This window comes from Xenopus tropicalis, chromosome 1 (genome assembly GCF_000004195.4).
Source record: "Xenopus tropicalis strain Nigerian chromosome 1, UCB_Xtro_10.0, whole genome shotgun sequence".
Taxonomy (NCBI): Eukaryota; Metazoa; Chordata; class Amphibia; order Anura; family Pipidae; genus Xenopus; species Xenopus tropicalis.
The window spans coordinates 109294682-109583039 of NC_030677.2; the positions used below are offsets into that span (position 1 = coordinate 109294682).

Genomic DNA, 288358 nt, shown 5'->3' on the forward strand with positions numbered 1-288358 from the left:
CCAGATTTAAGCAAACTTCTTCTTCATTTCACAATTTCGCTTACTGTGTTTAAATTAATGTAGTCTATACCTGACTGTTAGATACACAAACAGCCTTAGAAAGAGACATTTTAGAAATATTTAAAATGTCACCATGTCAATGGGTATATACCCATTTAGTAATTTTTCCCTCACTTCACTGGTGACATTTTAGTGGGAATGTGAGACTGGTGAGAGATGAAGGCAAAGGTAAAATGTAGCTAAACTATAAGTAAATATATCATTATGGTTGTGTATATATTTATATATAAATATTGATAGGGGTTTAGTGTTGCAACACTTAAATTCCATGACCTAAATTACTCTTTGTTTTATATATGTGCTCTTGACCTCGCTGGTCACACAACAGCTCTTATCCATTTCTCATGAAAAGAGAATATTTTGCATGAGTGTACAAATAACTGATTTCTTATAGGGTTCCTTCTTGCTAATTTTGCTACCAAGGCCTTTCGATTTCTGAAAGTGTAACCACTGGAGCATCCCCCTATTTTGCACTCTGAAAAATAAGGTCATAGATTAAGAAACTATTTTGATATCCAGTTCAGCTGTAATAGCAGATAGGAAAACGTGGGTGGCTTAGCTGCCCTGTGGAACAAGTAAGATTTTAGACAGGCATGAATATTTTAAAATTAATCAGATCTTCCTAGGAAACAGATTAAACTGAACATGCTTTCCCATGAAAATCTTTCTCAAATGGATACGTAATTCTAGTTTCAAAACATTTTTTTTTCAACATGGGCTGGCAAGTATAACACATTAACAATGCAACTGAAAACGAAAAATGCTTAGTTAATACATAATAAACATAGGGAAATAATTATAAGAAAACACAATTTCTAAACATGACCTTAAGATAAGAAATAGGGTAAAACAGGGTTAAAAGTGTATATTATCATACTGCCAAATGCAAATAAATTGCAATTAAATGCACAACTTAAAAAAAAAACGAAGGTTTAGATATATAAGGCTACTCCATAAATAATTTAACGAGTTCATAAGCCAATGTAATTACTATCAGTCAACATACATAGTATACACCAAAACTGTATCAGTAAAAAATGAACAGCTAGCAGTGAAATCCAACTGGCCATTGATCTGCATAGATCATGTTTATATTGTTACCTGTTTAAAACATAAATATGCTGCTTTGTCAAAATCTATGGCATTTACAAAGTAAAAAAAAGTTTTACATAAAAAACTTTTAAATAAAAGCTACACTTAAAAATTCCAAGTCTTTATTGAAAACTTTCTTTTTATTATATACAAATGCGTGTTTTAATAATGTTTCTCTAAGCACCAAAAAGAACAGTATTGTTTTAATTGTATAATACATTGCAGTTTAATTTTGTAAAATAAAACAATAACATAAATTGAATAGCTAACTATATGTGAAATTTCAGGGTTCTTTATCAATATCAAACATTTATCAGCTGACAATATCAGCATGGTCATTTATTAACAGCTTCTTCTTCTACTGTAAGAGGTTAGCAGAAAAGAAAATATATTAGAAATTTGCCTTCATGAAACATATCACATGGGCACATCACAGTTTGTAAACTAACCATTTCTTACTTTGTTTTACTAGAAAAACTTGTATTTTGCCCTGACATGGAAATCTGAATAGGAATCATCACAATTTTGAAAATTTGCTGGGATTTTAAACAAAAAATAATACAAATATTTGATCAAAATAAGAAAAGGAATATTAAAAGAATATTTAAAAAGCATTTAAAGCTGAACTTAGGGGCAGATTTATTAAAATGTAAGATTATAACTCACCACAGAAAAACTCGCCCATTTTCTATTCATTCCTATGGGATTTTTAAGGCTTATATCTATCAAATTATGAACTCTTAGTTTTACTTTTACTGATTGATAAATAAGCTTCTTAAAATGCAATATGATGAATAGAGTGTGTGTATTCTTCTGTGGTGAGCTCCCATATCACATTTTGATAAATCTTTCCCTTAAAGTAAAGTTATATTAATGTCAAATGACACAAAAACAGATTACATTAAAGAAAGGAAGGGCATAAAACAGAACCAGTGCCACATTTTAATTCAGTTCTATATTCAGGTTACAGTTTTGATAAGGGTCTGGCTCCTCACAACACTAAATATCTGGTCCTAATTACAAAAACATCCAGCTCTGGTGCAATAGTAAGCATTGCTTTAGATCTAAAGTACAGACTAACAGGGTTTAGAGAAAAAAATAGCAGAAAGGTAGGTGTGTAATACAGGTGCATTGTGGAGCAGTTTGCCCATCAGCCATTGATTGTCCCAAATTGAAACTAGGCTGAACAGTGATCATTATAAGTAATATGTCCTCAAAGTCCCAGAAATTCACAGGTGGTCACAGTTAAGCCATCTGTTGTAGAAATCCAAAAAGTAGGAAAATAAGCTTCAGCAGGTTTGCTGCAAAACATTTACTATGGGTAGTGGTATTTGTATTTTATACAAAGTTCATCAACAATTTTTTAATTTTAAGCAATCTATGTGTGTATCCATCTGGTAAGAAAGTTTGACCATTTGTCCTATGGGATGACCAGTCAGATAAACCTCTATAAACCTCTATATGACTCCACTTTGACTAGTTTAACAATAAAGTGATAAAAAGGTGCACATCATGCTACCTATGCAACACAAGGTGAAACAGGAAAATAAAGGGAAAGCAGACAAAGTCTAGCATCAGCTAAGTATGCTTTACCCAACAGTCTTAGTAAAAATGCTGTGCTCATAGTGGAAAAGAGAATGCAACCAAATTATTATCCAAGAACAAATTTAGCTAACAAGATAGCTTTATTGATAAGTAAATATATCCTGTTTTATTTGCAGAAAAATTTGCACAACCACTGCAAAATATGCAAAATGGAAAAAAAATTGTAAAACACATTGAAGTCTATTGCCGTTTTGTCACAATGTTTTTTGAGGTGAAAATTTTGTTGTCAAAATTATGTCAAAATTTTTCAAAACTGTCAAATTTTTCCATGGTTTTGCAAAAATATTAGCCTGTTGCTTTAGTGCCTTTACTATTAATAGCCAGAACCCAAGTTGATCTCCTTATACTATGCTTACATATAGTGATATATCTCCTTGATGCACCATTGGATCCCCATTTTTAAGGGCTAGCCCAGCCCAATTAATATTATAACTTTATTTAGGATGCATTATTTTTTTTATTTCACATATAAATTTTGATTATTGACATAATGGGAATGTTTGATATTCAGAATCCACTATTAACAGGTCCTTTTATTGTACCTTCTTTTGTATTCCATAAAACTGAAGTATTGAATGAACAGACTCAAGAATTGTTCTGTAGGTTTCAGAAAAAGGTCAACATTCCCGATCAAACTGAAGCTTCTGAACTTAACACTCTGGGGGAGGGCTTTAACTATTACTTTACCAACTGGTGATCCCAAGGGGTTGAATGCATCCCCTTGGGTCACCTTGCCTGTAGGCAATTTGTATATAAAGATATAACAATATAAAGAACAATAACAATATTTTAGAAAGGTTTAGTCCAGTAGGCGTTAAAATGAAAATAAACCTCTTACTGTCTTCCACAAGAAATATGGGAAGGCAAGATCTTCAGTTTTATAAAAAAGCAGGGTTAAGCCCTTTAGATCAAATAGATTTCAGGGGTAGGAAAACATTATAACAAAATGAAAAAATGAATGCTTCACAACCAGTTGATTTACAATTCTTCACATTTCCTTTAAGGCAACACATTCAACTAATATATGAAAAAGTAAATGGTATATTGGGGTCAGCTGAAATCCATCTTCTTTATCTACAACTCAAACAAAAAAAAGATCTTGGGGTCCCCGAAAGTTTTTGCTAGATTTAGATTTTATGCAAATCCGAACATTTTTTTTCAATCAAACCCAAGCCTTTGTTGATATATCTTTTCTGCTGTAAACAATGAGCACACAAAACAAGACAGACATACCAATCCCTTAAGACCTAATTACACTGTTGCTTAATCAGGTGGAGGTGCTCTTCCCCAAGAAAGCTAACCACATTTTGTTGTGTATTCCCTGTATGTATGTAAAAAAAAACCCCATTGCCGTGAAGTGGAATATTGTGGAAGGTCATCCTCCTGAGCTATGGGGAGACCTTATCTGTAAGGCCATCCCAATGTCTTGTTTTGTTAAATTATAGTTTTGTATAATCAAGGCAAGCAATTTCTGATGTTTACCCTGTATTACTGTACTATTTACAATAAAAGAAAAAAAAAACCAATGAGAACACATATTTCCTCATATAACTTATATGTTTAGGACAGCTGTTCCCACATTTTAATGTACAAATTACAATTGAAATTGGAATTTGCTAAGCTCCTTTGTGGTAGATTTACAATTTTGAAAAATGTTACTATTTCTTTGAAGATTCTACTTTGCTTATAAAATGTATAATCTACAAAGGTTGATTCACTAAAGTGCGATAAAACAAGCGCTATTTATAGCATGCGTTAAAAATTTTATTGCGTCTTATTTTTCGCGTTGTTTAAGTCGCGAAGACTATTTACGCACGGTATTTGACGCAATGCGTGCTAATTAATGCAGCACGCTACTTGTCGCGAGCGCTAATTAACACATGTGCGCTACTTATCGCGCGCACGCCATATTAGCCATACACACCATTACGTTCGTAAAACTACTTTTTTTGAAAATGACCATTTCCCTGCAAACTGGAGGCTACATCACTCTAGGGCCAACACAGACTTGAATAAATCACACTGCAAAGTCCTTATTGTGTTGCCAAAAGCTCATGAACTGTACTTTGCTATAATTACCGCCTGCCCCAAGTAGGTGTTCATTTTCACATAGACTAATGCGATATTTAACGTGTCTAAGTGTTTGTCAATCATGCGTTAGTATTAATTCTGCGCAATAATTAACGCAATGCGGTAAAATTAACGCTTTCGGTTGCACGCTATTTAATGCACGCAATATGCAACTTAACGCATACGATAATACTTTAGTGAATCCCACTTTTTTTTCCCGCATCAATTTTAACGCAAAAAAGCATGCCATAAGCGTTATCACACTTTAGTGAATCAACCCTACAGTGTCTTATTGTCTTGAATATAATATCACATCACAAACTATTTCTGGGCATATACCGCAATAATTTATGGGTACAACTAACTTGAGAGTTTGACTAACTTGAGAGTTTGACCTCTGAAGTGAGTACATTTTCAACTATTTCAATTATGTTAATAGTTTACAATGAAGAATGGCATTATAAGAAGGAATCAGCATGACTTTATAAAGGACAGATCATGTCAAGCAAAAGTTTTTGCTTTTTATGACATAGTAAGTAGAAACTTTTGATGCAGTGCAGCATAAACCTTTTGCTTTCTAAATTAAGGATTCACTTGTAGGATTATAAGAGGCATATTATGAAAGCAAACTCTTTTTTACAGAGAGCTGTGAAAAGTGGATAGCTGTTTTACTCTTTAATAAATATGACCCATGGTGCCTATGTGGTATATAGAATTAGTGACTGTGATTTTTAATATATGTTAATAAGCTGGAACTGAGAGGTTCTGTGAACTTTCTTTCACTTTATGTGGGCCACTAAGAGATTGGCCATTGTCCCTTAGGCTGTGTTTCACTGCACTCTGATATATGTTCAGAGGCAAGAACTGAATATGATTGTACAGGTACTTACCAGCTAACATTCATTATAGCGATAAAGCTGCTTTGTATATATTTCCAATTTACACACACCCCAGAGACCAAATTGACATGCAATATTGCATGATAAACCATACTTCCTTCTGTCCTTTTAATCCTTTTTTCTCCTTAATTGTATGTCAATGTATAAATCTGCTCAATGATCATTGATCAAAAATATGGTGTTCTGAATAATACAATGTCTTTCAACATAATTTTAACAACCTATATTTTTATACATTTTTATTTTCACAATGATAAAAATTCTATACAAGGTAAAACAATTTTCTATTTTATCCTCAAAAGAAGTAAATATAAACCACATTTTTGCTATTGATCCAAAAAATTAAAAAGCGGGCACATGGTGCCATATATTTTTGTACTTTGCAGCTTGCCCCATTAGGATCTGCACTCACAGGCTCAACACTACATTCTTGCAAAATGAAGCACAAAGCTTTGTGACCATTAGTGCCAGTAGCCCCTGCCAGTGCTGAATATTAGATGGTTTGCATGTGGATCTCCTTTGCTATTTATGCTGCAATGATATGATATATGATATATAATTATATATGATTTTAACTGTAATGTGAAAGGGAAAAAGTTTTGTATGATTATATTGGTGCGTGCATGATCATTTTTAAGCAGATTTAAGCTGCCAATTCAAGTCCTTTAGACTAATTCAGCAGCTTATCTGCCCATTCAAATCAGCAGCTTAAAGCTGCTCATGTATGGCCACCTTTAAGGTGGCCATACACGAGCAGATTTAAGCTGCCGATTCAAGTCCGTTAGACCAGTTTGGCAGCTTATCTGCCCATGTATGGAGCCCCCAGACAAGCCTCCCCAATCGATATCTGGCATGGGCAGGTTTGTTTTTCCTGTTGGTTAAGGACTGCACATCAACTTGTACCCGTCCTTATACAGCGGGTATAAGGGCGGGTAAAAGTCGATGTGTGGTCCCCAATCTGACAGGGAAAACAAACCTGCCTGATCAACACCTGAATGATCGAATTGAAATGGCGAGTATAAGGGTAGCTTATATCCGCCATTTTAATTTGATCGTTTGGCCCTGCAGCTGTCAAATCCTGAGCAAGTTTTTGCAGACTTTGAAATCTAGGGTTTGTATAAATCAGAGCTCATTTTGCAAGATTCTGATTCAGCTGAATCCTTGGTACTCATGTAGAATATTTGCCATCAATCCTTGTGGTCATATTAAACAGTGGCAGAAAATGCAGGAGAATTCTGCATTTGGACAAACCAGTGCAATGCCTTATTTTAAAATAGAAAGCTACTAATGAACAAACACAAACTGCCTGTAGCTTGCACTTAATTTAACATCTTGCTTAATCTTACTCTTGTCTAACATGTTTTTAACAGGCAAGACATGTTGTAAAAATAATCATTTCTTTTTTTAATAAATATGTATGACACACACTTTTGTTGCAGATATTTTTTACAAGAGACACATAAATACCTGTCAAGATACTCACAATGGTTCATTCTTATAAGCTAGAGTGCAGTAGTCCGATTTGGGAATCTATACATTGTATCTAATGATATATATACATTGTTAGGCGATATAGAGAATAAATAGCAGCATCCCTGGCCTTTTGTGACATTGGAGAATTGTTGTGATTATATCAGTGCAGCAAATCACACTTCAGAACCTGTCCTTGTAGAAAAGCTATAAAGGTTTACTTCTTGTGTCCAATTATGTGGTTTCTTTTGGGATATTGTCTCATTTGTGTTATTTTATTTGTATGTTTGACCCTGGCTTGTTTAAGGTTTTACATTTTCGCTGCGTATTCAATCCTATAACTAAGCTACCATGGATTAGTAGTTCATGCTGCAATACTATTCTCTAGTTAAGGATTATGTAGGGCTCCCCTGCTTATGCTATTTTTGTAATTCCAAATGCATCTAGTAAACTGACCTTCCTCTCTTCATGGTTGTTTTTTATACATAAATGCTGGTACATACCTACATACCACAACAGAGCTTAAACATACAATCAGCTAAATGCTTATAAAAGGTAAAAATGCAGACTACACAGTATTCAATGATGTTAGAAGCTACTCAGGGTCTATATTATGTAATTGTTACACATTTTTAAAATACATAAGTGAATTAAAGTGAAACTCACAGAAGTAGAGAAGAAGAAGAAATATCTGTCTATGTGTCTAAGCACCCTAATAATTTTGCACTTTGCTCCCTTGGGAATTTGTTTCTAGTGCACATAGGCTTTACTGGATCACTGTGTAAATCCTAGCTAAGTTACAAAGCGTTCAATGTGTTGTGTGCAAAAATGAAAACATTGCCAATTTTTTTTACCCACAATGTAATGGTTTCCCCAGCTATGCTATGGCATGCACCTGCAAAATAACATGTTGCACAACTTGCATTCTATTTACTAATTTGGGTGCAAATTACTGTCCACCAGTGTCCAGCAGAATGTGTGCAAGTTGCAGCACAAGTACTAAGGAGTGTAAAGAGATACTTGTTAATGTAAAATAGTGCCCTATTTTATGCTATACATTTAGAGCTTTTGGAGCTTCTACATATAGAATGCTACATTATATTATATACTATATCTTTTGATCCCTTTTAGTACCATTGAATATAGAATTTACAGTGGCTGCATAAAAATAGTGTTCTGTAGATAAATTCTACAGCATAGCTCAAATAGCTGTCCTGCAGCATGCAAAGAGTTAAATATGCATTTAATTGTACACCATTTGTTGCTTATGATGTTGCTTTGAAAACCCAACATACTGTTCTTCACCTTCAGCCTATTCTTCTGATTCTTCTATTTTTATTCTAACTCTTAATGCTACGTATCCTACAGTTTTGGGGGTTCAACACCCAGACTCTCCACACTTCTTCGCCCTATAGCGGAGCAGGTTGCTTGTGCTTTTTTAAGCAATCCCGCCCCCCCCCCAATCTTTTTGTGGCACCTCTCCTAAAACCCCAATTTTTCCATTGACTTTGACATGGAAGATTTTCAAACTGCTGTGGCTCTTATGGCTTTGAAGCTACACTCCCCAAACTTAAATAACATAATCATAGGGTTACCCCGAATGAAAATGCGAAATTTGTTGGATGATCCAAAGTTGGAGGAGCCAATAACAGACAATCAAACTTCGCCCATTGACTTTCAATGGGGAAATTTAGTTTGCTACCACTCTTACACTTTGAGGCTACACTCACCAAACTTGAATCACATAGTCATGAGGTCAACCTGAATGAAAATATGATGACATTCTCACAGTGTTAATGCCATGGTCCCAAAACTCTTCACAGTAAGTCACTAGGGGACTGCAGTTTTAGGTTTGAAAAAAGTGGGCAGAGCAACCAACAGCCAATCAGATCTCACTTATAGCCTTTCATTGGTTTATTATTATTTAAACTGCTGCCATTGCTTAAATATTAATACCAGGGTCCCCAAACTTTGCAGTGTTAGTCACAGGGTGACTGTGGTTCAAGGTTAAAAAAGTGGGTGGAGCCAACAACAGTCAATCAGAATATACCTATTGACTTTCAATGGGGAATTTGAACCTACTGCCATTCCCATCAGATTTATCTCATTGATTTTAATGGGGAAATTTAACGTCAGTGTCCCCAAACTTTTCAGTTGGTCACTAGGGGACTAAGGTTAAAGGCTAGAAAAAGTAGGCAGAGCCACCAACAGATCAGATTTCACCAATTGCATTTAATTGGTTTATATTTAAACTGCTGCCTTTCTCACAGCATTAATGGCAGGGCCCCACATTTTGTAGATTTAGTCACGGGTGAACTGCAGTTCAAGGTTAGTAAAAGTGGGCAGAGCCACCAACAGCCAATTAGATTTCATTCAGTGACTTCACATTTTTTTCAAACCAACATGAAGTTTATATAGTTGCATTAATAAAGTTTGTGCAGGCACTCAGGAAGGGCACAGACAGAATAAACTGTCATCTGATGTCACATATCCTGTTCAACAGTTTCTCTATGTTTAGCAAGTATGTTAAACTCTTTACCCTTCAGATGTTGTGAACTACAACCTAAGAAACACTGAGTATGATAATCTCTAGTATAAATAAATGACCAACAGACTAAAGCTGTGCTGAGGACCACTGGGCTTTAGTGTGGTTTATGGGTTAGTCAGGTATTGTCATCAGCTGAGAAAGCTAGCTAAAATCAAATCCTGGATCTGAAATGCCTTGTCAGCACTTCACAAGAGGCCAAGAATCAACTCTGTACTTCTCTGTTACAGTGGTCACATGCCCATATAAATCCAATAGTTTTAACAACAGACTTTTAATAAGCAAATTCTATGAACTGTGCCTTAAGGTAAAGTGTCAATAGGCTACAAAAATAGAAACAAAAAGACGAGGAAGTAGCTGACACTATGCAGCGCTCTGTTGTGGGTTTTGGAGATAGGCATATTTTGATAAATATATCACTTTTTTATGATAAAATCATAAAACATATTTTACCCTGTGTATATAATATTTGTTATGTGTCAGAGATTCACTCTGTTTTGCTCTGATTAATTAGCTTTTACATTTATCTCCCTGCCTTATTATATTTATTTATTACATATTAGTTAAAAAACAATTGCACATTTCCACAGGGATTATACATCATGCCTACTCCAGTGGAGCTTACAATCTAAGGTCAGTTACATCAGGAACTAAGAATAACACATAATAAAAGTAGGGATTCACCGAATCCAGGATTTGGTTTGGGATTTTGTCAAGATTCTGATTTTTATCGTCAGGATGAAAATCCATGGTCTTGGGCGAACTGAATCCAAATCCGTAAAATCATGTGACCTTGCACGTTGCAAGTGCAGTTCTTTTTACACTTTATATATCTTAGTTTGCATATGTTAATGAGGATTAGGATTCAGATTTGGTTCAGTATTCATCCGAATCTTTCACAAAGGATTCGGGGTTTGGCCGAATCCCAAAATAGTGGATTCAGTGCATAGCTAAAGAGAAGCTTTGTGGGTCACCCGTAAGCTTCCCCAAAAATGTGGTTGTAAATAATAAATGAACAATACTGGATAACAAGGTAATAGGACTTTTCCCGGTGAACCGTAACCTGAGTGGACCCTTTCCCCCTCGCTCTTCTACCTTTTCCAGCTTCTGTTTTTGTTTTATTTATTACTAGCTGTGAGAAAGATAGAAAATATTAAGTTGAGGAGTCTGCGATGGAGTCAGGGAAATGACTAAAGGTAGCCTACACAGTAAAAGGTGGCCATACACTTCTCCCAATATGCCCACCTAAGAAGTGTGAAATAAGATCTCACTACAGAAAAAATCACATAGGAATAAATACCAAATGGGTGAGTTTTTCTGTAGTGGGCTCTTTTTTCACACTTTGATAAATCTACCCCTTAGACCAGTGGTCCCCAACCTTTTTTGCGCCACGGACCGGTTTCAAGCAAGACAATTTTTCCAAGGCCCAGGGGTGGGAGTGCAAATAGTGCATAGTATATAATTTAATTATTACATGTATAATGTAAATGTAATTATTACATTTTATATTATGCAAATATGATACAGCTCATCATAATACAAATTCAGTGGGAGACCTGAGCTTGTTTCCCTGCAACTAGATGCACCCAGTGCCCTTGCTCTTCTTACTCCCTCCCAAGTGGTGACATCCCCTGCCAATTATTATGGAGCTTTAAGTACTTTCGTCCTTGTTGCGTCCTTTTCTGGGCTTCGCATAGCTGTTGTCATGGCTGTGTAATACATCACAGAGTTGGGATCACAGGTAATTGGAACCAGAGGTGGCCCGGTTCAGCACAGCCCACGGCCCGGCACTGGTCCCCGGCCCGGTGGTTGGGGACCCCTGCCTTAGTCTATTTCTGTCTGCAAGATAGTAAAAGTTGTTTTTAAGTTGAACTTCTCTTTTAATAAACATTTAGACTTCATCTACAAAACTTTGTATTCATCCCTGCAGCACAATTAACTGAAACACTTTTCTTTCTGCATCTCTGCTAGCATAATAGTTTGGATTCCATGCTGTTTGCTCAATTTGTTACTTTTTTAAGCAATAACAAACATGGATATAAGAATGTTTATTTTACTGACACACTTTAACTCTTTTGTTATATAAAATGTATTTTTGCAGAAACGCTGTAGAACTTGTGAAACATTGTACTTGTTTTAAGTTACTATGACCAAGCTACCACAAGTATATGTATTTAGTGTATGTATGCCTCAAGCAATCCACTCTATCTAGCTAGCCCATACTAAGTCTCTTGAATATAAAAACTTTCTAGATAAACTTTACAGCATGTCAACCGTGAAGTATAATTTCACCCAAAATATTTTGTTGTACCTTTTCTGCAGTAGTACATATAGTAATATAAAGAGCCTTTGAGCCTTTTCAGTTCACACCAATAACTGCCGGCCTTTGACATTCCTCAGTACACATGTACATTACACAACTAGCCCAAGAAGCTTAGTATGGAGACATAGACACCATACTGACTCAATGAGGCTGGCTGATTTACAATAGTAGGCAGAAGACCCCCATCCAATTGGGGGGTCAAAACGCATTGGGTATTTTTCATTGATGTAGCATTAATTTTGTGTTCCAAGTGTAATCAGGTCAACAGGCATTCTCTCCAAATCTCACTCTAACTGCCCTTCAGTTTGGGCCCCTTAATATCTAAAACAAGCTCCCCTAGAGGGAAAACCCTTACAATTTGGATTGCATTGTAGTGTCATTAAATATGATCTTGAAATGTGCCTATACCCTGCTTTGTTGTTTGCTTCTCATCAGGTTGTGTTATAGACTAGCCCTACATAAGCACAAGGGAATAAAACCAATCAAACCATAAACTGACTATTTGGTATATTTGTGGGATTTTGTTTATTAATATGTTAACAAAAATAATCAGAGAGGTTTACCCTGTATAATAATTATTGTAGTCAATAAATATCATTGGGGCTAATATATCAAGACTATATACATCAAGGAAACAATATAAAAATAAACACCTAATGGAATACATTTGCTCTGAACTGAAGTTCTAGGTGGAAGAGCAGAATTGCTGGACTTATTTGTGGAAAGTGCATAAGCTTTATTAATACAATAATGAAGATGACCATGTAATAGGCATATTGCCAACAATAGAATAAAGACCAAAGTGAGTGATCGCAGACAAAAGGAAACAAAAGGAAAGATGCTAGCAGTAGTTAAGCGAAATAAAAGTTATTTTGGAAATAAAAGAGAGAAGTTGGGTTCCTGTGCAGATGTGAGGAGCCTGGGGTTTGGGTTGCATCTGGGGACACCTTGTGATGTTTCACAGAACAGGACATGATCTCACATGGTGAGAAGAGTCCTTTAGTCCCTTAATCATTTCACGGTTGCTTCGGATGCTTTTTTTCTCTCCCTCTCCTAAAACGTTTAGTTTCAGCTCACTGATCAGCTGCAAAAAGCACGACAGGGAGCGGAAGGCTTGAATTATTCCAACCTGCAAGGAGCCCCCTCAGGCGAGAAGAAAAGAAAGGGAAAAACTACAACTAAAAAAAAAAAGTAGAAACTTTATCCCCCCAACTCTGCCCGCATCAACAAGTGAAAATTTAGGATGGAACTAGACAAAAACTACACGGTTCCCAGGACTGGCAGAGCAGGTAAGAAAGAACCGGTGCTGAATTGGTGCCTACTGTTAATAGACTGGCAAAGTGGCAAACACCTACTAATGGGGTCCTTCTTAGTGAGCGATACAAGGTTTTATAGCACCTGTCTGTGCCAGCTATGGACTATACATTTTTGTTTTAATGTGGGGTATTATTACACAAGGATAAATATATCATTACGATAAATATTTAAATATATATAGCCAGAGGGATGACTGGATTGGTAGATATAGACAATGATGACGGCAGACAGGTTCCTAAGAACCAAATAGTTGATCTATCAGTTACATCTTTGAATGTTTGTATCTTTGAAGATATTTACAATTAAATATAAGCAAATGTAATTGATATGTTATATGTTGTATGTATGTATGAAAAAAATGAATACATACACCCACTGATATGAATATTTATTAGCTGGTATCTTAGGATGCGCTTTTGTGTGTTTTTTAATGCTAAATACTTCATTGAACATTTTGTCTTTGTATAAAACGTATTGTGTGTATATATATATATATATATATATAATGAGATTTGTGTGTGTGTGAAACGGGGCTTGTACACTTTGCTTCTGCACTGCTGTACACGCCCTTGTGCGTAAAACTGTTTCGCTTTGCGCATAAGTTTTGGAGAAGTAATATCCATATCTCGCTTTTCTGACTTCAGATTAGCTTTACACTGTACAATTGGTGGGTGAGCAAAACTGCGCCCAGTAGGATATTTCGAAAGGTAGCTATGGTTGATGAGGTGCTAAGATTACGCACTCCGAAAATAAAAAGGTATTTTTTTCTAAAATAGTGTTATTGCTATTGTTATTCTCAACGTTGTTTTATATAAGCAGACCCTGCAATATACCACCGTCTGATGTCGAGAACTGGCTAATGCAGTGATCCCCAACCAATGTATTCATTTGATTGTAGACTGGATTGATAATACAAATAAATGTTCGTAAAAACGTGCTACTTTTAGGGACATTTAAATAGATACCTACAGTGTGGCCCAGTGTTCCTTATTTGGCCCCTGAGAACTGGGAGGGGGTGACACTGTGAAGTAATAGTAAGGCACCAGTCACCGAGCATAATTTCTTCCCTCATAATCTTGACTCTCTCAGGCTCATGGTTTAATGCGATTCTTGGGCGATCGATGACCTCCCCTTTTAGTCTAATCGCCTGAATAATCGCTTAATCGATAAACAATTTCATCCATGTTTCAAGGGCGAAGATTGCGGAGAAGAATAGAGAAAGTGGCCCCACTAGATTAGGAAAATGAGATCTGATCTTTCCTCTCCTGGCTTCTATTGATCACTTAGCGTGAGGGTGAGAGGGGAGCGTTACATATCTCTTCCCAGCTGCCTTCTCTCACACAGCGCAGCCTGCATTCCAATGGGCGCCCATGTTACTGGACTTTCCCCATTCAGGGCATAGGGGAGACAGAGAGACTCTGACCAGCTGGAGTAGGCATGGCAGGGTCTCCCACTATGGGCTGCACAACAATCCTTAGATCATCATTAAAGGGTCGGGGGAAACAAAAGACAAAATATGGTCTATATTTATTAATATGTTACTTAGGTCTGATCAACATCTGGCAATAAAATATGTCAAGGTTTTCATCTTATATGTGCGTTCGGAACCACAAATGATTTTTGGCTCCTGTTTTAACCCATTGTGGTACCTGTCATGCAAAATGAGATCTGCAGCCTCCAGTGGTATAAATGAATCTACTGTAATTGTAACAAATGTTAGAGACCCTGAAGCACCTTAAGAGACCCTGACACCTCTTAAAGCACTTTCAATTTGGGGGCTACTTGATCCTTATAGTTTTGTAAGGAATGGTGCTGGCTGCTCAGCTAAAAATTTTCACTACAACTTAATTACCACTGTTAAAATGGAAATTCTAAAAGACTGTCCCCAGTTTTACTGGTATTACCGTTTGTGATGGGCAGCGTTATAGCAGGAATAGTAATGTTGCAGGGACCAGGTGGGTTATTATAGATAAAAGACGTCCACAAGATACAGAATGTAATTCTAAGCAGATATCAATATACAATATCACTATTTACAAATGTTCAATGGGTTTAAAGTACATGTAAATGTATTGCTATTGAAGTAAAGTATCTCTCTATTTACATTCTCTGTAAGGCACTTCTGGTTCTGACTCATGACACCATGTAGTAGAAGCCGACAAACAGACCTGGAGCAGAACTGACTTCTACTATATTGTCTCAAAAGTCAGGCCAATAGGAAAGAAAGGAGTAAAACAAATGCTTTCAATAGCAATTAAATCTACAAACAGGTATTTTGGAAAGTTGCTTAAAATATTTTATTTCATTGTGTAAAGAACAGTATTTGGGTGGAGGGCCCATTTAAAAAAAACGAAAAAAAATGCATTAACATATTTATTTGAAAATCTGAAATGTCATTGGGTGGGTTTTTAAAAATGTGTTTTTTTTTTTACTAAGTCACTGCCTGCCTGCATCTGTGTACATAAATATACTGTTGGGGGGAGCAGGCCCACATCTCTCTACAAGCACAGAAAGGGCTGAAAGGGTCAGAGCCTACAGGCTGTGACCTGGAAGAACGGATTTGACCCAGTAGTTTTAGTGCCACTGGATACTTGGCAGACTGGGCAGACTGTGTGCCACAGAGGGGCTGCATTAATTTCTGCTTTGCCCACTTTATCACGCAGAAACGGAGCTTATTGGATGCGCCTATCAGCTGCACAAAAAGTGCAGCCCCCTCTGTCTTCTGGGAGAGCCAGTTTAATACATTGCGCTATGCAATAACAAACATGAGGGTGGACTCAAACCCTTGAGATGTAAATTCCTTTGTCTCCCCTGATTATATTTGACTTCTTGCAGCATCTCTACTCTTGATTTGTGCCCCCATCTTCCTCTTCTGTAGATCCTTCTCTGTCAGTCAAACATCCAATCTAGTTAGGTATCTTACTACTGCCTGGCCTAGTGTGACTGTTGGCTTGTTATTAAATTCGCCCCAGCGCCAGACAACAAGAATAAGCATTGGGTGACACGGTTACTATAGGCAGCAATGCAAGCAGGCCACAGCTGGTAATGGCTACTGCAGAACTTTGTAAATCGGATGTGGATGTACTAAAAGGCTTAGCAAAGTTTAACCTCCAGTGTTTAGAACACTTTGGAAAGTGGATTAAAGGAATTGACTGCGGAACTACGTTTCCAATAAAATGCATGTTTGGTCTCCTTCGATTCCCCTTAGGGGCAAGTTCTCACTTCATTTTATATAAATAAATCTAGCAGAGCTAACAGGCTTTACAAGCAAAATCAATTGGCATTAAGGCAGTTTTCACAGGGATTAATTAGTTGTAAAGATACAATCCCCTGAATAAACTCTATCTAGCCCCAAACATCTACTCCCAGAATTATACCAACCCAGCGCCACAATCTCATTATATGAACAGTGTAGGATGTGGTGTGAATCATTTCTAGTATTCAGAAGAACGCTGGGAGGAATATATATATATATATATATATATATATATATATATATATATATATATATATATATATATATATATATATATATATATATATACATGGCATGCTAAAACTATATGTAATTTGAAATATACTGTACATGAGCTATATTTAAATTATATAGTGAAACGTGGGCGTGGCATACACACAATATGTCTGTATATGGTAGTCATATGACCTAAGACTATATAGAATTATGGTTTGTATATGTTATATCCATATCCAAATTATGCCTATGCCACAGATAGACAATTCTGAAGGCGGCAACTTTCCTCAGCATAGGGAGCGAAATACTTATATGTACCAAAGAGCAGGATGGGCACTCAAAAATACTGTAGGTCACCAGAACAAGTGTATGAAAATAGAAAAGACCCTTTATTAATACATCCTTTCAGCCTTACGTTTCGTGCTCCTAGAGTATTTATTGATAGGCTAGGCTTAGCTAGACCTAACCTGATTAAGTGCTCTTGGGGCTCTAAATGCGTAAGGCTGTAAAGATGTTGTATTTTAATAGGATTTTTTAAATATTAATACACTTTTGCTGGTATACTAAGTGTTTTGAGTGCCCATCCAGTTTTTGGTACATCGTGTATATGATATAGCCTTGGCAATATATTGCAGGTACATACTGTGCATGGTTAAACAATAATGACATACTGTACACAACGTGATGAAATGTACACAATTGTCATGGGAATGTAATACAAGTGTTGTGGTCGGATATATATATATGTTACAAAAAAAAGCTTCATAAGGCGGACATACGTTGCACACGGGGCGTACCATGCTAAATATGGCATATAGGCGCAAGCATTGCTACACATGTTATGCACAGATGCGGCACACGCACCTGTCATTGGTTATGTCTTTTATATACCTTTGGGTGTATGTTGGTTAAACTCAGTACTTACCTCGCACCAATTAAACTCAATTTAAATGTACTTTCAGAGCGCTGACGCAAGAATATGCCTCTGATCTTTGTCACCCAATGTATTTACATTTATCAGGTAGTGCTTCCTCCCCCCCTCCAGAAAACAGGACAATGTTTTATTTTTATGTGCCTTTAAGATGTACAATTATCAAATGTAAAACAAAAAAGAAAAAAGAAGAAGGAAATGAGAAAGGAAAGTTGGTAACAAAGGGCAAACAAAGCCGAACGACAATATGGTCCTCTGTGAGTTTATCTCTGTTTGGTGCAGACTCGGACCTACGTCTCGCAATCCTGGCGCTACTCTAGCTTCAGATGCCAATTGCACAGTGTAATACACGTTTTTTTGTAGGGGGCGTTAAAGCCATAAGATTGAATTAAAAAAATGCACGTAAGAATACAACTACTAGAAGAGCTAGATTATCGCAAACAGGTGTGATACAAATCCGCTCATCATTCACCCGTTTTTTTCCCAAATAAATGTGGCGCTGCTTTTTGCATGGAGTTTGTTCCCTGAATCATAGGAAAGAAATAGAAAATAAACGAAAAAGGGCAAATGAAATAACTAGCAGTTACAGTTATTCCATGGGGTGATCCAAGGGGCATTCTGATGTACAGAGTATATTTTTGAGTATTTGGCTGCTTGGGGAATACCCAAAGTATTCTTGCTTTGTTAGTTCTACAGTAATTATTCTTTGCCCATTTCACATGAAACTATGTTACCTTATTCTTCAGGCATTTTACTGCTACTGAATCTGTACTGTGTACTGAAACTGTGTATAAGCATAGCAATGATTACTGAAACAAAGAGAACAATCCCTTAGTGGGTCAGCTAGACAAAATCCGTAACAGCCGCCCCTGCTTCTGAGGGATTTATGATCAGTTCTGCACAAGTATTATTTTGCCACTTAGTTTGTAAAGCATTTGCAAGATATATGTGTTTCCAAAGTGTAGCAGGTAAATTTGATTCAAATAAAACAGGACAGATTCAACTGATAATGTCGGTTATATCATACATGGTATTACCTCCTAATTCCAGGAAACATATAGGTCAGATCGCTATATTTTAGAAGTGAAACAAATATGTAATACCCCATCTGATCTTCATATATTTAAAGAGAAAGTTGAACATATACAGTGTTTATTATAAACATATATATATACTATATATAGAGGCAAAATAGTCACCTTCTACACAACCGTTTCATAGGATTTTTCAGATTTGCTATTTTCTATATATAAATAGGGAACAGAAGATTAGACTATTTTTTTTTTAATCTTGATTACAATATATCTTATAGTAGTAAATAGCTAAGGCCCTAATTGATAATGGGACTTAACATGTAACACGTGACTCTATGTAATACTAATGTTATAGTAATAGAATGCTATGTTTATGCGAAGGCCATGCTGTTATACAATAATATTTCCGTAGATTTTGTAAAGTGCAATGATAAATAAGATTAATACAAATTATACAGCGCTAAAGGTACAGTAGTTCAATATAATAAGCTGCTATTTATATTACGGAGGGCACTCAATGTACACAGTAATGGAACACCTTCCTAATGTATATAACACGATTACATCCTTGGCAGCCGCCCTAGCTGGTCCTGATTTAATTGCAGCAAAGGGCTGAGATTGATTTCTGAACACAAGATTAAGGAATGACCTCCCCTCAGTTGATTCTGTAATGGGATATAATGACACTGGGCTGTAGATGCTTGGAACAACACTGTGTATCAAGAGTGTTTTGGAGGAGTCGCTCTGCCTTTCTGTGACCCGTGAAATAATCCATAGAATTGTTTACTTTTAGCCCTGATCTCACTGTCACACACTCTATTGTACAACACACGTGGGATCCACACTTCTAAACCTTGTCATGATAGATTGGCACTCATTTGATTTCAGCCTGCCAACACACACTCTTACTAATGGGGTCAGGTCAGACCATAGTTACTGTATAATGTCATTTTCACTTTAACACCAGGCTGCTGGAATCCCAGTATTTCGCTTGCTTTGCTTCAAGCATTTATAATTATAAATATATATATATAGTGCATCAAATGTTCAGAGGTATTCCCTAAATACCCATTTCTGATAGCAGGTAGGGGAGCAGTTTTGGGGAGGGAGAGTAGAAATTATGCCTTTAGGCTTCCATATTGTCCAGATAAATAACCAAGTTAAACAGCAACCTAGTTGTACTCAAACGTCTTTTAAGATCCATCTTTTTTTTATTAAATTAAGATATTGATTTAATTTAATTTAATATAGGTGTTAGCTGGACTCTCTATGATCACTTCTTGTCTGATCCTTTATTGAACTTATAAAACAAGCTTCCCTACTAACACCTCAGCATTTACGAGAGCAAAACACTTACTTCTTAGGGCTGTGACACATGGGGAGATTAGTCGCCACATGACAAATTTTCCTTGTCGAGGGTGACTAATCTCCCCGAAATGCTATCCCACCAGCTAGAACGTAAATCGCCGGTGGGATGGCATACGCGGTGCTGCGATTTGCAACTTCAGCACCTTCATCAAATCGCGGCACCGCATATGCCATTCCACCGGCGATTTACATTCTAGCCGGTGGCTAATACTAATCTCCCCGTGTGTCACAGCCCTTAGGGTGAAGACACTAGTCTAGTAGCAGCTACTTGTCATGGCTACTAAAATAGACAATACTGATCATTTACTGATAATTGTCTCAGTGTTTGTTTTAGCATAGGCAATTCTCAGTATTGTGTATGGCAGGGGATTTTCTGGCGTTTAGTAGCCATGACAAGTAGCTGCTACTAGTAGCTCCCTGTGTCTTCACCGTTAGGATTCAGAAACTGGCCAATAAACCTTAGCATATTATCTAATATATTGAGATTACTTTGAAGTTTATGCTGGTCTATAACAAACCAAATTCAAGCATTCGGAAGGCCGATGAAGTGCTAGTCAACTGTCTAAAGGTAAATATGTCTATTACCCCTAGCCAAGTTAAAATGGAACAAGAAGGGGTGTGTGTACAGAGTAAGAAGGATTACTATTGGAAGTTCATTTTGCATTTATTGCACCATTGGCTCTTAAGTGATGGGGAAAGATTTTGCAGTTTTGCTTTAATTATTCCTCTCCAATGCAGCTAGATTGCAGCAAACAGAATGATCTAAACTTTTATAATATATTAGAATATGTTGGGAGTTAGTCCAACCACATTTAGGTGGAGAGACTGCTGTTTTTCCTAAAGTGTTTACTGCTATGCATGTCCATTGCAAAAACATGACACATCTTATGCTCTGGGGCCTTCCATTATTTCCCATTAATTAAATGATCAGTTAGCCATTCCTGCACCATAGCTTATTGAGTCACTATATTATTATACCATTAAACAATATCAACACAACATCAGATCTAAACCCTTTGTAAAACTCCCCGATATCCAGATAGCACATTTATAAATTCCGACTGCTCTTTAAATAGTAGTATTGCCTTGCTTGGCAGTGCATAGATTTTTGTGAATGATATAATGCAGCTCTGAAGTGCAAATTCAATGGAAGGCAGGCTGCTGTTTACACAAATATATAAACCTCTGCTACCAGAGCTATTTCTTGTTTTCAGGCTAGTGATTTAACTTTAAAAACTAACCTCAAAGTGGTGGTGTCTGACAAACGGTTTCTACAGATCATTAAACTTGAAAACTCTTGGGTTATCATTTTCAAGGGAGCTCGGATCAGGACATTCCCTGGCAGACAAATAGGGGTTTTGCTTCACAGCAGTTTTTACCAGCAAGTGATCCTTGGATATACATTGTATTCAGTCTTGTGTAACAGTGATGGAGAGAAAACATTTCTGAAATGACCATTGTAAACTCCTTCACTGCCATGGCACCCTCCAGTGCATAGCTGTCTCTCTTCTTCTTCTGTGGAGCTGCAATGCTGCCTTATCATGGCCAAAGTGTTGCTACAGTTAAAGGCCAATAGGCAAAATAAAGGTATTATACATATGCAATTATTCCTATTTAGTCATAGGATATCATTATAGCACAAAGTGCACTCAAGTTCCTATTTCCTCTTTTTTAATTTGACATAATAATGTTGGGAAAATGAAATATGCTGTTGTATATTTATTTAATTCCCACACTTTAATATGTTGTTGAGTCCCTTTTGCGTTAAGTCTTTTGGGGTTCATATGTAACAATTTGGCATGATGCTTGGGAGTGAATCATCTGATCCAGAGTTAAAGGAACAGGTACACCAAAAAAGTGTTTTCAAGTAATTAAAATATAATGTAGTGTTCCCCTGCCCTGGTAAAGTTCTGCATTTGCTTCAGAAACCCTACTATAGTTTATATAAACAAAGCTTCTGTGGAGTGACAGGGGCAGCCATTCAAACTAGAAAAAACGAGAAAAGGCAAAGGTTATATAGCAGACAGCAGATAAGCTCTATAGAAAACAATGGTGTTTTCCAGAGCATATATATGTTATGCAATCTGTGCCATTTAGCCCTATTTCAATTTGAATAACTACCCCCATGGCTACAGAGCAGCTTATTTATATAAGCTATAGTAGGGTTTCTGAAGCAAACACATTGTTTGCCAGTGCAGGGCAACAATATATTCAGTTATATTCTTATTACCTTTTTGTTATTACTGTTCTTTTAAAGACATCTGCTCTGAGGTTAATGGTAATAGGTTGCTTTCAGGTGCTGCTGTAAACAGGCGGAAAATAGCTCACGAACATGCCAATCTGCATGAAAATGCATACTACTGGATTTTGGATTTAGACTTTGGATTTGAATGGTGTCCCTTGCTTGTTTCTGAGTAAGGGTGAAGTCACACAGAGCTACATAGTAGCAGCTACTTTTTCACCGCTACTAAACTCAAGAAAATACCTTGCCATTGACAATACTGAGAATTCCCTCTGCTAAAACACACATAGAGGCAATTATCAGTAAATGATCAGCATTGTTTATTTCTGAAGTCGTGACAAGTAGCTGCTAATAGTAGCAACATTTTTAACTTGATCTACTAGCAATGGAGATTTTTAGAAGACTACCTGGTTTCTGCAGACAGAGTTTAATGCTAAACCTTCTGTCCTTCGTGATTAGGGCTGAAAGAATACATTTCTACTATGCGTGGTAGCTGAGCCAAGAATGGATTGGGCTCTGTTTAGTTAAATAGTACTTAATATCTGTTGATCAACCACAAAAGTTAGTCAACTTCAACTCCCAGCAATTAAAGGGACTGTAGTGCAGCAATATTAGGGAAGAATTATTACGGCAACAGTAAATAGTAATACAACTGTTCAGCAGCAAGCCAGGGTCTGGGTCCCTGAATCCAAGAGGATACTTCACTGAAAATCCTACCTGCTCTATGTACATCCTGAAATCCTTTGTTCCTGCAAATGGAGCTTGAAACCTTAAATAAGTTTACCTAAATTTCGCATGGGGCTAGCCATATTCTTCATTTCTCAGGGTGCTACATCCATGTGCCCTGTGCTATGCTAAACTTCAGTCACACTTTACTGCTGAGCTGCAAGTTGGAGTGATATCACTCCCTCCCTGCAGCCGATCAGCAGAACAATGGGAAGGTAGCAAGAAAGCAGCTTCCAGTAGATATCAGACTAGCACTCAATAGTAAGAAATCCAAGTCCGACTCCTCCAGTTACATGGTAGTAGGAGAAACAATAGGTTGCCTGAAAGCAGTTCTAATGTGTAGTGCTGGCTCCTTCTGAAAGCTCAGGCACAATGCACTGAGATGGCTGACACACCAATATTACAACTAAAAAAATACATTTGTTGGTTTAAGACAGGGGGCTCAAACTCAATTTACCTGGGGGCCGCAGGAGGCAAAGTCAGGATGAGGCTGGGCCGCATAAGGGATTTCACAAAAAATTGGCTTTCAAGGGATAATGCAAGGCACGGCGGGCGGGAGCTGCTGATTGCGGAAATGACGTTATGCCATCATAATCATATTATGGGAAGACGTTCTGTGTGCACAATTAGCTCCTTAGCAGCTAATTGTGCACACAGAACGTCTTCCCATAATAACTGTTATGATGGCATAACGTCATTTCCGCAATCAGCAGCTCCCGCCCGCCGTGCCTTGCATTATCCCTTGAATCGCAATAAAAATCGCGATCCATTCATTGCTTTTGAGAAGGCGTTGGTACGGGCCACAAAATACTGTACCGAGGGCCGCAAATGGCCCGCGGGCCGCGAGTTTGAGACCCCTGGTTTAAGAATAAAATTTTAAATGGTAGAGTGAATTATTTGCTTTGTAAACAGTGTAATTTAGAAATAAAAAGTACACCATAAAAATCATGTCAGTATCCCTTTAAGGTTAGTGGCACAAGTAAAGTCATACACCATTTTATGCTCCCCACATATAGACAGATGGACAGATATGTTTGTTTTGGGGTCAAGAAGCAGTTGTCATCTCTGGTGACAATTGGTTTCCATTTAAATAAATGACAGATGGCACAGGGGGGAATGGAGCAATACCGATATCAAATTTTGGAATTTGTAAAGCAGCATTCTTACTTCTAGCACCTGATATACTGGACATGGCATTTAGTTTTGTCCAGAGCACGACATTTTCAGAGCTACAGCAGCCACAAAAGACAGCAGCAACTGTCTGCTGTGTGCTTTTTAGCAGTCAAGGTGCTGACTTACTTCCACAGGGAATAACTGGCATATATAGTGTTTCATGAGCAGTTAGGGATTTATTTTCCTGCTACTGTCTCCAAAAATAAAGCATTTTGGACAAACTACCATAATATATAGAAAGTCCTGAAAGTCTGATTTATAGACTTATGTGATTAATCATGAAGCAGTTAGTTTTTTTTTCATGCGGGTTAATCATGAATAAACGTCTGCTCCATAAACCTAATAATTTTCCCCAGGTGAAACTAAAAGGTTCCATGTTATGTATCAGTGATTCATAGCAGGACTCATTTGATTGCACCCAGGATAGCATAAAAAATGAAAGTTATAGCAAAAAACAATCTATTATATCCACTATGTGTTCAAGAATCCTTACTTGTTATGACAGATTCTCTCTAAGTAAATATGCTACAAGAAAAAATATTAGGTATATTAGGCATAGGTTAAATAAAACTGTCACCTATTTCCCTTTTCAGTGTCTATAATGCATTTGCACCAATCAGGGCAGAGGATTTATTTTGTCTGACACTTTTTTTTGTTAAAAAAGAAACACTGCAAATATGTAATGAATGTATACTTGTTGCTTAGAATTAGACTTGCTTTTATTAGGCAATGTTTTATTTTTGGGTTTACAACTCCCTTTAGAGATAGTGACACCAGAAAAATTTGTCATAACATTGTCTTTGCATGCTATTTATAATTTTGCCATAAAATTATTTGCCCAATGCTTTTACATTCTCTATCTGATCGCCCATGTTCCTCTATAAAGGTGGCAGCCATATTTGTGCAGCAGGAGGCCGTTAGCATTAGAAGCAATAACTGACAGGCTGAGAAGGGACAGTCAGGTTGGCAAAACAGTCAGGTTTAGAAACTTCAAGTAACAATTACTTACTAAAGCAACTCTATCAGCAAAAACACGATCAACATGACCTATAGCAATGCTGTCCAACTGGCGGCCCGCGACCCCCCTCTGTGTGGCCCCCCACTTGTCTGGCTGCTTTGATGGCTTACCTTTGAGTAAGCATTAAATGGTATCAGTACTGAGATTAACTGGCCCCCTGCATGGTTCTCACCTCAGATTCAGGCTGTAATCTCCCTGTATTGTTTAAAAATGTAATCCCCTGTGTTTTTCACACCTTTTAATACCTGCATTGTTCACCCCCTGCAGTGTTCACACCTCAGGCTCAGACTGTAATCACTCCCATTGTTCACTTCTTCACACCTCAGACATAGGTACTGTAGGCAGAGTATGGCACATACAGCCAGCATAGGGCAGGTAGAGTATGGTACACACAGGCAGCATAGGTCAGGGAGGGTATGGCACACACAGGAAGGGTAGGGCAGGCAGAGTATGGCACACACAGTCAGGTTAGGGCAGGCAGAGTATGGCACACACAGGCAGGGTAGGGCAGGCAGAGTATGGCACACAGAGGCAGCATAGGGAAGGCAGAGTATGGCACAAACAGGCAGGGTAGGACAGGCAGAGTATGGCACACACAGACAGCATAGGACAGGCAGAGTGCTGCCTTTGTGTGCCATACTCTGCTTGCCCTATGCTGCTTGTGGGAGGTGAACCTGGCAGGGGTTTGTTGTGGGAGTTTGTTAGCAGTTGGAAATTAATGGTCCATTAAATGGTCCCTAAGGTGTGTAATTATGTACTGGGGGTTGCTCTGCTGTCCACAGGGGAGGAGGAGGCATATGGAATTTAAGGGTATATCTTAATATGACATAATATAATTCTTTCACATATGAATGATGGTTGATATCCCCACAGTAAGGACCAAGCATTTGGGATTTTGCTGTGCTACCACCATTGTGATAAAATAGGTGTGGTTTGAAGTGGGTGTGGTTTCAAAAAGGGGAGTGGCCAAACCTGGCTTCCATTAGCAGCCCTCCACCATGTATGCTAGAGAAATTCCGGCCCTCGGCACCGTAGAAGTTGGACAGCACTGACCTATAGGGAACTTTTTAGATGTAGATTCATATTTTAAAAAGTAGTTTTTTCATGTCAGTATCACTTTAAATAGTTAAATCATTATGGGAGCTGTAGCCCAGCAACAGGGATGGATTCTGAAAGCAACACTGAGAAAGGGTTCCAAGTCCTCCAGAGTCAGTGGCCCAGTTTATGGCAAGGGATCCACCAATAAGGTTCTTGTCTGCTCTGCTTACAATTGACTCTCTTTTTCTAGGTTTCATATTATTTTTACTCTTTTTACTCATATTATTTTTAACTCTTAAGTTTACTTATACTATAATATTATATTGGCAAGCACAAATTTCCCAATAATTTTAGATTTAGAAATTTCATAGTGAACAACATATATATTGTCCCCAGCATGAAAAACATAGAGCCAATTCTATGTAAATAGAGCTGGTAGGATTCTCATTAGAGGGTTCACGTTAGCTCATGATGATGTGGCCCTGGGGATGAGACCCGGGGAAAAGCTTCATTGAAAAATGCTGCTTTAAGAATACATTACTTTAAAGGGTGAATCTCACCAAACAGTTGATGACAGTAGGCTCTCCATCCAACAATTTATTTGACAACACTAAGGGACAGGTTTACAAAAACTCTAACATTTCTCATTATTTTAAAATTCAAATAAATGTGTTTCCACAAAGTCTGAACTGAAAAAGTCTGCACAGGAAAAGTCCAAAAATTCCAAATTTTTCTACTTGACGCATGAAAACCGTGACTTTTTACCATTGTCACACAAAAACCAGCATAAAATATCAGAAAACCTCTAAAGTTTCTAAGGAAAGAAGGATCCTCCAGGGAAGGGAAAGGGATATTTGCCATTGACTTCTAAATGATCTCGGCAAGTTTTAGCTGGTGAATTGTTGGATTCATTTGGATGTCATAGTAAACCTCAAAAAAGTTGCAACTTTTTTTTCCCGTGTCTTTTAGTGCTAAAAATCCAAATCTGAAAAAAAAAAATGATTAGAAGATGGCCACCTAAGAGGCAGATTTATTGAAATGTGAATTTAGCGCTTAATACATAAAAAGCATGGAATACATATTTTATACCATTTGATAAAAATGCTTAAAAAAATTCTCTAGGAGTGAGTAGAACGTTGGTAAGTTTGTATGTATTAAGTTCTAAACTCAATTTTTGCCCCTAAGTTTAAGGGCAATGTCACACGGGACATTTTGTCCTAATGTAAAATAGTTTTTTGTGCTGGCGTCAAAATGCCTGAAAATACCTTTGTATCGAAGCTATACAAACTTACAGTGTAGAAATGTGCACACAAGGAAGCCAAGCATTCTAATAAATAAAATAAATAAGTATAAATATACAGAGATTAAATGTCGCGTGGTAAAAGACACAGTAGAAAGGGGATCCTGTCCTGTACTGCTTGCAATCTATGTGATTGTGCAGAAATGATAAGGTAAGGCATTTTCGCAAATCTATTCTTCAATACAAAAGTATTTTAGATAATCTTATACCTGCATTAAATGAGATTTGCCCAACATTGGTTATAATCTCTTCAAGAGCATCTTGCCTACCAACCATATGTTATCCAACACAGAGATACAAAAGGTAAATTTGGATTTGTGCTACTGATTACATGTGGCTTGATGTCTATACACATAGTTTGCAGTGTCGGACTGGCCCACCAGGATACCAGGAAAACTCCCAGTGGGCCCTCCTGCTCCTGACCATTTGGCCTGTTTCATGGTCATTCTCTATTTCTGTTTGGAAACAAAGAGGAGAAATAGATGGAAGAATAGATGCTATCATGTAAATAAAAAAGACTAGGAGGAAAAATAGTTTGGAAAGGGGGCCTAGGGTCTAAGGATATCTGCTGGGCCCCTTAGGTCCCAGTCCGACACTGATAGTTTGTTGCCTTCACTGTGTGAGTGTACTATTTTACTTTTGAGTTTCAATCCATGTGCAATGAACATATTGGTTATAAATCTATCTATGCCTTGTGCTTGCCCACTGCTCCCCAGCCCAGTAGCTATCTCATACTTTCCTATTTTCATCCGCATAGCAAGCTTCTTCTTATACAGTAACAGTATAAAGGGTTTTGAAGTTTTTCTAAAAAACATATGATTTTGTGCAGCCCAGAGCATAGAAAAAGCCAGTTATATATATCTACATATTAGTCTCCGCCCTATCCCAATATATGGAGTTCATTGAGACTATGTGGAGAATTTATTTGTGGGGTCAGTTTAAATAGATTTTAAACACTGAACCATAAATTCTGTCTTGACTTCAAATAGAGGGCAAGTCTGTTTGATTAGAATTTCTAAATATGGCAAGCAGAAATGATTCCCAAAGCAACCTTAAAGGACTGTGTTACATTTTTAGAATGAGTTTCTAATTAAGTCTAGTTCTCCTGGACCCCATTTGAATACAGTCAAATGCCTCTTCTGTTTTCCTTATACATTGAATTAAATATTATTATCTGGTATGGTACCTTAGAAATCCTAGTCCCAGGTGCTTCAAATCCTAAATATGCCATATTAACACAATATGCTTTAATTCCATTGTGAAAAAATCATGGTATAAAATAAAACAACTATTTTGCCTTTGTGTCTGTTCCCAGCCCTATTCTACACTACAGCTCATTGTCTACCTTGATGCTTGTGGGCAGATTTGAAAGTTTCCAAAATGGTGCCTGTTTATAGCAGCAATGGAATTCTAAATATGTATTTTTGTGCAGCATCTAAGAACAGTTCGGTGCAATATTTCATGAGTTAGCTTTTTTTTTTTTTCTTCTTACACATGTAGCCTACGTGTCCTCCATATACAATAGTCAGAAAACAATTCATGTGCTCCAGGGCAAAGGCCCTTTATGCCTTGACCTTAAACGAATAGTTTGCTCTGGACTCCCCCTAATGTCAGATGTCCCGAATTACATATTTTGCAAAAACTGTTCTTGCCAAATATGTTTAGCAAGGGAGGGGAAATGCAGAGAAGAACTTCACCCCTCGACTGCATAAAGCAGTTAGCTGTAATTCGGTTATAAATATATATAAATCAGTTTAGAATAGAAAAATAAAAAATAAATTTCACTGTTTCGAAAACCTGTGCATTTGCTAGAAGCTGGGAAACAGTCCGTCTAAAAAAATGTGTAGTGAAGTGCTCACAGGATGACTATTAAAAGGATTGTTTAAAATTTCGGATTTGTCAAGTGTGTTTTTATTATAAGGGATGTCAACCACACAATAATTCTGTTATTGTACCTTAAAAACAACAATAATGCAGAAAGATTCACTGGCATAAAATATATAAATACAGACAGAGTTTGTGACACATGAATCTCATGCCTGCTGATGTAAGAATGATGTATTATTATTATTATTGTGCCTTGAGTTAACAGTGGGAAGTACCCCCGGGGGCACCAAGCAAAGGGGAAGTGTAAGTCCTGGTATGTTACTGTTTGAGTCACAAGTGCCTGGTGTGTGTTGTTCTATTAGATCTGTTTCCTGTAAAACACACTATTCAAGCGTTCTTGTAAACGGGATTTCCACGCCATTGTATAGAAGCTGTGGGAGGTGAAAGAAAATAGTGTTTATATTATTGCAAGGTGTATTAGACAAGGGGAATTTAGCCAACCGCAACTTTTCTCTTTTAGAGTTAAAACAACAGACGCAAACAAAATCGTACTGTTGCAAGAAAACGTGTTGCACAGACTTTTATTTCCTAGCGCCCTTTTCTTGTAATAAGAGTTATGCACTCCGGTTTGGACAATACTAAAATCACATTACAGTTTATTTGCGCTAAGTGCAATACAAATATTAAATCATCATTACTTTTCAAAATGAATGAATTTGTGGGTCAGGTTTTTTATTCTTTTACAGATTTTTATTTTATAAATAGAAATAGTACTGGAATAGGAAACCTATTACAGGTTCTGTGAATTAGACCAAACAATAAACGCAATTTAAAATAGATTAGGATTAAACTTTAAAATCCCGTAATAAGTGTTTACAATGTACAATTTTTATGGTGGCCACGAAAAAGACAGAGAACAGGCTGTACATCACGCTACACAAAGATAAAAAAGGTTTGGAAATGTTGAATATTTCGTTTGTTAAATCCACCAACATTTTAGGTTTTGGACCAGCCTCTTTACTACAGTAAAAATTAGAAATGCGTGCAATTCTAATATATATATCTATTTTTTAAATGTATTGTTTTTCAAGTACATCATCCCACTGAAATCGGAATTTGTTGTACAAAAAATACAATAAAGTTAGTCATCGTTTTGTATGGCTATAAAACTAATAATAAAGGAAACATAATAAAGGAAACAGTACGATGATTTAATAATGAAATCAGAAATTTGAAACTGTAATCTTAGAATGCATGTATCTAAAGGTGAGAGATAGGTGGAGTTACAAATGATTTTGCCCTTTTATAAATAATAAGAAAAGACCTGCAAGAAATATTACTAGGATTTTGTAAAGATTTTAAAGTCCAAGGCTTTTTTAAAATAGTAATCTCACGCAAAAATAATTTTCATTACCCCCTTTGTCATGCTTTTTATCGGCTTTTTACAAAAGAATTCCGTTTTTTCTGCAACTCCCTTTTTTAAATATTGGTATTAAATTCCGTATTATTATTGTTATTAGGTTATACAAACGAAAGTTCACCGTGTTTAAGAGAGGGATAAAACGCTACGTAGCTTCTGAATACAAATAGTTCTGTTAAAGATACGTACTTTTGAATGTTTACATTTCGGGGAAAAAGAAGTAATCTGGGTTTTCAAAAATACAGGAAAAGTGATGGAAAGTGCGCATTGATTTGGGAAACTACTGTATTGTTTATAAAAGAGAGGTGATGTCCTTAAATTGTTTCACTATTATTGCCAATATAGTTGTTTCATATATTTGTATTAGTTGACCTTTGTGACTGGTTAAGTATTCTACTTTCAGACAATGTAGCGTTTAGAATATTGGTATTTTTTTCTCTGTAAGCCATCAGGCTACTCACTTTTACACGATTTTAAGGAAACATTTTACTTCTAAACCTCATTTTGCACAGTAAGTTCTTCTATTCAAGTTAAAAAAAAAAGTAGAACACCAATGTAGCTGAGGAATAAATAGTGTTTATATAAGATATATTTTAATTTACAATACATATATTTATATATTATATAAACACTATACATATAAAACACGACTATAATATTATATCATCTTGATTGTTTCTATACTTTTGGATATAATAAAATATAGATATACAAAATGTAGTTGCATACATCTATAACCTTTAGTGTAAACCCAAGAACCATGTTTTTTCTTTTGCGGTATTAAAAATAAGATATACTCTTGAAGGGCCAGAAAACTATTAACTGTGTTTGTAATGTCCTGTTGTGAAGGTATCTGTATTTTATTCACTTACATTTTTTTTCGCTGACTAAAATGTTCTAGTTCTTGGTATCTTGGGAATTTATTGTACAGTGCGGAAAAGGATAAAATGCATTGAAGTGTTCCACGCTTGGTTTGGATTTTAGATTGATGCTACTTCCAGAAACACTTATTTGTAATTCACCATGGCAGCACAAACTACGTTTGGGATCATACAGCGGCGAATAAATGTAGAGCTTTCCATAAGAGATGTGATGGGTTAGTAGTAGAATGATATATATAGATATATATGTATATATATACGGATAAAAGCGTCGTCACCAATTAAAATCTAAAACGTGCTATAAAATGAAAGAATGCCCAACACAACGGAAACATACATTATTTGCCCAAGAGTCTATCACGCACTTCTGTCTTACTTTCATGTGTATGTATATCCGTCTGTGTGTATAATGAGTATAATTAATGTGTATATATGAGAGCACATGAAAACACACATCACATGTGAATGTCAGTAAACTGCCCCCGGACCTGACGCCCCTTACTATTTCCCTATCGGATAAAGCTGCTTACTCTGTTCCACTACATTTCGCCACAGTCCCATTTGTCAATGAACTTGACTCCGCTAAGCGCCCCCTCTCTCTAGTTTCCATTGGAAGAAGGATACGCAATCAGATCTCACAAGCTCCCCAACGCCTTCTTTATTCTGCCAATCGGAAGGCGAAGACGCCCGCATTCTTCTTTCCGCCAATAGGAAAGAGAAGAGGCCCGCCGCTCTTCTTTAGTGAATGGGCTGAGATGCTGTGATTGACAGGGCGGCTTCTTGGAGTCCCCGCCTCCTCCCGGCGTTGCTTAGCCAGGAGCGCTGTCCACATGAAGCGAGGTACTGAACGCAGCGGCAGACACTGTACCGCTGAGCAGCCGCAGCAGCCATAGCCGTGGGGCACAGCCAGGCAGAGGAGTAGCGCAGCCGCACTGGAAGCAGCACAATTGCACTGGCCAAGGGCAAGTTCATCTGCAGCTCCATCTAGATCCGAGGAAGCGGTCACTGATCAGGCGGACTCCTTACACGCACACAGCAGCCCTGCAACACAAAGTATCCCCTCCGGGCATCAAGGCTTTTATCTTGCTCTACAGGAAACTTTCCACTGCGCCTGAGACGTGGGAAGGAGCTTTTTGCTCCCATTTGCCCTTTGCTTTATCTGTCCCTATACGCTGGAATCCAGACAGGCTCCCTATTGGGGTTGGACTGTGTCCAGAGAGTAACAACACGGAATCGCTCATTCTCTTCTGTAATGCACCCGCTTCTCTCTCCCTGGCTTTGAACTTTTGGCTACATAATTATTCCTGGAATATACACACATATATATATTGTAAAAGAATATACAACCTGCGGGACAATCATCTTTACCTTGGAATATCCAGCTCTTCCCCAGTCTTCTCTGGGCAGAAGTTTCCCCACAGAAAACCCCACGTGTAAGCTCCTATGTTACAGTAAGACTGGTCAAACCTTTCTTATTATATTTTATGGATCAGCTGGAACTCAGTCCGTTTCTACGCAATGATCTAGCGTGCCCTGGGCATTTCTTGTATTCCTTATTAACCAAAACATTCTAATGGATTATATCGTCGAATTAAAATCAGAGCCTGAAAAATAAAAATATTTATCAGAGCTTGCTTAGTCATATAGTTCTAATATATATATATATATATATATATATATATATATATATATACGCGCACAGAGTTACTATCTGGCTAGTTACACAGTTTTCCTTTGAATGACTGCTGGAGTTGAGTTTATGCGATTGTCGCTAGTAAGATGAGCTGGCAGCCGCTGATCTCCAGTGCCCTTTCCTAAAGCCACTGTCCAACACTGCCAAGCAACTCCCCCACCCCGGGGCACAGGACTGGAACACGTGTTCTGCAGTCGCAGCATTTGGGCAAAGCAGGAGCAGCACCAGGAGTCGCAAATCCCTGGATCTTTGGGACTGGATGTGGGGACTGCTGAGTGCAAAGGATCAGTTACTCCGTCTCATGTAAAGCCGAGAAGCGCGGCAGTGCGATAGGGAGATTGTCTCAGTGCGACACGGGCTTCCATCTGGGAATCGCTCCGATGGAAATACACTGTAAGCACGACCCGTTTGCAGCAATGCATAGTAAGTAGGCAGCTTGTTCATTTACCTGACCTCACGGATCCCATTGATTCCTGTCTGTTACACACCTGCCTGGCTCTTCCACGTGGAGTGTCTGGGGGACTTTGTGTTCAGCCATTATACATTCTAAGCATGGCACAAACACTGGGCTGGGGAAATTAAATATAACATTAAACACTAGCAGCATCCAGTCTGCTTAGTTATTATGTTATCTTTCCATTTATCATATATATATATATATATATATATATATATATATGTGTGTGTGTGTGTGTGTGTGTGTGTGTGTGTGTGTGTGTGTGTATAATTATTAACAAAAGCCTTCGAGGTTTGATAAAATACTCATATTAATTTAGTGCATATAATTTTCTAGAAAACTGTATTTACAAAAATGTATAACAAAAAGTGCAATAATGAAGATCAGTTTTTTTTGTACAGGATGTTTCTATAACTTACCCTTGCAATAACGTATAACTTAGTTTTTGGTAATTATGCTGCGTGTTATACAAAAACGATTATGTCGAAGTTATTTACAGAATCACTCCATGCCAGTTTTGGCTTAAAAGTAGCTAAAATGTAAAAAAAACCCAACTCGTGTATTTCAGCAGCGCATTAGTATAATAAGAGCCAACACGTGGGATCACTGTATATGTTCTTTGCATACATATGTTCTATATGGTTTCACTGTAAAATTAGTTTAGTGACTTAAGCCGATCTGCACATTTTTGATAATCGGGCGATGGTTATATACCAGATCTCTGCTAGTACCAGGGCCGGATAAAATGTAATAGCAGACAAAGGAAAGAGCCGAGCTGCGAGGGGAGTCAGAGAGTAATTGCTACATGAGCTGCTCCTTTCGTACATCTGATCAGTTCTGTCAGCGAATGAACAAACGCCGATAAAATCGTTCAGAGAAAAGGAAAAGTGAAACTACTGATTTCCTGTTGTTTAATATGCACTACAAGATCGTTAATCTGGAGGTTTATTAGGAGGCCTCTTGGTTTTACATTATTTCCACCAATCAGTGTAGATTAAGGGAGCTCTGTTTAAATAGGGTGCATTTGCTAGTTATTGGTGGGGCAATTGCATTATGTTTTTTTGTGACTGCACATGAAGAAGTTATATCACATTCATATAATAAACCCACATATATATTGTTTAGTAACGCGAATGCTCTGCAAATTTTTTTACTGCTCGTCTAAGTATCTATCACCGATCTATCTATTTATCATCTATCTATCTATTTATCTATAATATATCATTTTTATTTATTTATGTTCTCTACTACCTTTTCTCAATACATATTGCAAGAAAAAATTAAATATATATATATTATACAGACACACAAAAACACACACAACACACACACATATATGTATGTGCCTTTGCATTCCTTAACAACAATCTTCGTTGCCCCCCCTCAGGGCCCCCCACAAGCTGTACATCAATACCGAGTGAATGGTGTGTCCCCAGGAAAACAAGTGCACTAGTTGTGTGAGCTTCCCTGGTGAGATAGCACAGGAGAGAGAGAGAGTCACTCATGCAACACATTTAGCTGATGTGCCTTTTACTTACATGGGCAAGTTGTCTCTCAGCTTGGCACAGAACAAAGGCGAGAGGCTGGGTCAGGCTGTGCACTTGAAGGGGATCGATTGCTCCGATTTTCCCAGCTTGTCACAAGATCCCATCCTGATCATGTAAATCCCCAGCAGCTATAGCGTGGCAAACGCGTTTAATCGCACTGTCATGTATACAATAAACCTACTTTGTTCGGTAACAGTCACTATTTAAGACAATGATCGCCACGATAAAAAATATCAGCTGAATTCACATTTATAACTGAAATATAATTACGTCTGTTAACAAAATGTTGGCATGTTATGTGGCCATTGCTGAAACGTTGCATGGATTATAGAGAGACGCGCCATGTGTTAATCACTTAACAGCTAAAATAGGATCAATAAAATCGTCACCGACCAAGTAAATATTAAATGAATTAATACATAAAAAAAATCTACAAATTAAAGCCGCCATCAACAAAGTGTTTGGTGAAAACACCAAGCAGAATAATCCTCGCTGAAGCCCAAAGGCAGCATGCCATTGTATGAAAGTTGTGCAGCTTGGGGAAACTGTGCACAAGTTACAATATATTCGCTCTATTATCTACAGTATCTCTGTTTTGGATAGTTCTTCTCACTGTAGTACTTTGTATCACCAAACACGATAAAATAAGGTTTTTTAATTCAGGCAAAATTGGGTTCTCTGAAAGCGTTAAACCTGCACAGCGACAGGGCAGCCACGACTTATATTTCCTCTGTAGCCATTGCGTGCACTATGTATTGAACACCAAAGTTTCCTCTTTCCCCCTCTCCCTATAACTAATATCAACACTTCAGAGGTAAAAACACGTTCAATAGGATATAATGTTCATTATACCTTCTGATGGAAATAAGCCAGTTACCCCGGTTTTTTAGGGCCACTGGGAGGGGCAATAAGTAATTACTTTTATTGTAATATTACCACATACTATAGCAGTTTTAGTTAAAAACCAATTTATTTAAGATCCAAAAAGAGTATATATATTAATGTAACTGTATGTACATATATGTATCCACTTTTCTTTTGCCATCAATGTATTGAACTGCTAAAAAGGAACCTACAGTGCTAAAGTCTTTATATATAGGTATTTCTAATCCTCAAAAAAATATCAGTTCATTCTTTCCCATTACAAATAACCTGAGCATTCCTGTGAGCATTCCATCTAGGCCACACAGTCAATTAAAAGATAAATAAAAATAACACAAAAAGACAAAAGCCCCCAAATATATATTGTAACCATGGAAAATGTGAAAGATGGCTGTGTAATAGAACCCACGTTGTGGCTTTGGCTGATTGCCACTGGAAGTGTTTATCTTACAGGATTCAAGTTAATTACCATTTTGATTATTAAATGCATCCTCAAGGGGTTAGATTTCTGCCCTCAAATGGAAGCCCTGCTGTCACTGAAGTGTGCCACATGAACTAGCCAGCTCATAAAGGGGAATGTGCCCAAGCACCCTTTGTGGAATCGTTAATGCCTTCCTATCTGTGCCCCTGTGCGCATAAATCCTGCTCTTGGAGCTGCAATATACAGCCCTTATGTAATTTAAATAAACACTTGCACTTGTTTCACGCTTTAAAACAACTTTAGTGAAACTGACCCATAAAACAAAACAAACAGGGTCCTAATGTAAAATTTTTGCCATTTCATCAACAATTACTCTGTCATATACTAAGACTCAGGGACCTGATCCATCCCATATCAAGCCCACTACTGGCAACTGGATGTGGCACAGGCTATATGGCACTCTAGCCTGTAATTATGCCAACCAAGTACCAAGGCAATTGTTCTTAAAGTGATGGGGAAAAGTCAAATAATAATATATATGTCATCATCATAATCATCAATAATAATGTTGATATTCCACTACATATAACTGGTAACTAAAACATTAAAACAATGCGGCAGACCCAGGTCACTAACTTATTTTTAAAATAATTGCTCAAGTGCATTGAAGTTCTCTGTGCAGGCACAGCCTGGTGGCTAGGGATAAGCAATCTTTTTTTTGTCCATTATTAATATTATTCTTGTTATTATTATTAACATGTATTTATAAAACTCCAGCATATTCCACAGTGTTGTACAATACAGTTTTGCAGCAAAATTCCCAGTTTCTGCAGACATTTTTTTCAGGAATCTGATCTAGATTTTCGTGGTCTGTTTCGCAAACCCCCCCTCCCAAAATGCAGTTGCACCAGAAAAAAAAATCTGCATATGTCATTATTATACACATCAACCAACAGGAATTGATTTGCTTAATTCCTGGACTGACCAACTGGCAGACAGTATATATATAAAGTACAATATTGATAGAAAAGTTGCCACCCTATTTGGAAGATTTGCAACATAGGAGCCTTTGCAATGAACAACAGTTGTAGGATAGTTGAAATGAGCTTCTCTAACAAAGACAATGTACATGCTATTGCCAGGCCCAGACTGGCAATCTGTGGATTCTGTCAAATGCCAAAGGAGCTGCTGTAAGATGCAATAGACAGTCACTATTTATTGGGCTGATGGGGGCTGTTTGAGCCCTTGTGTACTTGGAATGCCAGGGCCTATTTTGACTGGCTATTGCAGAGTCTTAACAGCAATGTGATTTTGCAGTCCCAATTACTTCAATGCATTTTGGTGAAATTTTGCAGAAAAACGCACATGCACAGATTAGTTTATCACTATCTGTGGCCCGCCTCCAGGAAAATGTAACCAAACAGAGGCAGCTGAGGTATTGACATTAGCAGACTTATTGGCTGAGCCGCAGCAAGACTGGTCCATCTGCTCACTTGAGATTTCTCTCCTGCTATATAAATCAGATTCCCTATGTTGTATCAGGCCTAGTTCTTTCCTCACTGAAGGGACTTATCATGGAGTATTGATTTCCCCTTGATCACTTGACTGCACAACAGCTGCATGCTTAATAGTATAATAGTGTAATGAGAGGTGAGTAGTTACACAACAGAATGCCTATTTAAAGCCCAAATACTGCAGATGAGCTTTATTTGCTAAAGTTTCCTTTTCCTGCCAGTGAGCCTATAAGTGAGAGGGATTTCTCACAGTGCAACACCTGGGCAAAGGGGACTGTCACTGTCAATATGGTGCTGTGGAGAGTGCCAAATGTATTTTTTGCTGGGGTTCATGGCCCGAATTTACGATCCTTGGTTAATATTCTCTTATTTTTAAACTGTTATTTTTATTATTTCTTAAATATAAAGACATCTCTATTGATCCATTCAGAGATCATAAGAATTTTTCTGGCATAGGCATTGCTAATAATGCCTAGGATTAACTTCATTACCACTGGGATTTAAAAGGTCATATACCTGCAATGTATTTTGGATGAAAACAATGCGTTGTAGGTACCCATATGTAAAACCCAGATTGCAGAGATATTGGGGGTTCAGTTCAAAACAATGTGCAGTTTTTATTGTAACGTGTTTCCAATGCCAGTAACTTGTTAACATTTTTATTATCTATATAACTGAAAACAAGAGGTACCTGCCATGCATTATGGGTGAAACAATGCATTGTTTAATTCATGTGGCAAAATCAGAGCTTAGATTTGTGAGACGCTATCTCTTAGGGTGATAACTCTCAAATCATTTACTTTTTTGGGATTTATCACTTAAAGGAACAGTAATACAAAAAACTATACAATATTTATGTATACTATAGTATAAACAAATCCACTATGTAGCCATGGAGGTAGCCATGAAAGTTGAAACAGGCCTAAATGGCACAGGTTACATAGCAGATAACAGATCTACTTTGTAACACCTTTGTATTTTACAGAGCTTGTTTGTTATCTGCTATGTAAACTGTGCCTTTTCTCCTTTTTTTCCATCCATCTTGAATGGCATCCCCCATGGCAGGAGCTTGTTTATATAACTATGGTAGTTTTCTGAACAAACACACTCACTTTTGCATTGTAGGGCAACAGTCCATTATATTTTTATTACATAATTAAGTCTCTGCCAAATAAACAATTTTTTTCTCTATGCCAGTTATGACCTGGCTGTACTTTCCATGTAATTTCCATCCCATGTGATACTAACATGACGAGACCCCACGTAATAGGCGAGAGTCAGTGAATTGTGTATTATTATCCCAGAAATAACAGTTCACAGTTTTAAGTGGAAATTGGGCCCAGATTTTGAAGTGACAAAAGCAACAGGTTAGACCTAGCGTCATACAGGAAAAAGCTGTTGCTACACAAACACAATCAAACACTCAGATATATAGTTGTATAGTATGTGTAACGGTAGGTAACTATTATTACTCTCCCTCTTTAATAAAAGCTCATTTCCAGCATCACAGCCAAAAAGCATTGCTTTATTCCACCATGCAATACATGTACCTGTCATTTTATATTTCAGTGATAATTATGCTTGTAGTATGCATCATTAACAATGGAAATGCGGGCTGCTAAAAATGTATTATTTTTCTTTTTAGATGTTTACATTTTTTGATTAAATATGTGCATATCCCCTTTAATTTATATATTAGAAAGTTACGCAGCAGAATTACATTTTCATTCTTCTTACAGAACTTACTTTTTTTATTATTTTAGTGAAGTTCCCCTTTAACACAAAAATTGTTAATTGAATGTAACATTTTTATTTCAGTAATAATCATTCCCAATTCTGTGTGCTATACAAGTGGTGATTGGTTTCGCTCTATAGAACTGGGCCCTATAAAAGGCGGTGCCAGGTCACAATATCCTAACTGCCTCTACAGCATGTAATACTCATAATCATTATTTGTAAGCTTAGTGAGACATAAGCATAAAGAAATAACTGACTATACTTTTTGTTTTGGGATATTTTTTAAATTTTGCTTTTCTTCTTATGACTACTTACACTCTTACAGTTTTACAAAAAAAAAGAAAAGAACTGCCCCTGATAACTTTAAAGAACTGAATTGTGGCCCCCACCTTAACCTAAATGAGCACCCCATAACCATGTATTTTTGTATATATATTAACTTGTAAATGTAACTGCTATAAAAGGTAGTATCTGTTACAGAAGTCAGCTTTCCTCCAGCCGAGACTCCTATTCCCACAACACCTTGCAGGATTAACAAACCATAGCAGAATCACAGAAGCATGTAAGGTATTATGAGAAATGAAGTCTTGACTGAGTGGGGCCTGACAATTGTTACTTTGTTTAAATGGTACATGTGCCCATGATGTACAGGACAGAATATAGCAGACAGATATATAGGACAGATATATACAGATTCAGTAACAATTGCATTTACAAATAACAATAAATAATTGTAACTCTTAAATTAAAGGAGAAGGAAAATAATAATCAAGGGGGTGTAAAATGTTAGGCACCCCCCCCCCCCCCCCCACTGATTAAAATTCCTGATACACTGAGCCTGTGATTCAGTTTGCTAAAAACCGCGCTGGCCTGGGTTATTTTACATTGCAAAGTTCTTCCTGTTCTCCTTCTTCTCAGCAGGTGCGCATGTGCAGCAGAGTGAAAAGCCAATAAGCAGACTTTTTTACCTTACAGCCCATGTGCTGGCCTGGGACAAGAGAAGAAGTGGAAAAAAATATTGTGAAACAGTGCTTGTTCAGAAGTGCCCCAGGCCAGTACATGCTCAGTAGAGTGAAAAGGTCAGATTATTTAATAAAGTTTGGCTTTTCACTTTACTATGCATGCGCACCAGTGCAAAGACAGAAGATGCAGAAGTTGGATCGCTCTGTGTTGCCTGTTGAAAATAACCCCCAGCCGGTGCACTTTTCAGCAAACAGAAGCACTGACCTGGGGTATCTAGTTAGTGATTATAATCACTGGGGGTGCCTAACAATAATGATTATACATTTCTTTCTTCTTTAGCATATATTGGAAAGTTGCTAAGAATTAGACCGAAGTCTATAAGCACAAAACTGACTGAAATCATTGTTAAAGCTGTAGAGGTTCCATTGTCAGGGTGTTTAGCCTAATAATCAAAATGGAAAATCAGAGCTTCTTTTAATGGTATTGAAACTATTTGACTAATTTATGGAATTTCCAAAGCAAGTAAAGCAAAATAAACATCTTTTAACCAGCCAACGTAAATTCAGTGTGATTGTGGGTTGCTGCAACACTGCAGTTGTAAATACAGTTTTATATAGGTATTGAGCAGCTGACAGCCAAGGCTGTATTTAGGTTGGCAAGATGAGATGTGCTGCAAAAATCTGTCTAGAAAAATATTCTTGATGAATAATAGTTAAAGAGAGGCTCAACTAAAGATAGAACCTCCAAGGGGAGCTAGAATTGAAAAAGTCTAACAACTCCTACCCTTGAAAATTTTTAGATGTAAAGATTCTTTTGCAGCATCAATAGTTTTTATTGATTTATATATTTTAAAAGTTTAAGGCTATTATTTGCTTTGTTTCAGATCACTCCAGTGAACAGTTTAACAGATGAAATCAGCCTTTGCATTAAAGGATATTTAATTTTGCTAAGAGTCTTGTGAGCGTACTCATCTGAGTGTATAAGTAGAATTCTAGTCAGGGCGGCTCTTGTCATGAGGAATATTGAAAACCTTGCCTTAGGTGTGTGACAGCTTAGGGTGGCAGCCCCTAGTAACTTTAATTGCTGAAATTTCATTTTTTTAAACCAGAATTTTGACTGTTCAGGTGCAGAGTGTGCAAATGATACAACCTTCTACATTCATCAGCACCATTATTTTCCATTAGTGAACTGCAAGATTTGGCTATTACCTGGACAGCCAGAGTGGTATTTCAAGAACTACAAATGGATAGCAATTGGAAGTTGAATGTCTTAATGACATGCATAGATCAGGGAAAATGAGACAGCAGGTTGTTCTTTGCGTTTTTCTGATGCCCACTGCCAGCATCGCTGGATGCAAGAATCTCCAGTATCTGTGCCTTTATGTTTGGCTGCCAGTGCGGTTAAGGACAGCCTTTGATGCCTGTCCTTCCACTGTCTTCTCAGTCACATCACCTCGCCAACCTGACTTTTATTTTTCTTCCCTCACAGTCATTCTATTCTAAGAAATGTACTGGGTCCTTTGTTATGAAAAATATTGTTATACATTAAATAAAGGGGCCAAATGTTTTGATTATTTAGGGCATCAGTGAACTAACTGGCTTTCAATTAAGTTTCCAGTAGTACTGTGGGATTATATGGTTTATTGGTTTTGCACGGTAACATTTTTAATAGAATAGTGTACCAATTACTTTTAAGTGTGCAGTAATGGTGGTACCTAAAAATGTTTATTGAAACACAAATGATGTCGCTTTAATTTAAATTTTGCCGTGTTCAGACCCTACTACTTAACTAAAAAATCCAAAGATGCTATGACATTCCACCAACACCTTCCAAACATAAAGCTTAACCTACACAAAGATACTGGCATCCCCTTAATTACAAATGTTTGTTATGAAAAATGTTTGTTATGCTTTATAGAGGTGATTGGTATTATTCCCCCCAAATGAACTATGTGCATTGTGTGTAAGGCATGGTTGGTGATAGAACCAAGAAATAGTCTATACAGGATATTTAGCCAGTTTTTGGGTATCTGGTATAAGAATTTGTACAGACCTAAGACAGTTGAATTAAACTAGCTATTTGTATAAATTGTCTCTTACTATAAAAGAGCTTATAATGATTATTTAATTCTAATGTGTTAAAGATTTTGAGCCTAATTAAAGTTTAGATCTTGAAAACAGGGTCAAAGATTGTACTATGGCCTCCAGTATAGTTTATGATCAATATTGTCACTGGTGCTAAAATTCACCACTTCAGCAACAAATTAGCCATTTGTCCTATAGAGTATTCTACAGGTTAGAAAATGAAAGCAAAGGTATGATTGGTTACTATGGGTAGATGCATTGGTTCAGTTTTGTATCTTTCTTAGTAAATCAGCACTGAAGTCTTGATGATCACATTTGTCATTAGGATAATATTAGCCACAGTTTTTCAGAGTAACTCAGGCAGTCCTGTAAGTGTGTTCAATATCACAAGAAATAAAATAAGTGCAAAAAAAAGATGCGCAATTCTACAACATACTAAAAGTTAACTTAAAGGTGTCGTAATAACAGCAGGTTTGCAACTCATTCATACAAATTACTGTGCACCTCAAGATCTTCTCCAGTAATTATTTTTAATTCTTTGTGCATTGTTGGGTGAAGTCACAGCATTTTCATTATAGCCCTCCACCTTCTCTGTCCCAGGAGCATGTGCAGAAATCCATGTCTGTTACAGACACATGCTTTATTCACATTACATTTCTAGAGCTTAATTGATAATGGAAGGGGCAAGAGACACTTGCACAGCCGTGTGAGTGAAAAACTCGGGGTTTGCTGGTCCTGAACAAATATGAAAGCCAAGGTGCTCTGTTAATAACACATGACTTGCAAAAAAACCCAAAACATGGCGTTTAGGAGACAGGGTGGTAGAGAATTTATAGGGAAAATACAACTTCTGGGTGCTACCTTGTCCTTTAAATTTAGTCAATGTTATAGTGCAAGGCAGGCATGAAAAAGGGCAAAATGAAAAAGTTTGCTTCTGGCCAGTAACCTATGGCAATCAATTATATGTTTGCTGTGCTTGTTCTTCCTGCAGCTGGCTGAAAAAAAGCTAACCACTGATTGGTTGCTATGGGTTACTGCCTAGGTGCAAATATGCCCAGTGTTTATAAATAAGCCCAACCGTGTGCAGGTTTTCAGATAAACTTATCGTGCGTTTTTGAATCGTTTAAGTATGTACAGTACAAGAATAAATATGTTAATAGAGCTATGTTTAATGATTTAGCAGCATAGCAAGATAATCTATAATAAAATAGTTTTGTTTAGATAAAATACATTGGTGTATCCCAGATCATTGCTTTGCAGTGAGCTTCTCCAAGCTGTGTCTGAAATCCACCACAGCATAATTTATATTTATAGTGCAGATGGTGATTATTGAAAAAATAATACTCAGGTTGTCAAGGTCCTACATGTCAAATGTTCTCATTTACTAGACCAATTTGGTGTAAAAATGGCTTTGTAAATTACATAGGCTTCCTTATTATAATGAATGGCTGATTAGTAATTGATATGTAATCATGAAATTATTTCCACTTGTAAACACCATTAAAAATCAGTATAATCTTTTTCATAAGCAACGCACACAGGAAAAAAAACGACATGTGAGCATGATATGTTTTGCATAGCCACAAAGAGAAGCAAGAAGGCTCTATTTCTGCATTTGTTGTTCACTTTTGCCAGCAGTAGAAGCATTTGGCTAATTTGGCACTCAGCAGAAACATTATTTTTTGTGACATTACTTTGCTCTTATAAACTAAAGCACATAGAAAAAAATCATGCAATTGTTATGGGCCTAGATGCTGAATATTTTTTATTATTGGAGCAATTTAGATCCAGAATAGGTTTGTTAATTTCATAGGTCTAAGCATAATCGATATAACATATGCAATTATGAGATTATTTACACTTGACTTAAAAATTAGGCTGTTTTTGTTGTAAGAGATGAAGGCAGAAGATAATGTATTAATATATTCTAAATTGTACTAGTGTAGTTAACCATAGAAACCAAACAGCAATTAGTTTTGATTAAATTATACAGTTTAGAAAATGAAAGCAGAGATCTGATTGGTTAAACTTACTAATGCACTGGAGCACCTATGTTAGCAATTCGGCAACATCATTTTTATACGTAATTAATAGTGTTACTGTACTTAATTATATAACACCATGATATTAGTCAGTATTTTATAGAGGAAATTGACTTACTCAAATTAGAACCTACTCCGCTCTTATGTCTGTTGCTCCCAAGCACATGGACTGCAGAATTGCTCATTTTTTAAAAGAAATAAATATTTTACTCTTTTTCATGTTGTGATGTTTCTCACATACCCTTACTTATTTTAAAAGTAAACCCCTAAGGCTTTTTTAAAGTGAAACAGTTCTCCATTTTTCTTGTAACAGTGGCTGTACTTTGTAGAAAGATGCACAAACTTCAGTGACACAGTGTGTCAGGCTCTTTCTAAGATGTCACTGACGCTAAATTCTTCTTCCATTCCTTAGAGACAATGCACAATGTTTACCTACTTTTATAAAAGCAAAAGTGTACTAGAGACTTCACTGTTATTTCATAAATATTTTTTTTTCTAATGCCAACAAATTCAAGGGGGAGCTTTCTCTAAACACATACTTAACATATTTTCACAAATAGATTGTATTCATTTTGTAATGTTTGGGATATATGGTTTATTGGTGTGCTTCCTAAACCCTATATTTTTCACAAATAAATTGTTTGATAATGCTATATAAATAATGGGTAGAAACAATAAACAATTAATGAGACTGATTGTGAGGCAGATTTATTAAACATCCAAGGTAGTTTAGTAGATTTGGACAACTGCAATTGTTCCTCTTGTTAAATATCTCTTTTATAGCAACACAGATGTGTATTAGAATGTTTTTATTTTTCTAAGGCAGTCAAGTGGAGCAGGTAAGCTCAGTACAAGGATTCTCTTTGGCTTGCCCTTGAAGAATTTTTCCCTTGTCAAAATAAAAATTACTAATTATGACTAGAATAAAAATATGCTTATCAAAAAATATACTCTGAAGTAAAGTAGTGGCTAGTATTAGCAGGTCCATAAATCTCCTTAGATAATAAGGTAAATGTTCTCCAACCCTTGAAAATATAGCGAGTAGAAGATACTAAATTCCATCCACTTTATCAACTTCATAATCCAAATTACCTTGGCTACTAGCACTGGTAATATCTGTGCTAATCACAAAGCTTTTTGTGATGATGTTTAATTACTACTTTATTTAAATGGGCCCTTCATTTTTTAAAATTCTTTCATTACATAAAAAGGCCTTTGGGTGGACATATCCTTTGAATACAACCAGATTGTGGTAGAATTATCTCTTGCTACTATGGTTTATGTGTCCACTGCTCCTTGGAGGTACAGTGTAAGTTATGGTAAGCATGACTATTAGGAGCTAAAAATATTTTTCTTATGCAGTTGGCTTGGTGCTGGCAAAAACCAATATAAAGGGGCTTGGTCTGTTTAAAGGAACAGTAACTGCACAAGTTATGCACTTAGGCAAAAATAGCATAGATACTAAATTTGGTTGAGGATCTCCTTAACTGATTTGGTTTTGGCAGATAATATAGTTAGCAGCTATACAGTGTCAGATAGTATCTACAAAAGATAATGAAGTACTGCTCTTGCATAAAAATGGCATTGACTTGAAGGACAACGTATATATAAATCACAGCTGGGTTTGTTTTCTTGATAGAAGTTATTTCTTACTTATTGTCCTCCAAATTTTTAGACTGCAACCCCCTTATGATGCCATGAGACCTAGAAGATGCCAGACTGCACAACCCTAAGGGTGAAGACACACAGAGCTGCTTAGTAGCATCTACTTGTCACGCCTAAAAAACACCAGAAAATACCGTCATAGAGAATACCGAGAATTGCCTCTGCTAAAACACACGTACAGACTGTTATCAGTAAATGATCAGCATTGTCTATTTCTGTAGCTGTGACAAGTAGCTGCTACTAGTAGCTCCGTGTGTCTTCACACTGTGTGGCAATAAAATATTCCACGTGCTGTTTTGTATGTTTTATATATGATGTATGTATAACTTTATTTATAGAATAAAAAATGTTACTAGGATACACAGTTCTGTCCAATTTTACAATATAAAAAAGTACAAACAGGAAAGACAAACATTAAAATAAATAAATAAGCATAAATATACAGAGATTAAGTGCCATGTGCTAAGAGACACAGTAGGAAGGAATTCCCTGCCCTGTAGAGCTTACATTATAATTCAAATGCGTGATTTTGCTATTCTAACGCATAGGGTGGTATAAAATGTTAACAGCTATTTTTCTTCAAAATGACATAGCATTCTGTAGGAAGTACAAACACCGTGGAGAAGCCAAAAAAGAGATATAACAAAGGCATGTTATATTAAAGAGCAAGTAAACATTCCAAACATTCCAATGTGGCCTATAGAACTAGCTTTAATAACGGTATGTTGTAAATAAGAACATGGACTATTCTTAGGGGCACATTTACTAATACACAAATCCGAATGGGAAAAATTTGGATTGGAAACGAACATTTTGCAACTTTTTTGTATCTTTTGCGTTTTTTTCGTCGCCGTTACGAGTTTTTCGTAAATTGACGCGACTTTTTCGTAGCTGTTACGACTTGTGGGAATTGTCGCGACTTTTTCGTAGCCGTTACGACTTGCACGGATTGTCGCGACTTTTTCGTAGCCGTTACGATTTGCTCGTATATTGTCGCAACTTTTTCGTATTGAGCGCTCGTAAACGGCGGGCAAACCTTTCAGACTTTGCATGATTTTGGAAGCCTCCCATAGGACTCAATGGCACTCAGCAGCTCCAACCTGGCCCAAGGAAAGTCTCCCATAGGACTCAATGGCACTCTGCAGCTCCAACCTGGCCCAAGGAAAGTCACGATACTGAAGCTTGAATGATTCCGAAACTTTCGTACTCGGTGCGACGGCTACGAAAAAGTCGCGACAATTCACGCAAGTCGTAACGCTACGAAAAAGTTGCGACAATTTACGAAAAAGTCTAAACGGCTACGAAAAAGTTGCGACAATTTACGAAAAAATCGCAAAATACCGATCATTACGAAAAAACGCATTCGGACGCTTTTCGGACGTTCGTGGATTAGTAAATGTGCCCCTTAGTGTATTGTGTTGTATTATTTAGCCATGAAACTGGTATAATGTTCAGTTCTACATTAAAACCAATAGATTTAATATCAGAAAGATACTACTACTTTATTATTATAAAGACAGTACTGTGAAGATGCCTTATGATGTTGCTTGTTTTCTCATATATTGTAGGACATGGAGGAGTGAATCAGCTAGGCGGGGTATTTGTAAATGGGAGGCCCCTTCCTGACGTAGTCCGACAGAGAATTGTGGAACTGGCCCATCAAGGAGTAAGGCCGTGTGACATCTCCCGGCAACTACGAGTTAGTCATGGATGTGTCAGCAAAATTCTTGGCAGGTAATGAAAATGAAATCAAATCTCATCCCATTATCAGCCTTCTAAAAATGAAAATTCTGTATTAAAATGTTTTGTCAACACGGACTGTTTGATTCATACAAAGTTGTTTTTATCCATGTTTTATATGACATTTCCGCAGTGATTGTAGCGGGGTTCTTGCATTCCCCTGATTTTTATTTAATGTTCTAATTATGGCAGCCAGCTTTATAATAAATTGGAGGTATTTGCCCCCAGTATAATATAATAACAATCTTATGACCCCAATAACATATACTAATAATCTTATGCCCCCAATATAATAATAATCTTATACCCCCAATATAATATAATAATAATTATATCAGTTAATGAGCTAACATGAATTAAGTACCTTGATAATATGACACAAACATATCATTTAGTAAAAAACTTGGATTCTTATAACATTCGGCTTGCCATAACTTTTTTATTAATAATATATTTGTATTAGCATTTTAATTAATGACATCCCTTCATGCAATGCTGTGCTGATGATGTTGAAAAAAGACACAGGCCTAATCGTTCTTTCAAATAATTCCTACCTAACCCCTGGGGGATTCAGAAGCAGTAAACATTGATTATTCATATATTACATTATTAAATAAAAGTATGTATGTGGTAGTTTAAAACAATTGTATTGTATGTGCAAGCACAACAGCTTCAGGGGCAGAATTGCACAAATTCATATTGATCGCTATAATAGACCTGTTCTTTCCAAGGGATTCCCTTCTGATCTAGTGGAATCATTTACCAGTGCTACAGGCAATAGTGCTGGTGCACTGTGGGGTGTTAAAGGAGAACTAAAGCCTAAATAAAAAAGTAGGCTAGAAATGTTGTACATCATGTTTTAGGCTTCTGTACATGCGCAAGGCCACTACAGCCCTTTAGCAGGGAGGATTTGTGCCCCCAAAGATGCCCCCAGTAGCTCCTCATCTTCTTTTCTGCTGATTCCCTGCACGTGCTCTGTGCTGCTGTCACTTACCTGAGCTTAGGGGCAGATTCCCAATATACTGTATATACAGAATATCTGTGTTACAGTATATGGCAGATTAGTAATTTATTTAGATTCACATTACATGGCAGCTCTGAAACCAGCGCAATTAGCAGCATAATTTAATAATCAGCCCTGTAGCATCAGCTTATATGAAAGGCCAACCTCATTTTCTGCTTGATAAATTGCAACAACCCCTAAGTTTAGCTTCTCAGCAGCTGCCAAGAGCACACTGAGCATGTGAGCGTTGCTAACACTTTCTAAGATGGGGAGCAACTGTGACACCTGTCAAGGCCTGGATCATTGCTGCTATTGAGATATTGAAACCTATGGTGCTTGTGCAATAAGTCCAGTATATAAAATATGGCATCTTAGGCCATATTTGCTTTAAGGGTTTAGTTATCCTGCCCCTTAGGGCCCAAATACAGAGCAGTTGTGCCTGTAGCATTGAGACACACCAACTGTATTCTGCACTGTACTTAACTGCACCACAAGTTTGTACTTTATAGATGACCTGTGCCTTTTTTAACCTCATATGTTTTGTAACTAAGTGATTGAGAGATTTGAGCTTTGCAGGAAGGACTGTGGTTAGCCACAGAGAAAATGCAAAAAAAAAGAATGTAGGGTGATACATTTTAATGCCTGAGTAAGTAAAAATTGCAAGACTTTTGAGGTTATAGTGTTACATCTCTTCTTCAGGCTTAAAGATGTTACATTATATGAATCTGTACTACAAGATAATTATACACACCAAGGCAGAATACAAGAGTGTGCATAATTGGTGATTAGCGAGATAAAGGTCCACTGAGTGGGATAACAAATAAATCTGGATCTTATCTACTTCCCAAGTTCACATCATATGCTGTAGCAGCTTTCATAAAAGTTCTTAGAATTTACATGAGATCTTGCAAGTGACCATCAAAAGAAACTTTCCAGGACCCTTTATTTTGACTGTAAACACGAAGGCATCAAACGCTATTCTTTAATAATGTACTTAAAGGGGCTGATTCATCAAAGTACGAGTTCGAATCCCGAAATGGGTAAAATTCGGATTAGATACGATAATTTCCGATGATCAGAAATGTCATGAAAATGCTTACGAAAAAATTGTATTAGTCACGATAGTATCGTATTGGTGATCCCAAAGTCACAAAATTTTCTTATCTGAACGATTGTAAACGGCGGGAAAACCTTTCTGACTTTGATCTTTCTGTGCATGATTTTGGAAGTCTCCCATAGGGCTCAATGGCACTCTGCAGCTCCAATCTGTCCCAAGGAAAGTCTCCCATAGGGCTCAATGGCACTCTGCAGCTCCAACCTGGCCCAAGGAAAGTCTCCCATAGGGCTCAATGGCACTCTGCAGCTCCAACCTGGCCCAAGGAAAGCCTCCCATAGGGCTCAATGGCACTCTGCAGCTCCAACCTGGCCCAAGGAAAGTCTCCCATAGGGCTCAATGGCACTCTGCAGCTCCAACCTGGCCCAAGGAAAGTCACAATACCGAAGCTTTAATGAAGCCGAAACTTTAGTACTCGGCACGACAATACGATTTTGTCGCACTTTTTGATGCAAAGTACGAAAACGTTGCAAAAAATACACACAGTACACACAGTTTTTGTATTCGTATTTTGATAAATGAGCCCCAAAGAGTATACATCTACATGAGGAGATAAAGTTAAAAGTAATCATCTTAATTAGTTGTGTCAATGTACAATGTCTGAAGTCACAAGGACATTTATTTATTTTGCTATTGACCATTGGCTTTGAAAAATTTTCAGCATTGGTTTAAAGTCATACCTGTCATTATAGTTCAAATAACCTCTAAACACTTACTGAAAGTACGTTTTATTGAACAAGTGAAGGTACACCCCCTAATTATATTGTAAGGTACAAGGGGTTTATGAGGGTTCTGATAAAGCTGTGTCCCTTTTGTGCCTAACATCTCTGTTCAGAAAACAGCGAGGGACGTAATAGTCTCTATTAATCCCTGTGGTTGATACTAAAACCAAGTTTAAGTGTTACTGACACCTAGGCAAATGCCTGTATAGTCTTAGAAGACTGTCTTCTGCTTTACAGTAACTGTCTGGTTGCCCTCTGGACAAAGATTAAAGTGGGTGATTACATTTTTTTTTGCATTTATATTTTTAATATACCAGTTAGAACACTGACTCACTGACTCGTCTAAGGCTTTCTCCATAGACATCTGTTCATCTATTTGATGGTGGGGAGATTTTTTGTTTGTGTGACATTAATCTGATGAAGTGAGGAATTCTGCTAATAATTATGGCCATTTTTAATCATTCATTATGCATTCAAAATAAGACCAAGGGTATCATTCTCTTCTTTTACAAAGGTAACCTAGTAGCAACCGAAGCATGAATAATAAATTGGTCTAAGACTCCTATCTGGTCCTGTTTACTATAAACCTCATGTTCTGCATAACCTCTGAGTTCAGAGTGCTCAAGAAGATAAGACACAATTCTGAGTATTTATATATAACCACATTCTGAAGTTGTGGATCTTGATTTATTTCACTCAAGCTGTCAACAATAAATTAGAATTTCATAGCTCATTATTTCTATAAGTATTAATTACAGTGCAACCCTGTCTTAGTTTACCAAACATAGTGGCACTGTAATAAGAGTTGTCAGAAGAAGAATGAATGCAATTATAAAATAAACTGATTTCATAATCAACATGCCATATTGTAGTTTATGTGTTGTCTCACTTCTTCAGGAAATATGCATGACTCTTACAAATGTGCCTGTGTGCTTTATTCACACACCTTTATGATAGAGCATTACATATAATTGCGTCTTTGTGTACAATTTGTATAAAAGTTTTGAAACTAGATGATAAAATGTCTCATGTATATCTGCAAGTGCAGTTGCAGTCTGTGCTTTTTCCCAGCAGTCAGTTGCATAGAAAACTTTCATTAAAGGTACTTGCGTCAAAATGTGCTCCTTTCACATTTGCATGGCTTTGTTTAGTCCTACCTGCCTTCCATTTGGAATTGAGTGTTTCTGTGCCTATTGATACAGGGCACTGAGGAACCCTGGACCTATTGCCTGGTCCAGAGGTGGCGGTAGCTCCAGGGTTCCCTCACCACCCTGGCTCAATTGCCACAATTCAGTTGTGGTGAAAGAACAGGGTGAAAACATCACTTGCACACTAAATACTGGAAATGATACCAGGCAGACGTCAAAAATATTTGGTGCAACGGAGTCTGATTTGTGATAAATCGTTTTGGGAATAGGAAGCAATTGTGTTATGAGCACTGCTCTTTGTGGCTGCAATGACGCTAGAATTCTGGGATAAATTCTGCATTATGGGAAAAAAAGGAGAGTGTGCTTGGAATTGCTCTCTGCTCATTGCACTTGCAGACGTATAGATGCCCTAAAATCTAAAAATTGCAAAGGATGTTGTACACAGGTCCCAGTATTTTATAAGATAAACTCTCTTGTGTATCTTAGCAAAAACATCCTAGATATGAAATAATTTTATATTCTGTTTTTGTGCTTTACCACTTCACTATTCAAGTCCACTAAATCATAATTAGTAATCAAAAGGGTGATGCAAATTTATGTGAGGGTTAATGCTCATCATTTTATAGGTGCAGGTAGCATCATTAAGGGCCATTGGGCAACATTTAAGTCTTTGTTCATTACTCAGTGATTGAATTTTGTAGGGGTTAGCAGCTTAAAACTATACTATGAACCGAAAAGCTAAAAACATACAGAAAACATTTTAGTTCATTTTAAGTTGTGCTTTTATGAAAGCTATACCCTGTGTCAGAGGAAACAAAATGCTTACCATGCCTACCTGTTATGTATAAATGGAACATGTGGTTTATATGTATATATCAAACAGGACTGTCTAACTGGAGTAGAACAAATGTTGTTCCCGATTTTATATTAGGACCCCAAGGCTTCTTAAAAGTACCATAAGGATGTCTCACAAAAAAACTTTGCAAAATTATTATTATTTGTAAAAGTTTTTTTTCCATCAATGCATACCAAATTAAACTCTTGTCATAAAATTGCTGTAGTTTCTGTTGAGTTCATATAACACTTTATAAATGCTGTTAGAACATGAAAGGATAATTAAAGGCTGTGTTTTCTACAGTAAGCTCATGCCAATAGAGAATCTAAACAAGTTGGTATTAAGATAAAAATATGACATTAGAACTATTTATTGCAGAACAAATACTCTGTGAAAAAGCATTTGCTATGACAGATCTAATTCTTTCTTGCAGTAATAAGACCAGCCTTCACAACTACTGGTACTTTGAGGTTAATGATCATAGAATCTCATTAGCTGATCATTATAGCTCTGGATCCATATTACACATAAAAATAATACTTTATTACAGTTCTTCTTTGCATTTTCCTAAATGTGTCTATGTTTCAGGCTTTAAAAGCAGCAGCCAATAAAAAGGATCTTAAAGGGAAATTGAAGAGTAAAAAACAAAATTACCATTATAAAATTAAAATGTATGCTGAGTATTCCAAGATATCTGTTTCCACTCTGTATGGTCGAACCGTTCATTAACTATTCTATTTATTTTTATTGGGTTTTTAGAAGCATATGTATCAATGGGTGGAAGCTAGAGTTCCCCATCTGATAAATATGCTGCTAAAAATTCAATAGAAATTAATAGAAAGAGACTGACTTTTTCAGTGTTGAGCACTAATCGCACATTTTGATAAATCTGTCCCTTTGATGATAGGAAGGGTGGTGCCCCTTCCTATTCTCTAAGGGACAGATTTATCAGAAAACCCAAAGGAAGTTGCAGAATCAGCTTATAGACCCAAATGTTTATTCAGACCAGTTATGCTCCTTGTTTAGTAACTAATCTCAGCGGTAGAATGAAATGGTACATTAGTAAAGGGTAACATGAAAACCCACCCCAATGAAACTGGTACCCATTTCACGACTAGACTCACAAGTTAAGAATCCCTGATTGACTTTATACTTTTGCACAATAAAGATATATGAAACCTGGGTAATATTTTTATGTAGCACAGAAGCTCCAATCATTTTGTGAGGTCAACTGGTCAAACAATAAGATTTCTCTTAGAAATATTGCTTTTGTATAGTAAAATAACCTTATAGTGGGAAAGCAGGAGAGCCACTTGACTTCTAGAATTGTTATGATTTCCATAGTAAAACTGTTTTCATTTGATTTATTTGTATTTATTTACATGTTTATTTATAGAGTGCTACAATGGACATGGAGCTTTATTTTTTACAAATAGAACAAATACAGCACAAATATTGTAATATAAAAATAAGTATTTATTTATATACAGCAATAAATATACACAATGGCAAAGATCAAGTGGCACATGATAGGAGGAAGGAAGCCCCTGCTCCATACTGGAGTGGATTAATGACAGGTACAAACAGGAGTAATAAGTTATGTTGTTTGCAATGGCTGTGCTAAGATATGACTGGACATAGTGCTAGTGCCTCAAGAGGTAGGATCTTTATGCTAAAGAAGGAGACTGGTCATTGCATGTTTAATAAAAATTTGTAATGCATTTTCTTATATAAAATTTCTATCGCCAAGGAGAATCATAACTGCTAATTTAGTCCTATGGGCTGTGATTATTTGTGAACCAAAAACAACTCTTTACAATGTTGATTACATATACTTTAATAAGTACAGGTTTTAATAAGTACCTGTGTCTATAGTTTCACAATATGGTGTTTACTACATGCGTTTAATGATTTGGGCTTATATCGTTGTGTATCTTGCCAATATAGAAAAGACCATATAGATCATTAAACAGTGGCACAGATTTGTGTAGGAATATCAGCAAATTTTGTATCAGTATGGTATCTTATGGCAACCAACCAGCATGTCTAATATCTTAAGAATAATGAACGCAAACATATGATTGGTTGTGTGGGTTACTGGGCTGGTTCAAATTGTGTCCAAATTACTATATACAGTACTAACGTGCTTTGTTTTGAATTAGTTAGTAGCATTGTAGGGCTTTACTGAACAACATACAAGGTATGCTGCCACATATATTGTAGAAACTTTTCTTTTGATGACAATGTCTTATCAAGACCAATTTTTCCTTTACCAAAACATTTTACCCTGTGTTTTTTCAAGAGAACTAGTATCATGGAAAGAATGAAAGATGACGTGAAAAATATTGGTGCCATTGTGCAAAATAAAAGACATTTCTATCAGGATTTCATTCTAAAGGACAATTTTGCCAAACGGCACCATCAATAATAAAACCTTTTCAAGCAGGAGCATTTTGCCAGTAACTGCAATTCACTGTCAGAGTGTTCGCTGTAAAATGGTTCTAAGTGTGATTTGTTTTCCTATAGCACTCTTGATTAATCACACACATTCTCTGGTGATATTAGATCCTAGCTTATCCCTTAATCATATATTGTTTTTATTCTTATGCTATGAAGAAATTATATTGAATGTCGTACTGCAATTTCTGATAATGCAAGGAAATTTATCAAGGTGACATTATGTGCAACACTCAGATTCCATTGAACCAGAATTTTAAATGCCTTTTAACTGACTATATATTTACACAGAAAAATAATAGGTGAAATTGAAGAAAGACATTGATCCATAAAGTTTAACCTTTTGCTTAAATAATTCCTACCTAACTTCTAAATGACTCATTTCACTATAATAGACTCTGGTTATTCCTGTGGGACTCCTTGCTATGCACATTTTCACTGCTTTCTTTCTTTTTTTTGACTTAGCAATAATAACCTTGTAAATATGCTGTCAATTTTATTTGAACAGGTACTATGAAACTGGAAGTATAAAGCCTGGTGTGATTGGAGGATCAAAGCCAAAGGTTGCAACACCCAAAGTTGTAGAAAAAATTGCTGAGTACAAGCGTCAAAATCCCACCATGTTTGCATGGGAGATTAGGGACAGATTATTAGCAGAACGGGTGTGTGACAATGATACAGTTCCCAGCGTCAGCTCCATAAACAGGTAAGAAACCAAAACCATCGAAACCATTTCTATTTCTATTTCATTATTGTACTAATAATCCATTCCTAGCTTCACCATGCCATTAAATGGAGTATACTTACTTTTGACTTTACTCTCTTTTTCTTGTGTTAACCAACAAGTGTATTGTTGTGTAGATAAAATAGTGATTTTAATAAGAAAATTATTAAAAGTTATAAAAATCACAGAATCTCTTATCTCTTCTTATTTGTCAAATCATTAGCAAATGTATAGATGAAAAAGTATTGATAAGATGTTTTAAATAGTACTGCAAGTCAGTGACAATGTAGGAATTTGGTAGGAAGTCCAGCACCAGTGTGGGATTGGCCTGCTGGAATACCAGAGGATATCCTGGTGGGCCCAGCCATGGACAGTTATCCTAAGCCCTTACTTATTTCCATTGTAGGTCTTGAGGTCAGGTTCTGTGGTGGCCCAGTCTGACTTGGTCCAGTGGCAGTAGATTATCTTTCCTAAATGCAAGAATAAGAAAATGAATATGTGGGGGAGGTCATTATTGACTACTAGTCTGTATACATTAGGAACAGTAGGCTATAAAGTCATGTCTGTGACCCACATATATTGAGACATTTGGAGGGTGCCAGAGAGCAAGAGCTCATAAAAAATAAATATAATGTTGCTGGGGCTACCCAAGATGTTACTCGGTGAGGGACATAAAATAAAAAAAAAAATATTACCCTATAACCTTGAGTATTACACCACCTACGTGTTATTGGGCAATTGGCGGATGACCATACCCTGGCCTTAACCTACCTTAAGTAAAGCTGTATTGATTTAGATGTTTAGATGCTCTTTCTTTGTTTAAATATTCAGATCTGAATAGTCAGCTAATTCTTTATTGAATCCTCTCTGTATAAATGTTATATTATATAATAATATCTTCTAAGTCAGTGTGTTTTCCACTGTTTCTTAATATATGCAAATTAATACAAAAAACTTAGCAAGATAATTAACATTCGCTGAAACTGTCAATTTTCATACAAATATACATAGAGGTGCTGCAAGATCAATTCTCTTAAATAAAGGTACCCCATAATTAATGACCTTTTAAAATAAGCATTTAACAGATTCTATTAATAAAAAAAACAGTGTAAATAAAAATTTGTTACAGTTGTTCACTGGGTTGGATAATACAGAGTTAAGCTTGACACCTATAGCATAGGATGGTTAGGACTGGGTAACTTATTAAGCTATAAATACATTAAACTTGAAGCAATAAATCCTTTGTCTTACATTGGAACCTCTACAACAAATCAGACTGTGGAAATTGCCAAAGAACACCATTTGCTGTATGCATTTCATAGGGCCAAAAATCTATCATTATTGTTATTAATCATTTGAAATGCTGGTCAATATGTAATACAAGACAATTCTGGAGAAGGTGTATAATACCAAGCAGTTCTCCAGTTTATATGTTATATATTTGCAGCCTGTCAACAAGCAGATTTGGGAAATGTTATTGCTAACGATGGTCTTCTTTAAAGTGTATTTCCTTAGGCTGTCCATCAGTTATATTTTAGTAGTTACTGAAGGACCACAAGTTGAGTAACCCCAGTGATGGGTAATACATATGCCTAGACATATACAATGTCTAGCATTTCCCACTCGTTTGCTAACATACCACCTGAGGTGTTTTTGTTTTGGCTCTATCATGGTGAGGTAAATTGTGTGCAATATAAAGCTTTGTAACATGTTTCCTACTTACATCATCTTCTCTGTGGGGGACCCACTATGCTAATGGCCCATTAAGTCATCCCTAGCACAGTTACTTTATTTACTGTATATGTTCTAGACAAGTCACTCTCAGGTTAGTTCTGGACTGAGATACCAGGAAAAATCCTTGTGGTCCCCTGCTCGTCTGTTGTGGCCACCACATAGTTTGCACCACACTCAGGGTTGCTACCTTTGCTGGTGGCTAAACTGAACAAAGGGGGTGGAGCTGATTGCATTGGGGGTGGTGCAGTAGTGCTGGGGGTGGGCATGATGATGTCAGGGGCAGGCAAAATGATTTTCGGTGGGGTTTTGACCCCAGGGTGAGGTTATTGCATCACTTAAAAAAAAGAACAGAGTCCATCAAGTTCAATTCTTCCAAGTGTTCCCGGCACACAAAAACCTATACTAATCTATTTATACTCACATACATAAACCATATATACCAACATCAATACTAACTGTAGATATTAGTATCACAATAGCCTTGGATATTATGCTTGTTCAAGAACTCATCCAGGTCCCTCTTAAAGGCATTAACAGAATCTGCCATTACCACATCACTAGGAAGGGCATTCCACAACCTCACTGCCCTCACCGTGAAAAACCACCTACGCTGCTTCAAATGGAAGCTCTGTTCCTCTAATCTAAAGGGGTGGCCTCTGGTGCGTTGATTGTTTTTATGGGAAAAAAGAACACCCCCCCATCTGCCTATAATCCCCTCTAATGTACTTGTGCTGAGTAATCATGTCCATTTTTTCCAGAGAAAACAACCCCAACTTTGACAGTCAAACATCATAGTTCCATCCCCTTTACCAGTTTAGTTGCACATCTCTGCACTTTCTCCAGCTCATTAATATCCTTCTTAAGGACTGGAGCCCAAAACTGCACTGCATACTCAAGGTGAGGCCTTACCAGGGACCTATAAAGAGGCAAAATCATGTTTTCATCCCTTTTTCAATTCCCTTTTTTATACAAGACAGCACTTTATTTGCTTTAGTACCTGCAGAATGACATTGTCTTGAATTAGACAACTTGTTATCTACAAAAACCCCCAGATCCTTTTCAGTTAAGGATCCCCCCAAAACACTACCATGTAGTGTATAACTTGCATTTATATTATTTCTAAGTCCAAAGTGCATAACATTGAACCTCATTTTACATTTTGCTGCCCAGTTTTCAAGTTTAATCAAATCGCTCTGCAAAGTGGCAGCATCCTGCATGGAGCTTTGCACAATTTAGTATGAAAAAACATAGAAACTTTATTTTCTACTCCCACCTCCAGGGCATTAATAAGCAAGTTAAAAAGCAAAGGACCAAGGACTGACCCCTGCGGTACTCCACTAACCACACTGGTCCAATTAGAAAATGTTCCATTTACCACCACTCTTTGTAATCTATCCTTCAGCCAGTTCTCTATCCAAGTACAAATGTTGTATTCCAGGCCAATATCCTAGAGTTGTATCATTAACTTTCTGTGCGGTACTGTATCAAATGCTTTAGATGGCTGAATTTCTGTAATGTTTTCTCAAACCAGAGAGAAAGTTTTGAAAGGACAGCCCTGCAAAACTGGGATGTCTGACTCAAAATCAGGCATGTGGCAACCCTAAATCTATCTATATTCTGCCTGATAACTAAGTCCAATGTATTTGAATGTATTATACTGAAACCAGTTATTCAGAAATAGAGCAATGCTAATTTGGAAAAACAATTCCTCATATTTGACTGATTTGCCTTTTCTTTCTGTACTAATAAGAAATTACTGAACTTGATGATAACTAAGCCATGAAAAATTACAGTGAGTATCTTATTATTTAAACGTTTTTCATTTATTGGCCAGATTATTGTTTGGGTTTCACAAGGCTGAAAACCATTTGTACAGTTGAAACCCAAATAGGCCTAAGAAAAACCAAACTGTTTGCGGCAAAACTGAACATGGGGCAACACTAGCTATAGCACACCGACTATCTGCTCCCACCCACTTCTTTTTGTTCATGCTGCAGACAGACACTGGGCAGCCAATCAACATTCAGAATTCAAGCAGTGCGCACCTCTCCCACTACTGCTGCTCAAGTCAGAGAGACGGCAAAGTAGCATGTCAGGTTCTCTGGTGGACCCCCAGTGTTCCTACACTGGATACATATAAACACAATTACATTTGATACTCAATTTGTGATTTCTATATATATGTGCCTTCAGAACATATTTCTGATTTGTAAGTGCTATTTCAGCAAAAAGATAGAACTCTAGTCTTTTATGACTTTGTTTTGTCAGGTCTTGTAAAATGGGCCCTTCATCTTGTTTTATTCTGGGATCTTGTGTGGAAATGGGCTCTAGTATGTTATAGCACTATGCACTGTGCTGTGTAGTTCACTTAGGGTTTATAACCAAATTATTAGTTACAATTTTGCCCTCAGACCTATCAGACCATATTTTAATTTGCTGATGTAGTTCTGCCTTTTTTGCACTAGATGGAGTTCTTGCGAAACACCATTTTTCCACTTTGGTACAGTGGAATAGTAATGATTTATTCAAAGCAAGAATATTAAACTGCAAAAAACAGCAGTAATGACTTTGGTTATAGAGCTTATGTGTAGGTTAGTTTAATGCACAAATGTTACATTGGATAATATAAAATTGGCAACTTTTCCCAACTTTGGATCTCTAATCGCTGGCTGTATTATAACCATTTTTAACAGTTCTTTAGTGCATTCATGCATGAAACTGGCACATTGCTTTCTTTTGCATTTAGTATTAAAATGAATTTAATAAAATAATATTTTATATATAATATTTTTACTGAAGCATTTGAAGGAGTTGATAATTTATTGCTGTACTTTCATTGTATTTACCTTGGCAGTTAGGCACTTGTTAAATATTTGCCTTAAAAATTTTCACTGTTTTCCTGAACTGTATGTTCATCTTGTTTATGCTTGGTATTATACATATGGCTTGACACATTTTAATGTTGTAACTAAATATTGTAGCAGCCTGACACACATAGCCAGAAACAAAACCATCCCTGCACTATTAGATTGGCTTTCTAGGGACCATATTATTTAGTAACATTACTGAGCAACAGGAAGATTAGGATAAGATTGCACTTGCTGCCATTTTAGTTTTATACTGCCAATGGATATCCACTTCATATTGTTAACGCCTGTTCATATAGTGGATCATAACCTCAAGATCTGCGCTCCACTTGTTTTCTCGGCCAAAGATGACCATGTGATTGGAGCAAAGAATTCAGTTTTCTTTTGGTGCCTGAAATATTGCTGCTGATCCAACTTGATAAACAGGATACTTTAATTTAATCTGTAATATTCATTGTTGAACTTGTGTTAAAGTTAAATATACTCACAACTGGTTTAGCCCTAAAGAATTTCTTTGAATAATAATATATATACGGAGTATATTTATGTCTAATTATTTAATTAATACAACAGTCTCATAAACACTATCTACTATTTCATATAAGCCATGACTTCATATGTTCATCATAATTCATATTCTTTAACAATATGTGACTTTGTTAAAGGCTTTGTAGACATGTGATTCTTTATTTTAACCTCTTTCCTGCCAACAACTAGGCTAGGCAACATGCTTTTTCTTTAAAATTAAAAGGGGTGGCTCAGCTTTAAGTTAACTTTTGATATGGTAATAGAATGTCCTATTCCTAGCAACTTTTAAGTTGGTCTTCATTATTTATTTTTTATAGTTTTGGAATTATTTACCTTTCTCTTCTATATGTTTCAATCTTTCAAATGAATGTAACTGACCCCTGTAGCTAAAAAACGATTTCTTTTTGAGCTTAAAATGTTATTATTGTTACTTTTTTATTCAGGCCCCCTCCTTTTCATATCTGAATCTATCATTCAAACAACACCAGGTAAAAAAGAACCTGGTGCCTACATAATTGCTGAAATTCCAAACTGGAGAAACTGCTGAGCAAAAAGCGAAATAACTACAAAAAGCGATATAACTACAAAAAATAACAAAGAAATAATAAAAAATGAAAACAAATTGCAAATTGTCTCAGAATATCATTGTCTACATCATACTTAAGATAATTTAAAGGTTGACAGTCCCTTTATATCTTATATCTTAAACTGTGTTTCTCCGACTGAAGTTACCCGTTGTAAAGGTATTTGCTATTGAAAGCAATGTCTTTGTCCTTTGCTATTCTCTCCATTGCTTACCTTGACTACATATACCATTAAAACAATGGGAAATCACCTCTCTTTAAGCCTTGCATGTTGTGCAATTCCACTTCTTCACAGACTGTTTCAGTGGTAAATACATTCAGGACCAGCAGGGCAGCAGTATATTTAAGTATGATAACAAATGTAATGTAATGTCAAGCAGACTGTTGGCTTCATGAATTAAATACTAATTGATTTCTGATCTATGTAACTTTGTTAAACCCTGTTGATTCTACGAAATTAACTTTTTGCTTCCTTTTACATGAACACAGAATCATCCGAACTAAGGTTCAACAGCCAACAAATCAGCAAGTTCCTCCATCCAATCATAGCATAGGTAAGAAATATTTCATATTAATATGATTACAGTATCAAATCTTTAGGAACTTTTAATTACTGGTATGGAAAGATAATTCTTTCAGAACTCACTTACTAATACATGTCCTTTGTCATTCTCCAGGGGCTGAACATGGTAAATTAATTTTACAAATAGTGTTAAAACGTTTTGTATTTTACTGATTATTATGATAAATAGATTTCACCCTGAGACAGAAAATTGAAATTTACACTAAAAATGCTAACGGGCCACTGAGAAATGCTTGATAATTAAAGTAATAAATCAAAAAATAGAAACGTATTCATAACATTTTATGCACCATTAGCCAGAAAGTAGTTTGAATGCGTTCTTCTCAGCCATAGATTCTATTCTTTTTTCATTTTTATGCATTTATAATCTTTAGTGGAGAGCTAGGAAAAGTTTTTAAACTCAATTTTGAAATGAAATCTGATTGGAAATTTAGTGAAGAGTTTATCTGAATTAAAATCCCTTTGCCTCTCCCTTGGATTACTCTGTTTCAGCTCATTAAGACCATAATAACTCAACAAGACTGTGTTAGTTCTCTTCTATTGCTACATAAATGTCTGCACTTAATTGATAAAAATCAGATTTTATTTTTTTGCCTATGGCCATATGTTTATCAACTCTTGTCAAGGCAAAGTCCTAACCATGTATTATGTGTTACACGGAGTTACTAAACTCTCCACTTCTGTTCAGTCTGTACAGTATCCTAAACTAAACCTTCTTTTGTAACTCAGAGGCAGTCAATGTACCCTGATGAAATAAACCCAATATTGGTGGGGTAGGAGAAGGCACAGAAAGGAAGTTAATCGTCCAAATTCACAATGTATATCAATGTATTTATTTATTTGTAGCACTCATAAGTTGGTCACATTAATAAGAACTGCAACTCAGAATATTATGGCATGTCCCTTTAATAATATGAAACTCTTTTCAGCATAAATACAATAATTTTTATTTACAATATGGATGGCATGCTATATATTTTTTTCTGTAAAAATGATCATTAATCAAAAATGTTTTCAGCTACATTTCCTGGTAAGTTATTAATTTTCGTACTTCTCTTGACATTAAATTCCTTTTTCATGCGTTTGTGAGCTGGGTAATAGGTTTTAAGAGAGCTACATTTATTCGCTCTTATGAATAAGACATGCATGGTGGCGTGCTTTATGTATGTTGTTGTAGGGGAAGTCTTTATTGATCAGATTTTATATCTGTAGTAAATGTAAGTATTAAAATGACCCAGGGTGGAATGTGTTCTTAGGTTTGTGTGAAGTAGTGGTGTTACTGGGCCCAAAAGACCCCCAAACCTTAGGGAAGATCAACTGTGTTGCATCAGGTCGTGTGCCCACCCAGCCCTTTATACTCTGAATCCCAGGGCTTTACTGTTAAGCCCATTGTCACAAATTGCACACCGCAGTATAAATAAGATGAAACCCTGCCCCCCCCCCATGCCAGTAAAAATAGTCCACATGCAAATCGTGCAATTTCTGTCAAAGGTCCTTAATTTTTTACAGTCATTACTGTAATACTTCATACAGAGAAGAATTGTATTTTTTGGAAACATATTCCTGCGTGTTAAGAAAATATGTCAGAATTCCAATAAACTGATTGCATTAGGGAGCTGGTATTAAAACAGTTTACTGACTGCAAGCTTAAACGAGCAGCTTGGTCCCCGTGTTCTCTTAGCTTTATACCTCTCTATAGATGCAAATTGATGATCACACATCAGTACAAAGCAGTCTTGTCTTGGTAATCCTTCTTAAAAGGGTTTCCCCAAAAGGATGGAGGATTTATACCTTCATCCTATTTAGCATTCTGTGTAGTGCCAAGGACTTATTTGTTCCTCCCATTGGAGCCTTACCCGGGTCAGCATGAGGAGTTTCATACAAAGGATTCACTGAAGCAGTACCTTAGTTAGTTATTCCTTCAACTCTAAGATCTTCACCAAAGGAGAAAAATAACATTTGTTGCTTCTTGCTAAATTCCACCTGCTTGACTTCCATTGACGGTTTGCTGATTGTAGATTACTTTAGTTCTTTGCATCAGTATTTAATGTATCAGTTTGGCTTTAGAATTGGGAAATGCTTATACTTAAGCAGAACTAGGAGGTGAGAGCAATATTTTATTATTGACTACGGAGGATATATTTTTTATACAATTAAATGGAAATGTCACTTAAGCTATGAAGCAATATGAAATTACTTTAGTAATGTCACTGTGAAATAGACACTATCCAAAGATCTCATATTAAAACATTTATGTTATTTATATTGTATTAACAACACCTAGGGGCACATTTACTAAGACACGAATCTGAACTGAATTGGAAAAATTCCGATTTGAAAACGAACATTTTGCGACTTTTTCGTATTTTTTGCGATTTTTTCGGCGTCTTTACGACTTTTTCGTTACCCATACGATTTGCGCGAAAAAACGCGAGTTTTTCTTAGCCATTCCGAAAGTTGCGCAAAATCTGCCGATTTTTTCGTAGCGTTAAAACTTGCGCGAAAAGTTGCGCCTTTTTCGTAGCGTTAAAACTTAAAAGGTGCAACGTTTCGCGCAAGTTTTAACGCTACGAAAAAAGCGCAACTTTTTGCGCAAGTTTTAACGCTATGAAAAATCGCCAGATTTTGCGCAACTTTCGGAATGGCTACGAAAAACTCGCGTTTTTTCGCACAAATCGTATTAGTAACGAAAAAGTCGTGACAAATACTGATCATTACGAAAAAAACGCAATCGGACGCATTCGGCCCGTTCGTGGCTTAGTAAATGTGCCCCCTAGTTTCAGCTTAATTGATTATTTTTCAGAAATGTATTTATTCAGAATTATATCGTACACGTACTGTAGTTTGACATTTTCATTATTTGCTTTGCTTTCTCGAGAGCTTAACAATTAAATTGCTCTAAAAATCTTTCTGCAGGGTATAAGAACATTTATGTAGCTGTCCCTGTTGTAGTTACCAGTGCGGGAAACTATTAGTAGATGTATTCTAAGAACCATATCCTCCCATGATATAAGGCAGCATTACCTGGCCATGCCCCCTCTAGCATCTAAGGAAATTATTTTGCAAAAAGATGGCTATGCTAGAGAAAGGAATTTCAGGCTGAGTGAATGGTACTTTTATAAATACAAGGTAGAAAAAAGCAAGACAGCATTCATACCTTTATACAGTTATGGGTTTTCCAGATAAGGGATCTTTCTGTAATTTGTTTCTCCATACCTTAATTCTGTTAAAAATTTAATCATTAAAGTGATACTGACACGAAAAAACTACTTTTCAAAATATTAATGTACATTAAAAGTTACTGTAACACCTATTTGGCTATAATATGGCCAACCCAGGCTAGTAGCGTGCTGTAGAGCATGTGTTACATGCGACCTTAATGCACAGGAGTGGGCCTCCGCTACGTGGGAGGTATATAATGGATCTGAGGGTGTAGTTGAACTACAACTATATATAGTAGTGTGGTGCAATGGATATTAATGGAGGCCAGAGGATTCTTATGGATGAACTGGATAATACTTTATTTGTCCAAGACAATGGAATTCAGGGTGTTTCAATTCTCACTCAATAGATGGTACACAGTATGCAGTTATACAATTGATGTAAAGATGGATAAATAGCAGAAGTATGATGCTCCCCTGGATATCCCTTCTCATCAAGAGGTTGGGCAGGTAGAACACCAACAGTGTGATAGGTAGGAAAGCTCACCGGCATAGTCCCATGCTCTTTTGGAGGTTAGGGCAAGGCATATTTGCTAACCTATTCCCCTAGCACTTCTGTGTCCCTAACCTAAGGCCAGTAATGCCTGTTAGGAAGACTACTCCTTTGCTATTATCCTTGATGGAGCAAATGGCTGCTCTTTCTATATAATTCTGTCTTAACTCACCACTTCTAGAGGGTGCTATGAAATATGCTGCTATACTGTCTTCTCCTCATTCACGGGGCCCTGTCCCCGACTTAATTTGGATGGATATGTGGCTACTGGGCCGGATCTGTACCCAGGCTCGATGGAGCTCTGCTTCAGGTAGCAGACCGGCAGCCAAAGAGAAAGTCACACCCTCCTGCCAGACACTATATCAGTCTGCAGGGGGCGTGTACTACCGGGCTAAACCTGTATGTAAGGGATAGCTTAAGAAACTGTAACCTGAGCATAGAGGGTCTACCCAATAACAGTACAGATAAGAATAGGTAGGGAAGTAAAGCCATAGGGAGCTTAACCCTATGGGTCCCTACATTACCTATAGGTCATGTTCATCATTTTTTTCTGATAGGGCTGCTTTTGTAAGTAATTGTTACTTAAAGTTCCTAAACCTGACTGTTTTGCCCACCTCACTGTCCCTTCTCAGCCTGCCAGTTATAGCTTCTAATGCTAATGGACTATTGCTGCACAAATATGGCAGCCCCCTCATAGAGGAGCAATAGGGATCAGTTAGGTAATGTTAAAGCATTGGACAAATACTTTTATGGCAAAATTCTAGAGCTCATGTAAAGACAGTATAATGATAAATGTAAACAGTTTAATTTTAGGTGTCAGTATCTCTTAAAATAAGCCCCCTAGGAATGCTTTTCCTCTATTAAAGATTTATTATATCTTGGGATTAAGTACAAAGTACAGGTATGTGATCCCTTATCCAGAAACCCGTTATCCAGAAAGTTCCGAATTATGGAAAGGCCATCTCCCATAGACTCCATTATAAGCAAATAATTCTAATTTTTAAAAAGCTGAAAATTGTATTTTTCTCTGTAATAATAAAACAGAACCTTGATTCCAACTAAGATATAATTAATCATTAATGGAGGCAAAACAAGCCTATTGGGTTTTAATATTTGAATGATTTTTTGAAGACTTTAGTTATGGAGATCCAAATTACAGAAAGATCCCTTATCTGGAAAACCCCAGGTCCTGAGCATTCTGGATAAAAGGTCCTTGTGATAGAGGACTCAGTGCAGCATTACTGTAAGTGCTTATGGCTGTATTTATGTCTATACCTTTATGATAAAGCTTACTTAGTTTTTACCTTTCCTTCTCCTTGATGGAGTCTATGGGAGATGGCCTTTCCAAAATGCAGAACATTCTGGATAATGGGTTTCTGGATAATAGATCCTATCCCTGTATTTCAGTTGAGCATATACAACAGGGGAAAAGGGAATTCTGGCATTTTAACGTATGACAACAACATTATTGTATCCCTTTTATTGGGTCTGCAGAATCATTCCAGGATTTTTGGTGTATTCTGAAAGTAATACAGAAAGGTTATTGAGATTTCTACAGAAGGTTTGTATGAAAAAGTGTTTGTGTGGTAAATAAAAGATACAAACATACAAAAGATAACAATCTGCATCAATAGTAAAGTACACTGTATGCCTAGTATTACATTGACGCTTCTTGGCCTTTATTACATTTCTCTGTCAGGGTAGAAGTTGTTGAAATATATATATATATATTTCTGTGTCTTTCTTGTTTAGTTTCCACTGGATCTGTGACTCAGGTCTCTTCGGTAAGCACTGATTCAGCCGGATCATCTTATTCTATCAGTGGAATTCTGGGAATTACATCATCAAATGCAGAGACTAACAAGCGCAAAAGAGATGAAGGTAAACTTTACAATTTTTCCATGTAATGTATTTATAAATACAATCATTATTTATGTCTAAACTTATTAGGGATCATCTACAGGCCCAGACTGGCAATCTGTGGATATGGGCAAATGCCAGAGGAGCTGCTGTAAGATGCCATAGACAGTGAATATTCAGTGGGATGGTGAGGGGCTGTTTGGGCCTCTGTGTACTTGACATACCAGGGCCTATTTTGTATCCCAGTCCAGTCCTGATTACCTAGAGAGTGATAGTATATGGTTTCTTTTTGGAAAGGTATTGTGCATTTATATTATATAACAAAAACTAAATTGGGTTCAATAGCACACAGTATAGCAGCCTTTCATAGAATGCTCTGTAATGTGACCAGTTCTAATTCCAAACCAGTTACATAGATGTAACTAACAGGACATAAATCACACAAATGTAGTCTTGTGAAAGTTCATTAATCAAATACTCAAAGAAAAGTTGCAACTAATTAGAGGAGAGCCAGGGTTACAATGTATCACTGTGGGTAGGTGCCCGGTTCCTGTATTTTTGGTCTCTGATCTCTGATGCTCCAACACACTGGGAAATCCTATCTCTCATTAATTCTAGGCTTATTTAGAACCTTGGTAAGTCAACGTGTGTTATAGAAAATCCCTAGGACCTAATGATATTGCGACCTAATGATATTGCAACCTCTAGAATTTATTATACGTAAAATACTGGTACTGTATCAATATGAATACAGAAGGTACTGGTGATGTATGAATATGGACATCTTGATTATATACATATATATAAATATATACAAAATATATTCATACATGACCTTTTGGGAAAATTATCATTCCATAGATTGGATATTTATGATTGAGTTATAGCTTTAAGTATTAAGTTGATCATTGTAAATTGTGAATCACTTGAGTTTTATTTCAAAACAGATCTTAAATTTACCATATGCATATCAGTCTTATGTCCTTTTTACTGTTTTTGGTGTTTGAAACTTTCTCATTCTGTTTTTAACTTTTTATTTAATGTTATGGTCAGTTTTTGTTTACTTTTGGTAACAGGGACTTGCTGACTTCATTGCTTTTGGTCCTTCACATTGCTTTTCTTGCCACATAGTACAAATCTATGGTTTGTGTTCATAATTGGGCTGTGTTAGTCAATACTTTAATCTCCACATTAAACTACATTTGTGTAAGTGTGAATGCCTTTCATCTTTACTTGAAAGTTAAGTATATAGTATGTGTTTCTAATTTTATATATATTATATAATATAGATAATTGAGCATGTAATGGTTTTTTTCATGTTACATAACATAAAAGGGCAACATATATACACTGCATTTCAAGGAGAAATATTTCCTTCAATTCTTCTTTTTGATCAGGGCCATATTAGTTCATATCAAAGTTACAGGTATTTAGAACTCACCTAGATCTCACCTAGCTTTAGGTTTTTGAATCACTGACATAGGGCTATTGGAATTTTATGGGCTGGACAATTTGAGAATTTCCATTGTTTGCCTTGTTAAAGTATTTGCACATATGTAATGGTTTACTGAATTTGGTCATACTGGCAGTATGCAATCACTGGGTCAGTGAATGTGCAGTGCATTGATAATAACTGATTTCTACCATGTATCACAAATTTGGCATGATGTGTAGACTTTTTTCTTCCATTTTTTGCTTTAATTCCAGAAAGCGTCACTTTTACCTCTTTTTTCAATGATTTATTTGTTCATTCATTTACTTTCAGTTATTAATTGCTAACCTAGGCATTGTGCAATGTATCAACTGAGGGGAGTAAAAATGTTTGTAATGGAAAATATAATTGCAGAGAAACACGAAAAAGTCAGGGTTTTACTTATTAGTGTTAAGCTTTTTATGTTTTCTGTCTATTTGTACATGGTAAGAATCTTAAGGAAGATAATCTTAAAGGTCTGTTTTGTATAATATTATGAGCTGAATCATTTAAAATACCTAAAAGACTGCACAAGGAATATACAGCATTGTTTAATGCTTTGATGCTGATAGGATTTCACTTTCATGTTCCAAAAAGTCCCAAAAAGTTTTAGACCATTACCCTTACATTTCATTATTAGCAAGACAAGGGTTGTTGATCAGACAATAGACTTTTGAGGGTAGTAAAATTTAATCACCCAGGTTGTTTTGTAGCAGTAATGACCCTGTAAATGGATTTCTTACTGAAATACCAGCTTAATTGCCTCTCTCTCAAAGCAGTGGCAAGCAAGGAACATCTTAGTTAAACAAATTTTGTTCTGTGAGCCTACTTTTTTTAATTTCTAAATTTAGTAACAAATGTATTATTGTAATAATAACATGCCATAAAATAATTTCAAACAGCTGATAAGGGCCATGAAACTGCAGGAAAAGGGGCAAAATGAAATACCATGCAGTGTAGTCAAATTTTCAGATGGCAGCTAGTAGAATAATTTGACTAATAGTCCCACAGTGGCATCATCATACAGAAATGTGGCCCAATATTGCTCCATATCAGCCAGTAACTCCATACATACCCACAGGGTGGTTGTCAGCATACCATTTTGCAATAAACTGTGAATAGTGAAAAGGCTAGGCTGTTGTTGCAAGTAATTATTTTTCTGTTTAGGGCTACTTTTGTGTTGTCACACTGCAGCCTGATTGCTAGGATCTGGGACCCTAGTAAAAAGCTAGCAGATGAAAAGGAAATAAATATCGCACTATGCATGGTCAATATCATTGGGGTATTTTCTATTGTTTATCATTTAGATCAGTGCGTATCAAGACTTTTTCAGTAAGAACCGACTTTCAGTTACAGCCTTTGGTCAGGGCCAACCCTTTGCATAAAGCCGGGTTACAGGTATAGGAAATATTTTTGTCAATCAGTCATATTTCCAAGACACCAGATATGTATCTCAGCCCAACACAGCCCATCATGCTTAACTGTCAGGTCTATCCAGGAGAACAAATAGACACGCTTTTTAAATCCCCAAATCTCTCCCTAACTGGCTCAGCTTTGCCCTCCAACACTGCTCAGATCCTCCCCAGGGGGTATTAGATAGTATGATTTAATGAGCAAGACCCTCTTTACCCATAGTACCTTAGTATTTGTATGTTTTTTTCATAGTATATAAGATTGCATTGTACATCCCTGCAGAATATGTTGGTGCTTTATAAATGCTTGTAAATAGAATTAAGCAGAACAAGGATACCACTACTATAATGCATGGGCTAATAATATTCATACAATAAAATCGCCAGTGAAATGCTTTGGTTGTATTTTGTAGCATTAGTCAACTTCAAATTTCAAAACCTTCAACATTCAAAAAAGAATGGCATTTTGGGAAATAACTACTAAAACTGGTCTGGTGGGGGAGATATGTTGCCATTTTTCAACATGACTAGTATCCATTAGTGATTCAGTTTAGGAATGAATGATATATGTATTTATTTACTTTTCATAATTAAAAATGATTTTGCCTTTTGCAATAGTTATATTTTGGCACCAAAAATGATTTTGTAACTAACACCAGCTATCACAAGACAAATTAGGTGAATTACGAAAATCTGTGTGCTGTGATAATTTTGGCACTAAACATATTTAGTGTTTTTGGACAATGACTTTTAGACAAGTGGCTTATTCACAAAAGATGAGAAAGCTCATTTACATCCACGAAAGTGAACAATTTTAAGTACAATCACCATGTTTCCCCCCCCCCCACAATGCAGAGTTTTCCCCCTAGAATTCTAGCATCATTTCAGATGAATCCTCATAACATTTACTATATGTTTGCTTTAAGATGCCTCAGACTGATTTAAAAAGGAGGTAAGAAACTTTCTTGACATTGTAAGTGCAGAATGTGATGGAGAACAACGGAGATGTTCAAGGGGTAAATATATCCTTACAGTACAGTCAGTATGTTTAGAGCCAGAAGCTGTATAGATAAGAAACACTGAAAGCAATTACTTGTGTGCTAATTTGGTGAATAAATGCTAAACAGATAGGGCTATAGATATGGTCTAAGTTTTGTTTTTATAAAAAATGTTTACTTTTACTTTTAAACAGTGCAAGTGGATAATGGTCATTGTCAATGTTGTAGGGGCCAGTGTCTAAAGGTTGCCATACATAGGCAGATTTAAGCTGCCAGTTCAGCCCCTTAAATCTTATTGGGCAGGTTTGATTCTCCTATCGGATTGAGGATCGCATTGGTGACGAGCAGATCTTATGATATAGGGCTAGCTTAAGTCACAAGTTCCCTTCCAGTGTAAGGAGGCTTTAAGAATTCTTTTTAGTAAATTGCTGTACTACCTTCTCTTTTAGACACAATTCCAAGGAATTAATTAAACTGAGATGAACAGTACATGGAAGATAACATTGTGTTGGGAATTTAGTATTTAAAATACAGGAATCTATTTATGAAGTGCTGAAGGAATAATGTTTACTACTTCAACATGCTTCATGGTTTTTCATTGATAAAAGTTGTTGAAGTCTGAAGACAGTCAAAGACTTTATTGAAGAACAAGTGGAAATTTAGCTAAGGTAGCCAAAAGATCTGATAATTTCGGGAATTTCAACAACTTTATTTAATTTATTGACAAGTTATACCATCTTTCTCTCATTTTGACAGGCCTTAGGTCTGTGCTGGTTAGCTAATTTTCAATATATTTTATTCACAGCCTGTGTCGAATTTATAACCAGGCAAATTCCCTCTAAATTGTACTGGTATAAAATATTTTTGGAGATGTTTAATCTGATTTCATTAACTGAATTAGGTTCACATTCATATTCCATAACATGCGGCATCATGTTATAATTTGGTAGACCAGTGTTGACACATACTTTGTCGCCATTTTAAGTGTAGTACCACCTTTATAATGGACTTCCACACTGTTCAAACATGTAAATGTATATATCCAGCAAAAGAAAATTCTTTAACGAGATCAGATAACTGAAACCAAGGAAGATTATCGTTAGAGAAAGAATCACAAGATAGCAGTAAGTAAGTGATTACAAAGGTTACCGGTTTTTAAACTTTCTCTATTATTATCAAATTTTTAGCTTGCTTTTTGCCTTCTGCACTCATAGAATAGAAGGTTTTTACAATTTCAGCTGAGTAACTTGTATAGAGTTGATTTATTACCTCTTTGTCCTCCTAACTCCTGACATCTTTTAAACAGATGTCACCAGCCTTTAACCCAGTGGGTTGCCTGCCTGGTAACAACAGGGGCAAGCCAAATCACACAATCTTTATTAGTTTATAGGGTTCAGGGTGTCATTTTTTTTCCTGCAATAATATGGACTCAGAGCAGATGTGACTTAGTAGGGGTTCAGTTGTTTTCACTTTGTGAGATAGGACAAATAATGGAAGACTGACACAAAGGGGAAACATAATTTCTAAGCAGTATAAATGGAGTAAAAGAAAGAACATTTATTTGGCATCAAGAACTGTAACATTCCTTGAGACTTTGAAAATTGGATTCTTAAAAAATATCCAGAATAGATTGCTTTGTATCTTCCAAAAAGGCTAATGATGTAGAAGATGGTAACTCTAGGAAACATCAGTAACTTGTATGAGTTGATTAAATCTATTTCACTTACACCGTACTACCAAGTTGATGAGATATTAAAATGGAAATCTAGATATTGAACTTCTTTGATGTCATAATTTCAAATATTGCTACTTTTGTGACCCAGTAACAGGCAAATGCACAAACAATGAAAAATGCCATCATAGTGGAGTTGGCCCATTTACACCCTGCATTAATTGGTAAATATATATTTACTTCCCCCACTTAAACGTAAAAACATGGGTCTGTTTTAGAGAATCTAAAAATCAAATAAGGGTTAAAACTATTTTAATATCTTTTAAAAAATTTACAGTTTTTATGCTAGTATTAGGCTGATCACCAACTTTCCCAGCTAGTAAGTTAGCAGAAACTAACTCTTTACAAAGAGCAGAAATAATAGTGAACTTATTTACTCTTATAAGTATTCTTTGCTGCTATTTTCTTTTAAAAACATAATATGTACTCTTTCAATAACGCTGTGCCTTCTTCGCCAAGTAACTTTTAATAAAACTTCATTAAGCAATACTTACATATTTAATCATAGAACAAAAATAAATTTGATAATTCTTAAAGAGGAAAATTAGGATTTTTATTATAAAATAAAATGACAGAAATTGAATGAGCAACATGTCGGCCGTATTTCATTTTGACATATAAAAATGTGCAATTTATATATGAAAATAGGGCCATTTTTTTCTAATTTTCTCTCAGTGAGATATAGGATAGTATTTTTTTTAACATAAAACCTTTTATGGTATTAATTCATATTGCTATTTTGTAAACACTTGAGCTGGAATAGTAGCCTTTTGAAAAAGCGATGGGAATAAACATTTATACCTGCAATATATCTGGCAGGTAACATAGTAGGGGTATTTGTACTTATTCAGTTGAAATACAAAGATTGTCAAAAGTGTGCCCCTTTTACCCCTGTATGTTTGTTAGGCTCAGGAGTGAGGATGAATGCACAGTTGTCTGTGCTTAGACGTAGTGCATAGACATGGTACAGTATAGGTAAACAAATGACTATAATCGAGCACAGAAACTAGTTCAATAAATCATAGGCTCTTAAATAGTTTTTCATAACTATGTCTGTTCAAAGGAAGGGGTCAAAGCATGGTACATTATAACAACGTCAACCAAAAGTTAACCCTTGCAGTTCTGTACTGTACAAGTTTGGGGCCCGTTATCCAGAATGCTTGGGACCTGGGGTTTTCCAGATAAGGGATCTTTCCATAATTTGGATCTCCATAACTTAAGTCTGTTTTGCCTCCAATAAGGATCAATTATATTTTACTTGGGATTAAGTACAAGGTATTGTTTTACAGAGAAAAAGGAAATCATTTTCAAAAATCAGAATTATTTGCTTATAATGGAGTCTATGGGAGATGGCCTTTCTGTAATTCAGGACTTTTTGGATTACGGGTTTCCGGATAAGTGATCCCATACCTGTATATCTTTTACTAGTTCCTAAGGCTTAGCGAAAACCATGTAAGAGAATAATAAAAGAAAGTAAATAAAGCATTTTTTGTCTGACTTTTGAAATTAGATTTTTGCAGTTGGTTAGATTTAATATTTTCTCTTATGTCAGTCTTAAATAGTATATTGTCTAGTGGAGCTGTAATGAAGAAAGACTCCTTGGAAAAAGCAACCAATATTTTATTTTTAGTTGCCCTGTAGGATATTTAAAATCTATGTTCAGGTATGGGATCTGTTATCCATTGTCCAAAAAAAAATCTCTGAATTACGGGAAGGCCATCTCCCATCTCCCATAGACTTAAAAATAGATTTTTTACCTTATACTTGATCCCAGCTAGGCTATAACTAATCCTTATTCGAGGCAAAATAGTCCTATTGGGTTTATTTAATATTTAAATGTTTTTTTCAAGTAGACTTTAGGTATGGAGATCCAAATTACCCCTTATCCACAAAGGCCCAGGTCCAAGGCATTCTGGTTAATAGGTCCCATACCTGTACTGCACTTGAATGGGTGCCACAGTCTTGCTTTGCAGAGCATCCAAATGGTTTACAGTCTGTTAGAGAAATACCTCTAACAAATGGCTAGATTTGTTCTGGTTGTGCAGCTATGTGTTAAAGGGTTAACAGTCTAACCTAATACAAAACTTTATAGAACATATTTAGAACAACATTTAATATGTAGTTTTAGCATAAAAACATTAAAATTAACAGCTTCCTGACCATAATGTATGCAAGATGGCGTTAATGTATGGATTCATTGCATAAAGATACAAAAGGCCAAATCCTTAAACAACATATTCCGATTAAACACAAACATGCTTTCTAGGTGTTAATGCACTGTATATTTCCTAGCACCCAGTGATAAGCAAAGCTGTCAGGTATACTGGGAACTTAGTCCAACAACAGCAGCTAGAGGGCTGCCTGTTTGAAATATTAAATTGACCTTGTTTGTTTTCCAACGCTGGTTTTGTCTATATTTCTTGCACTAGCCCAGGCCGTCTCTTTTCTAACTGGAACCCTGCTAAACTCCTGGGTTCCATGGATCTAAGTGGTTCAGCTTTATACAAAGCAAATCTTCCTGGTGCCAAGTGGGTTAAACATATAATACAGTGTAGAATGCTGAGGCATTGCAGGATGTGTGCTCACAACCTTTTCTTCATATTGTGGTCTTTATTCCAGTCTAGAATGTGAAGTGTAATGTTCATTTATCAAAAGGCAAACAAGTGCTTTGGAAATTGAAGAAGGATAGAAAACTGTGAAAAGGCTGATGTGAATGTTGGAGGGAAAGAAAGATAGAAAACAAACAAAGAACTCTTGATCTCCCGGGAAGATTCCCAGCTAGTTTCTATTCACACCATCCTCTGTTATCTCAGTTTTATACGAGTGCTAATGCACACAATTGTGAAACTGCCTTCCGTGGAATTGGCAAGAAAACTGCCATTAAATGATAAAGTGATCATGAAAAAGGATCAGCTCTGGAATGGATGTTTGTCAATAGCAGATCTGTGGGCAATTTTCTTTTTTTATTCTCTATCCCTCTAATATTTTGTTTATCTTCTTCCATACCTTTATTGAATTGTAGATCCCTTTGTTTTTAAATCAATATGGAAGTAATCTTATAAAATACTTCAGTTGACTAGAAAAGATTCCCATTCAAAAAATGTAACATTATGGAATGAAAATATGACACCTTGAATAAAAGAAAGAGCTAAGTAGTAATTGGTATTTCATAAATATAATTAACATTGGTTTCAGTTTCGTAAAAGTATCATGATACATGTATAGTCGCCAATTATAGCCCCACTCATGCAGGCTAATTAAGAGAGCTTGCTTTGTTGTTTTTAAATTGTTGTTTTCCTTTTCTTTCTTTATCTGTTGGCTGAGCTCTATAAATAAAAGTTGCAAGTGTAAATCAAGGAAGATGAATTTAAGAAAGGCTTTTGTAAGAGCTACCTTTATTCTAACCATATTTCTGCCATAGATTTTGGCAAAAATGATTTTATTTTTTTATATCTACCAAAAAATTTACCATCTCCAAATAGGTAAAAACAAAAAAAAAATTCCTAGCTTAAAGTAATTACACCTAAACGCTATATATTACTGCTAGTCCCTATACTTTATGGAGGATTAAAACAGACTAAATAACTAATTTTACAAGAAGCCTATGTACAGAATCATAGAGTTTAAGAAAGGTATGAAACTTTCTAAGCAAAGTTGTAGACAGTAAAGGGAAAGTGTTTGTTTGAATTGTATATCGCCTCTAGTTTAGGTAAATGCTAACTTCGATTCACATGTGCATTAATGGTTACCATATTGGCATACATGTGACCTAATAAACATATTCAGGAAATAAAGAGCTAGTAAATAACCTGTATAGTCTTAGCTTAGGAAATATATATCACTGACAAGGGGATATCTATTACTTTTGACAATGCATTCTCCCTGCTGGGTTCTTGGTAAGCTTGCACACTGTGGCTACCTCTGCTTTTATCAGATCCACCTACAGTAACTCCAGATGACGCCACCCCTAAGATAGACATTTATATCCCATATTCCTTTTTATAGACTCCAAATACCCCAGGCCCAGAGTAATCATTAAGCATTCCTTTTGCAAATCATTATCACCTTCCCAATAAGATACCTGTAAATATTGGTCATTTTAATGAATAATGAAGTGCTGTAAAAAGCATTTTCTATGCTTGATATTAATGTTTGCCTTTACTAATTCAGTTGTACCATGTAAAACATTGAAATAGGAGAAGTGGGTGGAGCTTGTATATTCTCAACAGGGAATGAATTGTTTCTACAACTCGCTTTGGCAAGACAATCTGTAAAATGTGAGAACTTAACTTGCTTTGACTATTTGCAGAAAATTCAATATTAGTTTACATGATTTCAAATATAGGTATGGGATCTGTTATTCAGAATGCTTGGGACCTGGGTTTTTCCGGATAAGGGATCTTTCCGTAATTTGGATCTCCATAACTTAAGTCTGCTAAAAATCATATAAATATTGAATAAATCCAATAGGATTGTTTTGCCTCCAATAAGGATGGGACAGTTCTGGAGAGCCGAAGGCCTTTGCATGGCTTTTACCTTATAACTAATCATTGTCGAAAAGTGTACATCCTTCCAAAAATATCCAATTTTATATTATACACAGGGTAGTTTGTTTACAAAACCAAAGCCTGCCTTCCATAACATAATATCACTTTAATCCCCTTTTTATTCATTTAATTAGATAATTCCATTCAAACGACTAATGTTTGCTGTAGAATTAAATATTATTTTAATGCCTGCATTTCTTTATCAGATTCATGTAAGGGCTAGCCCCAACTGCAAGCTCTTACATCATTTAGACCACATTAGAGCTCATCCTGATGATCAATTTCAACACAGGATAAAAATACAGAGAATTAGAGCTTGTTCTCTGGGGATGTCGTAAGTGTATCTAGCTAATAAACTAATCCTTAGCAAATGAAAAATGTAACCATAAGAACATTAAGCGGATAGCGTGTTAATGAACTAAAGATGGATGCACAACAATATGTGCTGTATTTAAAAACCAAATTACAGACATTACAGCTAATACACAGTTTGGCTGTATGTATTTGCCGCTGCCCTTGTAAATGTTGCCTGTGTATGAGGCCCCCTCAAGTACTCAGAGCAGAGGGCAAATGGCCTTCTTGAAGTAGATTTCCTTTTGAGATACAGGAGAGGAAATAAATTAAATTATGTGCGAACACAGAGAAGACGAAGGGGAAAAAAATGTTGCGGAAATGGAATAGACACAGAAAATGCGCTTCGGCAGGCATTTGCAATTTAATTGATATTTGGCTGCAGGAAGCCAATCAGTATAAGTAAATTGACGTTATAAGATAAAAATAATCGCTTAATGGGATACCTTCCCCCATGGCTGATGCAGCCCAAATAAATGTAGCCACACACACAGAAGCAGCGTGATGGCTGTTACAGGGTACAACTTGCTGCTGCCTAACTGGCAGGGTTCTTCTCATTCTGCAGTTTGTTTTTATGGCATCTGTCTTCGCTCCCCGAGAGAAGGCAATGAGCGGTTTCACATTGATTGCCACTGCAGCCAACGGCGGGCGAGAGAGAGACCGTAATTAATGACTCTATTTGTTGGAGCACTGCTGAGAACAATTGAGTTTGTTATGGCTACAACTGATGCCAGCTTTCTCAGGAGCTCAGGGGAGGTGTTTCAGTCTGGAGTCCAGCAGTCATAAGCCGGGCAGTGTACCAGATGATCCACGTGCAAGGGGGGAAAAAGGCAGGCAGATCATTTCCTTAACTCCTTCACTCCTTCTGAAGCAAGTCATTTCAGTACTAATTCCAAAACATTAAAATAATTAAAAGAAAAATGCTTGCAGAAGATTTTGGCTGATACATTGGACTGCCAGGGGCTTGCTGGACTTGCAGTAACAGAAACTTAGGGCCTGTTTATCACAACTGGCATTCAATGTGGATAGCATTAAAACCTATTTACTGCCCTTGCTCCTAGTTATGTTTGTAAGCTCCTTAGTACAAGGTCCCTTTTCCACAATTTTGTTACTTACCATTCAGCTATTTCCCTCTAATATGTATCTGTACATTTCAGTTAAGAACCATGTACTCTGTGCTGCACCATATGAATAAATATATAAATCTACGAGAAAGTTAAGATTCGACTTTATCTTACCAATGCTATACAACAGTGATAAAGCCAACCAGGTCATGATCAGAAAAATCACTCCTCATCACACATTATATATATGCCATTATATATGTGGGCCAAGGTGCAAAGTGCAAAAAGAAGAACTCTGCACCTATTTAATTCTCATATTGTGCCCACATGCTTAAATAACAAAATTGAAAATGCACATGCTTGCCAATGCTGGCTGCCTATATATATATATATATACTGAAGGAATCTGGAATCTAGACATGCAAGCTAAGGAGCACCAGTAGCCACAAAGTGCAGAAGCGCTATGTACTCACCACCTGCAAGGTGGGTGCAATCTTTGTTACTATGTGCAAAAAGGGGTGGGATTATGTGCCTCTTGTGTACATGGTCATACTAAATGGTCCCTTATAAAAATATGTGATATATATATATGGATAGGAAGTGATACCCAATTAGACTTAAAAAGGTTAATAAGTATATTTGGCGATAATATGTGTTGTTTCACAGTTTTGCCTTTTAACTGGAATGGGCAATAGCAAAGACTTTCGAACCTTGGAAAATCTAGTCCTCCAGTACTCATATTACTTCTTGCTACTCTCAGCTGCACATTATTCTTAGTAACAAATCCTTTGCATCTCTACCCTAATCTCACCCGCTTTATGGGCAGAGTATGCAGAATACAATCTAAACACTTGCAGTTTACCACAACCACTGATGCTATTTCCTGATACTAATGCTGTAGTAATAGTTCAAGGAGAACCAATTGTGTCCCTTCTTTCTATTTAGATGCAAAAGTTAGAAATTGCTTATGATTTACTTATGAATATATTGGAGCTCTACAAAGGCAAAGAAGAGCTACAACAATTTCACAATTTCACACTGGGTTTGTATCTGCTTGATGCTGCAGATGTTTGTGCACAAACTTTTGGTAGGTAAAATTTATACTCTGATAAAAGTATAAGACTACCCTACTCAATATGGAATTTTTATATTGGGCCCTGGATAAGTTTACTTTTCATAGACCTTCAGTGACTTTTAAAGGCTTATAAAGTTCAAAGAAAGACAGAGGGAATCATGGACAGAATACCAAGCTACAGTTTCTTCAGACTTCTCTCATGCAGCACTGATGGTTTTGAAGCTGGGTGTTGAATGAAGTGATGATGAGTATGTGAGTGAAGGATCGTGGAGGATATTTTGGGCAGGGCATAGCATTTTCTAATTTTCTCCACCTATATATTATATATGATTTGAAGCAGAAAAGCTGTGTTATGTGGTTCTTTACGTTGAGGGCAGTGAGGTTGTAGAATACCCTGCTGGGTGATATTGTGATGGCAGATTCTGATGCCTTTAAGAATTCCTTGGATGAGTTCTTGAACAGGCATAGTATCCAAGGCTATTGTGATGCTAATATCTACAGTTAGTATTGATGTTGGTATATATATTTAATGTATGAAAAAGTATAGATAGGTCGCTGTGGGTCTATGTGTGTGTGCTGGGGGTCACTTGGAAGGGCTGAACTTGATGGAGTTTGGCCCAGCTTAACTATGTAACTAGTTATATAAGAAACAAAATAAAAACCTATCAGTGAAAAAGTTCTTATTGGAATTAAGAAAAATCAAGTTATCAGGCAGTGTAATGAGATTCATAAACTTTTTATTCTAATATCATTAACAATGACAATCACCCAAACTGTTGAAAAATAATTTTGCATTTTGCTTGAGCAACATGTATGTCTCTTAAGTGATTTTATTTGTGAATGCTATACCAAATATCGCCTTTCCTATCTAATGCATCTTCATGGTAGATAGATGCCTAACTACATACGTCTCTGAGATGCAACTATTTGCAAATACAAACTAATACACTTCTAATATAGTGGATCCAGTGGAAGGTTGAAAAACCTATCTGAAAACTTTATGACTCTTAAATGGCAATTAGACCAGTCACTGGATTAACCTTAAACTACCAGAATTCTTAAGGCTATTACTAACAATATCTTTGTATTTTCTCAAGAGGAAAAAACATCTGTCTATTAAACCTTTATGAAATAAAATCAAATAATTCACAAATACCTTAATGATGTATATTACATACCTTAAATACCTTAATAATTATCTTACGTTATGTAATTTTATTATGCACATTAAAGAAACTGAACTTTGAAAAATACATATATATATATATATAGAGTTCAGTTCACATATTCAGGGCAAGAGAACTGTTGTGGCACACAGAAAATGATCTGTGTACATCTCAGAATAGGACAGCTGGTCTGCGTATACCTAACAGGTCAAGCCTTGAAATGAAGAAGCAATAAACCAGTGAAATGGTACTATCACCAAAACATGATTGATCAATTGAATTCTATCAGAGACAGTGGGCAGTGAGATTAACTCAGGCCTGATAGGTTCAATGAGTTAAAGCATGATGTTCATTTCAGCTTCATTTCACCAGTCTTTGCTTGTGAAATTGGTCAATCAATAGAGGTTGAAGATCAGATATATATATCGTTGACCATCTTATGGGGAATATAATCTAGCAGAGTCTGCTCCTGGCTCCTGCTGCTTTCAGTGGATAATAGAGAAAGAGCTGAGACTCTATCAGCGGCTTTGAAATGCTCTGATATCTCCTCAAAATGAAAGGTATTTTTGGATCTCTATCTTTTTTTTTTTTAATTCCAGATTCTTTTTTTTATTTTCTGCAAAACAATCATACTTTTCTGAGAGAAACAAAGTCATTTATTTTGAAAATATTTTGTGCTGTTGCAACTAATGTGAGAGTACAGTGACTGGGCTTGAAAAATAACACCTGCTTAACTCTTTCGTAGCTCTCATGGACAACAAATTGATAGCATTAATCCCCTTTAATTATCACTTTGAGTCAGATGCATGGTACATTGACAGACAAGAAAGCTGTGGCCTCTACATCACTTCCAGTTCAATCAGATAGGGTGGGTGACTGCCCAAAAAAACTGAACAATTGTATTTGTTCATCCCTGTGTATAGTCAGTCTGAATAATATTCCTACACATAACACAGAGGTTGGCTTGTTTATTGCAACTTTTAGAATACAAATACCTGCAGAAGTCCCTATTAACACAGAATACATTCAGCTGTATTTAAAAGGGGAGTAGGAGGGCTATAGACATACCCTTACCTTTTTCCCCACCTGTACCCGAACTTCCACGTCATTCAGATGTGTTTATTAGGGAGTGTTGATGCCAGGTGGTAAGGGCAGGGCTGGCCTGTACCCACTGACACTGTTTTATGCACCTTATTTTTTATTCAAAGGATACATTTTCATTTAAAAGATACATTTAAGATAATTTAAACCTTATCTAGAGTTTCTCAGTGGCATGATTTGTGTAATGTATCCTGCTGTGCGACTGTGAGTGACAGTTCCATTTCTTTTGTCAATATACAACTGGATCCATGAACTGATTTGTATTTATTTTCATGTAAATCAAAAAATACAAAATGGGTGGGAATTTTTTATATTCTTTGCAGTTGGATCTGATGCAGGGACACACATGACTTCTATAAAATGTACCAGCGGGTAAGAAAGTTGCTAAACTATATGGACAATGGGCACAAGGGCTGAGTTTTGATTTTTACCCTAGGACACATATGCCTTTGTCTAATTTTGAGTGCTTTTTAATAATATTAGCCCGTTTAAATTTCTTGACCTGCAAAATGCAATGCAGTATAGTCACATTTTTATAGATCCCCATATTTGTGACTGTCGAATAACTAATAATAATCACACAGTAAGAGGATTCATGGCATGTCAGCCTAAATGTACACATAAATTGCTTTATCATTACCACCATGATGGAACTTGGCTCTTACAATATCTCAGGACAAAGTTAAAGCAAATTACTCCTATTAAATTGGACCTGATTCCACAATATCCTCTTTGCTCTTAGCAGTAATTCATTTCTTTTTATAAGGAGTAAAACGACAGAGGTGGCATCCATCTTAATTAGTCAGAACATTCCAGTGAAGTAAGGCAATTATCTGAGCCTCAGTGTAATATACTTGGACACTACTGGTATTAGATTCTCTCAACATGTGATATGTCCTTAGGAAGATTTAATGTTCATATGTATGTTGCAGGAAGTTAACAGTGTGCTAAATACTGATTTAGGCCCATGACTTGCTCATTTCTAAAAAAAAGGCAATGCCTTTATATCTGTAAAAATCTCCACCTGCTAATGATAAAAACGAGGAACTGATGTGAGATTTAAGCAAAAAATGCAAAATAAACTCTGCAAGTCCTTACAATTTTTGTTTGTTTGTAAATAAAGTCCTGAAAACTTTTAGAAATTCCAGAGTAATAAAATATATAGCATTCATAATAAACACAAATCTGTATTGTCATATCATTTTACCATAAACCTAGGTATTTGGACATTTCTTAGTGTATTAATGCTGGGGAAGCAAATCACTGGTACTCAAGTGATTAATATTTGTTACTTAAAGACAATTGGTTTAGATGCTCTTCAAGCTGGCCCTATAGCGGATTTGGGAGATCCTGCACGCTACTATTATGCACTTAAATATACACATAAATACTGTTATCCAGTTCTTCAAAAAAGAATTTGCAGTTCCTGCAAGTTATAGATGCAGTATGAGTGTTTGATCTAACTATACCACATGAGAGATAGTATTCTGTAGTTTAATATTTGTAGCAATAATGAAAGTAAAGCTGCTCTGCAAGATGACAGGCTTACTGATATACATTACTTATGTGTGGGGGAAATTCGGTGGTTGCTGTTTTCTACTGAAAGATTTGGTAGAATATCATCACCATAAAATAACAGCGGTAGTAGCTCATATATGCTTTGACCTATGGCCTGTGGATTAGATCAGTGCACTTTGACCGCTATGGGCACTGGGATAATAAGGGAATCAGCTTTTATGTTGTCAGCTGAACACAAAGATATAAAGAATATACCTAGTTTTGCATATATTGTATGGAATTTGAAAAAGGAATCAATAACATTTTTGTCAACTAAAAAAAGGTATATATATGTAATAATTGTTTAATTACTGATTAGCATTTCTTCTAGACAAATTTTTTTTATTTGACAATGAAATACCTGCCTTGTGTTTTCTTTAGCAACTTTTTCTATGTAAAAGCCAACACATATGGATGAGTGACCCCAAAAATAAGCTGAACTTTTTGCATGTATATATAATCAATGGCAAATCTTATACACTAGAAACAGATGTTCGCTTCTTTCAGTAAAATCTTTCTCCATATTAGTGTAAAACCAACCCGCAGAGTATAATACTCAGAGGAAAGTACTAATTGCAAAATTGACTCTACTAATTGCAAATTATCTGTGGCACTTTAGATAGTCCTGTTTTTAGTTCTCTTGGCTCTACAAGAGGAATATTACTACAATAAGGCATGAATAATCCCTTCTATTGAAATGCATATGTTTAATGTAATAATGAGTAATTTAAATAAAAAATGATAAAAAAAATACATTTAGATTTCATGATCCTTTCCTTGTTTTGCTAGTAAATGGTATTACTAGTAATATTACAATCAACTGTTTCCTTTTTGAGCAAGAAATTGAGGGAAAACCTGTATCCTTAGCGACTTTTTTGTTTTTTTTTCTTTAGGAAAAATATGCATTTTTTGAAGCACTAGTTTTATCTGATACTTTCATATTATTATCATCCATTATTTATTTAGCACCAATACATTATTACAGAGATTATACATCATTTACCCCAGTGGAGTTATTATTTGCAGTATATTATTAGTATTACATGCCTGTATGTGTTTATAGAGTGTGGGAGTTTCTGGAGGAAATCTACTCACACGGTGAAACATACAAACCCCTTGCAGATAGTGGCCTGGCTGTAATTGTACATACAAGTACCACATTTTCTATATAATATGTGTATTATATGACTGCTAAGTTCTGATGACAAAGTCCTTCCCCTTTGTCATTATTGTACAGCACATCAAAATGTATTTAATTTTATATCCAGACCTCTCCTCCCAGGATTTTTTTCCATTTAATTTCCTTTTAATTTTAAACCCCAGTTTAAAGACAACCAAATAATTGATTCAGTAATAACTAAAATCCAGATCAGTAGCTCAAATTTCCCAGCTGACTGGTGGTATTGATTGACACTCCAACACAGACCATAGCCATGAAATGGGGAAACATGGATTTTATGTAAGTTCCTTGCACACTTGTTGACATGGAGTCAATATACTTTTTATAAGCCTTTGTTTAAATAGCATTAAACATAATATGCAGCACTTTGCAGAACTGGCTTTGTTACTCATCTCATATAAGTCCCTTTACAAGGGAGCTTACAGTCATACAATGCTATGATAACCAGGGGCCAACAATTTTGATAGTATGGTTCTTGGAAAGTGCAAAAAAAAAAATCACAAGGGCAACATTTAAATTCCATTCTTTACTCCCACATCTCAACAAAGTTCGCTTCACACACCCAAACCCATTAACTTTGCAGGGGAATGGTGGTCCTCTCAAATGTATGTATGTATTTATAACTTTATTTATAAAGCGCCACAAGGGTACGCAGTACTGTACAATCTTACAATTTACAAAATTACACACAGGAAATACCAAAGCTCAACCAAGATGACTGGGAAGAGACATCTGTTACCATGTATAACTGCTTTTGCTCCATCAAAGGTAGGCTAGTAGAATATAAAATCTATTGCCATCTTTATGTTATGCCACTATGGCTACCTCAGATGGCTTGTGCCCCTACAGATCACTGCCCCAGATGTGGAGCAGTTCTGCAAACTGTTCTGCCACATCTGTCGCCACATCTTTAGGCTCTGGACAGCAGTAATTAACTAACTCTCAACCTAGCTTTTACTGTAATTGCTTTTGCAACTTGCTTGCTGGGAGTTCCACAGAACCATTCAAAAACCATGCACTGGATGGGCCCCTCCCTCTCTACCATTATGACCTGGAGGAATTTTGGTAGGAACTTAGTAATAAAATGCATTTTATTACCCTGTTTAAACTCACACAAGAAACTAGGGGCATGGTCACTATATCTGACTTGATCGGTAACTGACGAGTCTCACATCTATACATTCTCTTTAATCCTCACAGAGGAATTTTGCCTCTGCTTGAACCTTGTTTTCTAATCACCTCAACTGGTAACCACCATACTACGCTTGATCTGCTGTCAGACCTAGAAACTGCAACATTGTATTTGTCATTTCACCTGCACCATGTATCAATAATACTGTCACTCGCAGTTACTAAGTCTTGTTAGGAAGTAAAGCTACAACCACAGCACAACAAGGTAGCAATCATAATGTCATTGTGCTTGGTTAATGTTTTTATTTTATTGCAGGTATTCAAGAATCTCCTGTACCAAATGGTCATTCACTTCCAGGAAGAGATTTCTTAAGAAAACAGATGAGAGGTGACCTCTTTACGCAACAGCAGTTGGATGTATTAGATCGAGTGTTTGAGAGACAACATTACACGGATATCTTTACTACTACTGAACCTATTAAGCCTGAGCAGGTATTGTACCTATTTTACTTTCCATTTCATTTTAATTTAAGTTTAAGAATGATTTTATAAGCTACAAGGGAGAAAATGATGTTAACATTGTTGTATGTTTTATACAGTTTAACTGATGATAGTTTCATTCATTCATTGGCCTATGTCTCTACCTATGCAGAAGAAATATTTTATATGCTGTATAAATATACACAAACACAGACACACACACACACACACTATATTACCAAACGTATCCAGACACATAATATGGTCAAAAGTAAAGTCCTCAGTTGGAACACCTAGGGGCACATTTACTAATCCACGAATCCGAATGGGAAAAATTCGGATTGGAAACGAACATTTTGCAATTTTTTCGTCGCCGTTACGACTTTTTCGTAAATTGTCGCGACTTTTTCGTAGCCATTACGATTTGCTCATATATTGTCGCAACTTTTTTGTATTGAGTGCTCGTAAACGGTGGGCAAACCTTTCAGACTTTGCATGATTTTGGAAGCCTCCCATAGGACTCAATGGCACTCTGCAGCTCCAACCTGGCCCAAGGAAAGTCACAATACTGAAGCTTGAATGAATCCGAAACTTTCGTACTCGGCGCGACGGCTACGGAAAAGTCGCGACAATTCGCGCAAGTCGTAACAGCTACGAAAAAGTCGGAATGGCTACGAAAAAGTCGTGACAATTTACGAAAAAATCGCGAAATACTGATCATTATGAAAAAAACACATTCGGACGCTTTTTGGACGTTCGTGGATTAGTAAATGTGCCCCCTAGTAATAAGTTCTAAGCTATCCATATCAGCAATGTCAGCACAAGAACTATTCACAAGGGAGTGTGGGTGAACACCTGCACAAAAGTTTTATGTTGCCTTGAGCAAATGCATTGACTGGAGTGGTGTAAAGGTCATTGCCATTGTACTCTGGAGCAGTGGAGACTGATGGGAGTTTGATCACATTTGGGATGCCAGTTGACCGCTACCTGCCTGCATGTGTAATGCCACCCTTTTCATGATTTGGCCATGGTTTCCTGGTTCCAATGAATGCAGTACTAAATAATACAGTGCATGACTTTATGGATGTCCCTTTGCTGTTTTAGCACAATAATGAGCCCATGTGATGTATGTACAGAACTGGTTTGCTTAGATGGCTGTAAAAGAACCTAACTACATTGCTGCACTATCCTAACCTCAACACTAATGAACGCCTGTGTGATGAACTGAAATGCATGCTACAATCTAGGCCTGACTGCCCAGCATCTGTGCCCAGGCTCGCTAATGTGGCTGAATGGAAGCAGATCTCCCAAATAATGCAGTGAAAATTCTTCTCAAAAAAATAAAAATTTTAAGAGAAGTAAAAGAAGGAAACCTTTCTATTAATACCCTTGGATTCAGAATGAGATTTTGAACAGGCAGATGTTTGGATACTTTAGGAATACAATGTTTGTTAACATATAGGTCACAGAAAGTATAATTAACACTCCTCAAACACAGACAAAATGACACTCATCACTCAGTGATGGGACAGCAGAAGTTGCACAGACTTCAAGTATCCACATATGAACATCAGAAGGGATGAGTGCAAGCTGAAGGCTTTTTAATATAATTAGATCACAGAATATTTACATATATTAAATTATGTGTTAAGCATGCACACGCATCCAAATACTTTTTTTTAGGAGAAACAAAGGTAAAATGTGACATTAGGTTAATGAAAGTAGCTTTGAAATAATATGATTTTGTTATAGTTGGGCTTCCATAGGTAAGTAAAATGAAATGCTGCAGCAGTTCTTGCAAGCTTTGGGCTGAGATTCTAACTATGTTTATAAAAGCCATTTAGACCACAGTGGTTTGAGATTCTATCTGAAATTTCTTGATGATTTTAAGCCCTTAACAAGATTACCTTGCAAAATTACTGAGATAGGGAAGCTTAGCAAGGCTTGCACGCTGCAGCACAGTTACAATGGTATTTCAAGGCAAGTTTGTATATTTAGTAACATAATACTGATAAGCACTAATGAGAAAATGGCTAAAATAAAAAAGAAATATTTTGGAGTGATATTATCCTTGTAAGCTTTTCCTATTTGCAATGCAGTGTTTTCTCAGTGCACGTTGAAAGATGCTGTATTTTCTGTTCTTTGTGCCAGTAGCCTGCTGTCAAGTCAGTAATACTTTCTGCAGCTATCAAACCGCATGAGTATGCCCTTGCTCGCCTTTGTCTGAATCTGTATTTGCATGAGGCAAAAGTAGGAAGCAGGTCAGGTTCTAAGATGCTCTTGTCACTATTACTGTAGGATTCATGCAAGTCTTCCCTCCCCCTTGTCTTGTTAATGAAGTAGCAATAGGTATTTATATGACATTATAAAAAACAAAGAAAAGTTTACAGTCTAAAATGAATGTAGTGAAAGTTTTAATCTGTTATGCCTAATTATCAGTTATTTCAATTTTCAGGGCATCACATAAATAATCTGTATGTCCGCTGGGTTTTTTTTATCATAATTAGACAATGTTATATTAAGAGTTAAGATTTTATTGGATTCTTAACATAATCCACTGTCAAATGAATTTGCTGCAAACTGGAAATTCTACTTCTCCCTTTGTAGAATATTTTTCCAGCCAGCAGCAGGTTGAACACTGAAAGCAATCATCTGATTGGTTGCCATGAGTTACTGCCCAGGTGCAAATTTGCCCAATTCTCATAAATGACCCCGAGTGACTTCTATCAGTTCCTGCTCCTAAGGAACATTTAGTTTAATTTCTCTATGACATTTACACAAAAACTAGACAATGTGGGGACCATTTACTACCTGATTATTTTTCCCCAATTTGGATATTTAGCACAAAAAGTCATGGGAAAAAAAAGTCACAACTTTTTTCGAGATCTACTATGTGTCCAAGCGGCTAAAAATCCAAATCCAACAATTTTCCAGCTAAAAGTTGCTGAGATCTTAAAAAAGTAATTGACAGATGTCCCATTCCTTTCCTGAAAGATCCTTTCTGCAACTTTTTCCCACACAGACTTTTTCAGTTTGGATTTTTTTAATGTCAGACATTCCTGGAAATTAATTTAGCTGAATTTTTAAAAATAAAAGTGAGAAATGTTGGAGATTTAGTAAATCTGGCCCAAATATTCATATTTAAATTGCATTACTTGTGCCCTAAAGATTAAAGTGAGCTCCCTATACTGCATCACATGTTAATTGATCTTCCCTGAGGTATCTATTGTAGTCAAACAGACTTTTGTTCAACTTTTCAACTGTTCTACAGAAGGTTATGCTTCTATTCTTATCTATTCTTTCTTCTTATTCTTTTTATAGATGGACCTATATATTGCCATGTTATTCTTTTGGAAACAATAGTTCACTTTCCTTTTCTTTTTCTAATTCATTTGTTAGTTGTTTATCTCTACCCTTGGGTTCTGGGGTACAGAGCTTTTATTTTCTTTTTTTTGCGCCTAGATTTTAGTTTGACATGTGTATAATCTGTAATACTGTATTCTAAGTGTTTATTGACAATACAATAAAAAAAACAAAATTAACATATTAAGCTCCATACTGGTTTTGCCTACCCAATAACTGAAACTCTAATAGAAATAGTAGTGTTAAGTGTAACACTTAATTAAAACTAGATTAAAACAGTAAAAAAGGGTTTACTTAATTTTTAGTCCTTCCTTTTAGATTTTCTCACAATTACCAGTCTCTCACAATGTTGATAAGATAATGTTATCTTTATTTGTTCAAAGCATTTCTGTGTTTAAGGGGTAAAATGAATTACAAGGCCACTACAATAAAGGCCTCCTTTTAACTAGAATTGTTAGCTAATTAGCTAATCTGTATACAATTTCACCTTAATTTTTTCTAGTTAACGCTGAACTTTTTTTGTAGCAAGTAATTAGGGATGCAGCTATCATATTTCACCTTCTTGTAGAATCTTCTATACGGCTTACAATATTTAAATGTTACTGGAAATCTACATGGAATATTCGACATAGAAAACTGTGAATCATATAAGGCCATTATCAACCTTCTTAAAGGGTACAGGTATCAGTGTTAACATAATCTTATAATTTGTGCTTACATTTATCCAACAGACCTGGAGTCTGTTGACATATCTGTACTTAAATATAGCCATAAATTCCAGAGAACCTAGAACTCACTAAAAACAGCTTACCAATAACAGCAAAGATACTCCAGATTTCTTTCCTGGCTATGAGTTTCATCATGTCTGTCACCCTCTGCACTCCCTGTTCAGTTGAACAAGTCAAATAATTGTGTTTCACTGCACAAGGATTGGTATCTGAAAACAAGTACAGCAATCCTTGTATGAAAAATGTTCTTTGTCCATTTAAATTAGAAAAAAAATCAGCATTTCTTTGCTTCCTTTATTAATAACTACTAATGGATCATTGTTTTGTTTTTATTGTGTCTACTTCTGTTCCATCATCAATTAATTGAGCATTTATTTAAAGAGAGAATATGAGCTCTGTATAAACAAACCCTGTCCTTCCATCACTTTTGCCTATTTCTCAGTTTTGCAGATAATGAAAGATCATTATATAGGGGGTTTAAAATTTTTATCTCTGTCTCCTATAACAATTGCTGATACAAACTATGTATATATGTGTGTGTTAGTCTATATATATATATATATATATATATAGACTAACACACACACACATATATATATATATAGTGTTTTAACACAATCAAATTAATTGGGCTCATGTTGAACATGGGTTATATTGCCCCTATAGTTCTATGTATGCTAGCTGCTATATGTAATATATGTATAGCAACTTTTAATACACAAGTTTTCAAAATGTAAGTCCTACTTACACATCTGCATCTATCACCCATCTCAAAAGTTAAAACATCTCTTTAGTTTAGAGCACTGTTTTCACAAATGATAACATTTGCACAAATGCTGACTGGATAATATCAGTTTTATAATTTATCTACCTTGAAAGGGTTGTTCTTAACTGTAGGATAATGAAAGCCAAATTAATCAAGTCCACATACTTTTGCACAACTTTTAGACTTTCCTTTTTTATCAGTACTACTGTGTTTAGCAGCTTTACATGCTGAAACAAGGAAACAAAAGAGATAAATCATAAGATACTCATTCAGTTGGTATTAAAACAGTGAGGATCTTTACTAAAATAGTGCAACATTTCTCCAGGACAGCAGCTCATAGCAACCAGTCAGAAAGTTGCTTTTATTGCTGTACCAATAGATCCTAATTGCTGGTTAGATGCCCTATGTAAGTAGTTATGTTTGATGAGGTATTATGCTCAGCAATACTTTTAGATGATTTGATTTTAAACTGGTACAAAATTGCATTTACAGATTCAGTAATGGTGAAATCATAATCTCTGAATATAATCGAAAGGGATTAGAATGCAGCTATTTCAATCTGTCATATAATATTTTGGCAATGCCAGCAGAGTTCCTATGTTCAAACAGGGTTGTTCAATCTTTCTTAATAACCAGATAAGATATAACCTTTTATGCTCTTTAAAATACTAGAAATGGTAGAGTGTGATCATTGCAAGTACAATAATATAGTAGGATCATTTGTCCAGTGCAGGGCTCATAATGGAAAAATATTGTCAAACACCTACAGAGAAAAGGACATGAAAGTAAAATGAGCTTTAATCAGTATAGTGCAGCAAGAATAGCAAACCCGCATCTAATTGGCATCTGTGGATTACTGGAGCAGGGCAAAACTTTTCTGAGGTTACTACACAACTCATTGAGACTTAGCATGTGGAATTATTAAAGGATCATACAGGGAATGAGTCAGTTTGCAAGAGGCAAGACTAGAATTTAGTCTAACTGGGAAAAAAAACCCATGTTCTCATTTGCTGTTATGTTTTAGGTTTTCATGGCTGTCTATAAGCTTTCTGGTCATAATTTTCTTACCATCTTATTTTAAGAACACATTGCCCCATTTGAAACCACAAATAACATAGAAAAAGTCTGTGATGGTTCTAATTCATACAGGTCACGGTATATCTGTAGTAAGAAGTCAAATCAACTGGCCTTGCTGTGTTTTTCTTAAAGAAGTTTTGCTAGTCATCCGAATGGCTTTCGTTCTGAATTGCGAAAGCCAGTTGAATGACTAGCAAACCTTCTTCAGGTAAAATACAGCAGGTCCAGTTGATTTGACTTATTACTGCAGATATAAGGCAGAAAAAGCTAAGATTTCTTTCACAAGCTAATAAAAATACTTTATAAAATGGATTCTGACATTAAAGTCTGGGTTGTTATTATATGAAATATGTTACGTTGACATTTGCCTATGATGTTCAGAGGTTTTGTCTCTGCTGTACAAATGGTTAATAGTCAATGATCCAGATCTAAGGTATATTTGACCTAGACACAGGTTCAAATCTATAGCCTTGTAGCCTTCAGTTCAGTTTTAATCCTCTGTTTCATATGGCAACATGTTCATTATATGCTCTTTGAATACACATGTTTTATTGATTGATATATCTGGGATATGTTTTACATCCTGTTTTATTTTGCAGTCCAAGTGATTTATGTTTTATATAGAAAAATGAAGCTTTGTGTATCAAATAGCACAAAATAATATATTAGGTTACAGCGCATATTATTGTGGTTTAGGTTTTAACATATGGAACATACCTTGAGAGTTGTACTTATTATAACACTGATGCAACCAATAATTTCTTGGCAAGCTATACTGCACTTATGATGACCATGGACCTGATTTTTATAGATTATTATGGATTAATAATGAAAAAATATGAGCAGGTAACACTAAAAACTTTTGCTAATAGATATACTCTTCTTGCAGAATTATTTTCTATAACACTTGCATGTTTGTAATATTCTTCATATTCAACAACACAAGATTCAGTGATTTTTATTTCAAGTGGAAGGGGTGGCAGAGTGGAAGATAAACAAAGTAAATGAACACCAAGAAGTCCCAGATTGCATCTGCATGTAATATTCTTTGTAAACAAAGGCAATTATTTAGTAGAAAACAGTGGTATTTAAATGTGAGGTTAACTTTACAATTGTTTTTACTATCAATAATATTTTTGCAGCTCTTTTTTTGTTAGAATATGGTGGCACCTCATCTTCTTTTGTGGTTGTGTTTTATGGCAAAATTCTTTGGCTCAGTATAAAAATTTGTAATACTACCATACACGGCATGAACAAAAACCAGTCCAGGTGGATCCTATTGTTTGGTTCCGGAGCCTATGGAGAACTTTAACATGCTTGTAAAGCTATACATACATGGCATGACCAAAAACCAGTCCAGGTTGATCCTATTGTTTGGTTCCAGATAGTGATGGGCGAAATGTTTTGCCAGGCATGGATTTGCGGTGAATTTTTGTGTTTCACCATTGGTGGATTGTTTCACAAAACAGATGGAAAAATTCGCCGAGCGGCCAAAAATTGCGACAAAAGAATAGCCATGGGCGACAAAAGAATAGCCGTGCGACAAAAGAATAGCCGCGGGCGAGAAAAGAATAGCCGTGCAACAAAAAAATAGTCATGGGTGACAATTTTTTTTGACGTGCAACATTTTCGCCGTTTCGCAAATTTTTCGCCGTTTCGCGAATCTTTTGATAGATTTGCGAATTTTTCAGTGAAGCAAAATGGGACAGATTCGCTCATCACTAGTTCCGGAGCCTACGGAGAACTTTTTAGGAGAGAGACACATTAACATACTGATGCACTCCTATATTCTCATTTTGATTATACACTGTCTAATAAGCTGCCAGCTCAGTCTAAAGGAACTAAGTCAACAAATTTTATTGGCCAGTTTTACACATTGTAGCTGAGTTTCAGATTTTATAGAATTTACTGCAATAAATGGTTTGACATACAACTGTTTTACCGTGAAACTAGAGCAGCCACTAGTCATGAAAAAATGACATTTACTTTATATCCAATGTAGCAATACATCGGCCCTTGTAGCAATATTCAATGTCTTTGTGCATCCCTGCCCAGTGAAAGTGCACATAAAATAGATTGGACACCTTATTAAGCAACATATGAGGATTTAACAATTTAATAAGCAATTGCATTCTAAATGAGGTGCCAGCATTTGCAACTAGCCTTAGAAACAATTTGTTTGCTTGTTAATTTGTTTGAATTCTGTAAGTACAGCACATCTCTTTACTGCTATCATGAAAGACTGGCAAATCCTTCCATATTTACTCTCAGTAGACTATTAAGCAACACAGGCTATTAATTTGGCTTTTGAGTCTTCACTAAAGCCCATAAAAGCGCACAGTTGTCAAATGGAGTTCATTTTAATTTCCTTTCAATCACAGTAAATTATTCAGGTGATAAATCAGCTGGGGCAGCCTCTTCGCTGTAATAGAAACCCTAATTCCTGGCTAATTATCCAGCCCTTTGCTGCCAACAGATCAATACCACTACAAAATAGAAAGGGCTGTGGGTCTGCAACTGGATTGACAAAGACAGAAAGGCAGCTGGGAAAATTGTGTCGTCAAAGTGACCTTCTTCTAAGTTCAAAGATCAAGAGAGGTTAAACAGCACAGATTTTTTTTAAGGAATGTTCCTGCAATGAGAGACAGATTTGTGCAGTGCAGCCCCAGCCCACTGTCATTCTCAGCTGTTAAGGGATGGTCCGTCATTTGTTCATCATGCATGTGTCTAAATGGTTTGTCTTTAGGGATCAGTCATTTTTCCTAACATTGACTGCGTCGTTCATTCATCATGTCAGCTCTGCCCTTGACCTTCGTCCTTCAGAACAGGTTATTAGATTTTATCCTATTCACAAGATCAGCCACAATATAGACACAACTGTTACATTTTGCAATGGAACCTCCGTCAAAAGTTTTTAACCTAAGAGAAAATAGAGTTGTGAATGAAATTCTGTGCAAACTATTATGAGATTAAGGGGAGGGTCCTACATCCGATTCCAGCCAGGGTACCACCTTTAAGGAGTTTGTATATTCGACTTGTGTGTTCGTGCGTTTCCTGTCAGATAAAACTGACCATAGTGTGAATGCAATAGGGACCTTGGATTGTAAGCTTCACTGTTTTGAATGATCTATAAAATGTGTAAAGAGCTGTGAAATAGGTCAGTGCCCTATAAATGAAAAACACACAATAATAATACAGCTAGTTCAGTTAACATCCAACCAGTTTTAAAGAATTATCGAATGCCATTTGAGGGATACTGCCAGTTGTGCTTGAATTCAGCTGGAAGTCTGAAATATTGTAAAAACCTGGTTGGTTGGATGCATTCATGTTATTAATAAAACAACAAAGCTACAAACTCCAGCAGCAAATGAAACTGGTTTTAGCAGGGAGGGCGGAAACAATGTTGTTGTTACAGTGCCGGTTTGTCTTTCCCTGACCTAGGATATGAACCTGAATCTGACATAAGCAGGGTGTTGAACCTTTGTAGGAATCCCCTATTACATTCCAACTGACTGCAGTTTGAAATTATTGAACTGTGTCTAATAGATATTGCTTAAATTTCAAATGAGTTGAATGATAGACACAGAAATACACTGTAATATATGTTGATTTCTTATACGGAGGGATTATTTGATTTGTCAAGCTTTGGTTAATACCCATAACATTTTAATAAAGTGTTTAATGACATAGTGATTGTACAAAGTGTTTATAGTAGTTTTTTTTTATTGTCAGATATTTCAAAGGAAACGAAAACAAAAAAATGGAAACGAATATAAAAAGTATCTACTTTACCACAGATATTTTGTCTGAGTATTAAAAATACAAGGCAAATTAATTTTTAACAAAATCAAATGTACCACTGGCAAAAAATTTCTAATTGCAGTGAATGGCCGTAAGTGGGCCCCATGGGTCACAGATTTGCTCCACTTATTGCACCAACACTTGCCCCTGTGGCGTTCTTAATGAATCTTCCAATCTTAAAATATAGCTGCAGGGTTTTAAGATCAGGTATAACTTCTGTAGCATACTTTCACTTGGATGGGAAATATTTGGAAGGTCAGGTGTGAACACTTCATGGCTGCAACTCTCACGGGGAGGAAAGCACTGGCACTTGCCTGGTACAATGTAAAGCCAACAGCCAATTAAATGCTCCAAACCCCACCTTATACTCACCCCTTCTTATTTGCAACCCTTTAAATAAACACACTTTTTGGGATAGAAAGACCACAACTTTATACAAATGAAGTAAGATATTAACACAAAATGAACCATTTGAAAATAAAATAACTTTACATAATACAGTTCACCCAGGAATGCTTGCTACAATAACACACTGGAAGAATTACCTGCAGTGCCAGACCCCTGCAGCATGTGTTAGCAGGCACTTTAACTTTACCCATCTCCTGGGATCTACCCTAGAGTTTAAATAAAACTGTCAGCACTGGCTTGAAGCCATCTTACCCTCAGGCCTTCTTGTGACAAGAAAAATGGGCTAAACTGAGAACAAAACTAAAACAAACAAATGCCAATATTGTGGAGAGTGGAAGGGATGCTGCTGGTCCTGATGCTGCTAAGGAAGAGGCCGGGACCTCCCCCTATAATGTCACTTCCTGGTCGTTCTGCTTTTCGTGCCTCCCCCCCTCCTCCTCCAACCCTGTCCATTCAGCTGCCTGCTTCCTTGTACCCAGCAAGGCTCGTCCCCTGCATGTAAGATACAGAGCGCCCTTTCAGCCTGAAACTATCTTTGAACAACAGAAAATGCTGAGTGAGGTGCTCACATGTTACATGTTAGTTTTTAAGGGGTGATTATATTTACTGGCTTCCGTACAATTGAGGTGATTATTATGCTATGTTTTGGATATTTTATATCATTAGAGGGTCAGCACATTCAAATATTTTGTTGGTACTCAATGTGAGGCCTTTCTCAATTATTCATGTACAGGTATATTACCAATACTAAGGTGCAAAGAGCTCAGCTTACTAAGCTTACCCCCATATGTAATAAAAGGAACTAAGTTTGCCCAGTTACTATGGGTTACTGCTCCTGGGCAAACTTAGTGCATTTTATTACATAACCTCATTTGTGTGTTACATATTTGCTGTTTCTATTGGTGGTTAAGGACAGTGGGGATTTTTATTGGTGAAGTTCTCTTTTAACCCTTTTGCTTATAGCATATGCTGATTAGAATAAAATGTGCCAAGAGTTTGCAGTGCAGGATCATCACGTTATTACATTATAAATCAGTAATTCTGCATTTGTACTAGACTGATCATTTTAAGACCAGCTATTTCATAGTGCTTTGCAAGTCTAATTTGCTATGGCTCAAAATGCTTTTGTTGGTTATTTATAAAAGATGTAATTATGCAACACTTACATAATTTGTTATTATATCCCATATGACCTAGAATCAGATAAAGGTATTTTGTGTACTTTCCATTCTGCAGAATGACAAAAGCCTATTGTACAACTGTACTAGAGTAGTTAGTATCATCTAATATTTCCACAAAATTAAAACTTTATCACAATATATGTAATACAGACGTTTTACCTGAGTTATTAATTAAGAATATGCAGGTTATTGTTGTGCAATTAAAAGTGGAAGTTACACACTAAGAAATCTACACCTAAAAATACATTGCAATAGTTATTCTGCATGCGCCAGCACACACAAAGCACGCTGAATCAGAACACGATCACAGTGGGGGTGATCTTGTTCTGAATATTACCTTGTGGTTTCAGCAGGTTCGTTGGCTACCACGTTTGGATCAGGTTGAGTTTTCGGGCGGCTCGGCAGCTCAGTGGCGCGATTTTCGACTTGCTCTTCATCATGAGCCCCACAGCCGAACCTCGGTAAGTCCACGTGCTTTTTACAAGCAAGTTTGGAGGGTGCTTGCTTTTTCAATTATCCTTCTTTTGGAGGATGTCTTGCTGCCGTTAGCTGTCATTTTTATGTTGAACCTCAAAATGACATGAAACCACTACTTCGATTTTGCTATTTTAATTATTACAAAACCCCCATCTGTCTTTCTTGTTTTCAAGGGGTTATTTCCCTGACTTATAAAAAAAAAAAAAGGATAATGGTGGATATAGCTGACATTCCGGTTGAACATGATTTGGAATATTTACGTATATGTATGCTATGGACACATTTTCCCATAATATAAGATAATTCCCCATGAGATAACTATACTGAATTGCTTTGAATTGTGGGAATAATGTTTATATTTTTGCTTTCCCATCACTGCACAATTTCTACCCCAGTTTTTGTTATCATTATAATAACTAATACATCTATGAATATAAATAAATATATATATATATATATGTAGACTCAGAGAGATTATTAAGCAGATATGACGATTTAAAGTGGGAGTATTCTGTATACCCTTTTCACCCATTTGTGCTGTTCAAATATTCCTTATGCATGCAAGCTGAAAGTTTGCTAATGAGTTGCTACTAATGTCCTTTACATATACTGTACAGAGCCAACTTGTGACATAACCCTTTACAACATGTATCATTCCCAGGAGTCCCTGCTGCAGTGAAGCTTACAATCTTTCACACACAGTCATACAAGAGAGAATTTCAGCCCATTAACTTATATATGTGTGTGTGTGTGTGTATTTAATTCCCAAACTATAAGTTAGTGTAAATATAGAAATATTGATTTTATGTCCTCTGCATAGAAAAGTATTAAAGTGTTTAAACTTATGTGTGGATTTTACACAACATTAGATGTCAGAAGAGGAGTGATGGCTTAGCAACATGCTTTTATTTAATAGCAGCTATCAGCAATCTGATAGTTTAGGATTTATTGTAATTCCAACATTAAGGAACAGCATGTTGGCTGTGCCATAACCTTCACTGGACCAGATAAGAATCCCTCCATATTTTATACCCAGACATTGTGAATGTTTTCTTAAGTTCTGTAGAGTTGATTTTTCTTGTTCCTTGCTCCAGCATTCAGATAGATGCATCACTGCAAAGAACATATACACTATGCATTATGCATTTATGTATATTTGTGTTGATGCAGGGAGAGTGTACACAACAATGTACATAATATTCATAATATTGTGGTTTTGTAACAGTGAACAATCTCCGCAAGAATAAAACAGAGAAACAAGTGTATGTCAGCTAATAAACAAAACCCTCTGTATTCCGTCACAGTAAAATAGTCCTTTTAACCAAATAAGTGTTGACTGGAAAATATAAAAGTACATGAAGAAAACATGAAGAAAAGACATTCTGCTGATAAGGGTTTGATGCTATTGTGTAAGAATATCATAGTTTCGTTTTAATTAAGTATCAGTAGTTTGTAACCAGAATTGGCTGAACATCTGTTTATAAAATGAGGCTCACTAGGGACCTTGGACCCAGCTTATTTTCCACTTTGCTTTTTCCGATGCCACATATATTTTACATAAGCAAATCCCACCTCCTAACGCATTCCCATGGACGTACAGCTGTTCAATCTTTTTCTGCTTTTATTTTTTTGTACTGCAGCCGGCAGCATTACGGAAGCCAATTTAAACAGCAAATGCAAATATTTTCCATCTCTCACTTGCGCTGCTTTGTGCTCACGGGGCAGTCTCTTTATTGTATATGTGTGTGCTTGGAAGAGATTTACTGCCTTGTGGCATGCCACATGTCTTAAAAATTACACTGCCCATTTTCTACTGAAATAATTTCAACGAAGAGTGGCTCCTATTACAGCCAGAGATGTAGGGACGTCATGATTTATCATTATTTATGGTCCCAGGGCCTTGTTTATGCACGACGGGTTAGGTGCGCCGGATAGCAATGCCATTATGCAAATGACATTGAATGTCCTTTCTGAGCCTAAATAATTTTTGTGTTGGACGATTAAACCTCATCTGTTATTGATATGGGCTGCAGTCGGGCTATTAAAGAGTCCCAACAGTACTTACTCCCAGTAATGGGAAAATTGAGAGGAAGAGACTAAACAATTGCCTCAAGTGTGCTTTGATTGTCTAGTAGGAGTCGAACATAATAAACCCCCTTGAATGGAAATTGTATTTGCTACTTAGGGATAAATAAAGAGGGGAGAAAATGCAATAAATTACATTTTGTGATTTGAATAGGCACACCAGAGCATTTACTTTGTTTTCAATTTATACATTTTATTTATTTTTAGGCAAATAGCAAGTTACCAGGAAAGGTTTCTATACAGGGCATAATCTATTGGACAAGGCAGGGGGAATGAGGGGAGGGTGAAGGGGCACATAGGTGAAGACTGGGAAGAACCAATATACTCTGTGAACAAGGCAGCTAACGTCACAGGTTTTCTCCATCTCTCGCTCCCTTTTTTTTTTTTTGACACAGCTGTGCAGTCACATTTTGATCAGTGTTGATAGCTTATGAATTCCAAAATTGACAAAATTTACAGAAAAATGAGGATAATCCATCTTCCTTAGCAGCCTGTCAGGAGCTGGCTATACTTCATAATCCTCAATTACAGATGCTATTTTGAGACATTTACATGCAGATATTAAACACAAATGAAAATGAGAAACAAAGAGAGAATGGAAAATCACACATTTATATGTGTAAATAGTGAAAGGAAATAAGAGAAGGGAAGGAATGTTCTATAGATATTTTGTTTTTCAGCCCCTCTCTTATGTTTAGGGCTGTGCTGCTTTGTTAATGATTTAATGTATGTATGTATGTATGTGCTTAGATGAGTTTACATTGAAGTTAATTTCTGGCCTAGAAGATGTTAAAAAGTAACTGTATATGAATGTGAGAATGAAAACCTTGATGCTGAGATATAAATTAGTTTCTGCTACTCTGATACAAATCATGGTGTGTGGCTGTATGCTAGTTTAAAAATATCTTTTGAATGTTAAGTCAGAACTAATGCATTTGCTCAAGCCTTGCTATAAGCTTCCAAACTCTTCATTTATGGGGAAGATTTGAAAATATTGACTAAGAATAGAATTTATACTTGGAAAAAAGTAACAATAATTAAAACGTAGGGATGAATGAATGTTTTTGCCTGATACAGACTCACTGTGAAATCCTCAAGTAATTTTTCATGAACCTGTGAATTTCGGCATGCATTTGTTTTGCTGGAAAAAATTGTGCGCTTTTTCTCCCTTCAGAAAAAAGATGAAAGATGAAAAATGTCCATTGACTTGAATGCGTTTGGCGTTAGAAAAAAAACAAGGAAAAACTCCCACTGATAAAAGAAAAAAATGCTTATTGGCTCCAATACATTTTGAAAGCCATTTTGCAAATGTTTCAGTGTTTTTGCAAGTTTCCCTCATCATTATCAACAATACTAATTAGAGTTGATTAGCTGATAGCAAAAGGGAATATATGCTTACCTTTGCCTGCCTTTGCATGGTTTTATATTAACTGGGGTGTGTACATTACTTTAATTAGCTCTTAATATGTGGCACATGCTATGATTCTTTAGTAAATGAAAGAGGCACTCATGTTTCAGTGATGGGAACTGTGTTAGTATCAGCATCAGTTTTCCAATTTCCAAGTCAAGAGCTTAACTTACCTACCTGCTGTTACAGATGAGCACATAAATCACAACTTGCATATATATACATATACACATACACATACATAGAATCAGTATCATGTTAAGTATTCAGACAAGCTCTGGCAACCTGAGGCATATGGATTGCCACTTGGGTGTCTTTTTCTTACATTATTAAAAATGGTTAATTGAATTAAATTAATTTGAGATTGACAGCCAGTATTTTAGTTGTCAGGTTAACTGTATAATATATTATGATTCCCTTTGGGAACTAAAGATTATTTTACTTTGCATGTTAATTGGAAATTTTTGCCTTCTCTTGAAGTTTAAGATGATACTATTTTTTATTACTTGCCGTTGCTGAATTTCAGTCTTAATATGGCTAACGTTTTGAGATCAATTAACAAAAAGGTGCACATGATACATCAATTAATTTAAAAAATAGATGTTTGGATTAGTAGAGTCATCACAGTTTTGGCCTCAAGCTAATAAATGGGTTATAACTATGAAACAAACAGGGGTCACTGTACGCGGAGCAGTCAGCATTTTGTTGGTTCAGGTTGCTCTTGTGTTGGATCATAAAACTATTTGCCAAATTGTTTTCTTAACTGATGTCACTTGGGGAAGCTTATTTATCTAGATTCAAATCTGTGAATTTTAGAGTTATTAATCAAGTGAATTAAACTTGAAATTTTATCATACTTGAATGTTTATTTGTTAAAAAAAAACATGGGTCTACAAACTCTCAAAAAACTTGATTTGAAAAAGTCACTTACATTTTGCCTAGGACAACTACCTTTATAAATCTAATCTTATAATCTAAATAATTATAAATATTAAATATGAAACATTCAAATTTTGGAAACCCTAATTTAAATTCTGGATATTATTATTATTATTTTTTATATATATTTTTATGTATGGAGTGCAAGTAAGTTGGCATACACCCATGCAGACCCAGGGAGAACAAACCCCTTGCAGACAGTGCTGTGACTGGACCTAAACCTAAAGACCCAGGCGCTGCATAGCAGAAGTGCTACCCATTGCTACCCAGCCGTATCAGTATTACATTATTTTGATAAAATCCAGCCTGTGAATAATATGTGTTATATAATCAGTTTTATGGAAAAATTTGGACCACCACTTATGTGGTAATAATGAAGACCAACTACTAAGTTGCTATGAATAGGACATTCCATAACATACTAAAAGTTAACTTAAGGGTGAATATGTTTCAGGTTTAACAGGAATGTGTCACCAGTCCTGTATAGACCTAGACATCAACAGCTTTCTTAGTGCAGGTTCCCCCATGCCTCCCCTAAACCCACTGCTTACTAACTCTGTTGATCTCCGACATAGAAGGCACAGATTTCAAGATGACACACAAAAAAACCCCGTAAATACCCTCAACATGGCACTTTTTGGAAAAAAAGGCAAATTTAATTTTAGCCCCTTAAACAAACTCCAACACAGGGCAGCTTTGTCAATATTATTGTGCTTGGGGGCAGGCAATGTTCTCATAGGCTGGAGGACAAAAGTACAGTAAGCAGTGTCCCAGTTATTAGAACATCCATAATCACATTGTCATTCAGGAAGCTGCTCTGTATAGGAGATCTGCAAAGTCAGTAAGCAAGGGTGCTAGGAGGAGGTAGGGGGTGGTAGGAAAGTTTGTCGATATCTTGGTCTAGGGGAATAGTGAAGCATTCCTGTTAAAATCAGAACGTGTTAATCTCTTTAATTTCTAATATCATGTTAACATCAGTAGTGATGAGCGAAATTTTAAGCCAGGCATGGATTTGTGGTGAATTTTTGCGTTTCGCCATTGGTAGTTTGTTTCGAGAAAAATTGCACATAAAAAAAAATGCCGTGCCTCAACACAATTGTAATTTTTTGATGTGTGCGCCATTTTTTTTACACGCATCATTTTCTGTGTTTCGCAAATCTTTTCAAAGTTGTGCGAATTTTCCTGCAAAGTGAAAGGAACAGATTCGCTCATCACTAAACATAAGCAACAATGTCTTCATGGTTGTTAATACTTATTTATCCCAAATCTAAACCCTGTGTTTGGTTTACACCGTAATGGTGTGACAGAAAAAAAAGAATGAATATACGTTTTCCCTTTTATTTCCATCACTAGAACCTTGATGCTAACCTAATAGAATCCTAAATACTTGCTAACTATAGCTTTATTGCCCTGTAGCAGAGCATTAGAGACTGCTTTATCAAATGTATTTTTATTAAAAATGATTTATTAATATTTTTCATTTCTAGACAGAATACTCAGCCATGGCATCGCTAACAGGGGGTTTGGATGAAATGAAATCTAGTCTAACAAGTCCATCTTCTGCAGACATAGGTGGATCTGTTCCCGGACCTCAGTCATATCCTCTCGTAACAGGTAATGTTGTACTTCTGCAGTTTATATTAATATAAAGGCAACTTAATACCATGGGAATGGTTATAATAACTCATGTAACAAGGTTCATGGGACACTTCTAATGGCTAGCTTCTGTATACCAGTAAAGACAAAACTCCATGTACAACTTTCCACTTGCATTTTGGATTCCATTGCTGTAGGCCTTCTTCTCCTTTGTTTCCAAGGGGAAATGCTTGTAATGTGTATCCAGAGTACCCAGGGGCTTAGAGGTGGAGGCCCATTCCAGAAATCAAGTGGTGGCAGATCTAGGGCGCTGTCTTACACACTACAAGACTCATGGGTCACGGGTAATAGCACAACAATCCATACAATATTCTAAATTATTCTTTATGTATGCCCTGCTCTTGTTACCCTTCAACTGCAATATTTTCCCTATTGTGTGGTTTTTCCATAAAAATGCTTTATCATCTCATCAGACAGCTAATTAAAAACAATGGTATGTAACTGTAGTAATGTCCACTGAATGGTATTTGTTGGCTTTCAAGTTATAACTGAAAAAAAAATCTAGAACTTTGTGAATAGTAAAACCTTTCATTGGACACTGGACTCTGACTACAAGGGCCACCATACATGTCAGTAGTAGACCCTTTTCTCTAACTGCAGGGCACAAGTTTGTGCCTTTGTGCCACAGTTACTGGTAAACGTGGGATTTATTAAAAATAAATCTTTTGTTTGCAAATAACTTGATTATAGTTATAAATTATAAAACTATATAGCAATCTACTGCAGATTAAATGAAATTAGATTACATATAACTCCTCAGTTAAAAAATAACTACCTGCTTTGAGGCCACTGGTACGCAACATCCAATGGTTGAATAGCAACATGGTGCTGATGAGCCAATGGTTGGGGATCACCGCTCTATTCTAAGCACTCTCTGGATTTCTCTTCAAAATATAACATAGTCTTGTTAAGCATCACCCTTCCTGGATAAGTATTCCGCAATATAAAATGCATATCCCTTTTTTGCTACCATATTACTGACCAACTAAGTTTGGCTAAAAAGTAACAATAAAACAATGTCATCTTGAGATGTCTTTACTACAATAGATATCTGGATTTTATTTGAAGATTAGTTATGGTTCTAGTACATTTAAACTTGTCCTTGTTTGTTTTGTGTATTAGAATTAGTTTCATGGAAACAAACAACCCCCCCCCCCCCAAAAAAAGTGTGTTTTTTTTTCCTATTTAAAATGTCTTTGTCACAAAAGGATTGGGCTATAGTGGAAAACTTGAGTGCTATTTATATTTTTCTGCAACATTAAATATTAAATTGAAAAAAAAAAAATTGTGCTTGCTGCCACGGTTCATAAACGCTTCCTCTATTTGCAAGGCAATGACTTGAGCCTATTTCATTACTGCTACAGTCAGCACATTTATAAGATCCTTGATTGTTATTAATTACCTGCAGATGCATTTTCACAGTGTTAGGTTGCTGACTTCAGCTCGGTTCTTATCACATTAAGACGGCAAAGTGGCACTGCAACTGATACCATAACAGGGCATTTATAAAATAGGCACAGCTCACATACACGGACAGTATAAAAGAATACAGTCCTGTTAAAACAAAAGGGTTGCAGCAGTGAATGAGAATAGGTATTCTTCAATTACCCATACCCTATATTGGACCTGACATAGAACACCACAGTCCAGAGAACTACACTTATGGGGAGGGGGGTGGCTGAGGTTAAACATAAAACAGATTATAATGCAGTGGGTGGGGGTGTCGAGTCATAAAAGTATTCTTTTTAGTTGATCACATGGCATTTTTCTCTGTGGGAAAATGTATTGTTGAATTTATTGACCTCCACCAGAACCTGCCATCGCTTCCTGCCAGGTTTGTGACAACGGTAGTCTTACGGAGACATGCATATGTTAATTAAGACAAAGACTCACCTTAATTATATTCATGTACATAATATGCTAGAATAATTATGCAAATTCAGTTACAATTATGCTAATGAGGTATGCCACTGAGGTGTTATCATCTTCCTCCCAAACAAGCACATCTTTTCTTTACACTATATTTAAGATACACATACTCCTTTAAACCCTTTAAAGGGATTGGTAATGCATTTATAAATACATAATTATTGACACTGGAAGTTATTAGGGGTTTTGTGGAATAAACTGCCCAGTGACTGTGTTGTAATTTACTTCATGGACAACATAGTACTTCTTAAGATTGTCATTTGCATTGAAATATAGATCTATGAAATAAGTGATTAAATAATGTTTACCTCAGAAAGCAAAAATAGATATGCTAGTGGGGATAACCTTCTCGTAGCTGTGAAACCTATCCTCCAACCAGTATAACGAGCAATGTGGTAGTTAAGCCACATTTGCCGCAAATATTGCTGCAGTTTCTCCTGCATATTTTTAATCTGTATGCAAGTAGCCACTGTAGAATAACAATTTAACATTAACAAAAATGCATTGGTGAGAAATGATTCAGAGGCATGAGAATTATCACCCATAGAGCAGAATGGTGTTCAAAGCAGTAGAGCACAATCTACTAAACTGCTGCAGGTATTAGGTTTTATAAATGCGTAAGTTTGTTAATAACTTTTCTGACTGTCCAGAAAAATTACTCATGGAACTTTTGATAAATGGAGAAAATATCGAACTGCTGGGAATCCTCCAGGGGGGAGATTTATTAAGACACAAGCGCTCGGAGCATTCATTTGAACGCTCCGAACGTATTTTCGCCGATTTTTTCGCTCTTGCGTGACTTTTCCGGAAAGGTTCCAAGAAAGGTTCTGCCTCTGTTAACAATTGTTCTGTACGAAAATTTTGTGACTTTCGGATCGCCAATACGATATTATCGTGACTAATAAGATTTTTTCGTAAGCATTTTCGTGATATTTGCGATCTTCAGAAATTATTGTATCCAATCCGAATTTTTCCCATTCGGGATTCAAACTCGTGTTTTAATGAATCGGCCCCTTAGTGTTGTCTGTCTGGACTGGCTCAATTGCATGATTCCAGTTGGAAAACCCTACTCTGTACTTTTGGTACTCTCAATCCACTACTCTTCTTCTCTTCTCCCCGTATTAAAGGTTTGGAATGCTAGGTGTCATCTCACTTCTTACTTACTTAATACTAACTCTCTGTTGAAAATCTCTAGTCTAGACTCTCCCCTGCCCATTCAACTAAAACAACCCTTACTAAGGCATCAGAAAGTTAAACAATAATCTGCAAACCACCAAGATTAATGACTCCTTTATGTCTGCAGACTCAGAGGCCAACTTGCATCAAAATTCTCTCTTCACCTTTCTGTATAGTTGCGCTTGGTGCTGCTTGGTCCTTCCTGCCTTCTGTTCTGAATAAGCAGGGAAACCCTGGAGCTACCACCTCCTTTTGATCATGTGGTGGCTCCAGGGTTCAATAGGGACAGAGCACTTGCGCCTAAAGTGATGCAGGGAGCAGACCTCAATCAACACTGAACACAAATAATTATGCTATGAGGAATTCCATGCAATTACATTTAATTTGCATTGTAATGCATGTGCAGTTGTGTTAATTTTGCAGAACTGGACACAATTACACCAAAAGCTGCTCAATTGCACATGTGAAACGCCTGTTTGCTGCTAAAATGACACTTTTATTCTGGGAAAAAACAATGCATTGTGGGAATAAACATGGAAAATGCACTCAACATTTTACTTTGCTCAGTGAGTCTACAGACTTTGCTCAGTGAGTCTACAGACATAAATAAATTTAATTCACTTGTTTTATTGGGACATTTCAATAGGCATTCTAAATGATCAAATCCTGATGTAATCTGGACAACAGCATCTTCAATAAAACTAACATTTGAATATACAAATCAATTCAAAATAAAAAGTGTATTGGCCTTAAAATGTTGCAGCGTGCAGCGTGTAGATACATAGGGAAAAAATTTAGATGCATGCCAGCTGGCTGCACTAACACAACAAAATGTGAAATCATTTAGTGGGTACAGTTTTTCAATGACACTGAATGAGTGAATATATTCTAATGAGCACAGCTGTAGTGACTGGAGCACAAAATATATCCTGAATGTTCCTGAGTGTTGAAAGATAAGCTATTTTCAGTTTTGGGCAGTGAAAAATAACTTTAGGTCCCAGAGGGGAAAATGCAGTTAAAAAAGTATTATAATATAAAGTTGAACAAGGCACAAGACAACCTTTAGGCTTGAGTGATGAATTTAACATGTGATACTCTTTCTTATCTTTATTTTGTGCATGTGGATGGTCTTTCATTTTGTAAGTTACTTTTTTCCCTTCCTTCTTCCTTTACTCTGAATGATACAGTATGAACGCATTTGTAATTTGATAATAGTTTTCTGAACATTAAGTGGCCAAAAGTTTAAAACAGCAAATCATTTTAGGGGGAATAAGATATTTTTCTCGAAAAAGACCTAATCACAGGGTCTGCTTCCTCTATAGCTACACCCTGATCTTCTCATTGCTCCACATTAGCCACTCCCCTATGCATTTCCCTTCACTGACTCCCAACCTCTTTTCGAATTCAGTTCAAACTCTCATTCAAAGCCCTTAACAATATATCCCTCTCTATATCTCAGCTTGAATCTCAAAATTCACTCTTTTATGCAATCTATGCTCTGCTTTTGACTTTCTCCTCTCATCACTTCATCCCATTTCTGACTGCAAGACTTCTCTCAGGCTTCTGCTTGTCTCTGGAACTTTCTGCCAGACTCTCCCCTTCCTTCCAAATTTTCAAACACTCCATATAGATCTGCCTGTTTAGGGAAGCTTACTTAATGCATCTTTATTTATCAGACATCAACTTATCATTCATTACCAATTGTTTCCATCTTATTTATCTTTCAAATGTTCCCTAACCCCTTAAGATTGTTAAGGCTCTTGTTAATAGGACTCTGATACTATTTTTTACTCTGTAAGGTTTTTTTGTTAAGGTATTGTAAGATCCCTGTTTGTTATAAATTAATGTGTAACTAGCTGAAACTATAAAAATATATATTGATGATAATGATGGCATCTGAATCCCAAATTGTAATCTTCATGTGAATTAACGGGGTAGACAACAGAACCCAACACACTTCAACCCAAAAAAGCTCCAAACTGCCTTCAAATGAAAATATACAAATTAGGAACTTGATTCTGAACAAATCAGTTGTGTAGAGGATTCAGCTTCCAGCTAAATAAATAAATAACGATTCATCCTAGGCAACATACAAAAATCATAAAGTTTTTAACCTGACATTTCCAGTTTTCAGATATTTGCTGTCTCCTTCCGTTCTGCCCTGTAAAAAGAGCTCTCTCGATCTGGAATGCAGCCAATAAATAGAAACTATGTTCTCATAAAAGGATATCTATAAATGATAGAAAATATTTTCTTATGTTACCTGCAGCATTTCTGATGTATCAAAACTGCTCTTATATTCTAGTCGCCTAGGCATAAGAAAAGTTAAACATAACAGATAATGATCTTTTGTCTTTAACCCTGATATGCCCTCTGGAAATGAGCCAACATACAGTACTGCAGCTCTGTGATAGCCATTTATCATAAACAGCGGCCCCTCATATGACCTGTGGCTTTTATGACCCATTTTCAATGATCATTAGACAATGCTAAATACTGCACCTCTCACTTTTATAATAGCCAGAAGCTGATTGTGGTTTATAGTGTAATATCTGTATCTTCTGCTAAATAAACATTTCCTATCATCTACTCATGCTTCTATTACTTAACCTGAAATGCATTTTGCGCAAATAAATAAATAAAAAGTGGAAACACTATGGAATGAGAGTTATTATGACACCAAAGGCTTATTATATTGTACTCACTGCTGAATAAAAATGCAAATTCACTTATCAATGGTGACTTCAGCTGCAGTTATTATTATTATCTCTTTGTACATTTTGTCATGCCAAGTCATTTTTTACTTGCATGTATGAATGCAGTAGTTTATATATTTAACAATTTGCTTGTGAGTTATATAACCCATATTTTCAAGCTGAAAATTATTAGAAAAAAATAACGGCACATCATTTTGGGCTAAACTGGGTCTTCTACGCCACCTCAAATCAGTATCTTGGTATGCTTCTCTTATTACAAGGCCCCTAAGTATTTAAAGTCAGAAATAATGTTTTTTTACACTTTGATGTGATTGAATCATGTGATAAAGCAAAAATCATAGTTCTGTCATGGGATTGGACCCAGAGTAACCAAGAAGCAGTAACCAAGAAGATTATTCCATACTTTTCCTTTACCCAAGACACCTACAATTAAAAATATAAACAGAGATAACACTTTCCTTGTGAAGTAATGTAATATTGATATAAATTGATTACAATTAGGGATGTAGCGAACCTCAAAAAAAAAGTTTGCGAACCTGTTCGCGAACTTCCGCCGAAAATTGCGAATATTCGCGAACTTCCGCCGAAAATTGCGAATATTCGCGAACTTTGCGAACCCCATAGACTTCAATGGGAAGGCGAACATTAAAAAATAGAAAAGCCATTTCTGCCCAGAAAACTGATTTTAAAGTTGTTTAAAGGGTGCCACGACCTGGACAGTGGCATGCAGGAGGGGGATCAAGGGCAAAAACCTCTGAAAAATTGACACACGCCGTTTTTCAAAATGATAATTTTGGTAATTTTGCGACTTTTTCGTATTTTCCGGCGCTTTCGTAAAGTTATCGTAAGTTTTGCGACTTTTTCGGAGCTTTCGTAACGTTATCGTAAGTTTTGCGACTTTTTCGGAGCTTTCGTAACGTTATCGTAAGTTTTGCGACTTTTTCGGATCATTCGCACCGTTATCGTAAGTTTTGCGACTTTTTCGGATCATTCGTACCGTTATCGTAAGTTTTGCGACTTTTTCGGATCATTCGTAACGTTATCGTAAGTTTTGCGACTTTTTCGGATCATTCGTAACGTTATCGTAAGTTTTGCGATTTTTTCGGTGCCGGCGAACCCAAATTGCGAACATCACGAAAAGTTCGCGAATTTGCGGACTTGCGAACACCCGATGTTCGCGCGAATTAGTTCGCCGGCGAACAGTTCGCTACATCTCTAATTACAATGCAGTTACAGACAATACAGATTCAATTCAATTTAAGATGCAATTCCATTCTGAAAAACTTATCTCACAGTTTATGACTTGAAAACATATCTCTTTATTCAGTTCCATTTGTTTCTCATAGACTTCAAAAGAGTTTTCACACAATAAACTGTGCGATATGTTTTTCTCATTGAACTGCTTCTGGCTGTATAGATATGCATATAAATGAATGTGGTGTTAAGAAAGGTTGCTACCTGTCTACTAGTCTATGGAGGTTCTCTGCACTCACCCATTATCAATATATATAGGACATTAAAACATTATATGCATTAAACTACCAAGAAATGCCCTTCCCTTTAAGCAAACAGGGCTTGTTTGTCCATATATTGCCATATACTGTACTTTAAGCTGGCCAACTATGTCAAAGTCACCCCCTCTGGCCAGTCCTTCATTCACTTATCTGATTCATTAAGAATGTCCTATATATATTGATAATGCGTGTAGTGTAGAGGATCTCTTGTTGTTGTATATATGTATTTAGTGGTCACAACCTCATTGCACCCCCGCCTAATGGTTTAAAATTTTGTGGTTGAGCACAACTTTCCCCTTTTTGCTATAGTCTATGGAGGTATTGAATTAAGTGGTGTTAAGTTTTTACTTGCCTAGCAACCAATGGCCAGGCAGCATTCATGGGTTAGCGTTTTCAAAACAAAAATCTAATTGGTTGCTATAGATTTACTTTAACCCATAAATGTCCCTTTGCATGCAGTATCTGAGTATATGTTGTCTCATATACTGAACCCAAATAATATTCTGCCTACAAATTTCCCTAGCAGTGTTTCCACACAGAACACAGACAAGAATAAATTTGGGGATAAAGGTGAATACAAAAGCTTGGGTAAAGAATGGTAAACTGAAAGCTGAGGCAGAAGAATAATATATTACTAATGATCAGAAGAAAGGGTAATGATTGAAAGTTTGGGCTTCAGTTTAAGTATAAGCACTTTGGTAGAAGGATGAATAGAAGGCTTGATCAGAAGGCTTGGTCAGAAGGATGAGTGCAAGGCTTAGGTAGAAGGATGAGTAGAAGGCTTGGTCAGAAGGATGAGGGCAAGGCTTGTGTAGAAGGATGAGCAGAAGACTTGGTCAAAGGATGAGTGCAAGGCTTGTGTAGAAGGATGAGTAGAAGGTTTGGTCGGAAGGATAAGTGCAAGGTTTATGTAGAAGGATGAGAAGAAGGCTTGGTCAGGAAGATGAGCAGAAGGCTTGGTCAGAAGGATGAGTGCAAGACTTAGGTAGAAGGATGAGCAGAAAGCTTGGTCAGAAAAATTAGTGCAAGGCTTAGGTAGAAGGATGAGCAGAAGGCTTGGGCAGAACGATGAGTGTAAGGCTTGTGTAGAAGGATGAGCAGAAGGCTTGGTTAGAAGGATGAGTGCAAGGCTTAGGTAGAAGGATGAGCAGAAAGCTTGGTCAGAAAAATGAGTGCAAGGCTTAGGTAGAAGGATGAGCAGAAGGCTTGGGCAGAAGGATGAGTGTAAGGCTTGTGTAGAAGGATGAGCAGAAGGCTTGGTTAGAAGGATGAGTGCAAGGCTTAGGTAGAAGAATTAGTGGAAGGCTTGGGCAGAAGGATGAGTACAAGGCTTAGGTAGAAGAATGAGCAGAATGCATGGTCAGAAAGATGGGTGCAAGGCTTAGGTAGAAGGATGAGCGGAAGGCTGGGGCATACGGATGAGTACAAGGCTTGGTCAGAAGGATGAGCCAGAAGGCTTGGTAAGAAGTATGCGTGCAAGGCTTGTGTAAAAGGATGAGCAGAATGCTTGGGCAGAAGGATAAGAGAAAGGTTTGGGCAAAATAATGATTAGAGGAATAAGCAGAAGGATGATGGAAGGCTTGAACAGAATCAGTTTTGATGACTGGAAGACTTGGGCAAACTGAAAAGTTTTGGCATGATTACCAATTAAAAAACAATTGTAAATCATGTAAAAATATCATTGCCTTATTCAAATAAAAATATGATTTATGTGAATTTTCCTTCAACCAAATTATTTACTGCTTTAAATGGGTCAAATACAAAAAGAAATGCATTTGCTTATCCTGACACTAATACTCGCTTACCTCTGCCTTTCATCTTTTACCCTTGAATTTTTTTTTAATTTGCTTTTTTATTGTCTGAAAAATTAATTACTCTCCAGCTTAAATGTTTTTAATTGCGATTTGTTTTTTGCTGCCCTGTTGTTCATTTGTTCCTGCAATGATATAAATTGAAATTAAATTGCACAAGTTAAGCTAAATAGGACTTTGTAATAGGCTGCATATGGTGACATTTGGACATGTAAAACAAAACTGTGCAGTGATTCAGACTGCAAATTATTCCACAGACTAATTCTAACTTTATGGTGATTATATCGAAATATGGACAAAATACTTCATTTGCAACTTCATTTCCTTAAAGTTTAAATAAAATTTAACTTCAAAACACATTCCATGAAAATAAAAAAAAATATTCGCTCATTTAGAGGCTCTAAACAAAAGGAATTCAACTTCTAATCTTATGGTCACTTTGACCCTCAGTCATCCAGCCAATAACATACAGGCACTCACACATTCACTCTTATTCACAGGCTCAGATTTACATAAGCATTCTTACACTTGCTCCACTTTACACACACACTCATTCCCATCCTCAATTAAAAAAACCCCACTAATATTCATTCTCTAGCATAAAGCTTGATAACACCCTTGACAACATTTTTGCCCGTGGTGCTCCATTTTCGCCTGCTCCAGTTTTTACACTGATCCTGACATTATAACCAGTTCCACAGGTTGTGATATAACTTTAATGGGGCTGTTGTAAGCTCACCCATCTTCTGCCCAAGGGAACAACTCCATGCAAAGTTGGAACAAAACAGCTGGTCCGCCACCCTACAGACACATAATAGTGGGACACATTTGTAGGGTTTTAGTTTTATTTTATTTCTATACTTCTAGGAGGCAAAATTGCTTGGGTGGCCAGAACATTGCAAAGCAAATTTCTGAACACAAGTGCAGTTTGCAAAGTACAATTTTGAATGGTTTGCCATGGTTATTTACTCACAATGGAGCATTCTCCCTATATTTCTTGAAAAATGGTGGCTTTAAGGGGAGAGATGCATTTGATGCAACAACATCAAAATGTGCATAATGACTCATTCTCATCAATGCAAATCGACCACTGCCATTTTTTGCAAATCAGCCACTAAAATTTTTCAGGATTACACCATTTCCAGCTCTTGGTGTCAAAATGACACCTGCATTGATTCTTTCAGTGCTCATATGGTGTGCCTGTTGATGCTGGCCCCTATGGGAACCTTGGAGCTACAATACCTTTGCAGCAGATTCAAACAATGATTGGTTAATTTTTTTGCAACCAAAACTGCAATTGCAGCTGTACATGAGAACTTACATCTATGTTCATACATATTTTCACTTAATTATATAAATAAAGGTACTCTTACCTTTTATATGGCATATTTTTACCTTCAGATATATCACAGTTTTGACGCGTAATAAATGGCAAAAAATCATGTTTTTTTAGACAAAAAAACTACAATTCATGTAGTTTTAGCACAAAAAAACACGAATCATGGAAAAAATATGAATGTTAGTAAATGTCCCCCTATGTGAAAACAAATGCTATTTTCAGGCCAACACTTTTATGTTGATTACCATTTCTGTTGAACAAATCTGCCTGTAGTTATTGATAAAATGTAACTTGCACCCACTGACCAATATGGGTGCCAAGGCCCCAAAAACCAATGTTTCAGCATGCAGGAAACTGTGTTGCAGCACTGTGTCTATACAGACATACAGATGATTCCAACTGAAAGTTGGCCCAGCTTAATCAATATAAATGGTCTTATTGAAAGTGTTAAGGGAAATATTTTTAAGGATAACCATGAAAGAAAATAGGGTATTATTAATCAAAACATAAATACAGATATTCAGACATGAGGTTGCGCTTTTTTCGGCTTGTGGGTGAAATTACCTTCTTTTAATCAGGAAAAACTGCTGTCTACTTCAATTTTCTGGCAACCATTCTCTCTTAGAGACTTTAGTTCTGCTCCATCCAGGCAACAGGACCCTGCATGGCAGACACAGGCTTTTCGTTGATTAAGGTGAGGCATTTAGTTAACCAATTTCACAGAGTGGAAAAGCTAAGAAGATAGAAAACAAATGCAAATCAGTTGTAAGAACAGGGAAAAAAATGGGGAATAATACTCAATACTGGATTATTCAAGTAACAACAATATTTACATATGAATAAAAAATAGAATACTAAACTGAGCACTGGAAACACCATGAAGTATTGAATATCCACAATATCATCCCTCAAGTCACCACTTGCCATTCCAGTGTATTTTACCTGATTAATGCTAAAATATATTTTGTTTTTGTATGTGTACAGGTTTGGAATCTGTTATCTGCAAACCTGTTATCCAGAAAGCTCTAAATTACAAGGAGACCATAGACTCCATTTTAAGCACATAATTCAAATATTTCAAAATTATTCCCTTTTCTCTGTAATAATAAAACAGTTCATTGTACTTGATCCCAACTATAATATAATTAATGATTAAAACAATCCTATTGTGTTTAATTCATGTTTAAATGATTTTTCAGGATACTTAAGGTAAGGAGATCCAAATTATGGAAAGACCCCTTACCTGGAGAGTCCTAGGTCCCGGGCATTCTGAATAACATGTGCCATACCTGTACTATTTGTAGCCATAATGAGTTAATGGTTTTTACAAAGAAAGTTGCTAATGGTGATTTCATAGTGTTCTACTGTCTTAATTGAATGAACTTTGGGTGGCTATAGAGTTGACATCCTTGTTTTATATATTGCTTTACTGTTAATACATATTCATATTGTTTTTAATATACTTTTTGAGTTTGCTTAATAGACATCGTTTTTTTACACATCAAGGACTGTCTACAGGTTATTTTTTAGCTGAAGGACTCCTACTCCCAGAGACCATTAGTAGAAGCATAGTTGCTACCCCTGCCTTACAAAACACCTATATAGTTCTGTTGTGATTGGTATAATGTAGATGCTTAGTTAGGGAAAAACCATTTTACATTTTAATGAGCATTGTAAATGCAAAGAGAAGGGGCGATAACCAGAATGTCAGAATGTCGTAAATCTTGCTTTCCCTTTCTGAAGCAATTGCTGTTACAGCTCTGGATAATCACTCAGCTTTTATTTCCTTTCCATTTGTAGTTGTTTTTTGTCTCAACAGTAGCAAACATAACCCTTTCACTAAAACAATATTACTGCACCCACTGCTCCTCCAATGATCTGTATTATTTCATTATATAAATAGGAATAAAAAACGTCTGTAACTGCACATGGTAGACAGGAAGGTCGCAATCATTTTGTTTGTTACAGGCAAGTTCATATATATATACATAATACATTACAGATAGCCAGTTGCGGCAAAGAATAGCCATATGTGTAGCTCTTTACCTCCCATCATCCCACGTTGAAGTTCTCAATAGCTTTAAAGCCCCAAGAATGACATTCACAACTCACATAGACAGCCCAAAGAGAATTTAAGCTGTGGAGCTCATCGAGGAAGAAACAATATAGATTAATTTAGTAGGACATAAAAGGACATCAGAAATGTGAAATCATTCTTCAAGATAACACTCAAACATGGGCAGATGCTCCAAGAGTAAAACTTGCTTCCTAAAGGATTTCTCTGTATGACCTTTGTAATTATTCCTGCTCAATCTCTGCTCAAGCTTGTGTTTTTTCCCCAGTCTTGCTTTCTGTCGTTCCCTCCCTTGCTTTTTTTTCTTTGCTAAAAATCTAACACTCTCTCCAGTGTATTAAGTATGTGAGTGAAATTGATGGCTAGAAAGTCTCAGCTCTTTATTATGATGAATGGCTTTCACTGCTAAAGCTTTTATTGTCTGTGATTTGAGAAGAAGGGGAAACTGATTTATCATGGCCGACTGTCATATAGTTTAATACAGTTATAAATCCTGACGTCACTGACTATTGGTCAAAAGCGAGGAAACGCAGGTGGCCACTTGCCCTTTAACACCTATTTGTATAATTTGTATGGAGGGAAAACTATCAATGCTGGTTGTTGTTACTGTATATCATGATTTCAGAAATGACACAGCTATAAATATGGACTTGTTTTGCACACATTAACTGGAGTCTAAATAGGTATATATCCTGGCAAAATATGATTAAATGTGGCTTTTTAACATAATTCTATGTTAAATTTAAAGAAAAAAGAAACCTGATCTATTTATAATAAAAACAGGATTGCACCAGGAAAATAACCCTTTTCTGGAGGAAAAAAAACTTTAGAGCTTTTGAATTTTTGACACTTTTTTTTTTTGTGAGTTTTCATACGACATGTCGAAAACATCAGCATTTTCACGACTTTTCTCACACGTGCTTTTTAATTTCAGATTTGAAAATAAAAAAAATTAGAAATGTTAGAGTTTTAGTAAATCTGCCCCTAGGTCTTAATGGGCAGTATAAACTTACATTGTCCTGCAGAATTATACTAACAATGGAGTGTTTATAGTATCACTTTGTACAGGTTATAAGTATCTAGTAGAATTAAGTCTAAAACAACTGGAGTTTTCTTGAAAATGTTTCACCACTCACCCGAGTGGCTTCTTCAGTTCAGTTTACAAGCCATTTCAGATTGACCATATCTCCTGTAATGCTAGCTTTTACCTTTTTAATTACAAGCAAAACAAAGCAAAAAGTAAATATTTTTTTATGAAACTTTAATTAGACAAATGAAAAAGAAAATAAATAAGGTAGTAGTCATTTAATTATGTTATTTTATTTATTTCATTTATAAATTAGATCTACTGTAAATATTTCTGCATAATAATTGGAAGAAATCTTACATTAGTGCATAATAGACACTTTACATCCATACAGGTCTCCACAATGCAGATTACATTTTTTATTTATTGAGGGTTGGTACCAACTGGTACCAACTCTTTTTTCTCATATCCATTCATATTGGCTATTATTTGCCAAGAATGAGGGCATAAATAAACTAATATATAAGAAAGACCATATATAGGTACTGTTACAGACAGGTGTGTGTGTATTTGAGTTGATTCACAAAATCACATTTCTGTTGGTAGATGCTAGGTGTTGTAGCTTAACATAGATGCCACAATTAGTGATGTAAATCACTACTATCATTACTATATTTGCCTCCCTTCAGCTCAGATATTTGGGGATTTTGTGAATTTAAAGTGTTTTTTTTTTGGTGCAGAATTTAGATAGGCTCCATTCCTTTAGTTCTTAAAAAGGTTGGTAATATAACATTATCATTCAATTAATTCATTCATTCCAAGAGTATCCAGGGCAGTATTAAATGTGGTGAGGAAGGCTCAGTTCTGTCCAAGTGGAACTCAGCAGGCTTCTAGGGATTTATACATCCCCATCCTACTATGGCTCAATAATCTTCATTGTATGGCATGCATATTTAACTATAATCCAAGGCTCAAATATGTAGTATATAGTATAATCAAATATAATTTTGAGTGGACACACTTCTTCTGAATGGTAAATCTAACCAAGAACATATGCTGAGAGTTGATTCCTTACACCAACTGAAGGGCCATGAGTATGAACCACTTGGCCTGTATAGTATATAGTTTACATTTATTTTGTTCTTTGCCTGTGCATGCTTACATGCTGTGCGTTTCAGTGGTGTGTCAGCACTTTACAGAGAATGGACCAATAAACTACGGTATCATTCCATTATATGCTAGGCTAGCCTTGAACTGAAGAACAAAGTGACATTTTTTTCATTTCAGTTTTGCCCCACCAGCTTTGCATGCTCTACAGATTTTTTCATAAGAAAGCAATTCCTATTCATTATCATTTTTCAAGTCTGCATGTAGTTGGAAACTAAGTGCCATTTGCACATTAATGCCACATGAATTAGAAAATAAATTCTTATTGTAACTGAACCAGGCATTCAATCTTAATGATCCAGTAGATAACATGACTTATACTATTGTATTGCAATATACTAAAAGTCTGTAGTAGGGTCCACAGGGCACATTGCCTGCTTGGCCTAGCTTCCATCTAAAATATTGCATTATTTGCTAGACTTCCTGCATACTCATGTATATGAATAGAAACTTTTTATTCAAAGGCAAATAGGAAATTCAAAGACAATTTGCCAACAATGCAGACTGTCAACATTTAAAATTCACTATGAATATACAGGAAAATATGAATTTATTTATTAATGTCCTATGTTTTTAACAACATTCAGAGTCAGTCTATCTGAACCCATTCTTTTCTATGCAGACTTTGGGAAGTGTACTTTTCTCTGGCATAAGAAAATTTTCTGGTTCTTGTTCCTGGCAGCTACTCTGGATTAACACAATATACAATTTACATAGACTAGAGTGAAAACATGAAACTTAGCCACTGGCTAAAAACAAATAAGTTAAAAAACAGCCCATATGTGTGTATTAAAGGAGAACTAAAGTCTAAAATTGAATATCATTAGAAATACTGTATTTTGTATACTGAACATAAATATAAACATTCTGAACTTACTGCACATGCCCAGAGGTTGAGAAGCCTAATTAAAGTAATGATTTATGCTTTCAAAGTTGTCCAGAGGGGGCCGCCATCTTGTTACTTTGTTAGACCATCTTTTTAAGATTTAGGGCTTGCTCATGCTCAGTTTACCCTGCTGTTGGGGGGCTAAGCTTAGGGAACATAGTAAATTATCAAAACAGCACATCAGGTAATATCTGCCATAGAAGCTGATTAATAATTAGAATCATAATATGCAGACTGCACTGGTTCCTGTGTTGCCATGCAATGTAATGTGGGTTTTAGAGTTTTTTGCATTGTTTAATAAAACTTTTCCCAGCTCTCCAGAGCCAGTGGCTGCATAAATATACAAAATAATCCCCCAATGAGAATCCCAGCTGATCTATTCCCCAGCTGTAATGTTAGGGGACTGACATTTCCTAGTCCCCTGTTTATTTAGTAATTTGGTGTCTGTAATCTGTACTAATGCAAACATTTTAATAACGTGGGTTTTTATTAACAAGGTTATAATCATACAATTGCCAAGCTACCATACTACGTCACGGTAAACCCCACATGGTCGTAATCATATACCTCTGGTGATATATTTCATGGGCTGGCACCTACCTGATTGGTTGCATTACTTGGGAAAATTGTCTCCTGATCAACGCATTGGTCGCATAGGCTGATCCTCTGTAGTTTTATACACTGGACATAAGACCGCCAATGAATTAATTATAATTAAATATGGGAATATATATCGGAAACCTGAATCTTGAATCTTACGTTCATTTTCTTTTACTTTACTAATGAAAAACATAATTACCTCTGTTACTTAATTCTAGGCCCAAAAGTATTAAGATTAGTAAATGAACTGCAGTGCAAGGTAAAGGCAACAACAACAGAGGTGACTATATTGGCTTTGCCTGCGCAAAGTACACTGATCAAGCCACATGAGATCTCATTTCAGGCATAATGTGCATCGAAGGACAAAATTAGATTGAGAAGTAAATGGAGCCTAAAATCTCCAAAGCTTTATCCGTCATGGAACTGCTGCTCTGCAAAGTTTAAATTCTAGTTCTTCTGCAACTAAATACTACAGGTCTAGTTTTCTCCCATAGGGATGTTTAATTTAGAGGCTAAAGGAATATTTAAGCGTACATCTATATTCTAATGTAACTAGTATACTACAAAGCCATACATATATACTTTTTCCAGCTGATTGAAAAAAATCCAGTTTTTGTCTGCTGACGTTTGCCAACAAGGCAGAACTCTATAAAAAACAGTACAAAAAACATCTTTTATATTTTATAGTCCATACTGAAAAATAATACCATATTACCTGCATGAAATGTATTTTACCCACGTTTCCTGTGTTATAAGGATCACATCACAAGTTGGCAAATATTGTGACTGCACTTTTAATTTCTGTGCTCCTAGTTGGTCACTGAGGTTTTGCAATTTTTACACCAACTATTTTCAAGATTCATAATAAAACAAACACAGCAAATCTGTTTTTTTTATCTCATCAGATGAAATCTATAGAGATTCAGAAAAAATAAAGGGAAGAGAATATTCTGAAAAATTAGGAGACTTAACCCTTCATCACATTATAACTAAAATGTCATGCTATAATGACATAAATGCAGTGGTTGTTACTAACCCCAGTGTTGTGGACTTGCTTTCACACCACCATTCACCTTACTCCCTTGGTGAATTCAATATTTTAGTGCCAGCATATTTATGCAGTACTCTATAGAGATTATACAATGAGCCCCTGAACTAGTGGAGGTTACACTTTAAAGTCACTATTGCTTTTACACATTATATGGTCAGTTTTATTATTAGTCACTTAAGCTGCCTGTATGTGTTTAGAGTGTGAGAGGAATTCAGAGCACCTAGAGAAAACTCACAGCAGCATGAAGAGAACTTACAAACTTCTTGCAGGCAGTGCCTTGGCTGTTATTAGGATCTCCAAGGCAGCAGTCATACCAATGAAACACCCATCTTGTGTATGCAACCAGGGCTATAACTGTTATTGTTGTGGCCTTACTGATTTAGTGCATTCATCTAAAATATAGTCTATACATTTAATGCACTGCCACATTGCAGATGCTCGTTTATTGCCATAGAAATGGTCTCACCATGGGCACATTGCAGGTGTTAGTCAATGTGCAGCAGCTGATTGTAATCCAGCAACATGGGCTTTTCAATCTTATCTGATGTGCATGGCTTATTTTACTGCAAATTGAAAAAAAATCTTAAGACCTACGCATGTAGTAAATGATGCATACACACATACACACAGTAAATGCATATACACAGCAACAATACATTACACTATATTAATTTTTTGTTGGCTGTGTACATTTGTCAGCATTTGTAATACCTTACAAATGAGGTGAAAAAATACTAACTTTTGCATATGGCTTCACACTAGGGAGAATTTTGCTCTGCAGTTGAAATAATCAGATTATATGGTTTGCATAACAAATTACAGAGCTGGTGGCTTCCAGCTACCCTCAGTGGTCATCCAGAATTTCCCAATTTTTACTGCAAATTCTCCATCCACTTGACACATTCTCCTGGCTGCCAATTTCATGGAGCCACTTAAACGTGATAGATAATTGTGTTCTGCCTATCAGTGTTTAATTTAAAGTCCTGTTGTGCCTGACCTCAATGCCCTCTGTAAATTCCATGGCTTATTATTGATTTCATGCCCACACCTGTGGCATTACCTGCATCACAGGGAAGAGCTCAGCCAAAAAGTAGTCACCAGGTTAACACAATAATTCCAGGTGATCTAATTGTCTCCTTTATCACATATCTGAAAAACAGGGAAACTATAAAATGCATCTGAGTTTGGATAATATAGGGCTTATTTACATGTCCCTGCTATTGAATGTGCAATGATGCATGAATTCTGGGAAAACCCAGTGCATATTGAGAAAAAAAATCATTGCAAAAGTGCACTTTGCTCACTGCGTCAGGGTGAGTGAATGTGCCTAATATACAAAGGTATATAATATATATTATATGTTTAATCACAATAACTGTGCTCACTCCGTTATCATTAAATCCAATTTATTCCACAATTAACATCTTGTTTTGTTACATCGACATTTCAGTTCTGGTCTGGAACCTTATTCTAGATGTCAAACCCTAGAATAAGGTTCCAGACCAGAACCAAAACGTTGACGTAACAAAACAAGATGTTAATTGTGGAATAAATTGGATTTAATGATGCACAGTTATTGTGATTAAACATGTAATACAAGCGTGTGCAGCACCCGGAAGAGATTTCAGTCTTCGGATTGCTGGAGAGAGTGCAGACGGAGATAACATATATATATATACAGTATATAATATATATAATATAAAATATATGCAGCCTATATATTTCAACCAATGCAAACTTGGAGCCTGTTAGGGCAACATAATATTTAAAATGAAGTATCAGGTGCTGCAAATTATAACATCCAAGCAGGAAGCACTGTAATAACTAATTTTAACTAAAAGTTTGCCTAAGATAAGAGAGAGGCATTCATCTGTCTTTAATGTTGTCCTGCTCCTGTTGATCCAAATATTTTGCTGTGTACAGATAAAAATAATGCCTTGACCTGCCAAGCATATCAAGATATCTTGATATTCACTCTGCGCTACCATGACAAATTCATTGGCAGCGTTCTTGGCACTTGGGGAGATGTAGAATAACATGCCTGGCATTTGTGAGTTCTCGCCTGGTGATTTGTTGTGCTTCATTCTTTAGGTCGGGATTTGGCGAGCACCACCCTCCCTGGGTACCCTCCACATGTCCCCCCTGCTGGACAGGGCAGCTACTCTGCTCCAACGCTGACAGGAATGGTGCCTGGTGAGTTTTCAATAATACATCTTTAAGGCAAAGTGCACTGTCAAGTTTATCTTTTTTTATATGGATGATAAATAAAGAAAAAACAAAGCATTGTTGAGGATAAGGACTTTCTTTTTTTTCTTCTCTGCACTGTGAATGCATTTGTTATGCCTTATATGTAAGCACTGAGAATTAAGTTGAACCTGTGCCTTGGAGAATTTTAAAATGTAAACAAAGTACTCATACAAACTTTTATATGTCGAACTATCAAATAATATTTAAAATATTATTGAAAACTTTATATATATCTATTAAATGCTAGCTATGGAAATTGCATTAGGGAGTTCCCTTGGGCTAGTACAAAACCTTATTAAATATCCCCCATGTGAATTAAAGGGCACAAAGCTTGCCCAGGTGCAGTAACCCATAGCATCCATGCAGTAACCCATAGCAACCAATAAGATGTTTGCTTTTAAACAGGTGAGCAGTAAATGCTACCTGCTAATTGGTTGCTATAGGTGATGAGAATTGTAGCAAACTTTGCTCCTGATATTATGTGATATTATGAAACCCAGATGTGCAGTATTTCTTTCCTACTTCTTTGTTGAGCTTTAGTTTCTAGCTTACTGTGACCACAAAACTAATAATCTCTACACATGTCTAATTTTTTTTCCAGTTTTCATAAACAAGTTGACACATGAGTCACATATTGATACTAAACTGTTAGACTGAGTTGGGGGGGGGGGGGGTCATTGCTTGCCTCAGCTGGGCATTCTCTATATATATTTTAGTAGAATGTAAGCATTTAATTATAATCAGCAGATGAATTGTTCTAATAAGGTCTGCAGAGAATGCTATTCCCTTTAAGGTAATGAGCCATTAAAAAGCCCTGGTGCTTGACGTTTAAGGGGGTGCAATGTTATTATACTGTCCAGGACAATGTTTTTTAATGGGATATTGTATATTTATAGGGGATTACCATGTAATTATAACTTCCTTGGGACACAATGGACTGCAAGTAGAAATACAGTATATTATATTAGTTTAGTATATTATATTAGTTGGTGGAACTGTCAGACTGTATGAAAGCAGTTATACTTTTAGAGACAGTGGGGCTAACTTAACTATTATGTGTTGCTTTAGTTACACTTAGTAACCAACCATCAGTACATTTTGATCAATCTCCTCCAAACTGGGTAACTCTAATGGGTACATCTATGGTAGCATCTATGTTATTTTAGTAAATTTATATATATCTACCAAGTCAGGAACTGATACATGGCTATTTCCATTACTTTGATATCCAATTTTATAAATAAAGGTCACAGTTAAGTTTCAGTATGATATAGACCAGAAGGCAACTGGAGGGCCTGCACTTCTTGAACTACAGATGCAGAACTCCAAAGTAGCCTTCCAAAACATTTCTCATGAAAACAACTATTTTTGTTTTTCTGTTTTCCTACTAGTAAAATAATGGATACTAGTGGGTTAAAATGCAGCTTCCCTTCATCATACTGGTTGTGCTTAAATCATTTCAATATACACGTTTCAAAGGTGAAAACAATGATCTGCTGGAATGTGCTTTCTGGTCTAAATAAAATGTTGATTCCTTGTAATTAAATTGGATTTTGGGCATGTTCCAGCTGATCAGCAGAAAATGCTGTGACAAGGCCCTCACTTCTTCTGGTGTTGTGCTCTAAGGACAGAACAATTGGATTTGGCCCTTTTTCTTGCCACCCTGCTGTCAGCCATGCTGTCTTTTTTGGTTTGAATAGACACTGACTGGAAGGGGTCACTGGTGTATTATAAAAGCGTGTTAAAGAAACATGCTTTACTGGGATGTTCATAGCCATTTGTACAACCTGGTAATTTGATTTTAATGAAAACACAAGCAGCAGCCTGAACAAATAGATTTCTTTTGTATACGTTTCTGTGTTGCTGTTCAGGAATACATTAATAATATAGTCATAAATTTCAGGACATGTAGGGGTATGTGTTGTCTTAAAATAGGCCAATAATTCGATGTTCTTAAATAGTTAATTAAATGACCAATAACATAAAAATCTACAATAAAATTCAGTAGAAGCAGTTGTACTGCATTTTAATAAAAATCACAAAGGCATCACAATCACAGTAAGGCTCATTTTCAACCTCAAGTCTAGTGTGTAAAGTGCAATTTTGGATGCAAGTCACCATGGTGACCATATGAAAAATGCAGCATTTGTTCCTATAATTCCAGCATAATTGCAGCAGTGAAGGTGAGCTGCTTCTGATGTACTTGCCTCAAATGTATCAAAACATAAACTTGCAACTGGATCAGGGCTGGATTTAAAGAATTTGCACCCCAAGGCCCCCCTGCTGCTTGCACTACCTCTCACTCAGCTTCCGCTGGGTACTGGATGGGCGAGAGATTTGAATGGCTGTAAAAATATTTTGCCCAGTCCCCAGTGAAGATGTGGCCAGTGGGGGTATGCCGCCCCTTATCTTTGCTGCCCTAGGCCCATACCTTTCTGGCCTGCTCACAAATCTGGGCCTGGACTGGAAGCAAATCAGACACAGATTATTACCTGTGTTAACTCTGATTTCTTACAGTCATACTGCTCATACAGGAAGATTACTTGACCCCAGTGTGCCTGCTATTGTGTAAATTTAAATAAAGATTAATCTCTATAATGCACAGCATAACATGTTGGTGCTATATAAAAACAATATATCAGTGACAAATATACCTGTAAAGTGGCTACCCGTGGCTAGCAGCCACTTACAGTTACCACAAGCAGGTGCATGGCCTTTGTTGAAAGAAGTAGGCATCTTCACACGATTGCATTGAACTCAAACACACTTTATTAACAGCCACTTCTTGCAGGGGGGCAGACTTAAGACCGGGCTCTGGTTGCAGACGAAGGGTAACAATAATATAATGCACAATACTTCTGCATATTCTCTCTCACACACAAAGCCTCCAGGACCCTTGTCTCATCTAGATACAACAGAGAGCCTTACAGCGAGCCTGTTCCAGGGGCTCCCTGCTCACTAGGGACCGTTACCCTGTGGTGACCATATGCACAGTGCCCAAGCTTTACCGATAAGCCCTCCTATGACCTACACCTAAACGCACAGTTCCCACTTTGCCTCATGGGCTCTACCCCACTCCTTGTTAGGACAACAGGCTGTACTTGCTATCTAGCCCTCTCTACCTTTCACTCTTGGAGTGAACTTGCCACTGTTATCACTAGCTAGTCTAGGCCCCAACCTCTCCAGAAGGTCGGGCCACAAGGTCTTGTTGCTGTCTCTGATGTTCACAGGCCAAGAGAGAAAGTGCCCCAGCAAGGCTCTGTCTTATATAAGTTCAGAGATGGATCTAGTGCCACTTGCTGGCTAACTTGCATATAGCTTTAAGGTGACCATACAAGCACAGATAAAATAGTACCATACAGTTATATTTGTGTGTACGGTGGCCCATCAGTCCTGACTGATATTCATGTACTGTGAATATTAGTCAGTTCCATGATTGGGCAGGGTTGAAAATTACATCTGCCAAAACTCTAAAAACATTGCAGAAATACACCCACACTGAGCAGTAGGTGTGAATGTAGAAGATCAACCTGTGCACAGCAGCCATTAAGAAAAAAAAGAAAAGTAGGTATAAGTAAAACATTCTCTATTTAGAAGAACAGGGGAAGAAACAATAACATTAGATTGATTAACTCTTTTGAATTTTCTATGCATTTGTGATAACGAACATTACCATAATTTGCTCATTAACAGGGCTAGATCAGTCAAGCATTGGTCTAAACATGAAGAGCATTTTACTTGCTCTAGATCTGCCAACCAGCTAAGCACATTTGAAATTAGCATGCAAATGGCTTTAATTCAGCCGCCTAGCTGTCAGACCCAAACTCTGAATCATGTTCTCCATGAGATTCTGACAAGATGACCAGAAAAACATCCTTTAGTATTTTTTTCTAGATAAGCCACAGGGGACACATTATGAATGACATCTTGTTGAATTGTATATGATGACGGTGATGACAGTTCAGACAAGTGACAGAAATACAGCTCGATTGAACTGATTTTCTTGTTTATTTCAGCATTGATTAATTGTGGCTACCTAGGTTATAGTGTATTATAATGCTAACATCTTTATAAATGAGTCCAAAAGTACTGTAACATTGTGCTGCATTGCCCATTTATTTATGGCTCTCCAAGTTACTTAACCCCTTTTGCAGAAGCAGTTCTGAAACACATCTAATTTGCCCAAATGTAAGTTTGCATAACATAAACATAACCCTATAGAGGCCAAACAGATTTTTTTTTTTAATATTCCCTGAAAAACAAAATCAGAACACTTCTGTATCTTATCTAAATATTTTTTTTTTTTACAAATCTTGTGTTTTGAAAATGCAAGATATTAGCATTTTAAAGTAATATTTTACCAATGTTGTTAAAAAAATGAAGCTTTACTTTTCCGTGCTCCAAAGAATTAATGATGATGATGTCCTTAGGGTGTTCTAAGACAAAGGACACATAGAGAGATTCACCTGTGATGATTAAGCTGCAGGGAAAGTCATTCAGTTTCTGACCAATTGCTCTCTATGGAAAAAGGCAAGCAAGTTTCAGCAGAATAATTCATGAACATAACAAGCTTTGAGATTCTTGTGCTACTTAAAAGAGCCAAGAGCCAGCTCAATTACCAATACAGGTATAGGACCCGTTATCCAGAATGCTCGGGACCAAGGGTATTCTGGATAAGGGGTCTTTCTGTCATTTGGATCTCCATACCGTAAGTCTGCAAAAAAATCAATTAAACATTAATTAACCCAATCAGTTTTAAAATTCTGAATTATTTGATTATAATGGAGTCTATGGAAGACAGGCTTTCCGTAATTTGGAGCTTTCTGGATAACGGGGTCCGATACCTGTAGTATGCAAGGTGCAAAGTGCAGGAAACAGGTACAATAAATTTTGCCCACAATTTACCCTTTCACTCCAGGGTTTGTGCCTTCCTGCCTGTATAGGGTGTAAAGAGTTGTACCTGTAAGAGGAGTGCAGGGTGTCCACATGTAGGGAACTGTATTTGCAGTTGAAAGGTGAATTTGAAGACCTGTATTTAAGGCTATGTGCAGGGCTTACACTGCTTGGACCTACAATCTGCACCTTGCTCCAGATTTTCTGGACAAGACAAAGAGTTGAGTTTGCATTAAACATGGCCTAGGCAAAAGTGAATGGTGCATGGCATCTAAAGCAGCGGTTCTCAACCTGTGGGTCGGGACCCCTTTGGGGGTTGAACGACCCTTTCACAGGGGTCGCCTAAGACCATCAGAACACTTGGGGGTTACCACAACATGAGGAACTGTATTAAAGCGTTGCGGCATTAGGAAGGTTGAGAACCAATGATCTAAAGCAGTGCTGTCCAACTGGCGGCCCCCCTCTGTGTGGCCCCCCACCTGTCTGGCTGCTTTGATGGCTTACTCTTGTGTAAGCTTTAAATAGTATCAGTACTGTGATTAACTGCCCCCCCTGCATGGTTCTCACCTCAGATTCAGGCTGTAATCAGGCTGTATTGTTTAAATATGTAATCCCCTGTACTGTTCACACCTTTTAATCTATGCATTGTTCAACCCCTGCAGTGTTCACACCTCAGGCTCAGACTGTAATCACCCCCCCATTGTTCCCCTGTTCACACCTCAGGAGCAGTAGAAACCCACAAATAATCCCTGCATACTACAAAAATAACATATACTGAGGTGGTACTGCAATTAAAAAGTTTTTTAATATATAGTTATTGTGCAGACTGTAGTAGCAGTGCCAGCATTGTGTCACTGTAGGCTGCCTGTGTGTGCCATACACACAGGCAGCATAGGGCAAGCAGAGTATGGTACACACAGGCAGGGTAGGGAAGGCAGAGTATGGCACACACAGGCAGAGTAGGGCAGGCAGAGTATGGCACACAAAGGCCAAGTTTGGCACAAACCAGCCAAGAATGGCACACACAATGAAAGTATGGCACACACAGGCAGGGTAGGAAATGCAGAGTATGGCACACACAGGCAGGGTAGGGCAGGCAGAGTATGGCACACACAGGCCAAGTATGGCACAAACCAGCCAAGAATGGCACACACAGTGAAAGTATGGCACGCAGGCAGGGTAGGGCAGGCAGAGTATGGCACACACAGGCAGGGTAGGGAAGGCAGAATATGGCACACACAGGCAGGGTAGGGCAGGCAGAGTATGGCACACACAGGCCAAGTATGGCACAAACCAGCCAAGAATGGCACACACAGTGACAGTATGGCACGCAGGCAGGGTAGGGCAGGCAGAGTATGGCACACACAGGCAGGGTAGGGAAGGCAGAGTATGGCACACACAAAGGCAGGGTAGGGCAGGCAGAGTATGGCACACAGGCAGGGTAGGGCAGGCAGAGTATGGCAGGTTTTTGCTGTACTACAACCATTAATATGGGTATGATCATGTGATAACATGGGTGTGGTTTCAAGTGGGTGTGGTTTAAAAAAGGGGAGTGGTCAAAACTGGCTTCCATTATCGGCCCTCCACCACGTAGGTCGGAAAAATCCGGCCCTCGGTACAACAGAAGTTGGACAGCACTGATCTAAAGGATTTAGCACTCAAAGCACTTAAGCCTAGTCATTTGTCAATGAGCCCTCCACTGTAAATGATAGGCACAAATAATAGTTGCCAGGTAGGGGCTATAACCTGTGTTTAAATTACTAGCTAGTTTCTATGAAGCCTGGGTTTCTGTTTGCTTTACTGATGCTATCACACCCGATGATTTCCTGCTCCATACATCCTTGCTATCTATCTATCTATCTATCTATCTATCTATCTATCTATCTATCTATCTATCTATCTATCTATCTATCATCTATCTATTTATGTCTGCCTATCTCTATCTCCTCTCTATCTGTGGGTGTGCCTATTGTGCACATATATATATATATATACAAGGTTAGAATGACAGCACTCGCAGGCAGTTTTTCATGAAGAATCACAAAAGGTTTACATAAGAAGATTTGAGGCTTTATTCAGTCCGACGTTTCAGTTCCTGTCTGGAACTTTCATCAGGGACTGTCCCTGATGAAAGTTCCAGACAGGAACTGAAACGTCGGACTGAATAAAGCCTCAAATCTTCTTATGTAAACCTTTTGTGATTCTTCATGAAAAACTGCCTGCGAGTGCTGTCATTTTAACCTTGTGTATCCACGTTTATCTGCACGGGCACCCAGGTATCATCTGTATTTTATGGTGTGCAGCTTTCCAGCAACTTGTTTCTATATATATATATATATATATATATATATATATATATATACTGTATATACGCATGTGTGGAATATATATACATAGTAACATAGTAACATAGTAAGTTGGGTTGAAAAAAGACATACGTCCATCACGTTCAACCATAATGCCTATATATAACCTACCTAACTGCTAGTTGATCCAGAGGAAGGCAAAAAACCCCATCTGAAGCCTCTCTAATTTGCCGCAGAGGGGAAAAAATTACTTCCTGACTCCAAGATGGCATATACAGGATTATATATAAATAATTTTTTAACAATAGGGCTATATAATGAAAATTACTCTTGCCAATTATTACTCGACACTACAACAATGTATTCAATAAAAAACATCTTTACATATAAAACGGTTTCCTCTGTAGTGATAATTGTATGTGTAAATCTTCTTATTTCTCTCATGTTCCATAAAGGCCTCTGAGGTGTTTCATAAATAAGTTGAAAATAGTATTAAAATTTTATGTCAGGCAGTGCAGGTCATGCACAGCCCAGTGACTTCACAGCAAGGTGCGTCTGCCTAAAACCCTGCCTCATCTATCATCAGACACATTTTGTGCTTTGTAAGCTTCTGCCCGTGGACTTACATTGTGTACTAAAAACAAGATGTTTAATAAAAGTTACAACTTAACTTACTGGGTGACAAGAATGAATCACAGTAAAATGTTATTTGTATTTGTAAATATGCCCACACCCCAACTACAGTACATTAACAATAAACCATATTTAGAAAATTACAGTTCTAGAAAAGGAATGAGTAAAAAGAGGTACCAGAACCCTAGCACCTTGTGCCAACATAAAGTGTCCCTTTACTGCTATACAGTATATTCCTGTTTGGGTAAACTCTTTAATAGATATAAACCTGGATAATTCTGTTGGTTAAGTATTTATGTTGGGGTATGGTTCTCCTTTAAACGGGAATGGGAGTGACAAGAAGGTGCTACACGTATGAAATCTATTATCTAAAATGCTGGGGTTTTTTATAATATGCAAAACTATGCTTTAAGGCAATTAAAAAAAAGACATAAATCCAATAGGATAGTCTGGCACAGTATATTGAAGGAAACCGAATCAGCAAATATATAGATATATAGTACATGTTGGATTTGTTGTATACACTTTCAGATATTGATCAGAGCTTGTCAGGCAAATGTTGTCTGTCAAAGAGTTCCACACATACTGACTACACATTCATAAATTCTTTGCAGTGGTTGGATTTATGAATAAATGCAACCCCCTTCACAGGATCTGTAGAACAACACACAAACAGGAGCTTGCGCCCAGCAACCAACCAGAACAAAACATGACTTCTACCTTGAAGGAACAGAAACACCAAAAAAATTAAAGTGTTTTAAAGTAATGAAAATATAATGCAGTTTTGCCCTGCACTCGTAAAACTGGTGTGTGTGCTCCAGAAAGACTACTACAGTTTATATAAATATGTGTAGCCATGGGGGCAGCCATTTCACTTGAACAAGGCAAAAAAGCACAAGCTACATAGCAGATGAGCTCTGAAGAATATATTGGTGTTATCTGTTATCCAGAATTTAACCTGTGCCATTTAGCCCTCAATTTCCTCCATTGCTACACAGCAGCATTGTTTATATAAACTATAGTAGTCTTTCTGAAGCAAACACACAGCTTTAACCAGTGCAGGGCAGCAGTAAATTATATTTCAATTTATTTTTTATGGTGTAATTGTTCATTCTCCTTTGAAACTTTAAGCTTGTTGCATAATAGGTATCACCCATATGTATGAAGAATAAACAAAAATACATTTATCATAAAAATACTTTTAAATAGGTAAATGGCTTCTCCAGATATTCATTTTCCATCTGCTTATTTTAGTTTCATCAATTTTGTCTCAATTAAATTAGTCACCAGGTCTGAGATGCTAAAAACCACTAAACCACTAAAAACCAGTATAACCTTAAAGCAGGAGAAAAAAAAATATAAATAATCTTGATTTGCATGATTAAATCTTATAATGAATATGGAAATCTTGCTTGGAAAGAAAAACTATCTCAAGCATTTGTGTAAGAAATTCTGCCATCAATAATAGTAAATGCAAGAAAAATAGTAACATAGTTAATTAAGGTTCCATAATAGGCAACGTTTCATCCAATTCAATGGTTCTTAATGATCCACTTGTCCAACTAGAGAATATTCCATTTGCCACCACTCTTTGCTATCTGCAGTATATGTTATACAGTTCTATCTCCAAGTACAGATATTTGGGCAGATTCAGTTTAATGAGAAAAGCTTGTCTCCTAATTCAGTTCCTGTTTTTTTCATGGAGACAGATGCAATTCAGTGAGAAAAATGTATTTCACTATTTATCACATGAAAACGCTATTGAAGTCTATGGGAACAAAACTGGAACTGAATTAAGACAAAACAAAAAAATAAAAAATTGGATGTCTTTTCAAATTTTTCTACTTACTATGCACCTGCAATTAAGCTGGAATTCTGACTATAAAACATTGACCCTCACGCGTCAGGGGAGGAACACCAGCGGGCGGGGAAGCACCAACAGGGATTGGGTCTGGACAGCCCAGTCCAACCTTGGATATTTGTATCCAAAAATTGCATTTTGGACATTGCACTTGGGTATTATATAAGCCTTTTAGTGTTTTCAGGCTGAGGGCACATTGTATCACTAATAAAACATAGTAGGGCTCATTTGCAAAAAGTAGGTGCAGCGTTAGGCATAAAAATATTGCTGATATACATTTAAACAAAGTATCTAAACCTAATTGCACTTATCAACATGAGCAGTCAGCAGCAATTTAATCATTTGTCTGTTCTGGCACATGGCTCAGAGCGCTAAGGCACAATAGGGCTGATTTATCAAAAATTCTATTTTTGAGCTTTCTCAAATTAGAAAAGCCCTTATAACATTAAAACTTAAATTTCAAAAACTCTATCCTGTAAAAACAAATAACTTGAATACACTGAAATCACATTCTACTCATCATTTTCCAAATTTTGAATAAACCTCAAAAATCCTGATTTTTATATGCAAGTTTTCAGGTGTTTTTTCAACATATAAATCCGAAAAATTCAAATTTTGGAAACCTGAATTCAAATTCAGTATTTTTGCTGCAAATTTGTGATTAAAAGTAAAATTAGCATTTACAAATGTCTGGATCTGGAGTATAAATACCATACAAGTGGTAATAGCTTATTGCAAGTAATTTTGCCTATAATATTTTATAGGAAAATTCACTTCTTTTTGTGGCAGGCTTTGTTAAAAAGTGATTTATGCTAAGGAAAGGTACAGTACAGGTATGGGACACGTTATCCAGAATGCTCGGGACCTGAGGTTTTCCGGATAAGGGATCTTTCCATAATTTGGCTCTCCATACCTTAAGTCTGCTAAAAAAATTATTTAAACGGTAATTAAACCAACAAGGATTGTTTTGGCTTCAATAAGGATTAATTATATCTTAGTTGGGATCAAGTACAAGGTACTGTTTTATTATTACAGAGAAAAAGGAAACCATTTTTAAAACTGTGAATTATTTGATTAAAATGGAGTCTATGGGAGATTCCTTTCCATAATTCAGAAACTTTCTGGATAATGAGTTTCTGGATAAGGGGTCCGATACCTGTACATACATTTAGCATGAACCAAATAAGTGTTATAGAACACCTTTTAGAACATGGCTTAACTCTTTTACTGCCAAGCACGTATGGCATACGTGCTGGCAGTAAAAGGGCTTAAACGCCAACGACGTGTCTCATACGTCGTTGGCGTTTAAGCGCTGCCCTCTGCAGCGGCGGCATGTGCCGCCGCTGCAGAGGGCTTCTAACAATGACAGCCCCCCTGGGCAATGTGCCAGGGGGGCTGTCATCAGGGTCCTGCGAGCCGATCGCTCGCAGGACCCTCCAGGAAGCAGCAGATGCGATCGCATCGCATCTGCTGCTTCCTGCTTCCTCCCTCTCCCCCAGCGCCGGCCCAAATGAGGAAGGAGGCGATCGGTCTTCAGGAACAGGTAAGGACTTTTTTTTTTATTGCATTTACACACTTTTACACACTTATACACACATTTACATACATTTATACACACTTACATACATTTACACACACTTACAGCACACATTTTAGCATTTTTTTATTTTATTTTATTTTTTTTTTTTTTTTCATTTTTCACACTTTTATACACTTATTTACACTCATATACACACTTACACACTATCACACAACTTTTACACATGTACACACATGTATACACAAACACTTTGGTTTTTTTTTGTTTTGCTTTTTTTTTTTTTTTTTTTTTCATTTTACCACTTTGTTTTTATTTTCTTTTACCTAAAAACTGTTTATTTTGACAGCGTAACTATTGGATCAGATATTCTGGCCACTAATTACACTGTCATGTAACTTATTTTGTTGTTTCACTGATTTGCACAATTTTTGTGGTTTTATCACATTTTATCCCTATATAAGTGTTCCTGATCTGTTTTTAGCGTAGCTTTGCCAGGTGTAACTTTGGTGTACAAAAATAACTTTACCTATTTTGAATTCATCAGAATGTGTACTTTCCAAAAATATATGGTTTTCTGGGGGTCACTGTATAGTTAGGGGGGGGGTTACTGCACATAATACACTGACAGGGGGCTCTGTGTGCAAAAGCTGAGCTGGCAGGCGAGAAATCCTTATGCGCTATTTTCATTTTGGGTTCAGTACATACCGCAGACTTTGGTATATCTATGCATATTGGGCATCAATCTGTTCAGTAGGCCTCTGGTGTTCCTATTTGGGGTGACTTGCCTTTGTACGCAAGAAATTGTGTGAGATAAATGCGACAAATTGCAACATTTTTAGGCAATTTTCTGAAATGTCATAAAAACCAATAATTTTAGGAAAGCTCTGCAGATTGGTACTTTGGTGTAGAAAGGACTCTTTACCCTTGTTGGATTTGTCAGAATGTGTACTTTCCAAAAATATATGGTTTTGTGGGGGATCTGTATAGTTAGGGGAAGTTTTGGCACATAATACACTGACAGGGGGCTCTGTGTGCAAAAGCTGAGCTGGCAGGCGAGAAATCCTTATGCGCTATTTTCATTTAGGGTTCAGTACATACCGCAGACTTTGGTATATCTATGCATATTGGGCATCAAACTGTTCAGTAGGCCTCTGGTGTTCCTATTTGGGGTGACTTGCCTTTGTACGCAAGAAATTGTGTGAGATAAATGCGGCAAATTGCAACATTTTTAGGCGATTTTCTGAAATGTCATAAAAACCGATAACTTTAGGAAAGCTTTGCGGCTTGGTACTTTGGTGTAGAAAGGACTCTTTACCTTTGTTGGATTTGTCAGAATGTGTACTTTCCAAAAATATATGGTTTTGTGGGGGTCTCTGTATAGTTAGGGGAAGTTTTGGCACATAATACACTGACAGGGGGCTCTGTGTGCAAAAGCTGAGCTGGCAGGCGAGAAATCCTTATGCGCTATTTTCATTTAGGGTTCAGTACATACTGCAGACTTTGGTATATCTATGCATATTGGGCATCAAACTGTTCAGTAGACCTCTGGTTTTCCTATTTGGGGTGACTTGCCTTTGTACGCAAGAAATTGTGTGAGATAAATGCGACAAATTGCAACATTTTTAGGCGATTTTCTGAAATGTCATAAAAACCAATAACTTTAGGAAAGCTCTGCAGATTGGTACTTTGGTGTAGAAAGGACTCTTTACCCTTGTTGGATTTGTCAGAATGTGTACTTTCCAAAAATATATGGTTTTGTGGGGGCTCTGTATAGTTAGGGGAAGTTTTGGCACATAATACACTGACAGGGGGCTCTGTGTGCAAAAGCTGAGCTGGCAGGCGAGAAATCCTTATGCGCTATTTTCATTTAGGGTTCAGTACATACCGCAGACTTTGGTATATCTATGCATATTGGGCATCAAACTGTTCAGTAGGCCTCTGGTGTTCCTATTTGGGGTGACTTGCCTTTGTACGCAAGAAATTGTGTGAGATAAATGCGACAAATTGTAACATTTTTAGGCGATTTTCTGAAATGTCATAAAAACCAATAACTTTAGGAAAGCTCTGCAGATTGGTACTTTGGTGTAGAAAGGACTCTTTACCCTTGTTGGATTTGTCAGAATGTGTACTTTCCAAAAATATATGGTTTTGTGGGGGTCACTGTATGGTTAGGGGAAGTTTTGGCACATAATACACTGACAGGGGGCTCTGTGTGCAAAAGCTGAGCTGGCAGGCGAGAAATCCTTATGCGCTATTTTCATTTTGGGTTCAGTACATACCACAGACTTTGGTATATCTATGCATATTGGGCATCAAACTGTTCAGTAGACCTCTGGTGTTCCTTTTTGGGGTGATTTGTCTTTATCTGATCTTTATCAAGAAATTGTGAGAGATAAATGCGGCAAATTGCAACATTTTTATGCGATTTTCGAAAATGTCATATAAATCTGCAAACTTAGGAAAGCTTTACAGCTTGGTACTTTGTAGCAATAAGAAATATTTACCCATTATAGATTCGGGGGGATGTGTATTTTCCAAAAATATATGGCTTTCTGGGGTGAATGTACTTTTTTTGTAGCATTATCCCACATAAAGGATGTAAATGTGTTGATTTTGCAGGAGCTGAAATGATAGATCATATGGGGGTATGTTCCCATTGGGGCCCCTACATGCCACATACTTAGGTAAACCTATACATATTGGGCATCAAACTGTTCAGTGGACCCCTGGAGTTCAAATTTAGGGTGTTTTATCTTGGTACCTAACACTATGTGGGAGATAAGATGCTGCAAAGTGGAAGCTTTGAGGGGATTTTTGGAAATGTCATCAAAATTGCTAACTTTAGAAAAGCTGTGCGGCTTGGTACTTTGGAGTAGAAAGACATGGGTACCCATTTTAGATTCGGGGGAATGTGTACTTTCCAAAAATATATGACTTTCTGGGGTGAGCGTACTTTTTTGTAGCTTTATCCCACATATAATGATGTAAATGTGTTGATTTTGCATGAGCTGAAATGACAGAAATGACAGTATATATGGGGGTATGTTCACATTGGGGCCCCTACATGCCACATACTTAGGTAAACCTATACATATTGGGCATCAAACTGTTCAGTGGACCCCTGGCGTTCAAATTCAGGGTGTTTTATCTTGGTACCTAATGCTATGTGGGAGATAAGATGCTTCAAAATGGAAGCTTTGAGGGGATTTTTGGAAATGTCATCAAAATTGCTAACTTTAGAAAAGCTGTGCGGCTTGGTACTTTGGAGTAGAAAGACATGGGTACCCATTTTAGATTCGGGGGAATGTGTACTTTCCAAAAATATATGGCTTTCTGGGGTGAGCGTACTTTTTTGTAGCTTTATCTCACATATAATGATGTAAATGTGTTGATTTTGCAGGAGCTGAAATGACAGAAATGACAGTATATATGGGGGTATGTTCACATTCGGGCCCCTACATGCCACATACTTGGGTAAACCTATACATATTGGGCATCAAACTGTTCAGTGGACCCCTGGTGTTCAAATTCAGGGTGTTTTATCTTGGTACCTAATGCTATGTGGGAGATAAGATGCTTCAAAATGGAAGCTTTGAGGGGATTTTTGGAAATGTTATCAAAATTGCTAACTTTAGAAAAGCTGTGCGGCTTGGTACTTTGGAGTAGAAAGACATGGGTACCCATTTTAGATTCGGGGGAATGTGTACTTTCCAAAAATATATGGCTTTCTGGGGTGAGCGTACTTTTTTGTAGCTTTATCTCACATATGATGTAAATGTGTTGATTTTGCAGGAGCTGAAATGACAGAAATGACAGTATATATGGGGGTATGTTCACATTCGGGCCCCTACATGCCACATACTTGGGTAAACCTATACATATTGGGCATCAAACTGTTCAGTGGACCCCTGGTGTTCAAATTCAGGGTGTTTTATCTTGGTACCTAATGCTATGTGGGAGATAAGATGCTTCAAATTGGAAGCTTTGAGGGGATTTTTGGAAATGTCATCAAAATTGCTAACTTTAGAAAAGCTGTGCGGCTTGGTACTTTGGAGTAGAAAGACATGGGTACCCATTTTAGATTCGGGGGAATGTGTACTTTCCAAAAATATATGACTTTCTGGGGTGAGCGTACTTTTTACTAGCTTCATCCCACATATAATGATGTAAATGTGTTGATTTTGCAGAAGCTGAAATGACAGAAATGACAGTTCATATGGGGTATGTTCACATTGGGGCCCCTACATGCCACATACTTAGGTAAACCTATACATATTGGGCATCAAACTGTTCAGTGGACCCCAGGCATTCATATTTAGGGTGTTTTATTTGGTTACTTTATGACCTGTAGGAGATAAGATACTATAGACTAGAAGCTTTGAAGCGATTTTTAAAAAAAATCACAAATTTTGATAAAAACCAATAACTTTAGGAAAGCATTGCGACTTGATAGTTTGGAGTAGACAGACAGTTGTGCCTATTCTGTATTCCCCAGAATCTGTTCTTTCCAAAAATGTACAATTTTCTGGGATAAACCTTCTGTTAGTGGAATTTTGGCCTTGAAATCCAAAGTATGCAGTTTTTTTGGAGCAGTGCTTTGGGAATTTGGTAGTGTACTGCTGGGAGTTTTTGACCTATACAAGTGAGAAATCTCCATAAAACTATATATATTTGGTATTGGCACGTTCAGGAGACATGGGACTTTCCAAATCAGTTGTATATTCGTGCATAAAATAATTTTTGTTTCTAGTATGTGTGATTATATTATGGAAAATTTGATTTTTTTTGCATTTTTAGACATTTAGAAGCCTATATCTTGTTACAGAATTGGAATTACACAAAAATTCTACCATATTTTGAAAGCTTAGGTTGTTCTGAAAAAAACTATATATTGTTTTCCTTGGTAAACTAAAAGTCCCCCCGAGGAAAGGCCCCTAAAGTGAAACAGTGCAAAATGTTCAAAAACTGTCTGGCAATACAAGTTCCGCTTTGACCAAAATGGCTGGCAGTAAAAGGGTTAAGCTTACCCTTAAAACAAAAACATAAAAAAACATATTTCCTTATTTTTGTTTTTATAAATGTGTAATAGATTATTGTTGTTTTCTTTTTGCCCTTATTGATTTCTGTTCCCAACCCAGAGAATAATGAGAGTTAACTCTAAACAATCAAGTCCCCGTTTCCCCAACAGCAGTCTGTGCCTCAGTTTTATAGAGAAAGAGAGGTTCACTATACAGAGGAGGTTTTATTGGAAAGGATAATTTGATAACTACCGTATCCCCCTCTCACATTTTCTCTATCAAGTATAAACAGAAAGTGTATTCAGTTACACTGCTATAAATATACAAATATAGGGTGATGGCATTTGCAATCATTTATTGGGATTGTGTTGGAACAAAATGAGTTTACAGCACACTGATATGAAATTCCAACAAACCTTGAAGGCCTCCTATTACATGCAAATTTAAAGCTACCAGATTGCCATATTATGATCAGGAGTTCAGTTTTACTCCATATGCATGTTTTTTTGACTTTTAAAATATTTGACAAATGACAGAATTTCATGAAACATGTCCACTTAGGAAAAGCTTAAAAAAAAAAAACAACCTTGTAAAATATTCTCTTTTACTAACATAGCCTAATGAGAGTCTACAGCTTTTATAGAGCAGTTTAATGAAATGTAATTTTTCTTTCACGTGCAGTTGTTACAGTTGCTTTTCAAGTAGATTTTAATGTTTGTTATACAGTATGTTTTATTGGCTTATAATCTTTTTAGCATAATTCATGTTGTACAGCAGAACTCTGCAAATATGTCATAGAGACAGATTTGTTGTGCATTAAACAGCTATTCCTTTCTGTGCTTTTTAATGTAATACACAAGCTGGTACTGTAAATTTAGGTTGCTAAGTGCAGTATTTAGCCTGATTCTCCACGCAGTCAAGCATAGCTTAACTCCCCGAATTATGATTGTTATTGGAAATTGCTGAAAAACTTTATGATCCGTGTGATTACCCCTACAAAGGAAAGTGTTCAAATGCAAGCACAAAGTCAGAGAAAGCTGGGAATTTGCTAAAGATGCTCTATGTAAATACAGTTGAATAAAGGTAATTATTACTAAGGAACAGGTTTTTTCAGAAAGGTTTGTGAACATACTGAATTACTATTATTGTTAGACATTAAGGTGGGATATGATGTAAAGGTTTTTAATTAGGTAGAGCTGAATGGGAAATTCCATTTTTAAAGAGCCAGTTGCAAACTTACTGAACAATAAAACTAGAATATCATAAATCTAAGATGCCTTATTACTGCTCTTCAAATCAGTAACATTGTAAGGGTCATTTACAACCATATGTGCATTGTGTAAAGTGAAATTTAGGACACAATTTGCTTTTTTTTTACCAAAAATGCAGCATTTTCCCCATAATTACATAGTAACTGTGGGTCCAAATGGGGGATTGACGCAACCCTGTCCGATGCAACAAAATTAGCACATTTGTGCTTTAACACATGTAGGCCATAATTGCTTGTTGATTGTTGTCGTAGGGATTGTGCCTTTTCAGGCACTTTGCGGCAAAACAAAGTTTGCAAGTGATTTTTAATGCACAAGTACAATGCGCCTAATGATGCTGGATGCTGCTGGAACTTACAAGTTGGTGGTAGTTCCAGGGTGTCAGTAGGCATACTTCTGTGGGATTTGCAACATGAGACAGGACAGAAGCAACTATGCCAAATACAACTATATAGAAATACATGGAGCAGCTTTGGACCCAATGTTTTAACAAATGGTGTTTATTCGCACGACTGTGTCTATTTGTGAACAACTGCAACTGTCTATATAACTTTGCCCTTATATATATGGCAGAGTGGTAACCTTTAAAACATGCAATTTTGTTTTACTTAAGTACCTAAACCTCTGACTGGCAAGTTAAATTATGATAACTTGAATCAAATATTCAGTCTTTCCTTTCTCCATGGGTCACTAGTAAATACTAGTAAAATAGTAATTATGTACACGGGAACTGGTGGTCTGTGTTATCCTTTACAAGGGATGCTAGTCACAGTCCATTAACCAATTTGTTGATGTTGGTAGTACCAACATGTAATTGTTCTCTAATTCATTTGTTTCGGATTCTACTGGAGTTTACACAAATACTATCTTCTAGGTAAACAGTATCTGTTGTGAGCTTTGTTTTAAAACTGTGTGACCATAAGGGAAGAATGTCTTCTTTACTCTCATTCTTGTTTTCAAGCCTTTTATCTTTTGTGAATTGTTACTGACAGCATGCTGATATTTTACTTCTAGTCAGGAAGGGATGCTACCATAATTTTGATCACCATGCCCTAAATCTACTAGAAAACATTTAAAAATGAATAAACTCAATACCATTGTTTTGCCAACATATGGATTCATGCAGCTGAGTTACAATCAAGTAGGGATGCACCAAATCCACTTTTTTCGGATTCGGCCGAACACAGAATCCTTCATAAAGGATTTGACTGAATTCTGAACCAAATTCGAACCCCAATTTGTTATGGAAGGGATAAATGTTGCGCACTGGGAAATCCTGGATTCGGTAAATCCTTAACAATCAAGTACAAGCTACTGTTTTGAGAAGATTAATCAGTTTAAAATTAGATGGAATTGCCTGAAATGAACTCAATACAAAATGACCTTCATGTAATTCTGAGTTTTTTGGATAATGGGTTTCTGGATAAGGGATCTCATGCCTGGAAAAGGACCCCTTTTGTTGCACATTAAAACATCATATTTAGAAACAAACAAGCAAGACAACTGGTTGAATTATTGTTGAATTTGTGTTGAGTACCATATTTAATCAGTATTTAATGTATTTTTAGCTTAAGAAACATTCCACCCCAGAGTTAGTTGAGAAAATCTTATCTCCTAGTTCAATTCCAGATTTTCCCATAGAGCCAGATGCAATTCAGTAAGAACTGCTGTTTATCACATAAAAACTCCTTTGAAGTTTATGAATAAAAAACTCAAACTGAGACATTTTTTTCTCTCCTTAGATTAAATCTAATCCATAACATTTCATGTGCTCAAACCATAATCAAAACCTTTTTTTATTTATTTGAATCTAGATCGCTATGTTATCCAGGTCAGGGATCATCCATCTCACCATATAAGTTCCTACCTACCTAGCTCCATCCATGTACTTACCTATATGTATTATTATTATTTATATAACACCATCATTTCAAGCAGCCCTTTACAGAGTGAAGGTATATAAATACAGGACCAAACAGTTTAGATATACAGAGATAACATTTCACCAAGGTTGATTCACAGTTACAACTGGATATTGTTATAAGAGAGTAAGGTGAGGGCCCTGCTCGCAAGAGCTTACATTCTAAGAGGCAGGGGAAGTGAGACATACAGTAAGGGTAACCAGTGTGGCTCAAAAGTTCCTGCTGGTTAGTAAAGTGATTACCGTACTTAAAATAAAATTTTGACCTAACTATATAAATTGCAAGGAATATAAAAAGTAGTTTAAGCCAGAGAAGCGCTGTTAAGGCAAGCTATCTAATAGTACACACTAGAACCCCTCTTAGATTTGTGTGAATAGCCATTAAAATCATCAGATTTCAGCTACATTTAAATGCCTGTATAGAGTATTCCAACTACATCTACTTGTGTAGACATTTTTAATTACACTCATATCTATTTAAAGATTTAATATATGTATATGCTACATGTTGCATTTCTACATTGCTATTTGAATTACCACTAAGAACTGAATTATATGATTAGTTATTCAACATAAAAAGGACACGTTAAAACAAAGAAATTGAAATGCTTGTAACTGTATGTGCTCTAGATATCTGTGTTCCTTTCTCCATATGTTCTCTCTTCTTCTAAGCACTTGCCCTTTTGATCCCATTTCATTGTAACATATTCATAATTATCTGTGATTAATTGAACCTTAGTCACTTTATTCTCCTTCTCAAAACTGATATTGTTTAATTGTTCTTAAACGTACATGCGATAGTCACATGCACCAAGGAAAAACCTTATGTTTTGTTGTAGCAAATTGCTTACATTGGATTGCACTAATGCTTTCATTCATGATCTTTTGTCCAGCACTGAAAAAATTTGTTGGTGCCATATAGGTGATTTAAAATACTTTTTAAAAAATCATTGATTGTATTGATGCTTTTGGCTAGTCTTTGCTGCTTCAGGCTGACAGTTTGATCACTGAGGCATAAAAAGTAGAGAATTGGAAGGCTGGGGTTGTCAGGCACTAGAGTTTCCCTAGAGAGTCCTAGAGATATGTGTTTGTAAAAGCAGTCAGTAAGGAGAAACTTGGTCTAGCAGAATAAGAAGATAAAACAATGAAACAGCGGCCTGCTTCTTAAAGGATCTTTTAAGCAGAGCCAATCTAAAAAAAAAATTAACTTGATATCTGTCGCCTCAGAATCTTAAAAATGTAATAGGTTTGGGCTGATAGGTGGAAATATAAGTGGACAGATGGATGGTGCGATGGAGAGACAGTTGAACCTACAGGGACAGAAAAGTGGATTTTATTTAATTTAAATTAAGATTTGAATTGTCCTTATTGTTTCTTGCTTGCAGACAATACACCTATAATGCATATTAATATACTTACATTTTGACATATAACATATCATTTATATGACAATAAAACAAAACACTGTATTTATTAAATATGCTATTCATATTTTGTGTTTAGGAAGTGATTTCTCTGGAAGCCCATATAGCCATCCACAGTATTCGTCCTACAATGACTCCTGGAGATTCCCTAATCCTGGCTTGTTAGGTGAGTATATTGCTTCCTTCGGATAGCCATTGCAAACTTTGCTCTGCTCCCAAGACACACAGCAGATTTATAGTTATATATTGTGCTTTTGCTCAGATTGCATTGATTCTGCTAAACACTCATTACAGTGCCTGTGATTGCTATAGAAAGCTTTTTCACAAAACACTTTCTGATGAAGAATGACACAATGGCTTATGAGCCTAACTGCCTTTTTTGGATTGCATTTTATTTTTCATTTTGGGTGAATATGTCTATTTTGGTCGGTCATTAAGTTTTCAAGTTAGTTATGGTATAAAATAATAATAAAGCATTCTAGAATAAATTTTGAAAAGATAGATTTACCTTTGTCCAATGAGCTAAGGATCTTCTACCCCAAATGTGTTTTCTTACTGCCATCATAAATTCATGGCAGTCATTGTCCAGTATACATGCTATCAATCTGAGGATAAATGTGTAACTGGACAGTATAACAGCTTATTATTCTTTTAGCAATCTTAATTTTTTTGTATATTGCATTGATAATATACTGAACAGATCCAAAACATCCTATCCTAAACGTGGTGTTAATAGCACTTTCTTAAATTCATTGAACACATTGCTTTAGTTCCTTAGTATTGGGAAACCTTAAATTATTAACGCTAGGGTTAGGCAAGCCAAGACAAGCAAGCAGAGATTGCATGGCTATGTATCCTTAAAAGGGTAGTTGACCTTGCTTTACTTCTAACTGGCAGTTTCTTGTGTGGCTACTTTAATTCCTGTTTTATTTCTGTTCTGCACGGTGCTGGGTTCCCTTTAGCAAATAAGCTATATGTACAATTTCTTACATTTTTTTATAATTACATTTAACATAAATCTACTACATTTCTCCTCTAAATATCCACTAGAAGCCATCAATCAATAGATATTTCATATGCACCCACTGCATAATTTTTAGGCAAATTACTTACTTGGGTTTTTATTGCAAGGGGTAGAGGGAGTAGAGTTTACATGAAATCATTTGGATTTTTGTCTGCTTAATTTGCACAGATTAGGTAAGTGTGCGTTTTAACTAATTGTCACCACTCATTTACCGTATATACTCGAGTATAAGCCGATCCGAATATAAGCCGAGGTACCTAATTTTACCTAAGAAAACTGGAAAAACTTATTGACTCGAGTATAAGCCTAGGGTGGGAAATGCAGCAGCTACTGCTAAGTTTTAATAATCAAAATAAATACCAATAAAATTACATTAATTGAGGCATCAGTGGGGTATATGTTTTTCAATATTTATTTCAAAGAAAAACAGTAAACTAGCTCTGTGAGCGGAGAAGAGGGTCAACAAAAACAATATGAGTACTACCCCACGCTCATTGCACATTGGCAAACTGGAATCAGACCCAGTCCCGGAGGAGATGTAAGGGTAAATAAGTATTGCTAGTGGGAGCCTAGGCCAGGGCACTGGAGGGTCTGGTTGTGGGTGGCCTAACTTGCACACAAAGGACAGAGGGTGCTAATCTGGAGGGACCCGTGGCACCCGACTCGAGTATAAGCCGAGTGTGACTTTTTTCAGCACATTTTGGGTGCTGAAAAACTAGGCTTATACTCGAGTATATTACTATTGCCTAAAAGATTTTAAGCTTTAGTGGTAAAAATGTCTCGTGACCTACTTAAGGAAATAGCTATTGTTTTGTTTGTATTTAAATATATAATATATGTAAATCAAATACACACTGGGGCAAAAACAAGAGCCACGAATATGCTGTAAATAATATCCTTATAAACAATTCTTACTAATGTCTTTGGTTATAATTGGTGCTTAATGATGAAACTTGTGTATTATAATAATATGAAGATAGTAGAAGTCACATCAGAGTTCCATCACCCTTGGGCATCATGTTTCTATATGGTCATGGTACTACTCGGTGACTCGGTGACCAGCCCCTTGGATGTTGCTCCCAGTGCCCATAGCAGGTGGTTATTTTTGAATTCCTAGCTTGGTGGCAAGTTTTGGTTGAATAAAAACAAGATGCACTGCCAAACAGAGCCTCCTGTAGGCTGATAGTGTGCATAGAGATTACCAAATAGACAATCACAGCCATTTTTGGCATCCCCAGGAGCTTTTATGATGCTTGTATTGCTCCCTGACTCTTTTTACATTTTACTGTGGCTGATAAGTAAGAAAGGTTGGGGATCTCTGATCACACAAAGTGGCACATATACTAGGAATATAGTATACATTCAGACCACAGACTAAACAGCAAACACATATTTTACTTTATTCTGCCCCCTTTTTTCAAAGTATTTATTAATCTATCAATCTTGTGAGAAGCAAGGTGTTTCCAATTCCTTTGCAATAGGTCATCTCAAAATAATATGTATATATTTAAGGATGGGATATATAGTATGTAAGCTTTGTGCATTTGTACTTATTAACAGTTAAGTAATTAATTACACTTTCTGTGTTTGAATAGAATCTCTAGTTAACTAGAATTAAAAAATTAGATATTCAGTTTGAATATAGGGCAAAGAACAAATAAATGTGTATTAGAATCTAATTAGTTTTTATTCAATGCTAGAATTGTTTTTACAATTTCCATAAATAGACTATAAATGAAAAAAAAATATCTTTCCACGATGGAAAGAAATCGTTCAAATGCAAGTGATGGAAGCAGGCTTTGAATAGCTGAAGTGTGAAAGAAGCTTTGATTTAATGTGACGTTCTTTTAGGAAACTGGTCCTCTCCATGTAAATTGGGAGTGATTTGGGCGGTAGTGCTGACATGAACTGTAGGACATTTTTAAGGCTGTTTAACACACACGCACAGAAACTAGATAATGGCAAATGCTGTCTAATGAAGAAAAATGATTCAATTTCATGCTGGTTTGTTCTAATAACTTCTTTACCATTCCCCCTCATTACTTTCCAACTTGATGTTCATCATAGAGGATTTTATTTGATACACGGTCTGTGTTTTTTTATACTGAACGTGACTGTGTGTGTTGTGCTATTTAACTGCAACTGGCAGAAATCCTAGGATAGTAAGGGCAAAGCATTAGATATAAGTATTGTTATAGACTGTTTTGCAGCACTGTGGAAGGAGGGAACAAAACCCAGGGAGAGTTTCCTTTCAGGTTACTTTTTAGAGGTCATTAATGATTTGCATCACACCGACTATTTAAAATCTGTCATTTTCTTGGGTTATGAATTATTTAAATTGTTATAGATAAGAGCATCTGAACACATTCTGACTAACTTACACCTTTATCAGCTTTGATAAATATATTTATTCATTAAAAACTTTCCTGGCTGTTATTAATTAGCCCCTATGTATTTGGCCTGTTGGAAGAAACTAGAGCACCTTCTTAAAGAAAGTGTTCTGTTTGGAATCAAAACCAAGATTCCAGTGCTACAAGTCAGAAGTAGGGATGAGCGAATCTGTCCTGTTTCATTTTGCCGAAAAATTTGCGAATCTTTCAAAAGATTCGCGAAACGGCGGAAAATTTGCAAAACAGCAAAAATGTCGCACGTCAAAAAAAAATTGTCGCCCGCGGCTATTCTTTCGTCGAACGGCTATTCTTTTGTCGCCCGCGGCTATTCTTTCATCGCGTGGCTATTCTTTCGTCACGCGGCTATTATTTTGTCGCCCGCGGCTATTATTTCGTCGCCCATGACTATTATTTTGACGCGAGCGACATTTTTTGGACGTGCGGCGAATTTTTCTGCAGCAAATTTTTTCATCTGTTTCGCGAAACAATCCGCAAATGGTGAAACGCGGAAATTCGCTGTGAATCCATGCCTGGCGAAACATTTCGCCCATCACTAGTCAGAAGTACTAACTATTGCAAGACAATGCCATTGGGTAAAACAAAAGTTTGATTCTTGATTGAATATTGCACTTTACTTTAACTATACTTTTACTATAAAATTATCAGGAGCTTAAGTGGGGGATATAAATTAAAGGTTAGGCACAATAGATTTGATACCCATTTTGTAACTCTTTTTTTTTCTGAACAACCCACAGAAATATGTTATTCTTGGCTTTTCTTTTGCATCTAATATATTATCTTTAAGCCTTATATAGAATTAGGAAGTTGTGCCAAACTTTACCCCCTTCTCCCCTTCCCAAAATAAAAATTATTCAAGTGCCTCTTGGACATTTCTGGATTCAATTTTCTCTAAGTAGCGTTAACCTCTTTCCATATAATTGTCTTTTGACATGTTAAACAATTTGCAATGGAAAACATGTTCTTTAGTTCCAGTGGTCAGTATAGTTATATGCTGAATATTTAACCTTTCAACTGGAGATTTTTAATGGAATTTTGAAATGGACCTTGACTTTGATCTTATACGGACCTCATGAACTACTTTAACATGATTATTAAGTGTTAAGAGTGGTTAACATCCAAGAAAGCAAATGCAATATTATTTTAGCATCCTAGTATGTGCTACACCACTTGTAGTTACTGCTCTAAGTGCCGTAAATTTCTCCCATGAAACTGAAGCACAGATATGGTATAGAAAAAAAAATAATTTTAAATTAAATGGGACAACGTCTTTTTTAAATATGAAGCATGTTTTAGATTTTTTTTCAGATGATTAAAAAAGGGGTCTGTTTTTTTATTGGAGATGCCATTGTAGATAACAGACACCAGTTAACAGATCAGAAGCTATAGTTCTGCTCCTCACCAGCATAGGCGGAGGATGACTTTTTTGTTTGGGGAGGCTAAAGATGGCCCATACACAGACTGACCTACAGCTAATGTGACACTTAGTGGATTCACTGCTGGTGTAAAAAATTAACCTCCCAACTACCTCTTGCCGTTCCCACTGACTCCCAGGGATACTATGCAAAAGTGCGGGTGGGGGGGATTTTTTTAACCCTAAAATGCTTAGGATGTAAAAGCATTCATACGTGCACTTCTGTTAGGGGTTCTCTATACATTTGTGTTCAGTTAGGTTAAAGGGGTAGTTCACCTTTAAATTAACTTTTAATATGATGTAGACACTGATATTCTGAGACAATTTGCAATTGGTCCTCTTTTATTTTTAATGGTTTTTCGGTTATTTAGCTTTTTGTTCAGCAGCTCTCCATTTGGTATTTCAGTAGCTATCTGGTTGCTAGGGTCTTATATACCAGGTAGTGGTTTAAACAAGAGATGGGAATATGAATAGTTAAGGGGCTGCATGGAAAAATAAAACTGTAGCTTCACAGAGCAATACTTTTTGGTCAGTGACCCTCATTTGAAAGCTGGAAAGAGGCAGAAGCAAAAGGCAAATTATTCAAAAACTATATAAAATTAACTAGGAAGACCAATTGCAAAGTTGCTAGGAATAGGCCATTCTATAACATACTACAAGTTAACTTAAAAGTGAACCTCCCCATTAGATGTGTGTAAGTTAGCTTTATAGAAAGTGAGGCAGCAGGTACTGACATCCCAGGCACGTTATATACAGCGAGACACAGTCTTTATATACAAAACCAGCACATTATATGCCATGAGGAGCAGTGGGTACAGATGGCAGATATTCAGGCCCTGGCACTATAACACTGGCACTGATACACAGCATTGGCCCCACTGTAACTTACTATAATTGGAAAAAACAATGACAAAAGTAAAAAAAAAATAGAATGTGCAAAAAACCATAACAAATATATAAAAGCACAATGAGCTTTGTCAGGGGGAAAAATTAACTTACCCTCCATCTGTTAGGGTAGGGGATATTATAAATGTCAGATGACAAAAAACAATTTAATTCCAGCTAGTGGGTCAGCCTTTAGAACATATACAGTATAGTACCTGTGGGATGAAAACTGCAGCAAAGTTCAAAGCTGGTTCATTTTTTAAGTCTTCATTTCTGCAGTTTGCAAAATTTCCCGATCCCCGTCTGCATCTGTGTCTTGATTGGTCAATTTTACTGTCTGTCAAGAAAGCTGTGCTCTGATTGGAGAATATACAAGAAGAAAGATCCAATCAGAGCACAGCTGATTAGAGCAGAACCCGGAGCTTGCAGGGACAGGAGAAGATTTGCAGCACAGCGCAGAAACAGAACCAGGTTTTTTTATTTTATTTTTTTATTTTTAGGGTGCCAGAGCAGGTTTGGGGAGGCTTAGCCTCCCCTAGCCTTATTGAAAATCCGCCTATGCTCACCAGTTTTAATGAAAGACAATTTAACACAGAGTTACAATAGAACAGTGCCCGAATATATTTTGCCCATAAATATTTGTTAGTTCAAAAATTATTTTATTTAAAATAAAATATCAGTTGTTGTCTACAAATAAATCTTTATCCCTGTATAAATAGTATTCCATAGAACAATGATTCCTGCTATTTTTAACATGCTGGAACCAGAAAATTGCTACAACAACGTTCTTGTGGGCTTGACCTTGTTTCTTTTTTCTTCACACTGCATGTACATGTCTAAATGGCACTGTAGAAAATATTCCTGGTTCCTTTTAAAATTTACAATGGTTTTAAACCTTTTTTTGCTTTTTTCTCACAGTAATTAACATTTATTAAACATACACTACTTTTTTTTTTAAACTGCCTATTCATTTAATCCTTTCCAAGAATAATTTGTCATCATCAGTCTTTATGTATAATTCAGTATTTAGCATGGTCAGCTCATTACATTACACTCATTTTGTGCCTACTGTATATGGGTGATAAGTAGTGAATATTTTGGTATTGGTGAATTGTTTTGAGGAAAAATTAGTCAAAAAAAGTAATGGTCGCATAAAAAAAGACGTGATCGACAAAAAAAAAAGACGTGGGTGACAATATAGACAATAGATAACTCCCTTAAAAGCTTGTAATATCAATGATTTTAGACTTATGGTGCAAAAATAATTTGGGTATTTGTTTACAATAATTAGTGATTTATAACATGCAACATGCTTAATCATATTTTCAATATATAAAAGTATAAAAAGCATAACCACATAAAAAATTGTTTCTTTTTTTTAGGCTCTCCATATTATTACAGTGCAGCGAGGGGAGGAGCCCCGCCTGCCACAGCAGCTGCCTATGATCGTCACTGACAGAATGCAATGACCCAAGCACTTACCATAACTTGTTGAAATTGTACTAAAGACTTCATTTTCTGCAATGTGTCAAAACGAAAAAAAGAGGCTTATTCTTACAGATCCACAGGATATTTCTCTTCAGCTATCACGTCTACTTTCAGAGCTCGACCAAGATCCATTTTCCCAAGGGCATTTTGTACCCTGACTTTCCAAAATGCTCATTAACTATATACCTTTTGTGTGTAGCATCTTAATTAACAGGAAGAATCTTGATCTTTGCTACACATGGACATACTAAAATGAATTACCTAATGCACTTAGTGCATTGCTGAAATTCAGTTACTTGGTCAAGAAAGCCAAATATACATGTCTAATGTACATAACATGCTTCTTTGTGTAACTTATAAGAGTGGCTTTGCATAAACAGCAACATGGTACAAATTTGTAACTCGAAATGCTTAAGGCATTTTATCTTTTTTATATAATGCTGCAGTGATTCAAGGGATTCAGTAAGCTTTAACCAACATAAAAACCAGGTTAACATCTATGGCAAAATTTGGGGCTGATCATTACTGATAAAAAAAAAGAATTCACTTGAACCATTTCCAAGCTATCTAGTTTTAAAATAAGAAGTATTCCATATAGATTAGTTGTTCCACCTCTTAATATATATTTTATTCTTTATTAAAATGTTGATGCATAATGTCTATAATTATGTTTTTCCCTCAAATCATTGAGTAAAAATCATGTTTACAACATCAAATATAAATATATGTGAAAAAATATTTTGTAAAAAAGAGGTTTTGCTAGTTTCTTGCGAAGGAGGCTTGTGAATCTATAAGAATATCATTATTTTATGCTTTAGAACATCTCTAAATCAAGTTAACTTATAGCATGCAAGCAAAGTGGTGAATGATGTATAGTTTGGTTGGTCATTAAATACTACCAATTTGTTTGTCCTTAATCTTCATACGTATACCTGCCCACAATGTGTTGTTATGGTTGTTAAAAATTCTTTATAAAGCATTTCTCAGCAATGTAGTTTCACATTTTTTTTCCCATAATACATATGAATTTGGAGCAGAATAGTGTCAGTTAACTTTACACTTCCCATGTTTCAGAACTATATTTTTTATGATGCACTGATATCCTGCTGCTACCACCTGTAAGCTTCTATCTGGATTGAAAGTAAGCGAAACCATTGATTTAAAAATGCAAAGTCCACATTCCTGGATAAGAATTTCCCTGTTGCCTTTCAAAATCAGTTTATTTAGGAATGTGATAATTTTTGAACATATTTGCTGATAGGCAATTTTTATTGAATTAAAAAAGAATTGAGAAGTCCAGGGCTAGAATTGGCAACTAAGATGGCAGCTTACTGTGGTGGGAGTGGGGAATGTTTAACTATTAACAATTCCAAAAATGTATTTCTGATGAACAGGGAAAAGTAAGGGTTAGGAGTAGCATTTTAGTCATTTAACTTTTGTGAGGAAGCAGAAATCTTAGCAGGAATCCTTCTCAAGTCCTTTCTGCATGATAAAGTGATGGTATTTTTAATTACAATAATAAAATCTTAGGAAATACAGAACTGCAGAATGCATCCAAAACATATATGAGTTCATCTCCTAGTGCTGGTTTTATCCAATCTTATGGTATGTAGGATAAAAGTCAAACATTTTTTACTTCCAGTGTGATCCATTATGGATTTTCAGTCCAATTTTGCCATCTATGTGGGGACAAATGGAATTACATTTGAAGATTTTTTTTTCTAAATCTTGTCTAAGAAACAAGAATGCCCAAAATAAGACCTCTATCTGGTTTCTCCTTGACATTCATAATTCAAGTTAATAAATGAATAGTGCGAGACAATAAGACAAGCTGCATTATGTGACAGGTCAGAAAACCTACATGCACATATTTCCAATGGGATTTTGAAAACATTTATTTTGGCTTCCTGTACAATACAACTATTAAGTATCCTTCACAGAAATATCAGAAAATACCCAGCTGTTGCACTATTCTTTGGAGAATATGAGATAATTAAACCTTGACAATACAGCCTGATCAATTAAGATTTTGTTTCTGTGCATGTAGTGAGAGTTTACATCCTAGGAAGTTGATCTTCTAAAGATGGGGACAGTTGTTCTTACAGTAATTTCATTTTTATCCCAATATATGATTTGGCCTTGGAAAGTAAAATCTATTTTCACAAATGGTTGAAAAATAAGGCATTTCTCATGAATGAGTTATCAGTAAAATAAGGAATAGATAACTACAGCCTTAGGTGTTTACAGAGTGTCACCGAATGAGCCACAAACCAATCAAATGAGTCATATTAGTTACATTCAGAAAAATCTTTTGTGATCACTTACATAGGAAAGCATGCCCATACTTCAATACAATTAATATTGACTATCAAATCAACTAAAACAACAAAAAAAACATTGATTGTAGCCCTCTATGGAATTCTTATCTTACCAGTTAGTATACTGGAGGGTCTACAATAAGGAATCTCTGAATCTGTCAGTTGGATCTTTTTTGAACAGATAAAATGACTTAGAAATCTTTTGTTAAAATCTTAGATATTTACAAAATCTGCCTCTGAGTAACATTTTCTTAAATTATCATGTTTTCTAGCTTGGTCTTCAAATATAAGCCTAAAAGTTTCCATGGCAAAAATAGGAAACAACTGCATTATTCTTGTTCACACCACATCACCACCTAGCAGTGATAATATATGATAATACCAGTAATAATATTCTCTAGTAGTGATGAGCAAATTTTTTGGCAGGCATGGATTCGCAGCGAAATTCTGAATTTCGGCAATGTTTTTGCGAAATGGGCACAAAATTTTGCAGCAAAAAATTATTTTCTAAGATAGAAGCTGAACCATTCTGCAAAAATTAGTCACTTCCTTATCTAGCATAAAGCTCCACCCCCTTTAGGATACTGAACCTTCATGCACAGTAGACAATTTATTTCCTGACGTCCTATTCAAAGCAGAAGAAAGGCTCAGTATAATAAAGGGGAAGGAGCTAGAAAAGGAATTGGTTGATTTCTGCAGAATGGTTAAGCATTTTTTGATCACAGTGTCAGTGTGCTAAAGGCAACCTTTCAGGAGAAAAGGTCACATTAGCCACTTGTATTGATAATAGAGAACACTGTGTAGATCTTAAGATGGGATTTGAGAGAAAAATAGAATAAAGCACATTTAATTTTAATGCCCAGGAGTGAAATCTTTATATTTAAAAATGATGATGACTAGCTAGTTTGGGAGAAGTTGTTATTGTGTAGGGTTGCCTTTAGTCCACCAAACTCAGCTAAACTTATTATCATCTGAATTAATTTACAGTAGTGCAGGTTGATCAATCAACAGCAGGTTGGGTAGGAAGAATCTAACTAAAGGAACCTCCCTTTTACTGCTCCACGGTTACTGATAGGTGGCAATCCATAAACATAAACTATTGGAGAATTCAAGAATGATATTATATCCACTTACCCAATAAAAACTAACAAGCAGTGGTACTGTACTAACGCGAGCTTAGTATTGCTTCAAAATGGACTTTGTTAGTTGCCCGTTTCAAGCGTTTGTACCATTCTAATTGATTTACTTAGGCTTTGATTTAAATATTATGTAATCTATTATAAAATATCATTGTTAAGCATTAAAACAATAATAGTTGAAGATTCTTTTAAAATATTAGTACAATCATATAATAAACAGTTTGAAAACTGGCACTGTAAACAGAAATGTTGAAACTATGTTCTGCTAAGAATGTCCATGAAAAGAAAGGTCTGTTTTAACGATTATCTAGCTCTGATCAACAGTGTTGCCCTTGATAAATAGATGGTTTAATGTAAATAAGGTGGGATACTAAGGGGGTGATTTATCACAGTTCAAAGTCAAATTTTTTCTGTGATTTCAATTTTTTGGTGCAACAACACCCAAATTTGAATTATTGTTTCCAAAATTTGAATGTTCGGTATTTATTAAGTGCAAAAAAACCCTCTAAAATGCACAAATTTAAAAACTGATAAATAAGCCTCCTCATCACCTGGTACAAATGTATCCTTTGTCCGTTTTACAGTGACTCTATAGAGTGCAATGAAATGTTCTCTAGTCAGAATTAATCACAAGCCCTTTTTAAGCAGGCTTATGTTGCCCACTTAAAATTCAGGACATAGCAGTTATTTTCACTACAATTGTTATTGAAGTTTCATGACCTGTTTGATAGTTAAGGATTTTTGTTGCGGCTGACAGCAGAGAGCTGGGTTTAATGAAAGAATATAGTAAGAAAAATTACTGAATTATTCCAAATGAGTGATTTTTATAAATGAAAAAAAATGTTAAAAATAGCAAGTATTACAATTAACAGTGTGATTATCCAATCATTAAAATATACACATACCATTATATTTAGGATATTTGTTACCAAGAATTTTCAACATGCGTAAATTATGTTTCAACATTGATGCTTCTTTATAGGACCACAATACACTAAAAATGTTCTGTGTTGTACTTAGTACAAAAGAATACATATACAGGCATAGTTTTTAGTATTACACTGTGTAGTCTCTGAGGATATTTGGGGCTGGTCTTGTCTTGTTGTCTATGAAAATCCATGCCCAAATGTTTTGGACATATCACATCACCAATTGTGCACCCATGGTTGTTAAACTCTACCTCTTGCTGAGCTATCTTAATTTTGATACTACAGATGAGCTAATGCAGGTTTCAAAAAATGTTGTGGGCATAATAATGGCATAACAGGCAGACATGAAATTACTAGCAGTGAGTTACACCTTTGTAGGAGCTAGGGGAAGCCCAAAACAGACTAGTTGTAAATTGGTCCCTTGGTATTTCCATTAGATGAATACAAAAAAATTGAAACAATGTTATAATAGCTTGTATGTTTTTGCCAACATTAAATGTTTATGGTATACAGACTTTTACTGAAACATTTCCGTTTCAGAGTGGTGACTGATACATTCAGAGGGCTAAAGTGCAATAGTAGACTAAGCACTGCAAGAAGAAAATACCAAGGTAGCGGTACTATAATCAATGCAACACCTTAGTGTTGAAAATATTGGAATGTATCTTATTCACCCACTGATGGTTGTTTATAAAATAAAGTTAAAGCTAAAATGAGTAGTTTATAATCATATTTGAAACCCATACACAAGATTAAAATGGAAATGGTATCAATACACTCACATAAATATTATTGGGTTCATGCTTTTATAGTTGCACCAGTACTAGTAAACAAACAGTTCAAGATGTCCCCCCTTAACCCCCAATTTTCCAAGATATTCTATGTAGCTTTTGCCAGTAAACTGATATAGATATAATAAATATTTCTGCATTGCAGAGAATTATTCTAGATCCACAGAATTTTCATATTATTTGAAACACTTTCCAAATTGGGCTACATCATTGTAAAATTGATTTTATGGAAATGAACAGTATACTATGATCCAATAAACCATGAAAAATAAATTACCCCCAACGCTTGTAAGTTATGGCTGAAAGGTTCCCAGCCAAAAGGTTAAAGACTGTGAAATGATTTTGCTATTTTAGGCTATAGTGTTCTTTTAAGGTATCACTAAGAAGCTAACAATGCTATGTATGTGTGTGCCGTTTCACTATGTTAGTGTTTAGTTTGTAGCTATTTCTTCATTCTGTATTTTTGTTAGTTCTGTCAGACATTATTGATTACAGAAAACACTGGCCTTAAGGGAAATTTTTTGAAATTAGGGCATTTGGAATTATAGGAAATCAACCACAAAAGCTCAAGATAGAAGAGAAAAAAGTTGTTAATGCTATTTAAACAAATAAATCAACTGGACACTTTTGCCATATATAAAAATACACAGAGGTGTAATAATCTGTAGTACTATCAGCTGTGTGAATGCAGTCATGAATATTGTCAGCAAGTTTTTCTTCTTAAAATTTTTAATTCAGCCTCATATTGCAATTTAATGAAGCCTGGTTTTCACATACTAGTGGCCTTGTATTAAAAAAACAAATCAGCATTTTGTTTGTTCAAGTTTCTTTCCAAAAAGCAGAATCCTATTTATCTTAAGCAGACTGCTTTTATAAAGAGTTATCTAATATAAAGTACATACATGAACCATGTCTGTGTAATCTTTGATGGCTGTGTATGATAAACATGCTTATAATAAAAACCAAGAACATGTGAGAAAAGCCTTTGAAAACTAAGATGAATTAGTTCCGACTCAAATTCAAGAAGCTTCTAAAGTTGTGTATGTTTTGTACCTTTTTTGTAGGATACTATTCAACAACTATTGGTGTTTCATTTCTTAGTGCTGTGTGTTGCTTTTGTGTGTAATATTTGAATGTAATTACAGCAGTGCCAGTTTGCCAAAGATGTTTTACATTTATAATTTTTTCCTTTAATTGGGATGGCCAGTACTTCGGTTCATTTTTTTTCAATTCAAATTTATTTTTTGTAATGTGTAAATTTATTCTAAGTTAAATGGTTGACTGCAAATCTTTTTTAGATTAGTTGAAGAAACATGCAATAAGGGTGGTGTAGATTCAATATCTGTGTGTCTTTCCATTGGAGTGACTGTTACCTGTGAATATTTGAACTTCTGTAATCTTTATGTGAGATAATTATTTGTAAATATTTACATAATTTTATTGGTTCTGAAAATAAAAGTAATTTTTTAAGTTCAAATTTTATTTTGGTGTGATTGGGGAGACATACATAAAATGTGTCCTAATTTTTCCCATTGCAACTGGTCATATACATATATTTGACAATACAAATTACAGGACTGGGTTAGTAACCTTACGTTGTCTATAGATAAAGCTCTTATACACTATAATAAATAAATAAATATGTTAAAATTCACAAAATCAATATTTTTAATAGTAATAATAATAATGTCCATTTTCTTTGCTTGCTTTCTTACTCCTCTTATTACCACCCTGTCTGTGTTCTTTACATTCATAAGTAAAGGAAACCAGGAAATATGAACATAGCACATTGGGCCAGATTCAATTCAGCGAGAAAAAGTATCATGGTTTACCATGTGAAAATTTAAAAATATGATAGAATTTGAAGAGAATTTTTTTTCTCCTAATTCAGTTCCATTTTTTTCAGTTCCCCATGAACTTCAATAAACTTTTTACCATGAGATAAGTTTTTCTCAATTGAATTGCATCTCAAATTGATTCTTCTCCATGAGTTTTCACATTAACCCTTTTCTCACTGAATTAAATCTGGCCCATTGTTTGACTGAAAAAAAGAAAAAGCATAAATAAGACAGAGACAAAGGGCCATTTACCAAAAGCAGATATATAACTTCTCATATCGCTTTGTTCACTACAATTAATGTGATTGAATTCAAAAATAATCTTTTCTGTAATTATAGTTATCATAGAAAATGGTGCCAATAAATTAGCCACATTAGTGCCACCTAGAACATAATATTTATTCTGCAGAAAGCTTTACCATACCTGAGTAAAGAGCCCTAAAAGCTTTCTCTCTTTTCTTTCTCTGTTTGCAGCTGCAATTTTAGCTTGGTCTTCATAGCTTTCTGCTGCAGCTTAGTAGTTATAGCTCAAATTACACATTCCTTCTTGTGGGAGGGGGAAGCAGGAGAGAGGAGAGAACTGTGCAGACTCTGTCCCTGGGAATGAATAATTTTTCTGAGAGAGGAAGCCAGATACCAAAATAACATGTTTAAAAAAAAGGAGACAATATAAATCCTGTGTTTCTTTTGATAGAGGACTCAGTGCAGCTTTTGGCTGTATTTGCATAGACCTTTCTGATAAAGCTAACTTAGTTTTTACCTTTCCTTCTCCTTTTAAAAAAGGGTAGTAAATGATTTGTTTAAACTGCTTTTTGTTATTAACTTTGTTTTAGAGTGTGTTTATAAAACAACAGTTTGTATTTTCACTAAATAGACTCAGAAAACAATATTTCAAAATATATTGCCAAATTAAATTGCACATTATAAAACTAGTCTACAGAGCAAGCATATAGAAAAACGTGAGCATTTTTTTCTCAGTCGCTAGCTTATATAAGAAATACTCAAACTGAAAAGTTGTGGTTTTTTTTGTTGAAAAAAAAGTCACGTGCTGGTGAGAATAACATTTCTATTCATTTTCAATAAGGCTGAAAAATATCCCATGCTTTGTCACTTGTTCATCCATTGGCCACATCTGTTTGGCCAATGGATGAACAGTTTGATTTAAAATAGGATTTTTTGTTAAATGGTAAAACAAACAGATAAATACATAAAAAAAGTTGTTGTCTTCAGCTTTTACATGACAATATTTTCTGGTGAACTTCCAAAAAAAAATTTTTTTTTTAATCAATCTGCCCTATGGTCTTAAGAAAAGAGATATGAAGCAATGTACTTTGGGACAGTGTCCCCAGGAAATGGAAAAGCAAGAGAAATCAGCTATGTGGCACAGGCAGGATGAGGGTACAGCAACACACATTAGTGTCGAGACCCATGTCAAAAGGCTGTTAAAGGGGTAGTTCACCTTTGAATTAACTTTTAATATGGTATTAGCAGACATTTATAATCTGAAATAATTTGCAAAATTGCAATTGGCCTTCACTTCACTCTTTATTTTTTTTATGGTTTTTCAGTTATTTAGCTTTTTGTTCAGGTGGTATTTTACCAGATATCTGGTTGCTAGGGTATTATTTACCCTAGAAACCAGGCAGTGGTTTAAACGAGAGATGGAAATATGAATAGTAGAGGACCTGCATAGAAAGGTAAGTAATAAAAAGTAACAAAAACAATAAAATTGTAGCCTTACAGAACAATAGTCTTTGGCTGCCTGGGTCAATGAAGGTGAAAAGAGTCAGAAGAGAAATGACTTTAATAGGACTTTTAGGGGAACATTTACCGTATATACTCGAGTATAAGCCGATCCGAATATAAGCCGAGGTACCTAATTTTACCTAAGAAAACTGGTAAAACTTATTGACTCAAGTATAAGCCTAGGGTGTTTGTTTTTTTTAACTGTCAGGCAAGTTTGGGAAGGCTAAGGAAGCTGCCTTACTAAGTATCAAGTACTTGCCATCCTGCTGTGTGCACTTTGCTTATACCTATATAACCTGGCTATAACAGTTAACTTATACCTTGTACTTCAGCCTGCTGTAAAGTCCATAGGAGCTCTTCACATATGAGCTTCCTTAAAAGAACAGTAACACCAAAATATGAAAGTGTTTTAAAGTAATTGAAATATAATGTACTGTGGCCCTGCACTGGTAAAACTGGGGTGTAGCCGTTGCTACCCGCATGGCTACACACCAGGGTTTATATAAACTCTAGTAATGTTTCTGAAGCAAACACAAAACTTTTACCAGTGCAGTGCACTTTTATTTTTCCCCAAATTGCATAATCTGTTGAGCAAATTACACGTGTCAGTGTTTTCTTATGATGTTTTAACATATAAGAACTATATATAAGTATATGCCTGGACCATTGTTACTAAAGTACAATAACTTTTTTTATAGAAAGGTACCTCAGAGTAAATTGCTGTAGAACTTTGCAAGCAGACTTCCCCCCAGCAACACCCACTTTCCTCCAGTGAGCTCCAAAGTCATGTATGCCCTCTATTAATGGTGTTTGTGTGCATTTTATTTGGTAAAAGTAAAAATAGGGAAGCATTCAAAAGGGCACACATACTGGTATTTAGACCGACATCAGTGTGAGTAATTAGCAAGGAGCATACCTCTCAACTAAGGATGGTCCCTCAGACAGAGGGAGGACAGTAAGGACCCAGGGCGGGGGTGTTCTGGGATGCTGCAGTTTATGAGCGCGCCCGAATGACAGGCTGCTTCCGGCCCCGGGACGGCTGCGGTGCTGCCGTATATACATACAAACAGTGTATACTCATAAGCGCGCCCGTGCTGCAGTTTGAGAGCGCTGGAATGACAGTCCCATTCCGGCCCTGGGACGGCTGCGGTGCTGCCGTATACACACGCGAACAGTGTATACTCAGTAGCGCGCCTGCGTGCGTCGGCCGTCCACAGAGCATGCTGCCGTATTGACTCACCTATAGGTGCCCAGTTCCCCGTGCTCCTCATATTCTATTGAGCGAAGCCATGCACCCGCCGGCCGGGTAAGTCCGTCCACGGGGGAAGGGGGGGATGGTGCTACCGTATATACGGTACCAAAAATTGCAGTTGCAGTAAAAAAATTAAGCATAACCATGATTCATGTCCATCGCAACAATTGCATTTAAAATGGCAATTTTCCATATATTTGAAGGGACAGTATACACCTAAAAATACCTTTGATAATAATTAGCACTAAACATAGGACTTGTGTTGAAATTACATTCTGCCTATTCTTTTAATTGAAAAAAACCATACAGTATTATATTTTTCTTGCCATTCTAAAGCATTAATTCAAAAGGTGACTTTTTTGCTGGACATTCTCCTCGCTTTCTTTAATAACAGGGCAGTTTGTTTAACATTCTCAGTTAAACAAACAAACAAACCCATCCTTTCAGCAGCTCATTATCGGGGGCTTTTCAGTGGACACATAATTTGTTTTATGAGCCCCTCCATTGCTCTGTGGAACAGGAGCTGCTAAAGGGAAACCAGCTTCATATTCTTGTTTAATGCCAGAAAACCATAAATATTTCATAATTTAAAAAAAAAAAAAAAACAGACAAAAAGGTTGTTCAGCCCTATGCCTATTAATGGAGCTATTGTTGAAAAGGGGTGTTTATCATGATCACTAGTGATGGGCAAAAGTTTGTCAGGCATGGATTTGTGGCAGAATTTTTTTGCGAAATGGGCGGACTCTCGATTGAGCATGTGATGTCGAAGCTGCTGCCCAGCTAGCCCCAAGTGAGCATGCTCAAGCAGGGTTGGCAGTGAGACAACAAAGGATTTTCTAATGAATGAAAGAAAGCGCCCAGGTATGCTGTTACACTTCTCTGCTCTTTGAGAAGAGTGAGGTGGGTTGATGCAGCGCAGTTAAGGGGGATTTCTCATTTAAATTCTTACAGACTGTGCTTCTGCTAAAAGCAAGAATGAATAAACTTAGAGCTTTATTTCTTTTGCTCTTCTGGGGTTGTATTTATCTGTTCATTGACTTAAAGAATTTGTTAGAATCATTTAAAAGCAAAAATATAGTTGGGGGTCTATTTATCACGCTATAGCTATGTTTTCTGAACTTCTATAAAAATGTATGAAAATTCTAAAGAATCGCCTCAAAGGCTCATAGCATTAAGTACCAAGAAAAAACACCCTAAATATGAAAGCCAAGGGTCCAATAAACAGTTTGATGCCCATTATGCATAGAATTACCAAAGTATCTGGCATTTAGATACCCCAAAAGGAAGTTAGTGCATAGAAATTTCATAGCATATAAAGTAAATCAGGAGGTGTATTTTATGGTAGTAGAAATATATGTGGGAATAGTTGGAAATAAGTAAGTTAAAACCTAATATTTTCAGAAAATACACATTCCGCTGAATGTGAAATGGGTAAATATGTCTTTGTATGGCAATGCACCAAACAGCAAAACTAAGCTAAATGTAGCAATTTTTTTGTCATTTATGAAAATTGTCTTAAAGCTTGCAATTTACCCTATTCTATACCTCACATTTTGTAATGTACCAACATAAAACATTCTAAATATGAATGCCGCAGGCTTACTGAACAGTTTGATGCAGGGTATGAATAGATTTAGCAAACTATGTGGCATATAGAGGCACCCAAATCAAAATAGTGCATAGAAATTTTCACACCTATCAGAACCAAAGGTGAAGAGTTGTTGGAAGAATTTGCGGGAGAAGGACCTCTCCTACACCTCCCACTGAGGTGACAGTCGCTGAGGGTGAAACAGGACTGGACCTAGTGGAGGAGTGGCAGGAGTGCCGAACCGAGGCATCAGAGCAAAATCGAAAGGCAGAAGAGTAGTCGGGCAGGCGATAGGTCAGTTCAGGCAGTGAGGTTCAAAGCCAAAGTCAGGCCGGGTCAAAATCAGAGTTTCAGTAATAGGAACAAAGGCTTGGTGGTTTTCAATAGAAAAGATCACTTTGCAGTGATTCTAGGCCTCTGGTGTATTTTCAAACGCAATGCGCGCGCGCGTACGTGCCGACGCTGCGACAGGTGTGCGCGAGCTCTGAAGAGAGAGACACCGTGCGAGTCTGCTACACCCCACAGTGCTACTTTGGGACCTGGCGCCCGGCCCTGGAGAGAAGCCCCAGGTACCCTACAACACCTGACACTGGGTGCTGATTTTGCAGCAGCCATATGTGCCATAAGACCCTTGTGTATGGAGACCCTAGAAAACCATAGAAAGTACACATTCTGATGAAACAAAAATAGGTAACTACTACTGCACCTTGTGTCACAACCCTTTCTCCTTGTAGATTGTAAGCTCTTTTGGGCAGGGCTCTCTTCACCTCTTGTATCGGTTATTAATTGCTTTATATGTTACTCTGTATGTCCAATGTATGAAACCCACTTATTGTACAGCGCTGCGGAATATGTTGGCGCTTTATAAATAAATGTTAATAATAATAATAATACTGCAAACTAGCAGCCTACAAAGCTATGCTAAACATAGCGATTTTAATGACATTTCTGACAATTGTCACAAGCTTGCATTTTACCAAATTCTATACCCTACATTTCATAATGTATTAACATTAAACATTCTAAATATGAATTCCAGGGGCCTACTGAACAGTTTGATGCCAAATATGCATAGATTTACCAAACTATGGTATAAAGTGACACCCAAATAAAAACAGAGCATACAAATTTTTATGTCTGACACACTGGCTGCTGCACCCGGTATGTGTATTATGTGCCACAAGACTCCCTTACAGTACAGAGACCTTAGCAAACCATATATTTTCTGAAAGTACACATTGTGATGAAACCAAAATGGGTAAATATATCTTTTTACTGCAAACTACTAAACTACAAAGCTATGCTAAACTTAGTTGTTTTTATGAAATTGCTTAAAAATTGTCACAAAGCTTGTATTTTAGCCCATTCTTAATATGAATACCAGGGGTCTACTAAACAGTTTGGTGCCCAATATGCTATATTTACCAAACTATGTGGCGTATAGAGGCACCCATCAATAAATAGCAGAGAAAAAATTACCATTGACAAAAACTATTAACAAAGAACAATGTGGAATACACTAAAATCCAATAAAACCAGTAAAATCAATAAATATAAATAAATATAAATAAAGTTAATAAATATTTTGGCTTGGCCAAATTAGTTTTAAGGACAAAATCAAGCGAACAACACTTTTGCAGAACTAAAAATGCAATAAAATAGGTAAAATGCAATAATATGACTAACAATGCACCAAAAATGTAATTTGAGTTCTAAAATAACATACAAAAGGTATTGTGAATAAACTATCCACAATGGCAAAAAACACCCTGATGCAATAAAAAAATCCACAAAATTGTGTCAAAATGCGTGTTCTGTGTGTGTGTGCAAGTATATTAAACAACTCATCCAAGCCCCTCTTAAAAGCATTATGGAATCTGCCATCAGCCTGCAGGGCAAACCTCACTGCCCTCAGCATAAAGAACCACCTACGCTGTTTCAAATGAAAGTTCTGTTCTCCTAATCTAAAGGGGTGGCTTTTGGTGAGTTGATCTTTTCTACTGGAAAAAAGATCCCTGCATCTGTCTATAATTAGTGATGAGCGAATCTGATGCGCGCGCAACAATTTTTTTTCACACGTGATCATTTTTTATGCCCAGAATTTTTTTTCTCTCACTCCAAATACATTAAAGTCAATGGGCGTTTTCTCCTTACTCTTACCTCATGTCTATCTTTACACCTGAGCCTTTTATTCTCCTGATACATTAAAGTAAATTAATGTTTTTTCTTGGCCTTGGTGAATTTTTTTGGCCACAGTTTTGCGAAAAAATTTGCTGATGGCAAAATGCGTAATTTTGTCGTGAATTCATGCCTGGTGGAAAAATGTATTGTAATGCATAGCTTAAATCCTTCATACCTTATATCAGTTAAGTTGCATGTCTTATCAGCCTGTTATTTTTAATCTAGATAAATGTCTCCATCCTTATATATCACTAGTCCCACCTAGATATAACTTTCTTAGCTTGTTTACAGTTTTACTACATGATGGTTGAAGTGATATTGGTAGTACATTGTATTAGCAGTACAACCTGTTGCTGGCTTCCATATTTTTATGTATTGGTTAAATAAAAATACCGTACACTGTAGAATTTGTAATAGAGTTTTCAAACTGCAACTGATCAGCTTCAAAATAGCAAGCAGAATAACTCTTAATTTTGTTGCTTTCAGTTTGATTTTCTGCTTGACTAGCTTTCTTTAAGGCTTGTGTATGGATGCCAACTCATCAACTTTTATTGTTAATCACAAACATAATTTTATAAGTCAAAATCATACAGTACTTTATTGTGCTGAGTACGATAACTAGCCTAATGAAAATTCCACATTTAGTCCTGTTCCCTTGTGTCATCTTTCAGTTTAAAGCTCCTCTGCAAATGACTCATGAAATTGTTTTGAAATTCTTTTGCATATAAACTTGAATCAGAAAATGCATTTGCTGTCCTGAATTCTTCTGTAATAATAACGATTATAAAGTACCTCCATATCGATTTTATCATAGTAGATTGTATTTCTTTTTTAAAAATCAGTTTGATATGAATATTTTTTCATTTGGCGTTAATAGAAGCATAGAGAAAAAAATGTCAGAAATAGGGGCTACGGTGTACTGGCCCTTTGTAGGTTCCTAGGCAAAAAAATAACAAAATCAATAAATAGTTTACTGATTTTTAAACCCAAAAGGGCAGAACTATAGTTCTTAGAAAAGACTGACTGAATAATGAAAATACCTAGCAATAGCTAAGAATAGAATAGATTGCCTCCCCCATATCATCAGGCAATAATGAGCCTTAGGTAAGAGTATATTTAAATAAATTATTGACACATTCAGACAGATGACTGGGTTTTAAACTTTCAACTTTCTTGCTCTAAAAGGTTCAAATGCCATATTTACACTAAAAATGTTCCCCTTTTATTTTTTGGTCTTTGTGGGTGCAATATACAGACCCCCCAAGGCAACACTACTTGGCCTCGTGCCCTGGCTCCCACATTTATGCTGAGACCCCCAAATTCCATACCCCCACACCTATTCACTTTGTTTGCCCCCCTACCCCTGCCTGAGCTACTTCCCCATCCTCACTTGACCCATTTCACTGCTACCTTAGCTTCCCACTTTTCCTACCCTGTCTACCCCTAGTTCTGACCCTGGCAACATATTAATTGGTTATGTTTGCTGGAAACATAATCCAAGCATTTGTGAATTCCTGCAAGCAATTTAATTTAACTCATATATTCGAGTTTTCGCACATTTTATAGGACTTTTTGCACACAGCCCCATAACTTTCAACCCACACAACCCACTTAACATGTTTTATTCCCCATCTTTTGATTCAGGATATCCATGTTGTGGTGTAACCTAAAGTTTTACAGATAGACAACCTCTAATGTTTCAATAAATGCTATATGATTCATGCCATATTATCACTCTGATGGCAGAGTGTTGCAGTGTTGGACTGGGATGCCAAGGGCCCACCAGAAAGCTTTAAACCATGGGTGCACTCTTCAAACTATTTTTCATCCACTTTTCACTCAACCTCTGTATTTTCCTAGTTTTTTTCTTTACGTACTATAATCTATTCTTCTTTATCTTTAGTCAATTGGTTCCCATAGAGAAATAGGAAATGACCATGAATTAGGCCAAATAGAAGAAGGAGGGCCCACTGACACCTGGGCCCACCGGGAGTTTTCCTGGTATCCCTGTGGGCCTACCTTTTATTGGCTACCTCAGTAGATTATAGGCTTCAGGCATGGTAAAACTCACGAAACATGTCTGGACTATTTTATTTTGACCAGAAGGGAGAAGAGTAACATAACTACCAAAAATAATATTTCTTAATGAAATGCTTCAATAGCCTCAGTAAATCTGCTTTAATTAAACATTGATGTGGATACAATTAAAAATTTTTCTTTTTAATTTGGGGAAGAGTCAGGATAACATATATCATTTTTTGGTAGAAGCTTTAAGAATAAAAGCTTTGTAGTTAATGATACAACCCCTTGTATAGAATTTCACATATTGGTAGATGAATAGAATGGTGATTGCCAATCTCCCACTTGAACATTGCCATTATAACGATACCTGTGAAATTGTGATGAGTCTTAATATAAAATTTACTCTCCTATTAAATGTATTTCTGTGTTTGAACTCTGGTCTATTCTGCTCAGTTATGCATGAAAAGAAAGTGTTGGAGGTGTTTGATGTTATGTGAAAAATGTCAAATTGCTTTCTCATATGCATTAATCTATTAGTAAAGATAAAATGATCTTTATGCTTTTTTTAGCTTAAGTGTCTCTTTTGTGATAGGAGCTGCTCAGATTACTATTTCCAAGGCCTTTGTATGCAATCTCATTACTTTCAACGAGTCACGTAAAATAGTTGACTTATTCTGACCTATTTTTAATATACCATGCAAAAAGTGAGACGTTAAGTGCATGGTATTTCTTTTCCATTTAAAATTAGCTCTTTCTAGCACTGTTTTTAAAGAAATGAAGAAAACTTCAGCATTTAACAATAAAAAAAAATGACAAAATCTTTAAACCTAAAGAGACAATAATATGGGGGCACTAACAGTAAGGAGAACCTGATTCACACACACAAGCACAGCAACCTTAAATGTCTGGGTGCATGTTCCCTTTAAGCAATAAAGTGAAACTGACATTTGATTATCTTGAAATATAATAATTTTACAATTTCAAGTAGTGATGAGCCAGGCATGGATTCGCAGCGAACTTAGTTGTGTGAAAAATTAGTTGTGTGGAAAAAATTTTTTGTCGCGCATCAAATTGGGCGCGGTTGCATCAAAAAAGGGCGCGGTCACATCAAAGTGGGCACGGTCGCGTCAAAAAACTCGGCCGACGAAAACAAAAAAGTGGGCGGCCAAAAAAAGCAGGCGATAAAAGAGATGCAGGCAACAACAAAAATTCGCGACAAATGCCTTTCGCAAATTTTTCGCCGTTTTCATAATTTTATTGCCGTTGCACGAATTTTATGGCGAAGCAAAATGGGACAGATTCGCTCATCACTAATTTCAAGTATTTACAGATGTTGTTTGTGCAAATTAGGCATGAACAGTAGTTCACAGAACCCCCCCCCCCCCCCCCAAAAAACTACATTCCTTATTTTACTAGCACAAGATAAAACAAGGGTGAATTTTGACTGGTTGCCCTTGTTCAAATGTGCACCGAAATGAAAAAATATAGGCCGTGGTTTATAGAATAGTGTGTAGACTTAGCCCATTGTTCTTTGCCTTTTCCCCATTTGTAAGAATATATGCAAAACAATATAATTCACTAAACCATGTTTTTTTTGTTTCTTTTTAAATTCTACTTGGGCAATACTAAATTACAGTTTCAGTCTTGCTTAAATATCCATTGTTATAGGCTTGTCACCTTCAACTTTCCTCATGACTTCTAACAGACCTCTTGTAATATAATAGCACCATTGAAGGAAGTTACATGGACTGGCTGCCCTGAGAATGTGGTCTGAAATCTTTGGGGAACTATGTGTTTCTCAAAGCCTTTATAGAAAACTGTCATACATTATGCCAGTATAGGTTATTCCTTGTAGCTAACATAATTTAAAAGAAAAAAAACAGCATTTAGCATCCCTCAAAATAGTATTCACGCAAAAATGTCAAATCATTGACTAGTAAGATTGCCATTATTAAGTACACATTTATTGCCAATTTTATCACAGATCCTCTATCACATGATAAGAACTGAGTGGAGTTTATTTATTGTGTTATTTATCTCCATCTAATGAGTGAACTACGAAAACACAACATTAAGGAAATCATTTAAAGGACATATAATTTGGATCCAACATTGCAGTTTGGAATCTTTGATAGTGGCATCCACATATGTGTCTATTTTTATAAACTCTGCCATGTTTGCAAGTATATATATGTTTTGAAAACCACACTGTAGAGTAGAATATAACTATTGTATCTCATGAGTTATCATGTAAAAACTTATGGACAAGATTCAATCAGAGGAGAAAAAACTTTAAACCCTAATTCAATTCCAGTTTTTTCCTCATAGACTTTAACTCTCACATGATAAAAAGTTTTTTCTGAATTCAATTGCATCTCAAACTGTTTTCACATGAATAACCTTTTTCTCATTGAATTGATTGTGGCCCATTGCATCTAATTATCAGCTGTCATCCATCCCACATCTAGACTGGTGAGAAATAGGATTGGCGAGAAATCACATTGCCCTAAAAAAAAAAATTCATAATGGAAATTTAAGATACAGTTGAGGGTTTACAAGCAAGGAAAATGCAGAGGAACTTTGGATTTCCTGTAGATAATGACCTTGGCTGTAGCAAGCACTGCCAGGCAGCAGCTGCACAGCTGCAAGGTTCTGAGCTGTAATACAAGGGGCATAGATTTGAGGGAATCATTTAGGACCCCATTTAGATTATGCTGTGCAGTTTTGGCCTCCAGTGTTCAAAAGCGATATTATTGAATTAGGGTTAAACAACTCAAAATATTAAGGGCCATATCAAACAAGGTGATTTCTCCCCTGGCAAATATGCATGAGCAGAGAAAATTGTCTTGTATTACATGGTCTGATTAGGGCACCAGCACAGTGCAGTTCACAATGTTCAATCTTTGGATGCAAATTGGCATGTTATTTACCCTCAATGTAGTTTTTCTCCCAGAATTCCAGTGTAATTGCAATGGAAAGGGGAGTCCTGACCTCTGCAATTGTGTCCAATGCATCAAAACAAATGCAACTGAATGTGTTCACAAGTTGGTTGCAATTGGGGCTAACATTTACATAGTGCATCACTTCCGATTCCGATTGCCACAAGTCTGCTGCACCTATTGATGCAACCCTCTGTGGGAAACCTGGAATTACTTACATGGAAAGGGTTGTGGTAGCTTCAGGGTTCCCTAGCATCAACAGGTGCACTTTTGTGCGACTCAGCAGAAGAGGAACAACAGCTGCAACGGCTCTTTGCAAAACTATATAAAAGGAATTTGTTTGGACACAAACATTTTAAAGGACTGGTGACAGCATTGGAATGGGGTGTGCGGAGCCCCCATACCCCACATGCCCCCCTCCTCGACCCACTGCTCACCCCCCCCCCAAGCACATGTACCTTATAATTAAAGGAACAATAACACCAAAAAATTAAAGAGCTTTAAAGTAATAAAAATATAATGCACTGTTGCCCTGCACTGGTAAAACTGGTGTGTTTGCTACAGTAACACTACTATCATTTATATAATAAGCTGCTGTGTAGCCCCGGGGGCAGCCATTCAAGCTGGAAAAAAGGAGAAAAGGCACAGGTTACATAGCAGAAAACAGATAAGTTCTGTAGAATACAATAGTGTTTTATCTACTATCTGCTATGTGCCTGTGCCTTTTCTCCTTTGAATGGCTGCCTCCATGGCTACACAGCAGCTTATTTATATAAATTATAGTAGACTTTCTGAAGTAAACACACAACTTTTACCAGTGCAGGGCAGCAGCACATTATATTTTAGTTACTTTTATACACTTTCATTTTTTGGTGTTACTGTTCCTTTAACTTCACAATGATTGGGGGAAGGAGGTCAGTGGGTGAGCACCAATGCCTTGGATCAGGTCTGCGTTGATGGGAGCACCAATACCTCAGATCGGGTTTGGGTTGACGGAAGCACCAATATCTCAGATCGGGTCTGGGTTGACGTGGCCCATGAGGGTGCTCACCCAGTCTGACCCTCATTGGTGTCACAACTAACAACATTTGCAGCCATTTGCATACACATCTGCATATAGATATGTATGATTTATGTCTTCTATATTTCTTTTGGTATGTGTCCTAAGCAAAATACTTCTACTTTGGGCTTCTAGTAGGACTGGGATTTTGGCTTGCTTCTTGCCCTGTAGGCCCATGCAATGCCTCCCAGTGCCTTAGAGAAATGACCTTGCATAAAATGTTTATGCTACTTTTTTTTCTCTACCATGTGAGTTAGCCTTATTTCATGTACTGTATGTCTTACAGATCTGCTAAAGGCTGAACCCAGCTCATAGGTCTACTCATAATCTGACCTTCCCTTCAAATTGTTACTATAATATATTTTTTGAAATACTTCTAATTCTAATTCTCCTTATATTATTGTAACCCATGCTTTTATACATATTCATACGTTCTAGTTCCCTAATATTTCTATGCCAGTGTTTTTATTTATCATCTTTTGCAAATGGATAGAGAAAATGATTTATCATAAATAAGCAAAAATAATACTAATAATCCAGGATCAGACAAAATAGTGTTTATATTTATTTAAACGGGCTGCTAAACTGGACGAGTGGTGGTTTAAACCACTAAATTGTCATGACCCAATGCACTGAACTTCTCTTGTAATATGGCAAAAGTGTAAGGTTATATAATGTCTGACAACAAAACATTACTGTTAAAATGATATGAATGTGAGGTTAATCAAAGCGCTCAAGTTGCAAACAATTTAAAATGGTGGGAGGAAAAAACATCTTTTAACAAGCAATGCTTGTCACTTTTCTTTCCTCCTGGATTCTCTTGCTTAGTCCCATTTGTCTAGCAGTAATCTACATTTCAAATGATTACATGGGAAGCTGAAGTGGTAGTGACAAGGATAAACGAAGCTTGTTAAACTAATAGCTGCACTAATGCCCAAATATGTGAACTTCCAGAGTCAGGCAGCATGCAAGCCTCGTGGAGCTGTCAACCATGCTCCCCTTGGGCTTGTCCGCCAGCGGCTGCCACATGATGAATGGCCCTGTCGACTAAATTCATCCGGGGCCCAATTAAACAGGCTGAAATGAACCAGAGCTATCAACCAGAGAAAACGAAAGAAGGAGGAAAAAAATAAATAAAAAAATAAAACAGAGAAAAATTATTACACAAAGTCAAAGAAGCTCCAAGGCAGTGAAGTCATTCTGTCAGAAAATGGCCATTTAATGCTTTGCCGAGCTCACGACAGATATGTCATCTGAGGAAGCTTTAGAAATGTCCCAGGGTGGTTCATTTATTAATTATCAGCTCCATGTAGGGGATTGGAGCTTGTGTTCGGCTCACTTTTTTCCCTCAAAGTACTCCCTCTCTCTCTTTCTCTCCTTCACCAGCACTGTCAGCTTGCAGCCCACTCATATCATAGACTGCACGGGAAGCCTGTGAGAAAATTTCAAGTTTTGTCAAGGGAAATAGCTTGCAAAGAGATTGTCTACTTTTTCTCTTGGATGATCTGAAAGATTTTTGTTAGAAAATGAAACATGCCGAAATCTGTTATCGTGTGTTGATTTTCTGCGGGAGAACTCCACTATATCAAATGCCTTTTCTTTGCTTTATTCTCTCTCATAGAAGACTGGAAATATTTTATTTCCTTCTCAGGTTTTATGTTAGGGAATTGCAATAGTAGAATGTAAAATAATTTAGCCACTCTTACAGTGTTTACTATTTTGCATTACACATTTCTCACTCATGAGAATATATATTAAATACTGTGATAAAGAGCTTGTCCTACGCATGGCTACAAATTATTTGCATAATTTTGCAAAATGCCATATTATAGACTGCAAATAGGTATGTATATAGATTTTTAATTTCTATCCCCAAAGGCCAGCTTTGCATCACTGATTATCGCTGAATGACATGTCTGGAAAGGGCAAAGTGTAAGGCCCATGCCTAATTCCCCCCTCTTAAATGTTGCTATGGGTGAGTTTATATGTCTCCAAACTAGAGGTCTTTATTCTTAGCACCCAATGGAGTCAAGCATCAAGGAGCAGCCACATTGATTAACTGTTCAATTAAAACACAGATCACTGAACCTAATCCAGCCAGTAAAACCCTTTATTCTCTGTCCTATAAATGCAATAGTGCATAGTTATCAATACTGCAGCTAATATAAAGTGGTTGTTGCCCCCTCAGAATATATATATATATATGTATGTATTGGACCCCTTATCCGGAAACCCGTTATCCAGAAAGCTCCGAATTATGGAAAGTCCCATAGACTCATTTTAATCAAATAATTCAGAATTTTAAAATTGATTTCCTTTTTCTCTGTAGTAATAAAAAAGTACCTTGTAATTGATTCCAACTAATATATAAATAATCCTTATTGGATTCAAAACAATCCTGTTGGGATTAATTAATGTTTTATTGATTATTTAGTATTTAAGGTATGGAGATCCAAATTACAGAAAGACCCCTTATCCAGAATACCCTTGGTCCCGAGCATTCTGGATAATGGGTCCTATACCTGTATATATCAACAACATTATGCAAAATTCTCTATTTAAGGGAAGGTACATTGTGTTACAATAGCATTATAATTCAAAAGAGATGAACCAAGACACCAGATTTACATTCAGACTATATATATAATATATATATATAAATATAATATATATATTTGTGGGTATTTTGCATTATACCATGCCTTTAAAAGGCTGTAAATATATAGTGTGTAACAAGTTTTCAGTGTCTCAGTTACACAAGCTTCTAGACTTAGGGGCCTATATATTAAAATATGACAGGTACAAAATACAAACATTTTTTATTTGTTCGCACTGTGCGACTTTTTCTTATATTTGCGTGACTTTTTGTACTTTGCGACAAAATTTGTGCGACAAAATCGCATTGTTGCGCCGAGTATGAAAGTTTCGGATTCATTCAAGCTTCGGTATTGTGACTTTTTCGTAAGCATTTTCGTGATATTTGCGATCATCAGAAATTATCTTATCTTATTCCGAATTTTACCTAATTCGGGATTTGAACTCATACTTTGATGTATCAGCCCCATAGAGTGCTAATCCTCGCCAATGAGAACTAAACTCATAGATGTATTAAGCCTTTTAGATGGTTTTCTAAAATTAAAAATAGTGTGGGGGCATATAAAAACGTCTCAGGTTTGCTCTCCAAGGTGCTGAACAGTGGGAAGTGTGGAACCTACAAAGCCTAGGACCCATAACAGTGACAACTGCACCCCATTTAATGAATGCATACATTTCATACTATTGGCATTGTGAAGGAAAATTGCTTCCATCTGCAGGAAAGCAAGATTTCTCAGGGGCCACAAAGTGCCCCATCAGCCATTGCCGTTAAAATGAATGGGAGGAAGTATAGTAAGTTTTGCCCATTTGCTCACTGTCTAAAATGCAGGATGGTTTCTCTACCAGCATGTGTTTTTTTCCCCCAAAGCAGAACAGTAGTAGCAGCATAGATATACAGTTGCAAGAAAAAGTATGTGAACCCTTTGGAATTATATGGATTTCTGCACAAATTGGTCATAAAATGTTATCTGATCTTCATCTAAGTCACAACAATAGACAATCACAGTCTGCTTAAACTAATACCACACAAATAATTAAATGTTTCCATGTTTTTATTGAACACACCATATAAGTTTTCCATGGAAGAGTTGCTTCACCCAAATGTAACTGGACTTCAACTTTCAGGTTTCCCCATGGTGAGCAGTCGCATGGTAGGTATTATCCAGAATGCTCGGGACCTGGGGGTTTCCGTTATTTGGATCTCCATATTTTAAGTCTACAAAGAAATCATTTAACCATTAACTAATCCTGATAGGATTGTTTTGCCTCTAAAAAGGATTTCTTATATCTTAGTTGGGATCAAGTTTCTGGATATAGGATCACAACAAAACACAAATACAAGAGTATTGTAGAAATGATACCTATATTGGCTAACAATAAAAATACATTGCAAGCTTTCGGAGCTCTAAGGCCCCTTCATCAGGCAAAATGCCTGATATAGGACCCTATTCCTATACTTTATATCATATTGAATTACAGGAACTACAGTATATAAACACTGTTTTCTCCTACAGTTGTCCCCTCGCCTTTTCTAAGGGACCCTTAATTGAATTACACTCTGGTGGCGTTAATACATTTTCTACACATAATGAAAGAATTTGATTAAAAGCAGAATACTGGTTTTCTGCAGAGTAAGAAAGACTTAAATGAAAACTTTCACTTTAATTGGTATCAGAACAAATACTTAATGAGACGTTTAAAAGGAAATAAAATTATGTTATCAGTTGTAGACCTTAAATTGTTAAGGGAAAATAATGTCTGATGTTTTAAATTATTTTCTCTATCTAGAATAACTTGCCGAGTCCTTTAGGAATGAATGAATAGAAGTGAGATTTCATCAAAGTAGCCTAGAGTAGATGGCATTAAATTAGCTGACAAATCTGTAAATCTGACCCTGTCATTTATAAGACAATTAGTTTGAACTCTGTCAAGGGAGATGTGTGATTGTGTGTGTATGTGTGTGCAGCTGAAGAATTTAAATAAAAATGAAATATGAAGAGTATGGAATTGCTATTAAGGGTAAATTCACAAGGGAGTTTTTAACATTACTGCGGACTGTTGCACATTACAAATGGCAGTCTTATTTACCTTATTAAAATGCCAGCAGATAAACCTCTGATTCATTTTATAAATATTGTACTTTTTATGTAACCATGTAATTTCAAGGATTAGTACAGGTATGGGATCTATTATCTGGAAACCCCTGGTCCTGAAAGTTCCATTTTTCTTTTCAAAATGATTTCCTTTTTCTTTGTAATGATAAAACAGTACCTTGTACTTGATTCCAACTAAGATATAATTAATCCTTATTGGAGACAAAACACTCCTATTGGGCTTAATTAATGTTTAAATGATTTTTAGTAGACTTAAGGTATGGAGATCCAAATTTTGGAAAGACCATTTATCCAGAAGGCCACAGGTCCACAACATTCTGGGTATAAGGTCCCATACTTGTACTGGGCCTTAGAAAACCATACTTGAAAATAACACAGTATGTCATTTTAGAAAAAAATATTTATTTATGTCTTAAAAAGTTATAACCATATATTGTCTTTGGCGTTAATTGTTTTTACTTCCTTTTAGCAGTTCTGTCTTGTTTAAGCAGAAATTCTAGATACACAATTAGGATAAGAGCAATAGTCTTGCAAGACACAGAGCAGAATGAATTGCATAGCTACAAAGGCTCATTTATGTTTACTGCACTGTTGCCTGTAAATAATCACAGCCATGAGTGTATAGTAGATTACTATATTTTGCTGAGACAGAGCAAGTTTTATATAACTATATGAAAAATGTACTTATTTCAATTTTGTTTCAATTAACAAAATTCTCTTAAAACTTGGTGGCCTGGTGGAGTTGACACTTCCTATGTACCTGTGCCCGATCTGCCTACCTCTGATGTCACTGGAAGTGTTGAGAGTCGGGCTGGTGGGAATATAAATGAAATACGGCAGCAGGGGTTGAGCCAGGAAGCACATCAGAGTGGGCTAGGGAGTGGATATTAATGACACAGGGGGGGCAGTGACCTTGGCACGTCATCCTTCTGCAACCCACCCAAAAATTAGAAAGTCAACCTGAACCTTCCTGACCTGTGGATTTTGGGCAGGTAATATAACAATGTATTAACAGTATACCTTTTAGTGGAATGAACCAAATAAATGCATTGATGCTTGTGTTTAGCAGTGCTGTTTTCAGGAGGGTAGAGGCACATAAATTACCTTCTGGCATAGTACAGGTAAAGCCCCACCCAACTCCTCATGAATACAGTGCTACCAAATGCCAGAACTGCAGTATTAAATTGGCGCCTGCAGGTTTCAGTCCTCTGAAACTGAGAAATTGTAGTATTAGGATATAAATGACATGGCTCTTCTACCTTCTTGTAAGGGTGTGCTATTGTGCAGGGTTAATTCTGGGGCTGCTGCTGTCTGAGGCAACAGCCCTGATGCCGCCCCCATCTCCCACTTTGTGCTTCCAACTTAAGCGTCGGAACTGGTCCAAAGGGGGTCACATCGTTGTTGCAACTAGCAGAGCCGAATTGACATTTTAAAAAATAAAAATTTGGCTCTTAAATTCACCTACAGAAAAACTGATAAACTTCTGGAGTTTAACACTTTTGGAGTTTATAGTTGCGTTTTCCATCCCAAAATCTTTATTTGATTTACTCTGCTCTGCAATCCCTGTTTCACATATGCACTGTGGGCCCCTCCCTGCTGACCCTCCATATCATTATGCAAAAAACACAACTGCAAAAAGAGGGTGTTTTTTCAGGGTGTCCTACCCCCTTATGATTGGTTACCTTTGCCTCAAAAACCATATGCCCACTAATGCACATTATAAAAAAGAAAATAATAAGAGATAACATGCTTTATACTCAACTGAACTATTGTACTTACTTTTATTGCAACAATTTTTTTTAACTAAAATCTTTACATATATCTGACACATCACGTTTAAGTTGGGAATCAATATACAGAAGTGTGCAAGGCAATTTCAGTATTTGATGCCCTGTAGCAATGCTTAGTAAGTGTGGCCCAAAGTACCTTCTGGGAAATTAAAAAAAAACCCATTCAACCTTACATTAATGCTATGCAAAAAGCAGTGACTGTCTTTAGAAATATTGAGAAACACTGACATTTCTATAGATTTTGATTGCCTTTAAAATTCATGCTTTATTAAGTTTTGCATTGCATAATCTGGTCATGGAAAATGGTATAAAAGGTTATATCATTTGTTTGATGAAGTATAGAAACTTTGAGAACACTAAATACATTTCTTGGTCGTAAGTGTATAACAAGAAGCTGAGATATGCGTTTGCATCATAATGTGATTTCAACCTTAAAATTAACATCTGTTTTTTTCCCAATGTTATGGTTTCATTAAAAACTTTCGTACTTCTCTGGCCATACTGTTCAATGTGAATGTACACGGGGTATATTTTAATTCATTAATTTACTTGTTCTATTGTATTCTGTAGATGGCAAAAATGAAATTGCAGTTATCTTCTGCTGCAGTTTAATTTAAAACCATCCTTGATGCTTAAATAAAACAGCATTTTCATTTAGTATCTTCGAGCTATTTTAAGGAAAAATGAATTATGTGAAAATGAGTGACAGGTAAAGGACAGAGTGATAGTTTAGGACATTAACAAATGTTGAGGCTATTACTCAAATGACACTGTGACAGATTATTAGAAACCTTTAATTTTTTTTAAATATTAAACTTTGAAATAAAAGAAAGAAAATTGCTCATAAACATACACTTTATGGGGAAATGTTTTTTAAAATAACACCCCATCTAAAATTCCATGTCCTAAATTGGAGCAAACGGGGGCGCATTTACTTACCTAGGCACAGTGTGCAAAGTGCAATTTTGAGAGCAATTGCCATATTTTCTTCCCATTATGCATTGCTTTTCCCAGAATTGTGGACACAAACGGGCAATTGCTGAAATTGCACTGCCCCTACTGCAGTTGCATTCGGAATAGGCGCAGGCTGTGCATGTGCTTCATTGCAAATCGGGTGCAGTTCCACCTAATATTTAAGTCTGCTTGGCATATTTTCTGTTATTTTGCTGTTCAGTCTGAGGATGATGACTGCATTCAATTCTTGAAGTTGGCAACCTTAGAGCTACAGCCTGGTCAGGAGGTAGTAGTAGCTCTCAGCGCAAATACAGTACAGGTATGGTATCCCTTATCTGGAAACCCATTACCCAGAAAGTTCCGAATTATGGAATGGCCATCTACCATAGACTCCATTATAAGCAAATAATTCTAATTTTTTTAAATTATTTCCTTTTTCGATGTAATAATAAAACAGTACCTTGTACTTGATCCCAACTAAGAAATAATTAATCCTTATTGGAGGCAAAACAAGCCTATTGGGTTTATTCAATATTTAAATGATTTTTAGCAGACTTAAGTTATGGAGATCCAAATTATGGAAATATCCCTTATCTGGAATACCCTTGGTCCCAAGGATTCTGGATAACAGGTCCCATATCTGTATAGGGAAGTGTAAAGACTGGCAATGAGTGAATTTTTTCGCCAGGCAATTTCACATTTTGCCAATTATATAAACATTAAATAAACCCAATAGAATTGTCTTGCTTCTAGTAAACATTTTATATCTTAGTTGGGATCAAGAACAAGTTACTGTTTTATTATTACAGAGGAAAATTAAATCATTTTTAAAAATGTGATTTATTTGATTATAATGGAGTCTATGGGAGATGGTCTTCTCGTAATTTGAACCTTCTGGATAATGGGCCCCAAAACTAGGTAGGCTCACTGCTAAACTTTAGGCATCTGTGGCAAGATTAAGAACAGCTAAAAAGGTTATGTTTCCTGGAAACACAGCACTGAGCCAGGAGCCTCTGTTGCCTACCCCTTGTTCCAGCCCTGCACAAAAACAGAATATTATAAACAGTGAATCAGTTTTTAACACAGAACCAACATATTTGTTTCAAAATTCTTTTGCCAATGTTTCCCCTCTGGTAGTGTAATTTATACTGTAACTGCAGGGTGATACCCTGTTCTAATCAGCCTCCCCCATTCCTGCAAGACTGATGAAAAAACAGAGATATTTTCAGTTTATCGTTGCCTCTTTTGCACCCTGGAATGAATCTTTCAGTACTTGAAATGTAGTATCCACCCCAACCTCCTATAAACTCTGACTCTAGGAAGATGTCTTTGACTTCTGCTAGCCAATAACATTTAGAACACAGCTAGGGGGCATGCTGATTGGCACACAATTAGGGTCATGGCATATTAATTATTTAGGCAGTATTGTTACTAAGATGCCTTTCATGCAAGACAGTTGGGTATTGAACACTGGGGTTAGTGGAACAAGCATTGTATGACCTTGCACTCATGTACAGTATATGCTTCTTTATGCAGAACACTATATGGTAAAGTACCATAAAGTAAAGCTACATTTTCTCTTCATATTGACTATCATTTAAATTCGACACCTATTAGCACACATTGACTTAAATACCATCTCTAAACATCTAAACATTTTTACAACTGTACCATAAATTACCTATGAAAATACAACCCCCCCCCCCCCCAATAACAATGATAAAATGCAAAAGTGTATAGCTGGGCAACGCCAAATCAGTAAAAACTCAAACTAAACTGAAAAGAAAGAAAATCCATACCACTACGTGAACTTGAAATGCTAAAAATCATTAGCCAATCAAGTTCCGTGACAATGGCAAAAGTGTTTTAGAAGCAAATTAAATTATTGATATTTGTTTAAATTTGCCAATACCTTTGACAACGATAAACTGTGCAGGATGTAAAAGTTAACAGGACAAACAATTTGTATGCAAAGAGGTGTCTATATAATTCTGCATGTGTTCTGTTCAAAATCACCAACAGCTCCATCTCCTGTGCTACAATAGCTGTTTGAAATTATTTTAGATTCTGAATTATTTTTAGATTTTGAAACTATTTAAGTCCATTTAGGTAGCTAACACTTGCTAATGGTGATCCTTTACAAAGATAAAATATGAACAGAGCAAGTTTTTTTTAGGCTGAGGTGGGCTAAAACTAGAATTTGTAATTTTTTTCAATTTCCACAATTTAAAAAATTCGATGTGAATATGTTCTGCCACTTTGAGAACAATCCTTCATAATGCCGAAGTAAATAAAGTATTGATAAATTTATTCTGAATGTATTTCCCCTTTAGAAGTAGTGATTGGTAGCAGGGCCGGGGTAGGCAAAGAGTCCCATGCCTAGGGCGCAAGGATGGGGAGAGGGGGGGGCTAGGACCCTAGGTACATATCTCTTCTGCTTCTGCCGGCCCTGCACATGAGAGCATGCCCATGAGGGCATGTATTTAAGGAGGCATACATTTTGTTAATTTTTTGTTTAGTTAGTTTACTTTTTGAGGCAGGTGGAACTGCAGAACACATAAAAAATTTTACTGCATGCTGGTGTACCTGTCCCATTTCCTAGGCTAGAAATCCAGTCCAGTCCACTGAGAAAACTATTACCTTTGTTCTCAAGCAATTCATTAAGAGGGCTTTGTTTACTATTAATGGCAACAAAAAAGCCTAAAAAATGTAAGTAAATTATGCAAACAGTGCAACCCTGAAAATTCTAATTAGCAGATCTTGATTCCCATGCAGCTAGGTTAAATGAAAACTATAAGGCTCATTTAGCTGTTGTAGTCATGCAAAAATGGACCCAGTTGTTGCCTAATTGACATTAAAGGGATTTGTGTCCAAAGCCATTTCTTGCACTATCCTATAGTAGTGCTCGGTGCAATAATAAAGGCAAGTGAATTTTGCACTGTAATCTCACTGTTGGCTAATAGCTAATTTTTTTCGGACACCCCCAAAATCTTATTGACTTGAAAATTGTACAGTATTTTACAATTATTTTCCATTTTATAGGGGCCAAAATATTACTGCACTGGAACCATCCACAGTCTTGTTATACCACTGCTTTGACTGAGCAGCCGAAAAGGCATTGTGGGATAAAAAATAGGACTCTCCTTATTTTACAAAATAATAAATATGATACATACAGGTAGATAAATAGATACATGTTTTGCACACTCTTATCCTTGAAACCTATACACACACACACACACACACACTCTTGATTAATCTTTTTTGTCTTTGCAAAATTCAGAAGAATAATTTCAGCTGTAAATATTTGTAACTGTAAATGTCAATTAATGTTATTAACGTAAAGCTGAGTAAAATATTTAGCAAGGGTGATACATTTCAGCAAGAGTATATATACAAACCTCTCCACCAAGACTATTTCCAAGAGTGCCTAATTACCAGTGATAATGATCTTATTGAAGGAAGCCAGTGAGTCAATTCTGCAGTTACACTAACTATCTCTTTGATTGAAGCTACAATGCAGTTTATGGACAGCATCATTGACCCAATCAATTAATGAATGTATTTTTCTGTGCTCTAAATATGTAAGCACTTAGGCTGATGCCACACGTGGCGTTTTTACGCTGCGTATTTTCTCAGCCTAAAAACGCCGCACAAGCCACACAGCCCCCGACTATGGCGTTTTTCAGCCTAGTACTGGTGACGTAGCAAATCCCGTTTCCATGGTGCTAATAGTGCAAAATAGTAAAAAACGCTGCGTATTTCAACTAGGGCTGGCAGCTGCCTTTGTGTATACATAGGAATAGCTTGCTTTGCAAATACTCGCGTATTTCATCCAACGCTTGAAAAATCCGTGCTAAGGCGTTTTCTAGCATATTTCTGCTTTGTGTGGTTTGCTTCGAGTCTTTTCAAGTTATTTCTATGGATGATGATATCGGGCGTTTTTCAGCCGCTGAGAGAATTAGAAAATACGCAGCGTAAAAACGCCACGTGTGGCATCAGCCTTATGCAATGTTTGTAATTTTATTGTTCTTAAACTATGTACAGTATGTATGTTAAATTACCATACTTTGAACTGGATTTATATTCTTCTAAATATTCTATATCTCTGAATTATTGCCTCATGCTAAATTGATATAAATATATTTAATATCTATATCTACCTATATATCCATAGGAATGTGGGCGCACGTGCAATACGCAGACATAAAGTTTTTTAATAATGGCAAAGACCAATCTTACTCTCCTGCTGAGATTCATTTGTCCCTGCTTGTATCCTCCAGAGGAGCATAGGGTTTACCTGTAACCAATTAGAGAAGACACATGCTTGAAATTAAAGGAAGGGGTGTGTGGGGTCAGGATACCTCCCAAGCCAACATAGGACTCGAACAAAATCCCCAGCTCCCATAGAGCAGAGTTTTTAAATTTCAAGTTTTTTCAAAAATAACACATTTAAGATTTTAACATTTTTCAATGTGAAGGAAAAACTCAAAATGTATAGTTTTTTTTATATATACCACCACACTGAGACCTGATACACTGGATGCATTTACTTACAGCATAATAATAATCCTGACATATATTAAAACTGAGTTGATGTAGATGTGCAGTACAGAAGCGCACATGCGCAGTAATACTCTATGGAAGGTTCTGATCTGCAACACCATTGGAACCAATCATTTTGTGAATGCAAGTTGGCTAAGTTAATATATGAACTTAAGGTAGTGATAGAGGCAGTGTGGTTTTATTTATATAATCAAATTCAAATATAATAATTATAGTGATACAGGTATGGGATCTGCTATCCAGAATGCTTGGAACCTGGGGTTTCTAAAAAAGGGGTGTTTTCTCTGTCATTTGGATCACCATACCATAATGGGTTTATTTATCAGTTTTTGAGTTTGTAAATTTGTTTTTGTTTCTCTAAATCGAACAAACTTGCATATGAGTTTAAAAATATGGCTTGACTTTTCCTAGTACAACTCCCATTGACTTCTATAGAAACTCGCAAGCTTTTAGATGGCAAATTTTTACATTCAAATTTTCAGGTTTTGCACAGACATTCGAGTTTTTGAAACATAATTTGAATTCAAGTTTTTTTAGCGCAAAAAACTCAAATTGTGATAACTGTTATTAGCACTTGTTTATTTAAATTAAAGACTGTTGTCCAACAGGTACTACCTTTGCTAGTATATATACACACATGTTGGCTTATCGCTTAACAGTTGTAAAATAGAGAGTCAATCAGTTTGCTTCCCCAGCTACAGAAATATGGCTCTTTGGTGGCTGATCCATCCCCTTTTTTATTTTTTCAAGTATGGGAAATATGTTTTAAATGTGAATACAAGTGCACAGCAATGCTGGCAGCAAACGTCTTTTCATATAATTGTGTATTTTGGCTGTATTGACAAAATAATAAAAACTGAAGTTGGGCAAAGAGATGTTTTGTGATTTGAAAATCCGGACCTTAGTGAAGACACAGATTTTGGTATAACAAACTTTAATCCATGTGCTTTTTTTGCAAAATTGTAAAGTGCCTTGTATTATTTTATGTATACTGTCAAGATGATGAGTTACTTCAATGCTGCTTTGTTGTTGGCCCTGTGTTTTACGTCGGTTTTAGACCATTGATTTCTAGATGTTGAGACCAATTTTATTGTTTTTCGAAGAGCAGTACTTCAGCCTCAAAAGATGTAATCGATTACACTCAATGGAATAAACTGAGCCAGACAGGATTCATTGTTTTACCACTGTGACCAGTTAGAATGAAGAACAATGCACAAGATGTCTAATTTCAAGTCAAACACATAGGCCATTAAGAAACATTTATTTATGCCCTATTACTTTGTAATAGCATGGGAAAGTAACATACATCAGACTTTCTAACACCAAAGCTTGAAGTACATGAAATGTTTTGTCACTTATAGAATTAACTTCCGTGTAATTTACCTGAAATTTTTACTGTGCGGGAAAGATAAATCTACTTGCATCACTGATTTTGTTCTGAGAACACAGCTTGCAATAGCAAAACTGATGGATCTTTATCAAGCTAAGTAAAATCAAGCTTAGGGGGCTTATTAACTTTCAACACTGAGTTTTAGTGGGATTCACGGCACATAAAAGCAATCACGTTTGGTAAAGTCAAAAGTTATGATCACCTCAAATGAGCTGTGTTTATTAAATAAATACTAAAGGTTGCAGTTCAGCTCTGTTGTGGGACTGTTCTTCCACTTAATTGGGGTTAGTTACAAACACTGGGCAAACTTGCACCTGGGCAGTAAACCATGGCAACCAAGCAGAGTTTGCTGCAATTGTTCTGCCTGCAGCTGGTTGAAACAAATCTAATCACTGATTGTTTGCTATGGGTTACTGCCCAGGTGCAGAGTGTTTAGAAATGAGCTCAAATATATTTTGCTTTTACGTGATTTAGCTTCAATAGACAGGAGCAGTGAATAAGGCCAGTGGCATATCTTCACCTGGTTGCCCCTCCCCCACAAACATATTAGGAAGGGCCTGGTGAGCACTTGACCCCCCGCTTCGCCATCCTCTGCCAGCTGCAAACAAGCATGTGGACACCCAATTTTGTAGTTGAAATCAGCTGGAGAGGGGGGAACTACCATACAGCCGACCCCTCAGTCTGGGCCTCCTTGCACCCTGGGTCCCAGTTACACTACTGAATAAGGTCAATAGTTAATTAGTCAAATGTTAATCAGCCCCTTATTGTTTTTGATTGCATTATTATTGGCATAGCCTAATTTGGCTAGTTATCAAGTTAATTGATGAAGCTGAAGCTTAATTAAGAAAGTAAGTACATTTAAAAGGATTTTGAAAAATGTTTATTTGACTCAGGACAAAGTTTTTGCAAAGGAGGACTGTCAGGTTTTGCCACAGGAGGCACAATAGTGGGCTGGACCAAGGCAAGCAAAACAATATCTGAATTCTGCAGAATGTTAGTAGATACATTATACCAAAACTATTATTTACTAAATTTGAAATAATTTATGGAGAAATTCATGGCACACTGGGTAACAAAAATGATTCATGCCATATATGATATTGTGATTTCCATACCATACTTGATAGTCTGATGAATAACCTCCACATATTCATGCCACAATGGCACGCAGCTGCTGTAAAGGCTTATAAATAGTAGGGGAAGTGAGGTCGAAATTTTCTCATCAAATTAAGGGTGTAATATATCACTTATATATAACTTAATTTTAATACCCTTTGTTTAATTAGTTGTATAAAATGATACATCCAAATCTAGATTGTACATCATTACATACTTTATTTCCAGAACTGTGCAACTGACACTTGTAAAAATGGAAAGTGGATTTAAGCAGCAGCAAAGGAAAGTGTTTTTTCTGTAAGGTTATTAGAATTAAAGAATGCCATTCCAATATACAGTAGGTTGTAAAGGATTTGTATTTAGATGCTATAAATGTAAAAATATATTAAATTTAGTTTTAGTTTAAAGACAATCAAGGTTACTGGTCCAGATTTACGATTATCAATTTAGTAATAAACCCGAATTTTGGGATAATCAAGGAATTTTCCTCAGGTTTTCCTCAGGATCAATTCAAATAGGGTCTTTGTATGGTTGGACTAGGGGGATCTATGCAATTTTAACCCTAAGCTAATATGTTAAAGCTGTGTTTTATTGGCTACTTACAAGTTTAACTTGAAAGGGACAGCCTGCTCTGCTAAATCCTTAGCAAAAAGGGTGGTGCTTATAGAAAAATGATAAAATGTTAAAATTCATAAGCCAAGAAACGTGGCACAAACTTTTACAGTTAACTGTAGTGATTATAAACATGTGTAGTAAAACATCATAATTGTAAAATCATGTGGAGATTTTTTTGGATAGGAAACTCCGTAACTAAGCAGTATCAGTCAATGACTACTAAGGCAAAAGCTACTAAGGCAAATAAACATAGGAAACCACACGCTACCTCTTTAGACTTGAGGGACTGATCTTTTTTGTATCGGTATGTCTATATATATTTTTATATATGTGAATGTATTGATAAGGCTGTATAGTTATCTGTGTGTGTATATACAGTGGCTTGCAAAAGTATTAGGCCGCCTTGAACTTTTCCACATTTTGTCACATTACAGCCAGGTTGTCTAAGAGAATATTGGGAGCAACAACACCATGAAGTCCAAAGAACACACCAGACAGGTCAGGGATAAAGTTATTGAGAAATTTAAAGCAGGCTTAGGCTACAAAAAGATTTCCAAAGCCTTGAACATCCCACAGAGCGCTGTTCAAGCGATCATTCAGAAATGGAAGGAGTATGCCACAACTGTAAACCTACCAAGACAAGGCCGTCCACCTAAACTCACAGGCCGAACAAGGAGAGTGCTGATCAGAAATGCAGCCAAGAGGCCCATGGTGACTCTGGACGAGCTGCAGAGATCTACAGCTCAGGTGGGGGAATCTGTCCATAGGACAACTATTAGTCGTGCACTGCACAAAGTTGGCCTTTATGGAAGAGTGGCAAGAAGAAAGCCATTGTTAACAGAAAACCGTAAGAAGTCCCGTTTGCAGTTTGCCACAAGCCATGTGGGGGACACAGCAAACATGTGGAAGAAGGTGCTCTGGCCAGATGAGACCAAAATGTAACTTTTTGGCCAAAATGCAAAACGCTATGTGTGGCGGAAAACTAACACTGCACATCACTCTTAACACACCATCCCCACTGTCAAATATGGTGGTGGCAGCATCATGCTCTGGGGGTGCTTCTCTTCAGCAGGGACAGGGAAGCTGGTCAGAGTTGATGGGAAGATGGATGGAGCCAAATACAGGACAATCTTGGAAGAAAACCTCTTGGAGTCTGCAAAAGACTTGAGACTGGGGCGGAGGTTCACCTTCCAGCAGGACAACGACCCTAAACATAAAGCCAGGGCAACAATGGAATGGTTTAAAACAAAACATATCCATGTGTTAGAATGACCCAGTCAAAGTCCAGATCTAAATCCAATGGAGAATCTGTGGCAAGATCTGAAAACTGCTGTTCACAAACGCTGTCCATCTAATCTGACTGAGCTGGAGCTGTTTTGCAAAGAAGAATGGGCAAGGATTTCAGTCTGTAGATGGGCAAAGCTGGTAGAGACATACCCTAAAAGCCTGGCAGCTGTAATTGCAGCAAAAGGTGGTTCTACAAAGTATTGACTCAGGGGGCTGAATAATTACGCACACCCCACTTTGCAGTTATTTATTTGTAAAAAACGTTTGGAATCATGTATTATTTTCGTTCCACTTCTCACGTGTACACCACTTTGTATTGGTCTTTCACGTGGAATTCCAATAAAATTGATTCATGTTTGTGGCTGTAATGTGACAAAATGTGGAAAAGTTCAAGGGGGCCGAATACTTTTGCAAGCCACTGTATATATACGTGTGTATATATACAGTGGGGTCATTTGGAGGGGTTGAACTTGATGGACTATTTCCAACTTGAATTAATTATGTAACTAGTTATGGACAACACCTCAAGTTGACATATCTAGATTATGCTGTCATATCACTAAAATGCTGTAGCGGAATTCTTATAGATTCTCTGGATCTAAATTCATTAACAGGCTTTAGTTAGATGTAGTAAAATGTTAAGTGACAGCTGCCAGCTTATACTGTGTATTGGAGAAAAATAATCTTCCATAGCATTTGTATGTGGGAAGGTAGACTGAACAGGCGTTGGGTCTTGATATCTTTATATACTTATCTTTTTAATTCCATAACAATGTCTAACTGAGCATGTAAAATGTCTGTAAAAAAGTGAAAGTAATTATTCAAATACATTACAAATCAATGAAAAGGTCTTCTTTATTTCCATGGAGCATGTCTATTAGAACAAACTGTAAAGCACATTAAGTGCATCAGAGTTTCTGCATGTGTCAGTGAGATACAGAAAACACTTTAACCACAGATTTCTCTTCATTCAAATATGTTAATGAAACTATTATTTTTATAGATAGTCCTTAGCTTGGTGTGATAAAGATATTGCTAAGGTCTTAATCTTTCATAGATATGCTGAAATATTTTCCTCACCAGAGAAGCTGATGTTATACTTGAATATTTAATAGCTAGTTCTGTCTGGGTGATCGGCATTTCCCATGCCTCCCTAGGAATACCTGACAAGTGTAGTCCTGCAATTTTAATAGACTTAGAATAGTTTTCTTCGAGAGAAGCCATAAAAACTCCCAAAGGAGGGATCATCAAGCGGAATGGTCCCCAGTGCAGGATTTATTAGCAGGCAGGATGGGGAGGTTGATTAGCCTCCATGGCTGAGCAGACATGCTGTCAGATGAGCCTCTTAATCCAATCAGTTACCTGTCGGTGGGGGGAACTGCCTTAGATCCCTCGTGGAAGAGAGGAGAATCTCTTCAGCAGACAACGTCACAGAGCACTTCTTCCATACCAACTCCATCACGAACACTTTGATAAAATAACAACAGTTTTATACCACATATAACTGATTGTTAAAGGTAATTGTCCAGAGCAAAAGAATATAACTTAATAAACCTATCATCATAAAACTATGAACAATTTTACAGGTAACTTCTTGCATTTCTAAAAGTATGGAAACTAAGAAAAAATCTAAAATACAAGTGTAATGCAAATAATCATTGAAAAAAATAAATATCAAAAACATCATATATTCATATATATGTGTAGGATCTATTATGCAGAATGCTTTGGACCTTTGCTTTTCCAGATAAGGGATATATCTGTATCCTTCCCCCTACTGCATATACTCCCAGCATGCTCTGATGGGAATTACATTAGCTTAACAAACTAGGGGATCACTAGTTTGTATTGGGGGGGGTGACAGTAGTGGTATTGAGGTGATATACTGTATAGTAGCCTAGCTAGAGCACCACAGAATAAGAAGATATTGTATAGTATTATTTGAACATGTTGCTGTGGGCCTTCATGACTCCCCACTGACTTCTATTCCAAGTACTACCAACAAGTCCGCAAGATTTGCTGGAATAGTTTTTATTCTCCTCTATTTTCCTTAGCCACCCATGCTGCAGCACTATGCAGTGCCCACATTGCCAGAAAGAGCATATTGTGTATCAAACAAGCTTTATATTGTCAACACTGCCACAAAATAAGCAAGAAATGTCCCACAGTGGTCAACAATAGCACATTAGATTGCGCAATGGCTACCAATAACACATCCCCTATCCCATTATTATTATTTGTCAGTTAACTAGATTTAAAAGCAACCCATATATCTTCACATAATAAGAAAATAAATACTTAATCAAGGGTGTTTACTTCATTTAATATGTAATTATGCTAGTACCTATGATAGGAATAATGATAAAGGATCAGCAAATTATTTATCCTGGTATAGGACTCATTAACCAGAAACCCATTATTCAAAAAGCTCTGAATTACATAAAGCCAACTCCCATAGACTCCATTATAATTAAATAATTCACATTTTTAAAAATTCTTTCCTTTTTCTCTGTAATAATAAAACAGTACCTTGTACTTGATCCCAGCTAAGATATAATTAATCCTTATTGGAAATTAACAATTCTATTGGGTTTAATTAATATTGAAAAGATTTTGTAGCAGACTTAAGGTATGGAGGTCTAAAATATGGAAAGACTCCTTATTCGGGAAACCCGAGCATTCTGGATAGGCCACATACCTATAATATAGTTGTAATATTTATGACAAAATTAGAAGCTATATAGAAGCTTTTTATCAATTAAGCATATATTTTAATGGCCAATAGTGGGTATAATGTTTATGATGATTTTTAAGCAACTAGTGAGATGATTAAAATTATGGTATATTATGGTATATTATATAATATAGTATAGTATAGTATGAGATCCAGGAACCTGTTATCCAGATAGCTCCAAATTACAGGATGGCCATCTCTCATGGAGTTCATTTTAAGCAAATATTTAACAGCAAAAAATTAAAAATGATTTCCTTTTCCTCTGTAATAATAACACATAAACATAAAACCTTGTATTTGATAGTATGCATGCATCCATATTGGTTGAAAACCATCTTAATTAATGTTTAAATGATGTTCAGCAGGCTTAGGGTACAATGATTTAAATAATGGAAAGACTCATTTTCCAAAAAAACCCAGGTCCTCAACATTCTGGATAACAGAACTCATACCTGTATGATTATTATGTTTAGTGGACAGTATATAATGTGATGCAAATGTGATGGCCATCAGAAGAATTCTGCGGTTATAGGATTCAGATGTATTCTGTGTTTAGTGCACTGAATCAATAAAACTTACTTCTTTTATAATCAGTTTGGACTAAGGGGCAGATTTACCAGTGGTCGTTTGTCCTCGTTGTTTTTGATTTTGTGCCACATTTTAATTCGTTTTTGCTTTTTATATTTGGATCTTTTAAAAAAACACTCTAAAACAACTAAAACATCCCTTTGTTAAATAAATATTTCTTATCTGGAAGCCTCTTCTAAAGGCCTGGCAAGGTAGTATGTAGCCCCAGCCTGAATTCACAAAATAAACCTTCAGGTTGACTGGAATTGCTTTAGGTAATGTGGAATTTGGTGAAATTATCCTTTGGTAAAAAGATTCTGGTCTAGTGTTTACATAACAAACCACCCATTTGCTAAAGTTAATCTAAAACAGATCCAGTTGAAGCTTTACTAAAAATGTTTTCATAGTAAGAATCCCATGAGAATCTTGGCGTACTTATAGTTCCCCAATTAGTTGGGACCTGGCCTCCGTTTTAATTTAGAAAACCTGTGTCAATTCTTATATTATCTATACACTGGGAGGGCTTGTTTGGCACAAGAGTCACCTTGGGTTGGAGCTAGATATCAAAGTTCAGCTGCCCTGTTGCTGAACTGGGATTCTCTAAAATTCAGGAACCCTAGTGGCCAAATCAGGTCAAGTAAATCTGTTATTTTAACTGCAATTTATTAAAATTCTTTTGCAACTTTCATTTTGTGGAGACATTTAGGGGGACATTTATTAATATACGAACATGTACGAACGCTCCAAGTGTTTTTTCTGCTACAATTTCGTACCTTGCGCGACAATTTCGTACCTTGCGACAAAATTTGTGCGACAAAATCATATTGTCACGCCAAGTATGAATGTTTCGGTATCGTGACTTTACTTGGGCCAGGTTGGAGCTGCAGAGTGCCATTGAGTCCTATGGGAGGCTTCCAAAATCATGCACAGAAGGATCAAAGTCGGAAAGGTTTTCCCGCTGTTTACAATCGTTCGATACGAAAATTTCATGACTTTCGGAGCGGCAATACGATATTATCGTGACTATTCCAATTTTTTTGGAAGCTTTTTCGTGATATTTGCGATCATCAGAAATTATAGTATCCAATCTGAATTTTACCCATTTCGGGATTCAAACTCGTCATTTGATGAATGTGCCCCTTAGTGTTGTTAGTTGATTCCTCTCAGAGATTATACTGTTCCTTTTCATGAGACAAGGATATCCCCCATCCCCTCTCCTTCTCTTTACCCACCTCCTTAACCCTTCTTCTACTTACTGGACAAACCAATAATATGCAAGACTAAAGAAATGTAATGCAAGACTGCTTGGTTATTGAAATTAAAAACATGCTCATATTTGTAATATGTCCCTTTTCCTGTTCATGAAAACTCTGATATAAATTATTAAAAGAAAATAATGTTGCTCATTTAAATTTTTTCCAAACTCTCCAATCGGAGCCCTAGCCTTATTGAAAAACCACCTATAGGCTCTATTAAAATGCCAAACAATCATCCAATGAGAATCCAACCTAATCTGTGTATATCTGGCTCTGTGTTTTTTATTCCTGCATTTTGATTTGTAAGGATTAAACTCAGTTCTCCTAGCACAGAACAAGTACGTCCTGCCCCCATGTTTAATGCCATTGAAATATAATTAAGGAAGCAATACACAGTGATTTCTGCAATAGAACAGCATGGTGACTAATTAAATGAGGGTAAGCAGTATTCTCATTGGTGAATTCTCCTCCAGCTGTAATTGTGTTTTTTATCAACTTTTTTTTTTTAGAGAACTAGGGGTTGCAGTGGGACAGTTTTACAGAGGGTTTAGTTACACTAAATGCAGGTTAGATGCTTAAATGTTGCCTTTTATTGTTATTACACAAAAGGCCTTTAGGTCATTCAGCAATTCTATTTAAACCAACCTAATATAAAGCACTTTTAACACACAAATCTGTATTACTTTTATATTTTTGCACTGTGCATTTTTAAGAACAAAACAATGCATATGTATCTCCTTCAACATTTAAGATCTTTTAGCATCAGTACAGCTAGTCACTGCTATAAATCTTACCAGAGTTCATTTTATATATACAAGATCAAAGTCTAATGTGATGCAAAAGTCATTAGGATCAAATATGTCATAACATTTACGAGAACGTGTATCGACTCTTGAAAAAGAGAACATCTGTCTAGTGGGAATTACTATAAATTACTTAATTTAGCTTTACACTTTTTTTATCTACAGTTGTCTTATGCATTCTACTAAAGTAATGTATACAACAAAATAATTCCAAAAGAAATACCTCCAGAGGAAGTACAAATGAAAACAAAACGTTGCATGCTGGCCAAATTCATTTAGACAATTTTTGATTTAATGTAAACACCCCCATAAAAAATATACAGAAGTACCTATTCTGAACCCTAGCTGTTATATTAAATAAATAAGTAAATTGCTAGCATTAAAGGGGTTGTTCAGTATTAGATTAACTTTTAGTATGATAAAGAAATTGATACTCTGAGACAATTTGCAACTGTTTGTGGGTTTTGAATTATTTAGCTTTTTGTTCCGCAGTTTGCAGTAGTTATCTAGTTGCTACAGTACAATTTTCCCTAAAAACCAGGCTGTGGTTTGAATGAGCAATAGAGAGGGCCTTAATAGAAAGATAAGCAATAAAAAGTCAGAATAACAATAAAATTGTAGGTTCAAAGAGCAATAGTTTTCTTTAAAGGAAAACTGTACCCTCAGAATGAATGCAATATATTTTTTATAGAAACCTACATTGTTTGGGGGTTTGGTTTTCCTTTAACTGCAGGAGTCAGTGATCCCATTGTAAAAGAAGAATAAGAGAAATAGTCCAAAATCTATTAAAAAAAATGGGCCAATGGAAAAGTTGCTAAGAACTGGACATTCTACCGTAAAACATACTAGAAGTGAACTAACTGAATAATGAACTGTTTAATTATAAGGTAGAAAGACCTTGCCCTCCATTTGTTACTAAAACTCTTTCTAAAACTAGAGTCTGCAGTGGCTGCACTATCCAGGAGCTCTGATTTGTATATAACTTGAGAAATGGTCATTTTCATTTGCCTACTGCCTACCGTCTTCCTTCTACTTCCTCATAGTATCATGTGCCAGGTGCAAGCACACCCCTGCCCCACCAGTGTTAAAACCAATTTCAAAAAAAGTTAAATAATTAAAAAAAAAACAAATGAAGAACAATTTTAGATTCTCTCAGAATATCATTGGCTACTAAAAGTTAACTACTCCTTTAATCCTATAAAAACACTGTGTGATGAGCACTGTAGGAAGTTAGTAAAAGTTCTGTGTGCAGTTTTGGGCTTATCTCATGCAATATACTATTAGAAAATAAATTTTTCATGAATTATTTTTCTTATAGTGCCATCACTTACTGCACTGCCTTACAGAGTAATAAAAAAAGTCTTTACTAAAACAAATTAAATTAAACTAAAATTATTTTGCCTAGTCCTGTGCTTAAGGGCAAATGCCCATACCTGGTGCACTCTTACCTTCCAATTTGTGCCTGTATGTTACCCAACCACTTAGATTGTAAGCTCTACGGGACAGGGACCTTCTTCCTACTGTGTCTCATACCACATGGCACTTATTCCATGTGCAATTATATATATGTATTGTATTTATTTATTATAACACTTGTCCTCCCTGTGTGTAATTTTGTATTTTGTAAGATTGTACAGCGCTGCGTACCCTTGTGTAAGTTATACATACATACATTTCTATCAGGGAAAGGGTGGGGGTGGTGGAGGGTTTATCCTTTACTGTCTTTATAAGGAAATGTAAACCCTTTACAAAACTGCCTCACTGGATCCTCTACATAAGATGATTATATCATAATATGTTATGATATTATAATCATATTTAAAATCCCCAATAGTACCCATGCTTACCAGTACTACCAGTAATCTTACTATTAATTTATATACCTTGCACGCATAACAGTAGCAACCCTCTGGATGCATCCTTACATGTCATTCAGTGTAAGCTAAGGAGTACTACTGCTTGTACCTATTCCCTGCCTTTTCTATTCTATGGGGCTGATTTACTTACCCACGAACGGGTCGAATGGAGTCCGATTGCGTTTTTTTCGTAATGATCGGTATTTTGCGATTTTTTCGTATGTTTTGCGATTTTTTCGGATTCTTTACGAATTTTTCGTTACCAATACGATTTTTGCGTAAAAACGCGAGTTTTTCGTATCCATTACGAAAGTTGCGTAAAAAGTTGCGCATTTTTCGTAGCGTTAAAACTTACGCGAAAAGTTGCGCATTTTTCGTAGCGTTAAGTTTTAACGCTACGAAAAATGCGCAACTGGTCGCGTAAGTTTTAACGCTACGAAAAATGCGCAACTGGTCGCGTAAGTTTTAACGCTACGAAAAATGCGCAACTTTTTACGCAACTTTCGTAATGGATACGAAAAACTCGCGTTTTTACGCAAAAATCGTATTGGTAACGAAAAATTCGTAAAGAATCCGAAAAAATCGCAAAACATACGAAAAAGTCGCAAAATGTTCGTTTTCAAGTCGGAACTTTTCCAATTCGGGTCGGATTCGTGGGTTAGTAAATCAGCCCCTAAGTGTTGTGCCCATAGTGTTTCACCTTGCATTGAATTCAAAGTGCAGGCTGCCCTGGTTACAAGAACAAGGATCCAGATTTACACAGATTAAGTGGAATTCTTATTGGAGGATTACTTTGCATTTAAATGGTATCATTGCCCCTGGAGAGAGAGAAAAGCTTTATCAAGTTATATTTCTTAATGGATACAGCTCCCACCATGCTTTAATATATTAAAATATGCTGGGATTCGTAGTCCAGCAACTGTAAAAAATGTGGTTGAGCAGGAGAATCTGTATCTCCTTTTAACATAGGAAATAGGAAAGGCTCAGTGCTGGTAACATTATGTCGAAACTGCTTGTCAGCAATGTAGGAGTTAAAAATAAGAAGGGGAAAAATTCCTTCTGACTTTGTAACATAGAGGTAATATCAGTAACCTTAAACTTTCACACTTGCTTAAAAGACATCCAGCCCTTTCTTGAAACACTCTATTGTACCTGCAAGTGCAACCAATTCAGGGAGTTACATCCACAGCGTCACAGCTCTCAGACTGAAGTACTAACGTTATCATTTTAAATGCAATAATGTGACAATAACTATATTCTATTCTTTCACACCATAGTCTTCAGTTATTAACTGATTATACATCCCTATCCCTGAGCCTGTAAGATGTCCTCAAAAATAATGCAGTCTGGAATTTATTGGAGTCTCATTTATTGTGGAATAAAGGCAAAGAAAATAACTTATTTAGAATAGGCACACTTATGTCTATATTGGCAGTGTCAGTAATAGAAATACTTTTGTTTGAAAAAAAAAAGTCATGTAAACAGCATCTTTAAAGTATGAACAGCAATAGACCTGCAGTAGGACTCCATCATTATTCCTTTCCAGAACTATTTTCTGTATTTACAGTAATGTAACAGAACCCTTAATGGCTAATATTATAAGAGCAAATAGAAAGCTCAGTAAGCACTCAAGACCATATTTCTGCCACTTGGTTATTAATGAAAATAGTTGCAGAAAACAGAGTCTGATAAAGCTGCCTTTACTCTAATGGCAACAGCAATCATAATTTACAATGGCCAATTTATAGGCTGAAATTTCTGTGACATGGCCATGGCTTTTGTGATTTAGAGCCATATTCAGTTCTGTGAGAAAAGGGTTTATCATGTGAAAACTGATGGATGAGATTCAATTTTATCTTGTGAAAACTCTGTTGACGTCAGGGACTGGAACTAGGGGTAAGCAGAAGAGGCATGTTCCTAGGGCAGAATGCTGGGGGGGGGGGGGGGGTGCAAGGCACATGCCTCTTCTACTCCCCTATTCTGTGCACTTGTCCCCCCATAGACTGCTTCTTTATGCCAATAGCACGGTTGTCATGCTTATTTTTGCTCACTCTACGCGCTCCCCCCCTCACTCCTAGTGCGCATGCACACTGACAGGGTAGGGTAACGTGACAAGAGAGGGGTGGTGCTGTGGGCAAGCTGGCCAGCCGGGCTGCCTAGTTTGCCCAGCCGCCCAGGCCCGGCACTGGTTGACATCTATGGGAAAAACTGGAACTGAATTAGGAAAAAATGTCTATGAAGATTTTCATTCATCCAGGTCATGGTATATCTAGTATAAATAAATCTAAAGCAACTGGACTTGTTTGGTAATCATTGAAGATGTTTAACTACTCATCCGAGCAGCTTCTTCAGTTCAACTGACTGGTATGGGAAGTCCTAGCATATATACTCTTCCACTAATCCAATCACAATGGCACTATGTAACTCTTCAGAAAGGTGACATCTGAAACTCACAGAGGTGTGAATGCTGTGGAATTACTTTAAAAGGATTAAAGAGTTACAAAGTGCCATTGTGATTGGATTAGTGGAAGAGTATATATGCTGAGGACTTCCCATACCAGTCAGTTGAACTGAAGAAGCTGCTCGGATGAGTAGTGAAACGTCTTCAATGATTACCAAACAAGTCCAGTTGCTTTAGATTTATTTATACTAGATATAATTAGGAGAAAAGTTTTTCCTCCTTGAATTTAATCTCATCTATCAGTTTTTATGTAATAAACCATAAGATAACTTTTTCTCATTGAATTGACTCTGGTCCTTAATTTGAAAAAAAAAATCCCAATTTATTTAAATATGTTGTTTTGGCATAATTTTGTTAATATTTAATATCTGAAAATTACAACATTTAGCAGGGTATGCATAAAGCAGAATCATACATTTAAAAAATGTAAAACATTAACATTTATTACTACAGGTATGAGACCTGTTATTCAGAATGCTCGGGACTTCAGGTCTTCCAGATAAGGTATCTCTCAGTAATCTCCATCCCTTAAAACAGCTAAAAACCATGTAAACATTAAATAAAACCAGTAGGATTATCTGCAACCAATAAAGATGAATTATATTTTAACTAGGATCAAGTACAAAGCACAGGTAAGGGACCCCTTATATTGAATGGGGACCTGGGGATTTCTGGATAAGGGGTTTTTATGTAATTTCGATCTCCATACCTTACGCCTACTAAAAAATTGTTTAAACATTAAAAAACACAATAGGATTGTTTTGCCTCCAATAAGGATTAATTATATCTTAGTTGGGATCAAGTACAAAGTACTGTTTTATTATATGGTATATATATATATGGGAGATGGCCTTTTTGTAATCTCTGGATAATGGGTTTTTGGATAATAGATCCTATACCTGTACTTTTTTATTATGACAGAGAAAAACATTTTTTTTAATTATTTTGTCAAAATTGAGTCTATGGGAGCCGGCCTTCCCATAATTCAGAGCTTTCTGGATGATGGATATCAGAGAAGAGAAAATGCTTACTGTTTAATATTTGATAACTATCAGAGAAAAATAAACACGGGAAAACCCCTTTGGTATACGTAATAAAGCAGCTAGAGCTGTCTGTTTGTTAGTGCCAATGTAATAGGTGGCAAATCCAATGATTCTACAATCTTGCTTGGACTATATAGTAATACCATAATGGGGTTGACAACCTGCCTTTAACATATCTTCAGTGATAAAATAAAACAATTAAAGGAGTTGACAGCAGAGATCTATCAAACTTCAGTCATCAATAACTTAAGCAATGACTATGGAGCAGGTGGACTGCAGAAATGATGACTGACATATATTGTGACAGCCTCAGACAGATGTGCAAGGATATGGAAAATGCTCAGCCAGCTATGACTTTGAGAAGCTAGTATACAATAACACATGTCCATGGGTGTATAATGACAATGGTACATCTACAGCTACAATACAAGGAGAAGCACTCCTATAGGTGATTACTTATATTAGGACCTGCCACTGACCAGTGTATAGGAACACGTCCCAAGCAATGTTAGTTTTACATTATTGCAGTTAGAACTATTTTTTGTCTTTTTTTTGTCTTTTTTATTATATCTTAGTGTCCACTTTCTTTCCTAATAAGAAGAAAAATAGAAGGAAATGGGGAAAATAGAAAATGTTATTTTTATATGTTAAAGCTGTTAGATATTTTTTTTTAATTCAGGGTTTTCATAAAAGATATAATGAGCAGTGTAGTGATATGTTTACAAAACATTTAATTGGCCATAACCATGAATAGAGTAGAGAGTGAATGTTTTTATGAACCAGGAGATTTCTAGTACCCGTAGTATTCATAATCCAGAAACCCAGTATCCATGAAGTTACAGAATTACAGAAAGGCCATAGACTTCATTGTAATCAATTAATTCTGATTTTTAAAAATGATTTCCTTTTCTCCATAATAATAAACCAGTGCCTTGTACTTGGCCCCAACTAAGATATAATTTATCCTTATTGGGGGCAAAACAATCCTATTGGTTTTTTTTTAATGTTTAATTTTTTAGTAGACTTAAGGTATGGAGAAAACCACAGGGCTTGAGTATTCTGGATAATGGGTCCCATACCTGTGTATTGTAACCAGAAAAGTAAGGGGAATACAACATTGTAATTCTCACTCAAATTATAGGAGGAGGCATGGAAATAATTTTTGATTTTGGGGGAATGCTATGTGTACAACTTGAGGCATGTTAATATATTTTCTTACAAGTAGGCTTTCACTGTATGATAAAGTGGTAGGGCTTTTTGGCTCATCTTAGCATTTCTCGTCGTAACCTTTCTGGTTCTTCCATAACAGCAAACTGAAATGTCACAATGGCTTAATTTTTTTAAAACAAAATTTGATTTGCAATATAATTTACTATTTATTGGCAATATTATTGCCTAAGTATGTTCAGCAATGTTAGTTTTCAAGATATTATGACATACATTCAAGAAAGATTATTGGCTGAGTACAGGTAAAAAATGTGATCATAATATTCTGGAAATCTAAATGGATGGATTGATACTTTGCCACAATTATAGCATAGCAACCAGTCAACAGGTACAGTAGCATTTACTACCTTATAGTAGTAACTATGGCTTACTGGACTTGGTGCAAACTTTTCTTGATGCAACTTTCATAAGCAATATTGCCCATTTAATAGTTTAAAAGGTATAGGGTTCTAGTCCTTATATTACCTGTTGAAACAGAGAGTTAACGGTCAGATGGACCATTCTGGAAAATCAGTAATTGGGTTGGCAACTCTAAATGACTCTGCAGGGACTAATCCCTGGGAAGAAGACTCTTTCCAATTATTCTTATGGTGATTGCACAAGCAGTAATAAAAAAATATATAATAGCTTTACTTTAGTATCCAAGATACTAGTGGTATGTTTTATACTGTATATCATTTAAATAAATGCCAGGAATTCTCAGTCTTACTCCTAGGAGACCCCCGGCAATTCAGATTTTCAGGATATTGTCACAGGAGAACAAGTGAATATCATTATCACAGGTAGTTCTGTCGTAATTATTTATCTGATTAATTCAAGTGACCTTCTGTCAGGATAACCTGAAACTGTGCACTGTTGGTGGCACTTGAAGAATGAGGGTTGGAACCATGGGATATTGTAATAGTGAAGGATAAACTGACAAGGGGGCCACTATACTGTATGTGCCTCTATCTGACGTGCACAATTATGATTATACATATTGTACTATTATACAATAAAAATCTTTACGATTTACTCCATTTTACATAACATGGAGCACTGGCAGATTTAAACAGATGGTAAGGAATTATTTTAAGTGCCAGTCAACATATTAAGAGGCTGTGGTCCCTCATAGGGAAGAACATATATAAAAGTAATTAAAAAAAACCATTTATATAAAGATTTAACAGTGGAAAAATTATATAGCAACCCAATGTACATCTGCACATTATACTGCTTGAAGATGTACAGTAAAAGAGACTTTAACAGTTAGTGAGCTGTCTTTCTACCAAAACCTTTAAAAAATGTTCCTTATTGCTGAATTGATAGCATAGGCGGGTGCTTCTTTGCAGAGAATATTTATTCACATTTCTGGCACTGCATTTATCAAATTTCACTGTTGAGTTGTATTTAATGGTATGTCCACTGACCTTCTGACTCAAGGAACCAGAGGCATCTCCCCTGAATCTCTAGGACTCCCCTCTATGATCAATCAATTTTCTTTAGCAATCGTGTGGTTGTCAGAGTTAGAAAGATAAATGAATGTTGCATTTTATACAACCTAATTTGAAAATTATGGGTAGATTGTATGAGTTATTGTTTCAAGGAGAATTACAGTGAAACCTTAATTTCACATCCCCTGATTTCAAGTTGTCCTTATTTTACACCATTTTTTGTGGTCTTACCAATATATAATGCATTTCCCTGATTTTACATTTTCTCAAATTTTATACCATTTTTGGTCACCTCAAAAAGGTAAAACTGGGGTTCCACTGTAATTTATGTATCTTGCAGGCCGCATTGGAATGGACATACTTTACCAATCTCTCTCAGGGTTGGTGAAGGCCATCATCTGACTGATATAGATATAAATTAAAAAAAATAAATAATCACCACAACAAGAGGATGCACCCATTACATAGAAATGTGTCTGAAATCAAGCAGCAAAATGGAATACAATATCCTTTAACAGGTGTTTTTTTCTTTTGCATACATCAACATTACTTTCTCCCATTTCTTTTCCTTTTCCCTTCAAACACTGCCTGCTAATTACCCTTCCAGCTTTCCCTTACCCTGATATCTTTGTCATTTTCATCCTGCAGTGGGGAAATTAAATTACCCTTCTGCTCTTGTTATATCCAATTATAGAAGCTGAGTAATATTGTGCATTGATAGTTGTAAAATAATAGCCTCTATTTCATACAACATGTACATTTCAAATCCAAAGATTGTTATTTCAATAGAATGCCTTGTTGAGTTTTCCACTTACTGCATTAGCTGTTAACCCGCAGAGACCTGAGTTCAAGTACTGGGCAAGAACCAAGGTTCATTCGCTCATTCAAAATTCAAATAGTTACCCATTATTGCTAAATAGCAGATATTGTTAATGGCTTAAGCTGAAAAGGATTCTCATGTACTGCTAATAGTCTACATAACTAGAAAAAGTATGTGGTAAAAATTTACTTTAAATAACATGAACACACACATAAATATATTTATTGTAATATTCCATTCTGCATTAAATAAACTACTGCTCTGTATATATACTCTAATATATTAATTACATATATATATATATATATATACACACACAGCTCATGCTGACCTGTTAGAATTGCTAATTTTGATGACTTGATAACTGTTTGATTATTGAAGCAATACCACACAATTCTTCATCTCGGCTAGAAGACTTTTAAAATAATATAACATCTTCCACCTGGGTTTATCAGCTTCTCAGATTGGATCATCACTTGGTTTTCTGGAACCTGAAGGTTTTGGGGTTCCACCATTGTGTTGAACTGATGCTGAACTGGCTAATTTTTGCCTGTACCATCATAAAAAGTTGAGTAAATAAATTTACTTCTACTATTATTTATGTATGTAAAAGTTATTACTCATTAGCAGTGTGTTAGATGGTTTAATCACTGATCCTGCATTTTTCACAATTAAAGAATTACCCTTTTAATAAAAGAGACTAGATTCATTCTGGCCATAGTTTAACCAACTATTGATGGCACAGGCAAAAAAAAAATAATAATAATAACCTGAATTCCACTTATTTAGAAATGAGAAATAAGTTACTGATTTGAGTTTGACAAAACAAATCAAATAAAAATTTTCAATTTTGAATAAGTGCAATATTTGGACTTGCTTAGTATAGATAAGAGAGAAACAAATCGTCCCTCTAGCTGTCCAAAGTGGCTTCCTAAAATATATACATACAAGACTCGATGGGAATCATCTCTACAAACACTGCTATTTAGTTCAAAGATGGAAAAAAATGAATGCTTTTAGAAAACTGTTATATGAATTACTGGATTTTTTTTGGAGGATCCTCTTGCATTTTGCTACTGCTATAGCCAATTGGTAATAGCAAATAAAGAGCTGATTTATTAATTCCTAAAATTAGTTCAACAACCAGACAGAACAAAGAAAAAATAGACAGAAAAATACAGTTTAGTGATGAGTGAATCTGTCCCGTTTCGTTTCGCCCAAAAATTCTCGAATCTTTGAAAAAATTTGCAAAACGGCAAAAAATGTCACACACGTAATTTTTTTGAAACGTGATTTGTGGAAGTTTTTCCTGGGGGAATTTTGTTGCTTGCTTCGCTAAAAAATCCACCAAAGGCAATACGCAGAAATTCGACGCGAATCCATGCCTGCCGAATTATTTTGCCCATGACAAGTACAGTTTATTAAAGGTGATCTAAATCCAAAATATGAATTGATCTAAACTTACTCAGGGTGCTCCTCTGAGCATTTTTTCAGTTACATTAATTTTCTATTTTTACCAGATTTTGACATATTTGCATTTTTAGACTGTTAATACCAGGTTCTTGGCTTTGCTGAGAGTCGGAAACTCGAGGGTTAACTAAATACATAAAGTGCATAGACAGAGTCACTGACACTATGGGGCCCATTTATCAATGTATGATTGATTACGATTACAAAAAAATCGTATTTTTTCTAACTTTTAGAACTGTGTGTATTTTCTGCAATTTTTTTCGTTAATTTCTGCAACTTTTTCGTGCTTCACGACAATGTATTTTTCATGCTTTGCGACAATTTGTGTGACAAAATCATATTTTTTGGGGGTTGTGACAATTTGTGCGACAAAATCTTACTTTTTGGGGGGTTGCGACAATTCGTGTGACAATTTTGCGAAAGTCCCGAAATTCTGAAATGAAAAGAATCGTATTTCATGATTCGGATTTGTACTTTAATGAATGGGGTCCTTAAAAAGAGCTGTTGAGCCAAGCCTGCCTAATATTTCAGAAACAACTTAAAATAAAAATTATTGCAAATTAGACAAGAGTTAAAAGAACCACTCTGATTAAGTTTAAATCAATAATTTTTTTGGGGTTTAGACCCTCTTTAGTAGTGCAGTATTGTTCTTCTCACAGGCCTTTTGTATCTGGTGCATACCTATCAATAGGGGTTACATTATTCCCTACATAATAGTGCTGAATGATGTAAGCCGTTATAACTAGAGCTTAATGTCACATGTCACAATACTCACTTAAACTTTCCTATTATAAATAATGTTCCCTTAATATGTTAGTGCTCACCTCGAAGTTCCATGACCTATATGTAAGTACTCACCCTGCAGCTTTGTGCCTTTATATTGTCATATACAGCCATGGTGACTTCTAAAATCCTTATTTTCTACAATAAGGAGTATATTAATCACAATTCCTTTTACTTCTGCATACTAATCACTATTTATGATCACACCTACTGTATAGAGAGAAAATAGGTGTGTGATTACCATAGAGACTCGAGCAGGTAGACTTAATCAGTTCTGTGATTAAAGTGGTTCTATGAATTAAGCTGAAGACTGGGAGTGGCAAACATCTGTAAATTTACAATTGCTCTTTGTGCACTGGAACCCCCTGTGGGGTATATTTATCTAAGAAAGCAGCTAGATGTCACCTGTACATTTTTCTTTATTTGTTTTCTCATGTTTTACTATATAATCTAGTTAGATTATATAGTAAAACATGAGAAAACAAATAAAGATGTAATGATAAAATAAATAAATGATAAATAAATAATAAATAAATAAATAATAAAAATAAATAAAAATAAATAAATGATAAAATAAAGATGTAATTTTTTTCCATTGGCATGTGTTGTAGAAAGTAGTTACTTTCTACAACACATGCCAATGGAAAAAAATTACATATGTAGCCGCAGACATACTGGGATTCATGAAATAATTCTTAAATAACAAATTCACTGCAAGTACTTTTCAAATATGTCTTTAAAAATCAAATAGCATATTCAATAAGCCCTGAGATAAAGAAAAAGTTATTTTTCGATATGATGGCAAGCCCTAGATTGCAGATATCAACTATCAGTCAAACTGGGTTTGTCTAGAATCTATAATTCCCCCCACACTTTTTCCCCCCACACTTATATGTTTTTTTTGGAGGGTGGGTGGAGTTGATTCTATAAAAACCAAGTGGGGCTAAAAACATTGTCCTTCAGTTTGTTGTAATATGTTGCTTTGCACTTATTAATTAACGTTTGTTATTCACAATGTTTTGTATCACATTGTTGTTATTCTATTTTCATATGAATACAAATTATTAAAAAAGAATAGTGGTGAGTGGTAAAAAATAATAAAATATGACAGTAGTTAAAAACTTGCAGATTTGTTCTCTTCCATTGGTCCAGTAGTGTCTATAGAGTGTAAGAAATATAAGCAACAAAAGGGCAGAATCTGTAGTCTCTTACATAGATTCTCCACTGCCAGTATTCAATCTCAGATCAATAGCAGTTACTCCAGAATCATTGTGTGATTACCTGTATCAGAGGGTAATGAATTCTGGCAAGCGTGTTAAAGGGAATCTATCAAAATGAGTAGGAGAGCGCTATTTTCAGACAGGAGCAGCCATATGCTGCGTGGTGTATACAACTCTGCAGCCACTATGGGCTTAATATATTGTCAAGTTTAAGTTTTGGAAAAGCACTGCAAGTCACCTTATACCTGACCTTCTTTATTCTTTTGATGGTGATTCACACAGTAATTACTAATGTTATCATGATTAACAATCATCCATGATTAGTCAACTATGCTCATGAAAATATGGGCTCTTAGAGACAAACGCTATTGAAGACTACAAAGTATAGCAAAAGGTTAGCAGCGAACAAGTTTTATTCTCGATGACTAACGAAAAACTGCCAAGAGCAGAAAATAACAAAGCCTGTCCAATACTATGCTATGTGGAATATGAAAATATCTTTGAATTCCCATAATGCATGATGGGAATCTTCAATAAAGCAACTAACAAAAAATAAATAAAGCAAGAGAAAAAGTTATAAAATTCTTAAAAAAAAAAAAAGCATTTTAGATGATTTCTGAATGATTTGGTTAAACTTTCTATCCTATTTATGGTTTCATATAATCAGCACAATAGGCAATAAACAAAGGTCTTCTTTCTTATCTTAGTATGTCTAATGACTGGTGTATTGCCAGTAGGTATTTTTTTTGCTAGAAATACTTTTGCCTACTAAGGGATGACTGGGAAAAGTAAGGTGGACCTGACATACTTCTTTTTCCTACAAGGAGCACCAGTTTAGGGAAAAAAACATAGTGACTGAATTCACTGGAAGGTGCCTAACAATCTTGCACCCCCAGTGAATTCAGTTTCCCTTGTCCTTTAAAGCAAGACTTCTTGATAATTTTCCCCAGCTCTCTAGGGTTATAGTCTCAGTTAAGGCAAAAGGATTCTCCATTGAAGATTCCACATGGTGTGTGTATAATGAGTTCCCCGTTCTTTGTTTATGTGGTTGCTATCATTAATATTATTAAAATATATATTTTTAATGCTGTGCACCTAAATAGCATTATCTTCTGGTGTTTGATTTAGGTGAAATAACAGCAAGAAAAATTTTATACATGTTAGTATGTTACATAAGTTTAAAATGACGTAGCACTGGAAGCGGTGTGTTTCTGTGTAGAATCACTTGTCTCATTTAAAGGGGTGGTTCACCTTTAAGTTAACGTTTAGTATGTTATAGAATGGCCAGTTACAAGCAACTTTTCAATTAGTCCGAATTATTTATAGTTTTTTTTATTTAATTCATCATTAGCTTCTACTTCTATTTCTAGCTTTCAAGTGGGGGTCACTGACCCCAGCAGTCAAAAACTAATTGCTCTGCGAGGCTACAATTCTGTTGTTTTTGTTATTTTGTTATACCTTGATTTTCAACTTAGGTCCTTTCCTGTGCATAAATCAGTCTCTCATTCAAACCACTCCCTTGGTTGCTAAGGTAATTTGGTTCCTAGCAACCAGATAGCTGCTAAAAGTCCTAACTGGAGAGCTGCTAAAGAACAAGTGAAATAACTAAAACACTACAAACTAAAAAGGGAGGTTTGAGAACAAACTTCATGTTGGTTGAAAAATGTGAAGTCACTGAATGAAATCTGATTGGCTATTGTTGGCTCCACCCAGTGCAAAGTTTGGAGACCCTGGTTTTAATAGTGTCTGAATGGTAGCAATTTAAATTTCCCCACTGAAAGTCAATGAATGACATCTGATTGGCTGTTGGTGGCTCCGCCCACTTTTTGTAACTTGGAACTACAGTTACCCAGTGACTAACTCTGCAAAGTTTAGGACCCGAGGATTAATAGATAAAGAATGGCAGCAGTTTAAATTTAAACCAGTAATAGTCAATAGATGAATTGTGAGTCAAAGTCACCCAGTGACAATCTGCAAAGTTTGGGCACCCTGGCATACATAGTGTGAGAATGACAGCATTTTAAATTTAAACATGAAATTCAATGGAAATCCAATGAAATTCAATTGATGAAATCTGATTGGCTGTTAGTGGCCCAACCCATATTTCCTATTTTTGAACTGCAGTCCCCTCGTGACCAACTCTGCAAAGTTTGGCGTAAAAATTGTGGGACTGACAGCATTGTGATTGGCTGTTGATGGCTCTGCCCACTTTTTCTAACTTTGAATGCAAATACCCAGTAAGAAACTTTGCAAAGTTTAACAACCCTGGAATTAATACTTCTATAATCATCAGTCATCATATAATCAACTAATAAATACATAAGCATCTGTTTAAATATACCGTATTTTCCGGTGTATAAGACGACTGGGCATATAAGACGACCCCCAACTTTTCCAGTTAAAATATAGAGTTTAGAATCTACTATCTCCCTGTGGCTCTCAGAACCGAACCCTCCGCTCCTCCCCGGCTCCCGCGATCCAGGCACTCAGCCCCATGCCTCTGGCATCCATCGCTGAGCTATTGCGTCCAGCGTAAGCATGCCGCTAATGGGTACAGCTACCTGCCAAAAAGGGCTAAAAACCCCCCTGCTTACAGCGGCCCCTATGGCATTTGCCAGAATCCACAGATTGCCAGGGCATGGGATTTAGCAACAAGTGTTTAGCAGCAGGTTGTGTTTTTTTTTTATAAAATATTTTTTAACACAGGCACACAAAAATGTACCCCTAAATCTGTTACCCTAGCTACTGACCCACAGAGCCTATACAGAAAATACAGCCCTGCATTAGGCATTACACTATTAGTACTGGAGATGTATTATTTCCCTTAGTAAAGACAGCCTTTCTTTTCCTACGTCTGTCCACTGTACATGCCAGCAAAAACACATGAAAAAAAGAATTTAGCTACTAATAACTACGGAGAGGAAAACACTAAATGCTGTATGTATATCACATCCTTGCTCATTGACATATTGGACCTTGTGTTAACTAAGCGATTACCATGGCGACAGACAAACATTCATAACCCCGTCTTACAGAAGCGGACCCTGGGAGTAGTAGGATCTCCGCTCTCAATTTTACCTAAAGAACAAGGGCCTGCGGATTCTCAGGGGGCTACAATTCCAGGTGCGGGCCTAATGTCGCTCATGAGCCTGCACCTGGAAAAGCCTCCCCTGCACTGCGTATCCCCGCCCCCTGCCACGTCTCCAGTAGCGCCTCCCTGTGTATCGCGTCTCCCGTTGCTGTGGCAACGAAAATGTGTCCGTGCAGGCCGCACCAGGAAGACCAGGAAGCAAGTAAGTACCCGGCGTATAAGACGACCCCCGACTTAGGAACAGATTTTTCGGGGTTAAAAAGTCGTCTTATACGCCGGAAAATACGGTAAACCCTTTAACCTTATTCCCCCAGTGCCAAACTGTGACAGGTTTGGAGACACTGGCATTAAACTTGTGAGAATGGCAGCAGTTAAAATTTCCCTACTGAAATCAGAAATGTCATTGGCTGTTGGTGGCTCCACCCACTTTTTCTAATCTTGAATATGTAGTTACCCAGTGACTGGCATAAATAGTGTGAGAAAGGCAGCAGTATAAATATAAACCAATGAAATTCAATTGGTGAAATCTGATTGGTTGTTGGTGGCTTTACCAACTTTTTCTAACCTTTAACCTTAGTCCCCCAGTGGCCAACTGTGAAAAGTTTGGGGACACAGGCATTAAACTTGTGTGAATGGCAGCACTTTAAATTCCCTATTATAATCAATTAAATAAATCTGATTGGCTGTCTGTGGCCCCACCCACTTTTTTTTTCAAACCTTGAATTATTGTCACCCAGCGACAAACTACGTTTGGGGACCCTGGCATAAATAGTATAACTGTATACTGTGAAAATGGTAGCAGGGTGAATTTCCTCTACTAATTGGCTGTTTGTAGCTCCACCTACTTTTGGGCATCCACCAAATATCATATTTTCATTCAGGGAGCAGTGTGAGCAGTTTGAGTCAAAGTCAATGGGAAAATTGGGGTGTTCGGAGTTGCGCCACAAACAGACGGGGGGGCAGGATCACTTAGAAAAGCACAAGGAACCTGCTCCACTATAGGGTGGACAGTTTGGGTGTTGTACCAACATAATAAAAAAAATGAAAACCAAATGTAAATTGTCTCAGAATATTAGTCTCTACATTATACTAAAAGCTAGCTGAAAGGTGTACAACCCTTTAAATCTAGGGTGAAAATGTTAGAGTGTTCCAGATGTTCTTGTTTCCTCTTTCTTTCACCCCAGTCCAGTGATTGGTACCTCATTTCCCATAAAAAAAAGTAGAGAGAACTCAGTTTATTTCTGCTGTGGCCATAAGGTTAGTAGAGGTTAGTACCATAGTGGGCTTGGAACCAACCATGGTAAACTTGTCCATGAATATAAGTCAGAGGAGTTTCTCCAAGTTATGTGATGCTACAACATGTATAATGTAACCCGGCACTTTTATTGTGCTATGGTAATGCATGTCCCCTATGGCAAAGTTATTAATTAGTAATGTATAGAAATGTATAGAATGCCAGTTACACCACTAAAGCATCTCCTGTTCTCCTGATAGGAAAAAAATAGTTTGAATTGCAGCACTGTGGCGCCATCTTATCTTGCTTAATCAGCTTCATCGTTAGACTTCCAAAATTTGCCGGGAGCATATTCTGGTCCGGTGCTGCCCATCTGTGCACACACAATGGCACAAAGAACCCCCTGCCTCTGTGGCTAGATTTGATAGGAGAGTATCTGGCAGCAGGGGATGGAGCTTTTTTTAAAAATTTTTATTTACCATATAGGCATCTGAGGGTGCTCTAAAGCTGCCGCCTAGGTACAGGCCCTCAAGTGTCTATATAGTAAATATGCCCCTGGCTATCACCAGGGTGAAACTGAGGGATGCAGGGCCCACCAGGGCTACTGCCTCCAAGGGCCCCCACCACAGCCTTCTCACACACCCCCTCCGCCCAATCCCCGGCGACTCTGGGGAGTGTCAGTTGGGTATTGGGTCTGGCCTGGCAGGGCACACCAGGGCCAGGGCCCACCAAGTTTTTTCCCCGGTGTGCTCAGTCTGACCCTGGCTTGCACTTGTGAAAATCTAAATCTGACAGGGGGACTGCTGAGAAAGAAAGGCAAAGATGGTGGATGGCGGCGCTGCAATTCAAACAGCAGTTTTTATTAAACAGGAGAAGTCTAGAAGCCTTATACTTTCACTTGAAACATTTGAATTTACATACAAAAGGACTATTATTATCATGAGCTCTTTTATGTTATATTTGAGTGTTTGAAAAGGTTATAATAATAATAACGGAATATTCAATATTACATTAAACGGTACTAGGTATTTAATCTAAAAAAAGATTATTTTTTCTCCAAATGTTATGCCTAAATTGCCCAAAAAAAAGGAAATAGCAGTAAAATTCAGCCAGCAAAAATGAACAATTACAGGAAACAAAAGGATAAATAACGACTAAAGATCTTTCATTACAGACGGCTAATTATCATGAATACTGGACTTAACTGTTCAGGCATAGAATTAAAAACCTTAATTATATTGTCACCTTTGTCTCTCAGCTCCCATTGCCCACAAATGAATCCATTTACTGTAACTGCTGTTGATGAGAAGAAATTGATGGCAGTCCCAGTGAGGTGAAAAAAGAGAGAGGAGAGCCCCAGTCAAGGAAAAATAATCCTTGGAGAGGCGACATTGTCATTGCTGCACAGCTGGATGACATCTACATTCCAGAGTCTTGTACATTCAAAACAATTTTAATGAGACAAATACAGTTTTGATGGATTTCACTGTGGCGCTTTCAATTTTTTTTTTTTTTTACACTGCTTCCTTTTCTTCAGAGTTTATTCCTAGCCAAGGAATATAACAGTAACTTGCAGTCCTAGGATGCAAGTAACCATATCAAGGTATGGCACAGTGTATACATATATAGTATGTACTGTATATAAAGTTATGTAAGTAAACTTTCCATCATTTAAATTGTGTATATAATGAGCATATTTACCTTTAATGAAATAGTTGTATTTTATTTTGTAAAAGAATTAACTTTACCCTGCAAATTAATTTTAAAGAAAATATGTCTTTAAAATATCAGATATACCATATTTTTCGCCCTATAAGACGCTCCGGAATATAAGACGCACCCAATTTTAAAGGAGGAAAATCTAGAAAAAAAAGATTCTGAAGCAAATACTGTAGTAAAATATTTTATATCAACTGTATAAAGTTAATTGTCTCTGGGCTCGTACATAATGAGGCTTCCCCCAGGGCCCCCCCCAAGCATTCTTCAGCTTCCCCCAGGGCCCCCCCAAGTATCCTTCAGCTTCCCCCAGGGCCCCCCCAAGTATCCTTCAGCTTCCCCCAGGGCCCCCCCAAGTATCCTTCAGCTTCCCCCAGGGCCCCCCCAAGTATCCTTCAGCTTCCCCCAGGGCCCCCCCAAGTATCCTTCAGCTTCCCCCAGGGCCCCCCCAAGCATCCTTCAGCTTCCCCCAGGGCCCCCCCAAGTATCCTTCAGCTTCCCCCAGAGCCCCCCCAAGTATCCTTCAGCTTCCCCCAGGCCCCCCCAAGTATCCTTCAGCTTCCCCCAGGGCCCCCCCAAGTATCCTTCAGCTTCCCCCAGGGCCCCCCCAAGTATCCTTCAGCATCGCCCAGGGCCTCCAAGCATCCTCCAGCTCCCCCACGGCACCCACAGCATTCTTCAGCTTCCCCCCGGGCCCCCAAGCACCTTCCATTTCCCCCCAGCGGCCTCCGGCTCCCGTGATGTCTTCCTCTCTGTGCCGCGGCTCCCAGCTGCTTCTGTGCTTTTATAAGGTTGCGCCCTGTGCGTGTGACGTCAGTACGCACGGGCGCAACCTTATAAAAGCGAGTATGCGGCAGAGAGCCGCGGCACATAGAGGAAGACGCATTCGCCGTATAAGACGCACAAACTTTTCCCCCCCCAGTTTTGGGGAAGAAAAAGTGCGTCTTATACGGCGAAAAATACGGTAACTTTTGGTGCAAAAGAGAAGAAGTCTTAAACATAGTCTCAGTGTCTAAGCTTATTAATAAATGCAGATAAAAACAGAGGGGTGCAAACCCATAAGGGCTCATTTACAAGTGCAAATTGCCATTTTTTGTTCCTTCAATGCAGCATTAGTTACATAATTGCTGCAGGGTGGCAATGTACTTGGCACATCTGATGCTTTTTAATGCACAGTGAAGTGTACACTGTGCATTAAATGCAACTGTGCTAAAAATCTTTAGTGTTTGAGTGTCATAATTTTAAATGCTCCACATCAAAATGATGTCTGTGCCAATACTATGCACAAGTTTACTGCATCAACTGACACAGGCCACTATGTGAACCCTGGAGCTACCGCCACCATTGCTAATAAGAGCCTGTCTTGCAACAACAGACATACTTGAAAATACAAATGGTTGCTCAGAGCGAATCTGCCCCGTTTCGCCTCGGCATAAAATTTGCGAAACGGCAAGAAAATACTCAAACGGCAAAATATTCGCGAAACGCATCTGTCACGTGAAATGCGAAAAAATTTGCTCATCACTATTGCTCAGCTTAATGGATGAAAGCACCTTTAATGAATGGTGCCAATACATGCAGTGACCTCTGCAAAAGTTGTGCAACTGAAACTGAAGTAGCGGTTCATAAGTTAGCCCTGTAGTTTAGGGGTATATTTATCATGCTTTGTAAAGAGTGGAGTAAAACATCACCGGTGATGTTGCTCATAGAAGCCAATCAGATGCTTTGTTTTTCTAACCGTTGAAATCTAATTGCTGATTGGTTTCCCTGTGCAACATCACCGGTAAAGCTTCACTCCACTTTTTACACAGCATGATAAATATACCCCTAAGGGGCATATTTATTATGCTGTGTAAAACTAATTCGCCGAAAAAACGGAGTAAAAAGCTGTGTAAAATAAATGGAAAAGATCGCCATCTGAATGCCGGATATTACGCCGTTATTTTCCATAAGTTCCGGTGGAAGAAAAAACGCGTAAAACAATAACGCTGATTTTACGCCATTTTTACATGGCGAAGCCTGGCGATGTGTGGTGAATTTTCTCGACGTTTTTTACACAGCATAATAAATATGCCCCTTAGTGTATTGTACTGCAGGGTCTCAACTGTCTGTTTGGCTTTCAGTTTTGCTAAACCTGAACAATAATCTGGCCAATAAATGAGAAACATTTAAATATTAACATAAACATTATCATGGCTGCCCCTGACATCATTATACCCACCCCCACCATTACTGCCCCACCCCTGATGCCATCAGCATAGTACATTAAGGGGGAGATTAATTAACGATTGAGTTTGATTTTTATTTTTTTTTGATGAGATGAACTTTCTAGATTTAAATATCTATATAGGAAAAGGCAAAATAGAGACTAAACTGTATAGCAAACCAACTGATTGTAATGGTTATGTACCATATACAAGTGGACTTTACCAGAGATGGTAAGACAATATACCATTTGGTCAGTTTGGAAGGTTGAAGAGGAACTGTAGAAGCAGAGAACATTTTGAGCAAGAAAATGAAATTCTGAAAAAAGGAATGAATAAAAAAAGGATATGATAAAAGGTTGTTATGGAAGCTAAGGATGCTAGTTAAAATGGATAGAACAGAGATGTTGGAAAGTAATAAGAACTAGAGAGGTACATTTCCTGAAGAAAATGTGAGTGGTGCTTGCCGTGGCAAAACTCGTGCCCCAATATTACAATGTTTCCTTCAGTTTGGTTAATTGCCCCCTGCTGGGGCAATTTACCTCCCACCCCCTAGAAAAGCCATTGCACCCCATTCCCGAACAAGCCGCACGGTTTGACACCTCATTCATGGGTCTACGACAAACGTGGTTAATTGCCCCCTGCTGGGGCAATTATCCGCCCACCCCTCAGAAAAGTCATTGCATCCCATTCCCGAATAGGCCGCACGGTTTGACACCTCATTCATGGGTCTACGACAAACGTGGTTAATTGCCCACTGCTGGGGCAATTATCCGCCCACCCCTCAGAAAAGGCATAGCACCCCATTCCCGAATAGGCCGCACGGTTTGACACCTCATTCATGGGTCTACGACAAACTAATTATTTGCCAAAATCCCCATTATAAGTCAATGGGGCAAACTTGAGGACCTCTCTTGCCCCGGGGGTAAAACTTATACCCTTGTGCGGGGTATCTTCTCACACAGGTTGCAAACCTCTTCAAATGTGGTAAATTTCACGTTTCTAAAAAATTCCCTCTCTGCGCTACAATCTGTCAAAGTTGGCCTCAATGTTAAGTCAATGGGATTTTTGGCCCGGTTAATTGCCCCCTGCGGGGGGCAATTAACCACCCACTCCTCAGAAAAGTCATTGCATCCCATTCACGAATAGGCCGCACGGTTTGACACCTCATTCATGGGTCTACGACGAACTAGTTATTTACCAAAATCCCCATTATAAGTCAATGGGGCAAATTTGGGGACCTCTCTTGCCCCGGGGGTAAAACTTATACCCTTGTGCGGGGTATCTTCTCACACAGGTTGCAAACCTCTTCAAATGTGGTAAATTTCACGTTTCTAAAAAATTCCCTCTCTGCGCTACAATCTGTCAAAGTTGGCCTCAATGTTAAGTCAATGGGATTTTTGGCCCGGTTAATTGCCCCCTGCGGGGGGCAATTAACCACCCACTCCTCAGAAAAGTCATTGCATCCCATTCCCGAATAGGCCGCACGGTTTGACACCTCATTCATGGGTCTACGACGAACTAGTTATTTACCAAAATCCCCATTATAAGTCAATGGGGCAAATTTGGGGACCTCTCTTGCCCCGGGGGTAAAACTTATACCCTTGTGCGGGGTATCTTCTCACACAGGTTGCAAACCTCTTCAAATGTGGTAAATTTCACGTTTCTAAAAAATTCCCTCTCTGCGCTACAATCTGTCAAAGTTGGCCTCAATGTTAAGTCAATGGGATTTTTGGCCCGGTTAATTGCCCCCTGCGGGGGGCAATTAACCACCCACTCCTCAGAAAAGTCATTGCATCCCATTCACGAATAGGCCGCACGGTTTGACACCTCATTCATGGGTCTACGACGAACTAGTTATTTACCAAAATCCCCATTATAAGTCAATGGGGCAAATTTGGGGACCTCTCTTGCCCCGGGGGTAAAACTTATACCCTTGTGCGGGGTATCTTCTGACACAGGGGCAGGGGCAATTAACCGCCAACCCCTTAGAAAAGACATAGCACCCCATTCCCGAATAGGCCGCACGATTTGACACCTCATTCATGGGTCTACGACAAACGGTGCGGGACAAGTTCCGTGCCGAACTTTTGTACGGAAGAATAATAATAATAAGCCTGTGAGATAATAGTAGTGATGCTTTGCTTCGCAAGCACCACTAATAAAAGGCAAAAAGTTCTCAATAGATTACCATTTATATCTACATATAGCTATAAAGCCAAAGAGGTTTCAAGAATAATAGAAAAACATTAGCATATTCTGCAGAAGGATAGGGATCTTAGCGATGCACCTTTTCCTGACATGATGCAGGAGTGAGTTTTTTCTTTTAGGGTAAAAATTGAGAGTAAATATTTATTTTTTTGGTTTTTATATTTATTGTCCATTTAATCTCTTTCCCTTTTCCTTATATGCCTGAATGATTTACTGCATTTGCTTTTATGTCTTTTTTATCTTTCACCTACTCAAATAGTCAACGTTGTGAATAATATTTGAAAAAAATAAAAAGTAAACATCTTGTGCAATGTAGCCTTTGGGGACGGTGGGGTGGCCAATAGTTGGGGAAACCAGGGAGTGCAGTCCACCTGGCTATGTAAGTAGGGGGTCAGTACTGATTACTTAATACCTAGCTAATTAGAAATATATATTTACAGTGATGTGAAAAACTATTTGCCCCCTTCCTGATTTCTTATTCTTTTGCATGTTTGTCACACAAAATGTTTCTGATCATCAAACACATTTAACTATTAGTCAAAGATAACACAAGTAAACACAAAATGCAGTTTTTAAATGAGGGTTTTTATTATTTAGGGAGAAAAAAAATCCAAACCTACATGGCCCTGTGTGAAAAAGTAATTGCCCCCTGAACCTAATAACTGGTTGGGCCACCCTTAGCAGCAATAACTGCAATCAAGCGTTTGCGATAACTTGCAACGAGTCCTTTACAGCGCTCTGGAGGAATTTTGGCCCACTCATCTTTGCAGAATTGTTGTAATTCAGCTTTATTCGAGGGTTTTCTAGCATGAACCGCCTTCTCAATAGGATTCAGGTCAGGACTTTGACTAGGCCACTCCAAAGTCTTCATTTTGTTTTTCTTCAGCCATTCAGAGGTGGATTTGCTGGTGTGTTTTGGGTCATTGTCCTGCTGCAGCGCCCAAGATCGCTTCAGCTTGAGTTGACGAACAGATGGCCGGACATTCTCCTTCAGGATTTTTTGGTAGACAGTAGAATTCATGGTCCAGGTCCTGAAGCAGCAAAACAACCCCAGACCATCACACTACCACCACCATATTTTACTGTTGGTATGATGTTCTTTTTCTGAAATGCTGTGTTACTTTTACGCCAGATGTAACGGGACACGCACCTTCCAAAAAGTTCAACTTTTGTCTCATCGATCCACAAGGTATTTTCCCAAAAGTCTTGGCAATCATTGAGATGTTTTTTAGCAAAATTGAGACGAGCCATAATGTTCTTTTTGCTTAAAAGTGGTTTGCGCCTTGGAAATCTGCCATGCAGGCCGTTTTTGCCCAGTCTCTTTCTTATGGTGGAGTCGTGAACACTGACCTTAATTGAGGCAAGTGAGGCCTGCAGTTCTTTAGATGTTGTCCTGGGGTCTTTTGTGGCCTCTCGGATGAGTTGTCTCTGCGCTCTTGGGGTCATTTTGGTCAGCCGGCCACTCCGGGGAAGGTTCACCACTGTTCCATGTTTTTGCCATTTGTGGATAATGGCTCTCACTGTGGTTTGCTGGAGTCCCAAAGCTTTATAACCTTTACCAGACTGATAGATCTCAATTACTTTTGTTCTCGTTTGTTCCTGAATTTCTTTGGATCTGCATGATGTCTAGCTTTTGAGGTGCTTTTGGTCTACTTCTCTGTGTCAGGTAGCCCCTATTTAAGTGATTTCTTGATTGAAACAGGTGTGGCAGTAATCAGGCCTGGGGGTGACTACAGAAATTGATATTGAAATTGAAAATTGAAATTGATAAACCACAGTTAAGTTATTTTTTAACAAGGGGGGCAATCACTTTTTCACGCAGGGCCATGTAGATTTGGAGTTTTTTTTCTCCCTTAATAACGTGAACCTTCATTTAAAAACTGCATTTTGTGTTCAATTATGTTATCTTTGACTAATAGTTAACGGTTTTTGATGAGCAGAAACATTTAAGTGTGACAAACATGCAAAAGAATAAGAAATCAGGAAGGGAGCAAATAGTTTTTCACACCACTGTATGTATCTAAACACACAAACCTAAAAATAAATCCAAATGCAAGTAGTCAATGGGAGATTTTGTATTCTAATTGATTTTTCCTTTTACTATCAGCCAGCAGCACTATGATGGCAAGAAAACAGTGATTGGCAAGGAACAGTATTAAAGGAGAAGGAAAGCAATTTTGACATTTTACTGACAATAGATGAAATCCACTATTTATTCTGCAGAAAGCATTACCATACCTGAGTAAAGAGCCCTGGAAGCTTTCTCTGTTTGTTTAAGATTGCAGCTGCCATTTTAGCTTGGTCTTCATAGCTTCCTGCTTTCAGTCTAGCCATTATAGCTCAGATTACACATTCCTAAGGGAGGGGAGAGTGAGTTTTATTAATTCTTATGGGAGGAGGGAAACAGAGAGGGGAGAGAGGAGAGACCTGCGCAGACTCTGGCTCAAGGAAAGAAGGATTTTTCTGAGAGAGGAAGTCTGATACCGAAGAACATGTTTACAAAAAAGGAGACAAGATATGCTGTGTTTTTATGATTGAGCACTCACAGACAAACAAGGACAGACTTGGTCCTGCCAAGGTAGTGCAGTACAATAAAAGGTGTATACATGAGACATGCACAAATCTCACCAATACAATGTAGTGTTTACAAATGCAACAATAACATTACTTTTTAATAACAGGGCCCCTTTATATTTGAATATCAAGTCTATGTTTACAGCTCATTTGGGACTAAACCTCGTTATAGATGTTGTTTTAATTAACGGATTAGTTGGGATTATAACCAGACCCTCTAATTCTCTGATGCTTCATGTCATGTCCTAAATAAATGATTTTAAGCACTGTTCTTCACTGTATATTATTCGGGAGCTTATTAATCAAGGTCCCAGCTCTCAGAAGTGGAATAAGTTTGAAACGTTCAGCTCTTTTGAGCCGTCACAGGAGTTTGTTATTTTCAGAGTATCATTTAGTTCCTCTGAGAAGCACAACAAATAACTTTAAATTAAAACCAGTCACTTCCTTTTGGCAATGTCATTGACTTTCACATCATATTGTCACATGCTATGTCAAAAAGCAATATATTGTACCTTTACAGTGCACAAGGCAGCGTGGTCTACCTAGTGAAGAACTGTATAATATAGATTATTTATATCATTAATATTACAGCATAATTGGATAACTGGGTGTATAAATGGGTGTCACACCTCCTATGAAGTGCTGGTGACCCAAACTCTTCTTGCTATCAATAAAAAAACCAAAGCAGGGAACTGCAATAATACATATACCACCTAGATATAGATAGAAAATCCCTGGGTTATACTTTTTATGCAATGGCATAACTACCTGGGAGCATAAGAAGAATTCCCAGCACTGGGCAGGAAGTTATTTTTACTGTGGGGCTTTTCTTCTACCTCTGTGTGGTGTATGTATATTCATACAATTCACTGGTAAAGTCAACTGACTGGTACTTGTTAAAAAAAGAAGAAAACTGGTTGGCACAGAATATATTTAAAAAATAATTTTGAGTTTCAATGCTTTTAGAAGAAAATATCGCAGAGATGTCAGTGGTGGATTTATTAATGAGTTAATTGTAGGAAATTTGGGGTTAATGATTTTCTAAATGAATGCTACCAAGATTCTTTTAAGAATAATACAAATCCAGAAAAAATAATGAAATATATCTGCACCTAATGAATCATAATACGTATTTAACTGATTTCATAAAAAACACTGGCTATAGCTTAAGCAATAGCTACTGGAATGTCCCAGCTAAACATACGTTTCGCCTCTTGTTTAAACCATGAAAAATCGATGTCTTTTTCTATTTATTGAGCTATACAGGGAAACTAAAGTTACTCCGTGTTTGTCCTAGTGAGTTATATAATTAGATTACCAGTATACAACTCCCACCCTCCACCATTTGTTGTGACTGTTAACAGGAGACCATTATGTAGGGGAATTATTTGCACACTGGTAAGTCCGATGTGATGAATTGGATGCAAGTTGTGTAATATACACCACTCTGTGTAATTCTTTTTATGCTTCCAGGTAGTTATGCCAGTTGTTTAGGCAAAAGTCAACTGCACCTATAGTATTTATGCATTTGCATTGGGAATGCTACAATTTCCACCATGTTCAGGGTGGCAGAAGCTCCAGGCACACTTGTTTAGAATTGATTGCACCCATTTTAGCACAACCACACTTGTGGCTGCAACTTTAAGTGAGTCCTTATATGTCCAACCTTTCCATATTAAATGATGGGATTTTCTCTCTTTTATCTAGTGGCTTCTGCTGGAACAGCTGATGTCAGAACTTTGAGTTTGAGCTCCTTTTTCCCTTGCATGCTTAGCGGCCCACACTTAGGTTTTTCTAAATCAATTAATTACTTTTTATTAATGTTGTAATTTTCTTCAAATAAAAAAACTTGAATACCTTAAATGTTCAAGTTTACAAACTCAAATAAAATTCAAAAACTGGAATATCTTGAATTGAAAATATGGCTTGACTTTGCCTAGGACAACTCCCATTGACTTCTATAGAAACTCGCAAGCTTTTGGATAGCAAAGTTTTACATTCAAGTTTTCAGTTTTTTTGCACTTAATACAGTAAATACCAGACATTCAAGTTTTTTGACCATAAATTCGAATTCATATTTTTTTTCAAACTTTAATGGTGATAAATCTCCCCTTTAAAGTAAGGTTATTGGGAATTTTTACATATGGTTATTTTTTTTTCTCTGTCATAGAGTGGACACTTTACAATAGTATCTTGCATGAAAAATGGCACCATGTCTATTGTTGTACTGCGGTGCAGTCTCTAATAGAATTGTTTGCATTTTTTTAGTGGTCACCCCAAATTACCACAAGAGGCATTGCACTCTAATCACTGCTATCATGCTTGTGTTATTTTCAGTGCATAATATTTCAAAATGGCACAGACATTCTGCAGCTTCTAGTAGCACAAGTGTTATAGCTTGTACCTTAAACTTCAGTCAAATGATGTAACTAAAAACCTACAAAAAATCACTTAGCAATAAAATTCTAATAGTGTCAGATACCTCCGTGGCCTTCTTTAAAATCTCGCTGGTCTGCAAATTAAACAGATAAAAATGGCACTCAATGAATTAACTTAAAGAATGATAATTTTATAGTTTTCTTCATAAATGGTTTGAGTGTAAAAGGTGGAGAACATTTCTATAATGCTATGAATAAGGTCTCCTGCAGGTACAACACCATAACAACCTGCCAGATTCAGGATGAGTTGCTTATTTAAAATATGATAGTTTTAGCTTTCTCTTAGAAGAAGGCAGAGGATTTCATAATGACAAGTAAAATGGATTAAAGAGGTAGTTTGTCTTTAGGATAAATTCTAGTATGTTATAGAATGTTCTATTCTTAGCATTTTGAAAATATAAGGATATTAGAGGCCCGCAGCCGTTGACATTGTGCTTCCATATGGCCATGGAACACCTCTATTCACTATACTGTATATATATATATATATATATATATACAGTGGAGGAAATAATTATTTGACCCCTCACTGATTTTGTAAGTTTGTCCAATGACAAAGAAATGAAAAGTCTCAGAACAGTATCATTTCAATGGTAGGTTTATTTTAACAGTGGCAGATAGCACATCAAAAGGAAAATCGAAAAAATAACTTTAAATAAAAGATAGCAACTGATTTGCATTTCATTGAGTGAAATAAGTTTTTGAACCCTCTAACAAAAAAAGACTTAATACTTAGTGGAAAAACCCTTGTTTGCAAGCACAGAGGTCAAACGTTTCTTGTAATTGATGACCAAGTTTGCGCACATTTTAGGAGGAATGTTGGTCCCACTCCTCTTTGCAGATCATCTCTAAATCCCTAAGGTTTCGAGGCTGTCTCTGTGCAACTCTGAGCTTGAGCTCCCTCCATAGGTTTTCTATTGGATTAAGGTCCGGAGACTGACTAGGCCACTCCATGACCTTAATGTGCTTCTTCTTGAGCCACTCCTTTGTTGCCTTTGCTGTATGTTTTGGGTCATTGTCGTGCTGGAACACCCATCCACGACCCATTTTCAGTTTCCTGGCAGAGGGAAGGAGGTTGTCGTTCAGGATTTCACGATACATGGCTCCGTCCATTTTCCCGTTAATGCGAATAAGTTGTCCTGTGCCCTTAGCAGAAAAACACCCCCAAAGCAAAATGTTTCCACCCCCATGCTTGACGGTGGGGACGGTGTTTTGGGGGTCATAGGCAGCATTTTTCTTCCTCCAAACACAGCGAGTTGAGTTAATGCCAAAGAGCTCTATTTTGGTCTCATCAGACCACAGCACCTTCTCCCAGTCACTCACAGAATCATTCAGATGTTCATTGGCAAACTTCAGACGGGCCTGCACATGTGCCTTCTTGAGCAGGGGGACCTTGCGAGCCCTGCAGGATTTTAATCCATTGTGATCATAATTTTGTTTTTGTTTTGTGGGTTTTTTTGTGTTGTTTTTGAAATTTTTGGTGTGTTTCTAATATAATGATATAATATGTGCTATATACAGGGCGACCTGAAATCCCATGGCTATGTATGTCTTATAAATTTGATATGCTATTTGCTTGGTATGGGGTGTTTGGGTAGCCCTGCACACTGTGTATTTAATAAATCAAGGGTATATAAAGGAAGTGACACAAGTAAACCACACCTCCTCTGATGAAGCGCCACATGGTGCGAAACGCGTTAGGAGATTAGGATGCACCTGGTCATTGTTTGGTATAGTATGCTTTTCATATAATTTATGTTATTGTTAATTTGAGCCAATAAATGTTGTTGTTTTTATTCCACTGAAAATCTTTGCTATTTATCGGTGTAATGTGTTTCCAATGGTTTTCTTGGTGACTGTGGTCCCTGCTAATTTGAGGTCATTAACTAACTCCTCCCGTGTAGTTCTAGGATGCTTTTTCACCTTTCTCAGAATCATTGACACCCCACGAGGTGAGATCTTGCGTGGAGCCCCAGAGCGAGGTCGATTGATGGTCATTTTGTGCTCCTTCCATTTTCGAACAATCGCACCAACAGTTGTCACCTTCTCTCCCAGCTTCTTGCTAATGGTTTTGTAGCCCATTCCAGCCTTGTGCAGGTCTACAATTTTGTCTCTGACATCCTTGGACAGCTCTTTGGTCTTTCCCATGTTGGAGAGTTTGGAGTCTGCTTGATTGATTGATTCTGTGGACAGGTGTCTTTTATACAGGTGACTAGTTAAGACAGGTGTCCTTAATGAGGTTGACTAATTGAGTAGAAGTGTCTAACCACTCTGTGGGAGCCAGAACTCTTAATGGTTGGTAGGGGTTCAAAAACTTATTTCACTCAATGAAATGCAAATCAGTTGCTATCTTTTATTTAAAGTTATTTTTTCAATTTTCCTTTTGATGTGCTATCTGCCACTGTTAAAATAAACCTACCATTGAAATGATACTGTTCTGAGACTTTTCATTTCTTTGTCATTGGACAAACTTACAAAATCAGTGAGGGGTCAAATAATTATTTCCTCCACTGTATATATATACTCACACACAAAACACTATTTTTAAGCACTTAAAAAAAATAACTCATGTTCAAATAATACTATTTCCATGTGTTAACGACAGCTGAAGTATTTTTCCCGCCATTTCCCAAAGGAAAATTAGGTGTAATAAAAAGTTGCAAATTTCTATAAAGAAAGCAAATACAAAACCAACAAATATGTTCAGCCTGTGCATGAATTTTTCGGTTCATCTGTCTGGCTTAGCAGCCTGCTTGGTAGAATTTTGCTAATTCTACATGATGAAAAGCCGTTAGTCCCTAGGGAACTACCTACAGCCTTCAACAGTGGTCAGGTCTGGCAGTTTTATCATGCACACTAAGAGAAGACATAATCAATTCCCTGGTTGGCACTTTACACTGAATACCTACTTTTTCAGCTCGATAGCGGGACTAAATTAGTTATTTAGCAACCAGATCCTAATTTAAAGTGAGTCAGTGACTTGACAGGAATCATTGTTCAAGGCCTTTCTTCTTTTTTGCCTCCCTATAAAAGGCCCACAAATCCCTGGAAAGTGATAAATAGACAATTAGAAAATAGATATATTTTGCTAGGTCTACAAAGCTCCTCTGTGCTGTCAAGTTCACAATAAAGGGGCTTCAGTAAATTGGTGGGCAATGAAAGGCAGCTGTACTGTCATTACTCCTGCAGACAGACAGCCATATGTGGCTATTTATAAGGCATGCAGGAAAATAGAATGGGTTAGTAAGACTAGTGGAAAGTAAACATACTAGATAAAGTTGGCTTTTCATTTAACTAGAATACAGGTATCCAACTGGTGTAATGAAAAAAGTATTCTTTACACAATGCTATGTTTAAATGTGGTACATTAGCTACCAAGGCTAATTCCTGCTGATCAAGTGTAAAGAAATAATACATGTAATGTACATAATAATGGCTCCATTAAATGCGCCAGACATCAGAAGCAGTCCCGTGTGAAATAAGATTTAAAGGGTAACTAGATTTTTGCTATATGCCTCATAATTAATGGCTATCTATTATCATGGAAAAAACAATCTAAGCAGTTTTACCTCCATAAAACATATTAGGGCTGATGCACCAAAGTGCGATAAATTTTATCGCACAATTTTTTGCGCTAAAATAGACGCGATAAGTTGCCATATCGCATGCGTTCAATTTCTCGCGACCGCATGCGTTAGTTTTAACTGAAAAAGAATACGATCGCATGATTCACAAACACTTAGGCGCACTAAATATCGCATTGGTCTATGCGAAAATTAACACCTACTTTATAGAAAAGTACAGTAAATGAGTTTTTGGCAATAAAATATGGACTTAGCAGTGTTATTTATTCAAGTATGTGTTTTTTTTATGAAGTTTTACTAAAGTCTTGGCATGTATGTAATATAATGTAAATATTTAGTCGCCATAATATGCAGTACTGTAGCGGTAAATATTTAGTCGCCATAATATGCAGTACTGTAGCGGTAAATATTTAGTCGCCATAATATGCAGTACTGTAGCGGTAAATATTTAGTCGCCATAATATGCAGTACTGTAGCAGTAAATATTTAGTCGCCATAATATACAGTACTGTAGCGGTAAATATTTAGTCGCCATAATATGCAGTACTGTAGCGGTAAATATTTAGTCGCCATAATATACAGTATTATAGCGGTAAATATTTAGTCGCCATAATATGCAGTACTGTAGCAGTAAATATTTAGTCACCATAATATGCAGTACTGTAGCGGTAAATATTTAGTTGCACAAAATACATTACTAGGTATATTTTTGCCGATTTTTGTCGCGATTTTGTGTCATTGAGCCTGCAGTCACACTACAGAGAGCATCATGCCTGGGGTATCTGATCTGCTACCAGGGGAGAGGCACTATATTGCGACATTTTTCCTGCGCTCAGGATATGACAGCCTGCCGCTGGGGCCCTTAGGGGTCCACGAGAGGAAGAGGGCAATCCTGCACAACCTCCAACACGGGTTGTGCGACAGGTTTGCCCTTGATGTGGACCTCCGCCTGCTCCAGCGCATATGGTCGGCCCTGAAGCGCAGGAATTCAGATCTGGTCACTGAAATTGCGCAAGGTAATTATTGTACTTTATTATGCTTTATTATACATTCAGTAAAAGATTTAGCAAGTAATTTGAACTAAAAGTACAAATGTAAGAAATGTCAGGGATGATGAAAGTAACATAGTAACATAGTAAGTTGGGTTGAAAAAAGACATACGTCCATCACGTTCAACCATAATGCCAGTGAGGAACGGAAACGTTGGTCACAATAAACCTCTGAATATTATTTCACATCTTCGTGACTCCTTGTGAAAATCCTGTGTGTGCTGTCACCCCATGCCTGTCTAGATTTTGTTTTGCCACAGGCACCCAGGTATTATTGTTCCTTATGGTGTGCAGCTTCCCAGCACTTCGTATTGTATATATATATATATATATATATATATATATACACATCTATTTTCAAATACATATGCATAAATGAGTTTAAAGCAGGGGGGAAGCAGCAGGGAGCGGCCCATAGTATGAGTCATTTGGGGAAGGGCCACAAATGTTTAGGGGGCCCTGGCTAACAATGTCCGTGTGTCTTTTGTATTGATGTGAGGGTTCACAGGGGGAGAGGCCATTGGGGGCGTGGGAGGAGGGGGGCCCAAAAAATGTTGTTGTGAGGGGCCCCGTTATTCGCAAATTCTAAAACATACTATCAGCACTACTGTTTTGAACACTATTACATTGGCTTACCTCAGGAAGCCTTATCTGTAGCCACCACATAAATAGTTACCACTGCCCCAAATATGTAGTTCATAGTGATTACTCATGTAATACTGACACTAAAAAAATACTCTCCAAATTATTAAAGTACATACACTTTAAAAAGTTACCTATAAGACATGTTAATCATTTTTCCCTGATAGAGCTGCATGCAAAAACACGTTATGATAGTTATAAAAATTTCTGGTGTTAGGTGATATCATTGAGGTACATGGGGGACCAATCAGGTAGCACAAACTCATTTTAAACTTTTATAGTAATTTTTGTACCTAACTGCTAGTTGGTCGTTTGTGTAGCACATATAAGTGGCATGAACAAAAACGTTGGTACTGCATTCTGGTGTTCATGAGGGAACTTGTATGGGCCCACAAGATTTCTGATTGAGATTGAGCTTGTGGGCCATTACTTACCAATACAGCAAAATCATTGCACATTTGTACAGATAATATTAAATTGCAGCAAAATGCCTCCAAGTTCAACTTCAGTTTTCATCTTTCTTGGGAGGCAAACTATCCCCTTTTCACACTATCTTTTAAAAGAATATCTACTAAGAATGTCTCACTGAATGACAATACATTTTTTTGATCAATGAACCCTTTAGGAACAGAACTTTTATTTGAAGCAGCGTAGGTGGTGAGGGCAGTGAGGTTATGGAATGTCCTTGTGGGTGATGTTGTGATGCCAGATTTTGTGAATGCCTTTAAGAAGGGTTGGATGAGTTCTTGAACATGTATAATATCCAAGGTTATTGTAAGCTTTAAGGAGAACTGAAGCTTAACCAGAGAAGTAGGGCAGCAATTCTGCACATTGTGTTTTGGGCTTCTGTACCAGCCCTGGGCAATCACAGCATTTTAGCAGTGGAGATATGTGGAGATGCCCCCAGTAGCTCCCCATCTTCTTTTCTCCTGATTCACTGCACATGCTCTGTGTGACTGATTCCCGATATACTGTATATACAGAATATAAATGCCACATATAAGGCTAATTAGTAAATAATTTTGATTATTAGTGCATAGCAGCTCTGAAACCAGTGCAATTAGTATAAGAATGTAATAATCAGTCCTGTGGCATCAGCTTCTATGACAGGCAAACTTAATTTTCTGCTGGATAATTTGCAACAACCCCTAAGCTTAGCTTCTTAGCAGCCGCTCAGAGCTCACTGAGCATGTGAATTTTGCAGACAAAATCTAAGATGGGGAGTTCCTGGGACAATTGTAAAGGCCTGGACTATTACCGAGATTCTTAAAGTTTTGGCTGGTTCAAAAATTTAGTATATAAAATATTGCAATTCTAGCTATTTTCAGTTTTAGAGTTCAGATTTCCTTCAGATCTATAGTTAGTAAGTGTAGGTTTTGAAATATATAGTTTATATATGTAAGTGTATAGATAGGTCTGTATATAGGCATATGTATATATGTGTACTGGGGTTTATTTGAAGGGTTGAACTACTGAAAGGGGGAATCACATGATTCTGGCAACCCTGTTGGGGTTATTTATCAAGGTTCATATTTTTTTCAGCGGTTGGAGTCTTTTTTCAGTGTTGTCACCTGATAACCAAAGGCATTCCTGTTAAGAAGAGTGCCTACCACTACCACAGATTCAAATATTCTCCTAGGTGGAGCTACTTACATTGCTTACAGATCAAGGTAACATTTTTACCTCAAACCAAATGCTATAGTTAGGGATCTAGCAGTAAAACCATGGAGAATTCTAATCTACCATCTTTATGACAGAGCCTCTGATAGGTTTAATGAATATTAAATATTTTTTGGGGTTTGAAAGAATGAACTTTCCTTTTCTCTTCTTGCTCTTGCATCGAGAGAAACCCTCAGGCTTTTTGAAAGCCCATTTAAATTATTTCATTTCATTATTATATTTCTCATGGGAGATGGCCAGTCTCTTTAAAAGAGTAAAATCAAAAATACTCCCAAGCCCTAAAGCTCTTTAAAAAACCTGTACTCAAATAGAATGCATACATACATACATGCACACCCACACCCACATATATATATAGATGTATATATAGACACACACAGATGTATATATAGATATATATATATATAAGAATCTCACTTCTCGCCATCACACTTGTAGTTCAGTCCATGCCTGATTTTTATATTAGCAAGTGGTTTGCCTTTATTTCATCACCAGAATTTAATCACAGAGTTGTAGAAAAGCAAATTTTTAGAATTATGGGAAGGGGGGTTAAATGTACTGTAGACAGAATGAATAAAACAACGAGGATATTTCAATGAGCTTATCCCAAATACTACATTAAAATTAAGTGCTTAAGGGATCTCTGAAAGATTTGTCCAGCTATTACAGAATCATTTAAATTTAAATGAAAATGGTAACTATCATGCCAGTCTTTTAAAAAATGCGGTGTCCCATTAGGTTGTTATGCAAAAAACTGCTAGAACACAAATAACTAAATGTAAAAGACCAGTTATACCGCCTAAAAATAAAATTTAATATCTAGAAAGAAAGAACTTTTGAATTCTTCTTGCATTTCTTACAGCTCAGTAATAAAAATATATATATTGCATTTTTTTCCAATAAGGATTGCAGGCTGTCTCATTTATATATTAATACAAAGGTAATATAACAAGTAATATAGTAACACGTAATATAACATATACAATTACAAAGTACAGTAGCCAATATGGAAGCCTCAATACACATTACTACAAATTAGTGCACATTGTTGCTGAAGGATTAATGATTTTTAACAATTTTAAATTAATGTTTAATACATCAATCAGTATTGTGGGACTTGGCATGTGAGCTTACTTATTTTAGCTAAAGAGTGGTACAAACGCTTTATTTTTTTGTAATATTTATTGATAGAAATTGTGTTTGTATATGTGAAGTAGCACAAAATCCTGTGATTTTACGCTACTGCGAGAAGAGAAGTGAACTGCATGCTGTTAATTTTTCTGGTTATTTGATGTACTGTTTGTTACCCCACTCAAACTTGAAGGGAATATTAGCCCAAAAATACAATTTTGCCTAATGTTAGATAATGCATTAAAATGATTCAGATGGGAATTGTTTATACTTTATTCTTTAAGATAAAGCATGCTTTCTCTCCAGGATTATAACATCTTAACATAACTATATAAAGGAATGTTTTCAGTATAAATGTGGGTACAGTTAGAGTCTAAAGTGATCCCCAACCAGTGACTCAGAAGCAACATGTTGCTCACCACCCCCTTTGATGTTGCTCTCAGTCATCTCAAATTAGGTGCCCATTTTTAAATTTCTGGTTTGGATGCATGTTTTGGAAGCACAGAGACCCAGTTTTACTACAAGCAGATTCCCCAACAGGCTAGCAGTCCACATGGAGCTACCAAATAGCCAATCAAAGAACTTTTTCCATGCCCATGTGGCTCACCAATATTTTTTAGATCTGTGTGTGGCTCACAAGTAAATAAGGCTGAGGATCCCTGCACTAGAATATACTATGTCAATATCTTCAATAAATTCTGTGGAAAATTTACAATATACCCAAAGGCCTGTGTCATTTTACTGTAGCTGGTTCTATAGCTTCGATAAACAATTCAGTACAATCATAAAAAAATGAACAGAAGAATAAAGAACAGCACTATATTTCAATTAAAACAATCCAAGGACCAAACTATCAATGTTTCATTTAAGACAAATGATGTGTTATGCTAGAACTATGCAAAGAAAAAGCCTGGCTCAGTGTATGAGCTATTCTATTACTCACAAAGAATTCCTAAAATTTTGACAGCATATAAAATATAGAATGTTAGTTGCTGACTGATAAAATGACTATAAATCTACTTCTGGGCACAGAAGTTATTACAGAACTCTTGAGTTTTACTTTTGCTCTTTATTATACTTTCAGAAATCCATCATTGATCTATAGCTTGGCAATCCATCCCTTTTCGTTACCAGTTTATAATTCTTTTACTGTGTCACTGATGAAGATATGTCATTTCTGAACTTTATTTCTTTTTCATTTAAGCAATGTCCAGAGCAAACGCAAAACTTGAATCAAATTTAAAAGAAAATTTACCCATACCATGTTTCTTTTATCAGTGATTCAAATACAGTGTATAATAGAACCTTCATTTCTAAAGAAGTATATGTTAGAAACTTCCTGCCTCCTTTCCATCAATTTGTGCTTCAGTTTAAAGAACCAATTCAGACAGAGCTTGGGAGGATTATGCTATTTATCATAATTTGGTTCTAATTCCTCTTTACCCCAACTCTAAGGGGCTGATTTACTAAGACACGAATTCGAATCCGAATTGGAAAAATTCCGATTGGAAAACGAACATTTTGCGACTTTTTCGTATTTTTTGCGATTTTTTCGGCGACTTTACGACTTTTCGGAAATTATCGCAACTTTTTCGTTACCAATACGATTTGCGCGAAAAAACGCGAGTTTTTCGTAGCCATTCCGAAAGTTGCGCAAAATCTGGCGATTTTTTCGTAGCGTTAAAACATGCGCGAAACATTGCGCCTTATAAGTTAACGCTACGAAAAAGGCGCGACTTTTCGTGCAAGTTATAACGCTACGAAAAAGGCGCGACTTTTCGCGCATGTTTTAACGCTACGAAAAAATCGCGATTTTGCGCAACTTTCGGAATGGCTACGAAAAACTCGCGTTTTTTCGCGCAAATCGTATTGGTAACGAAAAAGTCCCGACAATTTTCCGAAAAAATCGCAAAATACCGATCATTACGAATAAAACGCAATCAGATGCATTCGGCCTGTTCGTGGGTTAGTAAATGTGCCCCTAAGTTTAAGGAATCTGCTGGAACTACTGGACTTCAACAGAGAAAGGACTTCCCTCAAGGAACTGAATGCATTGGGTCAATGGCAGATCATGTACAGGACCTGATATTTCACTGGTGGACTGAAAAAGCTGTGCTGAGCTGCTGGAGGGAAGTCACTGCTACCCTCCTGCTCTGTCAGCATAGGTTTAAAAATCTATAGGAGAACACTGGGCAGTGGTACTTATTGCAGATGCCAAATTACTCAAAAACCACTAAAATTAATGAAAAATTCGAAGGGTTTAGAACAGTGCTGTCCAACTGGCGGCCCGCGACCCCCCTCTGTGTGGCCCCCCACCTGTCTGGCTGCTTTGATGCCTTACCTTTGAGTAAGCATTAAATGGTATCAGTACTGAGATTAACTGGCCCCCTGCATGGTTCTCACCTCAGATTCAGGCTGTAATCCCTCTGTATTGTTTAAAAATGTAATCCCCTGTGTTTTTCACACCTTTTAATACCTGCATTGTTCACCCCCTGCAGTGTTCACAACTCAGGCTCAGCCTGTAATCACTCCCATTGTTCACTTCTTCACACCTCAGACATAGGTACTGTAGGCAGAGTATGGCACATACAGCCAGCATAGGTCAGGGAGGGTATGGCACACACAGTCAGGGTAGGGCAGGCAGAGTATGGCACATACAGGCAGGGTAGGGCAGGCAGAGTATGGCACACAGAGGCAGCATAGGGAAGGCAGAGTATGGCACACACAGGCAGGGTAGGGAAGGCAGAGTATGACACACAGAGGCAGCATAGGGAAGGCAGAGTATGGCACACAGAGGCAGGGTAGGACAGGCAGAGTATAGCACACACAGACAGCATAGGACAGGCAGAGTGCTGCCTGTGTGTGCCATACTCTGCTTGCCCTATGCTGCTTGTGGGAGGTGAACCTGGCAGGGGTTTGTTGTGGGAGTTTGTTAGCAGTTGGAAATAGCCATTAAATGGTCCCTAAGGTGTGTAATTATGTACTGGGGGTTGCTCTCCTATCCACAGGGGAGGAGGAGGCATATGGAATTTAAGGGTATATCTTAATATGACATGATTCTTTCACATATGAATGATGGTTGATATCCCCACAGTAAGGACCAAGCATTTGGGATTTTGCTGTGCTACCACCATTGTGATAAAATAGGTGTGGTTTGAAGTGGGTGTGGTTTCAAAAAGGGGAGTGGTCAAAACAGGCATTAGCGGCCCTCCACCATGTATGCTAGAGAAATTCCGGCCCTCGGCACTGTAGAAGTTGGACAGCACTGGTTTAGAAGATCACTCTGAACAAGTTTACAGACATTTTTGAATATTGTAGAAAATAACAGATTTTAAAAGCATATTTTCGTCTGTTGGTGGTTTTTATAGTTAATATAATAAGGCAATCACTTGATTAATGAGCAATCTCTGAATTGTCACTCATTTTTAGACCATAAAATGTATAATACGCAGAATTATCAATATTTGAATACGACTTTTTACCACTATGTTTTTTGCAGCAAAAAATCACAAATTCAAGTTTGCAAAACTCAAATTTCTAAGATTGAGCAAAAAAAACCCTTGAATTAAAAAAATGTGTAATTTTAAGGCTGGCTAGTTTACATGGAAGTTGCTAGGAGTTGTCAAAATTCAAGCTATTTTACAATTTGAGTTTTCCAGATTCATTTGAAGGGTGAAGGGTAGAATATGATTTTACTAGAGTTTGGTGTGTTTTCGACTTTTCTTTTTTTCTCAGATTTATTTTTTTATCAATTTGCCTTTTTTGGCTAACAGTAGATTATAAAATGCTTCAAATCTACTTACTCTGGGCATCAGGCATGGTATACTCTGAAGCAGGGACCTAAGTAGTAGCATGAGTTTTATAATCTATCAAATTAGCCAATAAAAGGTATTGCTTACTTTACATTTTCTAGTTGTGATCTATGGCTAAAACAGTACAACACTCTGCTACAATATTTTTTAACCAGTGTGTTGGCTTTTGGTACTTAACTGCTCTAAGAATACAGTTTAAATGGACAAGCTTCTGCATTATACTGATAACTGGTAACTTGCATGTCACACAGCACTTAGGGGGAGATTTATCAAGTTTTCTTTACATGTCAAAATGGCATACCTTCCAAAGTGAAATTACGTTGTATTTCTTTTAATTAATGAAAAGACGAGTTGTGTATGAATATTAGGGATGCACCGAACCCAGTTTTTCGGGTTCGACCAAACCCCTGAATCCATGTTAAGGGATTCGGGCGAATACCGAACAGAATCCTAATTAGCATATGGTAATTAGGATTTGGAAGGGTTAAATGTTCAAATTTTACACTTCCGTGTGGAGACATTAAAGCTGGCTACTCACGTGGCATTTTTCGATCTTTCGTACGACCATTGGTCGCACGTAAGAACCTTCCAACCCTCCACTGACGTTCAGGGCTGAATCGTCAGATATGGAGGTAGAAACAATAGGATTTCTACCTCCTTCTGCTGATTCAGCCCTGAAGGCAGGTTTTGCTCAGGCGCCTTCTATGGCGCCCAATCAAAATCTTCTAACCTGCCCGATCAGTGAGTCGAAATGAAGCAGCCTCCTGCGATATCGGTCGCCTCGCCGAGTTGCCATACACGCACCAAATGTCGTACAAAACGAGGTTTCGTACGATATTATCAGTGCGTGTATGGCCAGCTTAACCCTTCCAAATCCTAATTAGCATATGCTAATTCGGATTCGGTTCAGCCAGGACCATGGAATTAGTTGAAATTAGTTGTTGTGAATTGGATGGGAAAGACTGGGTCCACAGTTTTATACTGAGTTAATTTAATAAATAAATCCCTTCCTTCAATTAAGCTTGCTTATGAAACTCAGGGCTGTCTGGATAAAATTGAGAAGATATGGTCCCTTGGGTGAATATTTACTTCTCTGACAGAAATGATAACTCCTAAACTACTGTACCTCAAATTGTTATTTTATACATGACTCTGAACTTAAGTGTCCATGGTGTTTGCTGTTTTGGTATATCTCCCTACAGTATTTGTATTATTTGCCAAGACAGTGGAATGTACACCATACGCAGTCCATGTTCCTTCTTGTTTGTTTTATCTCTTGCTTTCCTTGTAATATGTAACTTGAAACTGCATAAATTAAAAAACTATTCTGCAGCTCTGAGGAGGTGAAAACCAAAGGACAAAAGTCAAAAAGTCAGGAAGCCAACAGAAATGTTTTGAGGCACAGTGAAAAATCAGAGTATCAGTGGTTTGAAATGAGTTTTCCCTGAGAAAAAAAAACAGAATGAAAATATACAGCGTGGAAAGACCAACTGTTTTCTTACCTTTGGGTAAGGTGTGCCCTAAAGTCATAAATATTTATGTGTGGATAGATCATTTTACAAGCTCTCGTGAGGCCCATATAAAAGTGAAAAAATGTGGTACAGCAGGGGTCCCCAACCTTTTATATGCGTGAGCCACATTCAAATGGAAAAAGTGTTGGGGAGCAACACAAGAATGAAAAAAGTTCCAGGGGTGCCAATAAGAGCTACGATTGGCTATTTGGTTGCTCCTATGTAGGCTGGCAGCCTATAAGAATGCTCGGTTTGACAGTGCTCTGAGTTTTTATGCAACCAAAACTTGCCACCAAGTCAGGAATTAAAATATAAGCACCTGCTTTGAGGCCACTTGGAGCAACTTCCAAGGGGTTGGGGAGCAACATGTTGCTTCTGAGCCACTGGTTGGGCAACACTGTGCTACAGAGATCAGCTCCTGTTTCTTTCTGCATACTTTTTAAGAGAAATTTCCAAGTAAATGTGATCCAGTGGTGCTCTACGTGAAGCATACCAAAAGGGACACTGAAGCTTACAGGGTGATAGGACTATTTATGGACATGATTTTAATTTACACTGACCAAACATGTGTTCCTCTTTTTGGGCACTATAGGTCCATATTTATGGACAGGTAGTTATGTATAAAACCATAAAAGGTTAATATGGGGGTAGAACAGCTTTTTAGATCTTTTGTTGCAAACTGACTTTCACACTTCATTTGTACTGCCATCAAATTGTTCAACATTCTATGCTTTTTAACTTTAGGAATATTTTTGTGGGTGAACCATTAGTTTACCTAGAAAAAAAAATATATTGTTTTGTCTAAATTTCTCATTTTTGTAATTCTAGTTTTGTAACAATGAAAACAATTTACAGGTATGTTTTTTGCAATACAGATAAATATATCAGAAACATATTTTATTATATATGAGATAATACAGTTAATTTGAAAAGGCTCATGTTTCTTCAGTTTGCAAAAAAGGCACTAACAGTAAGTTGACCCCAGAAAAACATCTATATTTTTTTTTGAAAAAGATACATTCTAAACATGCATTAAATTGGTAAATATGTCTTTCATTCTAATCCAAACTACCAAATTGCAAAGTTTTGCTAAAGTTAGCCATTTATTATTGAAATTTTTGAAACTTAACTCAATCTTATCTCCCACATATCTTTAGGTACAAAGATAAATCTTCATAAATAGGAATGCAGGGTTTTTCTGAATAGTTGGAAGCCCAGAATGCATAAGAGATTCCAAAGTAAACAGCAACAAATCATCATGGATGACCCTTTAGCTATTGCATTATATAGATTGTTAAATTCCCAGAGTAAGTTCACCCTAGAAAACATATTATTGAGAACTAACCATCCTCACAAAGTCAAAATGGTTAAATATGTCTTTCTTCTCCAAACTACAAAGGTTTGCTAAATTTAGCAGATCTTCTGAAAGTTCAGAAAAAAGTCTTAAAACTTACATTTTACTGCATCTTACTGTATCTCCCATATCCTCATGACATCGAACTTTATCATTTAACAATCTTATAAACAGAATGCGTTTGCATTACATCAGGTATGTAGAATAAGTTGGTTACTTATTAACCATAGATTGTAAATCTTTAGTGGAGGGCCCCTCCTTTTAAAATTATTTTAAGGTTTTGCTTTCTCTTTAGTGCATGGTGACAAATAAATATTGCCTTTTATCAATCCAATTGTATGATAGTTGTTTGCCTGATCCAGGGTTAGTACCTCTTATAGTTAGTATTGTGTGTTTATTCAGTATTTTTTGCAAGGGACATCCTGGATCAACCTATATTTGATAATCTAGAACAGTTCTCATTTTTGCCAGTGGCTTCTGCATGTGTCACAAGAGCTCCTAACATTAAGTTTACCTCAGAAAACAGCAGTATTCTCACATATGTGTAACATTGTTTTGTCCTACAGGGACCTGGCCAAATGTGGAGTATTAAAAGGGGTCTTCAAATAAAAGTCTAAGACCACTGCTTTAAAGACAGCATAAGTTAGTTTGGGAGGGGACAAACATACAATTTTTCAGTTGTCTGGTCTGGTGACCCAGAAAAAAAGGAACTGCAGAGTGGGGGAAAAATCTTGAGTCAACAGCCAGCCCTCATAAAGCTGGCTATAGTATTTCTCCAATGCATGGAATAGCCCATTATTTTTAGTAAAATTCAAATACTACATTTTACAGTAGAACCTTCTACCAACAGTCAACCATGGTAGCAGCATGTGATGTTTTCCTGCAGCATCTTGCTACTGGTGAAAGAGTCATATTTTCCTCTATAAAAGAAATTCCTGAAAAAGTTATTAACTCGTTAGCTTAAAGGAGAAGGAAAGTCAGTTTGGCATTTTACTGCTAATAAGAGTAGTCACATTAGTGCCACCTAGAATGCTATATTTATTCTGCAGTAAGCTTTACCATACCTGAATAAACAGCCCTAGAAGCCCCTCCCATTTATTTAAGATAGCAGCTGCCATTTTAGCTTGACCACTGTAGCTTCCTGCTGCAGCTCTAACCATTAGTAGCATAAACCACACATTCTTATAGGAGGGGGGAGCAGGAGAAGGGAGAGAGTTGCGCAGAGTCCAGCCCCAGGAATGAAGGCTTTTTCGGAGAGGAAGTCAGATACCAAAGTACATGTTTACAAAGGAGACAAGAAATCCTATGTTTCTTGATAGAGGACTCAGTGCAGCGTTTCTGTGAGTGCTTATGGCTATATTTACATAGCCCTTTCTGATAAATCTTACTTAGTTTTTACCTTTCCTTCCCCTTTAATGCACAACTAGGAGAAGTAGCTAGACTACCATCTTAAACATTTTTTTCCCTTTTTAACTAAGGAGATTGGGGAGATGAGATGCCATAAAGTGCAATCTTTGACAAGTTTCTATTTAAGATTACCATATGGCACTTACTACTAAAACAGCATATTTATGAAAATGGCTTATTTAGATGAAGCAGGGTTTTACACGAGCTATTTTATGTGGCATATATTTTTATAGTGACCTGCATTGTCCAGCATCACAATTTTCCTTTAATAAGGATGCCATATGTTGTTGTAAGTTGCAAAATTCAATAAATAAAAAAATGCAGTTAAACACAGCTTCGCAGTTATTAATTACTGATTCATGAAAAGGTGCACTTTACAGAAATATATGCACAAGGTACATGGGTGTCTACAGTCCAATAGTTGTGTAATCCTATGCACACACTGGGCATTTAAACTGTTAAGACCTGTCATTCATATTTATGACAGTTCATATTGGTACCTAATGGTGTGGGAAAATAAGGTGCTGTAAAGTTCAAGTTTTGTGGCAACCTTCAAAAACAAAAAAATCATAAAAATGAGTAACTTGATAAAAGCTTTGCAGTTTGGTAGAAACAATTGTGTCCATTTTGGATTCATCAGAATGTTCCAAAAATATTGTTCCTAGTGTAAACCTACTCTAATAGAAATTTTTGGTCTTGCAACCTATAGTATGCAGATTTCTAGAGCGGTACTTTGAATTTAGTAGTGAAATCACATTTTTGTTAAAAGGAGACATATCGTATAAAAATTAAGAATGTACCAGTGAATTATACTCCTCTAAATATAAAAGGATTGTGCCTAAAAAATGTTGGGTTTCAGACTGATTTATTGAGAAATTCCACTAGTCCCACTTCCTGCTGGCTGAATTCTCTGGATGTGCAGGGGAGCCGGCGGCACTCAGCACACTGCACTGTAGCATAGGAACCAATCAGCAGCTAGGCTGACTTGATAGGGAACTGAAGCCTGTCTTTCCTTGTGTTAGTGCAAGGCTGCGATTGGCTAGTGCCCCTCCTGCTGGGCTTCTGGCAGCAACTGTTAGGACATGCCCAACCTTCATTTGAAACAGGGAGTAGAGAGCTCCAATAAAGGGGCCATTTTTACAGATAGGATTAATTTTTAGAACAAAGTGAAACCAGCACCATATATTATTCATAATTGCCTACAAAATTAGGGTTTTTCCCATTTATCCAATATGTCTCCTTAAAAAGAGCCCTACATCTTGTTATAGAAGTTACATTACACAAAAGCTTTATAAACCTACTTGTCCTGAAAAATGAAATTAAGTTTTATATAGGAGAACTGCAAAGTCTTGAAATGGAAATGCCCCTAAAGAGCACAAAAAATGTTCATAAAACAGCTGGCACTGTGCAAATAAAATACAAAATTCTGCCGTCTGGTTAAAAATAATAAAATTGAAATTTGTTGTTGCTTGCCGGTTTTCTGCTGCAACAACTTTTGTCACTGGGAAACATTCATTTCCCATCAGTTTTCTTTTATTGTTTTCTGCACATAGTGGTACACATAATGTGAATACAAAGAAACTACTACACAGAGGTACATTAGAGTCTCCTTTGCTATTTTGGGCTGCCTATAGCATTGCCACTGCCTGCCCTTAATCACCAAGCTGGTATGTAAGCCAGACCCCTCCAAGTTGTATGATTACACCCCCGAGGTAGGTTTTGAGAGAGCACATAATTTAGTTAAGGTAGGACAATATGAATTCTGGAGTTAAACAAACACTAAACTTTTTAGCGCAAGGTACAGCCTGCAAACAGTGACAACTTTATATGAGCAAGGGAAAGTGCTGAAACATGATAAAGAGTGTAACAAGTCTTTCATTAAGGCTTGTAAAATAATCCCCATTTACTAGCCAGATTATAAATGTATTGCATCTACAAAGATTCTAGCAGTTTTTACTGCAGAACAAGCAACATACCCAAATGTGATCACTTCCCACTGGCCCAAAACCAAGGACTGAATTAACATTTTGTTACAATGCATACATCGTCATCCTAGAAGATTGGCATTTTGTTGCATTTAAAGACTACATTTATTGGATTCAATCCTATTTTATTCAACATATTGAGCGTACAGTTTAACTCTAGTAACCACAGCTGTGCCTTAATTAACAACCTCAATAAATCCTACTTAAGAACCTCAGACAGCAAAAGAATTATGCAAATATATCATCACCCATCCAACAATCAGCACAGTTCTACATGCAGACATCCTGTCCACTTGCAAACACATTGAAACAGAAGAACGCAAATACAAATTGTGAATAGTTTTAATTTATTTGAGAAATAGGTTCTTTCTAGACAAACTACAGACATTAAAAGTCAGACATTAACAAACATTAAAAAATATAGGATTATTTTACATTAATTCACAGACTGTGGAGTTCTTAAACACAGTAGAACAATTGGATACTGTGGGGACTATATATGTCCTTTACACCATGTGAATCAGAGAGGAAACTGTACATATTTACACCTTGCAGCTGGAGAGAATGTCTTCTACTAGTCTCTTGTAAACCCAAGCGTCACCTTTAAGCCTTTGTCTCCGGATACCGACCATTTCAGATTTGCTTAGCTGACATACTTCTAGCTCAAATTGCATAGTCACTTTGCCAAAATCTGACTGAGTCTTACACTTCAAAGTATACCTGAGGGAAAAGAAAGGCCTTTAATAACCAACAGTACAAAACTCCAGGAACTGCCTGGCGCACATAACATAAAATATAATTAATAAGCACAAACAAACCGCACTGACAGGACTTGTATGAAGCAAAAAATGGTGTTTAATTCAATGTTTCGTTTCTTAGACTCAAGCCGTCTTCAGGACACACAATTACAATGTGATCAAGTGATGAAACATATAGCTGAAAAGGGTGCAAAACGGTTTGGCATCATGTTGTAATTGTGTGTCCTGAAGACTGATTAATAATATATACACATACATATATATAAATTGACAGAAGCAGCAAGTAAATCCACTGCTGCCACTTAGGTTGCTATAAAGACTGAGCATATTTATCCGTACACGTGAACACAGCAGTGAAGTCCTCCTCTGTTGAACTGTACTCAATGTTTGATAAATGAGCCCCTATATTTGAAATCTATTCCAGACTTATGAAACAGTGCCCTCAAGTGGAGAATTACTACATCTGATTGGCTTGTAAACCTCAACTAGCCTATTTGGGGGAAAAATTTCCCCCAAGTGGGGGGGGAGGTTGAGTACTGAATAAAAAGGGAAAGTAATTTTCTGCTCTGACTCTATGCCAAAGGAACAGAGGCGGGGCAGTCAATATATGATTGACAGCTGGGATTTTTAAATGCCTTTATAATGGGTTTGGATATGTTAATATGCAAGTGAATTTGTAATTCATGTTTAATTTAAACAGGACTTTTACTATACAGCTTTTTATGTCTGGGTGACAGGTCCCCTTTAATTTTGTATCCAGAACCTCACTGGTACAGCTATAAGCCTGGGTGTGTTATAGACCAGCACATCAGAATCTTTATCCCCATGTCAAGAAGTTAAAACTGTTAGAAAGATGGATCTCTAATGTGCTGAGGTCTAAAGCCCTCTCTACCCATTTGAGAATTAAAGGTAGGAAAGAGGGAAAAAAAAATGCAAGTACAGGTATGGGTCCAGTTATCCAGAATGATCAGGACCAGGGGTTTTCCGTCATTTGGAACACTATACCTGGTCTACTAAAAAAATGTAAACAAAAACAATAGGATAGTTCTTCCAATAAGGATTAATTATATTTTAAGATTAAGTAAGTACAGGAAAAAGGAAATCCGTTTTGAAAATTTAAATCTGATTTAAATGGAGTCTGTGGTGACCCTCCCGTAATTCAGACCTTTTTTTTTGGATAATCGGTTTCTAGATAATGGATCCCATACCTGAAGTACATTAGTGATAATCTGTCCTCCATACCATTCCTAAAAGAGAGGGAAAAACCAAACTATCTAGAAGCATTTTAGCATTTTAAATCTCAAAGATAAAGTACAACTGAGGGGAAAATGACTGCATCCACATTTCTTACCCTTTCTGCACATAGTCAACATTCTTGGATGGAAGCACCTTTACAATCTGATTCAGCAACTGCTCAGGATTCATAATATTTGTAGTGGTCACATTGTAATGGGCCTGAAGAGTAAACATGGAATATCAGATCATTTACACACAAAAATACTGGTGCCTTTCATTTAAATGTAAAAATGTTAGCGTTCTTATGCATGACCTGACTGTTTAATGTATGCATTAATAGTTCAGTGATGTAGATGCTATATATGGCTAATTTGAACAAGCAGAAAGCTGGATTTACACACTGACAGTATAGAATAGTTTTACCCTTTGACATTTATAGGTGGACACGGGGGGTGGGGGGGTAATTTAGTTACACAGAAAAATTATTCCATCCATGTGATATAATGGATTAGAAAAGTTTCCCACATAGCACCTATATAGGTGCTATAAGATAGGGGACACAGGAAGTTGGATGCTCTTGTACCAAGATGGAATCTAAAAGTGACAAATTAAGAGGGATATAAAACAGGGACGTTAACTTGGCTAAAACTCTCACAAAGAGTTATCTGCTTGGATCATTTGGTTGGACTAACTTGTCTGTAGGTACAGTAAGCACAGTGACAGGTATTCGGTCATGATTTTTATGGTGTAGTTTTATTACATTACATTACACTGTTAACATTGGAAATAAGTAATTTTACCATTTAAAATTGTATTCTTGAACCAATAAAATGTATATTTAATTAGTTGTAATATAGGTGTGTAGGCAGGCCCGGATGAGCTGGACTTGGATTCCATCACAGGAAAACAGCACTCAAAAAATCCAATTAAATATTTTATATATTTCCCTGAATATTTCTACTGCATAGGTGTGAGCATGTGAATGCACCAATCAGTGCATTCTGTGCATGGGTCACTATCATGGTGCCCATGCCACAAGAAATACAGATTTGTGGCAAGATCTTTAATATCACGGCACTGCATTGACTACAGATATACGGAGCAGCTCTTTGACCCCATGAAATACATTTAAGGCTTTACTTGCCTAACTGAACAGAATATGCTTGCATGATTGCAAAAGTCCCCCCTCAGTTTAGACTTTTACAGAGAAAGTGGGTTTTTATAATGCATAACACACACTTAGACCAATGTAAGTTGTAAATTACATGTAGCAGAAGTATACCCTTAATTTTCTTGGTCCTTCTCGTGCGTATCCTTTCCTTTTGCTAGGTGTGAGCATTGTGATCATTTTATCCAGGCCTCTTTCAAGGCTTCCAAAAACCTTTGCTCCTTTTTTCTTCTGAGCACTATCAACATGCGCTTGGTTTAAATCCAATTCCACAGAGCGACATCTAGTTTAAAAAAAAAAAAAAATGCACAGAAAGCACAGGAGAAAAAAAAAATTTATAAACTGGAGTATTAAATGCCCAAGAGGTTTGTTATGAAACAGCACCATCTAGTGGAAATAACACTTATTCACAACTTTTATCCAGTGTTTGGAGAAAAAAAAAACCCCCAAACCAGTTATGTATAAAGAAATGCACATTAACTATGTTCAACTTCAAAAGACCCTATAACTTCATGTACTTGCTCAGACCCAGTTGTCAAATATGTCAGATTTTAGTGGTAGTATTTCTCCACCTTCTAATAGTTTTTAAATGGCAAAAAATAAACCCAGAAACCAACAAGAGAAAAACTATAAAATTTCACTTGACTGATTGGTACAGATAACTATCAACAATAAGCAGGTACTTGCTAGCAGCAAAAAGCTACTGTAAAGATAATTGAAAACCGTGTAGTTATATGTGCCGTAAATAACATAACTCACCTTCTTTCTGGGCTAATGACATTTGCAAGCTCTTCTCCTGTAGTAATAGGCTTTTTAGTTGGCGTTTCTTTTGACTGATTTTTCTCTGGAGATAAACATGAAAATAAATAATTAAAGTTGATCCAAGAAAATATTGAACCTCATGATGAAGTTTGCAATCAACTCTAAAGTCTGATCCGGACATCCTTGTGACCTATGCATTCAAGTGTGTTCAGTAGAAAAGCTTTCACAAGAATTGCAGATACTCAAATGATGCAATTAAAGGAGAATGCAAGTCAAAATTTAAAAAGCATATTGCCCAATAGTCCTCCTATTATTTAGTAAAAACGCCATACTTTTGGCTCACCTAATCAAATATTTACTCAGTCACACTTACTTCACATTTTCTATCTGTTTTCTTGAACAGGCAGCCATCTTTAAAAAGGTATTCTGCCTTCCTTGCTTCATACTGCACATGTGTTTCATGTCTCCCCACCCCCCTCTGGCAGATCTGCTTCTGATTGGCTGGTGGGCATGTGTAGCGCAGAACAGCAGACAGGATTAAGTTACACACATGTGCATTGCTACTGAAGGCTGCCGCTGGCAGCCTATAGGAAGGGGAGAGAGATTTCAGTGATGTCACTGGAGTCTTTACACTGCTGTAGGCTGCCAGCACCATATCTCAAAGAAGCAAGCAGGGATCTGGGAATTTAGATATGCAGTAAGTACTTAAAAAGAATGCCTTTAGACTTACTTTTAATTTATATTAACCTTTCCTTGTCCTTTAAGTTAAGCCCAGATTTACCATTAACGCTAACCAGGATGGCACATTAAAAGTAACACTAAAATTTTGTAAGAAAAAAATCTCTTCTACCCTGCTCCAATAATTGCCCTATCCTGCACACCATTTATTATTTTGAATGCTTTATTAGAAATTACCTGGCTTCCGGTCATTTGAAATAGGGCGATACAGCGATGCAGAATCCACTATGCGACGATCGATCCTAGCCCTACTCCGTCCTATACAGAAGGAAGGCTAGGAGAAGAAGTCGATTGTCGCATAGAGGATTCTGCCTCTTCTGCATTGCCGTATCGCCCTTTTTTAAATGACCAGAATCCAAGTTTTAGCAGGTATTTTCTAATAAAGCATTCAAACTAATAAATGGTGTGCAGGATAGGGCAATTATTTGGGCAGGGTAGAATAGATTTTTTACTTAAAGGAAAATTAACACTAAAATTTTGTAAGTAAAAAATCTATTCTACCCTGCCCAAATAATTGCCCTATCCTGCACACCATTTATTAGTTTGAATGCTTTATTAGAAAATACCTGCTAAAACTTGGATTCTGGTCATTTAAAAAAGGGCGATACGGCAATGCAGAAGAGGCAGAATCCTCTATGCGACAATCGACTTCTTCTCCTAGCCTTCCTTCTGTATAGGACGGAGTAGGGCTAGGATCGATCGTCGCATAGTGGATTCTGCATCGCTGTATCGCCCTATTTCAAATGACCGGAAGCCAGGTAATTTCTAATAAAGCATTCAAAATAATAAATGGTGTGCAGGATAGGGCAATTATTGGAGCAGGGTAGAAGAGATTTTTTTCTTACAAAATTTTAGTGTTAATTTTCCTTTAAGAAATCATACAGCTGCTTTGTAGTAATAAGGTTTGCTCTATCTGTAAAAGTGTTAGGGTGTCTAAGTTGTTATGTGGCACTTAGGACCTGCAAAAGAATGAGGAGATGTGAATATAAACAAAAACTAAAGTTTGCAATTAAATTTGCTTCCTTGGAGTTGCTGTCATACAGCAGTTATATAGATGCCCAGATATCATGCAATGGCATAAGCCTGCTAATGCACACACTGGCAGATTTTAACTTGAAAATGTTCACCTGCAGTTTTAGGCCAACATCCACCCCTTGTGCACAGTTAAAGGTGCCATAGTCACGGTCTGTAGGCAGATTCAGAAGTTCATCTGCCAGCAACCAAAATGCCAGGTGCATCATTAGCTGAAGGGTTACTCACCAAAAGTTTGTGCCATAAATGTTATAAAACAAAATAGCACAGGTTTCCATTTTCCTGATCATCATCATGCACAAAATACAATGTTAAATAAACGCCCAAGCTGGCCACAATCCCATCTTAACAGCCAAGGAACTGCTTACCTTTTGTATGAGAGTTTTTATTGGGGGTGGTGAGTATACCCTTCTTTTCATTCTGCTTCCTTCTGGGAGTAGGCGTCCAAGGTGCAGGGTGTAGAAAGACATTTTCATCCTTGCCCAATGCTGCATCACAGTTCTCTTTATCTTCACTTTTGTGTCTAGCATAACGTTGAACCACTGGAGTGGATGGTGCAGAATCCACACTATGGAATTCTGAACGGCCTTTAACATACTGTGTCATGGGGGGGGGGGGGGGGTGGAGAATTATAAAAAAAATACAATTATATATGTATTTATTATAAACTACAGTAACAAAGGAAAAGTTGTGTTCCACATCTGATTCATTAAGAATTCATCTGTTTCATTATACATTTTACACAGGGACAGAGTTTCATCTGTCTCTGGGTTGCCCCTTTTTGTTTGCCACCATTGAGATCACCTGACTGTAGCTGGGAAGGATATAGGAGCTACAACTTGGGTTTGGCCACGGCTGCTTTATAAAACTATAACAAAGAGCAAGTTGTGGTTACCACTAAATCTTAAACCATTAGGATGGGTACAATAAGGCCGTGACCACAAAATTCATATTGGTGAGTACAGAACCTCTTTTGCCTTTTTATTTTATATATATTATAGCAGCGAGAGGTCAACAAAAACATGTGGCTTTCATTACTGAGAAACCTATTTGTCATGTTTTCCAGGTCCCAATATGGGAAACAGCATTAAAACAGAACGGTCATATCTGCATAAGTACATGTCTTATCACACTAGATTATATGAGAAAATATACCTCTTTTGGGGTGTGCGGTTCAAAGCAGGAGTATGCAAAGTCTTCAGAAAAGAGTTCATCGTCTGAGAACTCCATGGATCCAAAGACATATGCAATTTCGCCACAATTAGGTTCCTCAAAATCTAGTGTGCTCTTTGGCTGCCAAAAACAAAAAAATACATTTAATATTAAATGTGCTCAAATCAGATTCAACCTTCAAAACACAATCTCCTACTAACTAATTTTGAGAATGTAAAAAGGCCAAATAGACCAAAGTTAGCACTGTCCATAATACCCTGCTTAACATGGAACATCCATATCCCAAAACGAAACAGACATACCCGGAGTTCTTTGAAGCTGGTAACAGGTTGATCTCCAACCGCTAGTGGGCGTTTTAGACGAACAGGCTTCCCATGACTCTTCTTTGAATGAAGCAGTAGGTAACTGGCTGTGATATGATCATAATTCCACTATATAAAATGAAGCAAGTGTATACAATGAAACAAATTTACAGATACTTTTCATTTAAACACACATTCTTGCAAATTGTCTCAGAATAGCAATGTCCACATCATACTAAAAGGGCCAGTATATCCTTATATTCAACATCAATTTAATAAATAGTACTTTTGCTAAAAACACTTTTTGCCTAATGTTTTAAATCACAAATGTATGTTTTTTGTTATTTTTCGAGTTTAACATGCAAACTGAAAATACTCCATGCTTTTTTCATGTGAGAAAGATTATTGAATTCTCAGTGCACAGAAAAACCCCCTGCATTATGGACTCCTGTTTATCTGTAAGCCAAGATAGTCACAACATAGGAAGGAAGGTAGGGAGTTGCATACGGGTAATGTAACCTACCTTGTAAGAACCAAAACAGTTTCCCTGTTAAGCTTAAGAAACAAAAAACACCAATGGATTTTGCATGTTTAAAACAGACAAGAAGCGTGTTCAGCAAAATCATAATCATTGTACCCATGTTGAACAAGGGGCTATACTGTCCTTTAAATGTAAACCACTGTTATGATTAATAGGATTACAACATTCTGTAGGCCCAAGGGAAATACTATTAAAGCCTCCACTACAGATGAATTTAGTCATAAGCACATACATAAATAAAATTAATAATCCTAAACAGAAAGGGGAGCCACAAAAAAAAAAAAAAATTTGCAAATAGTCAGTGAAACTTTTATGCAGTTAATCAATAGGTAAATGCAAAGTAGCATTGCGTGTGGGGTGCTGCCTCCTCAATACAGCTGGTCAAGCCAATAATTTCTGTGATCAAAAAAAGGAGAGGGGCATGCCTGATTAATCAAACCAAAATGCGTTGGGCTATCAAACCGGACTATATTTGAGATGCTGATTGTACTGCAGAAATTTGTAAGTTCAATATATTTTAATTAATAAATTGGTATCATTGATTTTATACTGTGGAAGCGCCCCTCTCTTTTTTGATCAACACATGTATTGAGCCTAAATGTCTTACACACAAAACAAGACTTTACTTTACTTACTAGACTAAATATTACAGAGTATTTTATAATAATGGAATCTTTTTAAATTCTAACAAAATGAAAACATACAAAGATAGGTTAAAAAAAAAGAGGATCTGAATTGCAGTTAATCTCAAAGTTAGCAGAAAGACTAAAAATTATTGGTTGGTAGGCCCATTTTGATCAATACGTATAATGTAGTTTACTAACCACCAAAACAGCTATCTGAAGGCACCATCTAGTGGACACAAGGGGTATTGATATTTGATTTGTCCGTAGTGGTATGTTGAAAAATTGACAATATTTTGGCAACTATAATGTTTCTAAATTATATCATTATTTCAGATATAATCTGATATCAATATTTTAACATTACATTTATCTTCTTGTTACAATAGCACATTTCTATTTGTTTACACATGAAAATAAAGGCAATTGAGTAGATTCAGTAGACATTAAATACATTTGTGGTCCCCTACAAGCTCTTTTTAGTATGCAACTTAGAAATGCTATTTCGGTTGTCAGCGTTACTGACCTGAACATTTTCAGGTAATGACCCAGCCATTTTTTAGATATCACAATTTCTTGCACAAACTTCAATGCACCTTATCTTATGTGGCTGGGATATATATACTGGAGATGGCACTATGGATATGAACTTATGAAAATACACAGGGAAGATGATGCTTTGAGTATTGCCTTTTAACTGGGAAGCTACATTACCCACATTGATGTATTAAAGTGATACGGACATAAAAACGACTTTAAAATATCAATCTACATAAAGTTACCTATAGGTCATGTTGATCATTACCTTCTGTTTATTTTTAAATATACCTTTAGTAAATTGCTTGTAATAATCATACCACCTCTTGAATACTTTATTCAAAGGGTGTGCAGAGTTTTTGTCATTGTATGTTACTAACCTGAACAAACTTTAAAAAAAAAAGTTGCTTTGTCAGACTTGAATTTATTACTTTGGAATACGAATAGGGAAATGTCTGCCTCTCAAACCACTGCCTGGTTGATAGGAAAACTGCTGTTGAAATTTTAAACTGAAGAGTTGCTTAACAAAAAAGTAATATTTAAAAAACTGAAGATCAATTGCAAGTTAACTTATGATGCATATGATATTCTATCACGTAGCATACCATCTTAACATCAATAGTACAGTGGCCAGGTGTAACTTTACCTCAGAAATTAATCTTGAAGTGCTAGTTCTACTACACTTGTAGAAAACGGAGAGTTCTGTAACACAATCTTCATCAACATAGCCAAGCTAAATTGGAGATAGAGGAAAATAAGTTAACATGGCTAACTTTCATTTGTAAAGAGGATTAGGATTAGGAGTACATTTACAAAACATTAACACTTGAGATGCACATTTTGAAAAGACCTACTGCTTTATTACTGCTGTGCAGGAATAAAATGGGAGCACTTACAGGATATTTACTTTGCCATTCCACAGGACAGGAATAACCCTGCATAAGCCATGGGTGGCTCAATAGATGCTTGACTGATATCCTTTTCTTGGGATCCACCTAGTGAAAATATTGCAATAGAATATTTAACAAAACATTACTTAGCGAATTCCTAAACTACTCCCATGTAACTAAGGGAGTCCCAAGACAGACTTTGATTTCTTACTATTGAGTGCTATTCTCATATCTACTGGGAGCTGCTATCTTGCTACTTTTCCATTGTTCTGCTGATCAGCTGCTGAGGAAGAAAGGAAGGGGGTGGCATCGCTACAACTTAGGGCTCTGGTACACGGGGAGATTAGTCGCCCGCGGCAAAACTCCCTGCTCGCGGGCGACTAATCTCCCCGAGTTGCCTTCCCCCTGCCATCCCTCCGGCGAACATGTAAGTCGCCGGCGGGATGGCAGACGCGGCAGCGCGATTTCGCGCAAATCGCCGAAAAAGACTCGCGAGGCTTTTTCGGCGATTTCCCGAAATCGCCCCGCCGCGTCTGCCATCCCGCCGGCGACTTACATGTTCGCCGGTGGGATGGCAGGGGGAAGGCAACTCGGGGAGATTAGTCGCCCGCGAGCAGGGAGTTTTGCCGCGGGCGACTAATCTCCCCGTGTACCAGAGCCCTTAGGTTGAAGTCAAACAGAGCTCCTAGTAGCAGCTACTTTTTCACAGCTACTAAACGCCAGAAAATACCCTGCTATAGACAATACTGAGAACTGCCTCTGCTAAAACACATGTAGAGACTATTATCAGTAAATGATGAGCATTGTCTGTTTTAGTAGCCACAACAAGTAACTGCTACTAGTAGCTCTGTGTGTCTTCACCCTTTGAGCAGCAGTAAGGGCTGTGGCACACAGGGAGATAAGTCGCCGTGCGACAAATCTTCCGAAATGCCATCCCATCAGCTAAAAATGTAAATTGCCGGTGGGATGGCATACGAGGCGCTGCGATCGCCGAAGTTGCCTCTGGAGGCATTTACATTTTAGCCGATGGGATGGCATTTTGGAAGATTTGTCACACGGCGAATAATCTCCGTGGTGCCACAGCCCTAAAGAGTAACAGAAGTTTATCAGAGCACAAGTCACATGGCTGTGGCACCCTGGGAAATAAAAAATGAAATTTCGAAATTAAATAAACAAATCTGTTTTTCAAACACAGGTATTAATGCAGGAAGCTCTATTAACGTGAGATTTAAAAAAAAAATAAAAAATAAAAAAATATATTTTCCCATGACAGTATTCCTTTAAATATGTGGATAACCCAAAGTTTTAAACATTTTCTGCAACAATGTAAAAAACACCAATAAGTGTGGCGATAAAACCGCTGTAATACACAGTATCTACTATTGCTTACTTTTAGGCCACAAATTACATTTGTTTCTGTTGCAATTCTACAAGAAACGATGAAAGGTGGACTGACAGGGGAGCTTACCTGGAGCATTTGGCTTAGTAGTAACACACTGCCAGGAGAAAGCCACTTTGGAATCTCATACTTCCCCCTCTGTAGGAAAAAAATCAGATACATTTTTTTTTTAATAAAATACAAGATAGGTATATGGTATATTCAGTGCACAGCATTTCCAGACACTATTATCAACCACTGAAACAGACTCTGCAAACCTTGTATGACATTACAAAAATAAGATACGGGGGTGCACAAGAAAGGCAAGTATACTCACATACAAGTTATTTTATTGAACATAAAATGGCACCTAGTAGATGGATAAACCATCTGTCTAATGCAACTAAACACCAGATCATCAATCCCAACTACAGCATAAGAAAGAAGCTAAAGCAAATTTAAACTAGCAGTACATTGTTATCAAGTATGCTTTCATAGACGCCAAAAATATGGCTATTCTCATGTCCTCAGACTTTAAAGCCTATTTACAAACAGTTTTAGCTCATCTTAAAACAGATGTGCACTTACCATTATCTTCTTATACAGCACCATCACATTATCATCATCAAATGGAAGATATCCACACATAAGTGCATACATTAATACTCCCATGCTCCAAATATCAGCCTAGAATATACAAACATCTATTGAACTTCATTTTAGCATTAAACAAAAAGTAAATTAAAAAAAAAATTGGATATTTGTTTAAAGCAAATCTAACCTAGATTTTTTTTTTTAATTTGTGCCTGGTTCCTATGGGAACTGTATTTCCCATGGTATAAGACTTTGTGCTTACTAACCCTAAAAAACTGCTGTCACGTGCAATTGTTATATTTGCCATTGGCAAATATTGATGGTTATTGTTGCATATGGTCATCCGCAATTATGGTCCAAAGAAGCAGATATGACACAAGGGAGAAAACGCAGCTTCTCTCACTTATCTTACAGTATCACATCCTCCCACTGAGAAGCAGCATTTGTCAGGTAGCTTAGTCACAACTGCTCTGGACATGTGTGGCCACCCTAACAGACATTAATAATTAGACATACTGCTTTCATATGAAAGTGCACAATTAGAACATTCAATTGTGCTACTTATACAGAACATATATTGATGATTTGTTCTTTTGTAAGGCCAGCTTTGGTATACAACAAAAACTCATTCTACAACATTTCTGAACAAGTGTTGTTTTGAGATATGAAGGTCTTATTTACCACAGTCATTTTAGATTTGTGCTCATACTATAATTAACTCTCTATGTCTCTTAGAGGAGGGGGTTTTAGGAAGCAGAGGAGCTCAGTGTGAATCTGACGGAGAATAGAGCCTTTTAAGTAACTAATCTATCTATGCTGGTTGAACACAGCTGAGGATTGACAGCACTAACAAACAATCAGAAAGAGAGGCAGAACTGTCAAATTAATTTGACTCCGACGGAGAGCTAGCCAGAGGCCACGAAAGAAAGAGGCACCAACCAGTGGGACCAGTGTATTAGCTGGATATTTTAAAAACTATAGCATTTAGAGACTGTTTCATTTTAGTAATTATTAATTTCACGACCACTCCACTTTAATTAAAATGGTTCTTTCACTGATAGATGATCAGGCTATGGGCATTTTTTGGGTAAAAAAAACTAATGTGCCACTGACTAATTTTAATTACATTATTGTTGACATTAAGCTTTATATATTCCGAACAGGCACATTTTCGTTAGCTACCTCTTATAGGTGATATGATTATTAAATTTCTTACCTCAGAGCCGATATAGGCTTTACCCTGGATCAGTTCAGGTGCTGCGTAAGCTGGGCTTCCGCAACAAGTCATAAGATGATAATCTAAGCCACCCTACATATAAAAGAATAGGAAGAGGCTTACTGATAAATTGATAAACACCTGCAGCTTATAAAAAACTACAGAATTGAAACACCAAGTAACAGAACTTTATATTGTACTTTTGCTTCTTGGCAGTAGAGGGTGCAAGAGTATAAAAATTTTAAAACAGAAAAACACAATTTTGTGCTTTAAAATTCTGTGTTTTTTGAGGAAAAAAACAAACAAAACACAAGTGTCTGCAATATTCAGCCGCCTATTAAATGCCATAACCTGTTTCCAAAGTCGGACCACTGTGTATAAATATATATATTTATATTTATACACAGAACAGGTATAGCATCAGTTATCCAGAATGCTTGGGACCATGGAGTTTTCCAGATAAGAGGTCTTTTCATACATTGGGCCTCCATACATTAAGCCAGCTTAGCAAACTACCCAATGCCATATGAATTCATGCACCCCATATCATCATGGATGCTGGCTTTTGAACTGTGCGCTCATAAGTCAGATAGTCATTCTTCTCTTTAGACTCGAGGATGCAGCATCCATGATTTCCAAAAAAGAAGTTCAAATTTTGATCATCAGACCTCAGAACAGTTACACGCATATTGCCAAAGAATTAGTGCGGATAACACTAGACACATGTAAAGCCATTAGAAATGGACGCATGTCCGCTGACAAAGTCATAGGAAGTACATCTCTTTTAATATAGCTCCGTTACACAGGTGCTTACGTTGGGTATAATATAACACACACCAGGATTTTTAAAGATTTAAAAATATTAAAACCTTTGGCTTAGCGCACAGTCCAAAGTCTATTAACTTCAAGTTCTGATCTTCGTCAATAAGAAGGTTTTCCTAGGGAAGGGGGAGAAAAATAAAAAATAAATGCAGATACTGGCTCTTTCTAAAATCTTTATTAATACTAATTACTAATAATTAATACTAAATTAGTATCTCATATTTGCTGGTCATATTATGAATTACAATGAATTTGATTTTATTGTTTTTGCAACAATATACTTAGGGTGATAGCGCTGCTGCAGAACACTAAACCATAGTTTTTAAAGTGGCAGAGAGATCTATTAAAAGGGGATGTTTCTTTTACAATTTACTTCTGCTTTCTAACCTGGCTGCCAAAGACAGCAACACCCTGCCGCCGGAATGTAAATTTAATTAGAAGCAATTTTTTCTATTATATTCTATCCTAAAAGCAAAATGGAGTTTAGTTAAGTGAAAATAAACCACTACAACACAAAAATAAATAAGTTAATTAGAACTAGAAACTCTAATTTGGATAATACTGTCATGCAAATGTATAAATGGTATAGCAGCATGCCTCTAACCTAACTTTTCCTAGGATACAGGGTTTGAAATGCAGCTAGGAAATACTGACCATGTCTAAGTTTCTACTGTATAAACAGAAAAGCTGAATATACCCCCTTTTACAGCTTGAAAGAGTGACTAGAGCTTTTATTAAAGAAATAATGCTTTGCATAAAATAAATAAGATACTATATAGTTTTTTTTTTTTTTTTTTTTAACATTACCACAAACAAAATGTGAGTGATGTAAATAGGCTTTTAACGAAACATACAGGCTTTAGGTCTCTATGAGCGTATCCTTGGCTGTGGATATAGGCAACAGCTGAAACAATCTGACGAAAAAAAACACGGGCTTCATCCTCTGTTAATCGATCCTTTGCAATAATGTAGTCAAAAAGCTCACCTCCAGGACAATACTAAAAAAAATACATTTATTCATTAGTAATTAAAATGCTACCCAAGATCTACAGTGAAAAATCATGTATGAAGTGGCAAACGGGCAAAGCTAAAGGAAAACCCAGTTATTACACTGAGCAAGAACACTCAAAAATGTTGCAATTTCCCTTTAGACATCATGTCATTACAGTTATATCTCTTCTAATTTACTACCTTTCTTCTCACTCATAAACAGACACATCCTGCATTAAATAATAGATCTCCATTCTGCAATCACTCAGCTGTCACTAAGACACATCAAGCCATCACACAGGGTGCAACAAATGGTGAAAGCACACCAATACATTTCTAAACTACCAGAGATGTGTAACAAGCTGCAACTGGCTGTTTGCAACGCTATAAACGGAAACATTTAAGAAGATAAGGTGAAAATATGCAATTAAAATGTAAGAATTCCAAATACTTAAGTCTTAAAAACACATTACCATGATCAACAAACAGTTTTCCTGAACAAGTTTTTAGAAAAAGACAAACCAGGAAGGAAAAAAAGTGTCCTTTCATTTGCTGGAAAACTACAGTCAGTATGGCATATGAGAATAAAAAAAACCTGAGGATGCCATCATATGATAAAATAAGAATGAATTTAATAATAAATCACCTCAAGGACCATGAATATTTTATTTGGTGTTTCAATAACGTGATAAAGTCTACAAACATGTTGATGGCTCAAGTTCTTCATGGCATCTATTTCTGTTTTGACACGAGGTAGATCATCCTACAAGATAGGTAACATTCTGATGTGTATCAGTGATAACATTCCATTTGAACAGGTCAAATGTTTAATCTGAAAGTTATCTCTCAAACAATGTATTTGCAAGGTGGTGGTTAAAAAGTTTGTTGCTATTTACAGGTATAGGACTCATTAACCAGAATGCTCTGGACCCAGGGTATTCCGGATAAGGGGTCTTTCTGTAATTTGGATTTCCATACCATAAGTGTACTAAAAATTTAATAAAACAATAATTAAACCCAATTATTGGATTGTTTTGCTTCTAATAAGGATTAATGATATCTTAGTTGGGATCAAATAAAAAGGTACTGTTTTATTATTACAAAGAAATAAGAAATCAATTTTAAAAATCTGAATTATTTTATTAAAATGAAGTCTATGGGAGACAGGCTTTCCATAATTCAGAGCTTTCAGGATAATGGGTTTCCGGATAACGGATCCCATACCTATAGGATAGGTTAGTTAAGGCATGAGATAGCTCTTACTTATGTCAACTATAGAAGAGGATTGTCACCTGCAAAAGTCAGAATATTTTAACACTGTATTGGTTGCCTTCTAGCACTTCAAATACATGCCGTATATTGGCTTTTAGTATGACAATAAAATCAGTGTATTTATTTTTTCCCACAGTCTTCTTAGGCTCACAACTACTGCTATATATTTTGGTGGTGGTGGGTGGGGGAATTAAATATCCACAATGAAGAAACCACTAAACTTTATTTTACTTCTGAATTTTAAGCACTTTAATATACAGAGCTACAAAGTAAAACATACCCCAAGAGATTCCTTGTCCATAATTTTTATTGCTACTTTTTCACCCGTTGTAAGATGGCTAGCAAGCTTAACTTTAGCAAATCCACCTAGAATAAGAAAGGCAGTTAATACATAATAAATCGAGCATAATGCAAGTATGTTTCTTTGCTGGATTTAGATGCCAACAGGGGAATGTTCTGTTATTTATGATGAAAAATTATAATTATGTAATCTTTGCAACCACTGCAGTTCTTTTGTTTCAACTGCAATTTAAAGTAGGCCAAGCTTGAAATGCTCCTCAAGATACCAGGAAATGTTCCCATGCCTGGCTTCAGACTGGTCAAAGTTATTGTACTAGGTATCACAGTGCACTATGCCATACCTTCATCATTTAAATCTTGGCACTTACCTGTTCCAATTGTTTCATGCAACTCATAGTATTTAAGTAGCTCTTCATAATCATCAACAGCCATGACAGCAGCCTCCGTAAACCGAGTTTTAGTTTTTAACAACAGTTCTACAGGGGGGAAGGGGGAAGAACAAATAGAAACTTAGCTTTAAGTATCAGAACTGTAATAATTCACAGCAGTAACGTTTTAGTTGTGTGTGAACATGGCAAGCTGCAGCAACGGTTTTGTCTGATTATTATTAAAGGGGTTGTTCACCTTTGAGTTAACTTTTAGTATGATGCAGAGTGAAATTCTGAGAATTTACAATTGGTCTTTTTTTTTTTTTTTTTAATTGTAGTTACATTTTTTTCAATAATGTTTGCAGGTCTCCAGCTATCTGGTTGCTAAGGTCCAAATTACTTATATATAATTAAATATTATATGCCAAAGTGACATTATTGCAGATAACTTTAATATGAGCACTGCCGTCAGTGAAATGCTTTTTTGTGCCTAAAGCATGTAATCTCCATTTCACAAAATTAGCTATTTTTAAAGGGGATATATTGCGTGAACAACAATATTGTGCCAATGAATTGTACTCATCTAAATACAGAAGGAAAAAGTAGTGCTTAAGCCTGATTAAAAATTTCTCCAAAAACCCTTCTAGTCCATGCATCTGTGCCACTTCCTACTGCCTCCTTTCCCAGGCTGTGCAGGGGGTCCGGCGGCACTCCGCATACTGCACTGTAGTATAGGAGCCAATCACCAGCTAGTCTGACCTGATAGAGAACTGAAGCATGTCTTTGTTTGTGTGACAGTAGGGCTGTGATTGGCTTTCCCCCTTCTACTGTGCTTCTGGCAGGGACCATTAGGACACACCCTTATTTGAAACACAGACAGGGACCTGAGAGGATCTATAGGGAGTTTCAATAAAGGGGCCATTTTTGAAACCAGCACCATATTCATAATTGCCAACAGTATTAGAGGTTTTTTTTTATCCTATATATCTCCACCTCACTCCAGACTTAACCAGGAAAATTTTTTCAACAGCTTTTATACTGAACTTTACAATGTGCTAGCCAGGCAGCTATTACCCTAGCAGCAGGTGTTTTGATTACATCTATAAGAGTCATACCAGCTGTAATAGGCCTAGATGTTATTCTGGTAATTAGTATTAAGCTTGGCTTAAAGGAGACATATCCTATAAAAATTATGAATATACCAGTGAATTATACTCCTCTAGATATAGAAGGATTGAACACACTGCACTGTAGGGCAGGAACCCATCAGCAGCTAGGCTGACCTGATAGGGAACTGAAGCCTGTCTTTGCTTGTTTGAGTGCAAGGCTGTGATTGGCTATCCCCCTCCTGCTGTGCTTCCGGCTGGGACCATTAGGACACGCCCACCCTTCATTTTAAACACGGACAGAGAACTGATAGGATCTATCGGAGCTCCAATAAAGGGGCCATTATTACAGATAGGATTCCTTTTTAGCCCTAAGTGAAAACAGCACCATATATTATTCATAACTGCCTACAAAATTAGGGTTTTTTCCATTTGTCTTATATGTCTCCTTTAACATTCTTTTGTATACTTCGGCACACTCCTACAAGGCTCTTGAGGCTTGCAAATAAAAGCTTGCAAGGTGGAAATTAAATGCTTGACCAATATGAAGTATCTAGCAGCGTAGTTAAATGGTCAGCTTACACTAAATGGGTCAGATTCACAGCTTTATTAAAGGGCAAGGAAAGGCTAAGTCACTTGGGGGTGTCAAAATGTTAGGCACCCCCAAGTGACTTTAATCACTTACCTTGTACCCTGGGCTGGTGCCCCTGTTAGGAGAAAACAGCACCAGCCCGGGGTACCTGCGAGAACTTCCTCCTTCGTTTTGCCGGACCCCACGACAGGTGCATGCACAGTAGAGTGAAAAGCCTACTTCTCTGTTAAAGTTCGGCTCTTCAATCTACTGCGCATGCGCACGCTCGCGAACAGGAAGGAGGAAGCGCTGCAGCTACCCTGGGCTGGTGCTGTTCTCTCCGAACAGGAGCACCAGCCCGGGGTAAAAGGTAAGTGATTTAAGTCACTTGGGGGTGCCTAACATTTTGGCACCCCCAAGTGACTTTGCCTTTCCTTCTCCTTTAACAGAGTTGGCTCTTCCTTTCATGTTCCATGGTCGGTCACTGTGCATGCACAGTGAACATTACTGATATAATTTGGAGCATAGCGAATGTGCAAACATCACTTCCACCAATGCACGCATGTGCAAAACTCAGTGGACCAACAATCCCTCAGCAAAGTAACTTCCGGGGTTGATACCTCTGAAAGATTTACAAACAACATTACTTATACACCTTACATAAGAGGCTTCCATCCATGTTTATTGCAAACCCACTTTGAGTTCCAACACTCAGTGAGGCATAACAAAATTACAACAATATCTAAACCCTGTATCTAACTAGCCATTGCTCCAAGGAAATACATAGCAGCAAGTGAGTGTTTTCCCCAAATCTCACTGTAACTGACACACTGACATATACCTACAAAAAAAAACCAAACATTTTCCCAATAACCACTTACTAACTAGACGCCAAGCATGACCTCTTTAGGAGTTGGACCCACAGTTTGGAAATGTCATCAGTAATGTCACTGGTAATATGTGGATTCCAGGGGCTGTTATAACATGCCACAGACAGTCACTATCTATTGGATCTGTGGGGGGGGGGGGTTCTGTTTGGGCCTCTGTGTACCTCAAATGTTAGGGCCTCCTTCAAATTCAAGTCTGAGATAAAGATACTGTCAAAAAATACTCTACAACTACTAATGCCATCAACAAATGCCTACACACACACACACACAAATATAAATGTTACGAAACAGCTAAACTGCACAGAACCCTTAATATTCGCAGCACACAGGCACTTACTGTTCCAGAAATAGTCTACATATAGCACACCAATAAATTAGGAGTAAGCTCTTTTCAGAGATTGTGAACCCACGTTGTGGACTGTATGCCTAACACACGGCAGAACTGAAACAACTGCAATGTAAGATGTGAATTCAATATGGCCCGTTTTTAAGATTAAATATAGTACAAACAAGTTCTTTCGAAGGTTGTCAAATCGTTATGGGTGCTTCGTACCCGTTTCTACCTATCTCACACGCCTACGAAACCCTTAAAAGCTTGATTATATAGATAAATATATGTATCAGGTTATGACGTTTGAGGAGAATACAGCTGCCAACCTTTCACCAGGTGATGGTTTGCGTCTCTCCGATCTTGTCAGAGAATAATCAGGCAGTGCCGGCACCGCTGGATCCCAGCTACAAACAAGGCAGAGCCAAAAGCTTATACGTGAGCCGAACTAAACATTTAAATTTCCCAGGAAAGAACGTCAACTTCCGTGCAGGGACTGGCTGGACCAATGAAATTAAACCTCCCATAGGGACAACGGAGCGCAAGGAATGTCGGGAGGAGGGTCAACACAGGCACGTAAAACGTTCCTGGAACAGTAACAGAGCCGCGCAGCCATGTTGGTATGGGAAGAATGCATTTGTCAGAATACAACTCTGGGTTTCTAGCAAATCAACTTCACTACCACCACTTAAAAAAAACAACTTTTAAATGCAATAAGATGTTTGAAATATTTGCATCCTACTCCAGCGCAACACTCTTATACGTTTCAGGGGCACTTCCTATATAATTAACCCAGCTGTTACTGCCGAACCTCTGATCCAGACGTCACATCACACTATGCGTATATATGAGCAGTGCTGTTTTGGCCACATCTTCCCCAGCAATATGCCCCACCACCAGACCTCTGTTCCCAATATTCAATTAAGATTACAATTAATTTTTGTTGTCTCAGCTCAAAGTGTGAGCTATTGCAAGTGTCCAAAAAAAGGCATATCTTTTCCTTGTTACCAACAAAGCCTGCCACCATCAGGGCCTTTCCTCCCAGTACAATTGACAAGCCTGGCCCAAGTTGTGCAAACTAGTGCATGGTGACATTAAGGGGCTGATTTACTAATCCACGAATCCGAATCCCAAATGGGAAAAAATCGGATTGGAAACAAACATTTTGCGACTTTTTCGTATTTTTTGCGATTTTTTTTCGTCGCCGTCGCAACTTTTTTGTGAATTGTCACGACTTTTTCGTAGCCGTTACGACTTGCGCGAATGGTTGCGACTTTTTCGTATTGAGCGCTAGTAAACAGCGGGCAAACCTTTCCGATTTTTTCGCGACACTCGCAACAATTTACAAAAAAGTCGCGCCAATTTACGAAAAAGTCGCAAAAGGTGACGAAAAAATCGCACTTTCAATCCGTTCGTGGATTATTAAATCACCCCCTAAGTGATCTTTAGGATTTTTTGTCCTTTGAGGGTCCCAGTTTTTAGTATTTTTGTGCTAATAAGGGACAGATATATCACAATTTAGGTACAAAAATGGCTAATTTAGGCAAATTCAATGACTGAAATTGACCAAAAGTTATCTTGAAAATTTTCTGGTTCTTTTTTTTTTCCACGGTGACATCAGAAGGTCTAACACCCATATGTAACAAAAGGCACTGTTTGCCCAGGAGCAGTAACTAGGATTTCCAACTTTTGGGGGCACATTCATCAAAGTCCGACAATTTGCATGACAAGATCGGATTTGTCGCAACGAGTACGAAAGTTTCAGATTCATTCAAGCTTTGGTATTGTGACTTTCCTTGGGCCAGGTTGGAGCTGCAGAGTGCCATTGAGTCCTATGGGAGGCTTCCAAAATCATGCACTGAAGGTTCAAAGTCAGAAAGTTTTTTGCACCGTTTACAATCATTTGGATACGAAAATTTCGGATCCTAAGTACGAAATTTTTGAATTCAAACAGAAAGAATTTGTGACATTTGAGATCATCAGAAATATTCGGATTTTGTGATTCGGATTCGTACCTTAGTAAATCCGGCCCTCTGTGTTCCTATCTCCGGGCAGGGGATGAGGGGTGTGTTGTCACTGGGAGGGACAATGGCGTCAAAGGTGCAGGGCTATGATGTAGCGATTGACCAGTTGCCACGTCAAACTCAGAGAATCCTGCTTGGTTTTCCAAATTGGGAAAACCGGGCAGGCAGCTTTGACCTAGACAGCACTTCTGAAAACCGTCTGTCTGGGTCAAAACCGGACAGGTTGCAACCTTAGCAGTAACTCATAACAAACAATAAGCTTTTAATTTGCTTTTAAACAGGTGACCAGTAAATGGTTCCTTCTGATTGGGTGCTATGGGTTACCTTTCCTGGGCAAACTAAGAGGTATATTTTTATATTTATCATGCTGTGTAAACGTGGAGTGAAGCATTATCGGTGATGTTGCCTGGGCAACCACTCAGCAATGGCTACCTGTCTGTGTTTGGAACTCACAGAGGGGCTGGGGGTGCTGCCTGCCACTGCAAGAGGCAGAGGGAGCCTTTCACAAAGTCACTGAGTGTCTGAGCAACTGAGAGGCTAAGAGAAAGCTAAGAAATTTCCCCAAACCCAAACCATTTGTGTTTTTACTGGTAATCCACAAGGGGCATAGTGGATTGTATGCTGAAATGGGCACCCCTATGTTATATAAACTGCCTTAAATTGAAGAAAGTGTCTGTTGTGGATCCTGCAAGTTTACATAATCTATTGACCAGGACAAGTGATTGTCTTCAACCTGGAAACTAATTAAAATACAAATATAAAGGACAGTTATCCCCACCTTAATCACTTTACTGCAGTACATTTGTGTCTTCAAAATATGGTTCACCAGTGCCTCTGATCCAATCATACACCATAACGGGATAGGACTACCCCTAAGGGGGTAATAGCCACTCATACTGTGTTGCACCTTCCTCAGATGGATTAGAGGCACCAGTGAACCACATTTTGAGGGTGTGAAAGTACTGTATACAACTGCCATGTTCCAATTTACGGGATGGCCATCTCCTATAGACTACATTATAAGCAAATTATACTTTTCATACTTTTAAAAATGATATCCATTTTCTCTGTAATAATAAAATAGTACCTTGTAATTGATCCCAGCATTTTGATAATTTATAGCTTTTAGAAATTTTGCACTGTTACAAAGTTATGGCTATTTATTGAAGCAGCCTCCCATCCCCCACCCTCCAGAGTCTCTGGATTCCTGGTCTGCGTGGGTGATGGAGAAATGTGCAAGTGACAGAGCAAAGTGAAAGCTGATTTGCTGTTGTATGTCATGAGGCTACACCCCTCAACAGCAAATATGTGCAAAGGCAATGTAAAGGAATGGAGCTGGACTGAGTGCTGCATATGTACATATTATTATTATTAACATTTATTTATAAAGCACCAACATATTCTGCAGCGCTGTACAATAAGTGGGTTTCATACATTGGACATATAACAATAAATCAGCTTATTCTTTATATCCTCATATACACAGCACTTCAGGCTGTGCATTTGAGTTTTGTTCTGCTCACTAGCGGGCTTAGATCAGCTTCCAGTCACCCTCCTGCAATTTACACATGCAAATAAAAATTTAATTCAATAGTCCGATACAGGTATAAAAAAAATTGTGTATAAAAGAGACTTCTTTCATATCAGTGACATGTCAATTTCAGCAATACACACCTCTGCACAGACAACTGTGTGTGTACAGGCACTTAAATTTCTGTATGTTGGATTCACACACCTCTCTTCGCCTCTCACTTAGAGCTCTCCTATAGACTGACTAGCCAAGCTCTCAGGCTTCTTGATTGGCCAGTTGAGTCTACCCTGGCCCACCTGGTCAGTCTGTAGCTTTTACTATTCTATAGCCAGTTCATGTTGGCTATATATTCTGCTGTTGTTTAGTTTGCATACATATGAAGAGTGACTACAATGTTATTGCAAAAACAGTAGCGCATGTTATTGTTCCTACAACAGTAACATCTGCAAAAGAAAAAAAGTTTATTTAAAGTTGTTTGTTATAATTAGTTATGCAAAAGGCAAATTGTAGTTTTATAGGAATGTGTAAGTAGATGCTACTAACTACAACTCCCAGCATCACCTGCCAACTCACTTGGCACATATTCTTCAAATTGCTGGGCTAAATATCTTGATTGCTCCTGCTCAAAAAATCAAGTGATTTGTAACTACTTTCATGTTTTTCTCATAGATAACCAAGAAACAGTTCAAGGTGTTTGTTAGAGACCCAGGTGAGTGAGAGGGAAAGTGTCAGACAATGTAAGGGTGAATTGGTTTGAATTTTTAGACCTTCAAAGTCCTTTCCAGGTTTTCTATCAAATAGGAAAGATGGGCATGTGGGGGTTGAATTTTAGACGTTGGTCAAGAATGGACCACTTCCACACCTCTGTGCTCAGAGCACTAGCTGCCTGTCAGAACTGAGGAGCCAAGTTAAGCAAACCCATTCATGATAGTTCCCCTTTAATGTTTAAAAGAGAAGGAAAGGGGATCCAAAATGTTAGGCATCCCCCAGTGATTGTAATCACTTACCTGAATCGGTGCTCCTGTTAGCAGAAACCTGCACCGGCCCCGGGAACTTGCAAGTGTTCCTCTTCCTTCAGCTGTCTTTGTGCCGCTTGTGCATGTGCAGTAGAGTGAAAAGCCAAACTTTAACAATAAAAGGCGGCTTTTTCACTGTGCTGTGCATGCACGGGCCTGGGATCACAAAGAAAGAAGACAGGAGGGAGAGGATCTCTTGCGTGCGTATCCAAGCTGCTACAGTTTTCTGCTGACGGGACCGACCAGAGGTATCGGGTAAGTGATTACAATCATTGGGAGGTGCCTAACGTTTTGGCACCCCCTCAGTGGTTTATTAGCAACCCCTTTCAGTGGTTTATTAGCAGACTTAAAGTGATACTAACATGAACAAACTACTTTTTAAAATATGAATCTACATAAAAAGTTCTAGTATAGGTCATGTTGATGGTTTTTCGGTCATAGGGCTGCTTTTGAAAATAACTGTTACTTGAAATTCCTAAACTTGACTGTTTTGCCAACCTGACTGCCCCTTCTTGGCCTGTCAGTAATAGCTTCTAATGCTAACAGACTCCTGCTGCACAAATATGGCAGCCCCCTCATAGAGGAACATGAGGGATCAGATAGGGAATGTAAAACCGGTGCGATGTCCCACAGTCGCCCAAAGTTGTCTTCAGAGGAAACTTCAGGCGGCTGTGGGACATTGCAGCGTGCATATGCCATCCCACCGGCGATTTACATTCTAGCTGGTGGGATGGCATTGCGGGGAGATTGGTCTCCCACAACAACAGAGATTTGTTGTGGCGCGACTAATCTCCCTGTGTACCCCTGCCTTAACAGCAATCAGTAGGACAATTTGTTTTTGTCTTTACCTGCAGAAAAACAAGGTCAGGTTTATTATATCAGCGCAGTTTTGTACCACTGCATTTACATATAAGAACCAATAACCAATTAACTTTGAGCTTTCAAATGCAGTCAGATTACATAAGTCAAACCTGTGATTGGTTGCTATGGGTTTCTTCATTGCTTTAAACTAGCACCTATACTAGCATTTATATATAGTACATATTTATCTAATTTCTTGCTTATAATTTGCATTTTGGGTATGATTAGAGAATGATTGTTAATATCTATATTTTCCCTTTTAGGTATTATTTGTGATGTATTCTCTCCATGGCAACCAGGTAGCTAGATGGTTCATATATTTGTCATGTATGGAGGCAGAAAGTTCCTCCATTAAAGGGGCGGTTCACCTTTAACTTAACTTATAATATGTTATAGAATAACCAATTCTAAGAAACTTTTCAATTGGTTTTCATTTTTTTCTCGTTTTAGAATTATTTGCTTTCCTCTTCTTACTGTTTCTGCCTTTTAAAAGGGGGTCACTGACCCTAGCAGTCACAAAACTATTGTTTTTTTTTTTTTCAATAACTATTTCACTGTTATTTTTATGCTTTTTATTACTTATCTTTCTATTCAGATCCACATCTATTTATATTCCAGTTTCTCATTCGAACCACTGGACCTTAGCAACCATATAGCTGCTAAAATTCTGAAGCAACTGAAGAGTTGCTGAATAAAAAGTTAAAAAATTCAAAAACCACAAATAACAAAATGCAGACCAATTGCAAATTGTTTTAAAATAGCACTCTCTACAAAACAAGTTAATGTATTAATTTATAGCAGGGATCCCCAACCTTTTTAACCTGTGAGCCACACTCAAATGTAAAAAGAGTTGGGGCGCAACACAACCATGAAAAATATTCATGAGGGTGCCAAATAAAGGCTGTGATTGGCTATTTGGTAGTCCCTATGTGGACTGGCAGCCTACAGGAGGCTCTGTTTGGCAGTACAACTGGATTTTATGAAACTAAAACTTGTCTCCAAGCCAGGAATTCTAAAATAACTACCTGGTTTGAGGCCACTGGGAGCAACATCCAAGGAGTTGGAGAGCATTTATATTTGAGCAAATGGAGAATACTTCATTCCGGTATGTTTTGGGGTTGGGGCATGTTAGCCATATATGTTCAAGTATACCTGAGTGTTGTTCGTATCTTCAACAGAGGTCATTATTCATCAGAATTATCTTTGGAACTACTGTTCTGTACCATCTAAACAGCAACTTCTAAGTATTCCATACCTCCCAACATTTGAAAAATGGATAAAAAGAAATGCAACTTGTAGTGCGGTGAAATTTTTTGACCACACCCATTTCTGCGACCACATCCCCTAAATACCACTCTCATTTTACTAAATTTAGCAGGTTGTTTAAAGTTTAAACACATTTCTGGGGGTTTTGGTGTCATTTTATGTGTTATTACAGTTTTACTAAAAAGATGAAATTGCCCTTTAAGCTGCAAGTCTCAGTTCCCCCAAAAGACCTGTTTAGCTTATTAGTTACAATTGTATCTCAGTGCAGGTGTAGCTTGTTAAGAGTTCTGGGCTCTCTGCCAAAAGCTACTTTTTAATTAAGTTTGTAAGTTTAGTGCAGGCGATCAAAGGAAACGAGGGACTTTTCAGTAAGAATCCGGGATTGCAGGCTGAGCTGTTAAAAGAGGGACTGTCCCGCGAAAATTTGGACATTTGGGAGGTATGGGTATTCCTGTAGTCTATTACTTATAGAGCATTTATTTATAGTCCTATACACTTTATCACATTTCTTTTCTGTTAGTATGATGATAAGTTCTTTTCTCCAGGCAGTGGCAAAGGATGGGTGTAGTGAATATTTATTTTCAATAAGGTTTTTGTATATTAGTAGTATAGTATTTCTATGGTGCACAATTGTTCTAGCTTGGTAAGAGCTCTGACCTGAGTTCGTTTCAATTTTAATTTTTGTAGGAAATTTTGTAGCTTATTTTATTTCCATGTGTCTCTAACTGACCAGTTTTCTTTTGTATGTTCTACAGCTGGAATCTGGTCAGTTTCTGATGGTAAAAAGTGCTTCACCCCGGGGTTTCTAATATTGAATGCTGTGTGATAAGCTTTGCTTAATGTCCTTGGTTGGAATTCAACATTATTAAATAATAATAAATTGGTTGGACCAGGGCTGGAACTAGGGGTAGGCAGAAGAGGCAGCTGCCTAGGGCGCAACAATTGGAGGACGCTAGGCAGGAACCTCTCTTGCCTACCCATAGTTCCTTTGTCATTGCCCCCGCCACTTGTGATTTAATGTAATTCAATGAATTATCCAGTCGCACCCATGCTCCCCCCGGATGCGCATGTGCGCCAAAACGCGAGGGGGAGGGGGAAGGTGCAGGGGCAAGGTTGCCGACTGGGTTGCCTAGGGCGCCCGGTTGGCTTGGCCCACCCCTGGGTTGGACAATAAATTTTCATTCAGTCAGGTAGCAGGAACCTGGAAACTTATGACTAACTGGTTTTTGGTGCTTCATTATGGTTAGAATAACAATGGAGAAAAATATGTCTCATGTGCCAATAACCTAAGTATTTTTTTGTGGTGGTGGCAGGCTTCCATATCAGTGATCCCAGTGCAATGGCAATGGTAAATTATTGTGGAGATTACTGCCTAGTTCAGAATTTGTATATGTCACTGGGTGCTGAGAATAGAAAAAGATATGTAACTTTTTGCAAAATGGTGTCACAACGTGGACTGGCCAAAATTGGGTTTGGCAAATTGTGTCTCTTTTTCTCATTTCTTAATGTTGGATGACAACCAAAGTGCTCAGGCTTTTTGTGCTGAAAATCACAATTGTCGGCTACTACCAAAGCACAAAATCAATAAAACACCATAAAGTAAGGGTACAACAGAAATACGGAAAACTACCGAAGAAGCTCCAAAGGCAAAATGGGGGGAAAAAGGTCTAGCACATATGGCTGCTAAAGAGAGATGGAAAATGAGGCATTAAAATACATGGTGCATGTGCAAAACAGAAGACAGACAAGCATGGTCATTACAGATATGGAGAAAAAAAAATGTAAAAACGTATATAAAAAAAATACACCCAAAGCAAATATTTCTATTTACAATTTAATTGTACTTTCCCTTAAACCTACATGTTACAATTGCAAATATTTGGCCCAAACCCTGTGATTCAATGTAAAGGACTGATAGCAGAATGGACACATGGAAAAAGCTCACATCTTGCTCTTCTATTTGCTTTTCTCTTTGTCATATCCAAGTACCAGAGTTTTTACAACTTCAGCTAATTACAGTCAGCCAGGCTCTGTGGGTGCTATTCAATTGAATTCAAGCAGCTGTTCTGGTTATTTTGTCTGATTTGCCTTCTTGCTTCACTAACAAAATGTTTTGTTTATACAGTAAATGGATTTTGTGAGCATGTAAAATATTCCATATACAGTAATTCTGCCTCCTTTGGTGTAAGAACCCAATATTTCCCCATACATTCTTATGCACATTGTTTTACAGATTGCAGACACCTGCTAATGCTTTGCTTTACTTAATGTGGCATCATACTGATACTTGTTTGCTTGTAGTTGTAAAAATGAAAAAAAAAATATTGAGATTAAACTAATGTCATTCTGGACCAGAAATTAAAATTCCAACAAACTCTAAAAATGAAATATATGTATGAAGCAAAAATATATTTTTTTTGTATTTTGAAACAGTTTGCCACTTGGTCAACAGAACATTGTCTGTCTGCATATATTTATGCATTTTGTAGGAACTGCCATATAACCTGATGTAGCCATTCTTCACTTCACTTTGCCACAATGACCTTAATTATTTAGTTTCTGGTGCATAAGTGCCTGTACAAAATATTTAACAGTCAGTCAGGCAAGTATGTTCTTATACCGAGTTTTTTTGTGTTAATTGGATTCACATCTTTAATCCTCATACTGATTGCCTGTATACTTGTTGTTTGATTTCTGAAGCCTTTCTTTAATTGGATTATAAACAGATTATATATACAGCCCCCCTCCCCTGAGCAATCAGGGGAATATGTTGGCTATATATACACTGTATATACACTGTGCAGAAGACTGGGCAGCAGAGGGCTAAGGCCTGTGATGGTTTTTACAGGTAAAAATCAGTACATAGGGAGATGGAACAGAACACCACTCTGCCCATAATTCTGTAACTGTTGATTTCATGAAGTTTCTGGCTTTTTTTGGAGCCAGTTTGCACATATTTATGCTAAAGGACCACTACCTTCTTCCCAGGCACAGAGAAACAATGTTGCAAGAAATTCTGGAACTCTCTAATGCTAAACCATAATAGCTGCTATTAAGTACATCTAAAGTATATTGCATATGCCAGCTCATATGTAAAACCCCCCACTTCATGTAAATAAACATAAAATTATACTTTTTTAGTAGTATGTGCTATTGGGTAATCTTAAATAGAAAATTGCCATTTTAAGAATTAAGGGCTGCCTCCTGGGATCATAGGATTCACAGTGCACACAAACAAGCCAAGGCACACATACATGCTAGGCCCCATTAGCCAATGAATGGATAGAGTTCTGCCTTTTAGTCCCACACTACTTCCTGTTACAGTTAGAGCTGCATTATTTCCTGTCATGTGATCTCTGAGGGAGCACACAACCGTTCACTAAATGGTGGCTCAAGGGAAAGGATGTAAAAGGGCTATATTTACTGATATATATTCCATTTTGGCGAGATTCTTTGATAGGTCACTTAATATAATATAAACTGTTATTTAAGTATTCATTCTGGGGTATAGTTTTCCTTTAAGGGTGATGGCAACCTAGGAAATTTGTTGGCTGCAGTAAATCTTCACTACCACAGCCAACACTTTAAACCATTACATATTTGCATAACTAGTTTACCTTAACTTATAAATATTTTAAATACCAGTGACTTCCAATTACAGCTTCACAATAGGCCCATAACCCTTGAGGAGAATGCACTTAGGCTGTACTTGAGAAGAGAAATGTTTCCCTGGCCTGTCTCCTGGTTCTACACTTTCATGGCCCATGACTATTGCTATGGGCCCGGTGATGTTGGCTTACACAATGTAATAAATATGCCCCAAGGTACAGAGGGAATGGGTTGGGCTGAGCTGTGCTTTCTGGCACTCTGTGCAGAGAACAGCATACCCCTGGGCACAAGTTCTCTGTAGATGAGCACTAGAGGGTGTGCTCATGAGCTCCTTAGTGCTAATATGTTATTTAAAAAAGATCTTTTCACCATTCCATTTCCACAGGGAGGGGCAAATTCCAACATGCAGTGAGTATCTACTTAATGCCATTTGAAATGTTAGGACCCATTTATGCAAACAAGGTTTAACAAATATCTAAAGTCTTTATTTCACTTACTTAAGGAACAAAAATAGGATGCATGGCAATTAACTAAAATGCTCTGATTTCTCTGTTAGTGCTCTTGGAGAAGATGGACTTGCAGGAGCGTCTGGGTTGCTATGACAACCTACTGCTCTAGTGCTTATAAGGGGTCCAATAACACAGTAAGAAAGTTTTAGTAATGTTTTTGATAGTTGGAAAATCACGGGGGATAGACTGGGTTAACTAAGCACAACAAAATGAAAAAGTGTGATGATAAAAACTACTGGATAAGTAAATGATTAAAGGGGACCTCTCACCAAGATGTAAAAAGCTGTATAATAAAAGTCCTTCTCAGGTTAAAGATGAAACCCAAATTCTTTCTTTTTGTATTAAAACAGCCATACCTGCTATAGACTTGTAAAAATTGTATTTGCCAATCATATATTGCCTTCCCTACCTCTATGCCTCTGGTATAACAATCACTTTTATTTCTGCACTTCCTAAATATCACTGTCCTCCTGACATTCCCCCCTCTCTACCTACTGTCTATTACTGTGTATACTGTTCATGGGCATGGGCATCTGTCGCACTTTTCTAACACAAAAAATTCGGATGAAGCAAAGCTGGCCTTGGTGACAGTTTTAAAAAATTGGTCTGCATGATAGAATAGGATTTGGAATTATGACAGGTACCCTTTAAGGAAAGATGAAAAAAAATACAACTGAGCAAATGCAGGCATTACAGAATGATTTCATGTAATTTGAATATTTTTATACTTGAAACTAAAAACTAGCTACACTAGGGGGCTGTCAGGATCAGGTTTGATGTAAAAAAAATGTGACTGAGAATGTGAACTTTTTATTTTTTCCCTGTGTAGGATTTTTTTCCATGATTGTGCTTTTTTTTTACATTATACTATTTGATCCTGACTCTCAAAGGTCAGTAAATTAGCCCCATCAATGGTTACTGTTTTGCAAAAGAATACCAGTTTATTCAGGTTGATAAACATCCTTTTCCTTGCCACAGAAAATTATATAATGCTCCCATTAATTAGCATCTGGAAGTAACAATTTGGAAGGGTATTCAGTACTGCCGTTGAGCTCTAACATCCCATACACGTAAGAGTAGCATACAAATATTGATTTATAGTGTGCAAGGTCATTATTGTAAGGTCATTTGTATTTTGATGGTTTGTTTTGGCCCATTCTGGGGGTCCAAGAGATGATGTATAACTTGGGACACACATAGCCTCTGTGGAGGTATCAGGGTTAATGTATTTCCTCTTACTATTTCCACAAATAATTTTTGAAAATCATTAGTATGAAAGAAATAAATGGCAATCAACAAAAGAAATGACATTGTGGTTTTGTGTGGCTTCTGTATAAAATAAACTTAATTTCAGACACATTCAGTTGTGGTTTGAGGCTTTCATGTCCTTGGAGGTAATCGATTTTTTCAGAAATCCCTCTAGAAAACTTCAGCTATCCCCTAAAAAACATCATGCATTTCCTGTAGCTAAAGCTAGAAATATAATTTAAGGAATATTGAAAGAATGACAACTTAGACTGTATGTATTAGCAATAGTCGAGCCATCTAATGGATGCTTATAAAAAAAGGTTTAAGAACTGTAAAAAAAAATATATGTATTTTTAGATCACAGAAGAGCCTGCATCTGTTCTGTAAAACTGTATTTTTGTCATATGTACTTCTACCTTTCCTTTCCCTTCCTTTCAATTCCAGACTCATTTTATCTAGCCTTTCTTGTTATTTTCTCTCTCTCCCCTCCATTTGTTCTTGCACAGAACAGCAGCTTTTCATCTTGCTGTGGCAGTGTCAGCAGTTGGTATCTCCTAACCAGCATGATGCTGCCAAGTTTCTTTCATTTACATGCAGATGTGGATGACTAGGAGAATTAAGCCTTGGAACTTGTCTGTCTATGAGGTCCTGCCAGCATGGAGCTAGCAAGGCAGAACTGATCAAAGAGCAATTTTAGACTGATGAATTAGAGTCCCCGTTCTTATTCTAGAAATTTGAATATAGAGGATCACATCTTTTATTGTGATTGTTTCACATCAAGGCAATGGGGGCTATTTGCATAGTCTTGCCTCATCAGCCTTTCTACTACCTGGGGAGCAAAGAGATCCTCTTGACAGAATTTAACATTTTTGCAAAAATGCCATGCTGATTTATACATGTTAAACAAATTATAGCTCAGACGCAAGTCTTTCTCCGCGATCTTTTTAATAAAGGCTTTTTGTTTCCTTATCTACTATTCCTAATTTAGACTTAAAATGATGTATTTTGTGGTTAGTATATACCATTTTACAAAAAATATCCATTCATATCTGAAATTTAACACTCTCTATATATATTATACAGGTGTGGGATCTTTATTCTTGATCCTTGTTTTTAGTAAACCTATTATCCAGAAAGCTTCAAATTACTGGAAGGCCATTTCCCATAAACTCAATTTAATCAAATAATTCACATTTTTACAAATTATTTTCTTTTCCTCTGTAGAAATAAAGCTGTACCTTGTACTTGATCTAACTAAGATATACTTAATCCTTTTGGGTTTATTTAATGTATAAATAATTTTTAGTAGGCTTAAGGTATGTTTATCGAAGTTATTCAAGACCCCTTATTGAAAAACCCTAGGGTCCCAAGCATCCTGGATAATAGATCCTATACCTAGATTCTAACATATATATATAAATATATAAATAGTGCTGGTTCTGGTTTCATATATTATATATAAATATATATATATATATATCATGTATAGTGCACACGCAGCTCCTATTAAAACATTAATTTCTTTCATTTCTTTTTCTTTCTATTTTATGGACTTGTTTTTTTAGTAATGAAATATGGTAATAGTGAAATAATGAAACTGTATTTTTTAAATATATAGATATTTAATTGAAATGTATATAGCTTTAAGGCAGGGGGGAGCCAAAAGGCCAGTTAGGGTGAGATTTGGGGAGAATGCCTAGATTCTCTTGGAAGATTTGGGATGACAAAAGTCACAAGCATTCTGGATAATAGAGCCTATATCTGTAAATGGTGACAGTAGATGGATCAAGGATGCCCTACCTTTAGCCTTTTAGAGTTTTTAAACTATCTCAGAATCTCTCCTGTTGATGAATGACAAAGTATTAGATAATACAATTTTAAACCTGCACTTAATCTCAAAAAACAGTTTTACTTTAGTAGGTAAGAAAGCACATTTCGCTAGAACTTCCCTGTCAGCATTCATCTTCACCTCCCTTCCCTTTAAGCATTTTGTTGCCTTGGAAACTCTTAAGCATCAAAGCATTGCGGCAATTAACTTCACTTTCTGGTACAGTGCAAGACATTTTCTTACCCTCTACAGGAACTAATCAGTGTTTTTCAAATGTACATTACCCAATAAATAACTTTCTGCTGTATGATTAAATTATACATGATTTTCAGATTTTTATGTGAAATATCTTGATCTGTAGACTTTTCACATTAGTCTCTGTGCTTAGTGTGGCTAAATATTTTTTTGATAGTGGCAAAAATTGGATAACTCTTTATCATAATTTTTCATATCTTTTTCAAGAAGCCCTAGGTTTCAAAATTATTTTGATGAAGATTTTTTTTCTTTTCGATCTGCTTGTGCTTTCCCTTCAAGCTGTGCCATCCCTAGACTATATATTTTGAACAGCTATGTTGTTTGCTAGTGGGGCTTATAAATTATTTTGCAGCAAGTTAAAATGAAAACTTTAATTGTCACAGTTTGGCTGCTACATATGTTTTGTGTGATTTTGGACGATTCATTCGGTAATGTAGGTCAATAAACAGATGTGTTTCATGCTTGCACGGCTGTAGTCTCATTTCTTTTGCAAAAATCCTGAACCCTAAGGTGTTACAATGGCACAGAGGTTAACACTTATGCCCCTTGGTGTCTGTGTGCATTCTGTATTTTTTTTATTTTCGTAGGTTTCCTCCAAGTGCTTCAGTTTCCCCACAAAGTCCAAAATCATTCCTGCGGGTAAATGATGTCTGAGCCTGATGTGTGAACCTCTGCTCTCTGTGAATTCCAGTGGGAATAAAACTGAAGTGAATGATTAACCCTTCTCTGTAAAGAACTGATGGTTGGTGCTAAATAAATAAGGACAAATAATAATGTACTGTGATTGTTATCCTACATTCAGTCGATTATAAAATAGGATATGTTAATTACTGCTGGATCATTCTAACCATATAGGCCTTCTGGTAAATTTGGATCAGTATTGCAAAACATGCATAGAGCCTATGACTAAGTACCTTTGGGTACGAAACGCGTAAGACTTTGTAAGCATTATGTGTAAATAAACTTTTTTTGCTTTTACTTCAACTAATTTGAGCTACTACAGATACTTTTTTGAGTTCCCGAGTGCCTGGCTTTCATTTGATTCTCCTAGATGGGCTCCCTTATGCTGAAGATCTGGGGCATCAGCACCCGGGCCATTATTCAATATTGTTAAAATTTCTACTTAGAGGTGTGTGCATTTTTGTTTTTTTGCAAAACATGCATAGATATAACCTACACAAAGCTTTTCACTTTTCACTCAGGTGAAAGAAAGCTTTTAAAAACATGGAAAACATTTTGGTTATGCATTTTTCTATTGGTTTGATTACCATTCTATAAACCTTTTATATTTCTTTAATGGTATATGGGTGGCCAAAACTGCACACCATTTATTGTACACTAAAGAATTATACTTGCATCCTTTGAATCAAATGTTTTTTTTTTGCTAAGATTCTTTCTAATATCCTTTTATAGCTTTTTTTATAGCTTTTATTAGCTTTGTATATTTACTATTATTCCAAAAACCTAATACGTTATTGATTGGCCTAAAATGATACATTGATTTTAATTGGACTACTCATTACATTGCCCTACATGCTTAACTTTATATTTATCCACATTAAACCTAATCTGCCATTGTTTCTACTCTACAATAGTGTCAGAATCTTTTTTGTAGTGATTGTTTGTCAGTCTTTGATTTTACAACTATACAAGTTCACCTACACATATGGACACCTTATACACCAAGGGGTATATTTATCATGCTGTGTAACAAGTGGAGTAAAACATTACCAGTGATGTTGCTCATAGCAGCCAATCAGATGCATTTGCTTTGATTTTCTAACTGTTGAAATCTAATTGCTGATTGGTTGCCCTGGGCAACATCACCAGTAATGCTTCACTCCACTTTTTGCACAGCATGATAAATATAACCCCAAGGGGCTGATTTACTTACCCACGAACGGGTCGAATGGAGTCCGATTGCGTTTTTTTCGTAATGATCGGTACTTTGCGATTTTTTCGTATGTTTTGCGATTTTTTCGGATTCTGTACGAATTTTTCGGATCCAATACGATTTTTGCGTAAAAACGCGAGTTTTCCTATCCATTACGAAAGTTGCGTAAAAAGTTGCGCATTTTGCGTAGCGTTAAAACTTACGCGAAAAGTTGCGCATTTTTCGTAGCGTTAAGTTTTAACGCTACGAAAAATGCGCAACTTTTCGCGTAAGTTTTAACGCTACGCAAAATGCGCAACTTTTTACGCAACTTTCGTAATGGATACGAAAAACTCGCGTTTTTACGCAAAAATCGTATTGGATCCGAAAAATTCGTACAGAATCCGAAAAAATCGCAAAACATACGAAAAAGTCGCAAAATATTCGTTTTCAAGTCGGAACTTTTCCAATTCGGGTCGGATTCGTGGGTTAGTAAATCAGCCCCCAAGTGTATAAGATTTTGGTGTGAAACAAAGCTTGCCTTAATAACAGTGTACACAAAATGGCGGCTGCCTGCTTGCTGTGACTGTAACTTCCAAGGCTGAAGGGGAATAAAAATGATATAGGGGCACATTTACTAACCCACGAACGGGCCGAATGCGTCCGAATGCGTTTTTTTCAAAATGATCGGTATTTTGCGATTTTTCACAAAATTTTCGCGACTTTTTCGTAGCCGTTCCGAATGTTTCACAAAATGTCGCGACTTTTTCGTAGCGTTACGACTTGCGCGAATTGTCGCGACTTTTTCGCAGCTTTCGCGCCGAGTACGAAAGATTTGGATTCATTCAAGCTTCAGTATGGTGGCTTTTCTTGGGCCAGGTTGGAGCTGCAGGGTGCCATTGAGTCCTATGGGAGGCTTCCAAAATCATGCTAAGTCTGAAAGTTTCGCCCGCCGCTTACGAGCGCTCAATACGAAAAAGTCGCGACAAGATACAAGCGAATCGTAATGGCTACAAAGAAGTCGCAACTTTTCGCGCAAGTCGTAATGGTTACGAAAAAGTCGCGTCAATTTCCGAAAAGTCGTAAAGGCGACGAAAAAAATCGCAAAAAATACGAAAAAGTTGCAAAATGTTCGTTTTCCAATCGGAATTTTTCCAATTTGGATTCGAATTCGTGTCTTAGTAAATCAGCCCCATAGTGTAAGTATGTAGTATTTTGCTCTACTAACATGATACAAAGGATTTGGAATTATTTCTTAGGGTGACAGGTACCCTTTAAACAAAATAGGGATTGTTTGAGCATATGTTGCAATATATTCAAGCTGGCCAACTACATTAAAGTCATGCCTGTTTTGGCCAGTCTTACATTCATTTAATGATGGGAGCTACAACTTGAATCTGGCCACTGCTCCTGTAAAACTTTATCAAAAAAGGGAAACATCTGATGACCAATGTTTTGCTTATAAGGTGAAGCTAACACATTCCTATGCTGATTAGGAATCATACCAAGATATTTTAACATGCTACCAGCTACCATCTTTTCCCACCAATTTAGCTTCCTTTACCTGCTTAACCCCACATTGAACTTTTCTTCTGTAATCCAATACTTTTTTTTCTGTCCCAAGACTATGCTCTGTCAATTCTTCAAGAAGGGCTGGTGTTTGATAGGCTGGAGATAAGATTGTGACTATTCCGGATGAAAGGAAGGTGGGAAGAGAGGGTGAGTGCCCCTCCCCAAAGCCTTAGCATTTTCCCCTCAAGTCTTTCTGGCGCATGAAATAAAAGTCAAGGAGCCTAAATCTTTGCTTGCCGTCACTATCATTTTTTTAAATGCTTTCCAAAATAACATAACTTTTTTAAATATGCTGGCTGCTAACATGCGTTAGGGCTTTCACAAATGAAAGAGCAAAGTACTAAAATGGATGCAAAATTGAGAGCATATTGACATTACTCACAATGGTAATTGTACCCACACTTGCCTTTAGCAAGATGCAGCCAGGTGCTCCTCTTGTATGTATGTATGTATGTATGTATGTATGTATAACTTTATTTATAAAGCGCCACAAGGGTACGCATCGCTGTACAATCTTACAAAATACAAAATAACACACAGGGAGGACAAGTGTTATAATAAATAAATACAATAAATATATATATAAATACAAAGGTAGTAAGTGCCATGTGGTATGAGACACAGTAGGAAAGAGGTCCCTGCCCCATAGAGCTTACAATCTTTAGCCTGCTCCAATGAATTCTATGCTATTGCACATATGTAGGTTGAGGAACCCTGCAACTACAACCAGCTTTGACTTGACAGGAATTCCAGGGTTCTGCTAATCTGTTGTGTTCATGAATGCAATGTCCAGTTGAACTGAATAGTTATGTCATAGTTAAGTCATTAGTGACCTCACAAAAGTGATGTCTTGTGCACTCTGAACTAACTTACACTACACAACCTGCACATGATTTACAAAAGCAGGCATTTGCTTATATTGCTGCATTGCACAAGAGTTGTTGCAGAAAACTGCATTGTGGAGAAAAGACACTAAAAACAGTTATAATGCTTAAAAAGAGTCTACCAAATGACATCATAATGTGACTTAGGCATAATGTGATTTAGTCACATAATCTCCATGGGAATATTAAATCGCAGTAAAACAGATGCTAAAAAAAGAGATTATGGAACATTGAAAATAGTAAAGAATTTGCATGCATTGCAAAATGCTGCAGTGATTGCATTGGCAAGTATAATCTTTATTGGGACATAGCAAGTACAGGAGGAATACCAGTATGAAGCATAATATGGGCAATTTAACAGTTGATTTCGTTATTTCCAAAATCTTTATTTAGTCTAAAATGCAATATGTTTAAAGTTATTTTACTTAATATCAAGTTAGCATCTGTTTTTATGTTTCAAAATGTTCCATATGTTACATCTGACTGCATATACTGTGAATACGTTTTTTTGCAGGTTAGAAACATTAAAAGGTTTTGTTTATTCCTTGGAAGTGGCGAATGGTATACTGCAGTAAAGAAAAATGTCCCATTATAATTTATCAATTACAAAAAATATAATACAAATACAGTATTAACAAATTACTGTGCTCTAAAGATGGTGTGCTGAGCTTGTGTCTGTGCTGGCATTTTTTGCTAGTGTCGCTTGCATTATAAGCAAACATAGGGGCTTGCTCATGCTGGTATACAGGGTTGGACTGGGGGGTGCAGTACCCACCAGGGCTGCCACCGCACGGGCCCCGCACCCCCCAAGAGACCGCCACCATGGAACCCAACCCCCCAGGCCCCCACTGCCCACCCAACCCCCGAGTACACATACTTAGACATATTGGGAGAGGGGGACTCGCGGGCCCCAGAGCGCCCAGTAGGAATCGGTTCTGGGTCGGCGGGCCCACAAGGTTTTTTCCTGGTGTGCTGCCAGCCCAGTCCGACCCTGCTGCTATAGCTGAAGTTTTTACTGTATTAGTTGAATTTTTGATGCCCTCTTGTCTGCTAGGCCAGGTCCCTTGGTGGCTTCTTTTATGTTCCTTGTTACGCTTCAGTTACTGGAGGAGAAAAAAGTTGTCACCACAGGGCCACTGAACTGTAAAGTTTCCAGCAAGCCCGGGACTGTTAGCAGGGTCAGCAAGACCTTCATAGACGTTAGGGGCAAATATAGCAAGAGGAAAATAATTCTCAAGGCACCTCCTTATATTTATGTAAAATAAGGCAAAGTGCCCCTTTAAAGGCATCCATGAAATAGTTAATTGACCAAATAATATGTCAGTTCTTGTTTTGTATTTATTTCTTCCCCAGATAGATGAAACAAACTGTTTTTTTTCCTTTAGTGAATTTACAAGTTCTTTACAGGGAGAAGTCACAGATCTGATTGAATGACCAATCTTCCTCTTTAATGCTGTGTTTTCAAAAGGCTACTGTAGCTGTCTAATCTAGTAGCAATCACATCTAAAGCTGAAAGAGCAAATGCATTACTTCTTATAATTCTTGATGCTTTGCTTTTGGGATTTTGCACCTGTGCTCATAAAAGTGTGTAGAGGAGAGAGCATTTAAAATAATTAAAATGAACATTCAGTAATCTTTCTAACAAGGTAAAAGAAGAAAAGGAAAATTCATTACAATTTTATATTCAGGATATAGAGCATTATAATACAGCATGCTTCAATTCAATTAAAGCCATATTGTGCAATTTTGAGATTTTACACAAATATAACTAGACAGTTGCCGGTTTGTCTGTGTTCAAAGTATGTGTTCACAGCTAAATAAACAGGATGGAAAACCTAAGGAAATCTTAACCTTAAAATCATATAAACCTTGCTTTAATATGTTTAAATATAATCATGTTTAATTTTATTTATTTATTGTTAAATGCATTTTAACAAGAACATCTTCAGGAAGATCACTGCCAGCAGGTACACCTACATTTCAGATACAAACAATTTGGTTTCACCTGGCCCAGGCTGGCAATCTGTGGATTCTGGCAAATGCCAGAGGGGCTTCTGTAGGGGGGCTGGTGGGGAGCTGTTTGGGCCAGGGCCCAGACCTGGCCAGTCCAGACCTGGCTTCTACTATAATTATGTGGTCAGTTCTCTAGGGGTTAAACACACTAATGCTTTTGCTATGCACATACAGTATACCCTGTTCTCCCTTTCCTTTTACCCCATGTTTTCATTGTCAAAATGTTTTATGCCCCCATCCACAGCTCATCAGATCTTCTTTTTTCTTCCACAATTTTCCTTTACATGTTGTAGCTGTGTTTAATGAATTCTGAAGTCTCTTTTCTGGATCCCAAGGGGTCTTTCTCCTGGCCCTTAGAAACCAGACTTTTTATCTGTTACCAAGTCTTGTGCCAGCTTTAGGAACCTACTGTATAGGATGACCAGAAAATACAAAATTGTGGGGATTCCTTTGCCAAATTACATGTTTATTTAATTTTGTAAAAAGTAGTAAACAACTACTACAGGAATCAACAAATTTGCAAATGTTAATGCATAATTACAATTAAATTCACAAACATAAAAAAATACAGAAAGTATTCATTGTGGCATTTGCAAAGGTTTAGACACCCTAGTAAGTCAATATTTAATAACACCCTCTTTGGCACAGATCATGCCTTTGGATCCAGCAATATGACCCTGTTGTCTGATAAAATACCATCATGGATACTAATTATAACACCTCTTCCTGCCCAACACATTATAATGTATTTATCCTCATAACGAAAAGTCATTGAAGTAAGAAAACATTAAGGGACAGATTCATGATCCATTGAGTACAGGTATGGGACCTGTTATCAAGAATACCTGGGACCAAAATATCTTTCTGTAATTTGGATCTTTATACCATGGGTATACTAAAAAATCATTTAAACATTAAATAAACCCAATAGGATTGTTTTGCCACCAATATGGACTCATGCAGCTTAGTTACCATCAAGTACAAGGTGCTGTTTTATTATTACAAAGAAAATGGTAATCATTTTTTTAAATCTTAATTATTTAGCTTAGGTTTCTGGCTAACAGATCCCATACCTGTATCATGGCTGGGAAAATACAAAACATGAGCGAGTTCAGAAATTCATGTTTTCTGGCATTACTTTGCCCAATCATGAACCTCAGTGGGTCATAAATGTGCCCCCTGTGTAAATTAGGCAGCAAAATAATAAAGGTCTCTTTTGCACCAAAAAAGAAATAAAATGGCAGGTTAATGCATGCATTTATTAGCTAAAAATCTGTTATGTGCAGAAGAGTATGAGACAATTTGCCCATTTCAAACTTCATGTATCCAGAACACTAACATCTGTCTTTGTTCTCTGCTGCTGGTATGGCTGAAGAAGACACTGTTGTAGCATGTGTTGAGGCTCTTGATGTTGAACCACGTGCTCCTTAATTAAAGAAAACAGTTTAGACTTTAAAATGAGATCATATAAAAATACTGCAGGTCTGAATAAATGACTTTTTTTCACAAATACGTTCCTTAAATGTAGATCCACCAGAGCTTCCCCAATGTATGCAATTAATGACAAAAATCCCCAAGTACATTCCTCGAAAAAATTCTTGATTTTTTTTCAAAGGACAACTAAAATGCTAACAAATCGTATAAATATTTTAGCTCAGGAAAACAAATATGTTCAAGAATATTAAGGGACATTAACTAGGACAAAAAATAAATTGCATTGGAGAGACATAATACAATTTTAGATGGATTTCAAACCTTGTACGGAGTGCCTTTTCATGAATTCTTTAAAAAATCTATACTCTGTAAAGGTGCCCATACATGGTCAGACATTCTGCTAATTCAGCTTCTGTTCAGTTTGTTTAGATACTGATTATGTTGGTGTGGAAGATTCAAACATCTGAAGCACATTTTATTATGGATACTATCCAAAGATGAACGGTCTCCTTGGAAGATGGTTTCACCCTTATTTAATTTTATTATTGGCTTAGGGCTAAATGTAAGAATCTGCCTGATTGGGTCCACCCCTTGAATTCATGGAATGGTTGACCTCGCCATACAAGTGAATCTTTTTATGTATGGCCATTTGGGTCAGTGTTATGGACAGAGGTGCTTTAGCCATGAGGGAAGTTGAGTAACTTTCTTCACGAGGCAGCACCCCACAGGTTCCAGGGGGAGCAAAAAGCTGCTCTATAGAGTAGAGAGTCTTTAAGAGTTGAAATTTCATTTTCTAAATCTGAATTTCTGCTCTATTAGTGGTATGAGCTCTAATTTCACATTTTAATAAATCTGCCCCTAAATGCAAAAATATTCCCCCCCCCCCCCTCAGTTTCCTGGATTAAACACCTGTACTGTATATGCTTGTGTTTGCTCAGATACATTTTTCTGTATTCAGCAATCACATGCATCGATGTGTATGCATACACTTCATTATCTACATATCCTTGCTCAAATGCAGCAGCGTTAAGGTGTCATAAGCTCTTAAACCCATAAACACTTGGATTCCAGCAATGTGACAGAAATCAATGCAGTGGGCAGTATTACTGTAGCAAAAATGGGATGATGTATAGCATTCACAGGTTCTTGCATGATTGCCAACATTGCCAACAAAAAAATATTTAGTACAAAGTTAAGTGCAGCAAAGAAATGGGAATAAATACACCAGCTCAGTAAGTATAACTGACAGTGTGAAATACAGGGAGACAGCTTTGCTTTCTTGCCAAATATAGACTTTGTTCTTAAAACATTTGGATATTTCCATGGACAGTTATTTCCAAACACAATTTTTAATGGAATTGCCTATAGAATTTAGAGACAGAAGACAACTATATCACTATACCACTCCTTGTAACAGATAGTAATAGGCAGCATTAAAGAGGAAACAAAATGGGCATTTTGTTTCCTCTTTAATGCTGCCTATTACTATCTGTTACAAGGAGTGGGAAATATTTCTATCACACTTTTCTCCTGTTGTAATTGTGAAACTTATTGCACTTTAGACAATTTCATAGCAATCTCTGTAGCAAGTGATATCTAAACAAGGCATAAACTCGACAATCATAATATTACTTTTATGTTATTATACCTTTTGTTAGCAAGCCAGTATAACTAGGAAGCAGAAGAGAACATCAATCTGTATGCTGACAAAAAAATAATTCATAGATATTGCTAAAGGTAAATGAATCAGAAATGTTGAATAAAAGCCAATACCTTTACCTCTTGGTCCAAAGTGCAGAAGATAACACCGGTTACAATATGGCTTATCATCATACTGGGTAGAGAAAAGAAAGGTTATATTTAATATAATTACTTCTAAAGTTATTAACAAGTTGCAGCAGCCTTGTTAACTTGTAAACAGCCACCCAGAGCAGGGCTGCTTTAATAAGTGGGCAGATGGGGCATTTGCCCATGTGCATCATTGTCATTTTAATTCTTTTTTGCCACTCTGCCCTGAGATTGGTAACCACTACCCCGTTAGCCCTCCCTTACTGGGCTGGGCAATTAATGACCGCTGGGCAGGAATTGACAATATACTGATTACATACAGTGCACCCATAATATGTGAGATACAATTCTATCAAGCCACAAGCTTCACACTGCGTAATTTTATGGAAACACAGAAAAAGATCTGGCTGGTCAATCTTCTCTGACCACTAACAGGTGGGAAACCTGTCAGAGGGCCCTGTGGCATTAAAGGGCCTGGACCAACACTGTTCCAATTTGTGTAAAAATGAATGGACCAGGTTTGGGCAGGTAGTGGGCATTGCGAAGCATGTTATATAAATAAGCATTGTTACAATATTTTTGTTTTAAATTATTGATATTGTAAGCAGTATCTGTCCATTATTATGTCTGCACTGCTGCTTCTGACTACCAGTACAACATTACTGCGGTAGTGAGCTCTCCTCCGCCAAGACACAAATCCCAAGTTTTTAATAAAAAAACATAAAAACCCACAGTGCATTGTGTGTTCTACAATTAACAGTTGTATTTATACAGGAGATTTAGAATTCTGGGAAGATCTGACTAGAACCCGAAATAGGGCTCTTAAAAAAAATAAAGTCTTTATTGCTTTATTGTTTTTAAAACAAGACAGATCCAGTATCTAAAAAAACAATATACTCAGAGTGCTCTTCTGAGCACAATGTTTAATGAGTTCTATAAGCTGTTGTGATGAGCTAATATGTATATACTGTCCTATAAAAGCTCTTACTCTGCAGACTAGTTCTTGTTATGTAAGACATTTAACTGTCATCAGAGTAAATGCTAAAAGAAGTGTGTCTGCTTGTGACAAACACAGCGATCAGACATAGGCCAAGGGGCTTTTCCCTAACAAAGTGGCCATCTGAGAGATATTTCTTATCTTGGTACTTTGTCTGCTCCATTTCCTACAAGAGGCATTATTCCCCCCCTTGTTCAACATGAGTGCAATGAATAGGGCTTGTGCTAAACATACATTTTGTCTATTGTTTTAATCATACAAATCCATGGTTTTTTGTTATTTCTTGAGTAAAACAAGACAAAAGGGAAATTGAAGCTATTCCATGTTTGATCCTTGTGAGGCAAATAATTAGATTCCTACTGCACACATAACCCCCTACATAATGCACTTCTCCTATCTCTGCACTTGTAATCCAGTTATCTTCAGCTCACTGCAAGGAGACATTGGGATAGGGAGTGGCACACAGGGATTTTGGCACAAAGCCAGGAAAACCAGGAACAAATTGGGGTTAGGGTTGCTACTCTTTCTATACTGGCCTTAATATTTTTTTTCCCCTACATTGGCACCAAACATTATCTTTAGTGGCGAAGTGGCAACCCTAATTGGGGTTAGTAAGGAGCCTGCAATAGATGTGGGTAGCAAAGCTGCAGTTATGTCTGGAGGACCCATTGGAAGGTACATGGACCTGGCAGACAGAAGGTCCTGCAAGAACCATTATCTGGGAAAACCTTCTCAGTACCCACTGACAGAGAAGATTGAGATAAGCTTCCACAAGGGCTTATATTTTCTTGTGTGATGTGAATATGGTTTATCCTTATAATATTCATTATAATATTTAAGTTCTGTCTTTTTTGTCTGTGGGACCCACTAATTAAATTTCTTCCCTGGGCCCACTTTCACCTTAAAGCAGCCTTGGCCCAGACCACACTAAGCATGTGAGTGTCAATGAAACTTCTAATAAAATCCAAGATGGGGAGCTCCTGTTACAACTTTAAAGGCATGAATCATTACTGCTGTAGAGATGCTGAAGCTTTAGGCTGGTGCAATAAATGTGGTATATAAAATATAGCATTTCCAGCCATAGTTATTGTTAGGGTTTGTAGTTCTCATTTAAGACAGAATGAAAGATCTGTCTAACAAGTTAAATGAGAGAAAGGCTCATGGCACACAGGATGTATTGGTCAACATTTTTTAACTCAGTGTGCATTTTCTGGCCAAAATGACAAGAGATTTTATGACAGGCTCCTCAGCCATATTTGGATACTTCTTTGCAAGCTCAAAGTTATTTGGATATAATACCTGTTGTGTGCGATGAACCTAGATTCTTCTTTCCTGGCTATTTGCTTATTTAAAGGGGTTGTTCATTTTTAATTATTTGCAGTTTTTGAATTATTTTGTGTTCAGCAGCTTTCCAGTTTGAAATGTCAGCTATCTGGTTGCTAGAGTCCAATTTAACCTAGCAACAAGACAAGTGGTTTGCAAGAGAGATAGAAATATGAATAATGAAAGGCCTAAATAGAAAGATAAGTAATAAGCAATAATAACAATAAAATTGTAGCCTCACAGAGCAATAGTTTTTTTGGCTGCGGGGGTCAACGACCCCATTTGAAACCTGGAAAGAGTCAGAAGAGGAAGGCAAATAATTAAAAAACTATAAAAAAAAAAAATAAACACCAATTGACAAGTTGCTAAGAATCAGCCATTCTATAACATAGTAAAAGTTAACCTGAAGGTGAACCACTCCTTTAAAACAAAGAAAGTAGAATTCCTTCTTAAATCCATAACTAGCAACCAGAATTCTCCTCATTTCTGCACCCTACTGAATGTGCTTCTAAAGGTTACTCAGCTTTTTGTTTTCAGAATTTAGGCAATGGTGTGGGCTTTCAGCAATCCAAATGGCCACCACCATGCAGGAAAGTCTTTAGCCAAAGATACAAAATATAAATTATAGTGACTTAGCAAGAAAGAACTACAATTGGGTTAAACCTAAACTCTTTGTGTCCTTTTATTTAAAATTTAGCTATAATACCATGCATCGGTACAACATCACACAGACATCCTACCATGTAATGATGCTGTGTGAGTGCCACCATCTTGGATCCAGTACTGTAGGAGTGGTAGCATTGGCCAATACACATGAATGCACATGACAGGGTCACAAATGGAGAACTGTACTGCTATGCTATGTATAGATCCATGATTCTAATTTATAAATTAATCATATCATAAAGGGATTCATCTGTATGCTATGATCAAATATTTGCTTTTATTTGCAAACTTAAAGTAGGTCAGTCAAAACATATTGGAGGTTAGTTACAATGGAAGTCAAATATTTTAGTACCTCTATGACTTCTGTTTGCAATTATCTTCTTTCAATTTTTATTTTTTCATGTGAAGTATATACACCCTGACTTGCTGATTGCAGCCTTTGTTTACATTTTGCACACTGCATGGGGCATTGTAAATGCAACTTACAGCTTTGAATACACACACTGCATATGGTAAAATGTCTGGCTACTAAATAAGCATCTATATCCTTATTTTTAGCTTTACAGGCATAAAAGGAGGTTGTTGTTAGTGCTTAACCTGACAGTAAAGTGAACAGTACATTGATTTGCAGGCAGTGATGCAATCACCTCTATAGCAACCAAGGGTAGTTTATGAGCTTACCTCAGCATGCTGGCCAGCAGTAAGCTGCCGTTTGCACTGGAAACACTTCAGGCATAAAGGATGGTAATCTTTGCCAAGTGAACGTTTTCTTTCAGCTATTCCAAAAAAACAAAGCAAAAGAACATCATATTTAATCAACATTTATCTATTAACAAAATCATTTATATAATAGTGGTTTAATAACTTTCATTTTTATTTTGGGGCTTGAAAGTTAACCCTAAAGAGTAATTGCCATTATAAATGAGCTTTTAGTGAGAAACTATTATAAAAGCATTAACAAAATCATATTTGTTAATGTGTTTATATTTTTATGTATCAATGGACCTGCAGCAGCCAAAATAATTTAGTATAATGGTGTGATTTTCCTCTACTGCAAATTATTAGCCAATTTGTCACCAATAAAGGGACAGAGACCTTTTAAAGCAGAGTTTGTAACACAAATATTGTGCTACTATAATTCTTTGCTATGTTAACAAGGGTTAAATCTTGATGAAAACTGTAGTCCAATAACCACAAAGATTGATTCTTAAAGCCACACTGCACAGTAAAGTGTTTTCTAAGTAATCAAGGGCCAGGAATCCAATGAATACAAGGGATCTCTAGTGAGAATCTCTCAAGCTCTGTTAACTCTTGACTCTCTTCTTGTGTAATATCA

General features: G+C 36.7%; 3 protein-coding genes across 6 annotated transcripts in view; 1 reads left to right on the plus strand and 2 right to left on the minus strand.

Annotated features, from left to right (window-relative positions):
- The first annotated feature begins 33480 nt into the window (after positions 1–33480).
- On the plus strand, positions 33481–154198 carry pax5 (paired box 5). Its single transcript, XM_012953200.3, has 10 exons — positions 33481–33927; positions 48385–48550; positions 56344–56541; positions 62762–62826; positions 68322–68450; positions 87531–87706; positions 105415–105541; positions 124966–125067; positions 146065–146151; positions 153099–154198. Exons 1-10 carry the CDS (start codon positions 33885–33887, stop codon positions 153170–153172), a joined length of 1167 nt encoding a protein of 388 aa, XP_012808654.1. The 5' UTR covers positions 33481–33884; the 3' UTR covers positions 153173–154198.
- An 86858-nt stretch (positions 154199–241056) lies between these two features.
- Positions 241057–264942, minus strand: melk (maternal embryonic leucine zipper kinase). Of its 3 annotated transcripts, none has more exons than XM_031899890.1 (18): positions 260655–260800; positions 257431–257538; positions 257043–257128; positions 256137–256253; positions 255355–255498; positions 254548–254616; positions 253679–253771; positions 252457–252555; positions 251959–252027; positions 250497–250595; positions 250247–250333; positions 247900–248028; positions 247580–247717; positions 246793–247021; positions 244652–244736; positions 244007–244175; positions 242840–242943; positions 241057–241450 (listed from the first exon to the last, which is right to left on the minus strand). In XM_031899890.1, the coding sequence occupies exons 2-18, from the start codon at positions 257492–257494 to the stop codon at positions 241273–241275; spliced, it is 1959 nt and encodes a 652-aa protein (XP_031755750.1). In that variant the 5' UTR covers positions 257495–257538; positions 260655–260800; the 3' UTR covers positions 241057–241272.
- Positions 264943–280466: 15524 nt separating this feature from the next.
- Positions 280467–288358, minus strand: part of LOC101734738 (cysteine-rich protein 1) — a 17421-nt gene continuing 9529 nt past the window's right edge. Inside the window, exons 2-4 of one of the 2 annotated variants that reach the window (XM_031895100.1) lie at positions 287704–287798; positions 284028–284082; positions 280467–282240 (exon numbers count right to left, since the gene is read on the minus strand). In XM_031895100.1, coding sequence (XP_031750960.1) covers positions 282149–282240; positions 284028–284082; positions 287704–287798 — 242 coding nt within the window. In that variant the 3' untranslated portion in view covers positions 280467–282148. Of the gene's footprint in view, positions 282241–284021; positions 284083–287703; positions 287799–288358 lie in introns of both variants that reach the window. The other variant, XM_031895099.1, reaches the window with a different exon arrangement.

What these genes read in the sequence shown, in the direction of transcription:
- pax5 (XM_012953200.3), top strand. Translation starts at nt 33,885, where the DNA reads ATGGAAATACACTGTAAGCACGACCCGTTTGCAGCAATGCATA. An exon ending in AGCGTCAGCTCCATAAACAG is followed by an intron (nt 56,542 to 62,761) that starts GTAAGAAACCAA and finishes ACATGAACACAG; the next exon opens with AATCATCCGAACTAAGGTTC. An exon ending in CAAGCGCAAAAGAGATGAAG is followed by an intron (nt 68,451 to 87,530) that starts GTAAACTTTACA and finishes ATTTTATTGCAG; the next exon opens with GTATTCAAGAATCTCCTGTA.
- melk (XM_031899890.1), bottom strand. Translation starts at nt 257,494, where the DNA reads ATGGCTGTTGATGATTATGAAGAGCTACTTAAATACTATGAGTTGCAT. An exon ending in TGCTGTATAAGAAGATAATG is followed by an intron (nt 252,028 to 252,456) that starts GTAAGTGCACAT and finishes TTTTTCCTACAG; the next exon opens with AGGGGGAAGTATGAGATTCC. An exon ending in CTTCAAGATTAATTTCTGAG is followed by an intron (nt 248,029 to 250,246) that starts GTAAAGTTACAC and finishes CATTTTATATAG; the next exon opens with TGGAATTATGATCATATCAC.